The 288358-nt window shown below is 40.0% G+C and overlaps 1 protein-coding gene across 2 annotated transcripts; it reads left to right on the top strand.

Annotated features, from left to right (window-relative positions):
* Positions 1–51559: 51559 nt before the first annotated feature.
* On the top strand, positions 51560–212808 carry RCOR1 (REST corepressor 1). Of its 2 annotated transcripts, none has more exons than XM_083360256.1 (12): positions 51560–52113; positions 52275–52334; positions 102076–102159; positions 149449–149501; positions 153886–154047; positions 157877–157995; positions 170833–170911; positions 197523–197720; positions 198917–198994; positions 199565–199622; positions 205298–205527; positions 207592–212808. In XM_083360256.1, the coding sequence occupies exons 1-12, from the start codon at positions 51888–51890 to the stop codon at positions 207631–207633; spliced, it is 1389 nt and encodes a 462-aa protein (XP_083216382.1). In that variant the 5' UTR covers positions 51560–51887; the 3' UTR covers positions 207634–212808. The 2 variants fall into 2 exon arrangements, with proteins under 2 accessions (XP_083216382.1, XP_083216381.1); XM_083360255.1 differs by having other exon boundaries at positions 197508–197720.
* The last annotated feature ends 75550 nt before the right edge of the window (positions 212809–288358 follow it).

The raw sequence follows: 288358 nt of genomic DNA, 5'->3' as shown, positions 1-288358 counted from the left end.
ATGCAAATGCAAACAAATATTTCATAACCAGGTCAGCCATCAAGTAATTTTAAACTCTGGACTTAGTTATTTACACAGCAGCTTTTCTAAGATGGCAACACAAATTGCTTTACTTCATGTATCATATTTTAACTCTCCTCTTAACTCTGTTTTGTTTGGGGCCTTTGACTTTGTGTTCTGTGACACCTTGAATTTATACAACCTAATCCTGTTTTGATGGCACCAGTGATCTCTAACTGATCATACAATCTTATCCTAATTACGACATATCAATATTAATATAGCAATATATATATATATATATATATATATATACATTTAAATGGTAGGCTGGATCATCGCTGGGATTAAGCTTTACTCTAGATCAGGGTTTTTCATACTTAACAACGCTAAGATGAGTGGACCTCAATTCCTAGAATTCCTTAGTTAGCATGCCTGGAGCACCAAAGAACTACCAGAGGATGGGAAAAGAGCTGATGTGGATCCCATCTTCAAAAAAAGGGGAAAAATGGAACCAGGAAACTATAGACAAATCCTTGAAAAGATAATAACAGATCTACAAACACCATATTGGCTGCCATCTTGACATTTTGTACACACCCCTTATGCACACCCCTTTTTAGTTCTCTGGCTCTATGTCTATCCATATTCATCAACAGTTTGTGAACAATCTGGCCCCAGTGATTTTTAGCTCTCTTCAATTGGCCCTGAGTCCAAAGCTTGGAAGCTTTTCCCCCATAATGTGTATCTATAACTACTGTAAACAGCTACAGATCATGTAATGTCCTGAGGCAGAATAATAGCAAAGTTGTGAATAGGACTATAGGTAATCCTCAGCTTACGATCACAATTGAGCCCAAAATTTCTGAGACTAAGCAAGACAATTGTTAAGTGGGTTTTGCCCCATTTCACGACCTTTCTTGCCACAGTTGTCAAGTGAATCACTACAGTTGTTAAGTGAGTAACGTTGTTGTTAAATGAATCTGGCTTCTCCATTGACTTTGCTTGTCAGAAGGTCGCAAAAGGTGATCACATGATCCAGGACGATGCAACCTTCGTAAATATATGCCGGTTGCCAAGTGGTTGAATTTTAATCGTGACCTTGGGGTTGCTGCCATGGTCGTTAGTATGAAAAACAGCCGCGTGTCACTTTTTCCAGTGTTGTAACTTCAAACAGTCACTAAATGGTTGTAAATCAAGGACTGCCTGTCATTCTAAAATGTTATCCCAGAATGTAAAATGCAATGTTCAGGCAGACGATTAGGGATATATATGGAGAGATCGCCCTGGAAGTTAGCAATTGCAATTGTGCCAGCATTGCAGCAAAAGAAAGTGCAATAGCTAATGCCACTAAGAGAGCTTCCACACAAAGGCTTTGGGGCTCGTCTCAGGACTGGTTTGATCTCATGGCTTGGGGAGCTGAGTCAATTTATTCCTGGATCTGCATATCTTGTGGGCAGCCTGCTATCCCAACAGCAGGAAATCTCGACTTCCTTTGCTTCCTGGGCTCACCCTAACCCTCCCTCCCTCCCTTTTTAGCGTTCAGTTTCTGGAGCTTGCCTCTTCCTCCATGCATTATTTAGAATCGTCTCCCCCTCTCCAGCCACAGTAGCAATACTTAGATATGGTTAGATGATTGCGGGGGGGGGGGGGGGGAGAAACACCTGGTTGCGAAATTGCTGGAATGTTATTACTTACCTTCATAATTCACAAAGGCTTTTAAATGTGACATAACGCTGAGGAACTGAGAAGCCTTTGCAGGTTTTCAACACTTTACATTTTGTTTTTCAATAGATCTTTCAATGGGTGGCTTCCCTCTTAGCAATTGATCAGATCATGTTTTTTTGCAAACAGGCAGCTGGATGCATACAAATAAACATTTTGAAAGATGTAAAATGTGTGTGTGTGTGTGGAATGAAATTCAAGAATTTTATTCTATTTAGTATGGTGTGGGATAAGGATGTCTTTGTTTTTCTCTGCACTTCCAGTACGGTAGGAGAAGGGACCATGAAATAAAAGATTCCCTTCATATTCTCCCCAATTGGGCCACTGGAGGGAGTGCTGCTTAGCTCATGGTATTCTCCACATTTTGAGGTCAGCTGAAGAGAAGATAATCACAGCTTGCTTTCAAACTGATGGTAGAATAGAAACGATGGTAGAGTGGTAGGATAAGCTATCAGTGTTCTCAGCTAGTGGACAGAGAAACAATCTAGGTGGGACACAAGAAAACCTTGAAAAGTCTCGGGCTGCTGTACTTCCCATGCATGATTCCTCCCAGTTCTGTATTGCTTGCACAAGACAACTGTTTTAACGATGGGAGATGCTATTTATAGAATCATGGAATTATAGGACTGGAAGGGACCTTGGAGGTCTTCTAGTCCAACCCCCTGTCCAAGTCAGGAGTCATTTTCTATCCTGGACAAATGGTTGTCCTAATCTTTTTCTGGGTGACAAGCTGTTCCAATGATTACCGTATATACTTGAGTATAAGCCGACTCGAGTATAAGCCGAGACCCCCAATTTCACCCCCAAAAACTGGAAAAAGTTATTGACTCGAGTATAAGCCGATCCGCCGTTCTGCAAGCCTCTGCCGCCAGCAGAGGCTCGATCCGCCATTTTGCAAGCCTGAATACACAGGAATACCCTGTGTGGCCGCGGCTCGTCGGCAGGTCTCCGTTCCTCCTGCCGACCTTTGGGGAGGTTTGGGCGCCTCCCCAAACCTCCCCAAACCTCGGCAGGTCTCCGTTCCTCCTGCCGACCTTTGGGGAGGTTTGGGCGCCTCCCCAAACCTCGGCAGGTCTCCGTTCCTCCGCGCAGACCTGCCGACCTTTGGGGAGGTTTGGGCGCCTCCCCAAACCTCGGCAGGTCTCCGTTCCTCCTGCCGACCTTTGGGGAGGTTTGGGCGCCTCCCCAAACCTCCCCAAACCTCGGCAGGTCTCCGTTCCTCCTGCCGACCTTTGGGGAGGTTTGGGCGCCTCCCCAAACCTCCCCAAACCTCGGCAGGTCTCCGTTCCTGTTTGGGGAGGTTTGGGCGCCTCCCCAAACCTCCCCAAACCTCGGCAGGTCTCCGTTCCTCCGCGCAGACCTGCCGAGGTTTGGGGAGGTTTGGGGAGGCGCCCAAACCTCCCCAAAGGTCGGCAGGAAGAACGGAGACCTGCCGAGGTTTGGGGAGGTTTGGGGAGGCGCCCAAACCTCCCCAAAGGTCGGCAGGTCTGCGCGGAGGAACGGAGACCTGCCGAGGTTTGGGGAGGTTTGGGGAGGCGCCCAAACCTCCCCAAACAGGAACGGAGACCTGCCGAGGTTTGGGGAGGTTTGGGGAGGCGCCCAAACCTCCCCAAACGTCGGCAGGTCTGCGCGGAGGAACGGAGACCTGCCGAGGTTTGGGGAGGTTTGGGGAGGCGCCCAAACCTCCCCAAACGTCGGCAGGTCTGCGCGGAGGAACGGAGACCTGCCGAGGTTTGGGGAGGCGCCCAAACCTCCCCAAACAGGAACGGAGACCTGCCGAGGTTTGGGGAGGTTTGGGGAGGCGCCCAAACCTCCCCAAACAGGAACGGAGACCTGGGGAGGTTTGGGGAGGCGCCCAAACCTTCCCAAACGTCGGCAGGTCTGCGCGGAGGAACGGAGACCTGCCGAGGTTTGGGGAGGCGCCCAAACCTCCCCAAAGGTCGGCAGGAGGAACGGAGACCTGCCGAGGTTTGGGGAGGTTTGGGGAGGCGCCCAAACCTCCCCAAAGGTCGGCAGGAGGAACGGAGACCTGCCGAGGTTTGGGGAGGTTTGGGGAGGCGCCCAAACCTCCCCAAACGTCGGCAGGTCTGCGCGGAGGAACGGAGACCTGCCGAGGTTTGGGGAGGCGCCCAAACCTCCCCAAACGTCGGCAAGTCTCCGTTCCTCCGCGCCCTGCCTGCCTGCTTCTTTCCGCTGCGGAAAGAAGCAGGCAGGCAAGGCGCGGAGTTTGGGGAGGTGCGCGCGCACCTCCCCAAACCTCCCCAAACTTCGGCAGGTCTCGGACGGCGGTGGCTTGGGAGAGGTGCGGGCGATCCCGGAAGCACCAAAGCCTCGGCCGCGCACAAGTCCTCGGTAAGTTTTTTTTGTTGACTGGAGTATAAGCCGAAGTGGAATTTTTCAGCCCAAAAAGTGGGCTGAAAAATTCGGCTTATACTCAAGTATATACGGTAATTGCTCTCATTGTCAGGAAATTTGTCCTTAATTCCAGGTTGGATCACCCTCTGATGAGCTTCCACCCATTGTTTCATAGCTTGCCTTCAGGTGCCTTGGAGAATAAATTTATTTTATTTTAATTCATTAAATGTATTTGCCGCCAATCTCGTTTCATAGTGACTTTGGGTGGCTTGCAGCATTAAAAACATTAAAATCATAGAAGATAAATATTTCTAAAAATAAAAACAGAAAGAAATTACAATGAAAAATAACATTATACTTAAAAGATAGTGAGGAAGCACGGTTGCCTCTTATTCATCAATCACCTCCAGTGTGATGCTCCCCCACTGGGGTTCCAAGCCATCTGGCAGAGCCAGGTCTTCAGGCCCTAACGGAAGTTCAGAAGGGTGGAAACTGATCTCACCTCAGGGGTAAGACATTCTAAAGGACAGGCACCATGGCAGAGAAGGCCTTTCTCTTGGACCCTTGCAGCAGCAATTCCTTGACTGGGGGAGGTGACACAGTTCCTCAAATAACCTAAGGTAAAGGTAAAGGTTCCCCCGAACATGTGTGCTAGTCGTTTCCAACTCTAGGGGCCGGTGCTCATCTCCGTTTCAAAGCCGAAGAGCCAGTGCTTGTCCAAGGATGTCTCCGTGGTCATGTGGCCGGCATGACTAGATGCCAAAGGTGCACGGAACGCTGTTCCCACCGTAGTGGTCCCTATTTTTCTACTTGCATTTTTACGTGCTTTCGAACTGCTAGGTTGGCAGAAGCTGGGACGAGTAACAGGTGCTCACTCTGTTACGCGGCACTCGGGATTCAACCCGCCAAACTGCCGACCATCTGATCAACAAGCTCAGCGTCCTAACCCACTGAGCCACCGTGTCCCTTCAAATAACCTAGATCTATGCAATTCAGGGCTTTGCAGTTAATAATCAACACTTTGATTTGCCTCTGGAAGCAAAGCAACAGCCAGTGCATCTTGCCACCCTAGGAGCCCCAAGAACTGCCCATCCTGCCACATTCTGCACCAGTTGAACCTTCCAAATGTTCTCAAGGTAGTCTCACGTAGAGTACATTGCAGCATTCTAGATCTGAGATGATCAGAGCTTAAATCAACCCCTTCTTCCCTGTGACAGTCCTTTAGATATTGGAAGATGACTATCATGTCACTCCTAAGCCTTCTCTTTGTTAGGCTAAACATACTTACCTGTTCATCATACTATTCAGAGCCCTTATCATCTCTGTTGCTCTTCTCTGCACTCTTTCTAGGATCTCAGCATCTTTTTTGCATTTTGGTGACCAGAACTGGGCATAGTATTCCAGGTGTTGCCTCACTAATACAGTATAAAGTGGCACTATCACTCTGGATACAACCTAAGACTGCACTGGTAGTAAAGGGGTGGTCCACCAGAATACCTATATCCCTCTCGTAGGTAGTAACTGTTGAGCCAGTTACTGCATATTTTGTACCTCAATTGTGCTTTCTCTCCCCCACCCCTCCGTCTACTATGTCCCTTTTGAGACAAAAAGAGGCAAACTAGATGGAGGACGAAATCTGCTGCTGCCAGTTAACATTTATAGCCTCTTAAGTACTATCTGTACCTTACTATAAGGCACATATTAATAGCAGTGTAAATATAACAACAGAATGTGCTGCTTTCTGGGAGCTTTGTGAGACCAAGTTTTGTTAGACTAATTCCTGGTATTTCAAGACATAAAATGTTTATTCCCATCTAAATTTGATGAACATTTAAGAAGCAAAGATTATACCAAGGATTTATAAGAACACAACATACATTCTTTTACCTGTATTAGTAGACAAATATTCAAAAGAAAACAGACCCTATTCACACAATTTATAAGGAAAAGACAACAGAAGCCTGTGACAGAAAAAGCCAGAAAAATGGAGCAGAATATCCTCTAACAGCAAATGTTTAGCAGAAAGGTAAGTCTTTTAAAAAATAATATTTTATTAATTTTCCAATTTTACATTTAAGTATTTAAAAAGCAACATGGTGGCTGGGTTAATCAATAGTTCAATAACATATAAAAATCTTTAATACAAATCTCAAGTTACAACATCAAATATTTCCTCTCTTTTCCCTTAATATCTACTGTCTCGTATTTAAGCTAATACAGTTCTTATTATATCTACTCAGTAAAAACATCATTATTACATTTATCAATAATTTTTAGCTTATACATATCTTAATTACTTTTACATTCCATCTTCATAAACAATCCATTTTCTGTTATTAATTTTTTCCCAATTTTTAATTTCCCACCAATATTCCAATTTAACATTCCATCTTCTGCATTGGTTTTGTTCTGCTAGGGGACCCTGGAAAGGGTTGAAAGTCGCCCTGTAGGGGCAATGAGCAAGGAGGGGACCCCCCCCCCTGCTTGATCACAGGAGGGCGGCAGCCCTTCCGCTCGATCCGGGGCAGCCCTCCAAACCTGTGGAGGAAAGACCGGCCATAGCAATATGGCTCGTCACTAAGCAGGAGAAAGGTAAGTCTTAATCATGCTTAGTAAGTAATTATTGCTTATTACCCAATATTTACTAACCATTATTACTGAACAACCATTGTTTGATTTATCATCATAAAATGCCCAAGCGGTTTAGTTTGTTAATAAATAAAGATTTGCTGCTCATAAAAGTTCTTAATTTCATTCTTTCTTATTATTTATTTAAAATAAATGTAATATTTTTATCTATATTGTAGTTTAGTTCATTTATTTAAAAGTTATTATCATTGTCGGCCATAAGTGAAGTCAGCTTCTGGTCATAAAAAGCAGCATCAGCATCTACCCTTTACTTTCAGCCAACTTTTGGACCTCCCAAGGAGAATTCCAATTGATTGGTCAATTTGGGTGGTCTGATCAGTATCTATCTTACATGTGTTTTCTACAGTATTTGTTTGGCAGAAAGGCAAAGTCATAGGGAAAAAAAATCATCTTGGGATATGGATTCATCTAGGTTAAAAGTGTGAATTAAGTTGGCTACTTAAAACATTGTTGTTGTTAGCTGCGAAGTCGTGTCCGACTCATCGCGACCCTCTGGACAACATTCCTCCAGGCCTTCCTGTCTTCTACCATCTTCTGGAGTCCATTTAAGCTCACGCCTACAGCTTCAGTGACTCCATCCAGCCTCCTCATTCTCTGTCGTCCCCTTCTTCTCTTGCCCTCGATCTTTCCCAGCATTAGGCTCTTCTCCAGTGAGTCCTTCCTTCTCATTAGGTGGCCAAAGATATGTGACATATCTTCCATTGGTCTCTCTCATCCCCTCCCCCTCAAGTAGGTATAAAGTCTATGCTAGTCAGCCAGCAGCAACAGGAGTGATTAAGGTGCTGGCTTATAAACCAGGAGACTTTGAGTTCTAGTCCTGCCTTAGGCTTGAAATCCAGCTGAGTGACTTTGGACCAATCACTGTCTCTCAGCCCAACTCAACTCCCAAGGTTGCTGTTGTGGAGAAAATAGGAGGCAGGAGAATTAAATATGTTCACCTCCTTGAGTTATTGATAAAGTAATAAAGGCAGGATAAAAATCAAATCAAAGAAACAAACAAAGACTTTAATATTATTTTACTATATCTTTCCGGGGAGCGGGAGAAGAGGTGATCTTCAGCCTGACCTTACAGACAGAATGCTACAGTACTGCTGCCATCGTGGTTTGCCCAGAATATCTCTAGTTTTATGTAATAGCACTGTTGAAATAAAGGGCAAATGGAGAAAAGAAGGACATGGGTGATATAGAGAAGGTTATTACAGAAGATCAGAGCATAACCGATGGATGCAACCATAGTGGCTTTATTGACAGGCCTCTGGATAAAATTGCTTACTACTTTAAATGCCATTCATTATTGGAAAAGCAAGATACAATTTCAGTAAACCTAAATCTATAAAAGGCAATCCATGCCAATTCATAATAAAGATCATGGCAAGCTGTGCTAGTTCATCAGAGATTGGAATTATTGATAAATACACCTTTTTCACACAGCTGTTGTTTACTCCCACATAGCCTCTGTAATTAAACACTTCACTTGTATTCCACAAAGTCATTTCAGGTCAGGATTATGGAGCGATTGCTATTCCTTTCTGTTTCTGCCCAAGGCTGAATTTAAAAAAAAGGAACAACATTGTCCTTCATTTTTCTGTACTGAGTAATGGACAATGAAGAATGTTGGCTCTGAAAAGGGCATTCTGCTCCTTACATTATTGCCCCAAAGAACCAAAAGATTTATACCTTTGCCCTTCAAACCGGGTTCCTTTCACCCAAAGCCAAAAGAAGTGACCACAACTTTCATCTGTCACTTTCCTGGGTCGACATTTTTCATCAAATAGGGGGTTCAACCTCAGTTCTTCCAGCAGCAGCCCAAATGTAATGTCTAAACTATCCTGATACATCCGGTCTTTCAACAGTGCATTGGGACTAAGGATTCAATATACTCATAGATCAGGGGTGTCAAACTCGCAATGTCACATGACATGTCACGACATATCGTGACTTTTTTTTTGCCATTGCCGGCAATGAGGTGGGCGCGGTTTTGCTGTGATGCATCCAGCCTGCAGGGCAGCAGTTTGACATCCCTGTTATAGATAATCTTAAAGGCACAGAGCATAGCTACCAAAGGACACCATGTTTTCAGGAAAGCAAAAGCTCTGAAGTAGAAAGAGCTTTGTGCAAATTGAGTGAACAGAAAATAAAATAAAAACTGAAATGTAATCATATCCATTTGTATACTTCTTCATCCTGAAAAGTGGTTCATAACATCAAAAGAGCTCAGAGTCACCTTATAGGGGAGAGGGGTGGCATAAAAATCCAATAAATAAGTCTCTCACCATAACTTAATAGTTAAATATTATTTATGAACAATTATAAGGCAACATCTAATGTTGTAAGCTACCTAGAATCACCTGGCAGGGAGATAGGTGGCAAACAAATTTAATAAATAATAATAACAGTGTTTCTTTACATACTATACAGTAATAATAATAGACCCACACTGTTCAAAAGATCAATAAATTGACATAATAATGAGACAAAAACATATTCCAAATAGCAGCAAAAACAAAACAACCAAAAGACCAAATGCCTGTGGAGATTCTCATTCATCCACAAGAGCCTTGGTGGAGCAGTGGGCTAATGCCTCCTTAAGTAACACCAGCTGCCTGCAATTAGTGCAGGTTCGCATCCCACCAGGCTTAAGGTTGACTCAGCCTTCCATCCTTCCGAGGTAGGTAAAATGAGGACCCAGATTGTTGGGGGCAATTAAGCTGATTTTGTAATAATGCCGCTTGGGGTGTGTGTGAAAGCCCTAATAAGCGGGCATATACATAGAATGAAGGCTACTGCTAAGCTTGTAAGCCGCCCTGAGTCTTCGGAGAAGGGCGGGATATAAATGGAATTAAAATAAAAAAATAGTTGTCCTAAAGGTGCTTTTTTCTTCAAAAGGCAAAATGGACTGGTTTTTTTTCTTTGAGGAAGAAGAAGAAAACATTTTGCTTTTCATCCAAGAAGCTTCATCAGTTGAGATGGTGGAGGGGATAGAAAGATTTCAAAAAGACACTTTAACCAAAGTGGTCTTTTAACCAAAAGACACTTTTAACCAACACTAAGTATTAATCATAAAAAAACAAAAACAAAAATTTCTGGATATATTCCAGCATCTGAAACAGCTTTTGTGATGCAATCAGCCAGGCATGTGAGAGTGTGCATGTATGAATGGGTGTAGGTATATATACATTATGTATGTAGATAGCATGTGTATATGTGTGTTATATATGTGTATGGGTAACTATATACCGTACTTTGTTTTGAGAGCAGGCAACAGAATTTCAGTTTTAATGAGTGCCAGTGTGCTCAAAGTAAAAAAATGACAATAATCTTAATCTATACTGTATAAAATCAGAAGTAGCTGGATTTCTCTTTCTACTGAGGCAATGATTTCAGTAGTGCAATCTGAGATTGCTAGTTACATGTTATCCTTTTGAAAGCTGGGAGATAAGCCTCTGGTTGCACAGAAAGTTCAATATTCCCATGAACCCAGTTATTCCAGAACTGGACAAGTTATAACAGGCCTTTGGAAGGACCACAGGAAAAGGGCATTTCTCCCCAGTCAGAACTGCTTCTATTAAGGAACTTCCACGTAACTCACTGAGGCCTGTTCCCTTCTACCTTAAGATGATTTGACAGGATGCTGATTCAGGGTGTTGATCATGAATCAGTCCTGACAGTCTGTGGAAAAGGAATGCCAGGATATTTCACCTTCTGTCTCCTTCCTCATCAACGTGGTCAGTTTCAGGTCGTTTGGTTCTGCAGGAACCGATGCATTTTCCAGGCCTCTGTACAGTACTGTAGAGATGACAATTTTGCAATTGATTTCTGCTTCCGGAGAATGCGATACAGATTAGAGACTCTTCACCAGTGGTTCTTTTTCTTTCCCCCCCACTCCAGTTTGTAGTTCTCCTCTTGATTGTTCATTATGTTCATTATGGGGTTGAGGCCCCTAAAAGTCCTAGGGATTAACAACATTTTGAGGACCAAGAGCTACACTTCACATTCACTGGAGGTGCTGAAGTCTGCAACATTGTAAAGTTAAACGTAAAGGTTCCCCCACACATGCGTGCTAGTCATTTCTGACTCTAGGGGCCGGTGCTCATCTCCGTTTCAAAGCCAAAGAGCCAGCGTTTGCCCGAGGACGTCTCCGTGGTCATGTGGCCGGCATGACTAGATGCCAAAGGCGCACGGAATGCTGTTACCTTCCCACCGTAGTGGTCCCTATTTTTCTACTTGCATTTTTACGTGCTTTCGAACTGCTAGGTTGGCAGAAGCTGGGACGAGTAACAGGCGCTCACTCTGTTACGCGGCACTCGGGATTCGACCCGCCAAACTGCCGACCTTCTGATCGACAAGCTCAGCGTCCTAACCCACTGAGCCACCGCGTCCCCTATTGTAAAGTTAGGCAGCATTACTGTAGAGCAGAAATCTGGAGCTTACTTTGTCACCTTTTATTATAGTAAAATAGTTTTCAGATGTTTGCCTCTTCAAAATGGTGGAAAATTGTGCCTTCACTTTTCAGCAGTCATCATTAAATTGGACACTGAAGATCAAACAAGGAATCAGGTCATAAGTTTTTCAACCCTCTTCTCCCCCCCATGCATCTGATTGGAGATAGTTTATTTGCAAATTTCAACAACCAGTGTATTTTAAAGGCATTAAAGATCATTTATTATAGGTATTTTTCTGATGTTTAACAAGCATGGGAATATTTTCCTGTCTTAGGGACAGGAATGTTTAGATGGTGGTCATTCATTCAGGCCTTTCCTCATCGCTGAGTTGAAGTGTTATCAACCCATCCTTAAAGTAGCTGAAAAATCACTTGGATAAAATTTGTTGCCCCCGTTGCTGACCCCCATCCTGCTGGTTTCGAGTCACATCAGTCATTTGATTTACTTCTAAAGTAGTGTACGACAAAAGGCTGTCAGCTGCTTATCTCCTATGCTGAAATCTGTAGGAGATGAAGCTTTAGAAATTACTGTCTGTATTTCAATCTGTTCTTCATTGCTGGCTGGAGTTTTTGTTTGGAGGGTGGATACCAATTGGTTGGTTCTCTCATCCATGCCAGGAATAAAAGGGGTAATCTTTCTTTTTTGTGGGTGCTTTTCATTGATATTTATTAGATTTTTATCTGGCCTTTATTATTTTCATAAATAACTCAAAGTGGCAAACATACATAATGCTCCTTTCTCCTCTTATTTTCCTCACAACAACAACCGTGTAAGGCGGGCTGGGCTGAGAGAGAGTGCCTGGCCCAAAATCAACCAGCTGGCTTTCATGACTAAGGTGGGACTAGAATTCACAGTCTCCTGGTTTCTAGACCAGCACTGTAACTACTACATAGGGGCTTTTCAACTGGTGGTATGTGTACCACTGGTGGTACATTGGCACCTGGCAGGTGGTAGGTGACCCTGCCTAGCTTAGCCAAGTGTAGTGGGGGAGGGAATGAGCCAAAGCGGCGCAGCACAGGACTTGCCCTGAGGGAGTTAGGGCGGGAGCTGCAGGGCTGCTGGGGTGAGGCAAAGGCCCCAGGATCGGCACTTCCGACTCATCCAGAAGAGAAAGGAGGAGGGGCACAGAGACAGGAAAAAAAAGAGGCCAGTACTCATTGGTCCCATGGTGACAGCAACCAGTTACTAGAGGAGAAGGTGTATTCCTGCCTGGAATGGGACAATTTGCTGTAGCTAACTCACCATGGCAAACTCATCACGGCAAACTTGCCACAGCCAACTCACTGCAGGACAACTCATCATGGCCAAATTGCCACAGGACAACTGGTTGTGGGACAATTCAACAATTCAATTTAATTATTTAAAATAATTAAAAATTATTATTTTTTCATTCACATTTTATTTTGTCCCTCCTTCGGATTCCTTTGTTTAATTATTCTGTTCCACTATTTCTTTTATATTAGTGTAACTCTTGTCCCACAACAAGTTGTCCTGTAGCGAATTGGCCATGGTGAGTTGACTGTGGTGAATTGGTCATGGCCAGTTGTAGACCTGTACTTTACTGGGCAAGTTGGTTATGCAAATCAGCCCATATTAGAGGAAGATTTTTGTGTTCAAAGAATCAGCAGAAAGCTAAGGAGGGGCAGGAACAATAACATTGCAAAAGTTGTCATGTGCCCCTTCCAAATTATCTCAATGGCTGCCAAACCATCAAACAACATATATCTTGGTTTCCCAACCTTGGCAACTTTCAGATGTGTGGGCTTCAGTTCCCAGATTTCTCCAGTTACCATGATTGGCTGGGAAATTCTGGGAGCTGAAGTCCCACACATCTGAAAGTTGCCAAGGTTGGGAAATCTTGTCATACATATAGCTAGGGTTTTGTTGGCAGGAGGAAATGCCACTTTCACTCCAGATCAGATATTCTGACACTAGGCAGCTTTGTCTAGAGGTGAAGGATAAGAGATATCATCATAAAATGATGTTGATATGTTATTTTAAAAGCCTGGAACTCTTTTACGGTAAATGCTTTTTATATTGTGAATATTAAAGCATTTGTGTTCTCCCCGCCCACCTCTTTTGGAATGTTGAACTTGCAATTAAAATTCTACAATTCAGCAAAACAGATCATCTCTGTGAGACAGATATTCCCTCTTCTTCCCCTTGCCAAGTTCTTTTTGTTATAAACTTGCATTTTTTTCAGACTTCCTTCAGCCTATGCAAGGAGCAAAGCCTAGGGCTAGGGCCATCTTCAATTATTTCTTGCATCCATTTCCTGCGGATAGGGACTAGACAAAATAATATATTTTCTGCAATAAAAATATTGGTATACTCTAGTTTATTTGCTTCTTTTCTTTGCCCATAGAAATTTCTTTGACAAAACAGAACTATCATCACCATCATTCTAAGAAAAAAACACCCCAAAGCTGCTTCTGATAATATTGCTCAGCATTTCAGAATGTATAAGCTTCATATTTTTAATTGCACCTACCATGTTTTACTAACTGTGGGTCACTCTAAAGCCAATGGCAGAATGTATATTTTAACCATTACTAATCTTCAACTAGCAAAATTCACTCCTAAAGATTCTCAACTACATTACTGTGAGCAGGACCGGGTATAACTTTACAGTACAGAGTTTATTGAGATGGGCCCTGGCATGGTATAATTTAAACCCAACTTCAAAGGGAGAAAATACTCCTCTGCCTCTAAAGGTTTTATAGTGTTGCTATTTGGCAGATAAAAATTACCATGAAGAAATGAAAGAATGTGCTTTTTTTGGTGCCTTAGAGTCAGTTTTAACTCTTGGTGATTGCCTGGACTAGTCTCTGCAATTTTCTTTCTTTCTCTCTCTCTCTTTTAAAAAATACATTTATTAAATTTCAGCGTCAAACTTTAAAATATAAGCTAACATAAATTTTCAGAACTGGTTTGCCACTGCCTTCTTCTTCCTAGAGCTGAAAGAGAGTGATTGCCCCAAGGTCACCCAGCTGGCTTAGTGCCTAAGACAGGACTAGAACTCACAGTCTCCAGGTTTATAGCTTGATACCTTAACCCAGGGGTGTCAAACTCAATTTCATTGAGGGCCGCATCAGCATTGCGGTTGCCCTCAGGGGGCTGGGTGGGTGTGGCCTACTGGGTGGGCGTGGCTAAAGTGCGTATGACCTACTGGGTGGGCATGGCCAGCTCTACATCGTTCGCATCAAGGGTGCCTATGGGGGCCTGGGCAGGAGTGGGACAGATCTGAGGGTCTCTGTCAGAAGGAGGGTCTCTGGGCCAGGGCCAAGGCAGTGGGGGCCGTTTCCTAACTGTTTCCAGGATGGCTTCGCGGGCCACATGAAACCACTTCGTGGGCCGGATCCGGCCCCCAGGCCTTGTGTTTGACATGTCTGCCTTAACCACTACAGTGAACTGGCTCTGAAGCAAGTTTTATCTGGTCTCAAAAATTATTAAAATTTATTTGGCAATCCAGTTCAAAATTTGGCACTAACAAGTCATGCTAATTAATGGGCAGTTAGACTTAAGAGATTTTATAGGCCATCATAAAAATGAGGTCATTCTTTATGAAGTGGAAAAAGCACAGTAAAACTGGTCTGACTAGCTGAATGAGAGGTCTGTATGCCAAAACAGATAGAAAAGGAGACAGTCTGAACTACTAGACATCCAGATTGCTTGTGCTAGAACAGAATGTATAGGCACCAGTATTTCCTTCTTTTAAAGGAAATTGACCCAATTAAAAAAAAATCTTGCCATTCTCAACAGTTGCCTTTGACCAAGTTGGCTGGGAACTTAAGGAGTTGGACAAATATATCTAGATGGTAACAGACTGTAAAAGCTGTGTAACAATTAACTCTAGCTAAAGATATGGCAAGGGAACTAACAGTTCTTATGAATCTCTAAACTTACTGGGATTTTGGCAAGGTTAGCCAACTTGTGGCCCATAGATTTCATATAGCACCTTTTTTAGATAATCAAAGTACTTTGAAATATTATGTCAAAATTCAGCAGTGCAATTTCTTTCTTTCTTTCTTTCTTTCTTTCTTTCTTTCTTTCTTTCTTTCTTTCTTTCTTTCTCTTTCTTTCTTTCTTTTCCTTCCTTCCTTCCTTCCTTCCTTCCTTCCTTCCTTCCTTCCTCTTTCTTTCTTTCTTTCTTTCTTTCTTTCTTTCTTTCTTTCTTTCTTTCTTTCTTTCTTTTCCTTCCTTCCTTCCTTCCTTCCTCTTTCTTTCTTTCTCTTTCTTTCTTTCTTTCTTTCTTTCTTTCTTTCTTTCTTTCTTTTCCTTCCTTCCTTCCTTCCTTTCTCTCTCTCTCTCTCTTTCTTTCTTTCTTTCTTTCTTTCTTTCTTTCTTTCTTTCTTTCTTTTTCTTTTTCTTTCTTTCTTTTCCTTCCTTCCTTCCTTCCTTTCTCTTTCTTTCTTTCTTTCTTCTTTCTTTCTTTCTTTCTTTCTTTCTTTCTTTCTTTCTTTCTTTCTTTCTTTCCCTTCCTTCCTTCCTTCCTTCCTTCCTTCCTTCCTTCCTTCCTTCCTTCCTTTCCTTTCACTTACTTACTTAGTATATAAACTGTTCTAAACAAATGGACTCTGAGTGGCATCTGATTTCCCAAATCTATAATTTGGGTAAAAACAGACCAGATAACTAGGAAGATAAATGTAACATGATCAGTGATGTCATCAAAATAAGAACTTTAAAAACGCCAGAATAAGCAATGGAAATAAGATTAACTAAACTTGTGTGAGGCAAAATACAATTATTGCTACTCTATATTCCCACTGACATTTTCAAATTGGGAAAATTTAAATTAGAATGTCCATGTTATTAGAAGGCCTTCTGCAGCTTTTTGCCAGTCTAGGAGGTGAATCTCAGACCTCTGGCCAGAAACCATTAAAGCTCCTATAGCCCAAGGAAAATTTAGGATTAACACTGCTTAGGAGGCAGAACTGTGAATAGAGTGCCTAGAATACATTTGTCCATTGGAGCTTAATTTTATTTGACATAGGAATTACTCTGCAACTCCCTACAAAACAAAGATGCTCTGAGCCTTGGCAGGGGCTCCTCCACAATCTTCTCAGTTGCTTCCACCTCAGCTGGAGATCTTCTCACTTGTGAAACTTCCATATGGCAGTCTGCCCACAGTGAACTGGCAACTACTGAAGAATGTCTTAATTGGGAGTATCAAGAGAAATAACAAGCAGGAGGGGACAGGAGCAATAGATAGCTATGATTGACCCTGCAGCAGAATGCAAATTCCTAGGGCAGCTGCCAGGAACTTGCCAGTGATGCTTGCTCTCTGTGGCTTATCCTAGAAGTTGCAATTTTAATTTTCTAGTCTCCTGATGCAGCAGACGACTTTCAAAAGCCATCTTCAACACATTCATCCCAGCCAGGCACAGGAATAGCTCATAACTTTGAAACTGGCTATCTGAAAGAGCATTTTCTCCTGTAGAAACCCAAAAATCTTCTTGAGAGCTTATAGTGGCTATGTTCACATGGCATACTGACTTGCAATTTGGTCATCCACAAATAATAATAATAATAATAATAATAATAATAATAATAATAATAATAATAATAATAATAAAAAGTTGGAAGGGACCTTGGAGGTCATCTAGTCTAACCCCCTGCTCAGGCAGGAAACCCTATACCATTTCAGACAAATGGCTGTCCAGTCTCTTCTTAAAAACTTCCAGTGTTGGAGCATTCACAACTTCTGGAGGCAGGTTGTTCCACTGATCAATTGTTCTAACTGTCAGGAAATTTCTCCTTAGTTCTAGGTTGCTTCTCTCCTTGACTAGTTTCCATCCATTGCTTCTTGTCCTGCTTTCAGGTGCTTTGGAAAATAGCTTGGCTCCCTCTTCTTTGCAGCAGCTCCTGAAATATTGGAACACTGCTGTCATGTCACCCCTCGTCCTTCTCTTCATTAAACTACACATACCCAGTTCCAGCAACCGTTCTTTATATGTTTTAGCCTCCATTTCCTTAATCATCTTTGTTGCTTTTCTCTGTATTCTTTCTAGAATCTGAACATCTTTTTTACATCATGGAGACCCAAACTGAATGCAGTATTCCAGGTGTGGCCTTACCAAGGCATTGTAAAGTTGTATTAGTACTTCACGTGATCTTGATTCTATCCCTCTGTTAATGCATATGATAGCAGCAGAAAGGTGCAGAGAAATTGAGAGGCACAACAACTGGTGCTGGATTAATTTTACCTGATATTTTCCTTATAGTCTGTCTTTAATGCCTTTTCCCACTGTTTCTTCAGTAACTTTTTTGAAATTTACATAACTGTTTCCTCCAAAAGGGATTAATGTAATGTATCATGTGTTATATTAGGAAACTGGCCCCCAATAAAACAAAATGGCCAAATACCTTCTCAACCCTCTTTAAGCCACAATATTTGATGGAGGTGCAGTCCAATATTTTGTTGTAAATGCACCCATCTACCCCCCAAAAAAAGGAAAGGTAAGTAAAAGCAGAAGGGAAGACGTAGCTAATGGCATTTCAGTCAACTGAATTTCTGTATAGCATTTCTGAATGGGTCATTCCTCTAAATTCCCAAAATCATTTACAAGAGCATCCAGAACACGTTCCTCATATTTCAAAGATGCTCAAAAGAATTGTAGAACTGTTGGTCATCTGAACCAAAGCAATTGCTTGCCTGATTGAAATGAGTAAATTAACCAGGGCTAAGCATGTTTTTTAATTGGGTCAATTTCCTTTAAAAGAAGAGAGAAACAAGCAACACTGAAGCAGGGGACTACTTTGGAGAAGGCTTTTTCACAACTGGAATCTCAATAATGCTATGTTGTCCAAGGCTTCCTTGATGCATCCCTGTTATATGATTCTGCATTCTGTTTCATGTTTAAATTTCACTTGTGCTTATTTGTTAAAAGCCATGAAGAGAACTATATGACATGAAAACATGCGAGTATGGAATAAATATAAATCTAGGTTGTGTCTGAAAGCACCATTATGGCTTTCAGCACAAGAAGCATTCTATAGACAAGAATTGATAAATAAACACGAATGGTTATCGTGATGTATTAGAATTTTCTCTCAGGGACTGTAAAGTAAAATCAAGAGAAGATTTGATAATAGAAAGATATATCTGCCAATGGTTTTCTATTATACAATTATTAGAAAGATTTAAACTGGATCAAAGATTTTATGGTATTAAACCATGTAAAACTGAGTTTGAAACAGAACTCTATAATGTTATTGCTAAAATGTATACACTTTTGTTGAAATATGAGATAGAAGAACAAGTGAAAGAATGCACGATTAAATTGATTAAAAATATGAGTTACAATATACTAATGGATCAATGGGAATGTAGATGGAAGGACTGAAATTTATATTATGTTCTAATTTTTATAGAATGATGTATTATTGATCTTTATCATCAGAGAAATTGTCTAAAATGTATAAAAGTACTTCAAATCTTCGCTAAAAATTTGCTAAGAACATAAAGGGATATGTTATCTTCTTTGGTGAATGTGTAAAAAAGCTTAACAATTTTGAACATGAGTACTGCTCATGCATTAATTCAGAAATTTAAAAGACTAAAGTACAATTGAAACCAGAGATTTTTCTATTGGGATTAGTGTAGGGGTTCCCAACCCCGGGTCTGTGGACCAGTACCGGTCTGTGGCATGCCAGCAACTGGTCCGCACAAACAAGCAAAGCCCCACCTGCGGGATGCAGGCAGCACACAAAACCATGCACCTTCCGGTCTGCGGAAAAACCTCTCTCCACGGAACCGGTCCCTGGTACCCAAAAGGTTGGGGACCTCTGGATTAGTGGACGGACAACTAGAAAAAAGTCATGGATCTTTGTTTTTATATATAAATTGCTATATACTCAAAACTGGGAAAGTTTGACATTACTCACAATGGAGGAAATGTTGGCGAAGAAGATCGAATTTGCAGAGATAACTAAACTTCTTTGATTAGAGAAAAGATAAGTATCTACGTTTATGTTGAGTACAATCTATATAATATTTTCATGAAACAGAAAAAGTGCACTTATTATTTGTGGTTTCAATGATTAGAAAAAGACAGGATAATAGAAAAAATGAGTTTTTGTAATTAGAGAACTTGGTAATCATATTGTATTTGCTGCCAATGAAATTGGAAGCTTCCTTCTGTTTCTCTTTATCCTTTTTTCTGTTTCTCTTTATCCTCCCTCTCCCTCCCTCCCTCTCCTCTCTCTCTCTTTTTCTCCTTAGTTCATACCAGGTTGTTTTTATGTTCCCTCTCTCTCTCTCTCTCTCTCTCTCTCTCCATCCCTCCCTCCCTCCCTCTCTCTCTCTCTCTCTCCACACACACACACACACACACACACACTATAAAGAAAACATATCCATGCCAAAAATAAGTATTTCCCCCCTCCCAAAAATTAGCATGATAGCAATGGCTGCGATGAACTTAAATAACTTCTGTATTTCCACAATATAATTCTTTCAGTTTCCTTCACTACTGCCTTGCTATGACATATCACTTTTACCTACGCAGCTTACTTATCTCACACAAGAATAAGCACACATTATTGTTACTAATTAATGAGGGCAGAGTTGAGCCACTGTTGCAACAGAAAGAGAGCATGTAAATACGTGCTAATGAGCAGCTGGAATGAAGCAGATGAACTATTATCTATTTAAGTACAGTAAGTATAATGAAAATGGAATATAATCAAGATATTGGCTAAAGTACTGATCTAACAACACTAATCTATTTTTATAATAATGCCCAAAATAAAATAAAACTCAGCCTACTTACCTGCCTACCTATCGTACCTACCTCTCTTTCAGATTGGAAAGTATGATCCTGAGAAATAAGAACCATAATGGAATTTACCTCACATTTTAACATGTGTCCATAATATTATAAAATGTGCAAATATGTGTAACATTTATTACAATATTGATTTAATACAATATGCGATATCTTTCTAGGGATGCCTATATATATTCAATGTTATGTTGTGTTATGTATGTATATTGCTTTTCTTCTGGATCAGAACTTAATGTAGTTAAGGACTTTTGCTTTAGGTTAAAAAACTTTTTTTTAAAGTTAAAAAAACTTTGAAAATATATTATTTAACACACTTTTCAAAATGCATACTTTTGTTAGGAAGAACCATGCAACTCCCTGAGAAATTTGTACTTTACAGCTAAGGCAGATCCATCCACCACTGTGCAACATATGGAATTGATCTTGAGAGATGGTGCAGAAAAGTATTGTGAGAAGGTTAGTCACCCCAATGTATCAATTTATATCATATCCATACAAACATTCCAGAATGTGATGACAGTGACAGGGAAGGTCACTGTGTGATGACCAATTCAAACGTGGAATTTTGAGGAATTGTGAAGAAATTTGTTAATTTCTAGGCATATAGAGCTGATGAATACATTTTCTACAAACGGGACTGGATTTTAGCATACCATATCTTGGCTGCAAAAACTCAGACTACCATGAGATAGGAGGAGATGCTTCTTATGGGCCAGATATGCCAGGCCTAACAAAAATTAGCAGATACAGAAATATCTTTAAGCACAATAATCCACTGTCTTCAAAGAATACCCAGGTAAAACAAAAGATTTCTGCATGGGGATAGGTTTGGAGCACTCCTAGATAAGATAAAAATTGCACAATGTCTTTATTGTTAGTACTAAGGCAGAGGGTAAACAATCTCTTTAAGTCAATGAACATACAGGTAGTCCTTGACATATGACCAAATTAAGTCCCAAATTTCCGATGCTAAGCAAGACAGCTGTTAAATGAGTTTTGCCCCATTTGCAATATTGCTTACCACAGTTGTTAAGTGAATCACTGCAGCTATTAAATTAGTAACATGGTTATTAAGTGAATCTGGCTTCCTCACTGACTTTGCTTGTCAGAAGGTTGCAAAAAGGTGATCACATGACCCCAGGACACTGCAACTGTCATAAATACATGCTAGTTGCCAAGCGTCCAAATTTTGACCAAGGGGATGCTGCAGCAGTCATAAGTATGAAAAACACTCCTAAGACACTTTTTTTAGTGCTGTTGTAACTTTGAACGGTTGCTAAATGAAAGATTGTAAGTCAGGGACTACCTATATTTGGATCATCTTGTGCCTGTGTGCCTTTGAATCTGGTGCTTTACCCATTACACTAAACTGGCTCTCCACTATGGAGATTACCAATTACAAACTACTGGAGAGCATGTGAGATTACTGTCTGCTACCTCTCAAGACCTCTCAGCGGTTCTCTTAAATAGTAGTGTACCTTTGTCTCCCTTCCCCAATTTGGGCATTTTTCCAAAAAACCCCACAAGACTGAAGTAAGTATAATGGATCCTGTTTGGGGTCCAAATCACTTAAAACTGCAAGGCTGGTAGTGTGATTTGGGGCTCAATATCCAGGTCAATTTATAGCTTTTTATAGCTTTTTTTTTTAAAAAAAAACAACAAGTCAGGTGGAGCAGGAAGTCTGGTACTGAAAATGGGGTTTCCTGTTTAGATTACTAGGTAGAAGCAAAGGCTTTGAGTTTTCTGTATGTTGCTATCTAGTGGTCCTTCCAAACTTGGCAAATACTCAGGTATGATAATTGATATATAGAAAAATACTTGCCGCTGAAAATACTCAAATTTCACTTGAAGCAGAGGCCTCCAATGTGAGTTTATTGCACATGGAAAAGAAGCAAATAATCACCAAGAAGTTTTGTGTAACTCATTGCATTATATCGTGCCTTTTATTAAGGTGACCCAATCTGTGCTATAAAAGAGATACAAAAAGCACTGACCTTTTGTTGTTGTTCTGAACCAGCCTGCTACCGGCCTTGCAGAAAGGCAAACCCCTGTACAAACAGTAGAGACTGGAGAGCGTCTGAGGCTGGAAAGCGTCTGCCAAGTTTAATTCACAAGCAAAACAACAGAACATGAAACAAGAAACCGGAACTTTGATCCTCAAACGGAACGGTTGCTTTCAGCAACCAGCCCTTCCCCAAACACTCCTTTTATTTAGAGTTCAGGGCGTGGCCTCCCTGTGCCTCCTTCCGAGGAGTCCCACAGCCTTTCTCTGCTTGTTCCTGCTTGACTGCCTCCTGCGTCGGGCGTCCTTGAACAGGGCCAGCTGTGGGTCATCATCCTCCGCACTATCGGGCTCGCGCAGCTGAGAAGAGGGCCCTGGCTGGGGGCTCTGCGAAGCCTCCAAGCCATCATCAGCCAGTTCGTCTTCCACACCCTCCTCCTCCCCCTCATCTGAGTCATCCGAGACATCCGAGCCGGCTGCCGGACCCACAGGCTGGCCCTGAATCACAACACTATCCCGCACCGCAGGGCCCTTCCCCCGGGGCTGCCGATCCGGATGCGGTCGGGATGGGAATTGTTCGTGAAAAGCAGTCACCAACGCAGGGGCATGAACGGCGGTCGCGTCTTCCCATGTGAAGTCCTCCGGCCCGTACCCTTTCCACTCGATCAGGTACTGGAAACGACCTTTCAACCAACGGGAATCCCTGATGCTGGCGACCTCGTACTCGGGAGTGCTGCCTCCATCACGAGGTCCTGATGGGGGAGGTTCCGCTTGGCGGAGTGGACAAGCCGGTTGTTCGGGGACCAACAAGGACCGATGGAAGACGGGGTGCACGCGCAGGGAACGTGGCAGAGTTAAACGATAGGCGACCGGATTGATGACAGCCTCGACTGGGAACGGTCCTAGGTAACGGTGGTCCAGTTTCCTCACCGGCCGTGTGGATGGTAGGTTCCTGGTGGACAGCCAGACCCGATCCCCCACCGATAGTGGAGGCGTATCCCCTCTCGACCGATCGGCAAACCTCTTGTAGTCGGCCTTGGCCTTCTCCAGCTGCCGTCGCACCAATCGATGGATCGCCTGTAACTCCGCCATGAAGTCGTTCGCTGCCGGCTCCGGTGAGTCCACGGGAGAAAGGGGGAAAAACCGGGGGTGATAACCCACATTGGCCAAGAACGGTGTCATCTGCGTGGAGGTGTGCTGCGAGTTGTTAAAGGCAAACTCGGCTATGGCCAGATAGTCCACCCAATTGTCCTACTGCAGGTTGACGTAGCAGCGCAGATACTGCTCCAAGATACCGATGACCTTCTCGGTACCCTCGTCAGTTTGAGGATGATGCGCGGACGAGAGGCAAACCTTAATGTCCAACGCACGCATCAACTCCTGCCAGAAGCGGGCTGTAAACTGGGCCCCCCTATCGGAGACGACTCTATCGGGGAGGCCGTGCAGCCGAAACACCTGTTGGATGAACATGTGACTAGTGGCGCGAGCTGACGGTAAGCCGCGACAGGGGATGAAGTGCGCCATCTTGGTCAGCATGTCCACCACCACAAACACTGTCGTGAAGCCGGAGGATGGGGGTAAATCCGTCAGGAAGTCCATGGACACAGCCCCCCAGGGTCTCTTGGGTGTTGGCAAAGGCTGCAGTAAACCAGGCGGGGCCCCTGTCGCTGACTTGGCCTGCCTGCATGGGATGCAGGAGGTGACATAAGACTGGACGTCGTGTCAGACTCGGGGCCACCAGAAGGTACAGGAGACCAGGTTCAGAGTCTTGAACAGGCCAAAATGCCCCGCTGCCGGGTTATCATGACACTGGCTGAGGACGAGTCCCCTGAGTGGCCCTCCCGGTACATAGAGCCGGTCACGATAATACAAGAGTCCATCCGTGACCGACGAAGGAGAGTCTGGCCTCCTTCCGCTGAGCCACCCACGCCTCCTGCTGCTGCGCCTCCCGGATCCGAGCCCGTATATCAACCGGCTCCCGCACCGCAGCAAAAGACTCGATGGGGATTACTGTCCTGGGCAGAAGCTTGTCTTCCACTCGGGTATATTCGGGCTTCCTGGACAGAGCATCCGCTCTCTGATTGTGCCCGCTTGGTATGTACCGCACCCGGAAGTCAAACCTCGCAAAGAAAAGGGACCACCGGATCTGGCGTTGGTTCAAATTCCGAGCGGTCTGCAGGCTTTCCAGATTCTTGTGGTCCGTCCGGACCTCGATTTGATGCCGCGCCCCCTCCAGATGATGCCTCCAAGCCTCGAACGCCGCCTTGATGGCCAGAAGCTCCTTCTCCCAGATGGTATAGTTGCGCTCCGAGGGGTTCAATTTCCGAGAGTGATACGCGCAAGGGAAAAGGGTACCGCTGGGCGTCGTTGCCTGGAGTAACAAGGCCCCAATGGCAATGTCGGAGGCGTCCGCCTCCACGACAAACGGCCGTTGCGGGTCAGGATGCTTCAAGATGGGCTCCTTCATGAAGGCGTCCTTCAAAGCCTGGAACGCCTGTTGTTCTGGTGCGTTCCACTGGAACCGAGTCTTCTTCTGCAGGAGCCGGGTGAGGGGGGCTGTCAAGGCAGCAAAGCCAGGGATGAATGTTCGATAGTAGTTGGCAAATCCAAGAAGTCGCTGAACATCCTTCACGCGACGCGGGGGTTGCCAACTCTGCAACGACTCAACTTTACTCGGCTCCATGGCGAAATACGGTGACCCAGGAAATCGATGGTCACCTGGTGGAACTGGCACTTCTCCAACTTAGCAAACAGCCGATGCTCCCGGAGGCGCTGCAGGACCTGACGGAGATGCTGATGATGCACTTCACGCGACGGGGAGTAGATCAGGATGTCGTCCAGATAGATCACGACAAACTGGTCCAACAGATCCCGAAAGATGTCGTTCATAAAATGCTGAAACACAGCGGGGGCGTTGGTCAGGCCAAACGGCATCACCGTGTACTCGAAATGTCCATAGCGAGTACCAAACGCCGTCTTCCACTCATCACCCGGCCGAACCCTGACGAGGTTGTAAGCTCCACGCAGGTCCAGTTTCGTGAAGATCTTAGCCTCCCGGAGTCGGTCCAAGAGCTCGGGGATGAGGGGCAGCGGGTAACGGTTGCGCACCGTGATGGCGTTGAGTTTCCGGTAGTCACAGCAAAGCCGTAACTCGCCCGACTTCTTTTTGACGAAGAGCACGGGCGCAGACACTGGCGAGGACGAGGGCCGGATGAAACCGCGAGCCAAATTCTTTGCCAGGAAGTCCCGCAATGTAGCCAACTCGGGCTCCGACATGGAATACAAACGCCCCACTGGGAGAGGCGCATCAGGGACTAAATCAATGGAGCAGTCATAGGGCCTGTGCGGGGGTAATTGATCCGCCTCTGACTCGCTGAACACATCAGCAAAGTCGGACAGTTCGGGAGGCAAGGAAACCCCTGGGGAACCCTCCACCTGGCCGGCACAGATATGGCGGGAGTGGTCCACGCACTGCAAGCTTGGGAAGGTGACCAAGTTCTGAGACCAATAGATCTGTGGATCATGCGCCCGGAGCCACGCCAGTCCCAAGACCACGGGGAAGTGCAGATCCGAAGTGATGTAGAACTGGATGGCCTCCACATGGGAACTGATGGCCATACACACTGGTTGCGTGGTGGCCGTAATAGGCCCGGACAGGAGCACTCGACCATCGATAGTCTCCACTAGCATGGGCGGATCCACCGGACACTGGGGAACAGCCCATTTGGCCACAAAGGCCGAGTCCATAAAGTTTGTGGTAGCCCCAGAGTCAATTAAGGCATGGACTGGAATCCCCTCTGGCTTGCCAGGAAGGATCAGACGTGCCTCCAAAATCAAATGCCGTGGAGGTTCACAGGCACCATCGGAACGGCGTCGCTCGGTGTGGTTGTTGTGGGACGCCCGATCTATCACACCGTCTAGATCGGGCTCGGGCCGTTTCCCGACAGCAAAGTAGGGGACTTTCTCGGGGCAGGCTTGGTCACTGATGCCCGCTGACGCTTCTTTGGGCAAGAAGCAGCCAAATGTCCAGGGTCCCCACAATAAAAACACAACCCCCCCGATCGTCGTCTGTCCATTTCCGTCACCGATAGACGGGACCTGGCGGCACCCAGCTCCATTGGCTCCTCCCTTTGGACTGGGGGCTCGCACAACAGGGGCGGCAGGGGTCTGTGGGGTGGCACGGCGACTCTTTCGCTGCTGCAGCCGGGCATCGATCCGCAGGCAAAGATGAATCAGCCCATTCAGGTCTGAGGGAATGTCCACGCGGGCCAGCTCATCTAACATCTCCTCCGACAATCCATCCTGGAAGGCATCCACGAGCGCAGCCTCATTCCAGGCGGAATCCTGGCTAAGCAGCCGGAAATCGCTGATATATGCCTGTAGGGGGCGTTGACCCTGCCTCAGAGCTTTCAGGCGTCGGGTGGCAGTCTGCGTCTTAATTGGGTCCTCGTACATTAGGCGCATATGGTCACAAAACCCCACAAAGTTATCCAACAGAGGGCTAGGTTGTGCCAGCAGAGGCGTGCCCCAACGAGCTGCATCCCCCGAAAGAAGGCTTAACACGAATCCCACCTTATCCCGGTCAGTGGGGAAATCAGCTGCTCTCACGCTGATAAAAAGCTGGCATTGTCCCAGGAAGGCAGGAAACAGTTCTGGATTGCCAGCAAATTTATCCGGCATTGCTATCTGACATTTCCTCCTGGGTGGGGGTGCAGCATGTACCTGAGCTTGCAGTTGAGCCACCTGAGCTGCCAGCAAAGTGAGTTGCTGAGTGAGCTGAGCATTCTCGGCACGTAGCTGCTCCATCGTAGTAGTAAGGGGTGGGAGGCTGAAAGCAAACTGTTCTGAACCAGCCTGCTACCGGCCTTGCAGAAAGGCAAACCCCTGTACAAACAGTAGAGACTGGAGAGCGTCTGAGGCTGGAAAGCGTCTGCCAAGTTTAATTCACAAGCAAAACAACAGAACATGAAACAAGAAACCGGAACTTTGATCCTCAAACGGAACGGTTGCTTTCAGCAACCAGCCCTTCCCCAAACACTCCTTTTATTTAGAGTTCAGGGCGTAGCCTCCCTGTGCCTCCTTCCGAGGAGTCCCACAGCCTTTCTCTGCTTGTTCCTGCTTGACTGCCTCCTGCGTCGGGCGTCCTTGAACAGGGCCAGCTGTGGGTCATCATCCTCCGCACTATCGGGCTCGCGCAGCTGAGAAGAGGGCCCTGGCTGGGGGCTCTGCGAAGCCTCCAAGCCATCATCAGCCAGTTCGTCTTCCACACCCTCCTCCTCCCCCTCATCTGAGTCATCCGAGACATCCGAGCCGGCTGCCGGACCCACAGGCTGGCCCTGAATCACAACAGTTGTCATCTGGATTACCACAACCAAGATCTGTTAGCTTTATTTATATCATGTCTGTGATGCAGTGATGGTCTGTACTCAGGCAGGGACAATGGACATCTCCTACCCCCTAAGTCCTGTGAACTGAAAATGAATCTGGCACTTTATATGCACAAGGCATGTGCTCTATTGAGCAGCTGACAGTGTAGAGGAGAACAACTAAAATGGAGCCATCTCACTGGACTTCCCTAGAACCACAGAGGACTTCTGACAAATTGGAACTCTCAAACTCTCCACGCTGCACAGGTCTTCTCATGATCCATTTGTGAACATGTGGAGTTGCTAAGTCAGTTTGAAAAAGCTACAGCAAAAACAATGCACGGTATTAAAAGATGGATAGAGCAGCTTTGCTTTTTGCAAAGTAAGGTCCATTGCAAATTTGGTGGGAGGGGAAAGGACAGAGACATAGACAGGATAGAGGATCAGGAAGCAGAGCTCTTACCTACTACTCCCTCTTGCCTCACACTCAGCCTGTCAACAATGCATTTGTTTTATTACAGACAAGATGCTATAACATAATCCTGTATCAAGCTAGTGAACTACATAAGGCCTTACTGAAAGGCAATAAAAACAGTACTCGGAATTTACATGGGCAGAAGGGCAAGTGATTAACACCAGTTCACAAGACCAGAACTTCTATTGTAATTGATGTTATTTCTGTCTCGCTTTATTCCTTTTTTATGTTAATACTGTAAATAACTAAGAGTTTTATATAATTACAGCAGGATAAACATGTAATAAATACATATTTTGTTATTGCTAAGCACTAATTTTACTCCCTGCTGGGAAGTTAGAACTATTCTAATTTGCTTTCAGTCATCCTGAGCTATACCTTTCACTCTATTCATTAACAGCTCTCATTTTGGCAAGCAAATCACCCTTATTTTGTGCTACACTATACAAATATTTGCAAAACCTTTGTGCAGTTTCATAATTAGTCTTTTGAGCCAAGGAGCAGAGATTTGGGTGTATTGGGCTTTCCATTCCTATCTAGAAAACAAAAAAACAGAAATTACACCTCTTTAGGCATCCATCCCACGGGTGGCTTTTCCTCTTATCACACCATGCATAGAATTGGCTCCAGAGAACCACAAGGAAAAGAAAGACAAACTAATTGTAGAGGAACCTGCTCAAGAGTTCATGCAGTGCTACTGCTGTTCTTCTACTCATGAAAGTTTTGCTTGAGGTTTCCACTATCTTTGGTTAATATTTTTTTAGTGTGCAAAGCTGTAATCTGAAAGCATGCTTTTTACATAAGGAAGAGTGCTTTCAGATCTGCCAGAACCCATCTTATAGTATATGTTATGTACTGAGCTTTTGGGGGTTTAATCACGTGTGCTGCTGTCTGGGCGTCTCCAGACTGGAGACAGGACGTCTCCAGTCCTGGCAGCAGTTAACTTGGTGGGAATAATGGGTTCAATCTGATTGGTTGTTCATAGTATGTTGGACTATATATATTGTGCAACGTTACCCCAAAGCCCCAGTACAGTTCAGTCTCACTACAATAAAGCTATGATTCTTCTGTACTCATCTTCCTGGCGTCTTTCCTGCTCTTCAGAACCCACAACACAACAGTATACTTCATTTTGTTGGGTCTGTTTTTTCAGGTTCTCCCTATTTGTACCCCATACTCTGAGCATTGGTGTCCAATGAGGTCTTTAGCACTGCTTTTCTCAAGTTTGCCTATTGCATCTTCTGGAGTATTCATAAGCACCACTTCCTTCTTAGCACTTCCTTCCTTATTTAAGGTTTAATGCTTTGAGATTATGGTGTGAATGTGTTTCTGGGTATTGGTCTAGCACCCCTTCAGATTTAGTCTAAAACCCACCAGAAAACTTGAGCAAGGTGTCTTCCAAACATTCTTCCCATATTTTGGTGAGATTCATTTCTCACCAAAAGCCCTTCCTATGGATAATCAGAGCATGTTTCAAGAATCCAAAGTTTTTTGATAATACTTTTCCTTTAACTTGTAGTTTTCTTTCAGAATCCTCCATTCCTCCCTATGATCATGATCTTCAGATGGAATTAAGGACAAAAGTGCTGCCCTTGCTGCAAATTCTTTTTCATTCCTGCCTAGCTTTTGCTATCCTTTAATTTCTTTCCAGGTTCTTTTTTTGGCAGTGTCATTTATTCCAACATGAAATAAGAAAGGGATAATGGTCAATCAGTTTAATTAGACAGGTCAGCCTGTTCATCATATTCTACATCTTTGCACTTGACAGATAATGCCCTTCCCTTGAAACTATGTCTGATCTGCAGACAGCTGTTCTGCTTAGCACCAAGCTGCCCATTTCTTCCACATGCTTTTATCCTCCTTGGGGCAATCTTTAGATTCCTCAGCTCTGAGGAACCCTGAACTTCTCTCCTTCCCGTCCCACGAATGCTGGGCAATAGTCTTTCTCTACACGTGTGAGCCTCCCTGCCCCCCAGGGGAGTACCTGAAATTGATTGTGCAGTTTCAGCACAGTCTCTTAGTCCCCTGAGTTACATGCAGACAACCCTTCTCCTCTAAGTTCAAGTTTTCTTTGTAGCTGTCTCTTTCTTCCTATGCTCATTTTGCAGACATTTTCCTGCCTTGTCCAGATGAATCTCAGTGTCACTCGACATGCCTCCACACCCTTCACTTTGTAATGAACTTGGACCTAGTGCAAACATAGCTGGAAACTTCTTCTGTCAGGAACAAAAACATGGCATATTATCTTGTAGGTCATCATGATACTTGTCTCCTTCTCTATGTCTATATGCAGGGCTTTTTTTTCCTCACAAAACGCTCAGAACGGAGTTCCGGCACCTTTTTTGGATGGAACCTTGTAGGGTAGGCAAGGCGGGTTGTATGACATGTGTGAGTTCCAGCACCTTTTTCTTTTACAAAAAAAGCACTGTCTATATGTCTCCTGAAGATTGTGTAGCTTCAAACAGCTTCCTCTATTATACACCTTCTTGTCTAGATTCTCCTGCAAAAAATAAAAAAAAACTTGAAAAACATGAACTGATAAGACAACTCCAGTAAGCTCCTCAGAGTTGCCTTGTGGCGAGATGGGTGTCAAATAAATTTAATAAATACATAAAAATAATAAAATAAACATTTCTGCTGCCCATGGTGACCTTCCCAGAATACTCTAGGAGTGTGCAAATTATTCTGATGAGTCAGAATAGTTTCCCCGTATCTAAAGTAAAAGTGGGCACTAATGATGATTCTACATCCGGTGCAAACAACACCAGCTGCTCTGGGGACATCAACTCTTTATTTAGAAGTCATTTTTATTTTGAAAAGAAATGTTATATTAAGTGGAACAAACTCACAGCATTATATTTATAACTAAGAATCTCAATATGCCAAAGATAGCACATATCAAGTCATTACTCCTACATTGGTTATAACAGCAGACCGTTACAAACTACTATTGTAGAAATTAAACAGCATATGATTTAAGGAAAGAGAGGCTCTGCAAAGCTTAATAGGCCTACCTCAAAGGAGGAGGGGAAAAAGAAAATGGAAGGGGGGAGGAAGATTAATTCCTTTATTGGAAAGTGGAAAGCTTTGGGGAAAATAAGGGGAAAAAAGGAGGTACAGGAGAAAATTATCATGCTTGGGTTAAAATCTTGCTTGTGACTACAGGAAGTGGGGCATGAGCCACAGTGGCACAGTGGTTAGAATACAGGAGAACTTTGCATTCCTGCCAGGAGTTCAATTTGACTGGCTCAGGGTTGACTCAGGACTACCATCCTTCCAAGGTCGATAAAATGAGGACCTGATTGTTGGGGACAATATGCTGACTCTGTAAACTGCTTAGAGTGGGCTGTAAAAGCACTTGGAACCGCTTACCAGCTGAAATCCGGATGGTCCCCGACCTTCGCTCCTTCCAGCGTGATCTAAAAACTTATCTATTCCTACAAGCCGGCCTGGCCTGATGGATTTGGGTTTTAAAATTTTCTCACTTTATTGCTTTATTGTATTCTTACTTTATTGCTCTGTACACCGCCCTGAGTCCTCCGGGAGAAGGGCGGTATATAACACAAATAAATAAATAAATAAATAAATATAAATCTAAGTACAATTGATATTAATTCATGTAATGACTAACGCATCTAACCAACTCAAATGCCTAATCAAACACATTTGCCTCCAAATGCCACGAAAGAGCTCATGATGAAGAATCCCAGCCCTACCACCTTGCTGTCTTTCCATTTACCATGGAAATGTAAGGGGTAATGGAGAGAATGAGGCCCATCCTAAGCATGCTTACTCAGAATAATGTCACCATCTGCCAGCAATGCCTGTTCCTGATCTCACTAAATCTGCACTAGGAGGTCTTGCCCCATAGAACAGATTTTGGGTACATGGAAGGAGACTTGCAATATTAATGAGGGGATGAGAAGGATCTGTTGTATAAAGACTTCTTTAGTACAGCAGTTGTTTAATAATTACAGTATATATATTTTTTCCCGTTAGCTCCTAAGGATCTAAGGAGGTTTGTGCAATGTGTGTAAGCCCAAGTTTCTGAAATTACATGTCCATGTTTAGCGAATTTATGCAAATCATACATTTTGCAACAAATATAAAACTTGACATGCAAACAAAATATATTTTAAGTATAATGGAAGGTTTTAAAAAGGATTGCGATTTGCTAGCTGCTAAGATATTATATCCATCAAGGAAGAACAATAATAAAGAATGAATTGTTCTCTATTAGTTTTCCTATCAGTTTCAGAAAACACAAACAGATAATAATATTTTTCTTTGTTTGTACAAAAAGGTACCAGTCAAGTCCAAAAAGGATTATTAAGGGGATTTGTTTATAGGTGAGACTATACTATTTTCATTTTCAAAATTAAGAGAACTGAGAATTAATTGTTTTAGCTCTCTTCCAATTTTTTTAAGCTAAGCTACGGTATTTTGTTAAAGAGTTTGTGAACCCTGAATCAGCTTAATTCAGCCAGAATGGTTTCTTCTTTATCTGTGTGGTCACCATAGATACCATTTCAATCTACTAACAAATGTACTACTATTTTGTTATTAAATTATTTTATCCACAGATGCTCCTATGATTTGTTTTGTACAAATCTCACATAGCTGCATCAGACTTTGCCTCTTTTTGTATGAGATAAATATAGTAGACAATGGCTACTATATACGGTAATTATGCATTACAAAACTGAGATTTGTAAACATAAAGTCTAGCGCTGGATTTCCGCATACTATGACATTCAAATAGCATTAAAATATGTAATTTCACTCATATGATTTGCACTGACAATTCTATTCTGATGATTTTTTTCTAACTTAATACACAAGTAATAAATACTAAAATAAAGCAGAATACATCCCATTAGGAATTGTACAGATATAAAAACAGACAAAGTTCCTGTGTGCAGTATTATATTTAAAACTAATGAACTAATGAACTAATGAACGTAGACAGAAATAAGGGAGAAAGATTAGTCAGGCTACCAAGTAAAAATACAAGGCTGACAATTGTAGCGTGATGGAGTGTAGATCTGTATTAAGACAATCCCAGAAAAAATTCCTGACACTAATCATAATCATAATAGTAAAGTTGGAAGGGACCTTGGAGGTCATCTAGTCCAACCCCCTGCTCAGGCAGGAAACCCTATACCATTTCAGACAAATGGCTGGCCAGTCTCTTCTTAAAAACTTCCAGTGTTGGAGCATTCACAACTTCTGGAGGCAGGTTGTTCCACTGATTAATTGTTCTAACTGTCAGGAAGTTTCTCCTTAGTTCTAGGTTGCTTCTCTCTTTGATTAGTTTCCATCCGTTGCTTCTTGTCCTGCCTTCAGGTATTTTGGAGAATAGCTTGACTCCCTCTTCTTTGTGGCAGCCCCTGAGATATTGGAACACTGCTATCATGTCACCCCTAGTCCTTCTTTTCATTAAACTAGACATACCCAATTCCAGCAGCCGTGACTTATATGTTTTAGCCTCCAGACCTCTAATCATCTTTGTTGCTCTTCTCTGTACTCTTTCCAGAGTCTCAACATCTTTTTTACTTTGAGTTAAAAGAACACTGGGTCAATATATATTTATTCCATCATTGTGACATCTGGCTCAATTAAAGATACCCAACACATTATTCAACCTGTTCTCTGGACACTATTTTATCCCAATATTCCTTAATGGGATTTTATGACCATTCTATTAGCTTATGGCCATTCTTCCTCCTAATAGTAAGATGTGCTCCAATCTTCACTGAGCAATAGTCAAAGGAGAGAAAACTGGAGTCATGTGATTAACTTCTTTGACCTTCTGACAAGCAAAGTCAATGGGGAAGCCAGATTCACTTAACAACCATGTTACTAAATTAACAATTGCAGTTGTTAATGGCAAGAAAGGTCGTAAAATGGGGACAAATTCACTTAAACAACTGTTTCACTTAGCAAAAGACATTTTGGGCTCAATTGTGGTCATAAGTCAAGGAGTACCTGCTCTGTAGAAAGAAATAGTGCTAGGTAAGGCAAGTAAAGTATCCCCTCCCCAAATTTATATACCATGGGAAAAATAAACTGTCAGCTCAGCTATAGAGCATTTAGACTCAAGGCATGTGATTTAGGCCACTAAGAGACAGAACAACCTTGGGAAGCAAGGTCATTGAGAAATAATGCCTAGAAGAAAGTGCAACACATCAGTTGTGACTTTATTCAGACAATACAGCTTTGGTCTAACTCAATGAACTATTATCTGTGCAAGTGTCATCTTCATTACCTCACTATCTTTACCTCATCAATGTGCATATCCAAACTGTGCTGCTATATACAGTAAATTAATTTACTGTACTGATCATATGTATACTGTAATTAGGATATATCTACATAATATGGTTGCAGCTCTGCCCCTCTTTAGGCTAGCCTCTACTGCCTTTGGTACCATAATAAACAATATGTGCTTCAATGAAAGGATATCTCTGATTCCTCATTGCTAAAGGATCTATTAAGACATTTCTCATTACAATGACCTGACTGGGAACCTGAGCTGAATTACTCCATATTATCCTATTCCCTAGGATTCTTTGTAAGTTATAAACAATGTGGAGCAGAATCTGGTATAGTGATGTTTTTGTTAAACAATACATTTTTCAACATATTTGTATTTCAGAAAATGCTGTTCAAAAATATGGGAAGCGAGATTTGAGTCTTGCATTCTGAGTGTTGTGGTGCCTGGGAGTTACACTGAGCAATTTCTGTCCTTGGTTAAGAAAAACAAGTTGCTAACAAGAGTTGTAGTCTTTTAGTTTGGTTGTTTTGTTTATATGCATTATCACCCTTGGTTTGGAGTAGCTAATATGTCCACCCAGTTTCTCTATACATTTTATAAATCTCTAGTCTTTTATACAGATAACCTCCAATAATTTAAAGCAACTAAGAACCCTTATATATAACTAATTATATTGCTCCAGTATTACATAGGGTATTTTACAGCATAACATTAATATTAGGGTTTTGTTATAATTATTTGGGCCAAGATGCACAAGCAGGAAACTAATGATATGCTATTGGATACACCTTTTTCTTTTAGATTTTTGTTTGAGATTTCTGGAGGAAGAACGTATCCACTGTTTTCTTTTCTTGCAGGCAGATTTTCAATTGCATCTGGTGACATAAAAAGGAAGAACATTTCTGAGTCTTCAGTTTGAATATATATTTCATCACATTTTATAAAATTCAAGATTTGTGCTGATTTCAGGTGAACATAATAGGACTAATAAAACTGTAATCTCTGACTTGACATTTGTATAATCAATTTTGTCCCTGTGATTTTGGGTTCTTTATTTATTGTTCCCTTTATCTACTGTACCATAAGTTACAAATGGAATTGAGAATATTATATTGAGAATATATAATATATATTTATATTATAATATAAAATAGTCACCCAACCATTTTATGCTCTTTTCATACTTCCAACTAACCATAGCACAAGCATGCCCTGATAACATCTTTTTTCCTAATAGTGCCATCTTCTCCTCCCCAGCCATGAGTGAAAAAGGATTGAGTCATCCCCCTAATTCAGACATTATCCAAAGGCAACATGAAGGTGTTCTAAAATCATTTACTTTGAAGGGAAATCAGCTGACTGCAATGACTGAATAAAGGCAAAAGAGGCAGAATGCAGTAGGGATTGGCAGAGGGGACAGCCAATGTCATCTTGGTATAGCTTTCTGATGGCTCAAGCTTTGTTGATCACCTTTCAGCTTAAGGGTTAGGAGGAATGGACCTGAATCAAAGGAACAAGGGAAAAACCTTTAAGCTTCCCCCTTTCCCCCCTAAGTTAATAAAGGAAAAGGTAAAGGTAAAGGTTCCCTTGCACATGCGTGCTAGTCGTTTCTGACTCTAGGGGCCAGTGCTCATTTCCGTTTCAAAGCCGAAGAGCCAGCGCTTGTCCGAGGACGTCTCCGTGGTCATGTGGCCATCATGACTAGACACCAAAGGGGCACGGAATGCTGTTACCTTCCCACTGTAGTGGTCCCTATTTTTCTACTTGCATTTTTACGTGCTTTTGAACTGCTAGGTTGGTAGAAGCTGGGACGAGTAACAGGCGCTCACTCTGTTACGCGGCACGTGGGATTCGACCCACCAAACTGCCGACCTTCTGATCGACAAGCTCAGCGTCCTAACCCACTGAGTCACCGCATCCCAAGTTAATAGTTTTATGGAATTACAAAATGTGAATAATACATTATAGAATACAGATACATCACTTAGTACAGTGATATTTGTAGAATAGAGATTAATAATTGTTAACCCTGTGATAATTTAGATGAGGGGAAAAAAGTCGCGATACAGTGGGACATGTCACATGACGTTGAGAGTTTGACACCCCTGATTTAGATGAACTAAACCTTTCAAAAAAAGGGAAATGTTTTCAGTGATAAATATGATTTCTAAAATGTCATGAACATAAGGTTGCTTAAACTGTACCTTGTCGATCAGAAGGTCAGCAGTTTGGCGGGTCGAATCCCATGTGCCGCATAACAGAGTGAGCGCCTGTTACTCGTCCCAGCTTCTGCCAACCTAGCAGTTCGAAAGCACGTAAAAATGCAAGTAGAAAAATAGGGACCACTACAGTGGGAAGGTAACAGCATTCCGTGCGCCTTTGGTGTCTAGTCATGCTGGCCACATGACCACGGAGACGTCCTTGGACAAGCGCTGGCTCTCCGGCTTTGAAATGGAGATGAGCACTGGCCCCTAGAGTCGGAAACGACTAGCACGCACGTGCGGGGGAACCTTTACCTTTATGGTATTGATAAATAGTTGCAAAATGGATTATAATATGAAGGTTTTGATCTTCAAGCTCAATACTGAAGTATAGACTATAATATTTATTATTCATAAATGAGAAAAGAGAGGGAAAAAGAACAGCTTGGAAGAAGTAAATATAGGCAACAGTTAATTTTTAAGTTCCTTCTTTATGTTCTTACCATTTTTCAGTATTTATAAACATTTAGACCTCCTTAAAGACCACCCTAGGTATTTCACTTCTTCATGATGTAATATGCATTCAACCATTCTTGTATAAATGTAATCAAACTTCTGTTGTGGACATATGTTGTTAGTTTTGCCATTGTTACATATTCTCCCAGTTTATTTTATTTTATTTATTAAATTTATATGCTGCCCATCTCACTTTCCAAAGCTACTCTGGGTATCTGAGTTCCCAATCCAATATCACTGATATTGTATTTTTCTTCTAATGTTGGGCAAAGTTTATCTTCACTCTGTGAGCATATATCTCAGTAAATTATGAGTTACTTGCTAATTCTTGGATTGTACCTACTAAAAATGGGATTTCATTTAACACAACAATGAGGGTGCTTACTGCAAGGAGGTTGAGGGTTGGTGAACTGGTGTAAGGAGAACAGCCTAGTTTTAAACATTGGAAAAACCAGAGATCATTGTCAATTTCAGAAAAGACAGGCACAGCCACGCTCCTCTGTGCATTAATGATTCACCTGTGGAGATGGTTATCAGCATCAAATTCCTGGGTGTGCAGTTAACAAGTAGGCTGGCTTGGTCACTCAACAGCGAGACACTGGTGAAGGGGACACAGCAGCACCTGCATTTTTTTGTGTCACATAAGAAAAGCACATCTTTCTTCCCCTGTCCTTACCACTTTCTACAGAGGAACGATTGAGAGCATCCTGTCATACAGCATCACAGTCTGGTTTGGAAGTATAACAGCTCCAGACAGGAAGGCGGTGCAGAGAGTGGTGAGGATGGCTGAAAAGACTATTGGCAGTTCCCTCCCCTCCATCCAGGACATAGCACAGAAGCATTGCTTGAGCAGGGTCTGCAAGATTGTCTGGGACACTACACATCCTCTTCAAAACCAGTTTTCTTTGTTACCTTCTGGGAGGAGGTTTCGAGGTATCTGAAGCAGAACATCCAGATTCAGGCACAGTTTTGTTCCACACAGTATTAACCTTGTGAACTCTAAAGCTTCCTGCTTCCGTTATGTATTCAAGATGGACAGTGATTAACATTTATATGTTACTTATATGTAAGGGTGTAGGTCTATACATATATTGTATATAGTATGTTTAAATGTGTGTTATGTATGTGTACACTTTAGAGGAAGCAACTAAATTTCATCTTGGGTCAACCAGACTATTCCATCTCTAACGATGGGGGGTGAGGTGTTACCCCCCCTTGATAGGGCTCGCAACTTGGGCATCCTCCTGGATTCGCGGCTCACTTTTGAAGACCATATAGGAGCCGTGACCAGGGGGGCTTTTGCTCAGGTTCGCCTGGTGCGCCAGTTGCGACCCTACCTGGACCGAGATGCCCTACGCACAGTCACTCATGCGCTCGTGACCTCCCGTTTAGACTACTGCAACATGCTCTACATGGGGCTGCCCTTGAGGACCACCCGGAGGCTTCAGCTGATGCAGAATGCAGCCGCGCGAGTCGTGATGGGGTCTCCCGATACTCCCATGTAACACCTCTACTCCGCAAGCTGCATTGGCTTCCGGTTGCCCTTTGGGTGAGATTCAAGGTGCTGGTGATGACCTATAAAGCCCTAAATGGCGAGGGTCCGGGATATTTGAGGGAACACCTGCTGCCAGCATCAAGCTCCCTTCGTCCAGTGCGCTCCCACAGGGAGGGTCTTCTCAGGGTGCCGCCGGTTAAAGATTGCCGGCGGGTAACACCCAGGGGGTAGGGCCTTCTCAGTGGGTGCGCCTGCCCTGTGGAACCAGCTGCCTGTGGAGCTTAGGACTGCCCCCGACCTCCGTTCATTCCGCCAGGACCTGAAGACCTGGCTCTTCGAGCTCTCTGGCCCAGGCTGAGAATTTTTTAATTTTAATTTTAACTGGGTTTTTTTACTTTTCTCAGGGTTTTATTTAATCTTTTTTAATTTGTTTTAACGGTTGTATTGATTTTCTTTTAAATGCCCTGTAAACCGCCCTGAGTCCTTCGGGAAAGGGCGGTATATAAATCTAAATAAATAAATAAATAAATTTTTAATGTGTGCCATTGTGCCCACAGTAAAAAAATGACAAAAAGTTATCTATCTATCTATCTATTTATCTATCTTAAATTTTAATTTTTGAAAATTATCTGGATAGTGCTATGTACATCTTTCCAATGCTTTTTAGGTTTTTTTTTTTTTTACATTTCTACTACCGTATAAAACATTCCTTCTGTTCTATGGCATTACCAATAATGTTACTGTAAGATTTGTCTATCTTGGAAATCATTGATAGAGCTGTATACCATCTGTGAAACATTTGTACCAGTTTTCTTTTAGACGATAACTGGGAGTAAAAGTCTTCAGGAATCGTAAAGGGAGAAGATTCCAAGAACTGCAAAAAAGAAAAAAGAAAAAGGCAGTTGGGCCTTTGTGCTAAGCCCCATGTCCTGTTTATGCTTTTGAATACAGAGATTTGGAAATGAGGAAAAATGCAGTTGTACTCTAGTCTACACAAACATATGTAGCATGATTTGAGTCACTGCAGATCCTTGAACTTTGAGGCGATTCTGTTTCCCTTTTGTTAAGAACTCTAACTCACCCTCAGATCCTTGGCATTTCTCCACTCTCTGAAGCTGATACTCTGATAATCAGAATTGCCTCAAGTCAGACAAACTGGCCCTGGTAATCTTACCCCTGGATTTAGGGAAATCAGACAGCCAACATCTTCATTTTTAATTATTTGTCTTAATGCCCAAACCAACATGGGTAGGCAAGGATGAGGAACGGGGTGTTGGAGTTACTACAATTAATTGGATTTAATGTTCAGAAACTGAGTTCGTGAGTTTCATTAAGCACATTTTGCTTAATGTATTAATATTTTTTAAATTTTATCATATTTATATAGCCCTACATCTCACAAAAGGTGACTCTCAGCAGCACGCAATAAAAAACCCCATAAAATAAACAATACTAAAAACATTTCATAATTAGTAAAGAATTTGGAGAACTTCCTGATTCACCATTTTGTGTAGCATCCTGTCTGATGAAAGCTTCTCAGGAATTCCAGTATGCTGGGTTTTTTTTTCTTTGTCATTTGATTGATCCTGATAAAAATATTACTGCGTGATGAGTTTTGAATTGATTTTACTTTATTTTTCCTGATGGATCATCACAATTACTATTCATGGAAGAAGAAATTTCATAGCTAAAGCCTTTCTGACTTGGAGTTTAAACGTCATACGAACAGTTCCGCTTTCTAAATATCTCTGTGTTTGTTAAGTGGCTGTCAAACAGCTTAGGAACAATGCAAGAGATAGTGAAAAATGTGCACGGCAAGCCTTTTTTTAGAGGACTATTTTTGACTCAGATTCCACGTGTATTCTCAAATCATCCTTGTGCTTTTACATTTCTGTTGGTTACGAGCAATTTCAAATGAAAGAGACAGATTGCCACCTTCTGTGGAAAAACTTGTGGGAGAAGGGAAATGCCAGAAGCCTCCTCCTCTCTTTTAAAGGCGCCAGTTCCCAGACTGAAAAAGATTGGAACGCTAAATCCCTCTGCTGTGAATATGCTGGAAGGAGGTTTGCTCTGAGTGAAATGTCCGACTTTTCTGGCTCCCCTCCTAGTGCATTTGTGGTCACTTTTGAAACTCAAAAGATGGAAACCAAAGAAATTTCTTTGCTGTATCTTTTATCATGAAGATTGTACCCCTGCCTTCCTTCCTTCATCTGGGGTCAAAATTAGACTATTTTTTTTGCATTCTTTCTCATCTTAAGCCTAATGCTGAAGGCAACATTTTACATAAACAAGAGATCTAAGCAGTTCTTATTATAATGTAAGTTACATTTGAGGTTGGAAACCAGGATTATCTTTAACCTGTCATAATTCACGCTCAAGGCTTATAAAGGACTGGTATGTTTTATCTTGGAAGAGATAATAATTGTGACCTTACAGTTTAGAATATTACATCACAACTCACTCTTTGCATGCTACAATATTTTAACTTTGTTATAAAGTATGGATCATGGCAAGTTGAGTTATTTACAGTATAAACATAATTGGGCCAGTCATTCTCAGCTGAATCCTCCTCACAGGGTTGTTGTTGTGTGAAAAATAGGAGGAAGAAGGAGTATTATGTATATTCTGTCTTGTGTTAATAATAAAATAATAATAAAACTAATTTTAATTATATAATAATAATAGTAGTAGTAATAATAATAAAAGAACAAACATGGGAAACAGAAACAAACAAAATAGTATATTCTCTTCTTCACATTCAGATAATGTGGAAACCTAAAAACTGACTAAAGTCAAGCCCCACTTTATTGCTTTGTATATGACAAAGTTTTGCAACATAGCATTTTGTCTAGACTAGACTAGAGTATTATTAGTAACATGCTGATGTTTATAGAATTTAAGTGCCCTTTAAACAATAGACATTTTAAATATACATATATTAACAGTTTGCAAATATAAACTCTAATTCTAACTTTGAATTTTTATTTTCGTAGCTGGAAAGCAGAAAGGAAAATCTATAAACAAAATTGAAAGTAACTTCAGATAGTGTGCTAGGTTAAATAAAAGATAATAACAGTGAAAAGGAATAGTCACTAGGGGATTGTGGGGCCAGCGTAGCTTAAAAAAGCAATTCTAAATCATAGCTGCTCTGTTTTTTAGATACTAGTTAAGATTGTAAAAAATATTTATCTACAGAGGGGAAAAAAGACTGTGCTTAACTTGGAAATTTAAATTTAAATGGTTTACAAATAGACTCCATTATAACTACAGATGTCTCTAAAAAAATCAAAGCTCTGCCTCTTTAGGGGCAAGTTAATTTAGCTGAGGTACATTTAGCATTCTATTTAAAAACACACTAACTTGCAAAAAAAAAGCACTTCTGCCACAAAATAAACTTAACATTTTAAAACAAACTCTTAAAAATCTGCATGACAGATATTCCTCAGATAACTTGAAATCTCATCTCATTAAAATAAAGCAAGGTTGGAACCTATTGTGACTTAGCTAATCCATATTATATGTAATTGGCATTTTAGCAAGTTAGTTCTCCAAAGCCTAAATTAGAGAAGAACTTTGGATATCTACTGTATTCTGGGAAATATTTTACCTATAAAGGTGTATGAGTTGAGATTCTACCACTATTAATTATGCCCTGATTGGCAAGTTTGAGTTCAGGTAGTCCTCAACCATTTGTTTAATGACATTTCAAAGTTACAGTGGCACTGAAAAAGTGACTTATGACAGTTTTTCACACTTATGATTGTTGTAGCATCCTCATGGTCATGTGATCAAAATTTGGATGCTTGGCAACTCGTTCATATTTATGATGGTTGCAGTGTCCCAGGGACATGGCGATCATGTTTTGTGATTTTCTGACAAGCTAAGTCAATGGAAAAGCCAGATTCATTTAATCATGTTACTAACTTAAAAACTAGAGTGATTCATTTAGCGACAATGTCAAGAAAGGTTGTAAAATGGGGCAAAACTAACATAAGAACTGTCTAGCTTAGCAATGGAAATTTTAGGTTCAATTGTGGTCATACGTCAAGGACTGCCTGTACGCCAATTATTGTTACACAAATCATTCTTGGTGGTAACTGAAGCCCAGCTTGAATCTGATTCCTTAAGCTCAGGCCCAAAGAAGCTTTTTCATGAGGCAACTGGACTTTATTGTTTTTCTTTAAATACCATCCAGTCATAGCTGAAGAAGCTTCTTGGATGAGAAGTGAAATGTCTTCAAAGAAAAACAAGAAAGTCCAGTTGCCTTGGGAAAAAGCATCTTTGGGATAACTATGACCTGGATGACTGAGAATCTCCAAAGACAATATAAGTTGAGTTTTTTATAGAGATGGCTAGATTTTATGGATAGAAGGGATAAGTGAGGGAACTTCTGTACCACATTTAAACCTAGATTGTGATCCTCGGACCTAGTTTTTTGTAGAATCGTTTTGTGTAATTCTGGCCATAGTTCGCTAATGCATGAATGATATACTTCTAGATATGTCAACCCAGTTTAAGCACAATATTAATGACACAGAATAATGCACAATAACTAGTGAACTTTTAAAAATCTCCAGTATTCCACCTAATTAGGCTTGAAGGAGAAATTTCAAAGCAGCTGGAACAGCTTTATGAAAGCCTTATAAATAATCTGCTGGGCAGCAGGTTTTAAAAATTCCATCACAATTAAGCAAGAAAGAGATGCAGAGAAATTGCTATATTTCATAACATTTATTATTGATCTATTGTTTTAAAAAATGTGTTTTTGCCTACTCAAAGTTGATTAGATAGCACTTTAACAGTAACAAGGCCCAGAAAGACATTTCTTTCAGGAAAATCAAGATGTGTATGCATGCAAGACAGTCAATCCTCAGTATTTTTACTTATAAGAGCTATACAAGTAGTCCTCTCTTACCAACAGTAATTGGAAGTGAGAACTCCACTGCTAAGTGATGTGGTCATAAGACGTGATGTCACAAGACTACACCAATTAGCAGTCTCAGTTGCTGTTATTAGGCAAATCTTGAATGGCTGCAGCATCCTGCAGTCATCTGAGCACCATTTTCAAATTACTGCTGGCTTCCCAATTGTCTTTGCTTGTTGGAAGCCAGCAGAGAAAGTCACAAATGACGGCACTGTAATTGCAAACTGGTTGCTGAGTATATACATTGTGATCATATGACCATGTGGATGTTGCAATGGCCACAAAGCATGCAGAGCAGGAGTAAGTCTCCTAGTTCAACACCATCATTAAATTTGAACAGTTGTTAAGTGAGAACTACCTATAGTTCAATGAGTAGAGAAATTGTACTTTATACAGTACAAAAGGTCCTAAGTTCAATTCCTTATATTTCCAGGTATATTTCCCCATTTTAGAATAGAATAGAATAGAGCTGGAAGGGACCTTGGAGGTCTTCTAGTCCAGCCCCCCACTCAAGCAGGAGAACCTCTACCATCTCAGACAAGTGACTATCCAGTCACTTATTAAAAACCTCCAGTGATGGAGCGCCCACAGTTTCTGAAGGCAAGCTGTTCCACTGGTTAATTGTCCTCACTGTCATAAAGTTTCTCCTTAATTCCAGGTTGCTTCTCTCTTTGATCAGTTTCCAACCATTGTTTCTTGTCCTGCCCCTCTGGTACCCTCTTCTTTGTGGCAACTTCTCAAATACTAGAATACTGCTATCATGTCACTTCTATTTGTACTTTTCTTTAGACTAGCCCACGGGTAGGCAACCTTGGCTCTTTTATGACTCGTGGACTTCAACTCCCAGAATTCCTGAGCCAGCCATGCTGGCTCAGGAATTCTGGGAGTTGAAGTCCATGAGTCATAAAAGACCCAAGGTTGCCTACCCCTGGACTAGCCAAACCCAAGTCCTGCAGCCGTTCTTCATATGTTTTAGTCTCCAGGCCTTTAATTACCTTTGTTGCTCTTCTCTGAACTTTTTCCAAGGTCTCAACATCTTTTTTGTACTATGGTGACTAGAAATGGTTTCTAAAATATGAGGGAACTAATCCTAGTTTATGAATAAATCTGAGCTTCTGGATTTGCACAACATCCTCAGTTAAAGGTTTTACATACAGCCCCGCCAGAATAACTATGCGTCATTTCTTGAGTTGGCAGAAAACTGTACCAGTGGCAAATGTATTGTCCCCATTACCAGTTCTCATCCTGTCTCTCTTTAAAGTCATTGCAGTTACCTATTTTCTTCTAACGTAACGGGTGCCAATGTCTAACATATTTTGCACACCTTGAAGCTGTCCTTGGACAATGTTGGAATAAGTGGAAATATACAACTTTAATACTGGTACAGCTAATGATGGAGCTATCTCATTCATCGGTTGGGAAAAAGATGGAGGCAATGTCATGGACATAACTGAAGAAAAATCTTGTTTCCAGACATGTTTGTGCTGTGCTTAGGTACAAGTAAGAAAAATATTATGAAGGTTGCAGTAAAAATTCTGCATCCAGTGTTTGATTCCCACTGGCCTTAGCTCTCCACCCTAAAGATTCCCCACAGTCAACTGGTACCTCCATCATATGTTTGAATGGTGCCATTTTGTTAATATGAGCAAAACCAACTCATTAATGAATTAGTGCTATTAATGAATATAATTTATTGTTGCCTTTTTGCCAAAGAGCTCAGGAACATAGAGCCATGGTGACACAGTTGTTAGAATGCAGTATTGCAGGCAAATTCTGCTGACTGCCAGTAGTTCAATTCTCACTGGTTCAAAGTTGGCTCAGCCTTCCATCCTTCTGAGATCAGTAAATGAAGACCCAGATTGTTGGGGGCAATATGCTCACTCTGTAAACTGCTCAGAGAGGACTGTAAAGCACTGTGAAGCGGTACAGAAGTCTAAGTGCTATTAATATTATACTGTTTACGCTCAGATATATGACTATGGTCCTTGACCACTTGGACCTAATCACAGCACAAATGTGTATATTTCTTTTGCTGCGTCCCATAATATTGGCTTTATCCTGTCACCAACCTTAACTCATCCTTAGCTATTCCAGTGTTAAAGTGGTGCTTTCCCCCTTAAGTTGTTAGCAACCCATGGCATTATCAGCATATATAAAACTAGACATACTTCCCAGTCAATGGCACAGGCAGGATTAGCTCACACCCACTGAATATTTCAGGCTGGTGTGAGCACTTCTAATTGCCCTGCAGTCTTCACATTCTGTTTTAGGCTCATTCATATAGACCCCTCTATAGCATACACATTAGCTGTTTGGTGGACTTCAAAGAGTTGGACTTTTCTGCTGTCCCAGGGACTTCCTTGAGCTTCTGGCAAGGTACCGATGGCTCAACCTATAAGGGAACAGGGGGTGCAGTGACAAAAGCAGTAACATGATACCAGCTCCTTTCTTTTTGTGTCTGCATTGTGATATATAAAAGGGGCAGAGCTTGCAACACTGTCTGTGTTGTTTTGATAAAAGTGCTGGATCCTGTAGACCAATGGTGTCAAACTCAGAAACAGGGCCACTAAACTGTACATAAGGATCCTGCTGGATGCAGTTTAACTTAGAAAATCATATATTTATATATTTCTTCTTAATACTTCAAAACAACTACAGTATATATAACTAATACATATAAAGCGTACTACTACAAAATTGACTGTTTTCAATATTTATCTCTGTGTATATTTCTATTTGTGAGTGTCTCTGTGTGTGCACCCCAGCACTCCCCCCACACATATTTCCCCACAGCCCAATTCTGAACTTCCTCCTGGCCTACTGCCGAATTTTTGCACAAACCACCTCTTCACCTCCTACTCCCATTGATCACCTCCCTGCAATGTTCCCTTTAATTTCTGACGTGCTTTGTGTGGGGAAAAAATTGCTTTGTGCAGCTTTTCCCAGACCAAATATAAAATTATGTGTCACAATACAAGAATATGAGTAAATTAAAAGTACATATAATAGGGACATGTTATTTATATATTTCTTTCTTAAACTATAGTATATACTGTACGGTATATAATAGTATGTCAGATACACACTTGGAAGTTGTATTTCCATGTCATTTTGTACTCCTGGCAATTGCCCCCTGCACTTTTCTTGGCAGCTTTTTCCAGAAGTGGCTTGGCAGTTCTTTCTTCCTAGGGGTGACAAAAGTGACAGGCCCCAAGTCACCCAGCTAGCTTTGTAGCTAAGGCAAGAATAGAAATCATGGTTTCCTGATTTCTAATCTGATACCTTAACCACTACACCAAATACACTGAAAGATTATATTATAATTACTCACTGGTCACTCATAACTGCAATAAATAAGCATTAACATTATTCTTTCTTTCTTTCATTCTCTCTCTCTCTTTGATATTATAGTGAAAGAAAGGAGAAAAGTAAAGCATTATTCAAAAAGCATTTAGAGTGCTCCCTTTCATTCCCATTTTTGCCATATATATATATACATACACATATACATATACATATACATACACACACATATATATATATGTAAATTTTTTGGCTTGCTAACAAAGAATAAAGGGAGACCGATATGATCATTTCAAACTTATTTGTTCTCATCAGTCAGCCATACCCTTCTGAGATTCGAACCTGGGCTGGCTGACTGATGAGAATAAATAAGTTTGAAATGATCAAATCGGTCTCCCTTTATTCTTCGTTAGCAAGCCAAAAAATTTACACAAATATGAGCTGCCCCTGCTGTGGCTACTGCCTGTAGATGGCCTTGGGCTAGGCTGAAACAGGAAATAAGATTTGTCCCGTGTCTGGGACTAAGCAAATGTATTTTGAATGCTTAACAAACATTTTATATATATATATATATATATATATATATATATATATATATATATATATATATATATATATATACATATACATATACATATACATATATATATATATATATATATATATATATATATATATATATATATATATATGGATCCTTGGTTTTTCGGGTTTTTCCCCGCGTAGAACTAAAGGTGTAGGCGCAACGTTTCGACGGAATCCCATCCGTCATCATCAGGCTTTAGCTTCCTTCTTCTGGGAGAAGCATGTGGCTGTTTGTTCCTCTTTTTTAAACTGCCAGTGGGTGGAGGTGTGCTCTGATTTAGTTCTATGCGGGAAAAACCCCGAATAACCAAAGATCCACATACGAACACCCGCGAAAACCTCAGAAAACATATATACATATATATATATATATATATATATATATATATATATATATATATATATATATATATATATATATATATGTGTGTGTGTGTGTGTGTGTGTGTGTGTGTGTGTGTGTGTGTGTGTGTGTATATATATATTCTGAACTTATAACTTTAATTATTATTAATTTAAACATGGAAACTTTACAGAGTTAACAACAATCATAGACTTTGTGCAGCCTGAAACTCAGCTGATATTATTTAAGGGAGGGAGGAAAAAAAGTGAATTCTATCTGATTTGGAGGGAGCTACTGCTTCGTATGCTGGAAGTTCTAGGTCTGGAGCAGGTTGACTGTCAGTGTAAAGTCATTCATTTAATGACTGCCCAGAAAAAAAGGCACAAACTCTCTGCCTCACTTAAATGCAGCATCAAGGTTGCTTGGCACTGGTGCATCACAGACTGAGAGGGAACTCCTGTCATGTGATGCCCTTACTCAAGTGGCAATGCAGCAGTACCAAGGAACCCTGTGTTATACAATTAAACTGTGGCAGCAAACTTGTGCAAGTCTCAAGAGTTGGGAATTTTACAATGGTTGCTGACTAAATGGATTACACATAGTACTTGCTTAATGACTGGTTGTGAAGCTATGCCCCAAGCTACTTAAGTCCCAGTTTTGAAGTTCTGACAGCAGCATTCTCCCATGGTCATGTGAGCTGACTCAGATTTATTTCTGTTTGCAGCATTCCATGGATATGTAACTGCAATTTTGGCATTTTTTTGCTAGTTTCTGGCATTTACTTCAGATTTTCAGCAAAAAATGCCCACTGGGGAAAATGGGTTTGCTTAACAACTATGGCATTTTGTTGATGACCACAGCGCTCACTTAACGCCCACTGCAAAGGAGGTCATAAGATCAGGCATGGTCACACGGTTCATGACTGCCATGACTTATGACCATAATTCTAGGCTATAGGTCCTTGACTTACGACCAAAATTGGGGCTGAAATTTCTATTGCTAAGCAATGAAGTCATTAAATGAATTGCAGCCATTTTACAACCCCTTTTGCTGCAGGTATTAACCAAATCATCTGGTCATTAAGTGAACCTAGTTTCCCCCATTGACTTTGTTTATTAGAAGCACCCCTGGGAATGTTGTAAATAGCAATCATGTGACCTCAGGATGTTGCAACCATTGTAGATACTTGACAGTTGCCAACTGTTCAAATTTTGATCACGGGGCATTGTGATGGCTAAGTGTGAGGACCAGTTTCAAGTCCCTTTTTTCCAGCACTGTCATAACTTTGAACGGTCATTAAACAGAATAACAGTTGGAAGGGACCTTGGAGGTCTTCTAGCCCAACCCCCTGTTCAAGCAGGAAAACCTATACCATTTCAGACAAATGGCTGTCCAATCTCTTTTTAAAAACCTCCAGTGATGGAACATCCACAACTTCTGAAGAAGACCCATTCCATTGGTTAATTGTTCTGTCAAGAAATTTCTCCTTAGTTCTAGGTTGCTTCTCTCCTTGATTAGTTTCCATCCATTGCTTCTTGTCCTGCCTTCAGGTGCTTTGGGAAAAAAGTTCGACCCCCTCTTTTTTTGTGGCAGTCCCTCAAATATTGGAACACTGCTATAATGTCGCCTCTAATCCCTTCTTTTCACTAGACTAGACTTAAAACAACTGTTCTTCATATGTTTTAGACTCCAGCCCCCAATCATCTTTGTTGCTCTTCTCTGTGCTCTTTCCACAGTCTCAACATCTTTTTTATATGGGGCCAAAACTTAATGCAATATTCCAAGTGCAGTCTTACCAAGGCATTATAAAGTGCTACTTCATGTGATCTTGATTCTATCCCTCTGTTAATGTAGCCTAAGATTGCATTGACTTTTTTGGCAGCTGCAATACACTGCTGGCTCATATTTAAGTGGTTGTCTACTAGGGTCACAGAAGCAGACTAGATCAATTGTAGCTGAAGCTGATAGAGGTTTAACGGATGGTTAAACCCATCAGTGCTATGATTGGTGGAGGGCTTCTCTTCAGCTGGTTATATTTAGGAAAAGCAGCAAAAACTGAAAGATTAACCAGTAGCTTTATTTAAAATGCCCTGCACACTTGAACAACACTATCTGGTAACAAGCCAGGACACAGACTAAAGTGACAGGATAGCAATCTGGAATGGGGGAGAGCAGATTTTGCTCTGGCAAGCTTTCTGATGGCTCAAGGACACACGGATAGCATTTTAACTGACTAGGAGGAAAAGTCATTTGTCATCCATTACCTTGCAGGGAAATCAGGTGACTGCAGTGTCTTGAAACAGAGGTAGGGTAGAGATCAGCAATGGGAAAAGTGAATTACTTGTTGGGAGAGTTTTGTAGTGACTAAAGGATGAGTGGAGAATGCTTTAACTCAGCCCTGGGAAGGCCCTAAGAATCTTAAGCAGTACTAAAGTTTAGAAAAGAACACAGCAGAAATGTCTCTGCCTGAACGGTACAGCCATAGAGAGGCAGCGTCCCCATCTTTGCGCCACTAGATGCCTTGCTAACTTTGCTAACTCCACTTTGAGGACGGAAGCACAGAGAAAGTAATTAGTTTTGGAGACAGCTCACGGCTAGGAGACTGAGAGCAGGATTGGAACCTAGAGGCATCTTGAAAAATAACCACCATCTTGCTTTGGCACTTCAATTTTTCTCTTTTTAAGTTTCACTCTCTGCTTTGCACCTCGGTGCTTTGCAGCTAAGTTCGGTCTTTAATACGTTAGCTGGCTCTTTTGTAAACAACAAAAAAAAAAGCCTTTGCAGAGGAAAAGAAGAGGCATTGGTCGGCTGTAACTTCATTCCAATAAAATCCTCAAAGCTGCCCCCCCTTCCCGCCTTTCTTTACATAGAAAAAAGGTTATTAGATGTTGGCAAGTTCGTTCTCTGAGATTCAGCACACTTCCTCCTCATGGGCGAGAACTGGGGGGGGGAGAAGCTGAGAAAAGGCTGTTCCCCCCCCCACCCCGCCTTCATATTAACCCGTTTGTGTCATTAGCCCCATCTTCGGCTCTAGCGGCCGATTCCAACTGGCAGCGTTGCCCGTCGGTGGATATACATTTCAAATCCTATCCAGGGTTTTCCTTCCCTTTCTTCACTTGGTATTGTCATATCGGTGGCCTCTTTTCCCTTTTTTCCAAAGTGTCCCCTGCCGGGGAAAATCAGCATGGAAAGTTGCCTTCATTTTATCCCTTCCAAAGAAAAGCTTGGCTTCCTTCTTTTTTTCAACTCGGCGCCACGAGACAAACCCGATTTGCTTAAAAACTCCAGCAATTCGGGAGTTTTTTCTGCCTTCTCCAAAAGCCCAAACTCGCCTTCTCTGGCGACCTCTTTTTATTTACCCCCCCCCCTTTCGAAAACGACGCATCACTTCGGTTACAGACGGAGGCTTGGCCACTCGAAAGGAGGTGGGGGGTAGGGAAAGAAACCCGTTTTCCTCGCACACGCGTGGAAACACGCGTGGAAACCGTACGGCGGGGACGCGGAGACACTTGGCGGGGTTCTTGTAGTTTCTTTGTATGGAGATTCCATTCAAACTGTTCAGCGTGTCGCCGGTAGCCTTCCGCCAAGGAGGAGGAGGAGGGGTGGTGGAAGAAAATAGTCCCAAGCTACTCTTACCCCTGTTTCTGACGGCAGGAGAGAGAGGAAGAGCGCGAGAGACGCCCCCTTGATCGCACGTCGCCCTACTGCGACCCCCTAAGCAGTGCCCTTTGCACCCGCGCCCCTTCCTAAGCGGGGCTGTACAGCCCAGCTTTAGGGCAGCTGCCCAACTCCCCCTCTTGCCCCCCCTCTTCCCTCTCTATAATGATACAATGTAGCCTTGGAACAAGCTGTATCATTGGGCGTAGAGATTGCAAAGCCCTAACCACGTAGAGCGGGCGATACGCCTCTCCACCTAACTTAACAAACGGAAGCATCGGGCCGGCTTTGATGGACGGGGAGAGCGAGCCAATGGAGAGTGGGGAAATCTTCCCAAAATGTGTGGACGGCCAATGGGTGGAGCGGGGGGGCAGGTTCGCGGGGAGCCTAGCAGCTCAGGTTGACAGCGACTAGTCCCAGTGCAGGGAAGTGCGAGGAAAGGGATGAGCCTTTAAAGTTCGGGGCTTCATCTCGTTGCAGGGAATTTGAGGAGGGGGGGGGAGGAAAAAAAAAAAAGGAGCGAGGAAGGAAAAGTCCCGCAATCTAAAACTTGCAAAGAGCGCAGGGATAGCGCGAAGCCTTCAGTTGCGGCCAACTTCCCCGGAGCTGGTTTTCCCCCCCCCCTTCTTCTTTTTCCCTCCCCCTCCCCCTCCCCTCCCCTCCCCTGCCTTTTTGCAGAAAGAGAAGAAGAGTCCTGCTATTTCTTTCCGCTTTTTTTCCACCCCGTTCCCAGTCCGCGCTTTTTCTTGGCCGCCTCTCCCCCCCCCCACGCGCCCCCCTCCCATGCCAACCATGATAGAAAAGGGCCCAGAGGTCTCGGGGAAAAGAAGGGGCAGGAACAATAATGCCAGCGGCGCGGCCAGCGCTTCCAACAGCGCCTCCGCCAGCGCCAACAACGCCAACAATGGGAATAATAAAAGTTTGGCAGCGGCAGCAGCGCCCAATGGGAATAGCAGCAGCAACAACTGGGAAGAAGGCAGCTCCGGCTCTTCCAGCGATGAGGAGCACGGTGAGTCTTTGGGGAAAAGAGACGACGGGAGAGGGGGGGGGTGGCCGCTTTCTCGCCTTCCAAAACCCACAACTCTTTTTTTTTTATCACAGCTACACACCCGCGGAGGGGTGAAGCTAGAATTGGGAAATAACAATTCTTTGTTTTTATAACCTTGTCAGGAGGAGGAGGAATGAGAGTGGGACCCCAGTATCAAGCGGTTGTTCCTGACTTTGATCCTGGTGAGTCATTTTTTTTTCTTCTCCAAGAAAAAAAAAAGAAAGAAGAAGAAGCAGAAAACGAGTTCTCCTTCGAAATTTTTGAAAGAGGTGGTTGTCTCTTAAGTTTACACCTTCCCACTCCTCCCTTCCCCCCCCCCACCTGATGGCGGTCTTCCTCGCGGGTAAATCTCACGTGCCCGTAGGCTGTCTCTTCACTAAGGGTGCACCGAGGTGGCAAACTGGCCACCTTCTAAATGTGGACTTGATTCGGGGAGGGTATCTTCCGTGGAGTTTAATGGATCTTAATCCCCAAGAGGAAGGAAGTCACGTCTGCTGGATGGCTACAAGCTCGTGTAATTAACTCGCTTTATTCCCGTGAAAATATGAAAAGTGAGATTAGACTACGCTTCCTGTTGTTTTTTAGTTGTTGGTTTTTTTTTCTTTTAAAGTGAGTTTCAATTGAAGGAGGTGAGAAGGTAAAATTTCTCCTCCCTGCCTAGATTGCATGCCTGGCCAGCGGTTCAAAGAAAGAAAACGGGAAAGGTGGGGGGCAGAATTGATGATGGATAGATTGAAATGAGTTCAGGAAAGGTGGCAGCAGCAGCAGCACACTTGGGAATGTCTGGGGGGGGGGAGGAGGATAGTGGAGTTATTCTGGGCTTTTGCTTCCTTAAATGAAATCTATTTTAGAAATGTTTTTTTTTTCTTTTTGTCCTTCCTCTTGGTGATGTGGAAGATAACTGCTTAACGTAGCAAGGGAAAGGAAGCTTTAATCTTAAGTCTCCCACCCTCATTTTTTTGCTGGTTTTCAGGTGTGGCTACTATTTCCATATTCACAGAGTTAGAGCTGGCCCTTTATGAAAATCGGTGCCAGTCTAGTTCCCGAGACTCCTCCCCTTCCCCCTTGCACATAATTATTTTAGATGCAATTGACCTAAATCCAATTACTTTTTTTTAATGAGTGTTTTTTTTATCCGATTAGCTTTTTTCAGGTAGTGGGGAGAATAAGTCTCTTTCACTTCTTGCTTTCTTAATGACGAAATTTAGGGCAAGTAAAGGGCAAAGAAAGAGAAGAGCAGCAGTTAATAATGAAAGGCAGCAGAGCACTTTCTAGGGGGCGCTTGGTAGACTTGGTGACAAACAGGAAAATGAATTTGTCCATAAAGAAAGGAGCATTCCTGATTCTCTTCCTGTGTTTGCAGATATGGTCCTACTGTCAGGAGGAAAAAGCTTTTTTTGTTGTTGTTCCTTTAGGATTTCCAATTTCATTAAACTCAGCCTTGCTTCTTCAAGAAGCTGCTCTGTAATGTTCTACTTGGTTATGTTTTCTTTCCAATTTAAAATGTTAAGGAGATACTGAATAAACAAAGGGATTCAAATATTCTTGTAAAACAAATAATTTTTCAAAAGTGTACCTCTTGATTGATTGGAAGCCATACCTACAATTTGTTTAAAGGGTTTTTTTTCCATTTCCTTAGTTTTTAAATGCCAGCTTTTAAATGGTTCCCTTGTAATTATAAGATTTTTTTAAAAAATCAAAGATTTCCTGTTTAATTTGAAAAATGTGCCATTTCTTTTCGTCCTTAGCAATTTGTAATAAGATTTATCCAGTTAGCCGATTGCCATAATAGGTGAATGTACTTGTAGGTATACAAAGCTGCCAGAGCCATGAATCTGGACGCCCCTGGTTTACTGCCACAGAGTTAGACAAGGGCCTTGCAATCCATACAGTTCCCGGTTGGCAGCAGGAAATACACAGCTGGAGCATCCTCAGCAAATGGCTATTCAGCTTTTGTTGGAAAACTGACAAATGAAACCCCTTCCGTTAGTTGAAAATATTGAACTGTTAATTGCTGTTTCTTTAAAAAGTTACTTCTAACAGTCAAGCAAAATCTCCCCTTAACTAGCCAGTTAGACCTTGCCTTGTTTTTTGGAAGTGGAAAATGAGCTTTTTCCTCTCATATGTGACAGATATTTCATGGGTACTATCCTTGTCTGCTTTATGTCTTTTTAAAATAGTCTTATTTCTATTATCTTGTGATGGACTTTTCCATCAAGAGTTGCCTCCACCTGAATTCTTTGATTTGTTCATATCCTCCTTAAGGTGAAATGTAAAGAACTGGCCACAATATTTCACCATGAGGCCAGGCTGCCCAGTAAAGTCATATTGTTTCTCATAATTTGGGAACCATGCTGAAAATTACACTTATGTATTTATTTTGGCAGCTATTTTTCTCGTGGATGCCCATTAAGCTTTTGGTTAGTTGAAGTTCAATTGTTTAGATGTTTGGATTTGATTCTCCCTCCTTCCATATGAAACTTTTCATAAGTGTCTGAGATGAAGTAATAAAACAGTTTCCCACTTTAGAGATATTATTTTGAATTTTATTCTTATATTATGAGTTTATTTATTTCCTAATACATGTGTATGGGACTATAACCTACCTGTGCATCTTTAGACTGTGGCTTTAACAATCTTTGATTCTTTCCACTTAGTCTGCAACATAGACAGTAAACAATTCTGATCTACCTATTCTTAAAATATGAGAACATGTGTGCATGTGTTAGCATTCTATATGCTATATAAAATTTAATTGTGAAGCTATAGAACAAAAATATACATTGACTTCCTTACGAAAATTAAATGGTGGTATTTTATTATAGCAGAATATTTATGTTTTCTCTTTTTCCATTCCAGACTGCTCTTTATCTCATTATTTCATCCCTTCTTTTCCTTTCCTTTAAAAAGTGAAGATTGTATAAGCAGTTTCTTTCTTTACCTGTTCTGTTCTCATGTTTACTTTATTGGACGGTTAGTCTGAGAGTAATTCCAGCAAATTTCATACTGTTGATTGTAATCTATGTTTTCCTAGGTCTAGCAGGATGTTTGCTATATATTCTTGTCTCGTGCTAATGTTAGCTCCCATTTTACACCTAATATATATATTTCTCCAGGAAACTGCAGTACATGAATTCCACATACAGCTTAGTCATGTGACAAATGCCTAACTTCAGAGTTGCTATTTTTACATTTGTGTATAGTTGCTTTTAGGTGTTTGAATCCAAAAGTATGGAGAGGAATTGGAAACATTGCCAATTGTTGGTAAGGGAGTGAATCTATAGCCATGTTTGTATATGAAGTTAACTAATCTGCATGACCACAATTCTGAGTGCGTGGAGGGCAGGAACCCCTTTTTGGTGATCTTTTATTTTTGACTGGTATGAGTGAGTGGCTGTGATATGGAGGTCTCTCTTTCCCATGCTTGTGAAAGTGTTAAATGTACGCAGCAAGATAGACACATGTATCATTCATAAATAGCATCCTAGTGTATGCAATTCACTTTCAATTAAGAGAGACCTCTTGGATGAAACGGTCCTGAAGTTTTAAGAATAAAATGCATTGGCTGATCTGTTATCAGATTCTCTGCTTTCTTTTTAACCTAAAATATGAGTTCATATAACAGCAATAATGAATGAGGATTGTCAAAATGCAGGTGTAATCATTTTGTCAAATTGCTGCTTAGGAGAGAATCAGTTAACCTACTGTATTAAGGTTTTGTATGGAAAAAGTGTGTATTGCAAAGAACCTTTCTAAACTTACCTCTGTGATGTTTCCAGTATTTGTTTCTATCCTGCATCGCACTACAGTTAGTTGGTGTCAGCTGTGTGTGTCATGTGAATCCATCCACAATTATGATTTATACAGACCATAGCTTTGAATAAGCTTTGAATGTGCCCAGCCAGTCTTATTTAAGAAATCATAATTTAATAATCATGGGTTAGCATGATAAATAAACCCCAGTTGCTAAAATATTAGCGGCCAGTTTTCTCTAAATCGTGTTCTCTAAATATGTTAGAACTACAATGCCCAGAATTCACAACCTATATTGGAAAGAATAACAAGAATGGTGGTTCCATGTATCTGGAGGATATCGGGTTGGGGAAGGTTGTTCAAAGATTAATGAAAGCAGTATATTTTATAGAATTTTCTTGAAAAATATCCATGTATGTGTAAAAACAAATTCCAACTCCCCATGTTCAAATTAAAAATTTCCTGTTCTTTTAAATAAAAGCTGGGTTTGTAATAAAATTTAATTTGAAATCTAGATATTTGCAGATGGTATGCTGAATTTAAGAGTCGGGGAATTCTAATGATTTTGAAGGAGATGGATTGTGCTCAGTGAGCTATTGTACACGTGTACTAGAGATTAGATACCGTATAGGCATGAAGAACTGAGGTTTTATCCAAAGAGCAGTGAATTACACTTAAGATATTTTTTAAAAAATAGTTTGCATCCAGTGTTAAGGAATTTGCAGAGCACTGTCTGTAATTTTAAAAACACAAACTTTTCCTTAAAAAAAAACTTTGCAATTTTCTGTAGTAATTAAAGGTATACATTGTCAAATTGCTTAGAACTTTACAATGGATACCGCTTTAACTCACAGAAAAGTCAGTAATGACAAGTAAATCTTTCCCAGAAGTATTTGTGTCAAGTAGTTCCTTAAGTGTCAGCAGCTCCTTTTCTTTTTAAATAAAAGTTTTTTTCTTCCTTAGTCATTAAGTCAGTTGTGCTGGAAAATATCCCAGGTTGTTTTTCCCCCTACTTTTTTTTACCTTTTTCCTGATTTTCTGTGCCTATCTTGAAAATTCTTTTCTAATGCTGTAGTTTAATCTTCATGCCATTTTTTATTAATTGTCTAATTGTCAAGCAGAAAAACAGGATTATATTGGCTTCTAAATATTTTTTATTGATCCATTTTCTGTTACGTATTAGTGCATATTATTGTTTTTACTGTTTTAATAGTCCAGAGAATGCTGAATATTCATAAGTTTAGATATGTAATAAACAGTAATAATAGGATGACAAAATGCCTAAGTGACAGTTGCCTAAAGAATAAATACTTTTGCTATGAATGAGAGACTTTGATAAATGAGAGTCTTCGATCAGCAGTGTTTGTGAAAATCTGCATTTCATGCTGTTTACATGTTCAATCAGGTGCATTGCCATATTGTCTTAAGTTCATCAACAGTTGGTAAAAAAAATTATGTGATGTTGACTTCTCGGGAATGGCACCACCAGGGACCACAAGGACATACCTCTGCTGTTGCTCCTCTTCTATGGAAGAGCACACCATTGGAAATGAGAGCAGCAATGACCCTGCTAGTATTTTGGGCCACTAAGATCTGGCTTTTTTTTGAGGATATTTGTGGGATTTCTTATGGAAAATCAGCATCAGTGATTGCTATTTCTTGATGCTGTGCTATTTTAACTGGGTTGCTTATATTGGAGCGTAAGCTGTTCAATGTTTCTTGCAATTGGAACTGCATATAAATCTCAGTAAATAAGTAAATATATTTCATAAGATCTCAGACACAATGTGGTTTATTTGTTTTGGGCTAGTTATGTTTTATAAACTTAGCAAAGTGTCATCTATTAGTAAACAATGGCTAAATATGATATTTGAACCCCATCATTTATAGGCATGTGATACACAATTGAGGCTGTATAATGTTGAATTATTTTAGAATTGGGAGTGATCCTTCACTGTTTTTTGTGATTTTCCTTTCCTGCTTTTCTGAGAAATTCAAGAGAACAGACTCTAGACTAGAGATCCTGCCATAATCCTACGTGTTCAGCAAACAACTGAAATTTATTTGCCAGGTTTTTCATTATACTTCCTTATGGTATACTGCTCGCTTCCAACTGGGTTTGTGATGTCTGGTTAGGAAATTCAAGGCTAGAGGCGTGGCATGAAAGAGGGATTGATTAATAGGGCAAATGATGGAAGCAGTGTTGTGATGCAAGCTTTGTTCCTTTTGAAGCATGTTGTGACATCATAAGCATATGATGGATAAGTGGATAGACCACAATTGGGATTGGAATCTTAGTTATTGAGTGAACTGGTCATTAAATGAGACATCCATGTAACTGCTTCACTTAATGACTTCAATCCCGATACTCCAAGTTGTAGTTGTTAAGCAATCTCACAGTTTATTAAGCAGGTAAGGAGGTAGGTAAAGAGCCCAGGTTGCCTTGGAGGGAGGGGCAGAACCTGGGAGGCCCTGTTCAGGAGTGAAAATCCTTCCTGCTGAAATCCAAACAGGGTTTTCAACCCCTGAGTAGAGAAAGACTAGTCTGGCCTGTGCTGGGCCTCCAAGGACCTTCCATGTTCTTCTGAGGTACCCTGCACTCCTTTCTTTAATGTGCTATCTCTCTGATCAGGAACTGAAAATCCCTGCTGAAATCCAAACAGGGTTTTAGCCACTGAGCAAAGAGACACTCATGTGTTCCTGTGCCAGGTCTCCCAAGGTCTCCTCCACCTGTCTGAGACACCCCATGTTCCTTATCTTACTGTGCTGCCTCTTCACACTCTTCTTGGATTTTGGGCTCCCTTTCATCTCTGATGGCTGATTGAAAGAGCTGCCCTCCGAAGGAGTTCAGCTCCCTTCTGTGTTAACTGAAAGGAACTCCTCCAGCGAGATGCTGGAACAGAACTCAGATCTTTGGGATCCCGCTGAAGGAGTTCAGCTTCCCTCGGCAGGCAGCTCTTTCAGCCAGCTTCCAGAAGCGAGAGGGAGTTCTCTCAGCAGGCAGTAGTAGTTTGTAACTTTCCCTGCTGCTTCCCCATTGACTTTCTGGACAAGGTCATAAGTATGAATAGGTTGCCAAGTACCCAGATCACGATCACATAACTGTGGCAGTAATAAAGCAACTTTGTGATGGCCAGAAGTATTTTATGGACCATAAAGCACCCTTTCCGAGGTTGTTCTAATTCTAGATTGTCGTTAAACGGTTGTATATCTAGGACTGAGTGTAGATACTACAGGCAACAATCAACTGATTAGCATTATTACAATTCCAGGTAGTGTAATAATCTGCCTTGAGCTGCATAATCTATTAAATACATAAGAACTTGAATGTATTGCTTTATTAAAGGTAAAGGTTCCCCCGCACATGCGTGCTAGTCGTTTCCGACTCTAGGGGCCGGTGCTCATCTCCGTTTCAAAGCCGAAGAGCCAGCGCTTGTCCGAGGACGTCTCCGTGGTCATGTAGCCGGCATGACTAGACGCCAAAGGCACACGGAACGCAGTTACCTTCCCACCGGAGTGGTCCCTATTTTTCTACTTGCATTTTTACGTGCTTTTCAACTGCTAGGTTGGCAGAAGCTAGGACGAGTAACAGGCACTCACTCTGCTATGCGGCACTCAGGATTCGACCTGCCAAACTGCCGATCTTCTGATCGACAAGCTCAGCATCCTAACCCACTGAGCCACCGCTTTATTACTAAAGTGTAATTTCCACTTGCTATGAAAGCATAGAAGTACATATTATATATAAAGTAGCAGTCAGTCTTCAACTTTTCTGACTTTATGGAGTGGTGGGGAGGGGAAAGGGGATGGTTCCGTGCGAGTGGTGGGCAAGTACACGCAGGTCCATTTGCACAAGTGGCAGGCACATGCCCGCCGCTTCTATGGCCCAGTTCCAAATGGTACTGGTACTGGGCCGTGGCGTGGGATTGGGGATCACTGATATAAAGAATGGAGGAGGTTGAGGATTGACTGTTTGGGGTATGGAAAGAGAAATTTTAATGTTTTCCAAAAGAATTTTGCTTTCTTTTTTCCATGTTATCATCTAATTTTCAACTGATTTTTATCCCCTTGTTCCCAATGAATTACAAATGTCTTAGGACAACAGTTGGGAGCAGAATATCCATTGTTAAGTAAGGCCCTTGTTAAATGAGTCATGATTTACGTTTACAACCTTTTTTGGCACAGTTATTAAGTGTATTATTGCAATTGTTAAGTGAATCACACATTTCATTAACAAAATCCAACTTCTCCCATTTACTTTGCTTGCCGGCTGGGATCAAATGGTTATCATGACCCCAGGACACTGCAACTATCATGAGTACTTGTCAGTTTCCAAGCGCCCAATTTTTTTTTTATTTAAAAAGTTTTACAATACATTTTGACTTTAATCCCCCCCTCCCCCACCCCTATCCAACCCTCCCTATCCCTCTCCCCCACTCCCTCCCCCCCCCGAACTTCCCAGAGCTAAATACAGGGCATAAAATCAAAAAACAAACATAAACACCCCTATGTTATCAACAATAAACTATAAATTCTATCTCTCTCTAGCTCATATAAAATGAATACAAACAATATTAACATTACAAATAAAGTAGAGAAAAAAAAAGAGGAAAACAGAAAAAGAGCTTTACTCAAAATAAATTTTCTTAATCCCAGTCCTTATTCATATTAATTTCAAAAAAAAGAAAGAAAAGAAAAAAAAACAAAAAACTTTCACCTGCTATTTGCATTCTCCCACCTTTCTCTAATTTCCAAACAAATTCTCAGTTACACGCCAAAAGCGCCTATCTCTGTTAATCTTAATAATCTCCAACCAAACTAAACTACGATCAAAAATAGTTCTTGCATGTATCACGCCAAATGTCTCGCAGTTCCAAATCATCCTTAAGTTCAAATAAAAGTTCAAATACAAAGAATATATAAAAAAAAGATTTAGGCAATCTCTAAGACAACTTGTTGTTAATTAGGAGCTTACATAGCCATTCTTAGTTCAACACATACTTTAAGTCCATAACCCTAATATACTTTTCTAGCAAGCAATCTTAAATTGTGTAAAGTATTAACAAAAAGAAAAAAAAGAAAAAAAACCCTTCTTTCTCCTCTATAATAATTTTACTCCATTGACATTCTAATCTAAAAATTAATCAGCAATCTTAACGCCCCAAAACTTTTGGAGCACCTCTGTCATGACCCCCAAAACTTCTTTAGACCGCTCTTCACTGTAAGCACACTTTGAAGATTCCATAACTTTCTGCTGGTCTTGCTCTTGCTCTCGTCTCGCTCTTCTTAGGGCGGCACGCGTCATCTTCTGGCCTCCTGCAGCAACCGATGAAACTGTGACTTGATCCCCTCTAACACCATTGTCCTCTGTCTGTCTATCTGTAACGTCTTGAGGCTTTCCCCCACCGTATCCTTTTGCAGCTTCCAGAAATGATAGGGGGGTTGCTTTTAACACATTACTATAAAAATCACGTGCCTGAGCCACAGTAACCAAACGATGTCTTTTACCTTCATGCGTCGCCACCAATCCAACTGGAATCTCCCATCTAAACTTAATATCACGTTTCTTAAGTTCCTGTACCAAAAATGCAAAATCTTTCCTTCTCCTTAGGATCTTCGGAGGGATCTCTTTTAAAACCAAAACTTCTTGCTCAGCCACTACCAAATTAGTATCATAAGCAGCTTGAATGACTTCATCTCTCATTACTCTCTTTGTAAAATAGACCACCACATCTCTGGGTAACTTCCTCTGTCTTGCAATCCATGAATTTACACGAAAAACTTTGTCCATATTTCCCTCAATTTCAGATGCTGACTGGCCCAGTACCCCTTCCAGAGCCTCAGAAATCAGCTGCTTTAAATCTTCTTTACCATTCTCCTTTAAACCCCTAATTCTAATAGCATACTGCATCTGATTATACTGAACAAGGCTCAATTCTTCGTCCATTTTATCCCTTATATTTTCATTTTCTAATACCTTTGCTTCTAATATAGAGTTCTTTTGACTGAGATCCTCCACTTTTATATCCAGCTGTAGCACACATTCAGCTACGGATTCAACCTTAGACAAAATGTCCACCCTCATTGCTCTCAGCTTCTCTTCTATCTTCTTCTCCAATTTCTCCATTTTCTCCATTTTCTCCTCCAGCTTTTTCAACTTTTCATCCATCATATCAGACATCAATTGTGCATGCTTTCCAAAAGCGTCTTGTAAATCCTTAAGCGTCAATGCCGGGGGAGATGCAGGAGGAAGCAAAGCTTGCAATGAGGTCTCTTGCACCAGGGAAGACCCCGCATTCCGGAGAGCTTTAGAAGTTTTAGCCGCCATCTTCCCCCACTTTCACTTATTACTCACTTTCACTTTGAAGCTATAAAATCCATTGAGCTAGAGAGTAAAAATAAAGAGTCCACTTCACCTTGACCTCCTGTACCGCTCTGCCTGCATCTTGATAATCGAAAGTATTTCCTTTTGGCAGGGGTGGTTGCTAACGCCTGGCTCTGCTCCAATAATCCCAGAGCAGAGGCGCTGCGCAGCTCGGAGCAACCCAGGCTTCGGGGGGCTCAATCCTTCAGCCGCCCAAGCTCTCAGCTCAGGCGGCCCCAGAGAGCTCAACCCCTACCTGGGGCCTCACCCCCTCCTCTTCTCCCGAGGAGGGGGCTTCAAATCCATCTAAACAGCTGATCGGCGCTGTTTACAATGGAAAAACACAGCTGCGGAGCGGGCAGCCCGAAAACGGCTGTCTTCGGCGTTGCATCGCCACCGGAAGTCCCAAGCGCCCAATTTTTGATTGTTTGACCTTGGGGATGCTGCAATTGTAAGTGTGAAGACTGCCCATCAGTCACCTTTTTCAGTGCTATTGTAACTTCAAACAGTTGCTAAACAAATGGTTTTAAGTGCAGAATACCTATAATTTATGTAAAATAAATGGTTGATTGAAGTTGCTGTTTAAGAACTAAAAAAGGGGGGAAATGATTACAGCTGACTGAGAACTGGGTTCAAATCTCTAGTCACCTTTAATTTATGCTCATAAAATTCATCCAGTAAACTACCTCTTCTGGCCTAGCTGTGTGGGAAAAAAAGCATGATATCTTGGATTCTTTGGAGAAGGAAGAGGATTATAAATGACATAAATAAATAAATAAAATCTTTTCCAACTTCCTCTTCATAATTGAACAACTAACATTGTTTGAAAAGAGCTGTTTTGAAAGTTTGCTTGTTCATTTTCTATTTTGAAAACATTTACTGTTTTAATCTTAATATCTGCTAAAGAGACAAATGCTGGTGAATATTGTTAGATCTTTGTTTTAAAGTGAGTTGACATAATTCACATTTTTTATTAGTACTTAGAGTAAGTAGCACAGTTATCTTTTGTATTTTGCTCAATTTTGGGATTTGAAATGTAGTTCTCAGCTAAAGAATATGTGCAGGAATGCACATATTTTTTGATAGAAGAGTGCTGAGGTAGATTTGTTTTTACAGCAAAATGTGTGCAGAAATATTCGGGATTTAAATTTTCTATACATGTATAACTAAGCATAAATAAAATGTCACAGACCTGGGGATAAACGGATCCTTCGACATGCAGAAATAAAGTTAATGCTGACCAGCATTTTACATGTCAAGGATTTAGACTTAGTGAGCTAGTAATACATCAGAAATATGAGCGAACATTAGCAACAAATAGGTTATGTGCATTATGGACATTCTAAGAACATTTCCAAGAATTGTCTTTTGACATGAAGTGTCATTTTAAAGACAGCATTTTCAGGAAGTGAAAGTATAGAAAGAAAGGGAGTGGCAAAAGAAAGAAACTACAATCATAGTTCCAGTTTCTCATGTACCAACTGTTCTATACCTGGGTAAGAATTTGCAGTGCAAAGAAACATGTTTCTGTGAAATGCAATCCGCATTTGAATCCAGATTCTGTCTTGGGAAAGAGCAGTATTACAACTGAACTAAAAGAGCCTTTGATTGTCATTCTGTCACACACACACACACCCTCAAAATCTTGCCTATGTGCAGCATGCAATTGCTGACAGTTTGCTATCCGATTTTTGGCAAAGGATATAATCTACAGCCCCAAAGTTCAGGGTCAGTAATTTAAATTTCATTTAAAAATATTTCTCAACTCATGTTTGTGCAATATACAATTTTTAAAATATTCCACCATTCATATTTGTTTGGCATTAGGATTTTATGTTGAAATGCCTGAACATCCTAAATTGCACTGTATTATCACTAAATACTTGGCTATACCAGAAGTCATAATGATCTTCTGAATTAAGCAGTCATGCTGGCTGGAAATTACAGGGGGCGAATTGTCCAATAAATTTTAGGGGATACCCAAGTTGGATAAAACCAGATTTATATATTTTTTGAACTGTAGTTTATCCACAGGGTTATAGCGCTGTGGCATAAATAGCCAACAAATAGTATTTTCTAGGACAGTGAAGGAACTTAACAAGTTGAACAGTTACAGCAAAAACTGGCAGCTGGAGAGGTCAGAATTCTAACCTTTACCTGATTTTAAACCTCGAGTGGCTGACTGTGTAGCTTGTTTAAGTGCCTTCATCCCAGTTTAATACTATAAAGATAAAATTGGGAGAAAAAAAAATATTTCTCTAAGCACCTTGGAGATGAAACAGGGTATATACGTAATAAATATATGAAAGTTCTTGTGTCAGGGAGATGCTTTAAATAAAGTAGGTCTGATGAACAAATCTAAGGTTTGCGTGGGCCATGTTATCATTGTAGAATATGATTTACCATTTTGTGTATATTTCCTCCTGGTAATACGCTTTTGTTCTGAAAAAAACACCCAGGACTTTTTTTCCTAAAAATATCAGAATTAATGGTAGATGCAGTTTGACTCTTCCAGACGTTGGATAGGATTATAGCTTTTTCAAAACTTCAAGCCAACATAACTGGAATTTGTAGACCTAACATAGCTAGAAGGATAGAGAAGACTACTTTAAGGATAAGTTAATAATTGCCCCGGAAATGAGGAAGTATTGCACAATTAAAAATTGTGTCATTCTTCTGCCATTTTAAAGCAGATGTGAACAGAATATAGATCTAGCCATAATAATAGAAGTTTGCGTTATTTGTAGCAAATCAGCAAAGAATTTCTGCCTTGCAGGTATTTTTAATAATACATTTCCCCCCTCTCTAAATTACATAGCTGAAGTGAAGCAAACTGAAATGTTGATTTTTATGTAGAAAAACTGTAATCAGCTGGTAGAGCTTAAGATTCTGTCCAGCAAGCAACAACCCATGTGTATCTTGCAAGCTTGAAATCTTCCTCTGTCGCCTTAAAAGTGTATGTAGTAGACAGCATGTTTAGAACAAGCAAGCCTGGCATAATTAAAAGGATTTTTCATCTGAATACTTCCGTGCAATTTTTTTCAGGCGGGGAGGAATTTACAAAATCATTTTAAATACCATTTCAACAAGTAGTTAGGAAACATTTGTTTTCTCTCTTAAGTATATTAAATTGCTGCATAAATTGGAGAGCAACTAGTGAATAGAAGATAGAGTTTCCCTCCATCTTTAAGAGATGGTTAAATTGCTTCATTCTTGTTGCTTTGTACAGACATATTAAGTGAAGCTACAAAAAAAAAGAAACCTAGTTTTTCTCCCGTGTCAGATTATTTTTATATAAGTAGGTTTAAAATGAAGCAAGTTTCCTATTAGACCACAATATTCACTTGTCATTATCTCTTTTTTTAACTTCTGTGAAGTTATCTAATCTTTTTTGCTGAGAAAATGAAAATGGGATAATAGTTCAAGGATGTAAAAAACCAAAAAAACCCCCACCTCTGTAAACACAGTATTTCAGCACCAGTCCCACTTCGCTATATAATTTTCTTTATAAACTTCTCCAAATTAGTATCCTCCAGATTTGTGTAGATTCAGATCCTATAATAGGAGAAACATTGCATGCAGAAAATTAAAAAACAAACAAACCAAAGGTCAACTATTGAGTTATCACCAGTGACACAAAGTAGAGTTGCTGCTTTATTTCTAATTTACATCTGTATGTAGATTTACATAATAAATGGACACTTAGAAATATAAACTAATCAAGGCATTTTATACTGTAAGCAAATAACATTTCAAGGCTATTGCAAATGCCTGCATATTTTAAATACTTCAGGAATTGGTTGTGAAGTAGAATGTTCATTCCAAGTGTTAATGTGAAGCATCTATGCTTCTTAAGAAAACTGGATATCTGTTAAAAGTTTATTTTTCTTTTGTTTCTAACAGTTGTATGACTTCTGGAAATAAGTTTTAAAATTCTATGATTTTAAGGCCTTATTATCAGCCCAGAAACTTTGTTTCTGATCAAGGTTGTATGTTTATGTGTTAGATGTCCTGGGTGTTCCAGTTTAAGGCAGTCTTTTCCTGATTGATATTATAGTAGAAGTCTTCTGACATTCCAGATGTTCATGAAACACACCTGCCAGGAGTTCCAGCTAGGTGAAGTCATGATGAAGGAGTTTGAAACTATAATTCAGCAATGTCTTGAGGACCACAGGTTCTGTATACTTCTCTTAAATTATGTACTGTTTCTGGATTTATGTGCTGCCTTTTCTTTCAGACAAATTATTTAAGGTGGTTTAGTTAAGGGATCGAAAAATATATTGTTTATATCATTTAAAACATTTTCTTTTTTGTAAAAGGCATTGCTATCATATGCTTAACACAGGGTGAGCAACATGAAATTCCATAAAATCAGTGCCTCTGCCAGACCCTAAGAGCCACAACTGACAATTTTTGCATCGTCTTGAGGTGTGAAAACTGGAAGTTTAGTGTGTCTGGTAATATAAAAACAAAGTACCAAACAGAAAGTTGGAATGCTATAGCTTTGCCCATTCATGTGAGAGAATTCTATTCCTTATGACCCATTTAAGGTTTTATACGTCTTCACCATACTCCAAAATATTTCCTGTTTGTCATACAAACTTCTTAGTTACTCTATAACTGTGTTGAGTCTTTGTTTTATCCTAATTCTCATCAGAAATTTTATCCTCATTTTCAGGAGCTAGATTTATCTTTTATGATTAACTATTTTTCTTATAAAGCTTATAATTTTTTGAATTTTGTATTAGATTAATTGCTTATCTGCATTTTTAGAACATTTTTTCTTACAAGCTGCCCAAGATTCTAATGGTGCAACATATATATTGCTTTTTTCAAATGTGCCTAATTCAGATATATGCAGTAGAAAAGAGAAGGAGAGATTTAAACAGAGCACAGCTTGTTTACCATTTGTATATTTCTCAATAAGTCAGTAGAGGATTGGCATCTATGTATTTATTTGTAAAGCTAAAAGGTAGTTAACGGAAGCCTGGGTTCATACCTTTTCTTGGCTATGAAATTTGCTGAATAACTTTAAGCAAGCTGTAATATCTCAGCCTAATCTACTCACAGAGTTATTTTGTGGTTAAAATGAAGTCTAGAGTTCTGGAGGAAGGTAAATGCGAAGGTCCTGTTGTTTTTCAAATATTTCTGAATTGTAGCTCTCAGCAACTCCAACCACTATAACAGAGGGCTTCAGATTCTCCACTTCTGTCCTAAAGGAAGACTGAGAAATGAACATATCATTGAGCAGGGCAGAAAATTTAATGTTTCTTTCTTGATGGTCCTCTATAAATATGACTTTCCTGTTCTATACCTCATAGTAGAAATCCTGCTCTAGCAAAAATAAAGAGGATAATAATGGATAGATACTAATAAAGGAGAATATTTGTAGCTTGGGGTTGAAATGAGGACCCCTCATTATAATAGGTAGGATTAGGAAACTGAACAGTTAAACATCACTACAAGTTCCCCCCCTCCCAATTCTACATTATGTTGGTTAAGAAATACACAGTTTAGGTCCGTGGTGGCGAACCTATGGCACACGTGCCACAGGTGGCACGCAGAGCCCTGTGGGCACGCGCACCATCGTCCTGGATTGAGGTGTGGCCAGGCTGCTCCCCTCCACGTGCGCCTGCACTCTTGGCTCTCTCTCTGCACTGAGAGCAACTGCAAGAGGTGGGCGGATCCAGGCTGGATGGTGGAGGCAGCTGCCAGCACGAGTCTAGGTAAGCCTCCGGAGTGATTTTTATAGCGCCCCAGCTGCCCGATCTGGGCTCCAGAGGCTTGGAAAGGCCTCTGCTGCCTGGATTGGCTGTGCAGGGGACGCGAATCCCCACCTGCCGCACGGATCGCCCTGCGGCCGCCACCTTTTCCCCCAACCACTTTGCGTATCATGCTGCCGCTGACCCCCTATCGTGCAAATCGCGCTGCCACCACTGCCGTTCCCCTCCCACCGCATGGATCGCAATGCCACTGCTGTTCCTCCCACCTGTTGTGCAGATAGCGCTGCTGCCATTCCCCCGCTGCATTTTCCAGGCCTCCGGCGCCCGGATTGGGTTGTTGGCGCGCCGTAAAATCTCCCCGCAGCCATGGATCTTAGCTCCAGAGGCTTTGAAAATGCTTTTGCCGCCAGGATTGGGTGTGGGGGGTAGCAAAATCGCTTTGCAGCCCTAGATCTGGTCAGCAAAACCATTTTCCAGGCCTCCGGTGCCCGGATCGGGCCGCTGGCACACCGTAAAATCACCCTGAGGCCATCAATGCGAGCTCCAGATGCTTGTACTGGTCAGTTTCCAATCCAACGGCACCCTCCACATGACCGTTTATGGAAAAATGACCCACACAGATAGGGTATTACACTATAGGAGCGATCACCTGGTATCACACAAGATTGGTTGCTTCCGGACGCTATTCAGGAGAATAGACACACATTGCAACATGAGGAGGGCTAAAAGTAAAGAACAGACTCATCTCTACCAAATATGCAGACACAACGGTTACCCAACAGACTTAATTCGCCGATATAGCAGGCAGCATGAGCCTAATAGAACGCAGGATAGACTAACAGCCACAACCCAGACAACGATACCATACATTAATGGTGTGTCAGGCGACAGCACGAATACTGGTATCACACAACATCAGTGTGGCACACCAACCAAATCACACTCTCCATGCCAAGGTGATGTGCCCCAAGGACCCATTGCCCGAGGAAGAAAGGTCATCAGTGGTCTATAGAGTAAAGCTAAGGACTGCCATTGTAGTTATATTGGAGAAACGGCCAAACGGCTCAAGACTAGGGTCCATGAGCATAAGTTGGCTGTCAAAAGGTATGAGCAATACTCACAGATATGGACACATATGGGCAACAATAACCACTCATTTGACTTTATGAGAGCAGAGGTTATCGCCCAGGACACCTCTAAGGGAGGCCGTTTGCTTAAGGAAGCCTGGTTGTCAGATGAACATATGATCAATCGTCATATAGATGTGTTACTGGCTTACCAAGCGTTAAGGAGGCATGAACAGCAACAAAAAGTGCTGCCTACATATAGAAGAAAAGAGGGCAAAAAATATCAAAGCCGCCCACCTACGGGACAATACACAAGCATAACGAATGAAAAGAGGGAGATGCCGATGTGACCTGCTCGAGAGCCAGGAGAGGGGCAACGGATTGATGAAGACAGTGCGATACATACGACAGAAAGGACGCTGATAAACCAGGATACACAACGATCCACCAGAGCTAGGAGACGAGAGGAACTGAGGTGTGATCCAGCAACAACTTCCAGCAACCAAGTGCCAACAGATATGTCACGACCCACCCACACTCCAACAGGCGGAACGCAACCAGCAAAGACAAGATCAATTGGGATGAACAGCAAGGAGCAGGAAAGGGAAGGACAACACACAAACACAATGAGTGCATCGACACGACCTGCCCAGAAGCCAGGAGAGAAACGGCGGACCTGCAATGAGAGGGCGATGCCCATGCCACCAGATCAGAGCAAACAATAACTCAGAAGGGGGGAAATCGGAGGACGATCCGGTAACAACTCTAAACAGCCAAGTGCGAGTGGGGCGGGTGGAGGGGTCAGGGATGAGAGGAGGCCCCCCCCAAGTTTGTCATGAACACCAGCGGACGAGATGCAGCCAAAGAAGACAGGATTGACTGGGGCAGGCATAATGGAACAGGCGAAAAAGGGAGCAATGGGAGGAGAAAGGACGGTAAGACCAAAATGCGGAGAGGTGGGTGCGAGGCAGTCAGAACAATTACGGTCGGCTAGAGTGGATAGACCAATTATGCGCTCAATAAGCAGAGCACAGGAACAGCTAGGTTTATAAGCAGACTCTCCAGCTTCCAGTTTTCACTCTGAAGATGTCGGTAGGGGACTGATGAAAGCTAAGGCAATAGATAGTTGTTTGCATAACAAATGGTTGCTTTTAACAATAAACAGCTGTTTTTACCTATCCTGGAGTTCAAAGATATTATACTTTTTAGTGTACACACACACACACACAAACACACGTACACATATATGTAAATTATAGAGTACCATTTAAAATAGATTACAATCTGTAATTTATAGATTTATAGATTCTTCTCTGAACGAATAGTAAGAAAAATAATTGAATCAGAAATTAAAAACTGATTTATAAAATCAGTTGTCTTGTTAGAAAATTAGTCTTGACAGAATTTTATTATGTGATTCAACATGCCATTTTTCTCTCTGCAAATCACGTCTGTGTAGTTTTCTTGACAAAAGTTTTCCAGAAGTGGTTTTCCATTGCTTCCTTTCTAGGGCTGAGAGAAAATGACTAGTCCAAGGTCAACCAGTTGGCTTTATGCCTAAGATGGCACTAGAACTCAGTCTCCCAGTTTTTAGCCACCAAACTAGCTCTCTTGTTATAATAAATAAAAAGCTATTGACCAAATGTAACATAGGGATTCTCATTTATTTATGTTTCCTTAATTCATTTACACATTCCTTCATTCCTCCATAGCAAAGCATTCAGGGCTTTTTGAATTCATCTAAGCAACAATTTAATTTTATATTATTCTGCCTTAGTGATTTGTGTAAGTCCATACATTGTAATTTCTAAATCATTGTTTGTTGCTTAGCATATGTGAACCCAGACAATTGTGGTATATTTAGTACACCACATCTAAACAAAATAAGGCTCAGTGTAATGCATAAATCTAGCATAATTTTACCCATGAAATTCCCTTGTTAAGTTAGCTCAGCTCATTTTGTTTAGTAAATGTGCAGTATATGCAGTGTTTCTTATTACTAATGAAGTCAACTGGGACAAAAATGGGCTGTGTTAGTGCTGGGGTCATAGTTAAAGATTATAAGGATTCTTCTTAAACATTATTTGGAATGAGTTTTTAATTATAGGTTTTTATTTTATTGAGAAATATAACAAGACAAAAAGAACTTTTAAAATTACATAATTTAAAAGAAATAAGCCCCAGCTCCTGCCAATCTAGCAGTTCAAAAGCATTCAAATGCAAGTAGGTACCACTTCAAAGGGAAGGTAACAGCGCTCCGTGATGTCATGCTAGCCTCATGACTGCAGAAACGTCTTTGGATAGTACTGGCTTAATCGCTCTTGAAATGGAGATAAGCACCACCCCCTAGCTGAGTAAAATTTGCAGGGACCTCCTTTACCTTTGTAGATGTATGTATTACTGGTATGTATTACTGGTATGTATTACTGTCCATTGCTGAGATGTGTATGTATGTATGTATGTGTATGTGATGTTAACTTTTGGGTTGTTGTGCAGCGCCAGGCAATGCAGAGTACATATTCTGAGCATAACTGAAATAGAACTATATTCTACATCTGATGCTGTCCATATATATTGGGACTACAACTCATCTGAATCTATTGTACTGGGAATTCTGGGAAATAGAATTTCAGCATTTCTAGAAGAATCCAGGTTAGAGGAAGATGTAGATAATTAAGTGGTAGAACTACATCTTTATCCATTGGAAAAATGAATTTTGTAATGTTTTATGTTGTTGTTAGCTGCGAAGTCGTGTCCGACCTATCGCGACTCTATGGACAACGTTTCTCCAGGCCTTCCTGTCCTCTACCATCTTCTGGAGTCCATTTAAGCTCACGCCTACTGCTTCAGTGACTCCATCCAGCCACCTCATTCTCTGTCGTTCCCTTCTTCTCTTGCCCTCAACCTTTCCCAGCATTAGGCTCTTCTCCAGTGAGTCCTTCCTTCTCATTAGGTGGCCAAAGTATTTGAGTTTTAGCTTCAGGATCTGGCCTTCTAAAGAGCGATCATGGTTGATCTCCTCTAGGACTGACCGGTTTGATCGCCTTGCAGTCCAAGGGACTCGCAGGAGTCTTCTCCAGCACCATAGCTCAAAGGCCTCAATTCTTTGGTGCTCAACCTTTCTTATGGTCCAATTTTCACTGCCATACATTGCAACTGGGAAGACCATAGCCTTGACTACACACTTTTGTTGACAGGGTGATGTCTTTGCTTTTTAGTGTGCTGTCTAGATTTGCCATGGCTTTCCTCCCGAGGAGCAAGCGTCTTTTAATTTCTTGGCTACAGTCTTGGCTACAGTTTGTTATGATCCACACAATCAAAGGCTTTAGCATAGTCAATGAAGCAGAAGTAGATGTTTTTCTGGAACTCTGTAGCTTTCTCCATGATCCAGCATATGTTGGCAATTTGATCTCTAGTTCCTCTGCCTCTTCGAAATCCTGCCTGTACTTCTGGTAGTTCTTGATCCACATACTGCTGGAGTCTAGCTTGTAGGATTTTAAGCATAACTTTACTAGCATGAGAAATGAGTGCAATGGTGCGATAGTTTGAACATTCTTTGGCACTGCCTTTCTTTGGAATTGGAATGTAAACTGATCTTTTCCAATCCTGTGGCCACTGTTGAGTTTTCCAAATTTGCTGGCAAATTGAGTGTAGCACTTTTACTGCATCGTCTTTTAAGATTTTGAATAGCTCATCTGGAATACTGTCACCTCCACTAGCTTTGTTGTTGCTCAGCTTTTCTAAGGCCCACTTCACTTCACATTCTAGGATGTCTGGCTCGAGGTCAGTGACCCCCTCATTGTGATTATCAGGGACGTTAAGGTCATTCTTGTATAGTTCTTCTGTGTAATTTTGCCACCTCTTCTTAATCTCTTCTGCCTCTGTTAGGTCCCTGCCATTTTGGTCCTTTATCATGCCCATTTTTGCATGAAACGTTCCCTTCATGTCTCCAATTTTCCTGAAAAGATCTCTGGTCCTCCCTATTCTATTGTTTTCTTCTATTTCTTTGCACTGTTCATTTAAGAAGGCATTCTTATCTCTTCTAGCTATTCTCTGGAATTCTGCATTCAATTGGGCGTATTTTTCTTTTTCTCCCTTGCCTTTCGCTTCCCTCCTTTCCTCAGCTATTTGCAAAGTTTCCTCAGACAGCCATTTTGCTTTCTTGCATTTCTTTTTCTTTGGGATGGTTTTGGTTGCTACCTGTTGTACAATGTTGCGAACCTCTGTCCATAGTTCTTCAGGCACTCTTGTCTATCAGATCTAATTCCTTAAATCTATTTGTCACCTCTACTGTATATTCAACAGGGATATGATTTAATTCATACCTGACTGGCCTAGTGCTTTTTCCTACTTTCTTCAGTTTAAGCCTAAACTTTGCAATGGTCTGAGCCACAGTCAGCTCCTGGTCTTGTTTTTACTGACTGTATAGAGCTTCTCTATCTTTGGCTGCAGAGCACATAGTCAATCTGATTTCTGTGTTGACCGTCTGGTGATGTCCATGTGTAGAGCCATTTTATAATCCTTTCTAAACCTAAATCATTTAACTAGGTGTCTCAGGAAGGTATCTATTCAGCCCAGGGACTCAACTTCAATATGTTTAAAGTGTGTCTTTATATTGGTAATTTTGTTATTCTGCAGCTCAGTTTAACAGATTCCAAGGCTAAGCACATGGTAATAAATGCCTCGTTAATCCTTAGGAATATGCTGATTGCTCTTTCTCCTTACCAAGTTATTAGCATCTGCCCATGCATACCTATATTAAGAGAAGGACTCCTGAATGAGTGTGCAAATTTGTGAAAGCTCTTGTATCCCATGTATGCTTTCACTTTATATTCAATCTTAGACCCTATTCAGTAACTATTTAAAAAATACTTATGAGTATGGTAATTTGTTAGCTGGAAACGGTACTATCAAACTTCTCATTTTTGGCCCCTGTACACATTTTATGTGATTTTGGCGGCACCTATAGTATCTACACAGTAAAAAAAAATGTACTTCATCTTTATGTAATTTCAGATTGATAACACTGCAGTGCTCCTGTCAGATGACCTCTATGTGACGGCAGATAGTATAGTGAAGGAGTTCATGATTTGAATGAAAATTCCCAGCTTCAGTGTTTGGGACTTTCATATAAGGCTAAGAAAGCCACTCTCTGAATTGCTATTGGCAGTTCAAATAAGCCAAGAGTCCCCAGGTTTTTGGCTCTGTGCACTAATTCATAACACTGAGAAAGTATTGAAGAGCTGCCAGGAAATGGCACAAATTAGTGAGGCTAAAACGATGTCATTTGCACAAGAGCATTACTTTGTCTGAATTCTAAATCTAATAATGCTATTTTGAAACCATGATTTTCTGCCCCAATAAGAGTACAGGTAGTGTTTGATTTATGACTGTAACTGAGCCCACAATTTTGGTTAAAAGTTGTGATGGGAGTAAAGCAAGTCACCACATGACCAAACACAATTTTATGACCTTTTTTTGCAGTGGTGATTAAGTGAATGCTGCTATTATAAAGTGAATGCTGTGGTTGTTAAGCAAATGCTGTGATCATTAAGTGAACCCATTGTTTACACTTTTTGCTGGGAAGCTGAAGTAAACCTTGGTTTCCTGCAAAAATGTCATAAATTGCAATCACATGATTGCGGGGCACTGCAAATGGCTGTAAATGCATGCACACAAAATACAGTCACATCACCACAGGAGGGCCTGGACATCTGAACTTTGAATTTGAGTCGTAGGTAGCTTTTTTCAGGCTCCACCGTAACTTTGAACAGTTGTTAAGTGACCTGTTATATGTTGAGGACCATTTGTATTTGTTTTGTACAGTACAAAACACTCAATTCTGGTCTGTGACTGTAATAAAAGATTGATTGAAAAAACCCACTTAGCAGAAGAAAAGCATTTTATCAGACTTTCATCCTTTATTAATTCATTCCAAAACTTTCTTTTCTGAAATCATTATACTTTTTCTCTTGATTGATGTAATCCATTTTCCACCATCTCTTCCTTTTCCTCTTTGATCTTGGGACATAGCATGACTGTTCCTTCCCTTTCAGCCAATCCAAAAACTACTGCCCACTTTTAAAATCAATATAATCCTCATGTGGAAGAGTGAAGACAGCCTGGCAGATGTATTTCTGTGTTGTAGAATCCATGGGTCTCCATGGAAAAGATTTTAAGGAAAGGGTGGGGAATATGTGTCCTTCCAGATATTGCTGAACCACAGGGATGTTGGGAGTTGTAGTTTGTTGACATCTGAAGACACATACCTGGTACAAGATTTTCCTGTGTTTGAATGTCATAGCGTTGTTTTAGGACTGAAATGGCCTCCCTCCTCATTCCTTTTTCCTACTTACAGTGATTTTTAAATCTTAGCAAATGCAAGCTTTTTAAATCTTAACCAATTATGCTGACAGACGGGAAGCTGATTTTGAGCTCTTTTCTCTGTACTTATGAAAGATGGGTGCATGTTGTTAGGAAGCATACCTGCTAGTTACTCATGCTACTACTGGTATTTTCTTTCTCCTCCATTAAATGTGCCCCCCCCCCCCGGGACCCAGCAGCTGATTGTGCTTGGCTGCTAACTTCCCTGTTGGTGACAGTAGCCATGGGAACGCAAGAAGGAAGATACGAGTTAGTAACTCCCAACTTGTTGCTAGGCAGGTCTCACTTGGTATAGATATCAAGCCATCTTTATGATAAAAACACTTTGTCTTTTTTCCTCTTCTCTGTGATCACAAAGTCCTGAGACGCAGGATTTATTTTAAAAAAAGAAAAGACTTGGAAACAGACACTTGTAGAACTAAGCAGTTTTATTTGAACATCCAGTAGCTGAACAGAGTTGGTGCTTGAAGAAAGTGGATGAGTGAGCCACATTAAAGCAGAGCAACTTGTTTGTGCATTTCTCACACTCTTAGAACCAATGTAGTTTTGTAATTAAAATGTTAAATGAAGACCAGGAAAGCTAAGATTCAAATCCCCAATTAGATGTGAATTGGTTCATTATTTAGCCAAACTTACCTTGCAGAGTTGTGAGGATCAAGTGAATTATGGAAGCTTAGGGAGCTTGCCTTGAGTTCCTTGAAGTATGTATTCAGAGCTATAAATTACATTTATAACATATTTGGTCTCTCGTTCAACTTCTTCTCTTGACTGATGATGTTTTCATATTGATCATGTCCTCATATCAGTTCACAAGAAAGTATTTTCTCCAGAAAAACACATTTCTATATTTTTAAAAGAAAATTCAAAAGACTTTCATAATAATAGAAGGCTAGTGGCAAAATGATAAATAATTCATTTGTAGGTTAAAAAACCAAGGTGATATTTTGGGAGATACTGGCAGGGGGTTGGACTAGAAGATCTCTCAACTTCCTTCCTGTCGTGTAATTTTGTGATTCTGGCCTTGCCCACTGGAAAGATTTGACCTTCAGAATAAGGAGAATGATGAGTAGAACTGGTTGCTGTGACAGTTACTGTTGCCCCACCTGATGCTGGCAAGAAGAGGAGTCATGGAACCTGGGACAAGCAGAAATGCTCTATTCATGCTAGGAAAGCTGTGCCCCATCCTGATGAGCAAGTGCTAAGCTTTGATGTCACCTCTGTCTGGAAAACACTGAAGAAAGTTAACATTTGGAAAGCAGCAGGCCCAGATAACATCCCTGGACGTGTCCTTAGAGTGTGTGCAGATGAGCTGGCTTGTGTTCTCACAGATATTTTCAATCTCTCATTGCAGCAGGCAGTGGTCCCATCGTGTTTTAAGATGGCCATCATCTTGCCAGTGCCAAAAAAGTCCACAATTACAGGCCTCAGTGATTACCGTCTAGTTGCACTGACATCCACCATTATGAAATGGTTTGAGAAGCTGATAAAGGATTTTATTGTATTTAGCCTCCCGCCAGCATTTGGCCCGCTTCAGTTTGCCTACCGACCAAATCGCTCTACAGAGGATGCTATTTCTTCCTTTCTCCATCTGAGCTTGAAGCACCTGGAGGAAAGAACTAACTCATGTGCGTTTGTTGTTTGTTGACTTCAGTTTGGCATTTAACACAATCATTCCCCAGCATTTAGTAGACAAACTGGGCCTTTTAGGCTTAAATACCCCTTTGTGCAACTGGATTCTTGATTTTCTTACCAACAGGCCCCAATATGTGTGGGCTGGAACAAATGCCTCTAATACCATTTCCTTGAGCACAAGTTCTCCTCAGGGCTGCATCCTAAGTCCACTGCTGTTCACCCTGTTGACACATGACTGTTGTGCTAGGTTTGCCACCAACCATATTGTGAAGTTCGCAGATGATACAACAGTAGTGGGCCTTGTTCATCATGACAATGTGGAAGCTTACCGCAAGGAGGTTGAGGGGTTGGTGAACTGGTGTAAGGAAAATAGCCTAGTTTTAAATACTGGGAAAACCAAAAAGATCATTGTCAATTTCAGAAAAGGCAGGCACAGCCACACTTCTCTGCGCATTAATGATTCACCTGTGGAGATGGTTACTAGCATCAAATTCCTGGGTGTGCAGCTAACGAGTAGGCTGGCACGGTCGCTCAACAGTGAGAATCTTGTGAAGCAGGCACAGCAGCGCCTGAACTTTCTGCATCGCATGAGAAAAGCTCATCTTCCTTCCCCTGTCCTGACCACTTTCTACAGGGGCACGATTGAGAGCATCCTGTCATACAGCATCACAGTCTGGTTTGGAAGCATCACTGCTTCAGACAGGAAGGCGGTGCAGAGAGTGGTGAGGATGGCTGAAAAGATCATTGGCAGTTCCCTCCCTCCCATCCAGGACATAGCAGTATTTAATATTTTATTGTTATGTAGGGGTGTGGGTCTATATGTATGTTGTATATAGTATGTTTTAGACGTGTGCCATGTATGTGTTTCACTTTGAGGGTGGGCAACTAAATTTCATTTTTGATGTGTGGTGTTGTACCCACAGTAAATTATGACAATAAAGATTATCTTATCTATCTTATCTTAAGATAAGTGAAGGATTGTTACTTATGTACCTGGTCAACAATAAAGATCTAGTAGGGATAACTTCTCAGAATTCCTGTCCTTTAGTCAGTTTTTATAATCCAAGAGAGAGTATTCTTAACACAGGAATACTTAAATATTTAGATATTTATATTGTTTTGAATTTGTTTTATGTCTGTGAGCCATGAGAAGTTGTTGTGGAGTTAGCAGCATAAAAATGCAGTAAATAAATAAAAACCTCTTTGAAAATAATTACAAGAGTAATCTGTCCCAGGGTTTACATTAGCTAGTAGGGTGGTGTAAAATGCTTTCTTTTAAAGGAGTTAGATTCAGACTCCCTGTGTATCTAGCCAAGTATTATTTATATGGCTGCAAGTAACTTGCCAAGGTCTTGAGCTATTACCCATCTCACCTTTCTCTTTGTCTTTTCACCTGAGGCAGGTATGGCTTTGCATAGAAAGCATGTGATAAACCACAGGTAGTTCTTAACTTACGACCACAATTGAGCCCAAAATTTCTACTAAGTGAGACATTTGTTAAGTGAGTTTTGCCCAAGTTTATAACCTTGCTTGCCACACAAGTGAATCATAACAGGTGTTAAGTTAGTAACACTGTTCTTAAGTGATTCTGGCTTCCTCATTGACTTTGCTTGTCAAAAGGTTGCAAAAAGGTGATCACATGATCCAGGGACACTGCAACTATCAAAAATATGAGTCAATTGCCAAGCATCTGAATTTTGATCACTTGATTACAGGGATTATGCAATGGTCGTAAGTGTGAAAAATGGTCATAAGTCACTTTTTTCAGTGCCATTGTAACTTTGAAAGGTCACTAAACAAACTGTTGTAACTCAAGGACTACCTGTACAGAGAAATAATTCCTTGTTTACGGAGGTCTTAATAGTGTGAAGAATATGTAGCTTTAATCCCTGATTTTTTTCTCCAATCACGCTTCGTATCAGTTATCTATGTCCCAAAGGAAAAGGAAAAACCCCAGAGTAAGAATAAAAGAAGTAATCATAACTCTTTTGGCCATACGTTAACTACAAGTAACCAACATATATTTTGAATAAATTATGTCAATAACAATTCTATAGAAATGGTGCGTTGAGAAGAGATATGCAATATTTCTGTCCAAAAATAGAAGGATAAAACTTGATTCCTTAATATTTGAATACTGGAAAAAGGGATTTGATATATCTGCTAAACCTCCACAGATGCTATAATTTTACCCCTTTTAACTTTGTGCTAATGTTATTGCCTGTGTTAATTTACAGCATAAGAGCAGTTATATTGTAATTCTGTATCATGGCTATAGGGGTGAGCCTTTGCTCATTTATTATTGGCTTTTCTATCTAGTGACTATCGCACCATTGCACTCATTTCACATGCTAGTAAAGTTATGCTTAAAATCCTACAAGCTAGACTCCAGCAGTATGTGGATCGAGAACTACCAGAAGTACAGGCAGGATTTCGAAGAGGCAGAGGAACTAGAGATCAAATTGCCAACATACGCTGGATCATGGAAAAAGTTAGGAAGTTCCAGAAAAACATCTGCTTCAGTGACTATGCTAAAGCCTTTGATTGTGTGGATCACAACAAATTGTGGCAAGTTCTTAAAGAGATGGGAGTACCAGACCATCTTATTTGTCTCTTGAGAAACCTATATGTGGGTCAAGAAGCAACAGTGAGAACTGGACACAGAACCACTGATTGGTTCAAAATTGGGAAAGGAGTCCGGTAAGGTTATATACTGTCACCCTGCCTGTTTAACTTATATGCAGAGCACATCATGAGAAAGGCAGGGCTAGATGAATCAAAAGTTGGAATTAAGATTGCCAGGAGAAATGTCAACAAGATATGCAGATGATACCACTAATGGCAGAAAGCAAAGAGGAACTAAAGAGCCTCTTGTTGCTGGTAAAGAAGGAGAGTGCAAAACTTGGGTTGAAACTTAACATTAAGAAAACCAAGATCATGGCATCCGGCCCTCTCAATTCCTGGCAAATAGATGGGGAAGAAATGGAGGTAGTGATAGATTTTATTTTCCTAGGCTCCAAGATCACCGCAGATATTGTATGCTATCCCCGTGTGATAATGTACTAACTGGAGCAGCTTTTCCCAGTCTGATTTTCCAGATTTGTTACTTTAATTCACATTACCTCTGGATTAAAGCATTGGATGCTCTATCTCCTGTGAAGTTTATTCATCTAGTGAAGTGTTTCCCAATTTTGGCAACTTTTAAGATAACTGTATATGGACCTCAACTCTCACAGTTGAAAGTTGAGTTAGCATGCTGGCTAGGGAATTCTGGGAGTTGAACTCCAGACATATTATGTTGCCAAGGTTGGAAATATTGATCTAGTGCATGGGTTGGCAACCCGTGGCTCCGGAGGCACATGCGGCTCTTTCAGCCGTCTCCTGTGGCTCCCAGTCCTCCGCCATGTGCAGTCCCCCCAAAAAAAGAGGGACTAAAAAGTTCAACCAATAAATTCAAGCTTCTCACGAAAAAAAATTGAATTGATTGGTTGAACTTCTTTGGTTTGTGGGACTGCCCACAAACCTCTTTTCTTCTTTGGACTCCACATGGCGGCAGCGGGGGAAGAGACTGGAGGACTGCTGAAAAGGTGAGTGGGCCCATTTTCTTTCTGCTGCGCCTTCCTCAGGCTCCCCTCCTCCGAACACACCATTGCCATCTTGCCTGACTCTCTTTCCACCCCACTCTTTCACAGCAGGACCGTTCGGCCCTTTTCCCCTCTGCTGTGCATTCCTCAGGCTCCCCTCCTCCAAACACACTGCTGCCGTCTCGCCCGACTCTCTTCCCACCCCACTGTTTCGTGGCAGGGCCATCCGGTCCTTTTCCCCTCTGCTGCGCCTTCCTCGGGCTCCCCTCCTCCGAACACATCGCTGCCGTCTCGCCCGACTCTCTCTTGACCTCACTGGGCGAAACAGCGGAGGAGGGGAGCCCAAGGAAGTTGCAGCAGATGGAAAAAGGGCCGGATGGCCCTGCTGCGAAAGAGTGGAGTGGGGAGGGAGTTGGGCGAGATGGCAGCAGCCCTTTTTCCACCTGCTGCGCCTTCCTCGGGCTCCCCTCCTCCGAAAACACTGCTGCCGTCTCTCATGCCTTTCATTATTTTTTATGATGATGAGGGAATTGCAGGAAAAAGAGAGGGCTGGCGAGCTCGAGGCTTGCAGGAGCCGTGCGATTGGATGGCTGGAGAGAAGCCGAGCAAGCAAACTTAAATAATGAAAGCAGAGTCCCTTCTGGCTTCTGCGCCGGGGCTGCTACCCTCTTCGCGGTGATGGCAGCGGCGGCATCGCTTTCCATGCCGGTCCCATTGCAAGCTAGGCATGCCCCCGCATGCTCACAAGAAGGACAGGAAAAATGGGATGGGCTGTGCCGGTGTCGGGGTCGGGGGAGGAATAAGGGATGCATGGGGTGGGGTGCGTGGGAGGAAGAGTTGGAATCCAAGGTGTTCAAATCTGGGTGGGCTCCCAGCAAACGCGCCAAAGAAGTGATGGGAGAAGGAAGAGAGGAAGAGAAACAGCGGGTGTGGGGGGGAAGCGCCCTGTTTCTTCCTCTTCTGGCACAAACTCTGTGCTCAAGCCGGAATGGGGAGGGGGATGAGGAGGAGGAAGAGCAGTGATTCACAAACTGCCAGCCAAACTCTTTGGGGAGAGGGGGCACAGGATGGAGAGGAGGGCAGCTTGCCTTGGAGAGGGAGGAGCCCTCCTCATCTGCCTTTTGTTCTCTCTTTCTCTGCCCTATTTCCCTCGCTGCTCCATGCTTCCTCCTCCTCCCCCCCAAGTAAACTGCATGCAAAAATCCCACAAAAACCCCCAAATCCCGTAGCAAGCTGAGATAGCCAAGTCCGAGCAGCAGCCTCGGAAGATTTGCTGCACCAGCTGCTTTTCCCCATCAGCCTCCTCCTCCGCTCCCTCGGAGCAGTCTTTTCCAAGGGGAGAAGCCAGGACGGCAGAGCAGTCCATACCAGAGCTGGATGGGGGCAGGGCCGGTGCATGTCTCGCCTTAGGGTGGCTCCACTCTTCAATCAAGCCTGCTAAATTAATTTCAAATAATTTTGAAACAACAAATTACCATGTTTAATTTATTTATTTATTTTATTAAAAAAGTTTTAAAATACATTTTAAACATAAACATAAATCCCTTCCCTCCCTAACCCTTACCCTAACCCACCCAATTCCCCTCCCTTCCCTTCCCCACACCACCACCCCCGACTTCCCAAAGCTGAGTACAGGGTATTACTTCTAACAAACTTAATCTAAAATATACTCACTAACTATAATTACACTTTAAATCCAATCGCTCTTCAACTCTCTTAAAACATCACAATATATCTTTGTTACAAATCTTCTTTCACATATACCAAAGTTTTACCATTTCTACCAAGTTCAACACTTTCAATGTCCATTCTTCTATGGTAGACAAATCTTCCTTCTTCCAATATTGCTCCATCAAAAATCTTGCTGCAATTATTAAAGTCAAGATCAATTCATTTTCTATATCACAGTCTATGGTGATGCCCAAGAAAAATAGTTGTAGAAAAAACCTCCTCTTTTACCTAAAAAACCTATACATATTTGACCAAATTTTAATCCAAAAAACACAAATCCACCATACATAATAATACATCACAACCACCTCTCCAACATTTAAACTAACAGTTTAAATACATACATACTAATTTTTGGGATCTGCGTGCCATTTATAAAACATTCTATAATTATTCCCTCCCAATTTTTTTATCTAAATAGGTTTACATTCCTAAACCAAATTTTCCCCAAATGACCATCAATATTAGTTTTTAAATATTCTGGGCCCACCTTATCATACAATCTCTAACAAATTCCATTTCTAAGACCATCAATGCATTATATATCCTTCTTATATACGCTTGACTTTAGTCTCTACTGTTGTCGTTGCTGTTCCTTATGTCCAAGTGCAGCTCATATTTTTCTTTGAATCTTTGGTTCTTCCAATAACACCAAAGATTGCGCAATTTTCGAAATTTGCTGTGTATCTTGTAACTGTCGGTCTCCTTCTTCCTTCCCTTTTTTAACTACTGAAGATGGCGGTGAGTCTGCTTTCAATACATTATAATAAAAATCACGTGCCTTCAAGACTGTATTAAGACGATATCTTACTTCAGCATAATTCACCACAATCCCCATTGGTATCTCCCATCTGAACTGACGCTGTTGTTTTTTTAATTCATCTGCCAAAAAGGCAAAATCTTTCCTTTTTCTCTTTTACCATGTTTAATTTACTCTGAATTGTGTAAACTGAATCATAAGATAGGTGAGGGGAATGCAGTTAAAATGAAGCTGAGTGATAATACGCGGAAAAATACCAGATTGGGGAAGACTTGATTTACAGCATGCATTTATACAACAAGTTTCTGCTGCAGACAGAAGAGCTGGAAGGCTTTTTAGATATAATACTCTAAAATGATATCTTAAAATCCCCAACCTAAAATAAAATTACCTTATCTTCTACATGTGTCCTGCAGCTTATATCAAAGTGAAGAATACAAATTGTAACTGAGTAAGACATGTGGAAGATTCATGAGGAAGAAAACACACCCCATACCTATCTCTTGTTTCTCAAATCTATGGACTTCTTAAAAGTAGGCATGTTTAAATGGGGTTTATTCCATGTTTCTCTCAAGATGTTGTATGAGAAAAGACCAGCAGCACAAATGCCTCTTAAAGAGAGATCTTTTTTTAGATATAAAGGAAAAGAAACTGTCCCTGGCAGGTCAATATCTGCTGCCTATATAGGCAATCCAAAATAGAATGTTTCCTTTTGATGGAAACTGCTGCATATGGATAGAATTCAGTTTTGCAGTGGGATGTTTGGAGCATTCTTGTGTGATTAGGGAAGAAGGTACTGGAAGTGAAAGAAAATTAAGAGCCTTTGTTTTTTGTTTTTTAAATCTCCTTTCAAAAAACGCTCTCTGCCTATATATTAATGCATGTGGCAACCAAAAATTACAGCTTCCTCTATTTTGTGATCATGTCTTCAATAAGGTGACATTTGCACTCGGAATTAAACACAGTGCACCCGATTTCTTGCACATCCTTGATTATAGTGGGTAGATGGATTCTCCATCCTCTCTTTCATCCTGATTGATTCATGTATTTTGTTTCTTAGTCTGTTTTTTTTTAGATTTTTATCCTGCCTTTTTATATATAACCTAAGGTGGCAAATATACCAATACTCCTTTTTTGTGCTTGACTACCAAGCTATGCTATCTTCCAAATTGTCTTGTACTGTACTAAAGTGTTGCTGTAATTTCTTGGATCTATATCTGTATTTGGCATATTTTAAAACAGGAGGATTTAAACATTTTCTGGCCACAGAAGCTGCTTATTTTTTTAAAAATGTGAAGGGTGGGGTTTCTGAATGTTCGATGATAAGTCCCATAATTTCAGCTGTACGATAAAAACTAATAAAAGAAAAAAATTCTTTGGGAGGACTAAGAATTTTCCCCCTTAGTCCTTTGCAGAGAGAATAGTTGTTGTTTGTATATTTTGCCTTAGCCTGTTGTTTAACAAAACAGCAGCCCATTCTCACCCCATAAGGGACTAAGCCATTTCCCCCCTTATTCACTTGCGGAGAGCGTTTCACCCTTAAGCCTGCAGAACCCATTCAGACATAAAAGAAATCAGCCATTTCTTGCTATTGACTGATGTGGCTTGCTGCCCTTGATCCTGGAAGCAGAATATTGCCATCATGGATAGTAACTTATAATCAGGCTTTTCCTACCTGAATTTGCCTAGTCTGCCTTTAAAGAAATGCAAAAAAGTGACTGCAATGATCATATTAAAATACACCATTCACCTTCATTGGACAATTTGGGAATCTTCCTTCTGCCTCATAATTTATGATTTTATTCTTGAGGTCCTCTCATTCCTGTGTCATTTTTACAGGTCATAAGAGAATCTGGTAAAAGTAAAACTAGAACAAAAAAATATAGGGAGAGAAAAACATTCATTTTGGAAAGTAATCACTATGGGGATTATGTGTTGCTTCTTTTACATTGTGTTTTAAAATATATAGAGGTCATTATAGAGAAGTTAGCAGAGATTTTTTTGGAATACTAGTAAGAAGGCTAGGTTTTACCTGCATTTTAAGCTTCTTGGTGGCTTAAGTCACTATTCCCCTCCCCTCCTTTTCCTACTTCATGGCGTTGTTATCAGGGTCTCCTGATATTTCCTGCAATTCTCAGATGAAAAATTGAATAAATATAAAATTATTTCTGTAACTCTTGCAAAAATATCATTATATAAATACACACATTTCCCAGTTAATCATGAAGAATACTAGTGTACCATTTCTTTTTTATTATTTATTATTTTATAGAGAATAAAATACAAAACAGTAAAACAAGCAAAAACATACATTCAACTCTAACAGCAACAAACAAGAAAAAATAGTGTACAAAAAAAGAAAAAAAGTAGGCAATTAAATTTAACATTTATCATGTGGGATCCATCCTAGGTGGATGCTGAAAGAAAAGAAAAAGTAAATTCTCCTCCCCTTTTACACACACACACACACATACAAACACTCACACACACATACGGAAGAAAGAAGAAAAAGTAATCAATAGGTTGAGCTAAATATTACACTAATCTTCAAATCCCTCCGTTAATCATCTGATATATTTAGTGCATAGAAAGTGTACAAATGGTTTCTAGTTTCTTATAAACTTGTCTAGTCCATTATCTCTAATCAAAGCAGTTAATTTTGCCATCTCTGCTAGTTCAGTCAATTTCAAAATCCATTCTTCAACAGTTATCATCACTTTTTCTTTCCAGTGTTTGGCAAGTACAATCCTTACAGCTATCATCCTGTGAAGTAGTAGCACCCCAAATTATTTTTCAATTGGCTTGTCCATCATACCTTAAAGAAAAACTTCAGGTTTCAGTAATATTTGTATCGTAAATATTGTTTGCATTGTCATTGCTATGTTTATCCAAATATGTTTTCACATATTTGCAAGGCCACATATGATAAAATGAACCTGGATTTTGATTACACTTCCAGTACTTATTAGAAATCCCTTTATACATTTTCGCTAGTCTATCTGGGGTCAAGTACCAATGATACACCATTTTATAAAATGTTTCTGTCAAGATTTAATGTGAATTTTAGTTCATTCATCCATACATTCTCCCATTTATCTAACATTGTATTAGTGTACCTTTTCTTAAAAAGATGTATATTATAGAGTACTCAAATGTATAAGTTATTATAAAGTATCTTTTAAAAATACTGAACTGCCCCATAATTAGGTTAAAAGTGAAGAGATAGTAGGCAAAAGAAATATAAGATTACAAATTTTGTAATTCCAAACATGGCAGAAAATTATGTGAGCTGTGATCCAGCACTTTTTGGAGGGTGCCAAATGTTTGGGACTCTGACATTAATGGAGGACTCTTGCAAAGAAAATCTTTTTCTCAGCTTTTTACAGAGGGTGCTTTTAAGTTATGATGCCCTTTCTTCTTGATGCTTTCAACACCAATTGAATAGGTGTTCAGTGATGGTTTGATTACATTAGAACTGGATGGGTTGGGCATTCTTATGCTGACTGAATTGCCGAGGTATGGTTGAAAGCAAAAAGTACCCTTTAAAGCTGCATCTATAGAATGTAGCTTCCTGGTCTAGATTTACACATATCTCTTTGATAATGAATTTGTGGCACATTGAGGTTTGATAATACTAATAGAAGATTCTCTCCTTGGCTTCCAGGTCTTCCTTATTGACCTCAATGTGATGTTTGACAAGTTTTAATCATAGAGTTTTCTCAGAAAATGGAGAGCAGAAATTATCTGAAATAGTCTTTCATGTTGTTGTTGTTAGCTGCGAAGTCGTGTCCAACCCATCGCGACCCTATGGACAACATTCCTCCAGGCCTTCCTGTCCTCTACCATCTTCTGGAGTCCATTTAAGCTCACGCCTACTGCTTCAGTGACTCCATCCAGCCACCTCATTCTCTGTCGTCCCCTTCTTCTATTGCCCTCGATCTTCCCCAGCATTAGGCTCTTCTCCAGGGAGTCCTTCCTTCTCATTAGGTGGCCAAAGTACTTGAGTTTTAGCTTCAGGATCTGGCCTTCTAAAGAGCAGTCAGGATTGATCTCCTCTAGGACTGACCGGTTTGATCGCCTTGCAGTCCAAGGGACTCGCAGGAGTCTTCTCCAGCACCACAGTTCAAAGGCCTCAATTCTTTGGCGCTCAGCCTTTCTTATGGTCCAACTTTCACTACCATACATTGCAACTGGAAAGACCATAGCCTTGACTATACGCACTTTTGTTGACAGGGTGATGTCTCTGCTTTTTAGTGTGCTGTCTAGATTTGCCATGGCTTTCCTCCCCAGGAGCAAGCGTCTTTTAATTTCTTGGCTACAGTCCCCATCTGCAGTGATCTTGGAGCCCAGGAAAATAAAATCTGTCACTACCTCCATTTCTTCCCCATCTATTTGCCAGGAATTGAGAGGGCCAGATGCCATGATCTTGGTTTTCTTAATGTTAAGTTTCAACCCAAGTTTTGCACTCTCCTTCTTCACCTGCAACAAGAGGCTCTTTAGTTCTTCTTCACTTTCTGCCATTAGAGTGGTATCATCTGCGTATCTTAGGTTGTTGATATTTCTTCCGGCAATCTTAATTCCAACTTTTGATTCATCTAGCCCTGCCTTTCTCATGATGTGCTCTGCATATAAGTTAAATAGGCAGGGCGACAGTATACAGCCTTGCCGGACTCCTTTCCCAATTTTGAACCAATCAGTGGTTCCGTGTCCAGTTCTCACTGTTGCTTCTTGACCCGCATATAGGTTTCTCAAGAGACCAATAAGATGGTCTGGTACTCCCATCTCTTTAAGAACTTGCCACAGTTTGTTATGATCCACACAATCAAAGGCTTTAGCATAGTCAATGAAGCAGAAGTAGATGTTTTTCTGGAACTCCCTAGCTTTCTCCATGATCCAGCGTATGTTGGCAATTTGATCTCTAGTTCCTCTGCCTCTTCGAAATCCTGCCTGCACTTCTGGTAGTTCTCGATCCACATACTGCTGAAGTCTAGCTTGTAGGATTTTAAGCATGACTTTACTAGCATGAGAAATGAGTGCAATGGTGCGATAGTTTGAACATTCTTTGGCACTGCCTTTCTTAGGAATTGGAATGTAAACTGATCTTTTCCAATCCTGTGGCCACTGTTGAGTTTTCCAAATTTGCTGGCAAATTGAGTGTAGCACTTTTACTGCATTGTCTTTTAAGATTTTGAATAGCTCAGCTGGAATACTGTCACCTCCACTAGCTTTGTTGTTGCTCAGCTTTTCTAAGGCCCACTTCACTTCACATTCTAGGATGTCTGGCTCGAGGTCAGTGACCACCTCATTGTGATTATCAGGGACGTTAAGGTCATTCTTGTATAGTTCTTCTGTGTAATTTTGCCACCTCTTCTTAATCTCTTCTGCCTCTGTTAGGTCCCTGCCATTTTGGTCCTTTATCATGCCCATTTTTGCATTAAACGTTCCCTTCATTTCTCCAATTTTCTTGAAAAGATCTCTGGTCCTCCCTATTCTATTGTTTTCTTCTATTTCTTTGCACTGTTCATTTAAGAAGGCATTCTTATCTCTTCTAGCTATTCTCTGGAATTCTGCATTCAATTGGGTGTATCTTTCTTTTTCTCCCTTGCCTTTCGCTTCCCTCCTTTCCTCAGCTATTTGCAAAGCTTCCTCAGACAGCCATTTTGCTTTCTTGCATTTCTTTTTCTTTGGGATGGTTTTGGTTGCTACCTGTTGTACAATGTCACGAACCTCTGTCCATAGTTCTTCAGGCACTCTGTCTATCAGATCTAATTCCTTAAATCTATTTGTCACCTCTACTGTATATTCAACAGGGATATGATTTAATTCATACCTGACTGGCCTAGTGCTTTTCCCTACTTTCTTCAGTTTAAGCCTAAACTTTGCAAGGAGAAGCTCATGGTCTGAGCCACAGTCAGCTCCTGGTCTTGTTTTTACTGACTGTATAGAGCTTCTCCATCTTTGGCTGCAGAGCATATAGTCAATCTGATTTCTGTGTTGACCATCTGGTGATGTCCATGTGTAGAGCCGTCTCTTGGGTTGTGTTTGCTATGACCATCGTATTCTCTTGACAGAATTCTATCAGCCTGTGCCCTGCTTCATTTTGCACTCCAAGGCCAAACTTGCCTGTTATTCCAGTTATCTTTTGGCTTCCTACTTTAGCATTCCAATCCCCCATGATGATAAGAACATCATTTTTTGGTGTTAGTTCTATAAGGTGCTGTAGTGCTTCATAGAACTGGTCAATTTCATCCTCTTCAGCACTGGTGGTTGGGGCATAGACTCGGACTACTGTGATATTGAATGGTTTCCCTTGGATTCGAACTGAGATCATTCTGTCATTTTGAGGATTGTATCCCAGTATTGCTTTTCCTACTCTTTTATTGACTATGAAGGCTACTCCATTTCTTCTGAAGGATTCTTGCCCACAGTAGTATACCTGATGGTCATCTGAATTAAATTCACCCATTCCTGTCCATTTTAGTTCGCTGATACCTAAGATGTCAATGTTCAGTCTTGTCATCTCTTGTTTGACCACGTCCAGTTTTCCTTGATTCATGGATCTTACATTCCAGGTTCCTATGGAGAAAAAATCTTTACAGCATCGGACTTTCCTTTCACCACCAGACACATCCACAGCTGAGCGTCCTTTCGGCTTTGGCCCAGTCGCTTCATTCTTTCTGGCGCTACTAGTACTAGCCCTCTGCTCTTCCCCAGTAGCATATTGGACGCCTTCCGACCTGAGGGGCTCATCTTCCAGTGTCATATCGTTTTGCCTTTTGGTACTGTCCATAGGGTTTTCATGGCAAAGATACTGGATTGGGTTGCCATTTCCTTCTCCAGTGGATCACGTTTTGTCAGAACTCTCTGCTATGACCTGTCCGTCTTGGGTGGCCCTGCACGGCATAGCTCATAGCTTCATTGAATTACGCAAGCCCCTTCGCCACGACAAGGCAGTAATCCATGAAGGGGTAGTCTTTCATAGCCTGTTCCAATTGTGCTGGATTACAACTGTAATCCTAATTAGCTAGGACAATAAATTTAGTGTGGGGAATGTGGTAAGTGGAAGCAAGACAGGTATGAAAAATTAGCAAAATAATTTCCTTAGTTTGACTGGTACATAATTTGCTTTCTCTTGTGATTGAATCTACATCCTCAAGGTTTAATGCTTATTAATGAAGCTTTTGTGTGTTTTTGCATTACTTTTGTCTACATAGTCTGGGAAGTTAAAAAATGGGTGAGAAATAAATTGTCTCCTCTCCCTCTGTTCTTTCAGTGAATGCTAGTGAGTGGGTGGGGAAGGAGAAGTTATGAAAAGATATCCTTTTTGTCTCTCCTGTATTAATAAATGTAGAAAGAAAAGGTTGTTACTGAGAGCATGTCCTTGAAAAGGATTGCAGCTCTTCTGGGTTAGCAACGGATATAGTATTGAAAAATTCTGTAATCCTTATGGTTTTCCCCACCCCTCTTTCTAATATCATTAGCAAGAGGTTGATTCTCGTACAGACACAGAACCAAAACCCTCTCTTTTTATCACAAGGGAGTGTGTACATGTAAAGGACAAAGAAGGGATATTAAATTCTTCCCCTTGCTTTGGTTGGAACTTGTGAATGGACTGTATGCACAATTGACAAGGTTAGGAATAGGAAAAGGGAGAGAAATCTCCTTTTTGGAAGAAATCTTAAAACAAGCATGATTTATTTGGCTCACTATCTAATTTTATAGATAGCTCTGTGGTTAGTGATTGAATTTAACTAGAGAAAATAGTGATATAATAAGCACAAACTAGTGACTGACCTATTAATGAATATGCAAGGAGAGCTTATGCCTGATTTGGGACCATTGCATGTGCCTGAGAATAGAGGGTGGAATGTGCAAAGACATGTATATTTTCCCCATAGTGCAAATGAATTTGGAGAGTAATTTTCACTTTTGGGCAGAATGCAAGGGATTCCTAAATCTACATTATACAATGACTTGGTTCAGGCATAAATTGTGTCATGTGTGAATCTAGTCAGTCTGATTTGCTAACTGTGGTTTAAAGCCCAGATGACTAAACATGGTTAAATGGATTTTGTTAACTTCTGTTCGATATTCGAACAAATAATTCAGAGCAGTCTTTAAAATCCTTCCATCATCTCGTAAAATAGTATCATCCACAAAGTCAAATGAAGCTGAATGTGGCTGGCTAAAACATTTTACTCCTTAGTCAGGATTTCCAACTAGATTTTCCAGTCTCTGAAGTTTGGTTTGAGAAAGTTTTTTGGGGGTGGGAATAAAGGATTTGAAGGCTATAAGTTACTAGTCTGTGGTTTAATATCATATAAGGTGCTTCCCTAACAATATACCATAATTTGTTTCTCAGGAGTGTTACTAATCTCTTTATCTGGAGAGTGATGTAGTCTGTTTTTTAAAAATGCTTTTCAGAAGAGAGCTTATTTCTTGAATATTTATGCATGTTCACAAGTCTGCAAAATGCACCTACCTTAGAAATATAAAAGGCTTTTGCTTGGCTTCAGTGCCTACCCAGGTACGTCTTTAGATTCTGTCTGGCTTTACATTCCCATTTAATTTTAATGAGGGTGAATGAGTATTTCTTTTTTTGTTTAAAAGACTGTGACAAAGGATGTTCTTAGCCCGAGGATAACTTTGCTTGCAGTCTTGTACTTTCATAGCTGTTGATTTTCTCTAATTCTTGACTATGTGCCTTCTGCTGCCTTTTCTGCTTTTGTTACAAGCATGGAAAATAGTATCATGTTTTTTGGTTTACATGGATGGGGGAAATAAATAGGAACCAAATTAAATATTTGATTATGATTTAATATGGGGAATTATACTAATAAATAGAAAGAAGTTTAAAAAAGAAAATGATTCCCCCCCCCGTAATTTCTTTAAAACTGCAGTCTGTATTTTAAACTATCCAATTATTATAACTCTAGGGAATATAAAATATATTTAAATAATAAAATATAACAGCAAAAACATGATTTTTAAAAGCTTAAAGCTAGCCTCTAGTCTAGGGGGAACAGGTGATTGGCCGTAATAAATAACATCTTTGAGGAAAAAGCATTATTTTCTATTCCAAGACTTGTATGAAGAGAGTTCAGTAGACAGCAGAAGGTGGCACAGATTTCTTCAGAGAATCGACAGTATATTCTCTTTTCTAAATTGGCCTATATTACCTCCTCTGCTTGAGGCAACAAATAGACAGAGCAAGACTTTGAGTCAGGAGTTCAGGGGTCCTCAATCTTGGCAACTTTAAGACTTGTGGCCTTCAACTCTCAGAATTCTGTACTTTGAAGTCTACAAGTTGCCAAGATTGAGGACCCCTGCTCTAGTTAGTGCTTCCCTCTCTTTTCTTTTGCCCAGATTTGTGGCCTGATATGGAACATTACTAAACCCTCAAGTGAAGGCAAGCTGTGAAAGATCCAGTGTGGTTGTTTTCTTGCAGGAGAGAGATTGCAAAGAGATTGAGATGAGGTCTCTGGCTTGTGAACTGGCCACCTTACCAGCCATAAGCTGATTTCCTGATTTTTACTCATAAACGTACTACATTCTGCATTAGCTTTGATGCTGGAGGGTTATTGGTTTTAAAAAAGCCAACCATGAGAAACACCGGTTTTAAACATTACCACTCTTGTTGCTTTTACTAGGCCATTCTAAGCTCCTAAAGTGCTGTATTTTGAATGTTAGCCACCATGACATTGTTTTTAACAGTGAATGTAGAATCTGTACTAGATCATAAAAAACTTATTGGGTGAACTTTTTCCCAGTGACTTTCTTTCAGCCTGATTTAACTCATTAGAATTTTGTGGGTGGGGGAAGGAAATATTGTGGTCCTCAGTTCCTGAAGAAAAGGTGAAATATAAATTGGACAAGAAAAATATTCTGATGCCATTTTCAGTAATATCTTCCTTTCTCATCTTTACAATGGAGCCCGGTCTGCAGGTCAAAATTCTTATTCACAGTGGACTGATTGGAAGTGAATTATAATTGTACCTTAGCAGTAGTAGAATGAAAAATTATCTTTTAACACTTTTGCTGGTCTAGTATGTGAGTAGAATTAATTGTAAAAAAGTTCCAGCCTGGATGACATTTTAAAGCATCTTATCATTTTAACTTTGGATAGATGGCTCTGTAGTATTCCTCCTTAAATGATCTGGATGGACAGAAACAAAACATTGTGTGCATAAGTATTTATTGGATCTGAAAACAGCTATTTTCAATGCAAGAACACTTGTTCTTTTTGGCTTTTTAGTTAATCCTAGTTCAGGTATTTAGGTGATTTTTTTTCTTTTGATGTTTCTTTTTGTAGTGGGCTGTCACAGCACTTTCATCATAATTACAGATACTTTGGAGCCTGATTGAAATGCAAAATGGCTTCTTAATTTTTAATAATAGTGTGTGCCAAACCCCTTTAAAGAATCTTGTGTTCTTGAGAATTATTTTTCCTGTATCTGTTTTAAATAGTGTTTGCTCTAACTGAACATTAGTAGTGACCATACTTTGGTTTATATTTTGATATTGATTTATCCCAATACTAAAATTCAGATGATTTCAGTTAAGCAGTGTATTGATAGATGTATTTATTTCAACTTTATTTTGTCTTCATTCTGAGGAGCTCAAATATTTGGCTTACCTTGGCTGAACTGGGCTCTGAAGCTAATCAGGGTTCAAAATACGGTTGCTACAAAACATGGTTGTGTTCATGTATTGGTTGTTCTGAACTTGATTTGAGGGCATCCTTACCTGGCAGAAGAGCAGGTATTTTTAATTGCAAAGTAAAATCATACCAAAACATTATTCTATGAGTCAAAAAAGGCCCCAAAGGTGACAGACTAAAATGTATAAAATATTGGTGCCTGCAACAGAAGAACATCTCTGATATTCTGAACTTACTCTCAGTATCCTGTAGCAACTACATGATTTTGGAAGCATTACCAAATTTAAAGATAAGAAACAAGAGTCCTACATTTTTATTAAGGATACATTTTTAATGGAAGAGCTGCCTTCTTTGACACCTGTTAGGTGTTCTGAGATGATTTGGTTGGACTGCAAAGACCACTGCAGTCACATGATCAAAATTTGGATGTTTGGTAGTCCACTGCATTTACAATACGGGGGCACTTTTATTTCCCCAACCTATCTTCCTCACCCCACCTTTGCTCTTTTAGCTGTGGTACTTTTCAGCAGTGATAGTAGTGCTGGAGCTAAAATAGAGGCCATTCTCAGCTGGCCTCACCACTTCGGGCCTCTATTTTAGCTCTCATTGTTGAGAAGTGCCACTTTAAGCCCTGCCCCATGGTCAGTCACCCCACCACCCCATACAAAGCCTTAGCTGCCCTTCTCACCCTGTGCTCTATAGACCCTACTACACCCCTGGAGGCTGTTCCCTCCATTCTCCAAAAAGCGCACATCAGCCTTGCAATGCTTCGAAAAATCCTCAGAAGCTTTCTGAAGTATGGCTGAGGCTTTCAAAGGCCCTGGATCTTCAGCCCCCAGCGTCACTGCAACAGCTGAGGATGGTCTCTGTGCAGAGCGGCCAAAAGGGCAGAGATGGGGTTAAAGGTCGATTGGATGGTGGAGTTGAAGAGGAGGCAGCCCCTTACTTTACCAAGGCTCAGGGCTGGAGGGACCAAGCTGGGAATGGCTTGGGTCCTTACCTAGCAAATCCTGGTGGAATTTGGTTAATGAGGCCACAGGGACTACCAGGATTGCTGTCACTAAACCATGTGGTTAGATGACATCACACTTTACAGTCACATCACTTTAGTGATGGGAATTCAGCTCCTAATTAACATTGTAACTCGAGGACTATCTGTAGCAGCATTTTATGTGAGCGACTTTGACAATACTATATATGAAAGCCTTTAATTAAATAGTCCTTAGGAAAAAAGTCTCTAATAGCTGAAACCTTTTGTTCATAAAATTAATCAAATATCAAAGATGCATGACTGTCTCATAGATTTGTCCCTTTAGTTTTGGCTTCTGTTATTATACTGATAAGCTCTTGGTTTTGTATTTAATGAAACCTAAGTTACAACTGTTGCTTATATTGCAGGTACTATAGGTGAAACTCGAAAAATTAGAATATCGTGCAAAAGTTCATTTATTTCACTAATGCAACTTAAAAGGGGAAACTAATATAGGAGATAGACTCATTACATGCAAAGCAAGATAGTTCAAGCCGTGATTTGTCATAATTGTGATGATTATGGCTTACAGCTCATGAAAACCCCAAATCCACAATCTCAGTAAATTAGAATATTACATGCAATCAATAAAACAAGGAGTGTACATAGAACAATATCGGACCTCTGAAAAGTATAAGCATGCATATGTACTCAGTACTTGGTTTGGGCCCCTTTTGCAGCAATTACTGCCTCAATGCGGCATGGCATGGAAGCTATCAGCCTGTGGCACTGCTGAGGTGTTATGGAAGACCAGGTGCTTCAATAGCTGCCTTCAGCTCTTCTGCATTGTTCGGTCTCATGTCTCTCATCTTTCTCTTGGCAATGCCCCATAGATTCTCTATGGGGTTCAGGTCAGGCAGGTTTGCTGGCCAATCAAGCACAGTAATCCCACGGTCATTGAACCAGGTTTTGGTGCTTTTGGCAGTGTGGGCAGGTGCCAAGTCCTGCTGGAAAATGAAGTCAGCATCCCCATAAAGCTCATCTGCGGAAGGAAGCATGAAGTGCTCCAAAATCTCCTGGTAGATGGCTGCGTTGACCCTGGACTTAATGAAGCACAGTGGACCAACACCAGCAGATGACATGGCTCCCCAAATCAACACAGACTGTGGAAACCTCACACTGGACTTCAAGCATCTTGCAGTGTCTGTCTCTCCATTCTTTCTCCAGACTCTGGGTCCTTGGTTTCCAAATGAGATGCAAAAGTTGCTCTCATCAGAAAAGAGGACTTTGGACCACTGAGCAACAGACCAGGTCTGTTTTTCTTTAGCCCAGGTAAGACGCTTCTGACGTTGTTTGTTGTTCAGGAGCGGCTTGACAAGAGGAATACGACATTTGAAGCCCATGTCCAGGATCTGTCTGTGTGTGGTGGCTCTTGATGCACTGACTCCAGCCTCAGTCCACTCCTTGTGAAAGTCCCCAACACTTTTGAATTGCCTTTTCCTGACAATCCTCTCCAGGCTGTGGTCATCCCTGCTGCTTGTGCACCTTTTTCTTCCACACTTTTCCCTTCCACATAACTTTCTATTAATGTGCTTTGATACAGCACTTGGGGAACATCCAACTTCTTTTGCAATTACCTTTTGAGGCTTTCCCTCCTTATGGAGGGTGTCAATGATGGTTTTCTGCACAACTGTCAGGTCAGCAGTCTTCCCCATGATTGTGATTCCTAGTGAACCAGACTGAGAGACCATTTAAAGGCTCAGGAACCCTTTGCAGGTGTTATGGCTTAATTAGCTGCTTAGAGTGGGACACTTTGAGCCTAGAATATTGCACCTTTTCACAATATTCTAATTTACTGAGATTGTGGATTTGGGGTTTTCATGAGCTGTAAGCCATAATCATCACAATTATAACAAATCACGGCTTGAACTATCTTGCTTTGCATGTAATGAGTCTATCTCATATATTAGTTTCCCCTTTTAAGTTGCATTACTGAAATAAATGAACTTTTGCACGATATTCTAATTTTTCGAGTTTCACCTGTATATACAGTAGAATATGTTTAATACAAGATTTGATTTTTAGATGTAATGGGGTATTTTTAAATATAATAAAATTTAAATATTGCTTAGCTTGCAGCTCTTTATTTATAAAGACAGACTTAATGTTCATGGTTTGGTGTGGAAATGTTCTACCGTACTGTTTTTAACAGGCTTTTCAAGAATGCAGCCAAATACACATCAACAAGGATATATTCTCAAGTCTGGAGAATCTTGTTCTTGAATCTTGAGAAGATAAACCTAGGGTGCCAAAGGAAGAGGATAATTTTTCAATAAAATAGATGGGCTTAGTCTGTGATTTTAGTGACTTTTTAAATATAGAATTTGTGTTACCTGTACTACGAATTAGTGATTTGCCTCTGAATTTCAATAGATTTATTTGGAGGATTTGGAGGAGTGGAGATGGGATGTTCTAGGTCTAGGATGTAGTAACAAAGGGGCTGATGGAAGCAGGCAGCTTATGGGCTGTGACCTGCCCACCCCTGCTAATAATGTAAAAAGGGAAAGGATTGCATAATTCATTTTCATTTTTTAATAGGTTGAATGATCAAAATATGGTAGATTTTGAAAACAATTAAATTATACAATAAGAATAGCAGCACAACTAGATGAAATTGAGTATTTTGAAAATGACATGTATTTTCTTAACAAAAATTATCAGATTAAATATCTAAGATGAAAAAGCGGTGTACAGCTCTTATGCCTGCTTTTTGTGCAGCAAAATCATTTGCAACAGAACATTTGAATTTTTGTAGATCTTGTACCAGAGAAAACCTTTTCCATAGAGTTGAATTACTGTGAAGCATTTTTAGGGTTCTGCCGCCCTCTTGTATTCCTTTATAAGAACATCACAATTAAATTTACAGGAACATTAACATAAAGTACTGGTATTTGTTAAATTTAGGCTTCACTTCTGATTGTAAATCCATTATGCAAATGAGTAATAAATTGATCCCTTTGTCTAAAAATGCTAAACCAAATAACTCCTGCAAAATTTGTTTCTTTGTTTCTTTTCCATAAAACTCCTGATATAACGTTATTCTATAATGAATTTCTATATCCATTTGAAGTTTCACTTTGAAAATCCCAGTGAGAACCTAGAATTGCATAGAAGCTCTGAAAGTATCTTAGAATAATTTCAGGATTCTTTACATCTGCTCTTTTAATTAAAATCTCTCAATTTACTTTCAGTTCTGATTTCTGTAATAATGCTGAGAAAAGAAAGATTTCATAGACACAGAAACAATAGCACACAATAAGTACATTAGTAAGAATTAACTAACTGTAAGAAAACCTTTGAGTGACAGATCATATTCATAAACAGGCTACAATTTAGCAGAATAATAAATTGGGATTAGTTACTTAAACGAATTAAATAATTCATGAATTGCACATGATCATATCCCTTCCAACTTTATTATTATTATTATCGAGTCAACCAACTACTTGTTGATGAATTTTGTAAATCTGATGATTTCATAATGATTAAGTATATAACAAACATGGTGTCTTTTAGTTCCTGGAAATATGCAGTACTATTTTCCTTATTTAAAAGTTGCATTTTTCCCCTCTTGATTGCTTCCCTTGAACAATTTCTTTTTTCCCCACTTTCTGTATAAATTTCTCTGGTGCAGGTCTCCACTACTGAAGTTTTATGTTGCTTAGTTTGTTGGGCCTGACAATTTCCTATATTTGGAACAGCCTCCCTTTTTCTGTCAGCCAAGTCAAGGCATTCTCTTTAAGATCCTTCTGAGACCACTTCTTGAATTCAAACTGTTTCACCTCTCTGCCTCTGCTCTTCAGCTGCCACTTGATTGTCTCTGTACCATCTTTCCTTTTCGATTTATGCCTGACTTATGCCAATTTTGTTCATCGTACTGAATAGGAGTTGTAATTCAACCTGATAGCTGCCAGATTGGTATATTTCAAGGCATCTTTCCCAATCAATTGTTCTAAGTTCTTGATCTTTATCTAAAAATAGAAGCCTGGAGAAGGAAAGTATTTCCCTCCCCTGTTCTTTAAGACAATGCTTCCCAAACAACTTTGGTGTTGGGTCTTGTAAGGCTGTTGAGAGGGAGTCTTATCCCATAAGAGCACCTTATTTTGAAGGCCTCTCTTTGGCAGGCTTGCCAGTTTGATACAAAAATGTTGAATGCATAGTATCCATACTGTGTTCTTTTTCTCCATTTTCATACATTATCTTTGCTTTTCAGTGGAGAAATAATCATTCCTGGAGAATACTAGGCTCTTGTACAAACTTTTGACCTTTTGACCTAACACCTATTTTGCCTAGGCCCTAGGACTTCTGGGAGTTGAAGTCCACGAGTCAGAAAAGAGCCAAGGTTGCCTACCCCTGCCCTAGGGAATAATTGCTGAGGTGAAAAGGGGAAGGCTTGTGAGGAGGGCTTGTGAAGCTTCAACAAGGAGGAATGTTTTAAGAATGGAGTAAGGGATTAACTTGTTAATCCCTTACTTGTTAATCATACATCAAGGACGTGGGATGATGGTGCTATATTATTTTTGCACTGTTGGGAGAGATGTCTAAGAAACTTACAACCTGCCAATGTTTTGCAAGCTGTTGCATTTTAAGAACTGTTTAGGAGAAACTGATTTAAGGCAAGGAACACTTAGTGCATCCGGTACCCAAAACAACTTATATAAAGCGAAAGTCCCTTCTTCCCCCACCCCCTGACTTTCTTAGGGAATGAATGGTTGTTTGGAACATAAAATCTAACTTTTAGGAATTAGGCAAAAGTAAGTGCATTCATCCTTTTGATTTAAAATGGTTAAAAATGGTTTTAAATTGTGTTTGTTTTTTCCATATTTCCAATGAAAACAGTTTTGCTGTATAGAGTTATAGAGTTTGATCATTGTTTTATTTGATTTGAGCTCAAACTTGAGCTCAAAATTTACGTTGCTAAGTGACAAATTTGTTAAGTGAATTTTGCTCCATTTTATGAACTTTCTTGCCACTGTTAAGTGAATCCCTGCAGTTCTCAAGTTAGTAAACTGGTTGTTAAGTGAATCTGACTTCCCCGTTGACTTTCCTTCTCCAAAAGCTGCAAAAGGGGATCACATGACCCTGGGACACTGCAACTGTTGTAAATATGAGTCAGTCACGTATATATTTTGACCATGTGACCATGGGGATGCTGCAATGGTTGGGTGAAAAAAGGTCATAAGTCACTTTTTCCAGTGCTGTTGTAACTTTGTATGGTCACTAAATGAATTCTTGTAAGTCAAGGACTACCTCTGCATGTAAAGATAAAAATAAGCAGAGAAATTGCTAGTGATATTTCAAATTCAGAAAATGAGACTGATCTAGCAACTCTTTTGTGTTTGGGGGAAAAATAATCTGAGCCACAGGGGGAAGAAGTATGTTTTCTGTTGCTTCAGGGTTTTGTTCGTTTTTTCTTCTTCTTTAATGCTTCCCTTTAACTATTGCTAATAAATTAGTTCCCAGACTTCAGAATATGCATTTCTTTGAAAGGTCTGTACTGTTTTTTACCAAAAACCTGGATTGATGTTATTCCTTGCCTCTCCTTACCTTCTCTGATCCTCCCTTCACCTCTACTTAACCTATTACTCCCTCCCCGCATCTGGTAGCAACAACTTACCTACTTGTGGGCCTGGGATTGGTGAGATTCTGCTGGTTTTCCTAATGACTTTGGTTGTGAGAAGCCAGAATGAAGTTGTGCTGCCTAACAGCTGTGGGATTCAGTTAACAATGGTCATTGGGACTGCAGGGATTGTCTTTGCTAAGCAAAGTGGTTCATGCTTTACCACCAGTTGCTTAGCAATGGAAATTCTGGTCCCAGTTGCCATTGTAAGTTGAGGGCTACTTGTTGATGGTTCAAAACTTACAGGAGCATGAACATAGTTCTTGTTTGCAATACTTTAAAGCAGTGCCTCCCTTTCTTGGGGTTGCATAGGGCTTCATATGGTCTTGGGGGGAAAAACTAAAACTGCTTTAAGGTGCTGGAGCGAGGGCCTAGTTTGTACTCTCATGTGCTCCAAAGCACTTTTTGGGGATTGAATTCAAAGCACTGCTCCATCAGTTCCATACAGTGTATTAGCTGTGCTCCCTATATCAGGGGTCTCCTGATATAGGGGTCCATAGACCAGTACCGGTCCACACAAACAAGCAAAGCCCCATCCGTGGGATGCAGGCAGCACACATAATCATGCCCCCTCTGGTCCATGGAAAAACCTCTCCAGGTAAGTGGTTCCTGCTGCCAGGGGACCTCTGCCCTATATGATTCATTCCTTCCTTCCTTCCTTCCTTCCTTCCTTCCTTCCTTCCTTCCTTCCTTCCTTCCTTCCTTCCTTCCTTCCTTCCTTCCTTCCAATATACTACGCAAACCGATCAGTTAATGCAGACATGTAAAACTTGTGACATCATGTGATGTCACACGATGTATCGGAGCTTTTCCCCCATTGCCGGCAATGGGGTGGGCGCACTTTTATTGTGATGCGTCTGCCCCGTGGGCCGGCAGTTTGACACCCCTGAGTTAGTGAATATGCTACGCTTATGTTCTCCACTGTTTGTTCCTCCACATTCAGGAAGGAGCAGAACTACCTGTTCCCTTTGTACAGATACTTTTCAAATTGTCTGAAATTTGTCATGGATATTCCTTACCATTTGAATATATGTACATTTCATCATATTTTGCCTCCAAACAACAAGGAGAAGACTTATAAGTTCTTAAAAAGGAAAGTGTTTAACAAGAATGTAGTTCAAAATATTCTGTTAGGTAAACAAGGAGATTGACTTAGTGTAAGGCAGTTTCCTGAATATCTCTATACTTGTGATGGCTGGAGCTGCCAATGTTAATAACTGACCTGGCTGTTTGTGCTGACATGATGCAGGCAGCATTGTCTTTGCTGGCTTTCTGTTTTCCTCTTGGCCAGCAGTGCAGGACGAATAATTTAACAGACAGGGTCTTTGGGATATCCCCATACAACCTCAGAAAAGAAAAATGCACAAACTTAAAAAACATTTTTCCTTTTTATCATTTTCAATTGTTTTTCCCAAAATACTGTTGAGACACATTTTGATTATTTGTGTGAATGGAAGGATGCTTTGGGTCTCAAATGTTGCAGAGCTGGTATATTTGTGTTTCAGCATTTAGGATTTTTCTATTCCTGTTTTTTTTTTGTTGTGTGCTTTGAAGAGATGAGCAAAAACATGGGAAGGTTTTCCTTTAACACATTTCATATTTATTTTCTTGTCAGCTAAACTTACCAAGCGATCTCAGGAGAGAGAGAATCTCGGTATGCTGGTCTGGTCACCCAATCAGAATATTTCAGAAGCAAAATGTAAGTTACTTTTTTGTTTCTGTTTTATTTACTTTTCTTTTCCATTGTGCTTTTTATTATATAAATAGTTAAAGAATAGAATGAAATGCCTCCAAATGTATTTGAATGTTCATATGCACCCTGTAACACAGTGATGCTTATTTCTAAATAGACGCATGCATGATTGCTCTCTTGACTTTTTTTTGTTCATCACATGTGTAATAAATGTGATTAGAAAGAGAATTATTACTTGTCACAAGAATACACCATAGACATTTTATATATATTAAGAATAGGTTATTTGCTACTTGTGTCTTTATTTAGTATTGTCCTTTTATCTTTATCATTGCACACTAGAAATTTGAAGCAAATATTGCCTTGCATAAATGAAGTGAAGTGATGGGAAGGACCACAAAAGCAATCTAGAATGTAGAAATTAGTAGTGCAATTCCTGGATCTGGTTTAGAATCATATCTTTGCGTAATATGTTGTACTACTAGTGCAGCTCCTGTATGAGGGAAAAAAGCCAATCACGAAGGATTTAACTATAATTCCTGTGTTTTGTATGTACTTGAAAGCTATGGTTAATAGTTGAAAAAGTCCCTGAATGTTAAACTATGACTGGAAGTCTGTTTAATATCCTTTCTTAAAATTAATGCTGTTTTTTTGTTTGGGAAAAATAAGCCAAAATTAATTTTAGATCAAAGGAAACCATGTTTGTCTGTAAAAATAGCATCATAAGCTAACTTTGAGTAATAATTTAGTACCAAAATTGCACAAAATTATGGGCAGGCTTTTAAGATCATTGAAGCTGGATGGAAATTAACTACAGTTTCCCAGGCTGCAGAACTGACAATTAATGGCAATATCATCTGCTGATTTTAAGTCTTTTTTTCTCAGCACAGGAAAAGGGCATTTTCTAGAGCTGTTTAGGAGGAGTTTGGCTTCAGAAATTTCAGAGCAGTTGCACTTTACATCTGTAATTTTTCACTTTCTGTTGCTTTAGAATTCTGTCTCAGCATTTCCAGCAGCGAGAATAAGCTTCTGCAGATTCAGTTACTTTAGTAGATGAGACACATTCATAGAAATTTGTTCTGGCAACTAGATATACTGTAGAAAGCATCTTTGTCAGCTATGGAAACTCCTTGGATGACTTTGGGTCACTTGCACATCCTTTCCCAGCCCAACTCACCTTAGAGGGTAGTTGTTGTGGAGAAAAACAGAGTACTGTGCATATTTCACTTTGAACTTCTGTATGAAAGATGGGATACATAAATCAATAAAGCGTAACACTCACTGGATTCCCAGCTATGTCAAAGATGTGAACATTTGAAGGACTGGACTTCTCTTCTTCAAAATTGTTCTTTTTATACTATTGTAGGAGTCTTTTGAGGTCATGTGAAATTTGCATCTGTAAATTAGTATATGTGCTAATTGGGATAGCACAAAAATAGTATACAGCTGATGTTCTCAAAAACATTTTGTTATAGTGAACTTTGCGAAGTCAAGAACAGACTTGCTTATGTTGCCTTAAATATAACTAAGCCAAAATAAACACACACACACACACACACACACACACACACAAAACAGTTCAGTGAATAGAAGCAGAATTGCGGCCATACTGATGCAGGGCCATCATAACAATGTTACCACTCCATTGTGCAGCAATAGAGAAGTGAAAAGATTGTATTCATCCCATGCCAGAAATTAGTCAGTCTTGCACCTGAGCAAGTCTAGCCAATTCTATGTTTGTGGGGTTTTGGGGTATATGAGTTGTTTTTTCCCTTCATTTTCCTAATATTATATTTATAATAAATATAAATATATAATTGCTTCTGTGTTGCAGTTGTGTGAATCTCTTAGAGGTTTGAATGGGCAAACTGGTGAATGATCTCTGGAGGGCTCGGGATAGGGGATATTCCTTTGTCCTAGTCCTATTAGACCTCTCGGCGGCTTTCGATACCATCGACCATGGTATCTTGCTGCGGCGTCTCAGGGGATTGGGAGTGGGAGGCACAGTTTTTCAGTGGTTCTCCTCCTATCTCCTGGGACGCTCGCAGTCGGTGTTGGCAGGGGGGCAGAGGTCGACCCCTAGGACTCTCGCTTGTGGAGTTCCTCAGGGATCGGTCCTCTCGCCCCTCCTGTTCAACATCTATATGAAACCGCTGGGTGAGATCATTCGTGGTTTTGGAGTTGGGTATCATCAATATGCCGATGATACCCAACTTTTTATTTCGACCCCAAACCACCCCAGTGATGCCCTCGCTGTGATGTCCCGTTGCCTGGAGGCGGTTCGGGTCTGGATGGGGAGGAACAGACTTCAACTCAACCCTGACAAGACTGAGTGGCTGTACATTCCGGCATCCCGGGACATTCAAAATGTTCCATCTCTTTCTATGGGGGGTGAGCTCTTACCCCCCGTGGATAGGGCTCGCAACTTGGGAGTCCTCCTAGATTCACGGCTTACCCTGGAGGATCATATAGTGGCCGTGACTAGGGGGGCTTTCGCCCAGGTTCGCCTGGTGCGCCAGTTGCGGCCCTATCTGAACCGGGATGCCCTGTGTACGGTCACTCATGCGCTCGTGACCTCTCGCCTTGACTACTGTAATGCTCTCTACATGGGACTTCCCTTGAAGACCACTTGGAGGCTCCAACTGGTACAGAATGCGGCCGCGAGAGTTGTCTTGGGAGTTTCCCGGTACTCCCATGTTACACCTTTGCTCCGCGAGCTGCATTGGTTACCAGTTGTCTTTCGGGTGAGGTTCAAGGTTTTGGTTACGATCTTTAAGTCCTTACATGGCATGGGTCCAGGATACCTCAGGGACCACCTGCTGCCGGCATCAACTCCCCTCCGCCCTGTGCGTTCCCACAGAGAGGGCCTCCTCAGGGTGCCGCCAGTCAAGGAATGCCGACTGGTGGCCCCCAGGGGGAGGGCCTTCTCTGTGGGCGCTCCGGCATTATGGAACCAACTGCCGGTGGAGCTCCGGACGGCATCAGACCTCCGAACTTTCCGTCGTGGCCTGAAGACCCACCTATTTGAAATGGCTGGTCTGGCCTGACGGGGGATTATGGGTTTTAATTTGTCGTTTTAGATTTGTATTACTGTTTTTAACTGGGCATGGGTTTAATCTTTTTTAATTTTTGTATTGTCTTTTTTATATATGCCCTGTGAACCGCCCTGAGTCCCTACCAAGGAGAAGGGCGGTATACAAATTAAATAAAACTTGAAACTTGAAACTTGAAACTATGGTTAGAATGGAACTGAAATATGACCAGAAATCGTATATATAGAAGCTGGTTTCTTGGCATTCATCAAGTGGGATCAAGAGATTATTACTGAATTTGTCAAACGTCATATCATAATTTTTTATTTTTGAGATGCTGAAATTTTGTTTCTTTGCAGATAACTAAGATAGCTGCCATTCTGGAAATTAATTTGGGAAAGGGTTCTTTATCTCTTTGCTTCAATTAATATTAAAGTTTACACATTTCAATTACTTCGATTATATCCTAATTCAGCAGCCGCCAACCTTTTGGGCACCAGCGACTGGTTCCACTGAAAAATTGTTTTCCACAGACCTGGGGGTGGTTTCATGCGCTATTTAAATCACGTGCATATGCAGATGAAGCTTTGCTCACTTGTGTGGCCCAGTTCCCAACAGGCCTGGGGATTGTGGGTCCCTGTCCTAACTGACTTGCAATATTAAAGCGCTATGAGAAAAGGATAGGATTTTCTTCAGGACCTGTGAAGAGGGAGCTGTGAAGGGGTTCTGTGAAGTGGTATAAGATTTGGCCCTTTTTTTTGTTATGGCTGCCAAAGGAGAATTTGTAGTTCTTTAAATGGCATTTTATTTTGCCAAGTGCTTTGAGCTGCAGAATGCTGTAATTTGGATGAATTGACATTTATATGTCCTACTTTGTCTTTTACTTGTCTTTTATAATGGCTTGTTTATTGAATTTTTAAAAAAAATCACCTTAGGAACTTTTGAATTATTTTGATAGGAAGTTGATAGGTAACAATAAATGCATATATCCTGAAGCTGTATGGCAGATACATCCCTTTTGTACAAGGAATGCTTGTGTTTATTACTTGAATTTTGTTACCTACCATGATAGAAAAGAAATGGATAAATTGTGCATAGATTGGTACACATGAGCAGCCATCTTGTGAAGTCTTAGTGTTTGCCAACAGAAGCAAAAAATGTGTATAAAAGTGTGCTTCTGCTTACTTTGTTATATGGAGGACGAGCATTGGCTATAGGAGGGTAAATCTAAAAGTAAATTGAATGCAGTAGGGATAGAGTACTTAAGTTTGTGGTAAAATAAAAACAGGTCAGGTGAAGAATGATTTAAGTGCTGAATGAATGAATGGATTAAATACAAAAGTGAATTACTAGTACAAAAGAGGTAGGTAGAGATTTGGTCATAGAGAGAGAGTGAATGAGAATCAAATCACAAATCAAATATATTAAATAGGCGAATGTGTTGACAAGAAGGCAAGGATCAAGTACCTTATGATTGTGTGGAGCTGATGAAATCCTGGAAGAAAGAAGGATGAGGTTTAAAGGACAAAAAGCAATATATGAAGTGGAATATGAACATGATAAAGGCAAAGATTGGTTGCAAGGAAAAAAGTATGCAGAGTGAATGATGTCAGTACTTTGAAAGGAAATAGCTTGATGGATGTGTAGTATATGTTAGAATACTAAGGTTGTGTAGCAATTGTCTTTAACATCCTTGTTGAAGTTATTGGAAGTGGTACTTGGTTATGAAGTTCAGGGGAGTGTTTCTCTATCAGAGCTCTTCCCACCTCCATAGCAGACTGAAAGATGAATAGATTGGAAATCATTTATGTAATAAATAGAAGATCATTTTATTAATATAGGAGTATTCCATTAGAATTCTTGTCTTCTCTAATTAAAGAACCAGGGGTTTCATCACATCCTGAGGTATTTGAAAAACCACACTCCGCATCAATGTACCAGAATATGTACAAATAATAGGCACCTTTGTGCCATCCATGCCTCTTTCTTTCATAAGTGGAAAAAACAAATTGACAAATCGTCCTTGAACATTAGCATTCATTATGTCTAAACAGGGAACAGTGGTTGATAGCCTTCAAACAGGTATGGTTATAAGCCAGCTTTAAGCTGTGTCAAAAAAGGACCATTTTTTTAAACCAGACTATATACATTAGACAGCATATGAATCAAAATAATGAGCATTTCACAATCCAGCAGTTGTTTTGCTAATAGAGTAAATTCTTGACTTTAGCCAGGAGGAAGGATTGTCTGATAGAGGTGAGTGAATAAATGATGGATGGAATGTTGAGCATGTATTGGAATGTTGAGCAAGGGCCATTCCTCTTGGTAACATGTCGAATCCAGCTCAGCTCAACTTCTGTAACTTAATGAAATGATTTGCAATAGTTTTATGGGAATCTTTTTTCAACTTCCCAATCCAGTTTATGGTCCTGATTTTTTTGGGATTGCCTTTCATCCAGTAGCAATCAGGGCAAGCCCCTTTTTTTAATGAGTTAAAATTCAATACATTTTTTTGGACGGAGCAAATAGTTATAAAATGTTTTTAGTGAAAAAGCTACCCAACAGTTGAAAGATCTGAATATACTCATCTACCATGGTATCTTATATGCTAGTTAAAATCAGTGAAAAATTATTTTTATACACTTAGTTTTGAGAACTGTTCTGTAAAAGAGGTGAACCATACTTCAGTGAAACATTTTTTGTTAATTCTGCAATACACATTGATCTAGACAAAGTATTATATAGGGGGAGGGAAATATTATTAAGGATAGATAATATAAGTAGTGAAGAAATTCTTGTTGTATTTTAATTTAATAATATTTTGCAATAATTTGCAGTTCTGCAATGTGTAGATGAACAACATAATTATTTTTAGACTAATATGGAAGAACATATAAGTAGTTTAAAAAGGTACAAAGTATGTGTTTAACTGAAACAAAAACCTTAGTAAAAGATGCTTTTGTTATTTGAATTGCCACAATTTTTTTAATTTTTTTTTTAAAATTGTAGTGCTAAATAGATAATCTTCAATTTTGATGATTCCCCAGATGAAAGTATATTCCATTTTAGTAGTTTATTTATGTGCTTACATGATTTGATTAAATACCCAGTGTAATAAGCCATATACAGGGAGTCCTTCAGTGCAACAATACATTTAGGACCATTCAAAGTTACAATGGTATTGAAAAAAGTGACTTATGATTGTTTTTCACATTATGACTGTTGCAGCATCCCTATGGTCACATGATCAAAATTCAGACGCTTGGCAACCAATTCATATTTATGATGGTTGCAATGTCCCAGGGTCAGGTAATCACCTTTTTGCGACCTTTTGACAAGCCAAGTGAATGGGCAAACCAGATTCACTTAACAACCTTGTTACTAGCTTAACAACTGCAGTGAAGCAATTAACAACGGTGGCAAACAAGATCAGAAAATGGGGCAAAACTGACTTAACAACTGTCTTGTTTAGTAACAAAATTGTTGGGTTTAATGTGGTCGTAAGTAGAGGACTACATGTAAAGAAAGGACTTGGGGGAAGTGAGGGAAAAAAGAGGAAGTTTAAGGGGAATATTTGCAAATGCATGCCTTCAGAACCTCTCCCATTCTTTGGGTTGACCCTCCAAAGTTTTATGTTAAATTATGATTTTTAGTTTAATAGAATGAGAAATAAAGCACGTGTCAACCCTGCTAACATCGAATGTTCTTGCTTTGACAAAAGATGAAGAAGCAGCTATTTCATATGTTAAACGTGTGTTACTGTTAAAGCTAGAATTAGTTATTGCTGGGAGAGAGGAGGAAGAATGTCTCTCAAGGCCGTTATGAAATAAGAGAAAATAAGAATTTGTTGGGTTGTCTTAACAGAAGGGAAAATGACCCTTCAAATTAATTGTAGAATGTGATTTATGACAGCAATGAAAAGGAGGAGAATTGAACTTAACATATTGTGCTAAGGGGGAGGGGAATTCAGACTCCAGCTTCTCCTAGCAAGGATTGCCGATGTTATAGGGCTAATAAAAGACTTTTAAGGTAAACAATGCCTCAGAGTCCTTTGAAAAGCTCATTCCGTTGGAAACTTGAAAACATGACTATATTAATTACATTTAACTTTTAAAATTTTAGTTAATTTTAAATTATGTCATATTACATTTATCCTGACTACATCCCCCTGATCTGGGATGTAATCAAAGGCCAGAAGTTGCCCTTAGTCTGAAAAATATATACATTACTGGTTTATAATCACTTATCAATCAATATCAGTCCATCTGATCTTATTCATCTATGTATGTGAAGCATGCAATGTAGGGATCATTGAGTTTATGGAAGAAATTGTCTTGGGATATGCTGTCAATTCATATAATTTAATGGCAATTTGTTCTATAATTGAAGATTATAGCAGATAGTTTTATACCAATGAGTGCTGGTTACAATGAAGATAGTGGTCTATTAGATAGGTGTGGGAACATAAGAGTTTCAAAGTGACAATTTACCATAATGCTGTTTGTCTCACAAACACTTGCTCCCTTTCCTAGAGGATGCTATTACGGTATCTCTGCTTCTTTTTGGTTTTTTGAACTAGTGCTTTTTCAGACAAAGCCATGGTCTCTATTTTATTTCCTAAGAAAATGTTGGATCCATTTGGGACCCAATGTCATTCTTAGAAATAAAGATGATACAAGAGGCTAGCCCTTTACTGTGGAGCATGCAAGCTTCTGTTTTTAAATTAAAGAATTTTTGAAAGATCTAAAATATCAGGAGGGGTGGAAGCCTCATGGGCATCAAGGGATGTGTTTGTGGGCTCAACAAATTCTGGGTGTCAGGTCAGAGTGACCAAACCTTTTCTTAACTGTACATTTGGAGCGTACTGTTTTGTATAACTTTCTGACACATAAATGGGAAAAGCCTTTATATTTGGTTGCTGGATATAGTTTCTTCACTAGGAATAATTTAGACAATATCCCATGAAATTTCGTGGAAGTGTTTCAAGAAGAGTAAATTATCTTTCTCACTCTCTGTATGTAAAATTGGAATAAATGCAAAAGAGAACTTAAATAGTGTAACATTGGACCAGCCTAAATATCTCCTATTTCCTATTATAATGGAGTATTGATTTTCCTTTTTGCTTTACACGAGGATTCATAGTTTGAGACAGTTATGATATTAATTGTATGTGAAATTATTAAATTCCTAATGCTTGTTTAAATAATATTTAAATATTTTGTGATTTTTATAAGATAAATATTGAAGTGTATCATTTTTTAAAATGATAATAACTGCTTTTAATACTTTGTGTGTTTTGGGTATAATAAGTTTTGGGTATAATAAGTTCCAGTTATTCTGGATTCTTATTTTAAAATCTGTTAATACTTTCTCCAGTGTGTACCTGGTCAAAGTAACAAGTACTAGTGGTTCTGTTAATTGCAGAATGACTATAGTTTTTATGAAGAACTGAGCAAGACACCTTTCAGTGTGTTATGCTCCTTAGAAAAAGGAGGCAATCCTTTGGAGTTTGAATATAGAAGCCCATTATTGAGATGGCTGGAAATTGTTTCTAGAAGAAAGTGTAGTTCATTGTTTTAGTGTACTAATGATCTGTGCTGCTAGTATCAATGCTGGAACCTTATCCAATATTTAAGCAGTGATCATAAAATGTTAAGAATTTTTTTTGCATCATTTTAGGTACAAATTTTGCCAGTATCATTTGTCAACATTTTATTTTTATGTTTTCTGGTTTTCATTTGAGGCTCTGACAATGGTACTTAACTTTGAAATGCCACTGGATAGAATTCCTACATTCATAAATTGGTTGTAAATTTTTTTGAATGCTTCTGTAATTTAACCTTCTTATCCTAGAATTTCCTTAAAAGTATTTTGCATTTTTTTTTATAAACATACTATTCCACAGGTAGCCCTTGACTTATGACTATTCATTTAACAAGTGTTCAAAGTTATGATGGGGCTTGAAAAAAGCGACTTATGACCAATCCTCACCGTTAGGACTGTTGCAGTATCCCTGCAGTCATGTAATCAGAATTTGGGTGATTGATATCTGGCATGTATTTACTAGGGTTACAGCATCCCAGGGTCACTCTTTGCCATTTGTGACCTTTCCAAGGGGCTAACAGTAAGTAAAGTCCACAGGGAAAGCCGGATTTGCTTAATGACTGTGGCAAAAATAGTTGTAAAATTGGGTGTTACTCATTTAATGACCACATCGCTTAGCAATTGAAGTTCAGGTCCTAATTGTGGTTGTAAGTCGAGGACTATATGTATTCTCCCAAAAAGTTCTTTTCCCCAATAAGAAAAGTTTCATCTGAAGTGCTTCTAAAAAGACATTTACAATTAAAGTCTGTGTTGCAAGATTGTGTTGACAAATTAACTGCAAATAAAAGTCAACTGTAAATCAAGATGCTGAAATAATGAGCCTCAGAAAATCTATAATTTTACATTCATTTAACTTGATTTTAATTTGCTTAGTTTGTAATAGTCAATGTGAAATTTGGAGGACTTCTCTTAGCACCTGCAAATCCTTCTACTCTACCTGATCCTAATTTTCTGCACTTTTTCCAATGAAAACAATTAAATAGGAGCTAGCATTTTAAAAGCAAAATACTAGCTTCCATTATATGTTTTATTTATAGAAATACCTTTAGACCTCACACAATCTCTATAAGCCATCTTTAGCAATTAAAAATACTGGATGGTTGCTTTTCAGTGCATTTTTTTGTAAGCACGTGCAGCTGTCAAAGATTTTTTAAAAGTGGAGGAATGGAAAGAAGCATCTGTAGCATTAGAAAGAAGTGATACGGAGCAACATCAACACAGTCACAATCACATTTTATGTGTAGGAAGAATAAAGTCCTTCAGTTATCATCTTTTGTTTTGTTTTAGAGAACATCACTTTAGAATTTGTCCTTTAACCCAGCAAGAATGTTTAACTGCCAGCATAGCTTTTTTAAAAATAATATTTTATTAATTTTCCACGAAATTTTTACATTTGAGTATTTAAAAAGCAATGTTTAGTGCAAATCTCAGGTTACAACATCAGATATTTCTTCTCTGTTTCCCTTAACATTTACTATCTCCTATTCAAACTAGTACATTTCTAATTATATTAACCCAAAAAAGACATCATAATTACATTTATTAATAATTTTTTAGCTTATACATATCTTAATAACATTCAATCTTCATAAACAATCAATATCCTGTTATTAATTTTTATACAATTTTTAACTTCTCATCAATATTCCAATTTAACCTTTGATATCCATAATTTTCAGACCTTGGGTAACCAAGATTTCCCTTATCTCACTTCATAGCAAACTATGATGTCCAAAATACACATTTTATCTATTTAAGTATAATCTTGTTCTATTTCCTAAAAGTTATCTATTTCCCACCATATTAAGTCATCTACTTAATAATACATTATCCCCTTTAATAAATCAAAACCATTATATATATTGCCTGGGTTAATCAATAAGTCAAACATATTCATGATAATTGATTTTCTTTTCCCTTTTAGATCTAATTTTTCAATATTAGACAAATCCAATCCTTACTTTCAATTAGTTTCCAGCCATTTTAAATCTAATAACCAAAATTCCGCTTATCTCAACATCTCCCTTTAATCCTCTAATTGACAATGTAAAATCCCCTCTAATGAATCAGAACCCCAATTTTTTCAACCTTATTCTAGCTTTCTTCCTTTGTCAACTAAGCTTCCATATAAGCGCTTTTAAATCATCAAATAAATCTCCCTTCATCTTATATATGTTAGTAGAATTAAAGGAGACCTTTTGATTACCAGTTTTCTGGAAGTACTATCCCATTTGTATTCATTTAATTGTCGCCCTGTAATTCCAGTCCCCCATGTTTGCTCTGATATATTTGTCTTCAATTCAATCTTCTTCTTCTTCTTTCTCAAATTTCTTCTGTTTTGTATAGAAAGTCATTTCCATTTTCAGTGTTGTTACTTGTCTGGATTTTCCATCAGCTGTACTTGTTGGTCAATTGAGTCTTCTGTCTTAGTATTTAATTGTTCCACTTCTTCTGTTGTCTTCTGCATTGTTGGTTCTTTGGTTGTAGTCAGAGTTTGGCTTTGTACATCTAAGCTGGCATCTTGATCTTTTATTTTAGGTCTCATTTTATCACAACCTGAAAGAATAATTTCATGTATTATTTTATTTTATTTTTTATTTTTAATCCCATTTATATCCCGCCCTTCTCCGAAGACTCAGGGCAGCTTACAATTTAAAGCACAAATCAATGTGCTTAGCAATAGCCTTCATTCTATGTGTATGCCTGCTTATTAGGGCTTCCCCCCCCCCCAAGCGGCATTATTACAAAGTCAGCTTATTGCCCCCAACAATCTGGGTCCTCATTTTACCTACCTTGGAAGGATGGAAGGCTGAGTCAACCTTGAGCCTGGTGGGATGCGAACCTGCACTAATTGCAGGCAGCTGGTGTTATGTATTGCCTTCAGCATGGCAAGAATTTTTCCTGGTCTTCGTTCATCTTTCACGTATTTGTAAATAATCTTTCTAGTAAAAGTTGTTTGTTAAGCAATAGTCAGTAAAAGATTATATTCACAGTTCAAGAAGGCCAGTTTTACTGCCCAGCTGTTCTCTTACAATTGAATCTTTCGCAGATATTGCCAAGTTCTCAAAAGTCTTATCTATGTTCTGGGCTCTGAGCGAACTCACTTTTTAGGAAATAACAAATTGCCATGCCAAGCTTTACCACAAGATGTCACTGATACTATTTAAGATTTTCTTTTTTTTTAAAGAAAAAAAAGTCCCAAATTTCCCTAATTCTTTTTCCAGTTTTATTTCCTTTTTGCAGATAGAAACAAAAGCCTCCAGTAAAGATAGGAAAATTTTTGGTCCCCAAATCTCAGAAACATATGAATCCAATTACCGGTAGATTGAAATTGTTCTTTTAAAGCATTGATTCCCCTGGGTAGTCAGACGCCGCCATTCCTAGATGGTGGGATAGAAATTCCTTTCCCTCTCTCCTCACAGGGGGAAGATACTTCAAAGAGCTTTCACAGGAAGAAGGTTCTTAGGGTAAAGATAAGATAAGATCTCACCCACTTTCATCTGCGTTATTTTCAAAGTGCTTAGTAGTAAATGTGACTTTGGCTGTCAGCAGATTAGTAACGAGCCATATTACTATGGCTGGTCTTTTCCTCGTCAGTTTGAAGAGCTGCCCCGGATCAAGCAGAAGGGCTGCTGCCCTTCTGCGATGAAGCGGGGGTCCTCTCCTTGCTTGTCGCCCCTACAGGGCGACTTTTACCCTTTCCAGGGTCCCCCAGTGGGATAAAACTGGACGCTGGAGACGAGGCTCGCCTTCATGCGTCCACCAGGGCTGCAAACACGAACCGGAAGTCCCCAGCATAGCTTTTGAATTACCACACTGCTTACGCTGAAGACAGTGGGCTGTTTCCATTCACTGTGCAACATGTTTACTGAGAGTAATATTGCACTAAACTTTGAATATAATTACATATTTTTGGAATGTGGCTGACCTCTTTTTTTGCTGATTTGCTTCCTTTCCTTATAGCTTCCTGCACAAATGAGATGGGGTGGGATAAGTTCACTTTTCTACAAGGTTTTCCAGATTTCTCATCTTCCACATCCAACTGCTGTTGTTACATACAGATTTATTCTAAACTTCTTTTAAGAAAATAAAAGAAACAAGTCAGGGCCATCAGTCTCTCACCCTAGCCACTAATACTGTGGTAGGATGAGCAGGGAAAAGAGAGTTAAGAGTTCCTTTTCATGAGCACAATAACACACTAATGCAGGCTCTGAGCTTTATAGTACCTTGAATTGCCTTTGGAAACACACTGGAAGTCATTACAGCTCCAACAGCAGCAGTCTGCCCTGTGAGCACATAGGTTGTTGCATTTTGTACCAGTCGAAGTTACCAGTTGATTTTTAAAGGCAGCTGAATACAAAGAAAATTACTGTAATCCAATGGCAAGATGACAAAAGCATGATTGCTCATCTTCAGGGCTTTTGATCCAAGGAGAAGCTACAGTTGGCACATCAACTAAAGCTGGACAACTTGTGAATCAGTTTGGCATGGGAGAGTCCAACAATATAGTTAGTTTTCCTATAGCATAATAGTTGGGGTCCTATACACCTTTGTGCTATGCAAAATTCTGCAACACAAGTAACAGGGTTTATGGAAAACATAGGATTGGGGCACACCCAAAAATACATAACCCAACCATTTCCGAACACAATAAATGTTCCTAATAAAGTACTTACACAGTTGAGGAAGGCACTGTTTAGGATTTTTAGTCTTGCCCACCAAGATTTTCATATAATAGTAACAATTTGTCTTTTGTCATGGGAAAAGTTGCCCCAGTTTATTTATTTATTTTTTGGATCTGCTATCTTAATAGATGCTCCATGTTTTCCCATTCTTTACGTTTTGTTCTAATAGACTTGTTTAACTTGTTACTGCTAATAAAACTGCTTTTATTTTCTCAACATTTCTTCTGATTGTCTTTAATGTCATATGTCACTCATATGTGAGCAAATTTGAGCTGTAAAATGCGATATTTAAGAATGGACTGTTTTTACTTTCTAGAAATGTTGCTGACATCGAAAAGAGAATTGTTGCAGAATTTGATGATGCTTCTCAGATGAAAGTGTATATAAATCCGCCAATCCACTGACAGCATTGGAGTGATTTTAGTTTTTTCTTCTCCTTATTGTTGATCAGTTCCTTTTTGCCAGATGACATTGACAGTCTTGTCTTTCATTAAACTTGTCACTTTTTATGTTGCCAGGTAAATTACTGCAAGGGAAAATAACAAATTTCTACAAGTTTAGCAAAGATTGAGCGAGGAATCTTGGTTGCTATTGTGGTACAATATGCATAAACACTGAAGAGAGCAGAGGAGAGCAGTAAATATAGATAAAGGCACAAATGTGCATGTTTCATTCTTATTGCTTCCCCTCTTAATCTCCCAGTTCTTTATTTTTAGCACCACAGTTTCATGGACATGGAACATGTAGATCATTGCGTCCAGTTCCCTGATGAGTGCATGAATGTAAATTGAAACAGTTGTAGAGATGGCTGTCTAGTTTCTGGTTAAACACATCCAATGAAAGGGAGCACATCACTTGAATAATTGGTTCCATTATTCTTTTCTTGAATTCAATCAAGATTAGGCTAATTTAAGTCCATTATTTTATACAGGGCATTCTGGTGGGGGTATGGAGAGGAAAAGTCATGAATGTGTTCTGTATGACATCTTTCAGATAGAGAATGCTATCATATCTTCCCTAATTTCTATGCAATGTGCCAACTGTACATGGAAATATTTATCTAAAGGAGGTAAGTATCGTGAGGGGGAAAGTATTTTTGCTGACTGCCTTTTCTTTAAACCATAGAGATCCTACATCTATTCTGCTACTATAGCATTTCACCGATTTACAGGACAGACAACTGGATAAGTAGATGACAAAGAAAATATGGCGAACTTAAAATACTCTTGGACTTTAAAACATTCACTGCATCAATAAATGAGCACAGATCTCTCGTCTTCTCCTTTCCTGTTGTTTTTATAAAAAAGATGCAGTTTACAGTTCTTTAAGTAATGGAAAAAAGGATTAATAAAAATGGTAAACATATCCTACATTTTAGAGTGTGGTAAACTTGATAATTAGAGAAGAATTTTAAATAAAATTCAGAAAAAAGAAATCCTATCCTTTTAAGTGGGAAAAGCACCTAATCCACAAAATACCCCAAAGAAGAAATAATATACCCAAGAATAGAGATAAATTATGCAAAACATTGTGAGAAAGCTATTGTGACTGATCTTCTGTGTTATAACACTTTGTGGAAAGCCCTTGTGTTTATACCATACATAAATATCCTGCTTCCTAACATATCACATTTCTGATAGGAAAGAAATCTGGATTTCTTCCAATCTCTGGAAGTTTTCCTATCTTATTGTCTGGAGAAAATATTTGCCCCTAGTGATCTCATCATCAGTCGACTCCAAACAATGTGGAAATTACTGCAACTATTGGTACAAAGACCTAAGTCATCTGTAGTTGGCCTAGTGTTCTCACAACCCCTTTTTATGCTGTTAAATCAGTGCTTTGTTTTTAAAGTTATGCTAGGGAATAGGAATCATAAATCATGTTGTAACATTTTATGTGTATGGGCATGCCCCTATAAGTTTCTGAAATGGAAAACTAAACTCTGGGGATATGCATGTTGCTTGAGGGGTTGTGAAAGTGAGGGGAACAAGTCCAGTCTATTGAAAACCTGCTGTGTATTCAGCTGGTTGTCATCTTCATGAATTTTATTCTTCTCAGAAATTTTGTTTTCAGTCAAATCTATCTTGAATGTCGTATATAAAAGTTAGAATCTGAAGACCTCACAATTTTTCTTTTATTTTAATTTGTCAGTTCATCCAGTAGGCAGATTTTTCTGGATGATGTCCAAAACAAGCAGAATAACATGGCAGAATAAGATGCAACAGATAGAAAATGTAAGATCAGAACAAATTGCAAAGACTGCAGCAACGATCATGTTAAAAACAATCATGAAATGATGGCACTAAAACTGCAGTACAGTATGAAATTTAAAAGCTTGAGAAAATAACATTGATAATTAAGATAGACACTGTGTGCGGACCTTTCTGGAAAAGATTTCACAGTTGAGATGCCTTGAAGAAAAACCTGTTTTTCATGGCATTTCAGTTGTTGGCTGTCCTTAGAAAAAGGGGTGCAGAAAAGATTGGGTGGGTCAACTATCAGACTACCTGTAAGCATAATTCAAAGAGTTTTCTATAATTACACACAGGAGATTTGATTCTCCATGAAAGCAGATGAACTTTGGATCTGATTCTTGAGAAACACGTCTCTTATGTATGCTCTAGGACATCAGGCTAGACTGAGGAAGGGCTTGTTGGAGGCTCTACAAGCCATTGCTGGTTCTTGCTAGTGGGATAAAGTTTAGCTCCAACTTTTGCAAGCAGTCTTTATTGTTACAAATGTTAGAGTGCATACTTCTGTAAATGAAATGTATTTTAATCTGATGGTTGGTGTTATTGGTATATTTTTATTTGGATTAACTACTTTAATTATAATTTCTTTTTTATCTGTATTGGTTTCTTGCCCTGAGCATTCTTTTAAGTAGAAATTTGTAGTATAATTTAAATAAACAATCAAAACAGCCTTTATGCATGAAAAAGAGAAAAATAGATCATGTTACTTGGATGTCTTTAAGCTTTACAAGCACTTTTACAAAAGAAAGCAGAAATATTTTTATTCAATATTATTCAAATTTGTTTACTTGCTGCAATCGATTCCCCTAAGTATGAGACATTTGTATATGTACGTTTTGCCATATATTTAAAGTATGTAAAGCTGCAATTTAACTAAAGTTAAAGCAGTGTACTTTTTTAAACTTCTAGTCTTGAACATGTATATTAAATCAATGTCTCATTGTTTACAATTGTTAATTACTGTTTGTATATGCCTACTATCTACTAGAAGAACTGCACAAAAAGTTAGAGACAATGTAATAATTAAATGATAAATATTATTAAGAAACAATTTTAAAATATTAAAAGTACAAGTCCATTGAAAGTGCCAGACATAATTTGAGACACCAGTGTAAGATTGAGTGCCAGAAGGAAGATAAGTAAGGATTCAAGAGTTTGGTTAGGAAATAATTTTTTATTACAGTGCTGAACTACATTTTGGCAGTTTTTTTTGCTGATAGTGAAAGCTGTAAGACTGGTTTGGTGAGACGCTACTAACAGCACAGACCCAATAATGATTGTGATCAGCCCAAGTGCTGTTGTGACCCCAGCAAAAGCTTGAGCAATTTGAGCACTTAGCAGAATGTGCCATTTTGCCTGTTGTTTCTTACTTTTAAGCTATTGCTGGGTGAGAATTGGAATGGGGGCGAATTGGGCCAGGTTGTTTTTAAATGTCTTCATAAACGCTGAGTGTAAACTTAAAACTAATTTACTGTTGCAGTTAACAACAATTTTTGAACATTTTTTAAAATGTAATTTCTATTACCAAATGTATGTTTTTGCTTTCACAAGATATAGTATTAAGTAGCACTTGGAGTTGTAATAGTCATGTTGTTTCATATGCTAGAAGCACATGAGGCCACATCTATGGAATGTGTTAAAACGGTATGTAAGTTCTTGTTCCCATTTCATAATTCCTTCCTCCAGTGCATACTTTTAAAAGTAGCTATTCCTAGCCAAAGTTCTGTGCTGAAACTGAATAGAGTACAGTAGTTCCATTCTTAATTATCTGCCTCTGAAGAACTTTGTAGCAATCCATGTGTTCTGGCAATTTAGCATATTGTTGCCATTTTCTTTGCTCCATACCTTTCCCTCACCCTTCTAGTAAGTTTCAGCAGGGGGTAGCACAGGGGTCAGCAACCTGAAACAGTGAAAGAGCCACTCAGAACTGGTTCCCTCACAAAAGGAAAAACTGGGAGCCGCAAAAAATGTGTGCACATGCGCGTAGATGCGCGCATGTGCAGAACAGGGTTTGACTGAAGAGTGGAGACAAGGCGAGATATGCACCTACCCTGCATATTTGAATTGATTGGTTGAACTTTTTTAGTCCCACTTTTTTTTGTGGGGGGACTGCACATGGCAGAGGACTGGGAGCCACAAGAGACGGCTGAAAGAACCACATGCGGCTCTGGAGCCGCGGGTTGCAGACCTGTGGGGTAGCACTTGGCTGACTTTGTCTGCACTCAGAAGCTAAGCATGACCAGACTTGGTTGGGTAGATGAACCAGGGCTATCCAGGACCGTAGTTGAAAAGTACTCCAGAAGGAGGCAGAGGCAACCCATTTCCATGCTATTGCCAGGAAAACTGCATGAAGTGTCCATGAAGCTTTCGCCCAGGTTCGTCTGGTGCGCCAGTTGCGGCCCTATCTGGACCGGGATGCCCTGTGTACGGTCACTCATGCGCTCGTGACCTCTCGGCTGGACTACTGCAATGCTCTTTACATGGGGCTTCCCTTGAAGACCACTCGGAGGCTCCAACTGGTACAGAATGCGGCCGCGAGAGTTGTCTTGGGAGTTTCACGGTACTCCCATGTTACACCTTTGCTCCGCGAGCTGCATTAGTTACCAGTTGTCTTCCGGGTGAGATTCAAGGTTCTGGTATTGGTCTTTAAGTCCCTACATGGCATGGGTCCGGTACCTCGGGGAACACCTGCTGCCGGCGTCAACTTCCCTCCGCCCTGTGCGCTCCCACAGAGTGGGCCTCCTCAGGGTGCCTCTGGTCAGAGAATGTCAGCTGGTGGCCCCCAGGGGGAGGGCCTTCTCTGGGCGCTCCGGCTCTATAGAACCAGCTGCCGGTTGAGCTCCGGACGGCACCAGACCTTCGCTTCTTCCGGCGCGGTCTGAAGACCCATTTATTTGAACAAGCTGGCCTGGCCTGATGGGGGATGTTAGGGTTTTTAACGGGTTTTATATTGTTACTGTTTTATCTGGGCAATTAGTTAACTCTCTTTTAATTTTTGTATTTTCTATTTATATGTGCCCTGTTCACCGCCCTGAGTCCTTTGGGAGAAGGGCGGTATACAAATTTAATAAATGAAATGAAATGAAATGAAGTCACCAGGAGTCAAGCTTCACTTGAAGATATCTTTACTTCTATTAGTGCGCTGATATTACAATTTCTTCAGTACATTTGTTCTTCAAACTATAACCCTGTGAAGAAGTTGTAAGAGGTATATATATAGAGTTTCATTTGATCCAACACCAGAAATGCAACAATTTAGGATCTTTACATTCTGTGGATTCAGTGTAAAATAGGCTGTCAGAAACACAGCACCAAATATTTGTTATCAAATGCCAGTAAGAATGTGTGTTGATATAGAGCTCTCTTTTGGTCAAGAAAGAGCATCTGACACCCCAGGAAACATATGGGGCAAGAGGCAGATAAACTTCATCTCACTTGACTTCTTGTTTTATTCTGTGAGTGTAAAGCACAAGGTGAAGAAACTTTCCATTGTCTTTTCAAAAAAAAAGCACAAGAAAGAGTGATACTATATATACGTTGACCAAAGAAGCAGAATATGTAGGAAGTTTGTTTTGTTCCATCCTAATAACATGTATTAATTAATTTCCACAATATTCTTAATATATTTGCTGTGAAAAACTACTCTCCTCCAAATCTGCTATACGTTTCATGTAGCAAATGTAAAAAAGATTCCTGTGGCATCTTAATGCTTAAAACATGCATCATTGCATATACTCTTGAGGATCATAGATCCTGCTTCACTCCAAACCATTTCTCTTGTGTCAGATCCTTTAGATCAGGGCTGTCAAACTGCCAGCCCGCGGGCCGGACGCAACATGAAGAAACCGCACCCACCCCATTGCCGGCAATGGCGAAAAAGCTCTGATACGCCGCGCGACATCATGTGACATTGCGAGTTTGACATGTTTGCTTTAGATCATAAACTTCTCTGTAGAACCTTTTTTTCCACCTGGAACATCTAATAACAATACTTTTAATAATATTTTAAAAATTCTAGCAAAATGAGCATGTAATGGGAAAGTGTTTTAAAGAGTCTCAGATGAATTTCCTGAATAATTGATTATTTTGAAAGATATTTTTGACTTCTTCAACATTTAGGATTTTTTATAGCCTCTTATATAGATGATTGAGTTCCTTTGGCTGTGATAGAACCTGCAGATGCAAAAACAACGTTATTCATGGTAATATATAACGGCCTTCTTCAATTTGATATCCTCCGAATGTATCAGTACTATAATTCTGTAACTTAGTCACTATAATTCTGTAACTTTGTCCTATCATATGCAGAGAGCATTCCATTGGAGAAAGTGAAATATAACTGGGATGGACAATTTTGGCTTAGGCCTGCCTTGAAAACCCTCTGTGAACAAGAAATTTAAATCTCTGGTGAAAGCACATTTTAAAGCCTACTGGACAGGAATGGAGAGAATTATCAGTGTCATAAAAGCAGAGGAAGAAAAGTGAACATCACAAAGAGAAAAGAGGGGACCCTGTCTCTTTGGAGACCTTGTTCTTCCAAGAATTGCTTATGTACATACACTTCCTTTCCATATGCAACAAGTTTGGATCCACAGGGAAAGGTTATTTTGCAAATATTACAACGTTAGCAGACAACCTTCTGATGATGGCCAGGAATACTTAAAAGGCCCCAGTGTGTGAGATGATAATGCAAAAGTGGAGACTCTGTCTTTAGAAGTGGCAAAGGTTTTCTGCTTTTCTCTCTTGGGAGGTTTTGTTGGTGCTAGTTTAAACTAATGTATTGCATCTTTTAAAGCTGTTGTATGACAGTTTTGATGTGTCTCCTTGGCTTAAAACAGCAAACACATACTGCCAGTTTTTATAATGATGTCTAGAGAAGAGCCATAGGAAGAGGGTTATGGACCAGGTACTGAGTTGCCCCCACTTCCAACCCCAATTGCAAACAGACCAGATCTTAAGCCTGAATTTATCCTTGTCCTCTTAAATACATAGAGGGGATGTGGCTTGATAATAGTTTCCCCCCTTCTAACTAAAAACATTGGTATCAGAGTTCAATATTAATAGTTGATGAAAAATTAATATGCCAATTTTGAACTTAGTGTATTTTAAATATATTAATTTGTATATTGGGCTTCTTGTGTCTCTGGAATCTTCTTTCATTTCCTCTAAGTGAGAAAGCAGATTATTATGTTTTTATAGTAGTCTGTATATAGTCCTGTAGAGGAGGTCAGCATATGACCTCTACATTGTAGATGAAGTAGGTGAGTGAAAAAGTAGCTTGCTAAGAATGCCCAGCAATTTTGAAGTTTGGGAGGGAGTCTACTTCTTGCTAAAAGCTTAGTCACTTACACCATATTATATAGCCCACTACATTTGTCTTGTCAGTTCCTCCTCCCAGTTCATTATAAAACAGTTCGTCTCTTTTCTCCTTTTTGTTCTTCTATACGCCAGGAGGAAGACAAATAGCCCGCTACTTGTGCATCTTCAGCAGTTAGATCTATGTGAAATTCACTCTCTTGCAAAAGGCTTAATTGTGCTCAACCTTCTTGATGCAATTTAATCTGAGTGTTAGGCCGCACCCACATCTTGTTCTCCCACTTTTTTCTTTTCTGAATATGTGCCCTTGCACAATATAACTTACTATGTTTTGGAATAATGGACTTGCTCTATCAACTATTTATGAAGCTAGACTCCATTGTTAAATTTTCATTTAGAAACATAGAAAACTAATGGAAGAAAAAGACCTAGTGGTCCATTAAGTCTGCTCTTTGTGTTTGTTTTTTGTTTACTTATTATTTTTTAAAAATTATTTTTATATTTTATTTTAAATTTTAATTTTAATTTTTGTCAGATGATGGACATGTGTTTATCCCAAGATGTTTAAACTCGGTTTTCAATCTCAATTTGAGATAAGGAGAACAATTTTGTTTGGCTAGAAATGAAAATAGAATTAAATGAAAATGAAAATGACACCAAAACGTGTATGTGGTTATCGAAAAAGGAGCTTGAGAAAATTAGAGTATGTGTGTGGGATGGATCTTAGACATTAAAAAAATCGGCTTTGCTTTAATTGCAAATCTGTGGGACCCTTTTTGTTGTAAAGTGAGTATATGAAAGAATTCTAAACATGAACTTGCATCTCTATATGAGGGCAATTCGGAAATAAACCTCTGTTTGGTTATCAATGACAGACAATCACTGATACAGAACTTTTATTATACACATTAGAAAACTACAATATTACATTACTTTTCGACAGCGCCTTTCAGATTGAGGCACTTCTCATAATGTCTTACAAGGTTTGAAATTCCTTAGTAGTAGTCACTTGGCGCCAAATCTGCACTATGGGGGGTGTATGATCAAAAACATCCCAACAGAACTGCTTCAAAAGTTCTTGGGTGTGTGCTAGTGGTATGTGGGCAATCATTATCATGAACCAACACCACACTGGACATCATCATGCCCTGATGCTTGTTTTCATAACATTTCACAGTAGCATTTCTGAATTGATGGTTGAACCATGCTCCATGAACTTCACTAGCAGTACTCCTTTGGCATCTTCACATTTGGCAGGATTTTCTATGGCACCACTTTCGATGTGGTATTGGTTCACGATAAGTCTCGCCCGCACATTGCTAGACACACGTAAGTCCTTTTGAAACAATTCCATTGGAATGTTTTTGATCACTCCCCCAATAGTCTAGATTTGGTGCCGAGTGACTACTATTAAGGAATTTCAAACCTTGTAAGACGTTACAACAAGTGCCTCGATTTGTATGGCGATTATGTTGAAAAGTTGCAGTTTTCTAATGTGTGTAATAAAAGTTCTGTATCTGTGAGTGTCTGTCATTGATAACCAAACGGAGGTTTATTTCCGAATTGCCCTTGTAATTTGTGGAATTTAAAATTCATGTCTTTCTTATTTATTTTTTTGTTTATTATTATTTCATATTTTTAAAAGCAAATGTTACTTGCAGTTGTGTTATTTAAAAGATGTATATTATTCAGAAACAAACAAGGAGATACTTATCAATAGCAAACAACTCAAAGAGTATGGACAAGTGAGTGGGTGGGTGGGTGGGTGGCTGGCTGGATACAGTTTATGTCTGTTTATGTTTTTGTTGAATGCTTTGTGGTGGAAGAGAACAAATAGCTGCTTGGTGCACTTGGTGCAGTAGAATTGATGTGCACGACAGGTAGTCCTTGACTTATGATCACAATTGAGCCAAAAATTTCCATTCCTAACAAAGACATGAAGTTTAGAGATGTTTTTAGAAATAAAAAGGATGCTGGAGATGAGCTATTGGCAGCCAAATGTTGTATTAATACTTGGGAGATTTTGAGAGATGCAGAGTGAGCAGGCTTATCATATGTGAGAGAATGGCAGGGTTGGGGTGCACTTTTCCTTTTATAAAATGTACTGTGCATATATTAGGGTTTAAGTATACTTTAAATCAGAGTTCCCTAACCTTTCCGGCTTTGCGGACCAGCAGAGGGGAGGAGATGGTTCTGTGCAAGTGGCCAACAAGCACTCGCCTACAAAAGGAACACATGTGCTCATCCACTGCTTGTGCTTGCCCACCACTTCTGTGGCCTGCTTCCAAATGGCTCATGGCCCAGTAGGAGCCCGGGGCTTTGGGACCCTTGCTTTAAATGTATTTCCCATTTCAAAATAGCAAGATTTTTTTTCCAGCAATAACAGTCAAAGAGGGATCCAGGATCTTCCTAAGAGGATTTAGGGTTGCACATCCTGTTACCATAGGTCACAGGTCTGCAACCCGCGGCTCCGGAGCCACATGCGGCTCTTTCAGCCATCTCCTGCGGCTCCCAATCCTCTGCCATGTGCAGTAAAAAAAAATGGGACTAAAAAAATTCAACCAATCAATTCAAATATGCAGGGTAGGTGCATATCTCGCCTTGGCTCCACTATTCAGTCAAACCCTGTTCTGTGCATGCACGCTTGTACGCGCATGTGCATACATTTTTTGCGGCTCCCAGTTTTTCCTTTTGTGAGGGAACCGGTTCCGAATGGCTCTTTCACTGTTTCAGGTTGCTGACCCCTGCCATAGGTTGATCACTTAGATGTTGCAATATGGGGAGTTTCCATTTAAAAAAAAGAACAAAAAACAAAACACCTCAAGTGGAGTAGGGAGCTTGATAACTATATAGAAAGATGGTGTCCACAAAAACCATCTTGCTGCCTCCTGAGTTAAGCATTTTTGACAGAGCAAAGCTGTTCACTAAAACAACAATACAGGTAGGCCTTGTTTACCAAATGCCTTGTGTAGTGCCCATGTGCAATTATGATGCTGATGAAAAAGTACCTTTATGATGAATCCTCACATGACCTTTATAGGTCTGTAAAGCAAAGGAAAGCTTGAGTAAGATCCTAAGCACAGTTGTGGTTTCACTTATCAGCCACTTTGCTTAATGATGAAGTTGGTAGCCTCAATTGTGGCTGCTACATGAGAACTGCAATTGCTGTTTTTCTAGTGATGTTTAGTCAAAATGTTTGGCTAAATGTTTCTTCCCAGGTTTAATCCATTGCATCTAGTTTGGCCCGGGGAGCATAATATTTATGCATATAGTTGCCTTTACATCAACAAATGCAAACTGGCATTTTGCTTGAACACATAAGAACTATATTTATGTTGGGCTCCCAACTTGCTTACTATCTATTCACTGGTTACTCTGAGGCCTTTTTAGCTTTATATGTTTTCATACTATAGCCATGAAAAATAAGTCATTTACATGTCATGGGCTATCTCTTCAAGCAATTCTCATTTTTTCTTCCAATATACCATATTTGTCTTGGTTATATTAAGGACTGGGTATGGATAGGCTAATTTCAATCCTAGTTGAATATTCATGCTATTATGTTTGTCATCTAGAAGTTATTTCAAATGCTGTGGATGTGGATATACATACCAGGTGGATATACCATATCACATTCCAATATGGTACCGGTATGTTGTTAAGTAGCTTAAGTTTACACCCATTTTTCATTTACTGCATAAAGGGATCTTTAAAATATGAGTCCTTCAATAAAATATTTTAAAGTAATGCTTCTTTAACTTGTTTAGAAAGATATCATTCTGGGAATGCAGAATAGACTTTCTTTTCTTTATTACCTCAGAATCTCTTTTCAACGTTCAAATGATAGTACCCTGATAGGGATCATTTCATTTGTTCTCCTTTGGCAAAATGTATGGTGGCCTACCCTGTTTTACTTTCCATTTGGGTAATAATGAGTTTTGTGATATCTTTATTTTTTGATGTTTGATTTAAAAATTGCAGTGGTATCTTGGCCTGACAGTTTTATAAAATACCAGAGAAAGTATAGTTCAAATCCTTCATAGTCCATATTTCGCTGCAGTACCTAAATGCAATAGTGTGATTCCCAATCTGGCTTCCAGTCTGATAATAAAACTATAAGTGTAGCACACATTAACTGAAATAAGCTGGCTTTAAAATTAAAATATCACGTTATCATAGTACTGAGCAACTTGCAGTTTTTCTGGTCAGCCATTTAATATACATCACTGTTTCAGAAACTGCTTACCCAGGGCTTCAAAAATAGGCTAGTTTTGCAATTGGCAGGTTCCAATACAGCAGTAACGATTCTGTCCATCATGATAACTTACAAGTTGCGTGGCCTGGATTACCCTTTTGACTATCTCGGTTTTGGCCTCAATCCTTACTGTGGCTTTTAAATCAAGAGTCTTCATACTAGCCATGAGATGGCAGACTTGCTCTACTAAACAGTTTTGAATCAAGCCTCCTCCAGTTTGCAAGGCAATAGCACTACTCTGTTTTTTTCACAGCAAAGGTTAAAGCTTCTCCCGATATTTGTTTTAGGCTGTCACCGTCTTCTGGAGCTTGAGGATATTTCAGATTTGTATGCAAGCCATCTTCGTTGGGTCTCCTGCATGATAATGGATTTTGTAAGGGGGAGGAGGGAGGAAGGAGAAATCTTACTTGCTTCTGTTTTAGCCTCTCTTTGTTCCATCAATGCTAGAACCCGCATCAGGAATACTAAATGCAGGGATGCTGTGGAAACTACTGTTGTGTCCTCAAGTCACCCTGTTCTCTCAGTGCATTTTGGCACGTAACAGACAAGGTGCTTGGTGCTTCCTTGCAGTACCTCATCAAATAATGGTGCCATGGTAGCTTAACTTCAGGATTACTTGCTCTCCCTTTGCATTTGGATGTTTATGGACACTCAGATCTTTACAGCATACTGTGGGGAGTAGTCTCTAGGTCTTTGGGAGGGTGAGAAGGAGGATTTGGTGACTGGGTGGGGGGAAATGAAAAGACACTTTTCACAGGCTTAACTTTTTAATCAATATGTTGGACTATACATTTATTTATTTATAGTTCTCTGCAAGTGGGCAGTCATCTAAAAGCATAATGAATGTCATTATTTAATATTATTTGCTATTCTTATTCAAATCTGGAACAGCAGAAAAGCTCAGATAAACACATAATGACACTATGCTGTAAAATGTACAATAGATGCAGGAACTAAAATCTAGCTATAGGGATTAAAATATCAATTTTTTAAAAATTGGATAATAAGAATTAGCTTGATATCTAAAATTTATTTATTTACTATTTAGCAGGTTTATATAGCTGCCCATCTCACTGAACACCATTCTCGGCAGGTGACGATCATTAGAACAGTTAAAACAATTAAACATGAAAATTAAGATTGTGGGAGAATAACAACCATCAGTCTTCTCACAGGCTCCTCATGGGCTCGTCAAAGTTGTTGGAAAAAATATATTTTAAGTGCTTTCTGGAAAACTAGCATGCATGGGCCTAACCCCACCTTGAGGGAAATGAAGTTCCAAGGGGTGGAAGCCACAGCCGGAAAGGCATGACTTTGGGATCCCAACAGATGGAACTTTTTAATAGATGGAACCCTGGTGGACATGATGTGGCAGTAGATGTAATTGAGAAGAGGTAGTCCCTCCAATAATCTAATTCCAAGTCATATAGAGCTTTAAAGATCAAAAACAGTACCTTCAGTTGCACTCAGAAGCAGACTGGCAGCAGTTCAGCTCACACAGCAGTATATACAGGTGAAACTCGAAAAATTAGAATATCGTGCAAAAGTTCATTTATTTCAGTAATGCAACTTAAAAGGGGAAACAAATATATGAGATAGACTCATTACATGCAAAGCAAGATAGTTCAAGCCATGAATTGTCACAATTGTGATGATTATGGCTTACAGCTCATGAAAACCCCAAATCCACAATCTCAGTAAATTAGAATATTGTGAAAAGGTGCAATATTCTAGGCTCAAAGTGTCCCACTCTAAGCAGCTAATTAAGCCATAACACCTGCAAAGGGTTCCTGAGCCTTTAAATGGTCTCTAGAGTCTGGTTCACTAGGAATCACAATCATGGGGATGACTGCTGACCTGACAGTTGTGCAGAAAACCATCATTGACACCCTCCATAAGGAGGAAAAGCCTCAAAAGGTAATTGCAAAAGAAGTTGGATGTTCCCCAAGTGCTGTATCAAAGCACATTAATAGAAAGTTATGTGGAAGGGAAAAGTGTGGAAGAAAAAGGTGCACAAGCAGCAGGGATGACCGCAGCCTGGAGAGAATTGTCAGGAAAAGGCCATTCAAAAGTGTTGGGGACTTTCACAAGGAGTGGACTGAGGGTGGAGTCAGTACATCAAGAGCTGCCACCACACAGACGGATCCTGGACATGGGCTTCAAATGTCGTATTCCTCTTGTCAAGCCGCTCCTGAACAACAAACAATGTCAGAAGCGTCTTACCTGGGCTAAAGAAAAACAGACCTGGTCTGTGGCTCAGTGGTCCAAAGTCCTCTTTTCTGATGAGAGCAACTTTTGCATCTCATTTGGAAACCAAGGACCCAGAGTCTGGAGGAAGAATGGAGAGGCACACACTGCAAGATGCTTGAAGTCCAGTGTGAAGTTTCCACAGTCTGTGTTGATTTGGGGAGCCATGTCATCTGCTGGTGTTGGTCCACTGTGCTTCATTAAGTCCAGGGTCAACGCATCCGTCTACAGTACCAGGAGATTTTGAAGCACTTCATGCTTCCTTCTGCAGATGAGCTTTATGGGGATGCTGACTTCATTTTCCAGCAGCACTTGGCACCTGCCCACACTGCCAAAAGCACCAAAACCTGGTTCAATGACCGTGGGATTACTGTGCTTGATTGGCCAGCAAACTCGCCTGACCTGAACCCCATAGAGAATCTATGGGGCATTGCCAAGAGAAAGATGAGAGACATGAGACCAAACAATGCAGAAGAGCTGAAGGCCGCTATTGAAGCATCCTGGTCTTCCATAACACCTCAGCAGTGCCACAGGCTGATAGCTTCCATGCTACGCCGCATTGAGGCAGTAATTGCTGCAAAAGGGGCGCAAACCAAGTACTGAGTACATATGCATGCTTATACTTTTCAGAGGTCCGATATTGTTCTATGTACACTCCTTGTTTTATTGATTGCATGTAATATTCTAATTTTCTGAGATTGTGGATTTGGGGTTTTCATGAGCTGTACGCCATAATCATCACAATTATGACAAATCACGGCTTGAACTATCTTGCTTTGCATGTAATGAGTCTATCTCCTATATTAGTTTCCCCTTTTAAGTTGCATTACTGAAATAAATGAACTTTTGCACGATATTCTAATTTTTCGAGTTTCACCTGTAATTGTCCCATTATAGGGGTACACATAAATTACATAAGTTGCACTCTGCACCAGTTGAAGCTTCCAGATGGTCTTCAAGGGCAGCCCCATGTAGAGCATATTACAGTAATCCATTCTGAGGATGACCAGGGCATGAGTCATTGAGTAAATGGTACCAAATGTGCAAGGAAGTCTTAGAAGGACACTCTGAGCTGTAGAGTGAAATATTGGGGGTCTCAAACATTTTCATGAGCCCTTGTATTGCCTTCCCATCTTAGTGTAACGACTTGGTAATTACTGTTATGGAGGTGCCATTATCTGGTGTTGTCTCAACTCTAGTATGTGAGAGAGATTGAGCTCCTATAATATAGCCACCTTATAACAAGAAAAAGGAAATTAATTTCTTTTGGGAGAGGGTGCATCATTGCTGTCAAACTGCTCTGACCAGGACTCAGTAGTGAATCATAGATCAACTGTCAAGTAGCTTGATTTTATTACTCCTTAAATTTGGTAAACAACTTAGACATAGCTCAGCTACAGATTCCGTATACAACACTTGAGATGAAAATTATGTTGATAGTGTGTGGTCTTAAACTTTTAACAGCTCTTCTCTCCCCCCCCCCCAAATTTTGATGAGACATTTGGTAGTCATGCATATTTGGGGTGTGTACAAAACAGAAAAATGTATTGTTTCATATCTGAAACAAACCATTCTACTCCAGAAATTGCCACCACAGCTGTGTTGTCTGGTTGATTAGCTAGTACTTGCCCATCTGTCTAGATCTGGAAGTCCCACAGGATTTTAGCCCTCTTATTCTCCATGACCTTTTGTGGTATCTGGACTGGGAGGCTCTAGCCCACACACTATGCAAATATTCTTGTATACAATTCCACCTATTTAATAGTGCCATTCAGTGTATGCTGTTCCTGCCTGCATCTTACACCCAGCTACTATGTGTTGAACTGTCGGAGGTCTCTCTGCATAGTCTGCACCTTGGGTCCTGTCTAGTATGGTAGACATCTGCTTCTATGAATCAGCTGTTCTTAGTCCTGCTATGATCAGTGCCTCAGTTCTATCTTTAAGTCCAACACTTTCCAGCCACGAGTAGGATTTTCCAATCTCTGCCACCTCAGCTGCTGATGTTTCATCCCATGCAGGGTCTTAACTTGCCATGACACTTCCTTTGCTTGATCTTCCTCTCATGTTTGCTGCTGCCTTAGGCATTATTTCAGCAACTTAGTGCTATGTTACTGGTGTACTCTTGGATGCTTTGGGTTTTATACAGGACAGTGGCTGTGAGCCTACCTGCCCTCTTTCCGACTGATATATAGCCTCTAGGACAGGATGGTGAACCTTTTAGAGACTGAGTGCCCAAACTGCAACCCAAAACCCACTTATGTATCATCGGGTGTCAGGTGGGCGTGGCCCATTGGGTGGGTGTGGCCCATTGGGTGGGCATGGCTGCGGTGGTAATGGCAGACTGGGTGGGACTAAAAAGTTCAATCAATCAATTCCAACTTTGCAAGATTTTTTTTCCCATGAGAAGTTGAAATTGATTGATTGATTAAACCTCTTTTTTGCACACAACGGCAGAGGCCTAAAGCGAAAAAGTTTTATAAAATTCAGCTGAAGGCCTAGGACTGGGGCAGTGGTGCGCATGCCCACAGAGAGGGCTCTGTGTGCCACCTGTGGCACGCATGCCATAAGTTCGCCAACACGGCTTTAGGTGTTGAACTTGGGGTGGAAACCTCTGTACATTGTGAGGAACTTCAGATTGACTTTTTCCATGTTTTCTTGCAGCCAGCTCACTATACCAGCAGGGTATCTGATGATGACAGGGTGTATGTGTTGATGGCATGAGTTTTGTTCTTCCCATTGAGCAGGCTCTTCAGCATCTGTCATATCCTTTGGTGGCAGTTCACTGTCACTGTCTTCTTTGTCTCCTCACATTGTGGTTCCCATGTGACTGAGGATACCAGGGTAGTTGTTGCTGGCCTATATGCCTGCTATTTGATCTGTTGGTAGCTCCACTCCATCAGTCTTAACAACTTTCCCTCTCTTGACTACTACCATCCAGCCACTCTTCTCCAGCCCAAATAACATCCCTATGTCCTCCCTGTAGATCCATGTCAGATGGATCAGCAAATTGATGGCTCATTTACTATTAGCATAAAACTTGATATCAACCATGTAGAAGAGATGGCTGATTTTTTTTATTTTTTATTTTTTATTTTAATCCCATTTATATCCCGCCCTTCTCCGAAGACTCAGGGCGGCTTACAATTTTAAAGCACAAATCAATGTGCTTAGCAATGGTAAGTTTCACCCCTGAACTAGTATATGTATGCAGTCCTTGTGATTATCTGGCTAACTGGGGTCAAGCCTAAGGAAAACAGCAGTGGGGTACAATGCATCACCTTGGTATATGGTGCATTTGATGACCACTTGTGTGAGTTGCCTTGAATTGATTTTCAGTGTTGTCTTCTGCAGTTCTATTAAGTTCTTGAGGAAGTCTTTAGTGTCTTGTTTATTTATTTATTTATTTTATTAGATTTATATACCACCCCTCTCCAAGGACTCGGGGCGGTGTACAGGGCAATTAAAACACTAACAACACACAAGGTATAAAAATTAAAATAAGATTAAATCAATAGCCCTAAGTAATAAATACATTCTAAAATTTAAAATTTTTTAAAATTTAAACTCTAAAATCCAATCCGTCAGTCCAGGCCGGCCTGTTCAAACAACCAAGTCTTCAGGTCATGGCGAAACGAGCGAAGGTCGGGAGCCATCCGGAGCTCAACTGGAAGCTGATTCCAGAGGGCAGGCGCGCCCACAGAGAAAGCTCTCCCCCTGGGAGCCACCAGTCGACATTCCCTGACCGACGGCACCCTGAGGAGGCCCTCTCTGTGGGAGCGCACAGGGTGATGGGAAGTTAACGCCGGCAAGAGGTGCTCCTGTAAATAAACCGGACCCATGCCATTTAGGGCTTTATAGGTCATCACCAGCACCTTGAATCTCACTCGGAAGACAACTGGAAGCCAATGCAGCTCGCGGAGCAGAGGTGTTACATGGGAGTATTGGGAGACCCCCATCACAACTCGCACGGCTGCATTCTGCACCAGCTGGAGCCTCCGAGTGATATTCAAGGGCAGCCCCATGTAGAGAGCGTTGCAGTAGTCTATCCGAGAGGTCACGAGCGCATGAGTGACTGTGCCTAGGGCGTCCCGGTCCAAATAGGGCCGCAACTGGCGCTTTGTTGACTTTGTACAGTGTAAAGCATTCATGGATCCATGCATGTGTCATTGAGTCATAGGTTTTCTTGTAGTCAATCCAGGCTATGCTCAGACTGGTCTGTCTAGAATTTGTTTTTTGGCTGAGTGCTCTGTCCAGAAGCAACTGGTGTAACCTATGGTATTGTTCCTAATGCCCTTTTGAGCTGTGCTGATATACTGGCCCATATGGTCCAATAGCTTGGGGTTATGATGTCTGGAAGGACTATCCATGTTGTAGGGAGGAAGGCTATTCTGGTAGTTGGATTGTGCTTTTCCATTGTGGTTGGACTTTCATGATCAACACTGTTCTTCCTTATTTTAGCTAAGTTGGGTGTAGTCTGCTGCTAGCTGTTAGTTTCTTTAGTCAAAAGATCTGCTTCATACCAAGTGGGCCTGGTACTGTCCAGCTCTTCATCCTCTTGATCTGCTGTTGGATATCTGTACAGTGATGGTGACTGGTTCCTATTTTGGAAGATTGCTGTGGTCTGCTTCCAGGTCCTGCAGCTGCTTTGCACTGATATTACGTGTCTTTTCTTTCTCTAATATGTTCTTCCAGTACTATTCTGCTGTTCTTGATTGTGTAGCCAAATATCTCCAAGATTACAGAAGCACATATCAGTTTCTTGGTTTGAGTCATGGTAGTAGGGATTGTTGTGAGGACTCTGTTGGCATTTGGTTGTGGCCATGATGGTGCAGTAGTTAGAATGCAGTATTGCAGGCTAATTCTGCTGATTGCAGACTGCCAGCAGCTTGGCAGTTCGATTCTCACTGGCTCAAGGTTGACTCAGCCTTTGGTCAGTAAAGTGAAGACCCAATTGTTGGAGGCAATATGCTGACTCTGTAAACTGCTTAGAGGGTTGTAAAGCACTGTGAAGCAGTATTGCTATTGTTGTCTTCTGACATGCTATTTGATGGTACTTCTCTACTGAGCCTTGGTAATTGGTCTTGAAAGTTGGCTGTAGCTAATTTATCCATGATCTTATGTCTCATATAAGCAGCTGTGTTCTGTAATGGAAAAGGTGGCAGTGGGATTCCAGCTTTAGGTGTTGGCACATCCAGTTGTTCTTCCAAATGTTCTTGAGTATGGGCTCTAGTATGTAGTTGGTGTATCTCAAGTTGCAAGAGCAGCTTCCTCTTCACTATTTTGAAGCATTGGGTAACTAGCTGTTTCTCAGTTAGTGTGGATACAGGTTTTCTGTCTATCCATAGTTCCCTCATATATTTCATACATCCCCTTTCATTGGGTCTGCTGTTGTAGCATTCCATCAATTCCAAGTTCTCTTGTCTCATCCATGTATAGTTTATTCTGGTAGTCCACTTGTCATCAGATTGTCCTGGTTCCCCAATGCAGACCTTATTAATCTGGGCAACCTCTGACCCAGCATGATTTTCCTAGTTTGTGTCACTTATATTTTTTGAGGTAAGCAGGTGAAACATTAGGGGGTGTTTGCCCAAGGATCCGTATGGATAAGGTAGGTACTAAGTAGGATTTCTCCCACATCAAAGGTGATGTTTCAATCACATACACTGTTTAGCTACTATATATATTAGAACTGTTGAAATAATAACATAATACTAGACAATCTATGACTTGTTGGGTCATCATTTTAGAGATATTTCCTTACCTAAACAAGGAAACAAAATGATCATGAGCAGGAAAAAATTAATTGGGAGCAGGAGTGACTTCTCACTTCATGTTGTCTTTCCCATTGTGTTTACTGATGGGAAGCTGCAGCGAGAATTGGAAATCCCTTTCCCTCCCTCATTGCTACATTAAGTCTAGACTTCCTGTCAGTTTCCCCATTCACTTAGTAAAAAATAACAGGTGCCACATGGGTCAGGGAAGGCATGCAGGGATGAGGTGTGGGTTGGGAAAGGTGCACAGGTGTGTGCAGAAGACACGGTGTAGGTTAAGAGGGCATGGCACGGGTCTGGAAGGATGCACAGGGTTGCATGAGTGGTTGGCATGGCAGGAGCGCAGAGAGACTGGGGAGGTTGCACAGATGGGAGACTTACCCAAGTAACTTCCAACCTTCCCTGGTGGCTTCTCCATTACTGATGCTTCCAAAGACGTTGCTAGTGGGAGAATGGTAAGGAGTGTAGGCAATCATGATTGAGTTTACACTTCCTGCTGACTTCCCCACTGACTTTTGGGAAGCTGCCAGGAGGTGTTGAAAATATTGATCATGTGATCACAGCTGATTATGATAGGGCTGTGGCATGGCAGTACTGAAGCAGCAGAAGTCCACTGTTGCTGCATCCAGTCCTCTGGTTGTCTATGATTTTTCAGAGAACAGAGAAGGAGGTGGCAAGATGATATCCAAAAGCTTCAAGGCTTTTGGCTAGAATTAATTTGGTTCTCAAGGCTTCAACTTATTTATGACAGTTCAGGTCTATTTCTGAACTTTCTCTTTGTGTTAGTTCTTTCGGTTAGGTATATTTGAACAAAGCACTTCTTTAGGAGAAGACCACAGATAGGAGTTGAGGACCTCTCTCTCTTATCATCTTTCCAAGGAGTTGTTTTAGCCCTTTCCTTTTCATTTGCAAGCCTAGGCTCTCATTGGCTTTCAAACTTTTCTTCTGCAGTTGCTACTTACTGATATGCTACTGTAATGGTTACACTCATCCTTATGTCTCTACATGTTCTTTTTAAGTCGTAGATCAGTCAAACATCTCCCTTGCATCCATTATGGTTTCCTCATTTGCTTCCTTGTTTTTCTTTTTTGCATGTTTTAGGAATTCTCAACTTTGTAATGCTCTCTATGACTTGAGAACTTTTGTCCATGGATTCTTTTCCAGTCCTTTTCAAGTTAAAGTTGATGTCCTAAAATTTTACCATGAAGGTACGACTGGGATCCAATTTGCCTTTATATAGTACCTTGAGACTCAAGATGATTTCTGGAAAGGCCTTTGACACTTTGGAATAGTCCTTCATGTTTAATGTTCTAAAGAATAGGTGTTGTGACCCTAATTATTATACAAGGATACAACATACATGAGTTTGATCCTGTTGGTCCTGAGGAAGTGGACAGGGGCCTTGATGCCATCAGTCACCTGCCAATTAGATCCCTCACCCTTCTGGTTGGTGAAAGCCTTCAAGATGGTAACTGTCAGGTGAATTCAGGCAGTGATAAGTTCTTCACTGGAGGAGGGGTTGTTCCTAAGGCCTTTTAAGGAGGCCGTGGTTCTCCCACTCCTTAAAAAAACATGCCCAGACAATTTCTGTCCAGTTTCTCATTTTCCCTTTTTAGGGAAGGCGATAGAAAAGGTGATTGCTTGGCAATTTCAGAGGATCCTGGATGAAATCAATTATCTGGGGCCCTTCCAGTCAGGATTCAGGCCCAGTTATGGAATACTGAAAGCATTGGTCACACTTGTGGATAGGTTCTGGCAAGAACAGGATAGGGGTAGGGTAACCATCCTTGCTCTCTTTGATTGCTCAACAGCCTTCAGTACCATCAACCATGTATCCTTTTGAGCTGGCTATGGGGTTTGGGACTTAGCAGTACAGCCTTGCATTGACTTGGCTTTTCTCACTAAGGCTGGTTCCAATTGATGTTGAGAGATCCAGCCCATGGCTGTTCTTTTGTGGTGTGCTGCAGGTTCAGTACTCTCTCTATTTCTTTTTAACATCTACGTGAAGCCACTGAGTAAGATCATCAATTCTTTGTTTCTATTTAACTTTCAAGGAGCAACAAATATTTTTTTTTAATTTGATTGGGTTAGTTTTCCAACAGATAGCTGGATAGGTAAAGTCTTCCATTATTAGTATGTCTCTCTTCTTTGAAACTTCAGTAACTAGGAGCATCCTCTTCCTGCTTTAAGGTCTGCCTGTAGTCTCTAGTACGTCATCTAAATGTTATTGTTGTTTCTTCTCTGTATTCTTATTCAAATACTGTCAGCTATATCTTTCTGCTCAAATTTCTGGATCTTTATACATGATTACACTTCCTTCACATATGCCAATTCTTGTCCAATTTTGAGTGACCTATTCCCACTAGCTTTCATGAATGTAATAATACAACTAAATAATATTTGTCTTTCTGTTTGATTTGTATACTCCCCATACAAATAATTTAACCTGTTCTTTCTTATATCCACATGGTTAGCACTGAATGTCTCCACATCCTCTGAATCACTCTCAGTCCTGTTCCCATTACTTGATGTTGTAGATTTTCTGACTTTCTTTTCCATTCTCCAAAAGATTCAGTCTAAAATAGAAAATACTCGGCATTTTGCACACAAATAAGTACACACACACACACACACACACACACACACACAGAGAGAGAGAGAGAGAGAGAGAGAGAGAGAGAGAGAGAGAGAGAGAGAGAGATGTATTTACAAATGAGTGTTGGTGATTTAACAAGTGCATTGTGTATATTAAGATGGACTCTGATACTGCCATGTTTGATTCTGAGATGCTATGAATGTATGAAGTATACATAGCTGATCTCCAGTTTTGGCCCTCCCCATAATCAAAGACCACCAGCTTCACCACTGGTCAGGGAGGTACAGGCTTCTAGGAAGTGTGGTTGATACCACCTGGAAGAGCACAGATTTGGGAAGGTAAAAGTTAAAGGGGCTGAGCTCTGGGCAGAATAGGACAGAAAGATATTCTAAATCAATTAAAAGGAGCAGAAGTTATAATAAGTAAAAGCTATATGTTTATAGTTTGGTACAGGAGAAGACCCCTTCATGGATTACTGCCTTGTCGTGGCGAAGGGGCTTGCGTAATTCAATGAAGCTATGAGCTATGCCGTGCAGGGCCACCCAAGACGGAAAGGTCATAGCAGAGAGTTCTGACAAAACGTGATCCACTGGAGAAGGAAATGGCAAACCACTCCAGTATCTTTGCCATGAAAACCCTATGGACAGTACCAAAAGGCAAAACGATATGACGCTGGAAGATGAGCCCCTCAGGTCGGAAGGCGTCCAATATGCTACTGTGGAAGAGCAGAGGGCTAGTACTAGTAGCGCCAGAAAGAATGAAGCGACTGGGCCAAAGCCGAAAGGACGCTCAGCTGTGGATGTGTCTGGTGGGGAAAGGAAAGTCCGATGCTGTAAAGATTTTTTCTCCATAAGAACCTGGAATGTAAGATCCATTAATCAAGGAAAGCTGGACGTGGTCAAACAAGAGATGACAAGACTAAACATCGACATCTTAGGTATCAGCGAACTAAAATGGACAGGAATGGGTGAATTTAATTCAGATAACCATCAGGTCTACTACTGCGGGCAAGAATCCCTCAGAAGAAATGGAGCAGCCTTCATAGTCAATAAAAAAATAGGAAAAGCAATACTGGGATACAATCCTCAAAATGACAGAATGATCTCAGTTCGAATCCAAGGCAAACCATTCAATATCACAGTAGTCCAAGTCTATGCCCCAACCACCGGTGCTGAAGAGGATGAAATTGACCGGTTCTACGAAGCCCTACAGCACCTTATAGAACTAACACCAAAAAATGATGTCCTTATCATCATGGGGGATTGGAACGCTAAAGTAGGAAGCCAAAAGATAACTGGAATAACAGGCAAGTTTGGCCTTGGAGTACAAAATGAAGCAGGGCACAGGCTGATAGAATTTTGTCAAGAGAATACGATGGTCATAGCAAACACTCTTTTCCAACAACCCAAGAGACGGCTTTACACATGGACATCACCAGACGGTCAACACAGAAATCAGATTGACTATATGCTCTGCAGCCAAAGATGGAGAAGCTCTATACAGTCAGTAAAAACAAGACCAGGAGCTGACTGTGGCTCAGACCATGAGCTTCTTTTTGCAAAGTTTAGGCTTAAATTAAAGAAAGTAGGGAAAAGCGCTAGGCCAGTCAGGTATGAATTAAATCATATCCCTGTTGAATATACAGTAGAGGTGACAAATAGATTTAAGGAATTAGATCTGATAGACAGAGTGCCTGAAGAACTATGGACAGAGGTTTGCAACATTGTACAACAGGTAGCAACCAAAACCATCCCAAAGAAAAAGAAATGCAAGAAAGCAAAATGGATGTCTGAGGAAGCTTTGCAAATAGCTGAGGAAAGGAGGGAAGCGAAAGGCAAGGGAGAAAAAGAAAGATATACCCAATTAAATGCAGAATTCCAAAGAATAGCTAGAAGAGATAAGAATGCCTTCTTAAATGAACAATGCAAAGAAATAGAAGAAAACAATAGAATAGGGAGGACTAGAGATCTCTTCAAGAAAATTGGAGAGATGAAGGGAACGTTTCATGCAAAAATGGGCATGATAAAGGACCAAAATGGCAGGGACCTAACAGAGGCAGAAGAGATTAAGAAGAGGTGGCAAAATTACACAGAAGAACTATACAAGAATGAGCTTAACGTCCCTGATAATCACAATGAGGTGGTCACTGACCTCGAGCCAGACATCCTAGAATGTGAAGTGAAGTGGGCCTTAGAAAAGCTGAGCAACAACAAAGCTAGTGGAGGTGACAGTATTCCAGCTGAGCTATTCAAAATCTTAAAAGACGATGCAGTAAAAGTGCTACACTCAATTTGCCAGCAAATTTGGAAAACTCAACAGTGGCCACAGGATTGGAAAAGATCAGTTTACATTCCAATTCCAAAGAAAGGCAGTGCCAAAGAATGTTCAAACTATCGCACCATTGCACTCATTTCTCATGCTAGTAAAGTTATGCTTAAAATTCTACAAGTTAGACTCCAGCAGTATGTGGATCAAGAACTACCAGAAGTACAGGCAGGATTTCGAAGAGGCAGAGGAACTAGAGATCAAATTGCTAACATACGCTGCATCATGGAGAAAGCTAGAGAGTTCCAGAAAAACATCTACTTCTGCTTCATTGACTATGCTAAAGCCTTTGATTGTGTGGATCATAACAAACTGTGGCAAGTTCTTAAAGAGATGGGCATACCAGACCATCTTATTTGTCTCTTGAGAAACCTATATGTGGGCCAAGAAGCAACAGTGAGAACTGGACACGGAACCACTGATTGGTTCAAAATTGGGAAAGGAGTCCGGCAAGGCTGTATACTGTCGCCTTGCCTATTTAACTTATATGCAGAGCACATCATGAGAAAGGCAGGGCTAGATGAATCAAAAGTTGGAATTAAGATTGCCGGAAGAAACATCAACAACCTAAGATATGCAGATGATACCACTCTAATGGCAGAAAGTGAAGAAGAACTAAAGAGCCTCTTGTTGCGGGTGAAGAAGGAGAGTGCAAAACTTTGGTTGAAACTAAACATTAAGAAAACCAAGATCATGGCATCTGGCCCTCTCAATTCCTGGCAAATAGATGGGGAAGAAATGGAGGTAATGACAGTTTTTATTTTCCTGGGCTCCAAGATCACTGCAGATGGGGACTGTAGCCAAGAAATTAAAAGACGCTCCTTGGGAGGAAAGCCATGGCAAATCTAGACAGCACACTAAAAAGCAGAGACATCACCCTGTCAACAAAAGTGCGTATAGTCAAGGCTATGGTCTTCCCAGTTGCAATGTATGGCAGTGAAAGTTGGACCATAAGAAAGGCTGAGCGCCAAAGAATTGAGGCCTTTGAACTATGGTGCTGGAGAAGACTCCTGCGAGTCCCTTGGACTGCAAAGCGATCAAACCGGTCAGTCCTACAGGAGATCAATCCCGACTGCTCTTTAGAAGGCCAGATCCTGAAGCTAAAACTCAAATACTTTGGCCACCTAATGAGAAGGAAAGATTCACTGGAGAAAAGCCTAATGCTGGGAAAGATTGAGGGCAATAGAAGAAGGGGACGACAGAGAATGAGGTGGCTGGATGGAGTCATTGAAGCAGTAGGCGTGAGCCTAGATGGACTCCAGAAGATGGTACAGGACAGGAAGGCCTGGAGGAACATTGTCCATAGGGTCGCGATGGGTCGGACACGACATCGCAACTAACAACAACAACAACAGGAGAAGAATGTTGACTGAAAAATAGTCACAGACTAGGTCCCCAACCTTTTGGGCACCAGGGACCGATGCCATGGAGAAAGGTTTTTCTGCGGACCAGAGGGGTGTGTGGTTTTGAATACTGCCTGAATCCAGAGGATGGCCCACTTGTTGGTATGCTGCGGACCGGTCGGGGGTTGGGGACCCCTGGTCTAGAATATGTTGCAACTCCTTCAGCATTCCAACTTCTAAGGCAAAGCAGAGTGCATTTATTGTCCCTTTCTGAAATTAGTCCTTATGCTGCCAGCTCTTTGCTAGTATGCAGTAGTTTTTTAAAAAAATTAGTGGAGACTTGTGTTTATGAAAAATTACTGATTATTCCTTAATTAATCTCAATTGCTGATGGTTACTTATGCTTTCAATTTTTCATAATTAACATAATGAGTTAGAAAGATTAGAGTGAAAAAAGATGGTATAATGCTAACAAATGAAATCACTGAAAATGGATTAGAATGTTTGTAAATGTGAAAAACTTTTATATATATTAGATGACATGCATGCCTGGCATTTTGAATAATGAATCCAGTGCATTTATGTGCATGTATACTTGCAGCCCTTTTAAACTTACCATACTGTGGTCTCCACTGCATATAAGAAAGAAAATATCTGTACTTGCCAATTGGCTTCAACTTCTATCTAGAGCAGGGGCTCTCAACCTTGGCAACTTTAAGACTTGTGGACTTCAACTCCCAGAATTCCTCTGGAGTTGAAGTCCACAAATCTTAAAGTTGCCAAGATTGAGGACCCCTGCTCTAGACAGTAATTGTATACACAGTATTTCATCCTTCATATGTGTTTAAAGATGTTTAGGAATGTTGGCCCAGATTTTAAGCAGATTAACTCTGCTTCCTTGGCTAGTAACATAGACCAGAGCTTATTCTCATTTTGATAACTTTTCTGAATTTTGCAGCATTGGTCTTTGCTCAGAAGGTATATCAAAACATATTAATAATTTTGTGCAACATATTTAAAAATGTGATACAAGCAAAACAGATAAAAAGCAACTGCTGCCTATTTTTAGTTCCAAGGAGACATTTGTTGCAAATAGAAGATTTAGAAGAATACAAATAGCAGGGTAAAGTGACTTATTTCATCCAGAGAAAATCCTGATTTAAAAAATATTAAGGTAGTAGTTGATGGAAACTTTGTAGTCTTAAAGAGAGAAAATCTGCTGAATTGTGACCAATTAATGCATTCAAATTGTTACAGTTACTTGTAACCCATATTAGGTCTAGAAATCACAGATTTTAAGATGACATGAATGTGTTTGTTTGTACCATCATGGTTCTCTGGTCAAGTGGTACTGCTGGGAAAAAGTGCATTTTAAGTATAACAAGATAGTTCTTAGTGTAACCAATCCAATAATTATGGAATGCTCTCTGAATGTCAGTACAACTTCAATTTCAATCATAAATTCAGGGCTTCATCGAGTATGTATGTATGTATGTATGTATGTATGTATGTATGTACGTACGTACGTACGTACGTATGTATAATTAATTAATTAAAGCTTATTTTTGTGTTGCTAGTTGTACAGTCCATTGCAGCACAGCCATGTGGATAAGAGATGGGACACTCTGTTTAAGTTGTTGCTTACTCATCATGCAGCATGGTAAACTATCTTGAGAAGTCAGAGGTGATGGGAGAGATATTCCAATCCAACAACGTTTGTAGGACTATAGGTTTCCCATTCTTTTGGAAATGATAACTGGTATGGGAGAAAAACGATGACTCTTAAGTCACTGTTTTGATTGGATTGCTTCTGAAATTGTTTCAAAGAAGAGCAAGCTTACTTGTTTGGTAACTTCAGCACTAAGACTTTCTCACCATTTTTAGAGAGAAATGTAAACCATTGTGAGCTATTGTTCTGTATTAAAGTACATTATTTGCAGGCAAAAGATTTCAAATTCAAACCTTTCTATTTCCATTTAAAAGATTCTCAGCAAAACTGGAAGAAGGCTGTTATTTTTTCTCAGATAGCAATGATCCTTATAGACTAATTTTTTAAAGCCAGTTTTCATTATTTTAGACTGAATTTTTGAGAAGTAAGACTTCACTGTTATATAATATTTTGGATTTCTTTTGTATTTTAATATGTGACAGTGGTTTTTAGTTTGCCTATAGCTTTGGAGAGATCAGATGTTAATAGTATTAAACAAGCTTCCTGTTTTCTATCTTTTAAGTATTGCAACTGGCAACTCTACTAGTTGCAGAATAAATAATAGAGAAAAGCATTTGTATTCAAATAAAACAGAAAGAAAATGCTGGATAAATGTTGCAAATGATTAAAATTTGTAATGTTCAAAGTCTTATTCCAATGCTGCTTTTAACAGTGTGATAACTGGGGGAAAATACATGAGAATAGGTTGGGTCATATTAAAAGTCTATACAGCCCTTGATTTATTTTTATTTTTTTTGTCTCTCAGGGTAGCTACTAAATGCCTTTACTATCACCATAGATAAGCCCCACCACCTGCCTCGCCTCACCTTGTGGTGGCGGCACCGGCGTACCGCGTGGCCTCCTGCCCCATTGCAGCCGTCAGCAACCAGACAGTGGGATGGACTGGGCGGCCTCTTAACTAGGGCTTATTCCAGGGGTAGGGCTTATATTAGGCGCAAACGTAAAAATCATGCTAGGGCTTATTTTCTGGTTAGGTCTTATTTTCAGGGAAACAGGGTATTTAAAGTCCATGCTGCAGATTTCAAATTCAGAGCAAAGAACCCTGCCATGTTTTAAAAGAAGACCCCATGTTGAAAGCAACCGTTCATCATGCCTTGCTGCCATTTTATTTGAAGAGGTTTTCATGTCATGCGTGCATGTGTGACTTCATGTTGTCTCATGCAGTCCATCAAGGGAGGTTGTCATTTCTCGCCGGGTAAACTAGACTACTTTGTTGTAAGGTTACATTAACATAATCTTGCAAGTCTGAATTTACAAACTTCCCACCATTACTTTTAACCATCTGATCAATTAGGGTGGGGTCCGGTCCTTCCTAGGTTTCTTTGACCTTGAGCCACTAGGAGTTCCTTCCTCTCTCGTCTGGTTGTTTCCTAGGCGGCATCTCTTCCCCTCACGCTCCAAGGTCATCCAAACATTCCATTACAGTGTGCTTCATGGGCTATGAACAGTTAGATGACAATTAGAAGCATCGACATAGAGTAGAAAAAGCTCTAATATTTTGAACTCTCTATGGTGCAATGCATGTCCTTTTTAATGTTGCTTTGTTTTCTATTTTAAAGAGAAGTTATACAGCTTCAAATTTTAATTTCATTCATATAACCTAACAGCAACAAGTAACAGAGCAAGCAGTTGCTTGCAAAGATTTGCCTGCGGAAATCTGTAAAAGCTGAACAAAATGGTCTAATACATTATCAGTAATCTCCAGGTCATGAAAAAATAGATGACAACCCTCTTTTTCTTCCAAGAGCTGTTTTTTGTTTCATTGCTTATTAACATATTCAACTTCAACTATGCTACTCAATATAGCTAGTAATATTTTATGCGGAACAAAAGAATTTTGCAGTGGACTCCCTGAAATTTGTCTTAAGGTTCTTATTAACATAGAAGGCTTTTCTCTTTCTCCCCTCATATACTTGAGTTACATTGGCAGTGAGAATAGCTTTAATGGACAGTAAACTTTCTGATTAGTTGCTAGTGAAATTAGAATGTTTAAGAGTTTAATTTGCAAAAGGAAATCTTTAATCTCCACTTTAAAAATAATCCACAGAGGAAACAAAATCCACAACACGTGATTTAGCTCCATATTAAAAAACAGCAATGACAATTTTATTCTATCCAAGAGTGGAATGAAATCACGAAAACCAGAGTTTTTCATTTTCATTCATCTTTCCCCTCCAACTCTTGTTTCAGCTTCTTTACTGTAGTAGGTTCACTTGTAGTATTGAAACCAAGAGAAGTAAGTGGAGAAACTTTATTTATTCATGTAATTTTTTTATGGCTGGAAACTAGGGCTTACAGAACTTACAGTGTAAAAATATAATATAAAAACCAGCATTATAATTGCTTAAATTAATACAACTCCAAATCTATTTTTCCAAATAAATGCTAAAATTAATAAGCTACCTTTGTTTAATATGGTGCTGCTGGTTATAATGGCTCCCCAGAAATCTTCTACAAGACTTTCTAGAAGAGACAGGTGTTCATTTGCTTCTCAGAGGTTAAGAGGATGGGGGCCATCCTTGCTCCTAGGAGTTAGCTGTTCCAAAGGTGGAGAGCTACTGTAAAGAACGCCTGCGATGTGCCCCCATCTTGCAATACTTCCTGCTAGGTGGGGATTCTTAGTGGCATTCCCTGTTTATTTGGGTAAAACAGGCAGAAATTATTGTGGAAAGGTAGACCCTAAGATATCTATCATCTAAGCTACCTTTATAGCTACTGATCAATAACTTACTTAATATGGTACTTAAATTTATTATAGCTGCTCATTTCAACAAACTCTGAGCAGCTTACAAAATCCAAATTCTAATAGAAGATAAAACAGTAAAAACATAAAGACTAAAAACAGCCATTAGAGCACAGTGCAAACCCTCCCCAAATATAAGCCCAAGTGTAACACCCAACATTAAGTCTGAAGGGTTTTTTGAAACCTCAGGAGAGTGATTTCTGTGCAGATGCTGTTCCAGAGGGCAAGATCTGCAACAGAGAAGGCACCCTTCCAACCCCACAAAAAAGGCAATACTAGTAACCAATGAAACTCCAGCAGAGGTGTAAGGTGCAATATTATGACTGATCATGACCAGCTGAAATTTCCAGGTAGTCTTCAAAGCAGCCCTATGTAAAGTGAGTTACAGTAATCTAATCTAGAGATGAAAAGAGAGTGAATGAATGTCTCCAGATAAGGTCACTACTGGTACATCAGCCAAAGCTGTGCAAAAGCCCTCCTGGGCCTGATTTTCACCTGCTCTTGGAGTTGGAGATAAAGGAGACTCCTAGATTGTGAAGCTGCTTTATCCGCTAGAGCACAACTCTGTCAAAAACCAAAGATGGTACAGTCCTGGAATCAATCAGCCTTTGAATCACACACTCTTGTTTAGATTGGATCTGAATCTTTGTTTACCCACCCTGATACAGAATCATGATTGCAGAGAGAGTAGTGCGTCGTCTTTGGTTTGCTCCTGTTCCTGTGAATGTAAGATTCTTCAATATGTTACGGTTGAGTGATATTTCTTTCATATCTCTGTGGCCTTTTTAGAAAATATGTACCCGATAGTGAAGCATCTAGTCAAAGATACCTATAGGTGGAAGCTTGGTGTACAGGAACCTTTTCTCTTTCAGCATCCTCCTAGAACTACAGTTCTTAGCAAGTTCCTTGCTAAGTTTAAGAGTTGTACAGGTAGTGCTTGACTTACAACAGTTCATTTAATAACTGTTCAAAGTTACAGTGGCACTGGAAAAAGTGACTTATGACAATTTTTCACACTTACAATCATTACAGTATCCCCATGGTCATGTGATCAAAATTCAGACAATTGACAATTGACTCATGCGCCGTGGTGGTGCAGTGATTAGAATGCAGTATTGCAGGCTACTTCTGCTGACTGAGGGCTGCCACCAGTTTGGCAGTTCAGTCCTCACCAGCTCAAGGTTGACTCAGCCTTCCATCCTTCTGAGGTTGGTAAAATGAGGACCCAGATTGTTGGGGGCAATATGCTGACTCTGTAAACCATTTAGAGAGGGCTGTAAAGCACTGTGAAGCGGTATATAAGTCTAAGCGCTATTGCTAAGTGCTTTTGCTATAACAGTTGCAGTGTCCAGGGTCATGTGATCCCCTTTTGCTACCTACTGACAAGCAAAGTCAGTGGGGAATCCAAATTCACTTAACAACCATGTTACTAACTTAACAACTGCAGTGATTCACTTAATAACTGTCTCACTTAGCAACATAATTTTTTGGCTCGATTGTGGTTATAAGTTGAGGACTTACTATATATTAGATTCAATACATCTGGAGGATGAGGTTTATAGATGTATAATCTGCAGTAAGAGACAGCACACACGGACTATGCAGTCTTAGACTCCCTTTAAATCTCCTTCCCTTAGAAAGCCACTTTCTGTGACAAGTTTAAGACTTTTTTTAAAAAAGCTTTCATTGATTCTGTTCCTGCTTCCTTGTAAAGTAAACTTGGGGTTTTGAGGTATGAAGGCATTTTAATGCAAAGTTAGTCCATTGAAAGCTGCTACTGTTTTGTTATCTGTCACAATTTTTATAAGCATTTTTAAATTTCTTGATGAAATGGTTAGAACGTGGGCACTTGAAAAAAATATAAACTTAAGTACTTGGGCAGATCTGTATCATGCCAATTTTAGTTCTTTGGACACACTCAAATCTTTTCTTTTTGTTTAATCCTTACTGCTGCTTCAAATCTTGAGGAGAAACTGTAAGCTGTAATGTTAGGCCGTGTGCACTGCAGTGTGGAATTAATGAGATGATATTAGATGAAGGAAACAAAGCCTGCTTCTTTCATATCACCCCAATACAAATCTGTTCACTCAGCTGAATTCTTTTGGATTTGTTTCTGTGAGCTTGTGATGGTTAAAATACTTTCCTTAAAAGCAAACTTGTAATTTTGATTTGATGAGTGTCACCAAGATTGTGTATGTATGAGATTTTCTGCAGTTAGGGAAGATTAGGGTGAGAGATTATTCCCCTGAAGATCATCTTATCACTGTGTCAATCCTGTTGATGCTTCTTTCTACTAGTAGGAAGTTTGCTCTTCCTTTTCCTTTTTCAGCTACAAGGCAGACATAAGGGGCATTTTCTTCTTTGTCTTTGGTCACTTGTATTAGTTACAATAATGACAAAGAAACTGTTGTACCATAACTGCAATAGTATGTAGTTGGCCACATCTTCAAACGTTTGAGCCTTTTTGATTTACAAAAATCTCACATTGTTTTTGTAATGTATGAATGGTATATTCTGCATTACTACAGTTGGATGTATTACAGTTTAGAGCAAAATACCTATCCCCTCCACTAATTAAACAGGCATCTCTTTCAGCTATATTTGTTGATCGATCTTAGGATGGCAGTTCTTATATTTCCTAAGGACTTGCTTTCATCTGCAGATTTAAACAAGTCCCAGAAGAGATAGACTATTCCTTGCTAATAGACCACTGGGAATGTCTAGCCCCTGTCACTCCTAAAAACATTATGATGTAGGATGTCCAGCTTGGCTCCATCTGTGAACAAGTAACAGCAGGAAGCTCTGCTCTTTTTTTGCATTTTGGAAGAACGCACAAAACCAGCTGCCAGTTGCTCTGGCACAAAAAAGATATGCCATGGTTCTATCCATCTACTAGGAAGTTAAGAGTTGGGAATGAAGTTGTATTGAAGGATAGAGTCAGGATGATCCACTTTATCCAATCAGATAAAATAGAAAAGTTGTGAAATGTCTAGCACAAGTACCTGTATTTGTTTCCCTTCCTCTTCCTTTCCCCTATTTTGCATGTTGGGTTTTTTAAAACTGGAAATTAGACTGTTGAAACCATTATCATAATTTGTAGAATGATTAGTAATTTTTAGACAACACATTAATGATACAGTAACACTTATCTCATTCTGGTATATGCATGGGGGAATAGAATTACAACATGGATGTGCTTATCTTTATAGCATCTTCAAACTGGAAACCTTTGGTTAACAAATTCCAAGTATTTGATTTTGGAGCTATAGCCATGGTTTTTAAGCTTCCCAAAGATTTCACTATCTAGATGCAATTGTTACCTTTGCTATATAAAAAGCAATTTTTGTATCTTTATAGATTTGTTTTTCTAATTTTTATTTTTATTTTCTCTTCTCAGTGGATGAATACATTGCTATTGCAAAAGAAAAACATGGGTACAACATGGAACAGGTAATAAACAGTTGGAAAATATTTAAATGTGTTCTCTCCCCTTCTCCAGTTGGGGCAGGGGTGGTTTTTTTTTTTTTGACAACTTGGTTTATTATTTTCAGTAAATACAAAATATGATGTAAAAGAGAAACAGAAGTAACTATAGAAACTTTCAGTACGTTGATTTTGGCTTTAGGTGACTTTTATTAACCATGTTACCGTATTTTTAGTGTGTATGATATTTGCATACTAGAACTTTATGCAGTCATTTTAATTCTGCCTATTCAAAATATCAAGTTGGACTCTTACACAAAAATCTTGATTAAAACATGTATGCAGAAACTAGAGCTCTTCCGGGAAGCTCAATAAAAGAGACAGCCAAAGACAGGGCCAGTTGCACAGCGGAAGCCAAATGATGATTTCCTGTTTAAACACAGACTCCTTATATTTATTTCTGAATAATAAAAAAGAATATGCACTACCCAGATAAATGCTGAGAATTATTCCAAATAGAATGTTCATTTTAAGTTTCTTAAAAAAAATCAAATTAGAATTTTTAATGGCTGCCTCTAGTCATTAAAAAGGTAGCATGAAATAGATCTCCTGACTTATAAACAAAGCAAGTCACTTCTGCGGTTTGGGAATACTTTCTATAGAGAATTTCCAGAGATTTTCTGAACAGACTTGGACAGCTATTTATGTTGTGAGGGAGAATGAATAATCTTCTGTCTCTTAAGCAGATCATGCCCTAGGGCAGGGGTAGGCTACCTTGGCTCTTTTATGACTCGTGGCTGGCTCAGGAATTCTGGGAGTTGAAGTCCACCAAAGAGCCAAGGTTGCCTACCCCTGCCCTAGGTTTTAAGAACAGCCTTCATACGTTTTGAAACCAAGTGGGTTTCAGATGGAAGGAAAATCTATTGCATGCATCTCTGCCCTGGGACCATTGTGGTGTTGGAAGATGAAGGAAGAGTAAGCTGGCAGCCAGGCACAAGTGTGCCCACTTACAGGCCATCAATTTGTGTTGTTCTAATGCCACACACTTTGTTTAAGTTATAGATAGTCCAACTCACCCATGACCTTACCTAAAGTGATGTACAGCTGTTGTCAAGCTCCTGTCCCTCTCTAATTTTCTTTTAATTAAAAAAATGAATTGCATTCAGCAAACCGCCCTCCTCAAGTTATATTTGCTGTAATGCATTCACCTAGAGCTCAGAAGAATTTCATTGACTTCAGAGATTGCAAAGACCCCTTCTGTTCTAGGATTGGCTCCAGTCACCATATCCATCACTTTGTGAGAGTGCTCCCTATATATTCTCACAGGTAAATCAGGGGTCCTCATACTTGGCCACTTTAAGACTTGTGGACTTCAACTCCCAGAATTCCCCAGCCAGCTGGCTGGGAAATTCTGGGAGTTGAAGTTCACAAGTCTTAAAGTGGCCAAGTTTGAGGACTCCTGGTCCAAATGAACCACTAACGCATAAAGGTTGGAAGTTTTTAGGCAATACACTAATATAATAATACACTGGGAGGTGCTTCTCTTTAGCCTTTTTATTTTCGTTGCTAGCTGTTCTGTTTTCCTCACTCTGAATCAGAGCTTATTTTTCATGTAGGAGTTCTGATGTGGGGTCAGTAAAGTACTGGGGAAGGAGTAGATTAACAGAATACATGGTAAGGGAGGGTGAAAGATAATGGAAGGATCAGCAGGTCAGTAGATGGACCAATGTAATAGTGTTAGTGTTTATTTGTGGACTGGGGGAACAGAACTGAAGAACATTTTCTCACATATTGACCTTAAACCTTATCAATATGTGGTTCCCAAACACTTTCCACTAAAACAACACAGCTCTTGGCTATAAAATGCCCCTGTGTCCCTCCAGAAATAAAAGCAACAACTTAAGTCAGTATGGTCAATGATAAGGGATATTGGAAGTTCTAGTTGAACAAAAGCTGGTCCACTGTATGTTTTCTCATTCTGATGTAATAAGTATTATAATTCAGCTAATACAGTTAAAAGAAATAAGCCTTAGATGAATCTGGATTTCTTTATTTCTCAACTTTTTAATCTGTCTAAAGAAAAGATTATAGGGAAGCCCATCCTATTTGAAACACTTGAAAGTGACCAAAGTAAGAGACCTGTAATTTCATGTTCTATGAGGCATGCCTTACTGGAGACTTGAAAAGGGTAGGATCTTTCCTGTGATTACTGATTATATGTAAAATTCTTGCAATAAATCATGCTAAGAAAATGCCAAAACGAAAACTCCCTAGATGTTCAACAATGACAACATAACGACATGGATAGGGCCACAGATTTTTTTAAGCAGTATTTTTCCTTTCCTTTCCTTTCCTTTCCTTTCCTTTCCTTTCCTTTCCTTTCCTTTCCTTTCCTTTCCTTTCCTTTCCTTTCCTTTCCTTTCCTTTCCTTTCCTTTCCTTTCCTTTCCTCTCCTCTCCTCTCCTCTCCTCTCCTCTCCTCTCCTCTCCTCTCCTCTCCTCCCCTCCCCTCCCCTCCCCTCCCCTCCCCTCCCCTCCCCTCCCCTTCCCTTCCCTTCCCTTCCCTTCCCTTCCCTACAAAATGGGTTTGGAGGACTGGGAAACTCCAATGGTAGAGTTATCATTTCATTTTGAATTATCTGAGTCAAGGTTTTAGTCCAAGATATGTGGATTCTCTATATGACTGCAGAAATTGATTGAAATAGAAGATTTTACTTGAGTAAGCTTGAATGTCTGCTTAATTTTGATTAAATAAGTAGCCCCTTTTCATATATATTCATTGATTTACAGAATTAAATAGATTTGCAGAAAGTATTGTGTACTGTAGAGCTGTCTTTTTGTGCTGCTCTGTACAGGAACTAACAGACTTTTGAAATTAGGTTAAAATTTAGAATGGAGTGGGGTTTCCAGATATCCTTTATTCACACTTCCCAAAAATGCCCTTATGAAACATGATAGTATTTCTCTTAATTAATTAAATAAAATGCCTCCATACTCTAGAAAGAATACAGAGAAGAGCAACAAAGTTGATTAGGGGACTGGAGGCTAAAACATATAAGGAACAGTGCTGGCATTGGATATGTCTAGTTTAACAAAGAGAAGGAGGAGGGGTGACATGATAGCAGTGTTCCAATATCTCAGAGGCTGCCACAAAGAAGAGGGAGTCAAGCTATTCTCCAAAGCACCTGAAGGCAGGACAAGAAGCAATGGATGGAAACTAGTCAAGGAGAGAAGCAACCTAGAACTAAGGAGAAATTTCCTGACAGCTAGAACAAATAATCAGTGGAACAACCTGCCTCCTGAAATTGTGAATGCTCCAACACTGGAAGTTTTTAAGAAGAGCCTGGACAGCCATTTGTCTGAAATGGTATAGAGTTTCCTGCCTGAAAAGAGGGTTGGACTAGATGACCTCCAACGTCACTTACAACAACAACAACTACTACTACTACTACTACTTCCTCTTCCTCTTCCTCCTCCTCCTCCTCCTCCTCCTCCTCCTCCTCCTCCTCCTCCTCCTCCTCCTCCTCCTCCTCTTCTTCTTCTTCTTCTTCTTCTTCTTCTTCTTCTTCTTCTTCTTCTTCTTCTTCTTCTTCTTCTTCTTCTTCTTCTTCTTCTTCTTCTTCTTCTTCTTCTTCTTCTTCTTCTTCTTCTCCCCCTCCTCCTCCTCCTCCTCCTCCTCCTAAAGTATTTCTACATTAAATTATGCTCACAATTAAAGTTGTGAGCATTTTTGAGGATTCATTTCCTTTATGCAAAAGTGGCCATTCATTCTCACAGAACGTCCAGTTTTCTTAAATTCAAATTGTAGGGGGCTGTTTATATACTAATTATACAATTAACTTGCAGATTAACAACTCAGTGATGAAGTCTACTTCTATATCCGTTGTAGGCTTATGTTACAAGTTACAATGATGTCAAAATGATGCAGTAATTTGCACCAGCAGCCTCAAGACACCACACACACACACACACACACACACACACACACACACACACACACCCCGGAGGCCCATGGATACTCACCATACAATAGTGCTTTAGTGGAGAAGAAAGATAATGCCTTCACAGCATTCAGAACCTGTTGTCTATTTTTGCAAAATTTCTAGATTGAAGTCTTCTGTATTATTCATCACTTGTAATATGACAGTGCTTATAAAGAGTCCTATGTCTACAAGTTCATAAGTGATATTAAGAGAGAATCTCTACGTTGCTTCCTTCTGTCTCTCTAGTTGTCTGTGTAATAAGAATGCATTGTGACTGTTGTCGCAGAGGACAATTGGGAAGTATCTTAAACAGATCAGCCCATAAAAATTGTGCTGCGATTGGCTATTTTTAATGTAAACATGCCAGAATTATTACTGTTTTCCTTGGATTATGGGCTTTTCTTTCTGTTCCATCTTTCCCCATTTCAGGCCCTTGGGATGCTGTTTTGGCACAAACATAACATCGAGAAATCTCTGGCAGATTTACCGAATTTCACCCCCTTCCCAGATGAGTGGACGGTTGAAGACAAAGTATTATTTGAACAAGCTTTCAGTTTCCATGGAAAAACTTTTCATCGAATTCAGCAAATGGTAAGGATGGTTAAGTGCAAGAGATTGCAAATGCAAAGTTCTTGACTTAAAAACAAATGAGGGAGTTAACATGTATTTTAATGATTAGTTTTTATTATCCAAATACATGTATCATCGTTTTATCCTTGTTTATTATTTACAGAGTTCAGTATGTAACCACCCAATATTGATGATAGCAAGGAAAAAGAATGGATTGAGTGAATTTTGGAGATGATAACGTAGTATATTGGAAACTTTGTACAGAATAAATAGTATCTGCATATTAGCACTATAAAGGACCAGTTCATTATCATTTTTTAGGTCTTTAACAGAGGGAAAATAATATCAAATTATTTTTCCAGTTTTGTAAAATCAACAGTACATGCAGCATTTTGCAGTAATGGTCTGTCAAAATATTCCACACTATCTGAATATAGTGCCATGCATGTTTGTATATCTGAAAACCTTAGCAACAGGCCACATTTAAGCAATTTTTGAAATAAAACTCAAAGAGAAGGTGGTAGAAGTATGAGATATTTAAATATCAGTTTTACTTGCATTTAAACCCACCTTCATTATCTGATTGACGCGAACACTGCAAACATTGTTTTTCCTGCAGAGTTGTTTTTCTGTGAAGATATTTTAAAGAATAAAAATTTTATTTTTAATCACTGGAGTTTAAGGGGCACATATATAACTGCAAGCTGTTAATTGGATGAAATAACCATTTTTCCTCTGTTTGTGGCCAAGACTTCCAATTTAGTAGCCTGCCTTTAAGAATTTTTCCCAGTTCTGCAAACCAGCAAATTGGTTTGTTCTGGGTTATTGAATGTTTTAAAGAGTTAAAGAATTGCGCTTCTGATATCCATAAAACACTCTCATTGAAGACTAAGCCATCCCTTTTTTGAGGATAATTTGATTTGAATATCTGTAAAGTTGGATTCCATGGTCTAAATTACCCCTTCCATCCCTTAATTCTATGATATGACCTATGATTCTGCTGCTGATTTGCATTCTGATAGCATAAAGCTAGTCTTTTAACAGGCAGGAAATAATCTTATAGCATAAAATATTTTTGTTATAAGACTTAGGGCTAGCTATGTAGACTTTTTATGAAAAAATAGTGTTAATGGAAGAAAAGGAATGTCTTATGGTCACTAGAAAGAAAACTATTTCATCTCTCGAGAGAAGCAACCTAGAACTAAGGAGAAATTTCCTGACAGTTAGAACAGTTAAGCAGTGGAACAACCTGCCTCCAGAAGTGCTGAATGCTCCAACACTGGAAGTTTTTAAGAAGAGACTGGACAGCCATTTGTCCAGAGCCTGAGCAGGGGGTTGGACTAGATGACCTCCAAGGTCCCTTCCAACTTCTTCTTCTTCTTCTTCTTCTTCTTCTTCTTCTTCTTCTTCTTCTTCTTCTTCTTCTTCTTCTTCTTCTTCTTCTTATTATTATTATTATTATTATTATTATTATTATTATTATTATTATTATTATTTCTCCAGGCTGAGGAGAAATTTTTAATTGGGGTTTTAATTGTGTACAGGGTCAATTTAATATTTTTTAATTCGGTTTTAACTTTTGTATGTTGGATTTTAATTCCCTGTAAACCGCCCTGAGTCCTCAGGGAAAGGGCGGTATATAAATGTAACTAATAATAATAATAATAATTATTATTATTATTATTATCTTGGATTACTCTTCTAGTATTTTTCTTTCCCAGTAAAAAAATTTCTGTACAAGCAAATAATAATTGAATTCAGTCAGTCCTCCAAATCACGGTCTAAAAGATAAATGAAGTGGAAGCAGCAGTGATTCTCTCTGAGACGTATTTTTACTTGCTTTTTACTGTTTAACAGTTGCCTTCGTATGTCATAATATCTACATTTGCCTGAGGCAGTGTGGTGACTCAGTGGTTAAGATACTGGGCTTGTTGACTGAAAGCCAGCAATCCAGGTTTGAAATCTGAGTGCCACGCAATGGGATGAGTTCCCATTACTTGCCCCAGCTTCTGCCATCCTAGCAGTTCTAAAGCATTCAAATGCGAGTAGATAAAAAGGTACCACTGGTGGGAAAGTAACAGCCCTCTGTGATGTCATGCTAGCCATGTTGAAATGGACATGAGCACAGCCTCTTATAGTCAGCAATGGTTAGCGGAGTAAGATCCTCAGGGACTCCTTTACCATTTTTAACCTATGTTTGCCATGTATACTTTGCACTGTATGTACTGGAAATGACTTAGGAGCTAGAATTCTCAACTAGAATGTTGAGAATGTCAAATAGGCAACTGCCATCTCTCACTGACTGTGGGAAGTGTAAACCAGTGACGAAACAGGAAAGAAAGAGGCACCAAAATTAATTTGAAGAATTCATATGATGGGACAGCAAGCAGTTTCAGATGAATCATGTCTTTAGAAGCTTCACCCTAATTCTTACGTCCTATGGGAATCTGAGAGCATATATTTATGTACGTGTGCTTCTTGTTGAGCATCTGCTACAGGTAGTCCTCGACTTATGACAACAATTGAGCTCCAAATTCTGTTGCATTTGTTAAGTGAGTTTTGCCCCGTTTTACCACCTTTCTTACCACAGTTGTTAAGTGAATTACTGCAGTTGTTAAGTTAGTAACATGGTTGTTAAGTGAATCTGGCTTTCCCATTGATTTTGCTTGTCAGAAGGTCAAATGACCCTGGGAAAGTGCATTCGTCGTAAATATGAGTCAGTTGCCAAGCATATGAATTTTGATCATGTGGCCATGGAGATGCCACAGCAGTCTAAGTATGAAAAACAGTCATAGTCACTTTTTTCAGTGCAATTGTAACTTTGATCAGTCACTAAATGAACTGTTGTAAGTCAAAGATTATCTGTACCATATATTTTATTTTGTTATAGAATTCACACAAAAAATGATTTAGAATAAAAAATAGAGTTGTTGAAAGCAGATTAATTTCTTGAAAGCAATAGGATGCTCTGTTTGAAATCCAAGATACTAATTGCCAGCTTCTGCTCATACTGGATCATTATTTATTTATTTATTTATTTAGTTGCATTTGTATACCGCCCTTTCCCTGAGGACTCAGGGCGGTTTACAGGGAATTAAAAAATCCAACATACAAAAGTTAAAACCATATTAAAAAATATTAAATTAACCCTGTACACAATTTAAAACCCAATTAAAAAATTTCTCCTCAGCCTGGGCCCGAGAGCTCAAAGAGCCAGGTCTTCAGGCCCCGGCGGAATGATCGGAGGTCGGGGGCAGTTCTCAGCTCCACCGGCAGCTGGTTCCAGAGGGCAGGCGCTCCCACTGAGAAGGCCCTATCCCTGGGTGTCACCCGCCGGCAATCTCTCACCGGCGGAACCCTGAGCAGACCCTCCCTGTGGGAGCGCACTGGGCGAAGGGCGTTTGATGCCGGCAGCAGGTGTTCCCTCAAATAACCCGGACCCAGGCCATGTAGGGCTTTATAGGTAATAACCAGCACCTTGAATTTCACCCGGAGGGCAACCGGAAGCCAATGCAGCTCGCGGAGTAGAGGTGTTACATGGGAGTATCGGGAAACCCCCATTACAACTCGCGCAGCCGCATTCTGCACCAGTTGAAGCCTCCGAGTGGTCTTCAAGGGCAGCCCCATGTAGAGAGCGTTACAGTAGTCCAAACGGGAGGTCACAAGCGCATGAGTGACTGTGCGTAGGGCGTCTCGGTCCAGATAGGGACGCAACTGGCGCACCAGGCGAACCTGTGCAAAAGCCCCCCTGGTCACGGCTCCTATGTGATCTTCATTAGCTGAGAAGCATCACTATTGGACACAATATCGCTATGTGTGCTTTTTTCAACAGTTATTTTGTGTTCCTCAGCTTCCTGACAAATCAATAGCAAGTTTGGTAAAGTTTTACTACTCCTGGAAAAAGACAAGAACCAAAACAAGTGTCATGGATCGTCATGCACGAAAGCAAAAAAGAGAAAGAGAAGAAAGGTAAGCAGAGGCAATTGTGCACTTTACACTTAACTTTTGATGAAATATTGAAGGCTTTTATGCTCCATATGCACAGAACTCCTGTTATCAGTCAGATCAAAGCCAAGTAGCTGATATAATTTGACGGAGTGGAACGTTGTTTTTAAAGATCCACATAATTCTAATGGTTATTTCCCATGAGTTTAATAATGTTCACTTTCTTTTGCATGAAGAATTAAAATATGGCAGAAACTTTTGAAGAATCTCTGAGGCTGCAGGCAAAGGCTTTCAGGACCCTTTTGAAGTAATGGAACCATAATAAAATATAACAAAACATCTGTAAAACATGATGGCAGAAACTCACATCTTATATATTAAAACGAGCTTACATACCATCCTTGCCCACTCAGTGCATCTTCAAGACCAATGGCTTAAATATGGGTAAACCTGCTCGAAAGACACTTGATGTAGTAGATAAAAACCCACCAAAGTCTACACCAAACTGGTGCCCTCTAGGCCATATGAGGATAATAGGTTGGGGGAAATCTGGATTATGCTACAATAATTTTGTTGTGTTTCTTTTTGTTTTGTTCAAAGCTAGCTCTTTGAAAATTAACACACAGGAGGCTATCTCGCTTTTCAGAACAGGCAAAAGAAAAGAGCTTGTAAACTGCTGACATTTTGGGTACAAATGCTACTTTGCTGTTGTGTTTCTCTACATCAGATACTTTTTAAAAAATTCTGAGCTCTATTGTAGCTTGTTCCATTCTAATGGTAAATAAGAATAGATATAATTACTGTATAAGAATGTGTGTCTAAGGTTCCATGTTTTATACAGTAATTGTACCTGTGCTATCATTTCCTCCAAGAAACATAATAATTACAATGTCAGCTTTGAAACTTCTTAGAAACTTGGGCATATGTATTGATTTTTATGATCATGTATACAGATGTTAGAAAGATAGTCTTCTATAATTCACACTTCTGCTTAGGTTTATTGTGGTAAGCAGTGCAATGCTGATATATTGGTAGTTTTCCTGGTTGAACACATCACTAGCTGAGTGGTTTTATTGCATCCTAATTCATGGAAGGACATCACATAACTCAGTGTTGAAGTATCTGATGTTCATATTCATGTTGATTGCAGAGACTATGTGCCTGACTATTGTGCAGGAAGAATTTACTTGTTGCTCCATTCCTCCCAAACAAGTTCCAACAAATCCATTCCCTAAAGTCTTGCATAGAACTCTTTTCAATAATACAAACAAATTAACAGAGATTGTCTTAACATTATCCAGAACATTGATTCAGGATCCCAATTGATATTGAATTGCTCATGTAGATTGTCTGCAGGTTTAAACTCCAGGCATTTTTGTTCCAGGCTTTGTTATGATTTTTCCCCATATGATTTTTCCACTCACGTGTTCTATTCCCATGCCAGAAATGCTCTATAAGAAAAGAGCTCTGTGAATTGTTGCTCACTCAAGATATGAACAAACTCTTTGCTATGCAGTGTTCCTTTTTTCCTTTGTATTAATGCATCAGTCAACTTATACTGTATCTTGATAAGCAAGTTCCTGTTCATCTAAACTGTGATGATCAGCTTTGGAAGAAACCAGTATATTAAAAAGTATTTTAAATGATGGTTGTTCTGGGAGTTGGTAGCCACATGGGAAACTATGTTTAATTTGACTTCTGTATTTCATCTTATCTTCATTATGTATACCATGAACAGAGGGAAAGGGAACTTTATTTGGAGGATTAGACGTTAGTCGTAATCAAGAACAGTCATAACCTTTTTAAAATAAATCTTAAAATTTATCATCACAGGCAAAAGGCTTAGTCATTTGAATTTTTAATTCTGAGTAATAATTATACCAATACCTTTTTCATGGCATTTGTAAGCTTGCATCATATAACCAAAATTTTTGAATGGGAATCATATTAATAAAACTTTACTGTCTCCTGTGGGTCTTTTTTATATGTATGCTGCTCATTGTGTAGAATTAAATTATCTCATAAATTTAATTTGATTTACAAGCAATTTGCTATAGGTTTGGACTTAAAGAATCCATGACGATCTGCCAGCACCTGGACTTTATATTAATACTGTGTTCTTTCAGTGCAGGAATATTGATTCAAAATGAGAGCTTGTTGCTATGGAGATGGTGATTCCATTTGTACAGTTTTGGGAAAGGGGCCAACCTGGCACATATGTGCTCGCATTCATAAAATACATAAAGTGCAGGCTTAGGATGTAGTTGGTTTGGTAATTGAAAGCCACAAATACGGGTACATATATTTTAGACATTAAATAAGCTTGTGAGGGAGATCTGTTTCTGGTTTAATAGCTGAAAGATAGCTGAAATTCAGCAAACAAGCCAGTTTATCTGAAAACAAATATTGAAATTGGCACTTTGTCTTTAAGATTATAACCTGTCATGTATGGTTGCCAATCACTGAAGGAAAAATCTGTATAGAATTGTTAGTTATACTGTTTCTTCTAATAGCAATAAACAAATCTTCCTAGAATCTAGATCATTGAATTGATACTTCCTTTCATTAGCAAGAATACCTAAAAGATATCATAAAATAAGATTCCATTAGGCAGGTCAGGACACATGTTTTCTCAGATGACTAATAGAACAGTTAGAACACAAAGTAGAAGTGGGAAAGTAAGCCATTTGGGGGATTTAAATTTTAATAGACTAAAATGTTTTGCATTTGCTAAAATATGGATGATACTTAAGCACCCCTTTAAACTATTTTTCAAATTTTAAACAATTACCTCTTTTTGTAATTTCTTTAAACTTTTGGAACAGAATTGATATTCCTATTTGAAGTAATATGTTTTGCATAATAATAATAATAATGATAATAATAATAATAATAATAATAATAATAATAATAATAATAATAATAATAATAATAATTTGGATTATATTTCTTCGTTAAGGTTATTTGAATTGCCTCTCCATGAGAATTCTTGGGAGTTGAAGGTGAAGCAAATGAATCCAGTGACTCATGGAGCTGAAAATCTGTTGAATCCACTGCTCAGTGCAGGGATCCTAGTTAAATACTCTAATATATGTCTACCAGCTCTGTCTCTCTCAGTAATTAGTTCTATTATACAGCTGTTCATACCATTGAGAGTTTGACTTATAAATTAATATACATCTGCCTTGTATTTCTCACCAAATGATTATTCTGAGAAATAAATCACCTGGATAGTTGCATGTTGCATTTTATTATATTCAACTTGTTGTAAATTTAGAACTGTAGTTCAAAAATACCAGTGCCCCCACTACCACATTCCCTCCTTACTAAGCTCACAATTATTGGTTATTGCAGAGGAAAATTGCAGACTTATATAGTATTCTACACTTTCATAGATCAACAAAGTTTAGTTATTACTAAAGACTAGAAAAAAATTTTTTAGTTAAAACTATGGTCTCTAAACCTAATCTGTCAACAATTTGGCAAATACATGGTTAAATATACAAGTAGTCTAAATTAATCCAGACTGCACAGACAAAAACATTTCTTTGTCTAAAATGTTATATGCAATTCTTGATTTCTACTTTATAGCCAGCCATTCTTCAGATTCTTCAAGTTGTTCTTGAAGAATCCAAAGAAAAAGGACACTTGAGAATCCAAAGAAAAAGGACAGTTTTTTTATTTGTCAAATTTCTATACTGCCCATTACTGTTGCAATAGCAGTAATTGATGAAATTTGCAGATTGAAGGAATAGCTCTGCAATTACAATGTGAATAATACCAGTGGAATAGGGACATTGATTCTCCACTCAGATAGAATATAATCCTGCATATGTATTAGTTCATTTCACCTTCATTGGGTGGCAATCATAATGATTACATAGCTCTTTAACGATCAGTTTCCAAGCAGAAGTACATGAACCATTCCCTTTAAAATGTTATCCTTTTTAATTAATTTATTTTGCTCAAAGAAAGAGAGAGAAGCCCACAAAGTACACCTTGATGTCCTTAACAAAGTTTAACTTTACAGCTTTACATCATGTATTGCAGTTAATTTACCTAATTGTTTACTGAACAATAGGAAAAAGGAAACTAAACATGTAAATTATCACCAAGATAATGGCCTCTTCATAGATTGTGATGGGCCATGCTGGTCTAGTGCAGTTTGTAGATGTTATTCAATTTCACACACTATGGTTGCTTGTGAGTGATTGGCCCAATATCACCCAGTTCCAAGGGTGGACTAGAACATATGTTTTCCCAGCCTCAGTCTAACACCTTATTCACAATACTACACTGTCATTAACTATTATATATGTAGAGTTAATATATTAACACACACAAACTTATACACACACTCTAATAAATTTGTAAATAGTCCTACAAGCAGAATTCCAGGTCAGAAAATAAGTGTTCTTCAGAATATTCTGTATAACCTTACGTTCCCTCTGGAACATTCTGTCCCCTCGAGTGAGGTTTGTCCCTACTCTCCCACCCTTCCGCAATGGCCTGAAGACTTGGCTCTGCCTATTGACCTGGGGGCCCAGCAGGGGAGTACATCATTAGAGGTGGTTGCTGGAGTAACTAACTGTTCTGTCCCAGCCTACGTACTTCTTTGTTACTTCACAAAGACAAATCCCTCTTTTTAACAAGTAGGCTGGAAAACCAACCCCTTTTATTTGAGTTACAGACCTGATAAATGTCCCAAAAGCAAAAGCAACAGAACACGTTCAAAAGCAAAACAGAGCACAAGTCAAACAGGAAATAGTTCCCAGGCAAAGCAAACAAAACATGATACCTTGAAACTGGAGTCCTTTGCAAATGATTGCCTTCAGCAACCAGCACTGCCCACACCTTCCCTTTTTATTATGCACCCCCAAGGTATGGCTTCTCAATGCCTTCTCCTCCTCCCCTGGAGCTGCCCCATTGCCTCCCTCTGTCCTGCTCTTGTAACCTGTCAGCGTTTGTGAGCATCTATAATGTCTTCCAACTGTGCATCCTCAAAGTCTGACTCAGCTTCCCAGCAGATCTGAGTCTCATCCTGAGCACGAGTGGAGGGGCCAGGTTCTTCATCAGATTGTAAGTCCTGGATCTCATCAGAGTCTTCCTCCGACTCTGATGGCTCCCCAGGCACCTCCTCCTCCTCTGATTCCCCAGACTTGGCTGCCAGGATCACAGGCTGGCATGGAATCACAACACTAGCACTCCACTTCCACCTGCTGTGCTTCCTGCTTCCCTTTCATTAATCTTTTAAATGTCATATTGTTGTACTTCCACTGTTTACTTTTATTGTTTCATTCCATTACTTTTGTTATTTTACATTTTGCACTTTTTCCCATTTTATTGTTGTAATCCACCCACGGTGAGATGGGCAGCAAATAAATTTAATAGATAGATAGATAGATAGATAGATAGATAGATAGATAGATAGATAGATAGATAGATAGATAGATGATAGATCAATATGAATTATTCAGTGATCATAGAATATGTAATATGGACTTACATTGTTTGATTCCAAATTGTTAGTATATAATTCAAAAGAACATAAGAAATAACAAAATCTGAATACTTGCAAAATAGAATCAGTATGTGAAAGTACCAGCCACATTATTATTATTATTTTTTAAATTCCATTTATATCCCGCCCTTCTCCGAAGACTCAGGGCGGCTTACAAGCTTAGCAGTTCATTATATGAACCACCGTTCTGTTTTGAGTACTATATCACTAAGAATGAGCTGATTTCTTTCTAAAAAGACACATAGATATCCAATAGAAGCAAAGTAATGTTTTTTGTTTAATTAATAATTTATTCTATAGAAATATGGCATACAAAATGATCTTCCATTATGTTCATATGCTGGAAATGCTAATTTGTTATAATCAGTTATAAGATGGTTATTTTATATCGGAGCCAGTTTGGTATAGTAATTAAGGCATCAGGCTACAACCAGGAGACCATGAGTTGTAGTTCCATCTTGGGCACTTAACCACCTATATTTTTTTCTCATCAAAGTGTAAAATATAGATTCCAGAATGGCCTAAAAGTCAAAACATGCTATTTTATTAAGTCGAGGAAGAAGTTATAAATTTAAATCTTCACTGATAATGGGAATTTCCTGCTTGAAAAATAGGAGGGCACTGTCACAAATAAATACCAGTATCATTTGTTTTTAAATTATTAATTTTGCCCCAGATATTCAGTCTAAGTAAAATTAGTGTTGAATATCACTTCCAAAACTGAAATTGTGTATACTTTCTTTGCAATTTCAGATTTCCTTCATTTCTGCTACTGACTAAGAAATGATCCAGTATTTTCTGTCTGTCTACCCTTTCTCTTCCCATGTATTGGCAATTAATGGTTAGGCCCATTTTAAAAAAATTTAAAAAATTTAAAAAAAATAAAAATGAATTGTTAGGTTAGTACAATAAGAAGGGGAAAAATGGTGCTAAATTGTTGTTCATTTATGAAGGCTAATATTAGTTAATCTTAGTAACTACTTCTTTCTTAACCATTGTTGTATGAGTCATTACCTGTTTTCATATTAGACTGAAAACTTAAATAAGAGCTTTAAAAGAGCAGCAGTAAAAACACTAATGTAGGTTGTAGAAGCAATTATAAAAAAAGATTAATTGCACATAACTGTTTACATCACATAGGCTTCTGCAAAATCTTTTTAATTTCATGGATTGTTGGAAAGATATGCCTGTTCATTGAATCTGAATCTTACACATGTATTACAAATAGTGCTATTATATTATGAATGCTCCCTTCAACAGTATATCTAAGATAGAAGTGCTGTCTCATGATTAGAATATATGTAATTTTAATATAAAATACAGTTCAGGATAAAGATTTAAATTAACTTAGACAAGTGCTGCATCTTCCTCAGATTTTGAGGCATCTCTGAAAATGTTTAGTGTGCCATCTCTGAAAAGTTCACAATATACCCATGTCTTTAACTGAGGCTGTTAGTGGATTGAAGCAGCATACCCTTTTTATATATGCTGAATTTTTGGACTCTAAAACACATTAATCTCAATGTAAGAATCAGCAAAAACTAGCAAATCTGTCCATACACAATAATTTATTATTTTAAACACAGTTGATAGTGTTGGTCCTAAATCCACTGCTGTTCACCCTGCTGATCCAAGACTGTTGTGCTAGGTTTGCCACCAACCATATTGTGAAGTTCGCAGATGATACAACAGTAGTGGGCCTTATTCATGATGACAATGAGGAAGCTTATCGTAAGGAGGTTGAGGGATTGGTGAACTGGTGTAAGGAAAACATGTCCACTTTTGTTTTTAAATGTACATTCAATAAAAAAATTTCAATTAAAAAAAGGAAAATAGCCTAGTTTTAAATACTGGGAAAACCAAAGAGATCATTGGCAATTTCAGAAAAGGCAGGCACAGCCACACTTCTCTGTGCATTAATGATTCACCTGTGGAGATGGTTACCAGCATAAAATTCCTGGGTGTGCAGCTAACGAGTAGGCTGTCTTGATCTCTCAACAGTGAGAAACTGATGAAGCAGGCACAGCAGCGCCTGCATTTTCTGCGTCGCATGAGAAAAGCACATCTTCCTTCCCATGTCCTGACCACTCTCAACAGGGAAATGATCAGGAGTATCATGTCATATAGCATCACAGTCTGGTTTGGAAGCATCACTGCTTCAGACAGGAAGGCGGTGCAGAGAGTGGTGAGGATGGCCGAAAAGATTATTGGCAGTTCCCTCCCTCCCATCCAGGACATAGCACAGAAGCGTTACTTGATCAGGGTCTGTAAGATTATCTGGGACACTACACATTTTCTTCACGACCTGTTTTCCTTGTTACTTTCTGGGAGGAGGCTTTGTGGTATCTGCAGCAGAACATCCAATTTCAGCCATAGTTTCATTCCATATAGCATTAACCTTGTGAACTCTCAAGCTTCCTCCTTCTGTTATATATTCAAGATGGACAGTATTTAATATTTATTATGTATATATAGGGGGGTGGGTCTATACATAGATTATTTATAGTATGTTTACGTGTCTGTCATGTATGTGCAACTAAATTTCACTTTTGATGTGTGCTGTTGTGCCCACAGTAAAAAAAAATGACAAGGTTATCTTATCTTAAATTCTAGAGGTTTGAGTAGCTAGCTTGGTTGTGTATAACACTTATTATTTGTATTTTAAAGTCAATTTTGGTCTCATGGAAAGCTCCTTTATATAAGGTGAGATTATTGGTCATTATTGGATGCAAAAGAAGGGACAAAATGAACTGTAAATGACAAAAATTCAAAAAAATGTTTAATTATTTTAAATAAATAAGATTGTTGAATTATCCTGCAATAAGTTTTCCCATGGCGAATTAGCCATGGTGAATTGTAAGTGGCTGTGGTGACTGGCCATGGCAAGTTGGCCATGGCAAATTGGCAGCAGTGAGTTGGCTGTGGCAGGTTCGCCGTGGCATGTTATCCCATTCCACCTGGTGGCTCGGTGGTTAAGCTGCAGTACTGCAGGCTAACTCTGTCCACAGTCCAGAGTTGGATTCTGAAGGGATCAGGGTTGACTCAGCCTTCCATCCTTCCAAAGTTGATACAATGAGGGCCCAGATTTTGGAGGGCAATATGTTGACATTGTAAACCGCCCAGAGAATACTGTAAAGCACTATGGGGTGGTATATAAGTTCTATTGCTATTGATAGAGCGGAGAGACAGGCTAATATTACTCTGTGTCAGGATTTAATCTTGCCTTTAAAAATCCAACTGTTTCATATTTCATCATATGCTTTGGGTTTTTTTTTTCATTTTGGAAAACAAACAAAAATATATCTGAAAGATGGGGGTGGAGGGGAGTTGAGCTTTATTAGCAATTTATACCTGGCTTCACAATCTCAACAAATAGCTTTTTCTAAGAAATAACACACTGAGATTGTTTTTCTCCAAAAATATTTCTGAAACCAAAATATATGTAACCACCATCATACGTTCTTGACATAGGCTTATTTTTATTGGCATTACTGATGCATCTGTCATTTTTAAACTTGCCTTACCTTAATTTTAAAAGCTTTCTCACTTTTAAAAGTTACAGAAATAAAACAATAATGAACAATCTAAATGGATACATTCACGTTTACTAACTTCTTTAATACTGAACTTTATTCCACAGAAATGTCAAAAATTGCTGAAACAGTAGATGCTATAACAAAGGCCACCACTATGTAGGAAACCATCCTCTAATCACAGCCCTTCCTTCAAATCTCCCTCGCTGGGCAAGTACAGGCAGAGCAAGAGGATAGTCCTTACCTTATGACCACAGTGGAGCCTAGAATTTTGGCCATAAGTCATTCCAGTCATAAGCTGAGCCACTACATGACTTAGACATGATTTTTACAATTGTCTAAAGTGAATGTGGTCATTAAGTGAATCACGTGGTTAAGCAAATCCAATATATCCAATGGTTGTTTTTGTTTTTTTGCCAAAAACAGGAAAAAAAACTCACAAATTGAGGGGTCCTTGGTACTCTCTGAGCTTGGTTGTTTTCTTGCAGACGTTTCCTTACCCGAACTAGGTAATATCATCAGCACTGATGAGATTAATCTAGTTTGGGTAATGAAACCTCTGCAAGAAAACCGTCAAGCACAGAGGGCACCAAGGATACCTCGTTTCAAACCTGAGCTACAAATATTCTTCTTTAAAGTCACAAATTTATAGTCACATGACTGTGAGATGCTGCAACCAGTCATAAATGCAAGCCAGTTGCCAAGTGCCCTAAATGCAATCATGTGGCCGTAGGGGCCAGGGTACAGCAGTTTTAACTCTGAGGGTAGATGGTAAGTAGCTTTTTTGAAGTCTCTTGTAACTTCAAACGGTTGTTATGTGACTAGGCATGAATCAAGGACTGCCTGTATCCTATAGCTTTCCAAGTGCAAGCAAAGAAGCTTGTGCACACAGAACTGGAGCTCTCTTGGAAACTTGCTTGGCACAGGCAGAACGGGAACATATTTGGGCAATGATTATGCTCTGCATACATTAACCTCCCCACCAATTAGGACAACTTTCATTTTTACTTATGACATCCCCCACCCTACCCCCAAGCAGGTATCACTGACAGATTGAGAACCTGCGGAGATGTAATATTTACTGATTTCATCCTTGTGGGAAAACCCAGTCTACAAACAGAAAGGTTTCTGGCCAGCAAATTAACTTGTATGTGTATGAGTCTCAGTAACTATAAATGTGCATTGTAGGAATTCATAGATATAATCCATAAAACAATGTAACAGTTTATAATAAATAATAAACAGAATAATCAAATGAGATTAAATGCCAGTTTGAACATAAATTTCTTCACCATGTAACTGAATTGTAATAATGTTAATCCAGGCTTTATTTCTACAAAGGGGTGGTGGTAGTGGTAGTATTCAGTAGTCTGGGTACCACAACAAAAGGCTTAATTCTTTACTGAATAAGAAATGCATGACTCTGGGGTTGGGCAGAAATATACTGTAACATGGCTTAGTAATAGCTGCTGATACTCTACATTTTTCATTGGAAATTATGAGCAATTCCTTCCATAGAAGAATAGAAAATGTAAATTATACTTAATTTCATATTTGGAATACACGCACACATGCACACACACACACACACACACACACACACACACACACACACACATTCCTTGATAAGATTAAAAATGCGAATCCCAGGCATGTTAAAATTAAAGTAAGCGAACACTGGGATGGAATAATAAAAACTAAAGCAGTTTTTATTGCATTGCTAAAAGATCAAGCTTTCGTTGGCTAACTGCCAACACACAACCACCCTGCAATGTAGAACTCAGGGAAGAAGAGCAGCAACCATTTAGAACCTCTGGTATGAGAACACGGGCAGTGACTAGAGCTATGGCTACAAGACATGGAAATATCAGCAATTCACTTTTGACAACAGATACCCAGAGACAACTACATCCCCCAAAAACAGATGCGCGACAGCTCAAAGAAATACGGCCGACCTCAACAAACAGATCAGTGACGCGCTCCATGAGCAGAGTGCAGACACCAACAGTATAAACGCGATCTCCCCACCCCAGCGTTTCCATCCTGACGACGTTGGCAGTTAGCCAACGAAAGCTTGATCTTTTAGCAATAAAAACTGTTTTAGTTTTTCTTATTCCATCCCAGTATTCGCTTAGTTTGTTTATATCTATCCATCCATCCATCCATCCATCCATCCATCCATCCATCCATCCATCCATCCACAGAATTTAATCCAATGCAGAAACTATAATCTTATGGATGGATTCATATTGTATTCTAATTAATTATAATTGTAAGAAAATGCTTGCATCTTGATCCCCACTTTCCCTTTCAGAACTTTAGACTTGACCATGTGGTAAATGTAGCCTTGGCAGTTTTTTCATCAGACCTGTTAGATCAATCTATGTATATAATATTGTCTACATTACATAAAGTATGCTCACAGTAGACTTGTGGCAGGATTTTGCACTAGCTGGCTAAAAGGATGATGATGAAGATGATAAGGATAGCTCCATTTTGTTATAAAACACAGTTATTTGCCGAGGTTCTATTTTTCAGTCATTTAAGGTCATTCCACAATCTAGTATGATAGTCATCTAAGTGCAATGCTTAAAGTAGCAATTTACCTTGTGGTAGTGATGGTTAGTTTTAAAATGGTTATACAGCAGATTAAAAATCTAAATAAATAAAATATTCCAATCAGGGGCTACTTGTCATCTCAAATTCAGCATTGTTTCCATTTCCTGAAACTGGACTATTATTTCTTACTTATTATTAACCAAACGTATTTTTTCTCAGCCAAAAGAAACACATGCACATAGCTGGGCATATTGCTCAGCATATGCTCCCTAGCAGGTATAATCTGACATTTATAAAAAGGAAGGAGAGAACATATGTGATTTTAATAAATAGGCCATTCCACAGGAAGTCATTTATTTGTTTTCTTTATTAGATTTATAGACTGTCAGAAGTATAAGACTTTTGGTAGTTACAATAGCAATAGTTGTGCTGAACTCTTGCACTTGATTTATTCAAGGAGATAAAATACAGAGTATTGGGGTGTTTATGTATACTTGACATACCCCTTGAAAAGAATCACTCAGAGGCTTGTGAAGCAGTAGTGCAAGAAAACATTTTTATAAAAATAAAAACTAATAGAGGATAAAAGCAACTATTGTTGAAGGCTGAAAACTTCTGTTCTGAATCAACACTTGAGCAATAGGCTTTTCAGCGATGTTATATTTTTCCCAATATATAACAGAACAGATGGTAATTCAAAGAATTCTATCTATCCTGCTATTTATTGTAAAATTATCAGTGTTGCTTAACCTGTCATTTGTGCTTCAATTTTATGATTTGGGGGGGGGGGCTGGTGGTGTTCAGTTGTCTCCGATTCTCAGAGACTGCCTGGATATATCCTTGCAGTTTTTTGGCAAGGTTTTTCAGAAGTGGTTTGCCATTGTTTCCTTCCCAGGGCTGAGAGAAAGTGACTGGATCAAGGTCACCCAGGTGGCTTCATTCCCAAGGCAGGACTAGAACTCATTGTCTCTCAAGTTTCTAGCCTGATCCTTAACCGCTACACCAAAATTACTTTCATTTTATGATCACATCACCTTAAATTGTATATCAACATTATATCCTCAGTTTAAACTTCTCCTCTGTAAACTTATGCTGATCACATTTTTTTAAATTTTGATGTGTAAAAATATATAAGATATATGCAATAAACAAAATAAAATGTAGATTTTTTTTAAAAAATGTATCTACCTGGGGACTTCTAGCAGTCTTCACAGAGAAATAATTTGGTATTGTCTTATTTATTTTCAGTGAGGATGAAATGGAAGAAGCAAATGGAAATAACCCTATTGACATTGAGGCTGAACAAAACAAGGAGACCCAAAAAGAGGTATTTTCCCTGATAATGCTTTAGTGCATCAAGTACTGTGAACCTATTCTTTAAACCAGTGTTTCTCAATCTCAGCATCTTGCTTACTAGAGAATTCTGGGATTTGAAATCCATACATCTTAGTCACTGAGATTGAGAAACATTGCTCTAAATAATTTATTTAAATATTATTAAATTACTTTTGATAATAACAAGTTCTGTGATCTAAGGATGCCATTCTAAGTACTTTAGTATATATGAAGGACATTTTTCATGGATGAATTCTTTATGTAGCCTAATTTGGTGTACATATTTATATTTACTTCAAAAAAATCTCAGTTTAAGAGTATCTGTTGATTTGCTTCTCAGTGTTTTGGCTGAATGGGGAGGACTTACTCTCTTGTTTGTTTTTTGATGTGCTATCGTTTCTTCCCATGCTTACTTAATCAGCGTAAAATCATAAAATATGGGCGAGGATGCAAAGAGAATAAGCAAATTAAATGTTTTTTCTGATAAAATCGGAGCAGTGTGCTATTTCAGGACTGATTGTTGATCTTGTTTTGGGTTCCCTTTAAATATCAGATGCCTGTTGTGAGCTTTTTAAACAAGATATTCAGATAATAACAGTGGCCATCAGCCGCCTTCACCTATCAACTACTTTTCATCTTGGATATATCAATTGGCTCAAGTGGAAGAATCCATATGGCCAGAAATATTCTGAACAGTCATTTCAGGATTATTAAAACTCTGAAAGCTGCATTGTAGCAGATCAGACAGATTGTTCTTCCAGCTTGGCATTGTGTGTTCTTATTAATAGTATCTCAGTATCATTATGTCATTATCTCTTTATTTTGCAATGAAAGGGATGAAGCAGGGACTTGCTACATGCAAAATAATATATTCCATCATTTTGGCTAGTGCCTGCCTTAGCAATGTTGATTGCTTCTTTGCTTTTGGGCACAATTTGATATTTTAATCTTTAAGACCCAAAATGGCCATAGATCATAGTATCTTAAAAATTACCTCCTGAATGGAAATTTGTCTGGATACTTCATTCAGCAATCAAAGCCATACTGATTGTGCAGTTCCTTGTCCTCTGGGTTCTTGGTAATTTTTAGCACACAGTCAAAAATTGCTTTAAGCAAAGCCTAACACAGTGTTGATTTAGAAAGGATTATGTTGTTAGTGTTGCTTTAGTGTTTAAATATTGTAAGCTTGGTTGCCTGTTTATTATACAATTTTAAGTTACATTTTCTTTCTTTCTATTTAATTTTAATTATTTAATTCAATTTGGAGACCACCTGAATCAGGGTAGGTCACAACATAACTAAAAAAAATATAAACAGATTTAGATGAGATCTGGTAGCTCTGTACAGAAGAATAGAAATCTAACAAGAGGTTACAGCTATCTAGGCCTAGGTCTTCAAGATTTAACTTAATGCCAACAGGGTGGGAGCCAGATAGATTTCTGGGGAGGGGATCTTATTCGGGTGCCGTTACAGAAAACACAAACTTCCTAGGTACCAGTAGATGCAGTATTTAATGAAGAAAACCCAAGTACTCCAACTCTGTCAGAAGAAACCATGGGGATTAGGTAATCCATCACATAACCTATGCCATGTAGAGCTTTATAGGTGATGACCAGCACCTTGATCTGCATTCAGAAGCATACTGGCAACTAGTACAACTTGTAAAGCATGGCTACCACATGGGCATACTAAGATATGCCTGTCACTTTCCACATCATTACATTCTGGACTAGTTGAAGCTTCTGAGTGATTTTCAAGCACTGTTACCTGGTTTTCAGCAGGAGTTCTGAGTCCCAAACAATACCTTCTTCCAATCACACATCACTCTTGAATGGAAAATATCACCCTGTCCAAGAATATAGATGGAAATTCCACAGATTTGAGGAGCCTCAGTATTCACAACCTCTCAAACTTAGTGGGATTGATCTGGAACTAGCCACAAAGAAAGAAAAAAGGGCCACTCTAAAATGGTGCCCCTATTTCCAAAGTACTGTAGCTGTTCCAGAAGGATACTGTGGTTGATGGCATTGAAGATGGCTGAGCAATCAAGGATCACAAGAATGGATGCACTATTTCCATCCTAATACACTACAGACCATAAATGTGCATGACTAAAGCTATCTTAGTGCTTCTTCCAGGGCTCTCTATATGTAGGTTGACCATCCAGAAGCCAGCCCTAACAGCAAGGATTCTGTGACCAACTGTGACAAAATCCAGAAGCTCAGGCCAGGATATGGCTGGGCAGAGAAGGGCAGTATAGGTAATTCCTGACCTGCAACGGTTTGTTTAGTGAGCATTCAAAGTTACAGCAGCTCTGAAAAAAGTGATTTATGAGCGTTTTTCACACTTACGACCGTTGCAGCATCCCCATGATCATGTGATCAGAATTCGGATACTTGGCAACTGGTTCATATTTATGATGGATGCAGTGTCCCGGGATCATGTGATTCCCCCTTTGCAACCATCTGACAGGCAAAGTCAGTGGGGAAGCTGGATTCACTTAACAACTGGGTCACTAACTCAACAACTGCAGTGATTCACTTAACTACTGCGGCAAGATAAGTCGTCAAATGGGGCAAAACTTACTTAACAAATGCTTCACTTAGCAACATAAATTTTGGGCTCGATTGTGGCCGTAAGTTGTGGATTACCTGTACATCAGCAGCAAATGCAACAGTTATCTAGAGCCAAACCTCTGGCATATATCTTGTTTTATGTGGAAGTGAGAGTCTGAGAGCCTCTGAGACTCATGGATGATATTATTATTATTATTATTATTATTATTATTATTATTATTATTATTATTATTATTATTAATTTTATTTGTATACCGCCCTTCTCCCGAAGGACTCAGAGCGGTGAACAGGGCAATACATATTAAAAAAACAAGATAGAAAAATTAAACAAAATGCCCACGAATAAGTTAAAACACATTAAAAAGTAGGTTAAAACAGATTGGTAAAACCCAATCCCTATCTTCCTTGGGATTTCAGTTGATGCTGAGTTTAAAACCCAGGTGAAAACAGCTCCAAGAGGGGTATGCCCCCTTCTGAACTCAGCCAGGTCTCAGTGATACATACCAAGTTGGAATCCTTAACTATGATAAGGTTATGAGTGAGGGCAAACTTGCTTCAGGTTGACCTGGCATTCAAAGTAGTTACAGCCCTGGGCCAGCAAAGATGTGACAGCTAGGGTGAAAGGGTGAAACCAGGAAATATGTTGTGAAATAACTTCCAAATAACACAACCAATGTCACTGAGTGCTGGATGGGAAGAAAATGAACATGATTTAAAATTGAAGAAAGATGCATCAATAATCTGTACTGTATTGATGACACTACTCTAATCGTTGAAAATGCAAATGATCTGCAAGGTCTTGTAATAAAAGTCAAGTGAAAAAAATGGGACTAAGATTAAATATAAAGAAGATCGAAATAATAACTACAGGAAAAGCAACCAGCTTTAGAATTGGTAGTGAAGCTATGAATGGTGGACAGCTTCTGCCTTACAGGACTGATGATCAAGAGTAAAATGTTAAGTCAAGAACCCCAGACTAACACATGGTGAAGTAAGTAAGAATTAATATTCAGATGCCAGAATGCATCTATGCCTACAAAGATCAAAACATGCTGTCAGTGGTTTGCACAATGATCTCCTATGGAAGCGAAATTTAAACTGAAAAAGCAGGACTGAAAGAATATTTATGTTCTTGAACTTTGATGTTGGTAATGGATACACTGTTGGAAGGTATGAAAGATTAGGTTGGGGACATATAATTATGGATACTATCTCATCACTGATGGTTGACACTAATACTGATCAAGATTTACACATTAGCTTACATTAAAGTTATCAAACAATCAGCGTAGAAAATAATGTTGACTTAAGATGCTACGTATCTCATAATACCTGATAATGAGAGTAAATCCATTTCTTTATCAAATGGATAAATTCTAAGAGTGGTACAAATTTTCACATTTAAAAGAAACCGAATCCTTGCTATATACATGTTAAGACTCATTACATGTCTGCATTCAGCCCATCTTACAGCATTTTTGCTGACAAATTGAAGGACCCTTTGAATGTATATGGTCTTCCCATGAGTTGCAACTTTACCTCTTGAAATCCAGCAAGAAAAATGGTGTCTTGCCAGTCACTTGTCAGCTCTGCTACTTTTGCTTCCATTTATTAAACCTCATATTTAGTCTTATAAATCAAAAAGATAACACATATTGTTAACTGAAAAATATTCAAGATTATGTGTTACAGATAGTCCTTGACTTACAACCATTTATTTAGTGATGGTCTGAAGTTACAATGGAACTGAATAAAGTGACTTATGACCGTTTTTCACACTTATGACCATTGCACCATCTTCATGGTCACATGATCAAAATTCAGATGCATGGCAACTGGCATTTATTTATGACAGTTGAAGTATCTCATGGTCATGTAATCATCTTTTGTGACTTTCTGACAATCAAAGTCAGTGTGGAAGCCAGATTCATTTAACAACTATATTACTGACTTAATAACTGTAGCAATTCACTAACAACTGTGGCAAGAAAGATCATAAAATGGAGCAAAACTCATTTAACAGCTGTCTTGGTTAGCAATAGAAATTTGGGGCTCAACTGTATTACATATAAGAATGACTCACCTGTGGAGATGGTTTCCAGCATCTAATTCCTGGGTGTGCAGCTAACGAGTAGGCTGTCTTGGTCGCTCAACAGTGAGAAACTGATGAAGCAGGCACAGCAGCGCCTGCATTTTCTGCGTCGCATGAGAAAAGCACATCTTCCTTCCCCTGTCCTGACTACTTTCTACAGGGGGACGATCGAGAGCTTCCTGTCATACAGCATCGCAGCCTGGTTTGGAAGCATCACTGCTTCAGACAGGAAGGCAGTGCAGAAAGTGGTGAGGATGGCTGAAAAGATCATTGGCAGTTCCCTCCCCTCCATCCATGACATAGCACAGAAGCATTGCTTGAGCAGGGTCTGTAAGATTATCTGGGACACTACACATCCTCTTCATGACCTGTTTTCCTTGTTACCTTCTGGGAGGAGGCTTTGTGGTATCCGTAGCAGAACATCCAGATTCAGCCATAGTTTCATTCCATACAGCATTATAACCTTGTGAACTCTCAAGCTTCCTCCTTCCATTATATATTCAAGATAGACAGTATATAATATTTATTTGTTATGTATATGTAGGGGTGTGGGTCTATGCCATGGGTCGGCAACCCGCGGCTCCGGAGCCGCAGGAGATGGCTCTTTGAGCCGTCTCCTGCGGCTCCTAGTCCTCCTCCGCTGGCGGAGGTTTGGGGAGCTGCGCGCGCAGCTCTCCAAACCTCCACTGCGCCGTTTGCAGAGATGCTGCCTTCCTCCATGTTTGACGAAGGCAGCAGCTCTCCAAACAGTTTGCAGAACTGCTGCCTGCGGCGGAGGTTTGGAGAGGTGCGCGTGCACCTCTCCAAACCGCCGCCGTCCCGTTTGCACAGCTGCCGCGTTCGTCCATGTTTGATGAGCGCGGCAGGTCTCCAAACTTAAGAACTTAACTACATTGCATTTTCTCAAAGTTTTGCCGACATGTAGCCTGGATACATGTATGCTTACACAGAAGTAAAGTCCACTGAGGTTAGTAGTATTCCATGAAATGTGTGCCACTTTCTGGAACTTTGGCTGAATTACTTTCTCAGTTTACTATCTGAAAACTTAGTTGTTTCTTGGAAGGAACAGAGCAATTAAAATTTTACAAAACTGCAACAAGCTTGTGAATTTTGAGAACTGTTCATAAAGGAAATTGCTTAGAATGGGAGGAAGAACCATGACTGATTTGGGGGCCATATCGAAAATTAATATTTACCCAAAAGGAACAGGTTCCTAAATTTAGGATGTTCCCTTTATGAAAATGGAAGTTTGAAAAGAAAAACTCCTTTGTCTTTGCTATGTAAATTATTTGGGAGAACAGAAGTAGTATTTCTTTCAGGTAAATAATATAGATTTGTTTCTCCTTGGCAACATTGATGCTATTGTTTTTGCTTGTTCTGCGCATGTGCGTGCGTGCCCACAGGCGCCCGCACATTTTGCGGCTCCCACTTTTTTGTCTGTATGACGGAACCGGTTCCGAGTGGCTCTTTTGCTGTTTCGGGTTGCTGACCCCTGGTCTATGCATATGTGTATATAGTATGTTTAGGTGTGTGTCATGTATGTGTTCCACTTTGAGAGCGGGCAACTAAATTTCATTTTTGATGTGTGCCGTTGGGCCCACAATAAAAAAAATGACAATAAAGGTTATCTATCTTATCATAACAGTTCAGACATTTCTAGATCACTGATCAGTCTCTTATACCCGCTTCACTAGATACTTTGTACCAGTTTTCATTTATACCAATATTGGTCTCTTTTGGCTAATACAGGGAGTGCAGAATTATTAGGCAAATGAGTATTTTGACCACATCATCCTCTTTATGCATGTTGTCTTACTCCAAGCTGTATAGGCTCGAAAGCCTACTACCAATTAAGCATATTAGGTGATGTGCATCTCTGTAATGAGAAGGGGTGTGGTCTAATGACATCAACACCCTGTATCAGGTGTGCATAATTATTAGGCAACTTCCTTTCCTTTGGCAAAATGGGTCAAAAGAAGGACTTGACAGGCTCAGAAAAGTCAAAAATAGTGAGATATCTTGCAGAGGGATGCAGCACTCTTAAAATTGCAAAGCTTCTGAAGCGTGATCATCGAACAATCAAGCGTTTCATTCAAAATAGTCAACAGGGTCGCAAGAAGCGTGTGGAGAAACCAAGGCGCAAAATAACTGCCCATGAACTGAGAAAAGTCAAGCGTGCAGCTGCCAAGATGCCACTTGCCACCAGTTTGGCCATATTTCAGAGCTGCAACATCACTGGAGTGCCCAAAAGCACAAGGTGTGCAATACTCAGAGACATGGCCAAGGTAAGAAAGGCTGAAAGACGACCACCACTGAACAAGACACACAAGCTGAAACGTCAAGACTGGGCCAAGAAATATCTCAAGACTGATTTTTCTAAGGTTTTATGGACTGATGAAATGAGAGTGAGTCTTGATGGGCCAGATGGATGGGCCCGTGGCTGGATTGGTAAAGGGCAGAGAGCTCCAGTCCGACTCAGACGCCAGCAAGGTGGAGGTGGAGTACTGGTTTGGGCTGGTATCATCAAAGATGAGCTTGTGGGGCCTTTTCGGGTTGAGGATGGAGTCAAGCTCAACTCCCAGTCCTACTGCCAGTTTCTGGAAGACACCTTCTTCAAGCAGTGGTACAGGAAGAAGTCTGCATCCTTCAAGAAAAACATGATTTTCATGCAGGACAATGCTCCATCACACGCGTCCAAGTACTCCACAGCGTGGCTGGCAAGAAAGGGTATAAAAGAAGGAAATCTAATGACATGGCCTCCTTGTTCACCTGATCTGAACCCCATTGAGAACCTGTGGTCCATCATCAAATGTGAGATTTACAAGGAGGGAAAACAGTACACCTCTCTGAACAGTGTCTGGGAGGCTGTGGTTGCTGCTGCACGCAATGTTGATGGTGAACAGATCAAAACACTGACAGAATCCATGGATGGCAGGCTTTTGAGTGTCCTTGCAAAGAAAGGTGGCTATATTGGTCACTGATTTGTTTTTGTTATGTTTTTGAATGTCAGAAATGTATATTTGTGAATGTTGAGATGTTATATTGGTATCACTGGTAAAAATAAATAATTGAAATGGGTATATATTTGTTTTTTGTTAAGTAGCCTAATAATTATGCACAGTAATAGTCACCTGCACACACAGATATCCCCCTAAAATAGCTATAACTAAAAACAAACTAAAAACTACTTCCAAAAATATTCAGCTTTGATATTAATGAGTTTTTTGGGTTCATTGAGAACATGGTTGTTGTTCAATAATAAAATTAATCCTCAAAAATACAACTTGCCTAATAATTCTGCACTCCCTGTAATCCAAGGTTATGTAGAATAAACAACTGCTAAAACAACTAACTTTATTGGATGATAATAAATTGGTATCCATAATTTCTTATTTTATAAAATAACAAGGGCAGCTACCTATAAAGCAAATTTATATAAAATGTTTTATAAATGGCATTTACCACATGCAAGATTAGCAAAAATGTTTAAAAACATGTCTAGCAACTGTTGGAAATAGTAGGCACATGCTACCACCTTTGGTGGACATGCCCTAAAGCAAAATAATTCTGGTCAAAATACATATGTGGTTAGAGAAAATGTTAAGAAAACATAGATTTTAAGCTGGAACTATTTCTTTTAGGTATAATCACAGAAAACTATGATTAAAATGTTTATATTTAATATTACATGTACTACCAGCAGCAAGAATTACATTTGCACAGTATTGGAAAAATGAAGAAACACCAACGGAAGAAGACATAATTAGGAAAATTTTGGACTGTGCGGAAATGGGTAGGCTTACATTGAAAATGAAAGGGAAAGAAGATACAGAATACTTTCAAACATGGGATAATGTTTATAAATGGCTAGGAAAATGGAGTAGAGAGTAGGAATGGGAGTTGTATTATTATTAATGTCAAATATGTGAACCCAGACAACACGTTGTTTACTAAGCACTAAACACTTGTAACTATAAAAAAATTAATAAAATATTAAAAAAAGAAAAAGAAATTGGTATCCAAACAACATCCCAGTTCTGCGTTGAAATTTAATTTCTAAAACACTAAGCAAGTAATGCTTTAAATTGTTAGCCAAAGGTTAGTCATACATAGGGAAATTCCTCAGGTTGAAGAAAGGGGATTTTTTTTTAAAAAAGCAATATTATGTCATTTCCTTTTCTCTAAATACTAATAATGGTCATATTGCAGTATGCATATGTCTAACAATAATAGTTGAAGGCAATAAAACTTAACTATCCTAGGAAGCTGATTTTTTTCAGTTGGAATAGGAATAGGTAAAAAAATCAAATTGTGGCACTAGTTTTGTATCTTCTAGTGCAGCGTTTCCCAACCTTAGGAACTTGAAGATGCGTGGACTTCAACTCCCAGAATTCATAGCTGGCTGGGGAATTCTGGGAGTTGAAGTCCACGCATCTTCAAGTTCCTAAGGTTGGGAAACGCTGTTCTAGTGGACAGCATATTACAGACTCCAAGAATATTCTTTCTACTTTTTCCATCTGATTAACACTGACGGGACCTGTCAACAGCATGTTCATAACTAAAGATGATAGAAATAAACTCCTGCAAGATTATAGTTTAATTACATATGGCCATGTGCAACTGTAGATGTGGAGAACTCCTCTGCCATGAGAAAAATAGATGTGGTCATTTTAATTTAAGTGTCATTTTGATAGTGCTTTATTTTACATTTTTGCAGTTTGGGTTCAAATTTTATGTGCTTTTCATAATTATTAGTGACTCCTTGGCATTATTTTTGTGTAGAGTCAAGGGTAAATATCTTGTCAGAGAAAATATTACTTTACTTCTAGCTGAAATTTGAGAGGCAACTTGATTCCTTGAGACAAAAATGAATAGTGTGTTTGCTTATATAAATTGCATTTGAATTGGTTCTCTTGTGCTATGATTGAAAAAAACTAGCAATGTCCTTAATGGATTTAATACAGAAATTTATCTTGAAAGGAAAAGTAAAATATATATTATGTCCCTAAGACTTTTTTTTTGCCCAGATTAAGCTTCATATGGGTTTTTGATGGTGTGACTGGCAAATAAACAATTTGCCTATTATGCCAAAACGTAAGATGAATTTACTGTTGATTGGATTTAATCCTTATGTACACATCAAAAATTCTTTGTTTTTAAAGCAAGGGCTGGAGCCCCATGAGAACATGACAGCACTTCTGGATTCCATTGCTGAAGTTCGATAGTGAAATGACTAAATTTCAGCAGTGTAATGCCCTCTCCCCATTTTTAGCAAGAATAAGGCAGGACATGAATACATTTAAGTTTTAAAAGTTTTAAAATGCATCCATTCCAGATTTTAAAATCACCACTTTCCTTTTTCAAGAATGGAAAGAAAAGAAAAAGGACCCTATAATTTTCCAAGCTCAATCAGCTGAAGTCCTCTGGTATCTTCAGAAGCTAAACATTTTTTCCCCCTGCAAAGAATGCCTCTGTCCTAAAAAAAAAATGCAGATTAGTATGCTTGCACCTCTTTTGAGTCATCTACTTATTGCTTATTAGAAATAAAATCAGATTTTAATGGCCAAATTTTAATAAAAGCTTAATTAATATATAAATATCCAAACATGTCTACTATAAATAAAATAATATAACACAAGTTAATGCAAGACAAACAAGCTATCATATATCACCTGAAATAAAATAGCATTATAATAGTTTCATCTGGAAAAGTATCCTCATATTGTTAAGCAAATCCCTAGATTTTTGTTGCATTATAATACATGATTTTATTGTGATGTATGACTATTTTGCATATCTTTTCTTGGCTTATAGTTTGGTATCTAAATATAGTTTGAAAATCTACTCCCTTGATGGACGTGGTACATTAAGTTTTAGTAAGGCAAATTCATTAAGACTATGTGACAGTAAATAACACAATAGTGTTAGGAAGTAATGGGTGAACTGACCCCAACATAATTTACAGTTTGTTCACTGACTTGAGAATCCAGTATTATGAATTCAGATGTAAAACATTGGACTACTGCAACGCTCTCTATATGGGGCTGCCCTCGAGGACCACTCGGAGGCTTCAGCTGGTGCAGAATGCTGCTGCGCAAGTTGTGATGGGGGTTTCCCAATACTCCCATGTAACACCTCTACTCCGCGAGCTACATTGGCTTCCGGTTGCCCTCCGGGTGAGATTCAAGGTGCTGGTGATGACCTATAAAGCCCTAAATGGCTTGGGTCCGGGATATTTGAGGGAACACCTACTGCTGGCATCAAGTTCCCTTCGTCCTGTGCGCTCCCACTTGGAGGGCCTTCTCAGGGTGCCGCCTGTAAAAGACTGCCGGCGGATAACACCCAGGGGGAGGGCCTTCTCAGTGGGTGCGCCTGCCCTGTGGAACCAGCTGCCCGTGGAGCTTAGGACTGCCCCCGACCTTCGGTCATTCCGCCGGGACCTGAAGACCTGGCTCTTTGAGCTTTCCGGCCTAGGCTGGGAGATTTTTTTCCCCCCTCAGGGATCAAATTTAATTATTTTAACTGTTTTTAACTCTTGTATTGTATTGATGTTTTTAAATACTTTGTAAACCACCCTGAGTCCTACTGGAAAAGGGCGGTATATAAATTCAATAAACTTAAACTTAAACTTAAATTTTCAGATTCAGTGTATCTTCAAACATACATACATGATACCAAAATGTATCTGGGGAGTGTGGCATACATAATGCAGCCTTTTGTATAACTTTATGCATACGTAGCCTATCATTTGCCAAAAAATTGTTATAATCCAAGCAGTAAGTAGGGTTTCTTTTTCAAATATGATTTATTAGTGTATGGTTCCAGAACCAACACTTTAAAAGAGGCTGATTTCTTGAACAAAATGGATTTAACAGGCTAGAATAAAGTTATCCCATATTATGTACATTGTACATAGGGTTTTTCCTTTATTTTAGAAACTTAAAGTTTAAGGAACTCCTATCAATTTTTTTCTGGTTATGATTTACCTAGTTTGGATAGTCATATTTGTTTTAACTTACAGATATATATCATGCTAGATATTGTAAGCTGCCCAGACACATTTTGTAGTCAGGCAGCCCCCAAATCCAACCAATCAATACAGGTAACTTTGAATAAATGCAATGATTTAATACTGGGATGCTTAAAGGAAACAAACTGAAGATGAATGTAGTTAGACATATACCTTGAGGTTCAAGAAAACAGATTGTAATAAAGTCAAATCCATACAATAAGTAATAAGAAAAAGGAGCCTGAGGTGCATGGGAATTTCTAAAAAGGAGATTGTGAAAGCATATTTGCAGTCTTCCCAAAAAGGGGGAGGTGAAGAAGGTAGAAGATAAATCATGCATCTTATTGAAGATATGAAAGCAAAAAACAATCACATAGGAAGTGGAAAAAATAGCAAGGTCACTTACAAGGGGCTCTCAGACTTGGAGAGATGGTGTCAAGAAAGAATGAGGCTAAATTAATGAAGTATGTAAAGAAGAACAAAAAAATATTCAGATAAATTCAAAATAAAAGGAAGAGAAGTAAATGATTGTACCAGCTGCTCCGTAAGGATAACAATGGATAAGTAGAAAGATTGTGTATCAGATTTATAGATGATACAAAATTTGGCTGGATATCCAGTGCCCAAGAAAACAGAAATAAGATTCAAAATGAACCTGACAATTTAGAGAAATGGTTTGAAAGAAAAAAACAGAATGAAATTTAATAGAGACAAATGCAAAGTTCTTCGTGTAAGAAAAAGAAATCAAAGTACTTGTGTAAAAGAGCTTGGAATTATAGTTGATTACAAACTAAATATGAGTCAGCATTGTGACATAGTTGCTGAAAGGGCAAATGCAATTTGAGGCTGCAGTCTAGTTTGTAAATCACAGGAAGCGATTGTTCCATTTTATTCAGCATTCGTCATCTCCCATCTCAAATACTGGACGCCATATTTTATAAAAGATTCAGAGAAACTAGACCAGGTGCAGAGAACGGCAAAACAAGGATGATAAAAGGCAATCTGAGTCTTACAAAGTGATTGTGAGCTTGGCATGTTCAGATTTGAGATAAGTAAAACTTTGTGGGGACATACAATAGCACTTTCTAAGGACCTGGAAGTAAGTGAAGGTCCTGAAAGTAGTGAATAGACTTATCCTGGAGCACAGGATGGACTAAAGTTACAAGAAATCAGATTATACTGAACATTACAAAGCACTCCCTACAGTGAGGGCAGTTTAACACTGGAACCATTGGCTAAGGGAGCTGGAAAGCTTGCTTTCTACGTATGTGTTTTAGCAGAGGCTAAGCAATCAATATTAGGGAATGTGGACTTTTATCCTAATCAGGGAGCTTCTCTTTTTGTCTTAAATTAAATTAAGAGTTGTGCTGGTGCAGTGGTTGAATGCAGTGTTGCAAGTTAATTTTGGTGACTGCCAGGAGTTTGATCCTCACCAGCTCAAGGTTGACTCAGCCTTTCATCCTTCCGAGGTTGGTAAAATGAGGACTCAGATTGTTGGGTGCAAGATGCTGACAATGTAAACCACTAAGAGACTGTAAAGCATTGTGAGGTGGTGTATAAATCTAAGTTCTATTGCTATTAAATTGCATCTTCCAACTCTATAAATTTATGGTTGTTGTTGTTGTTATCTGCGAAGTCGTGTCCGACCCATCGCAACCCCATGGACAACGTTCCTCCAGGCCTTCCTATCCTCTACCATCTTCTGGAGTCCATTTAAGCTCACGCCTACTGTTTCAGTGACTCCATCCAGCCATGTCATTCTCTGTTGTCCCTTTCTTCTCTTGGTCTCAATCTTTCCCAGCATTAGGCTCTTCTCCAGTGAGCCCTTCATTCTCATTAGGTGGCCAAAGTGTTTGAGTTTCACCTTCAGGATCTGGCCTTCTAAAGAGCAGTCAAGGTTGAACTCCTCTAGGACTAACCGATTTGATCGTCTTGCAGTCCAAGGGACTCGCAGGAGTCTTCTCCAGCACCATAGTTCAAAGGCCTCAATTCTTTGGCGCTCAGCCTTTTTTATGGTCCAACTTTCACTGCCATACATTGCAACTGGGAAGTCCATAGCCTTGACTATACGCACTTTTGTTGGCAGGGTGATGTTTTAGGGTGGCAGGTTTTTAGTGTGCTGTCTAGATTTGCCATGGCTTTCCTCCCGAGGAGCAAGCGTCTTTTATTTTCTTGGCTGCAGTCCCCATCTGTGGTGATCTTGGAGCCCAGGAAAATAAAATCTGTCACTACCTCCATTTCTTCCCCATCTATTTGCCAGGAATTGAGAGGGCCAGATGCCATGATCTTGGTTTTCTTAATGTTAAGTTTCAAAAATTTATGGTGGGGGTGGATTATTTAATAAAACAGAACAGAGAGGAAAAAATAAGAGGAAAAATTAAAACAAAAATAAAAAATGCAATAGTGACAGGATAAATAGGATTCTTATCCATATAAAGATATATTTTATATAACCATTTCAATAACAGATAACCATATTTCATTGTAATTGTCCATGCATAATCAGCATCTATAAGCATTTCATTCACAAGATGCAAGTAACTTCCTCTCTTCACTACCATCGGGTAATTGATGCCATAAATTTGTCTTTCTAATGTTTCAGAACTAATCTCTTGGCAATAATAAGGGCACAGAGAATCAATTAGGGTAACCCTTCAGTTATGCTGTGGGAAAATATAGTTATGTATTTTCATTTGACTTTGAAACAAAGTTTGATATTTTCATAGCCACCACTTGGCTATGATTCACTATTTTTTAATACTAGAAGTACAAATTACACCGGCTCTGACTAAATTTTTTTTTTACAATCTTTACTTGGATTGCAAAACTTGGTATGACTGTACTAGATGCAGCTTAAAAGCTGACTTTTTAAACATTTCAGTGGCATTACATCTGAATCACCCACTCCTGATTTCACTATATCACACAGTTCTATTTTATAGTAGAATGTTACCCCGTAGTTCAAGTCAACAAAGTAATCTGTGTAAGAGAATGTGTGGAAGACCTTGGAGAAGAGATGCTGCCTAGGAAACAGATGAGAGAAAGGAGCCCCATTAAATGGCTTAATGGTCAAAGAAAGAAACTTAGAAAACACCTGCCCTAATCAATCAGTCTGGTAAAAGTGATGGGGGGAAATTTGTACCTTCAGATTTGCAAGATTCTGTTAATGTAGCCTGGTAATAAAGTGGTAGTAGTTCATCTAGTTTCATTTCAGGCTTCCTGTCTAGTTCCCATATCACTATAATCATAAAGTAACTTATTTTGATTCATGTTTTGTGAACCCATCCAATTGTAGCTTCAAAAAAGAGCCTTGGTGGAGCAGTGGGCTAATGCCTCCTTAAGTAACACCAGCTGCCTGCAATTAGTGCAGGTTCGCATCCCACCAGGCTCAAGGTTGACTCAGCCTTCCATCCTTCCGAGGTAGGTAAAATGGGGACCCAGATTGTTGGTGGCAATAAGCTGACTTTGTAATAATGCCGCTTGGTGGGGGCCCGAAAGCCCTAATAAGCAGGCATATACATAGAATAAAGGCTATTGCTAAGCACATTGATTTGTGCTTTAAATTGTAAGCCGCCCTGAGTCTTCGGAGAAGGGCGGGATATAAATGGGATTTTTAAAAAAGTATCATAATCCAATAAAGGTAAAGTTCCCCTGCACATGCATGCTAGTCGTTTCTGACTCTAGGGGCTGGTGCTCATCTCCATTTCAAAGCCGAAGAGCCAGCTCTTGTCCAAGGATGTCTCCGTGGTCATGTGGCCGGCATGACTAGACGCCAAAGGCACACAGAATGCTGTTCCCACCGGAGTGGTCCCTATTTTTCTACTTGCATTTTTACGTGCTTTCGAACTGCTAGGTTGGCAGAAGCTGGGACGAGTAACAGGCGCTCACTCTGTTACACGGCACTTCGACCCGCCAAACTGCCAACCTTCTGATCAACAACCTCAGCGTCCTAACCCACTGAGCCACCGCGTCCCTCATAATCCAATAGAACATGGATTAATGCAATGTGTAAACTTTTATTATTTTATGGTAAAGTTGGCTGATGTAAACCAGGTTCAAATCTCCATTCAGCCATGAAGCTCACTCAGTGACCTTGGAGATATCGCTTCTAGTGCCTCTCAGCCTTACCCACTTGACAGGATTGTTGAAACAATGAACATTGAGTGCTGAGAATTAGGATTATTGCATTGAACAAGAGGATATAAGCAGATCTTTTAATACTGAACTCTGGAAATTTTTCCTGTATCATTGTACTCTCATAATATTTACAGTACTGTTGTTAAAGTGACATGGGTGAATTTATCTGATATTTTTTAATAATATAATGCTAAATAAAAGCTTCCATTTTGGTAATTGGTGTGGCATTGGTTAGTAATTAAAGACATGTTTAATATAGTTCAAAACAAGTTAAATTGCCTTCATGCCAAATCCTCAATCCAGAAAGTGTATGTATATTATATTTTTATAATGCTTAGAATTTCCTTCTCCGTACCCTATAATTCCCAGGTGCCTACAAATATAATTTTGCATTAGCTATTTCTTCCTTCACCAAATATGCACTTATAATCTAGATCTTTTAACTAAAGGGCAGGAACAGCAGGTTACACCACAATGCTATGCAAAACATTTTGAGCATTGTGGAAGTAGAAAGAGACCTTTTTTTAAGCTTGATATTCTTCCAGAGCTGCTAAGAACAATTTTAAAACCGCTTTTTTTACTCAAACTGGGTGTTTTCAATTTGAAAGAATTGTATTCAAAATATTTGGCACAAGCTTACATAGCAGTAAGATGACCACAAAATCCATAGCTATAGTTAATACAACCGGGAAGCTGGATTTTCAATGCAAACTTGGAAGACTGACTTTTTGAGTATAGGCAGGAGATCATTATCTAAAAGAAAAGTTATTCCCTGATTGCAGGACAAGGTATGTAAATCTGTAAGAAAGCGTCTGCTCTGAACATGGAAGGTCCCATATTCCATTCCCCCTCCCTCTGTGTTTCCCAAGGGAGCTGTGCAAGACTCCATCAGCAAACTTAAGAGACTACTTTGGAACTGGTATAGATGAACAGGGATCTGGTCCTAAAACAATAACCACTATTGAGGAACAACAGTAGTATAAAAGTGCCTGCTAAGATTTTTCCCTATTACAATCCCATGTGTCTATGCTGGTACATTCAGTTAATAAAACCAGAACTGGGTAGATGGGGGGGGGGAGTTTGATTTTTCCCGTTAGATGATTGGATGACTCCTTGGTCAGGGAACAAAGAAATAGGAGCTATCTAGATAGATGAACATCCCTGTGAAGCTCTAGTTTGCACATACATCCTATAACTGTGGGCTCCCACAGCAACAAAATTATTCCCTTACTGCTGTTAATAAAAGGCGCATCATGTGGTAAGACTGCATGTTTCAATAAATATATATAACCAAATATTTAACCATATTTTGCCAAATAAGCAATGGTTGGTTTAACAATATTTCACCAAATATTTTTTTTCCTCCCAAACAAGGTTACCAAAGTGAAAAACTCAAAATGTATCCCTTCTCCTCCAAAAAACAAAACAGACTAGCTGTCAAAATGTACAGCTCAGGCCTTTCCTATTATCCATTGTAGCACTGGGACTCAAAAGTTTAATATTGTTAGCAACTGCCAGAAGCTGTCCATACTGCAGTGCTTGAGTTTTCATAGTACACTAATCCAGGACCAAACTTAACTACATGCTGGTTTAGAACAAACTTCACAGATTCTTGAAATCCATAGGTTGTGTGTTTTTGAATGTCAGTTTTTGGGGAATAATAAATGGCAGAAAGTTTTTGCAATTGTATTTTGCTTGTGGGCTTCCCAGAGGCGTCTGGTTGACCACAGTGGGAAACTAAGTGATGGATTTGATCAGTTTGTTTTTGCAGAGTTATTTTTATCTAGATTCAAAGTATGGTAGAAGTGTAAAGATAGAAGATGTGTTTCACAAGACCCAACATTTCAAGTTCTTAAAAAAAAGGATGACAATGGTGTTTTTTTTGTATCAGTTTTTGCCACCACCAAGGTTACAGCTGTATAAGTTGGATGGCTGTTCTACAAGAGGTGTATAATTAGCTAAATTTTTAAAATATTTTTCATAGACTTTACATTTGACAAATTAGGCTCTGGGAACTTTTGGGGAAGGCATGGCAAATTGAGGACAGCTCTGTGGAGGACAATAGCAGAATGAAAAGCCAGTAAGTAGACTGGCTATTTATAATTCCTCTCTGGACAAGAGAGGACTTGAAATCGTTCACACATTCTCCACACAGTTGCTTCTCATAAGGGAATAGCCCTCTTTTTTATTAAAAAGTTTTACAATACATTTTTTCTTTAACCAACCAAAAAAAAACCCCTCCCAACCCCCTCCCCCCACCCTCTTCACCCTCCCCAACCCTCCCCAACCCCTCCCTCCCTTTCCCCTCCCCCCCTCCCCGCTTCCCAGAGCAAAATACAGGGTATAAAAATACAAACAATCATAATCTAACTTACGCAAACAATCCTAAACTATTTAAACTACCGAACTTTAACTCATATAAGAAAACTACAAAATAATACTTTCCAATCTAATACCAAAACACAGGGTATAAAAATACAAACAATCATGATCTAACTTACGCAAACAATCCTAAACTATTCAAACTATCAAACTTTAACTCATATAGGTAAATTCCAAACACACATATATATATCATATCAATGATTATTCAAATACAAAATAATACCTTCCAATCTGATATCCAATAAAAACAATCTCAAATAAACCAATTTATATCAATTGTCTAAAACTATTCCTCATTCCAACTAAGCTTTAAATTCACATTATCCTAATGTGTTATACAACTTAAAATACCATAGATTACTTTCCAAACTTAAGAAATTTTTATATAATCACATCATTCTTATATTCTTGTATTCTATTACCTATGCCAATAATATCAATAAACACTACTACAAATCTTCCCAATTAACTTTCCATAATCATCTTAGAACTAAAGCAACACGAAATATTACATAATTATTTTATAAGGGTAAAAAATATATCCCCAAATATTTAGTCCTTCTAGCAATTCCAATTCCCATAATCCTTATTACATTATTGTCTCTTACAGTTATGACTAAATCTTCAGGCTTGATTCATTCGTCCAGAAGTAACACGCCTCTTCCAATTTCTGGCCTTCTCCAGTGGTAATTAAATTTGACCCACTCCTGTATCTTTCACATTTGCCTGCGTTAACCCTTCAGCAACATGCAGGTTCTCTCTGGAACGTTGAGACTCTCTCTCACCTTTTTTCTTTGTAGATTCCAAAGATGGTATGGGGACTGCTTTTAAAACATTACTGTAGAAATCACGTGCCTGAATCTCCGTGGTAAAACAGTACCTCGTACCTTCATAGGTCACCACCATCCCCACTGGTATTTGCCATCTAAACTTAATATCACGTCGTCTCAATTCTTGTGTCAAAAAAGCAAATTCCTTCCTTTTCCTTAAAATCTTTGCAGGGATCTCTTTTAAAATCAGAACTTTTTGCTCAGCAATTACAAAATCAGTGTTGTAGGAGGCCTGGATAACTTCATTTCTAATCATTCTCTTTGTAAAATAAACCACCACATCTCTAGGTAGTTTCCTTTGTCTTGCGATCCATGAATTAACACGGAAGATTTTATCTATATCTTGCATTATTTCATCTGCTGGTCGCTTCAACACCCCTTCCAAAGCCTCAGAAACCATTTTCTCCAAATTTTCCTTAGGATTTTCTATTAGGCCTCTGATTCTTAAAGCAAATTCCATCTGAGAATATTGTGTCGAAATCAAATCATAATTCATTTTCTCTATTACATTTTCAGTTTCTGTCATTTTGGCTTCCAATCTAATATCATTTTGAGCAAGATCTTCCACTCTGTCATCCAAAATCTCAATACTTTTAACCATGCCCTCTATTGCAGATGTGATGTCTGCTCTCATTTCTTTTAATTTCTCTGTAAACTTCTCCTCCAACTTTTTCTCCATTATCTCAACAAATTGCTGCATTTGCTTTTCCATAGTCTCTTGCAACAGATTCTGCAAGTCTTTTACTGTAAAAGCTGATACAGATTCAGATGCAGAGGACAGTGAAGTTTTCACCGAAGACTGCTGCCTCAGGGCAGGAACTTTAGAAGATATAGCCGCCATTTTCACCCTCTATTGTTAACTATGCACTTTCACATGCAGATTCAGCAAAGTCCATTGAGTTAAAGATCAAAGCATCATCTTCACCAAAATCTCCTGCTTCGCTCTGCCTGCGTCCTCGTTCTCAAAAGCTCTTCCTTGCTAGCAGGGATGGTTGCGAACGCCCTGTTCTGCTCCAAAAAACCCGGAGCAGAGGCGCCTCACAGTCCGGAGCATGCCCAGGCTTCGGGGGGGCTCAATCCTTCCGCCGCCAAAACTATAGGTTCTGGCAGCCCCGGAGAGCTCTACCCCTACCTGGACGCTCACCCCCTCCTCTTCTCCCGAGGTGGGGGCTTCCGAGCCGCCGAACAGCTGATCAGCACTGTTTTTGGCGGCTCTACGGAGCTGCGAGGCTGACAGCCAGGAAATGGCTGCCTCCAGCGTCGCCTTGCCATCCGGAAGCGGAATAGCCCTCTTTTTTGCACAAGACATTATTAGTACCTTTAAGAAGGACTTTTGGTTGCATACTTCTTTTCTAGTCACTTTTTAAAATGGCTAGTTAACTGCTTTGCTGCTATTAGGAATCTTTGGATTGATGGGTATTACAACACTGGGTGAGTTTCTTTCAATCTTAGTGAAAAAAGTTTTAAATACAAGTTTAAGGACTTAATTTTTAATTCTTTGGGAATAAAGAGCAAAAGGATGATTTTGATTTTGGAAAGTTACAAAAGACAACGATCCAGATGGATTTGAAATAAGATTTTGGAATTAATTCTAAGAATCCTTCCTATGGGAAAATGGCTTTGCTTGAATTCTCTTTTTAAAAAAATGATAGGATGAGAAGGTTGGACTCTAGAGCAGGGGTGTCAAACTGCGGGCCTGCGGGCCGGATGCGTCATGTGGAAGCCGCGCCCACCCTATTGCCGGCAATGGCAAAACTGTCCCGATAGGTTGTGTGACGTCACGTGATGTTTGACATGTCTGCTATAGAGGGAACCAGAAGGAACTAGTTATTACAATTAAAGGAGAAGAATGCTTAAATGGAACAAAATGTTTTAACATTGAACATATTGAAGGATATTGTTGAAAATGAATTCAGAAGTTAATTTTAAGTGTGTTTGTGTCTTGACTATGTTTTTTTAAAAAACTGAGACCAATCTGAAAATGGATTTTAAAATGACAGGCTACAAAAACGATAAAGAAAAAGACACTGTCATCAAAAAGAAACTGGCTGATGTTTTAATAATTAAAAGGGAATATAGAAATAACATAGAAGAGTGACTTGGATAACTTTCTTATATTGGGAGACATGTTAAAACTAAAGAATTTTGGCAAAAGGAACAAAAAAAATTAAAGGAAATCAAGTACTAGGACATTATTTGAAGGGATTAAAGATAGATTGTTAAAAGTAAAAGGAAGAAGTTTATTTGGTCACGGTTAAAATAAGCATGTTATTTCTGGTAATCTTTAATGGACTTTTGCTGATCAAAATTGAATGAGAAAGCTTTAAGGATGTATATATAGGTAAAACATGAGATATGAAAGCCAGTTTGGTGACTTTGGGCAAGTCGCTCACTTTCTGGCAACCCACCTTACAGGGTTGTTGTAGGGAAGGTATGTTGGATACGTTCACTGTATTGAGTCGTGTGTAAAAATAATAAAGGTATGATATAAATAAATAAAAATAATGTAGGAAGAAGAAATAATTTATTGTATTTTAAGATAAAGAGATAAGTTACTAAAGTTGTTCATACGTTATGAAAAGGGAAGTCATTACTTTATGTTTATTTTTTCTGTCTTATTTTTATATTCTGCACTTTCTATTTTTATTTTGTTTTTCTTGGTAGTAGTTTTTGTCTTTTTAATTATAATTTTTAATAACATTACTATAAAAAAGACAAATGCAGGCTCTGGTTCTGCCTTATCCCCATAACCTTTGATTTGCCACTGATTTCCTGCAATGCTGTTCAGAACAGTGGACGTAGTCATGCATAGGGAAAGTCAAAGTTAATTTGTATCTGCTGTGTTTTCCAAAAGCGAACAGATGGTTGTAATATTTGAGTTTGTCTGCTTTCCAGATAGTATAACGCATGTTGACCTACACTCCCTTGTTTTTCACACACACCTACAACCCTCCCAACCCTTTACCCTTCAAATGTGTGGGATGTAGCAAGAAAGGGGGCCTTGAACATTATTTAGTCCCTTTTTCCCCATTCACTGCAGGAATCCACTGCTATAGCATTACTGACAGATGGCTATCTAACCTGTTTAAATCCTTGGAGTATAGAAGATCTTGCCTCTTCCCAAAGCAGTCTTATGTTTATTATTAGAAAGGTTTTCCTGATGTCCAACTGAGATTTACTTCTTCATAATTCTTTGGTCTTTGCAACAATTATGAACAGTACTTCTATATTATATCCCTTAAGAAATCCTATTATATTCAGTGCCTCCACGAATCCCTAATAAGTCCCTTGCCACCACCCCTTCTTTGTTTTAGTTTCTTTCTGGATAGGCTCCAATTTCTCAGAGTTCATCCTAATTTGTGGTACTGAGAACCGGTTGCAGTATTTTAGGCTCAGTCTGACAAATGCGGAATAGAGAACAATGACTTTTGACTTCAATCATCATAGTTCCTTAGCTAGCATTGCTCTCACTGTAGATGTAAGATTTTCAGTTCAAAACCCCAGATTAGGAATCCTGGTATTATAATAATAATAATTCTTTAAACTCTTCATTTTGCCTATATTTCTTTTATCCCAAATACTTATGAAAACATTTATAATAGCTCTTTTATGCAAGTAATGTGTGCAGGCTTGCTTATGTGTCCAATGATGACATAATTTGACATAGAAGGATGACCTATTGATTTTCCCACTCGCTGCTTTCAAGAAGTGATGCGTTTATGTGTGGGAAAGAATTAGGCATGGTTCAGCCCCTTTCTTATTAACCATTCCATCATCCACTTTTATTTTGCAGATTGCTTATTGCAATTAAAAAGCAACAAGCAATCTTTCCTGGAAAAATTGTTAAGACAAAGCTAACTGGTCTACAGTTCTATAATCCTGTAGGTGATATAGCTGATTATCCAAAATTATCCTAGAACATTAAATCTGTAAGAGGATGTACATATTTTTCTTTCACTGTAATATTTTTCTAGAAGTAGCATGGCTACGTTTTCCCTCACCATTCATAGCTTTATTATTGTTAAACAGTATTAAATATTATTATAATAGGGGATATTTTACAAGATTTTACTTTCAGTGTTCACATCACAGTTTTCTTAAATTATATTAATGACCTCTTCTTCCATTCTAATGATTTTTTAATTTGTGTATCTCACTATAGCTTAAGATAAAAATTAACATTTCAATATTTGCACACTGGAGAAAAAGTAAGTCTACTTTCCTACATAAACATAATAAGGAAACATGGATCTAAGTAGTTTTCTTTAAGATCAGTTACTCAGGAACAGCATAGATAGTTCTCGCTTAAAGATGGTTGATTCCTGACCCTTTGAAGTTCTAACAGTCTTCAAAAAAGCTACTTATAACCCATCCTTGAAGTTTTGGCTGTTGCATACCACCATCACCACTGTTGTGGCCTCATGATTGCATTTTGGGCATTTGTCAACCAGTTCGCAGTTGCTGACTGTAAATTGCTTAGAGAGGGCTGTAAAGCTCTGTGAAGCAGTATATAAGTCTAGGCCAGGGGTCGGCAACCTCGGCTCTTTTATGACTCGTGGACTTCAACTCCCAGAATTCCTGAGCCAGCATAGCTGGCTCAGGAATTCTGGGAGTTGAAGTCCACGAGTCATAAAAGAGCCGAGGTTGCCGACCCCTGGTCTAGGCACTGTTCTGTGGTCACATGTGTTTTTGCCATTTTCCATTTACAGTATGTAATGAGAAATATCTTCTCAAACCATCTCTAGTGGCATGTTTCTGTCAAAAACATATTGCCAGATGCCTGCAAAGTTGGCTTGCATCTGCCAGCCATTTATTGATTGTGGTGTCAAAAAAATTACAGTGTTTTTCTAAATTTTCAAATTTACAGAAAGGTTAAAAACATGAATGGTGACCACCTATCTTTGTGTTGAAATGTGACAGCTAAGAACTAGGAGTCTCTTCCATAGCTTAGAAGCTAAAACTGCAATTTAATTTATTCCATACTATAGGGGAGTCAAATTGGCAGCCTGCGGGCCAGATGCGCCATACACAGGCCACGCCCACTCCAGCTCTACAAATGCAAAACATGTCATGATACGTCACAATACATCACGTGCCGTGATCGAGTTTGACACCTGTGCTATAGAGTGATGAACTCTTATCACTTGTAAGCTGGTGAGAGGTGTTGTGGATGCTTTGATGTTTCAGTGCAGCAGTATTAAAAGCACAGTAATATATAAAACTTCCCTTAATCCCTATTATGTTATTGACCTATATAGATTAAGTTATTTTCTGCTAATAGTAGCTAAGATTTTTTGGCTAAGCCTTTGCTGGGAAGTGCCAGGGAGGAATCTGGGATCTTTTTATAGGGAAAACATACATGTCCTTATAAAGCCATCTGTCTCCCCCCTCATACATTGTTTGTTTTGCATATTACATTATGTTTTCCTTCCATTCAGTTATATCCAAGTCTCAGAGACTGCCTGGACAAGTACACAGTATGTACATATAATGTCTTGAATAAACTGCAGTTACAAAGTTCATCTTAACATACTAAACCTAAACCAGATAAACCCATTTATTACAGCTTAGTGCAATATGTGAAGTCAGTTTTTCAACATAAGTGCTAGATAAATGCTGCATGTGGCTTTGAATATGCTTCAGTGAATCAGTGTGGGCATAGGATCATGTCGAAGGAAGACAAGGAGCTTGATTATATATTTTAACTCTGGTTGAGGGAAACTGTCTTGGGAAGTGTTTCTTTTCATGTTTTCGGCCAGCCCTTCTCTGAATGCCTCTCTCATGTATGCCCAGTCCATTACTGAGGATTCTCTCTTCAGCACTTGATGCTAAAACTAGCAAAATCCTAATTAATGCTAGATCAAGTTTGTTTTCAAACCAAAGGCTAGCATCAAGATTGAAAGCTGATTTAAGCCACTGATTTAAGATCAAATGATGATTAAAAGTGACTAGTATTCCTTCAAGGTACACACTGTAATAAAACATGTTTATCACTGAGCAGACATGGAAACAGACAGAGGGGAAGCAAGCAGGCCTCTGAGGCACCATGACTTTTTAGGGTAGAATGGACTTGTCAAACTAAGGTGAAGCTCATGTGCCTCCCCTTCTTATTGGAAGAGGCAGAACCTTCTGGGAATTCTGTATATACAATTTCCTGTTGAGGTTGGAGGTGGTTTTCCTTGGAGTAGGAAGGTTCTGTAGTTGTTGTTTGATTCCTATATGCTTTGCTGTTTTCATTTGAAGAAAGGCAGAAGCAGTTATGGCTTTCCCTTAACAGCGAACTTTTTAAGGGTCTTTTCACATTCATTTTGCAGACATGTCCTTAGTGTTATCAAAAGATTCAGAAGAAATTTTAAAAATTACATTGCTAGCGGAGTGGCAGGCAGATCCAAGTGTTCCTTTGCAGGAATCTAAAACAGTGTCTCAGATTCATTCTTTATGTTTCATACTTGTCCCCAAAAGACCTTTTCTAGGGCAGATTTCATAGCCATGCAAAAATCTTTATCCGTCAATTTTGCAGTGCTGCATATAAAAAGGAATGAGCTTTAAGGATTAGCCTGCAATCATCTGACCCTTCATGTTTTGTCTTAAATTAGTTTCTTTTTCTTCCCCTCTGGCTGACACACACGAAATTGCATATCTAACATAATTTTTAGATTTTTTTTTCTAGTTCAACCACCCCCACGCTCAACTGAGATATCTTCTTTTATTTCTGATACACTATTAAACTGAGGTGCTGATGGTCTGAGCTTGGAAAGAGTGCTTTCGTTGGCTTTCAGTGGCATGCCTGGAACGTGTAGTGGATGTTGTCACTCTAGCCCTAGATGGGGTATTGAGTCCTTTTCTCCAGATGTGGAGTAAGGATGGTAGTCTTTGGTAAAGAGTGTTTCTCATGTATGTTGAAGCCATTGTATTATGTGTAGTTTTGGCTTAGTACATTTACCTTCTCTATTCAGTAATAGAATTTAAGGAAGATACTTAGCAGACTTCATCTTACTTCATTTTAACAATATGGGTGCATTTTGTGCTCTTGTGTCTGTATCCTTCCAGTGTTGTTGTTACTTTAGCAGAAAAATACTTGGGCAGCACCAACAAGCTGTCCCACAGCTCAATGTACAGACAGTCTTACATGATTTTCAAAGATTTTTGGCCTGTGGCAAGCCAGAAGAATGATGCCATGATGCCTTTGGATTGGACAGGCCTACTTTGCAAGCTGACCTTTTTGAAAGACTTTGAGGGGCAAAATGGATGCCGTAAAGCTTCAAGAACTCATATTCAAGATCATATGGCTTCTGTGTTCAGGGAAGATTAAAATTAGATGCCTATTTTACCCATTAAATTCTGAAAATGCTGACTCTATCCACTTAGGATGGGGAAGTGTGCAAGTTTAGTATAAAGGTGAAGCAAGACAGTGTGTCCATTTTGTACTTGGCTTTCGTAATACCGGATCTTAGAAAAATAGTACACTTAAGACTATCTACCTCAGGCTTCGGGTATGTTTGGAAGTGGCAGTAGTTGTGGATAGCTTGTGGTTCAGATATCAGGCTTACATATGGTAGATCTCTCCTTTGCAGATTCCTCCCGTGGAAACAATACCTCAGGTAAAGAAAGAAAAGCACAGTACCCAGGCTGCTAAGAACAGGGCCAAGAGGAAACCTCCCAAAGGAATGTTTCTCTCTCAGGAAGACGTGGAAGCTGTGTCTGCCAACGCAACCGCTGCCACCACTTTGCTCAGGCAACTGGATATGGAGCTTGTCTCCATCAAGCGACAGGTATGTGTTTTCTCCTGGCAACAGAACGAGGCTTCTTTTTAATCATCTGATACATATTTTAAACAATCTCAACTTCACAGCTCCCTGGGAGGATTTATAGCTTGGGTGAGATGTTTTGCATCAGGATGAGACCTGATTAACAAGCTGTCAGTTGCAGTACATTTTAGAGGAGAATTATTTCAACTTGGCTTTCTATTTACAGTGCAGCAAGATGAATTGCCAACTTCCTGCATCTTACTCAGGAGTCATTACGGATTTCCATAAATCAGTTTCCATGTTTCTCCATACTTTGGACTTTCTAGTTTCTGAGAACTTTTATATCAGTAGTCAATTATTTTATTGATTTCCATCTAAATTCTAATTTTACACATTCAAGTATAAAATATTAGAATATATTTCCTCTGCCTTACCCACTTCTATGCAGCTAGCTTTTATTCTTCTATTTCCTCTATTGGTTAGAAGATTACTGCACAGGTCATTGTTTGGTCCCATGGGCATCCACTTAACCATATCCATGTAACAATGATCAGTTCCTTTTACATTTACCACATATTCTCTTCTGCTTGACATTTTAAAAGATTATTTTAATTTTAAAAGACATTTAAATGGAAAACTGTGGATTGCAAAACACAACTTCAACCTACAGTATCACCAGTGTCATATGTTCCATTGGCAGGTAGATAGATAGCTTTTATTATGATCAGACATTAGGAAAAAAACAACAACTCCTTAGGCATCTTCACAAAATAAAAATAATGAGTGGCTGCAGTTCAGAGGGTGAATTTGGATTGTTGTTTTTCAAATGCCTTGGTGTTGAAAAGGAAGACATAGGTAAGCAATAGGAACACGATCATTTAAAAAATGTAAGGGTTCTGTTGGGAAACCATCCAACTTTGTATCTTGTTTTTTACAAGTATCAACATTAGAAAGTCCCCAAAGAGGCTAAGAATGAAAGAGCCTATTTCCCATTATTACTTCTCAGCTACTGAGTTATTGGATATTTGAGGGGGACGGGAAAAAAGGACAAGAGCCCAATCTTAGTGGGAGAGGGAACTGTAGTTCATGGAAGAATGGGGGCTCTTGTTTAAATGATTGTTGGGGGAATCGATAATGTTTTAGAGAATTTTTGAGATTAGATCAAATTTTACTCAAACTTTGTGTATTATCCATACTGAAAGAGGAACCTTTCTTTTCAGATTCAAAATATCAAACAAACAAACAGCTCTCTGAAAGAGAAACTTGAAGGGGGAATAGAGCAATATAAGTTATCAGAGGTAAGTATGTGTGCTAATGAGAAATTATGTTTTTCCCCCTTCTTCTGAAGTTTATAGAAGGGCACCTCAAGCTGATCAAATTTGCCATTTATCCCTATAATCACATTGGGTTGCAGAGGTCTTTCAGTTTCGGAAATTATCTTGGTTCCTTTTCTAGCTCCAGTATAGGAGTTAGGATGAGAAGAAGTGCACAGTTCACGATCAGGAAGATACGAAAAGTCACAATCCAAGTGCCCTTAAATTTTGACTTGGTTGACAAAGCGATCCCATGCATGGACTCTTGTAGCTAACCTTGTGCTAAAAGCACTGACCGCTCCTTTTATCCCCTTTTTTCTTTCTGCTGTTATAAATTAAATGTTGTTAACTAAACAATGAACTACCTCTATAATTTCACTTGAAAAGAGATTTTTTTTAAAAAAATACATGCTGAGAATAATGCAGGCTTTATTTAAGAAATGACTGCTCAAGCAATTTATTTACTGTTTCATTTGTATACAGTTTGGGGGCTGAGCTTTAAAAGCACATCTATTATCTAAGTAAATTATTTTGTTTATGTTTCATGACGCTTAGGTAACATTGAAATTTAATGCACGCTGGACCACAGATGAACAGCTTCTTGCAGTGCAAGGTATGGCATTGCAAATACATTCTTGTCTGTAGGGAAGATGACCCTGTATTTTGATTTCTGATGGAGCATTTCCTCATTGGCCAGTGAAATAATTCCTAAAATTTCTGCTTTTGACTCATGTCTTAGGGTTGATGCTAACATTTGATAACTGAACTGCATTTACTCTAGGGCAGCCAGACTCATTCATTTTTGCAGTGATGGTTTCCCGTGTGCCAGCTGATGACTGACCCAGTTCCTCATATTCCAAGTCATGATTGTTGGTTGAAGTGGGTAGAATTATATACTGGACATGGTAGTCTTATTCATGTCTTGCACTCCTCATGGTGTGTGTATGTGTGTGTGTGTGCGTGCGTGTGTGTGTGTGTGTGTGTGTGTGTGCAGTGTGCATATTTTAAACATAGGAATAGTTTATTTCTATATGCACTTGCACTGTATGCAAAATGTGCTCAATTTCAGCCACTGCAGGCATACTTAGAAGGATGTGCTTACAAGAAGACATCCTTGTTTCTGCTTTTGTCAGGTTGTGGAACCATATTTATTAACATAGAAATATGGCTTGGAGTTCCTGTGGGATCAGTCATTAGCATTCATTTATTTATTTATCAAACTTGTATGCCCAGGGGACTGAGCATATTTGAGAGGGGTCATAACTGGCTTGTTAGGCAGAGGTGGCAAGTCTTTTGAAACCTAATTTCTGTTCTTTAGCTAGTGATGCTGTTTTTATACCCATCTGTGATTCCAATAATAATAATAATAAAACAACAACAACAACAACTATACTGGACAGGTCTCATCAGAGGAGTCAGACAAAGAGTGTCTCTCCCATAAAAAATATGGTGAGATGTAAATTTTAGAATGCCATACTAGCTCGGATGTTGCCCGGATTAACAAGGTCTGCGCTAGATGTTGGAGTTCCTGGATATCTGGTGAAAAATGGGTTACAGGACTCAGGACTGTTGGCTGAGCAACCAGGGCCAGCAGCTGCAGAATTACTGGAAGAAAAGATGTTTACCCATCGCAAATACACAGTGATTGAAAACAAAGAAATAATGATCTGTTATTACAGATCAAGTCCAACAAGAAGAGGATATCTAAAATGAATGCACCAGTTCTGGAAAGAACAACATCCAGAATCAGAAATAACAGAACAGAGACTAGCAGATCAACGCTGATTTATAATACAAAATAAAGTATTCCCAGAGACAGAATTGGATGAACTGCAAAGGTTTACCCAGGGCAAAGAAATGAAAGCCTTGCCAGAAGTAATTTAGAATGTAGAGGCAACCCAGGGGGAGTTGGCAATGAAGGAATCCAGCAGAGATATATAACTGTTCTCATTTGGAAACCAGGCACCTGTTCCTCAGGAAGAACAAAGCCCTCTAACTCAAGAAATAAAAGAATTGAAACAGAGAATAACTGAGCATCTAGAACAGCACAAAAACAACAGAATAAGGCTGCCTGCATTGAAGCTTTTTCCAAAGAAACAGCTAGCACAAGCATTAAAAGATGCAAATACTGCAATATCAAATCTAAGCACCAATTCACTGCAAGAAACAAACCAACTAATGTACAGCACAGCTGCAGTTATAACTGAATACCTGGGATGCAAAATCAACAAAGAAGAAAAACAAACAAACAGTGCACCACAAAAATGGAAGGTTAGACTAGAAAATAAGATCAGCAAGTTAAGATCACATGCAAGCAAGCTAGAACAGATGAAAGAAAAGAAGCTGAAGAACAAGAAGACCAAAGAATACCTAATCAAGAAATGCCACTTAGAAACAAGGAAGACCAAGGAAGCACTGGAAATAATAAAGCAGCAAATAACAGCTATAGCCAGGAAAATCCGTAGATACGAAGCTCAAATTGCAAATTATAGGCAGAACCTCCAATTTCAATCCAATCAGAAACGTTTCTACCAATCCATCAATGGAGAAACTATAATGAATCAGTCAGTACCTGACAAGGAAGAAACAGTGCAGTTCTGGAAGCAGATATGGGATAACCCAAAGAAACACAACAAGGATGTGACTTGGTTAAAAGAAGTGGATGCAAATAAAACAGAAGTTGAAATGAAAGAACTAGTAATAACAACAAAAATGGTAGAAAAAGAGCAAGAAAGATCAAAAATTGGTCAGCAGCAGGTGAAGATGAACTGCATGGGTTTTGGTTGAAACATCTAACATATACCCACTCATTGCCAAGCAGTTCAACAATATACTACAAGGAGGAGAAATTGAAAAGTGGCTAACAACTGGAAAAACCTACCTAATAATGAAAAATCCAGCAAAAGGGGCAACTACAGGCCAATTACCTGCTTACCAACAACTTTCAAATTGCTAACTGGTGTGGTGGCTGATGGAGTACAACAGCAGCCTTCCATCCTTCTGAGGTAGGTAAAATGAGGACCCAGACTGTTGGGGGCAATTAAGCTAACTTTGTAATAATGTCGCTTGGGGGGTGTATGAAAGCCCTAATAAGCAGGCATATACATAGAATGAAGACTACTGCTAAGCTTGTAAGCTGCCCTGAGTCTTCGGAGAAGGGCGGGATATAAATGGAATTTTAAAAAAATGATCTTGGAAAACTACAAGAAAAGGAAGACCAGCCTGAATGTGGCATGGATTGACTACAAAAAGGCATTGGACTCTCTGCCACATGACTGGATAATCAAGAGCCAGCAATAACAAGGGTCAGTAGAAACATCAGAAAATTTGTGCAAAGATGGATGGCACAATGGAAGACACAGTTGCAGGTCAATGGTGAAAGACTGGGAGAGGTTAATATCAAGAGAGGAATATTTCAAGGAGATTCATTATCACCACTACTATTCGTTATTGCACCGTTTCCTCCGTCAACAATACTGAATAACACAGGACATGGCTATCAAACATCAAAAACATCTATCCCACCTCCTTAACTTGGATGATCTGAAGTTGTATGGAAAAACATCATCTGAAATAGAATCGCTGCTGAACACTGTCCGTATATATAGCCAAGATATTGCAATAGAGTTTGGCTTGGACAAATGTGCCACACTTACTCTCAAACAAGGAAAAATAATGAAAACTGAAAGAATAAAGATGCCCCACGAAAATAACATTAAGAGTCTGGATGAGGAAGATTACTACAAATACTTCGGTATCCTTCAAGCTGACAACATCAAGCACATTGAAGTCAAGAAAAAGATTAGAGGTGAATACATCAAGAGAGTGAAGAAGATCTTAAAGTCCAAACTCAATGGAGGAAATACTGTGAAGTCAATCAACACCTGGGCAATTCCAGTCATTAGATACAGAGCTGGAATAGTGGACTGGACTCAAGCAGAACTAAAAGCAATGGATAGGAAAACCAGAAAAATAATGACAATGAATCATGCCCTTCATCCACGCAGTGACATTGACAGACTCTGTCTACCAAGGCAAATAGGTGGACGTGGAATGCTGCAAGTACATCAGATGCTTGAAGAAAAAAAAATGGCTTTGGAAGAATATCTGAGGGACAATGATGAAGATGCACTGAAATTAGTATATCAGGAAGGCTTACTGACTACTGGAGAGACCAAACTGGCCTACAAGAAACACCAAATGAAGAACAGAATAGAGGCATGGGAAGACAAAGCACTATATGGCCAGTACATTAAAAAAATAGCTGGAAAAGCAGAAAATAACAAGACCTGGCAATGGCGAAGAGCAGGAAAGTTGAAGAAAGAGACCGAGGGACTAATTCTGGCTGCACAAGACCAAGCCTTAAGGACAAATGCATACAAAGTCAAAATTGAGAAGACAGCAACAGACAGTAAGTGCCACCTATGCAAAGAAACTGAAGAAACAGTGGACCACCTGGTAAGCTGCTGCAAGAGGATCGCACAGACTGAGTACAAGCAGTGGCATGACAAAGTAGCAACGATGGTGCATTGGAAGATCTGCAAGAAATATCATTTGCCTGTAAGCAAGAACAGGTGGGATCATAAAATAGAGAAAGTCATAGAAAATGATGAAGTTAAACTGCTCTGGGACTTCAGAATTCAAACAGACAAGCACCTGCAACATAACATCCCAGACTTAACAATTGTCGATAAGAAAGACAAAAAAGTCTGGATAGTGGATGTGGCAGTGCCTGAAGACAGCAGAATAGACAAGAAAGAACTGGAGAAGATAACAAAATACAAAGAACTACAAATAGAAATAGAAAGACTGTGGCAAAGGCAAGCAAGGGTAGTACCAACAGTAATAGGCGCCTTGGGTGCAATCCCAAAACAATTGGAGCACCACTTGAACACCATTGGCATTGAGAAATTCGCCATTAGTCAATTGCAAAGGTGGCCTTAATAGGAACTGCTTCCATCCTGCGACGATATCTATAATACCATCAAACATCCACATCTGCCTATCCCAGGTCCTTGGTAAGGACTCGATAGGTAGACAAAAATGCCAAATCCAGTCAGAACATCTGGCTCTGTACGATTAATAATAGAAGAAGAAGAAGAAGAAGAAGAAGAAGAAGAAGAAGAAGAAGAAGAAGAAGAAGAAGAAGAAGAAGAAGAAGAAGAAGAAGAAGAAGACCTTGGAGGTCATCTAGTCCAACCCCTGCTCAGGCAGGAAATCCTATACCAACTTCTTGAAGCAGGCTGTGAATGCTCCAACACTGGAAGTTTTTAAGAAGAGACTGGACAGTCATTTGTCTGAAATGGTATAGGGTTTCCAGCCTTACCAGGGGGTTGGACTAGATGGCCTCCAAGGTACCTTCCAACTTTGTTGTTGTTGTTGTTGTTAATTTAAAAGCCTAGCTGGTGAACAATGTTAAAAACAAATTAAAATCCAGCAACAATCTTTTAAAAGTGAAGCAATCCTGAAAACTTGATATTAAATTGGATGGCCTTAAATTAATTTATAACTATCAGAGAATTTACTCTTTGGAAGAAGCAGTGACAAGCAAAATACACAAAAGAAGAAAGAATTAATAAGGAGAAAAAATCTGAAAGTATGGGATAAGAAAAATTAAAAGGAAATATAGCTGAATCTAAATTTGGCCATACAAAATATCAAATATTTTCAAACATAGTTTTAGTAACTAATGTAATTGATTTAATTGGTTTTATGATACCGTAAGTGTAAATTGTTGATTTTATTGTATGCTGCCTAGAATTGTCTTCCATGAGATTGGTGGACATATTTGATAAAATAATAAATACATAACCACATTGAAGCAGAAACTTAAGAAAGCCAAGATTTACCACTCTTCTATAAACCTGTAATTGGTTTAGAAATAGTGTGACCCTTGATGTATCCCTTAAATTTAGTTGTTGACTTTGAAACTCTAAATAGTATACCCATTCCATCTCAATGAGGTTCATTTGGTCTGTCAATAAATTCCCTACAGCATCTCCAGCATGCATTTTTTTTTTGCAGTACTGTTGATGCAAATATGTGCTCATCAAATTTTATTCTGACATCCCATTCAAGGTCACTGGGAGATCTAGGCTAAAGTCTTACAGCCCTGTCTATTGGATGATCTTAGGCCACTCAGTCTAACCTACCCTGCATGTTGTGAAAATGCATGCTACTCTGAACAGGATTCCTTAGTATTAGGAATTTGTAGTATTAGTTTGAAGGTTATATAGTTTGTCCTCTGAGCTTCAGAAATGGTACTGATAGATATATTTTCTTTTGTAGCAATCAGGAAATACGGTCGAGATTTTCAAGCCATCTCTGATGTAATTGGAAACAAGTCTGTGGTGCAAGTGAAAAACTTTTTCGTAAATTATCGGCGGCGCTTTAACATAGACGAAGTCCTACAGGAGTGGGAAGCTGAGCATGGGAAGGCCGAGACAAATGGAACCAGTACACAGAAACCCGTCAAATCCCCGGATAATAATATTAAAGTATCTGAAGAAGAAGATGAGGTAGTAGTAGGGTTTTTTTTGGGGGGGGGGTGTTATTTGAGAGCAATATGCATTTATTTTGGTAGCATCAACTCCTTGGTTAGCTTTTGGATAACTGTACTATATAACCATGCTGTTTGGAAATGGATATCATCCCTTAACAGTTGAAGTTGGAATCTTCACAAACGTAGACAGTGAAATTAGGAGGGTCTGAAGTAATCAATAATACAGTGGGACAAAAAAGTATTTAGTCAGCCACCAGTTGTGCAAGTTCTCCCACTTAAAAAGATGAGAGAGGCCTGTAATTTTCATCATAGGTATACCTCAACTATGAGAGACAAAATGGGGGGAAAGAATCCAGGAAATCACATTGTAGGATTTCTAATGAATTAATTTGTACATTCCTCAGTAAAATAAGTATTTGGTCACCTACAAACAAGCAAGATTTCTGGCTCTCACAGACCTGTAACTTCTTATTTAAGAGGCTTCTCTGTCCTCCACTCGTTACCTGTATGAATGGCACCTGGTTGAACTTGTTATTAGTATAAAAGACACCAGTCCATAACCTCAAACAGTCACACTCCAAACTCCACTATGGCCAAGACCAAAGAGCTGTCAAAGGACACCAGAAACAAAATTGTAGAGCTGCACCATGCTGGGAAGACTGAATTTGCAATAGGCAAGCAGCTTGGTATGAAGAAATCAACTGTGGGAGCAATTATTAGAAAATGGAAGACATACACGACCACTGATAATCTCCCTTGTTCTGGGGCTCCACGCAAGATCTCACCACGTGGGGTCAAAATGATCACAAGAACAGTGAGCAAAAATCCCAGAACCACATGGGGGGACCTAGTGAATGATCTGCAGAGAGCTGGGACCAAAGTAACAAAGGCTACCATCAGTAACAAACTATGCTGCCAGGGACTCAAATCCTGCAGTGCCAGACGTGTCCCCCTGCTTAAGCTGGTACATGTCCGGGCCTGTCTGAAGTTTGCTAGAGAGCATTTGGATGATCCAGAACAGGATTGGGAGAATGTCATATGGTCAGATGAAACCAAAGTAGAACTTTTTGGTAAAAACTTAACTCGTCGTGTTTGGAGGAGAAAGAATGCTGAGTTGCATCCAAAGAACACCATACCTACTGTGAAGCATGGGGGTGGAAACATCATGCTTCGGGGCTGTTTTTCTGCAAAGGGATCAGGATGACAGATCCATGTAAAGGAAAGAATGAATGGGGCCATGTATCGTGAGATTTTGAGTGAAAACCTCCTTCCATCAGCAAGGGCATTGAAGATGAAACGTGGATGGGTCTTTCAGCATGACAATGATCCCAAACACACTTCCCGGGCAACAAAGGAGTGGCTTCGTAAGAAGCATTCCAAGGTCCTGGAGTGGCCTAGCCAGTCTCCAGATCTCAACCCCATAGAAAACCTTTGGAGGGAGTTGAAAGTCTGTGTTGCCCAGCGACAGCCTCAAAACATCACTGCTCTAGAGGAGATCTGCATGGAGGAATGGGCCAAAATACCAGCAACAGTGTGTGCAAACCTTGTGAAGACTTACAGAAAACGTTTGACCTCTGTCATTGCCAACAAAGAGTATATAACAAAGTATTGAGATGAACTTTTGTTATTGACCAAATATTTATTTTCCACCATAATTTGCAAATAAATTCGTTAGAAATCCTACAATGTGATTTCCTGGATTCTTTCCCCCCATTTTGTCTCTCATAGTTGAGGTATACCTATGATGAAAATTAAAGGCCTCTCTCATCTTTTTAAGTGGGAGAACTTGCACAATTGGTGGCTGACTAAATACTTTTTTGTCCCACTGTAATTTTTTAACACAGGAAGCCATAATATTTGACAAAAATGTTCCATATAACTGGTCAATAATAGAATCTGAGGAGAGACTTAGTAATTCATTGCTCTACATAACTATCTGTGGGTTTTCCTTTCTTTCAGTGTTTGTTCTTCTTTCTTAAACCAGAAATGAAATGAAATAAAAGGGATATGTGCACGTGCATATAAAAAAAATTTTTTTTTAAATGTTGCTTACCGCTACCATCCTTTTCTTCTATTCCAGGCTACTTCAGTTTTGGATGTCAGATATTCATCTGCTTCATGAAAAACTCAGGTAGCTTAGAACAAGATTATGTTTGACTACTATGTTATCTGAAATATCAGGTATTAGCAAAACTTCAGACAGCCATCTGCATCATAACTCTGTGGACAAGCAGCTATTACCAAAAAAAAGGGAGAGAAAGAGAGAGGACAGATCACAAATATAGGCAAATACGTTCCTGTTCTGTATTTGCCTTAACTTTCTCCTCAATCTTCCCAACCAACCACCAATCCAATTTCTGCAACTCCTGGAACACGCTCTCAGTTTTCAACACCATCAAGTTTTAAAGCATCGGTGACTTCTTGAACCGTCTACATCCCTCTCTGTAAACTTTGATTAGCCAACCTGGCCCCTCATCATGCTCACAAGTTACCTCCTGACAGGGGCATTTCTAAAATATACTCTGTAGTAAGATAATAGTATGCATTTCTATATGCCCTTGTTTGATTTAAACTTATTTTTATGATATAATCATTGTTGATAAGGTAACCTTTTATTTTATTCTTTTTTAATGAGTGAGTTTTCTGTTAAGAAAAGTATTGTGTCTGTGCTGATTAATCCTCTCCAAAGTGATGTCCTCCAGTAGTCCCAATACTTGGAGGCAAACTGTGGGGAAAGCTGTGTTAGGTGGTTTAGTAGATTATTTGAAACTAATGATAGGAGGGATGTGATATCCAGGATAGAAAACAGATTTTTCCTGTGTCCCTAACTCTGTTCTTATATTCAATTCCTCCTTAGAAAGCTCGCTGATATTAATTGTGATTTTTATTATTATAATAATGAACCTTTTTATTTAGTGCAAAAGGGAATGTGCAGTGTGTAACCTTGCTTTGATTCTATATATGCATATACTTTGCCATTCAGTGGACTTGCATTATCATCTCTAGGGGAGTAGCAAAATAAGTGACTTGATTTGGATATCCAGGGGTTTAAGACAAAGCAACAGCTTGTTCTAATTTGAGGTGCTTTTAGACAGCTGCATTGGGGACTTCATGTTCTATTAAGGTGAGTGGAAGCTATATCTTAGCTTTCCATGGTTAATGGTTGGTCTGGATGAGATCTTAGTAGCAGTAGTCACAAACACAAAATAGAGTGTATCAGTACTTAAAATGCTTGTTGGCATATAATCTTCCAGTCATACATTTTATTCCATTTCTACCCAACCCATGGCTCTCCTCAGATGACTCTAGACATTTGGCTTTGACAGCATGTGAGGTCCATTCTTCTGAAAGATGCACAGATGTTGGGGGTTTTAATCAGTTCTAACAATTGAAAGTTAAGTTAGTATTTTAATTAGGCATGCAGCAATATTTTCCCCCACATTGACTTTGGTATCTTCTCAACTCAAATGCACAAATCAGATAAAAATGAACTTGTAGCTACAGTTACATTTTGAGTTCCTGAAGACAGTGTATGAAATAATTTACCCCTAGAAAGTGGTCTAACAATTAACAGCTGCAAAAAATGTTTCCTTCACTCACAGCTTATGTTAGGGCTTGCCTTTGTCAACTAGGATTAACTCACCGATTTACCAATTAATAGTTAAATGTTGCAAATGACATCAGAGCAAGTGCCAGAAAAATGCCAGAAATGTTTGAGATGGGTGAGCCTGGTCTAGGCATAACCATTAAGGAAATCATTCTCTGTCTGTAAGAGGAGAAGCCATAGACAAGTCTAAGAATCAATATAGAATAAATCCTTTATAAAGAATGACAAACAGCTGGTCTAATATAGGACAGAGAAGTGGAAAAGCCCTAAGATGCATATGGCAAAACCCATATTCCTGCCCCCCCCCAATTTAACTTCCAGTAATACTGCTTTATGTTTATGAAATCTGATTCAAATTATCAGCTCTGGAAAATGGATATTTTGTGTATTTTAAATACCAGTTCATGCTTCTCCAACTTGGCATTTGAGGATGTGTTGATATTTTAGTCTTTATTTATGCTGTTTAGACATGTAGGAATCATCTGGAGGGTGCCAGGTTAAAAAAAACAAATTTATTCTCTTTAGGTGAAGCAGAGTGTTTGTTAAAACACTTTCAGATGTTTTGATAAAGAATTGGCATATTTTAACTATGTTATAAGGTAAACTTGGTATAGCATCCAGTCCTTTTGGGTGGGTGGAGATGATTTTTTAAATCTAGCTACAATGATAGGCAGTGTGCAATTTTATAAAATCTGAAAAATATGTAAATATTTTATATTCAGTTAACAAAAAAACATAGAATAAGATAGAGCAGCTGGAGTGGACTGCCTGAAATCTATGTTAGCTATGAGCTAAAATGTATAATAATTACTTTATGTGATGTGAGTGTTGTTGGGTTGTACCATTTTAGACTGCAGCGGAAATTAAATGTTCATAAGCTCCCCCATATTTTTGTATCCAAAAATATATGAGCTTATGCACATCTTTGTACATTGTCGCATGCACACATTCTACTTAATTTCCTTGGTCACGGATGGATTGAGCCAACTATAATGGTTGGGCTAGCACATCATGCTAAGGCATAACCCATAACCCATCTAGGGGTCATACTAAAACCAAAACAAAATTAGATGTATTCCCCACTTTTGTATATCTGGAACAGCTATTGCATTGATGCTCAGTTTGCCAAAAACCAGTGATCCAAATTTCTTAGTCTAAATTACTGTCTTTTAAACAAGTTACAACAATGTTTGCACTTTTTTTTACATTGATATGTAGGTTTCTTAAAACAAATTTACAGTTCATTTCTTTCATCCCTGTTCATTTCTGTAACATATAAACAACTTTCCATCTTCTGAAATGACATTACTAACCTCTTCTAGTGACCCTAAAGCTGTTTAATCCTATTGAAAAACACATGTATATAAAGCAAGGGTTGCTTTTAATGTGCTAATAGTAAGTAATCCATAGAAGTTGGTTTTCCTTGTCTCCTTCTCCAAACTGGACCCAGGGACCTCCTGAATAGAATGAGAGATGAGGAGGAGGAACTGGGCTTAGGAGGTCACAGTAACTGAACAGAAATCTCTCTCGTGAGCAGAAACTTCACCTGTATACCATTCAGGATTTGCAAGAACAAAGCCAAACAAGGCAAAAGTTCATTAGATAACTATTCCTTGAACACAAATGAATTAAATCATATTTTCATTACGACATTGTTAACATTTAATCACTGGTCCAGCCTCAAGTGGTACAATTAAATGATGAATCTAATAATCATGTGGCTTAGCTCTGAATACTAATATGTTGCATTGCTCTCTTCTGTGAATTTACTAAACAATATGATCAGAAAAAGGTTGAGTTTTGGCTCATTCCCCTGTGGAAATTGACACAGAATCCCTCTATGAGGACGATAACTTATGTATATTTTCTCATTGTTTCATTACTATCATATTGTAGATTTTCCCCCCTGTAACTAAACTATGCTTGTAATTGTTCCATTGTGAAATGGGAAAACTTATTTAGCTTTTAGTTTTTTTTTTTTAAAAAAAAATCTGATGTTTTGTATGGGACAAACCAGATTTGTTATTCAAGCATTATTTAATCAAGGCTTCATGTATTGATTTAGAAGGGTCCACAAAGTTTGCTACATAATATGTAAAACTCACATTTTGTTTTCTTAAACTAGCAATGTGAATGTTATAGTTATATATATTTTGTGGAAGATGGAAAATTTTATTTCTTACTAGGTATAAATTATTGTGCATAACTATAGTATCACAAAAAAGTGATACTTCTTTTTTTAAAAAAAAACCAGCAAAACCCTAGTTTTAGAAATCTTAACCAATGTATTGTATATGCACCAGAATTTTACATTTGTTTTATTTAATTTTTAAATGTAGTTGTGTAATACAACAGTAAATTTCTCATTTTCCCTGCCTCCCCGCTCCATTAGAAAATCTTATTACTTGAATATTATATTTTGATTAGACTGAAATGCAGTAATTAAACATCTGTAATCTAGAATGAAGGGAATGGAGGAAGCAATATATATGATTCCATATATAATACAGAACTTCTTGCAACATTGTACATACATGTTCAGTAGTAGTTACAGTGGTAATTCAGGCAAACAGCCTGTTGCATACACATTTCAGGGATTTTTAAATAAGTTTTGTGAAATTTTTACTGCTTCTTTCTTGTTAATAACGACAGTTACAGTGATAGTGGGATATTGCACCCACTGGTTTGCGTGTGACTGGCTCATGTGGGACTGTTACCCCACATCTCCTCACTTTCAGCAGAAGCAGTGAAAGGAACCTCTTGCCAATTATGACTACATAGCTATGAAGTCTTCAACATATTCAGGAAGTGTACATTTTTTTGATGCAGGTGAATCTGGTCTTATCTCTGCCTTTCATGTCTTCTGCTAACCAGGCAGAGATCAGAAGACCCTGTAACGAATGCTGTGCATGGAGGGTAACTGTGGAGAGAGAGAAAACATTGGTCTTATATCACATTGAAAGTGAAATTAAATCAATGAATTAGTAGTCTCTTTGACTATGTGTAATTCTCTAATAGGAAGAAAAAAAAGTTCCCTCTTTTTAAAATCCAGTAGTTTTGTTGCAGCATTGGTAGATCAGATTCAAGAGAGATCTGCTTCTTGGAGTAGGGGGAGAAATCTAAAGATGTCTTGAGCTCAGGAAACTAGATTGATTGTTCTGTGGCTCTTGCTCTGGGGTAAAACAGTACCCAGGTTTTCTCTGCACTTTTTTTTAATGGAAGATGTTAAATTATTATCTTGGCAATTTTCCCCATTTTAGATAGCTTTTAGCTAAAACATTTTAATTTAAATTCTCCTTTCCATCAGTCTAACAAGATGTCGGTATTCTTGCACATCAAATACAAGTCAATCGTTTTGTTAGATTAAGAGCTCACTGCATAAAAGGGGTTTATAAAATTTGGAATTTTAACATTAATTAAAACAGCAAAGGGTGCAGGGGAAGTTATAAGAGAGATATAGCCCTTCCTCCAAGTCTATATTTTTTAAAATGTAGAAAAGACATGCACCTAGTTATACAGCTAAGTGTTGCTATTATTAATGAAGAGCAGAATTTCAATTTTATTAGCTCCAGTATGGGAGGTAGCTAGTTGAAACCCAGTATCTCGTGTGATGTTCTACTCCCTAGAAGCAATGCACTTCTAGGCACAATCTGCTGGGCACTGAGACTGCATAGCTTGCTTTCATTTCTACACGGGGTGGGTGGGTGGGTGGGTGGGAGGAATGTACAGGAATTCCCTGGCTGCATGTATTCTTACAAAAGAGAGGGACTATACATCAACAGTGCCTGTTAGATTGATGCCTCTGTGGATGGTAAAGCACAATTACTGCAAAAGCTACAGTTCTGAAATAGAAGGTCAGTATATGTCTATGCATGTTGTATATTAATGAATGTTTACATTCATATTCTCATCTAAATTTATATTGGCGTGTATATTATTACATTATTTAGACCATCCTCCTGCAACCTGTTGTATTCCAGATTTGTTGGAGCTTCAATTCTCAAAATTCTCAGCCACCATGACTACATATTTTGGGAGTTGTAGTCCCATAACATTTGGAGGGCACCAAATTGAGAAACAATGATATAGTTTTTATCAGTTTATGTTAAATTCTCATTGATGGTTGATATGGGTCTTCTCCCTCCCTCTCCAATATTTTATGATGTATAATGTTACATTTGCAAATATAATAAAATACTGTATAGCCTTTGAACTGATAAAACATTTCGCATTGGAGAGGGTTTTTTTAAGGTATTATAATAATGCTGTTGTAAATAATATTTTTCATGTTTTTTCTTTTACATTTTGCTTATTTTTTTCTGTTTAGTACACCTGTGGTAATTAACATTCTTAGAATTATAAAGCTGCTTAGCCACTGAAAAATAACAATTCAGGGATTCTTTTCTTTGAATTGTCAATTTTCAGGTTCAAGATTTCCCCCCCTGAAATTCTCTATAATAATTTTTTCTATTATTTCCATGTTTGCTGACATGACATTAATGAAAGATCAAGGCACTGATATAATGCTATGGTATATATCTTTAAAAGCCTCCTTCTTCTAAAACGAATGGATCATAGCTGGTTTATATCACCTTCTGGAACTTAGAGATTTTCCCTTGGGGATTCCAACCCAGTCTGCTTCACTTCGTTCCTTCTCTATTTTAGATTACATGCCACTTCCTTTCCAAAAGTACTGAATGATTTATCAAGTGTTAAAATTAATAAAATCCATTTGTAACAGAATTATAATCAGTTTGATGTGCTACCATTCAGGGTTGCTTAGGGTTACTTATCGTGAAATGCCTTGCTGAAGAGCCATGGTTTCAAAAATGTAATTGGGAAGGTTGGTCCGAATATCTCTTTATGTTCACAAATATTTTTATTTTATTTTTCAAAATTAAGATTTCAAATCGTTCCATCTATGTCCGCTTACATAGTAGATTCTGCATGTTTTCAAAGACCATTGCCTAATCCTGTCAGACCTCCCAACTGTACTGTAGTTCTATTATTTCTATAGTGACAAGTTAACAAATTTGGGCTGACCTTAATTATCTATTCCAAAATTTCTATTTATCAGGATGCCCAGCTAGATCTGCGCTGGAGTGAGAAGAGATATTTGTTGTATGCCCCAGAGGAATGCTAAAATGCTTAGGTTCTTGTGATTGCAAGTCCAAAGTCTTACCAGTATGTGTTTCAGAGAGAAGATGTGATTTGCAAAGAGAACTTTCTAGATCCTGTGTCTGTCTGTTTATGTCTCTGTCTGTCTGTCTGTCTATCCGTCCCTCAGTCTATCTAATCTATCTAATTTTTGAACTATCTCCCTCACTGGTTCAAAACTTTGACATCTCAAAGTAAGGTAGGGGGCAGACTTATGTGGACACACATCCATTGTATAGCAGATATGTTGGAATTGTAACAGTTCTCAAGAAGTAGTGGTGAAAATTGCACTCATTGGGAATCCTAGGAATCCATGTAAAAATATCTGAAAGGTACTAGGCTGAGGAAGGCTGATAAGAGACAATAATGAGTTAAAGAGACTTTTACAGCTCTGTGTGTTGTTTATAAGCTTGCTTTTCACATATCTAGTTGCTTCCAGGACTCCCCATTGAAAGAATTCAATCTATGCTGGATGGAATAAGTAAATGGAAAATCTTTATTTTTCTGTTGTATGTTTCCCTCATTATTTTTTGTTGCTGGTCCCAGTTCTCTATATTGCATGGTTTCCTACAGTGTTGGCTCTATGAAATCCACATTTAACTATAATACCATACTGTTTTTCAGGCTTTTTTGGTAATTGTGGTATTTTGGATCATGAATATACCCAGTTTCAGCAATCTGTCTCTTGTAGAACTGTCCTATTCTTGACTGTTGTGATAATCCACATCCTGACAATTCGATAAATTCTTACTGCAAACAATTATTGTTAAAGTTCCCAAAGAGGAGCAGAAGCAATGATATTTCCTAATATGAGGCGGAGAAACGTGAGAACTCATTTGATGGAAACTGTAATGAACATTAATCACTATTTGTAAGAGTTATATTCTTATTTGAAGAAACCATGTGTTTTTACACTACATAAATGAGTGGTGTGGTGGCCTAATGGTGAAGACGTTTCCCTCCCACTTGGAAAGTTGAGAGTTCAATCGTAGGTAGCAGCAGTTGTTTCTCAGGGCACAAAGAGAAAATACCTGCTGTGAACTCCATGTTGGAGTTAGGAAGGGCATCTGGCCAGTAAAGGCTCGGCTCCAGTCACCCCAATTTTATCCCAAATTAAGGGGTAATTTTTTCTTAAAAACAAAAAATTAACCTTAGGTGACTTTTATAGACATAGTAAAATTTGTATGGAACATGAAAACAACTTTAGCATGTAGCAGAGGTCTTCAAACTTGGCCCTTTTATGACTTGTGGACTTCAACTGCCAGAATTCCTCAGACAGCATGTCTGACTGAGGAATTCTGGGAGTTGAAGTCCACAAGTCATAAAAGAGCCAAATTTGAAGACCCCTGACATATAGCATATAAGTAGTCCTTGAGCCTACCCATTGTAAATCCTACGTTGTGACAGTCATAAAACATGACAACCTTTTTTGCAGTAGTCATTAAATAAATATGGCAGTCAATAAGTGAACGCTGCTGTTTTTGAGTGAATCAGTGGTTCACTATGGACACAATTTTGCTGAAAACAGGAAGTAAATGCTGGTTGCCGAGCACCCAAAGTTCAGTCACATGAGTGCAGGGAGGCCTCATTATTGGAACTTAGAATCTGGGTCATAAGTAGCCCTCAGGTAGGTCTGTCATAACAGTTGCTAAGCAACTGGTCGTAAGTCAAGGACTATCTGAACCAAGTAAAGGTATATATGAAAATTATCAAATTGCTGCCTTTTATATTACATCCTTTTCTAATCTTTCAATTGAAGCAGCCACTGGGTTTGTTAAATGAAACATTTAAGGCTATAAAAATGGCACTGGAGTTATTGCTATCTCAGATTGGTTGGTTCAAATACATTTGTAAGAAGTACAGCAAGTACACAATCTGTTTCTTGGGGGAACCATGAATACTAGAGGCTGTACATGTTTGTAGCTATTATCCAGAAACAGATTTGCTCTCCTCTTCCTTCAGCTTAGGAAGTTAATGAAAGAGAGAACACACACAAGAATAAGCTAAGTAGATGCTGTACCACGCATTGGAGCGAGGCTACAAGTTTTAGAATTGAGCTACCCTAATTCTAAAGTTGAAAGAGAATAAGACCACAAGTGGATGTGACAGCGGTGATGGGTGCACTGCTGGAAAACCTGAAGGACCAGATTCGGGAAAAATGATCATAGAGAAAATCACTTCATCAACCACTCTTGCTGACTGCTGATCATACAAATCTGGGTAATGCTGTTGTGGCACTAGCTACCTTCAGGACAAGGGAATGGTAGTTTTTGTATTTAGACATATACTGCCCCATAGTTCTCTCTGGGTGGTTTGCAACATCAGCATTTTGCCACCAACAATCTTGGTCTTCATTTTATTGACCTCAGAAGGATGAGCCTTGAGCCCCATCAGGATCGAACTCAAGGCTGTTGGCAGAGTTTGCCTGCAATACTATACTTAACCACTGCGCCACCAGGGCCCTATATGATGTGGCCCTCTATAGAGATCCCAAAAGACTAATAGCTCCAATCACCCTTCCATGATTTTCTGATCATCTATTGACACACACACACATACCGCCTGATATTTACTGACCCCCTAATGATCCCCAGCCATTCATTGACCTCTTGGATAGTCCCATCAACCCTTGGGATCAAAATTGACCACTTTGGGGGATCTTGATCTAAGCGGTCACTAAGAATTGACACCAACTTGATGGCCCAGAGTCAATCGGTTCTAAAATATATAATCTGATTCCAATGGACCTTTTATCACAAGTTAATATTACAACTCAATGAAATTATGTTAAGCTTAACATTCAAGACACGAGGCTCTTTTGGCTCCATACCAGAGTTGGAACATCCTGGGCAAAGGGCTGTGCAACTCCTACTTGGTGTGATAGAAAAATTCATCACATTCATTTTCATCCCACCCCATTTGCCCCATTCAGCTGTCTGCAATCTCTGAAAAGGCTTTCCAGAAGAACAGAAACCTTCCTAAATGTGGAAGAATTCAAAGAGCATGCTGAGCAAATTAGTCCCAGTTAGCTAGAGGTTCGCCCTTCGCTTGTGGTGACCCCAACAGTAGGGTAGTAATGCTCCTATATTATTTAAAGAGTTGCCAACAAACAGATTTGGAAGGCTGCAGAGTTGCAAGTAGAGGGTGCTAAAAATTTTCAAAGATGTATTTGGTTTTGGATGTTATTTTTGTAATATAAAGTTATATAAGATAATAAGAAAGATAATTATATAAAAATACTCAAAACTATTTATAAAACCCTTTATAAAACCCTAGTAAGACCACATCTGGAATACTGCAGCCAATTTTGGTCACCATATCACAAAAAAGATGTTGAGAGTTTGGAAAAAAATTCAGAGAAGAGCAACTAAGATGATCAAAGGCCTGGAGACTAAAACATTCAAAGAACGGCTGCGGGACCTGGGTTTGGCTAGTCTAAAGAAAAGAAGAAATAGGGGGGATATGTTAGCAGTGTTCCAGTATTTGAGGGGCTGCCCCAAAGCACCAGACGGCAGGACAAGAAACAATGGTTGGAAACTGATCAAAGAGAATCATCCTGGAATTAAGGAGAAACTTTCTGACAGTGAGGACAATTAACCAGTGGAACAGCTTGCCTCCAGAAATCGTGGGCACTCCATCACTGGAGATTTTAAAGAGGCTAGACAGTCACTTGTCTGAAATGGTTCTCCTGCTTGAGCGGGGGGCTGGATTAGAAGACCTCCAAGGTCCCTTCCAGTTTCGTTTCTATTCTATTCCATTCCATTCCATTCTATGTGATTCATTTGTTCAAAGTGCTCCAATTTCACTTAAAGGAAGCAATTGAGCATTGATGTGAATTGTAACTCTGCTGTTGAGACAATCATTCAGGTTTTTTCTGCTTTCTGGAAAAAAACCCAGAGGATGTGCAATAAAAACAGCAAAGTCACAATTGCATGAGTAGACACCAGGGTTTGGCACATTAAGAAGCAGTTAGAAAAGTTTCATGGGAGTACCTATTTATTTTCTGTATTGTGTTACATTTAACAAGTAGGTTATAAGCCCTGCTGTAGAATTCTCACTATTTAAGTGGAACAAAAGCTTGGTGTCTTGTAAAGTCTTTTTTCCTGATTCAACAATTTAAAGCTTCGTTTCATTGTAAAATACCAATTTATCATTTTTGCATAAGAGAGTATATTACCTTGGGGCCTTTTGTATTGAGAATTGCTGTCTTAGTGGATCCAGCCACCTTCTCATTGTGACAGCAAACAACCCTGCAGCAACAGGTTATTTGCTCTTGGCAATGCTTGCATTGAAGTTAATGAGCTTTTACATTTTGAATGCTGTACAAGAATATCAGTTGTGATGTTTAGAGGACTAGGTGGTAGATGATGGGGCCAAAGTTCAGTGGTGGAGACATGTTTGCCATGCAAAAGGCCTCAAGTATTCTCTATTTTGAAGGAGTCAGAGGAAGGTAATAGGAAAGATCTTTCTTCCTTTGAAGCCCCAAGAAGCTATTGAGATCAGAGTCTCAATATAGACAAGTATTCAGGGTTGGTTCAGATGGATGAGTGGCTTAGCATCTATTTCTGGCAGATGACTATACATTCTCTGATTTGGAAGTGCATTTGCTGCAGGTACATTTGGCAGCAAAAATAAAATAAGAGTATAAACAGGCTGCAGAAAGAATGGTTGCTTTCAGGAAAGCAGCTTTACATTTTGATGGTGTGGCTTAGAGGAGTTGAAGACTCTATAGCAGGGGTGTCCAACCTTGGCGACTTTAAAACTTGTGGATTTCAATTCCCAGAATTCCCCAGCCAGCATTCTGGGAGTTGAAATCCACAAGTTTTAAAGTTGCCAAGACTGGACACCCTTGCTTTACAGCTTTCAGGCTTTCAGCTGAATGTTGATCAGGACAGAAACGTATTTGAATTTCACATGTTTCCAACAAGTCTCAAGTAAAAGGTAGCCTAGGGTTAGGGACTAGCTGGGAACTCCACTGGAAGCTCTGTTTTTCTTTCCTCATTTATCAACTTCTCTGTTTCTGTGGCCCTTTTGATCACGAGGTAGAGAGGTCAGTAGCCTAAAAGCAATCCATAAATCTCTCTGACTATAGGTACCGTGACTATGAGAGTCTTTGATTCATTTTCAAGGACGCCTCAGTTTTAGGCACTGGGCAGATCTACTAGACCCACTAGGATATTCTTAATGATTTAACACTGGAAATTTCCATATTTATGCAAAGTTTGCATATGCTACTATTAAACACTACAAGAATTTGCATATGAAGCCTCTCTTCAACTCACCCATCTGTGAAGGTATCTTCCTATTTACTTTAAAAAAAATAATCTTGGAATATTCTTTATATTGAAAAAAAATTCTTCCCACTAAGCATATACATTCCCTAAGGGATTAAATAGTATTTGATTATTCTAATTTATGGCTTCAATCTCACCATTAAATCCCCATTTTAATCCAGTGTACCTTATTGTTGCTTTCAGTTTGGACAATTTAGCTTCTGTGCTGCAGCTATAGATTCTTCCAATCCTTTTTCTGTATATGTGAACGGTACAAGTGTCAGAGTTATTGGATCATACACAGCCTTCCCTGACATGGTAGATCAAGATCCTTTTTGCTACTGAGTGAAAGATCAGAGATATTAAAAGACAGTGGAGCTAGTTGTGTGTGGATTGGATGGCATGACAATTAAGTAGATAAGTAGGTGGCTTAAGATGTTATTAGTGTTGCTTGTCAGACTGAAGTGAGATATTGAGCACTATCACAAGATCAAGTCCTGGACTCTTCCCACGTTTTTATTAATGACTTATTTGACCTGCCCTGACAAGAGTGTTTGTGAAAATGGGTTTGGAGCAGTAGGTGCTTAAAAACACATAGCAAGAAAAAGGAGGATGAATGCCTTGGAAAAAACAGAACGACATAAAATGACTGAATAGGCTAAACAAGCAAGAAAGGACCCCCAGTGAATAAACAGAGGAAATCAAGAAGTAAAAGTAAACAATAAAGAAAACTACTCTTAAGAAGTTTCCACATCTCATTCTTGGGTCCTGATAATAAATGCTGGTTGTCAGGCACCCAAATTTTGATCATGCCCCGAGGATGCTGCAACAGTCACAAATGTACAAAGACTGGTCATAAGTCTCTCTTTTGCACCATCATAACTTTGAATGATTGATAAACAGTCATATGTCAAGAACTACCTGTACTCCAGGAGTCATGTTTTAATAATGATTTTAAAATAAGCTTTTTTAAATAGTACCTGTAAACTTTTTTTTTAACTTTTTTTACATTCCCCTCTTTCTGGATACTTCCTAGCATGTTAAATCTGTCTGTCTATCTCTATCTCTATCTATCTATCTTTATCTATCTATCTTTATCTCTATATCTATCTCTGTAACTCATATTACGCTGACATACCTGCTGAACTATTTAAAGCTGCAAGCAATTAAACTGATGGCAGCTGTATGACAACAAATAAGGAAAAAAAATGTAGGAATTGGAACAAATTGTTACACATATACCAAAGAAAGATTGTGCCAAAGAAAATGCAAACCATTGAATAACTGCACTTAAAAAGAAAAATAAAGCCACACATGGAGAAGGGGATGGTGAATGAACAGGCAGGTTTCCAAAAAGTCAGATAAGACACAAGATTGAACTGCTAAGAAGGATAATATAAGGAACAAGAAAATATAAGAGCAGGTGTATCTTTCTTCTATTCTCTACAACAAATCCTTTGTTTAAATCATGCCAGATATGTAATATAATACAGTGAATGAGTGTGCCAGAATACCTGATTAAGGGGTCTTTACAATATATGAGAGACTAATGCATGAATTGACCTTGGGAGAAACAAAGTGTTTCTCCACTCTGTAAAGTAGGCCAGTCCAAGAAACTCATGCCACAGAGATCTAAAACTACTTTTATTGGAACATCTGTAGTAAGACAATCTTGAAAGTCTGCTTGTACTTCCTCACTCCATCACTTTATCTTTGTGTGAATTAGGGAGAGATTTATCTGAGATATTTTATCTAATTAATTTGTTAGGGAGGATTTAAGCCCCGTTTGTCTGATGAGTGCCTTGGTAGAGATTCTGAGTTATCCCGTATGCCCTTTAAAGTGGTTCAGTATAGCAAAGAGAGTAAAATGTGAATGCACATTATCTCTGTTTATAAAGCTGATATAAGAACGGCAGGCTTGAAATAGATGGCTGTGAGACTAAAAATACAAGACTAAAACATTTGGAGGGATGGGAACTATTGTGTAGTGGGTTTTGGACTGCGTGGACCGCATGGAAAGATGCCAGTCAGATGAGTGCAGCATATCAGCTCTTTATTTGTGGTCAGACTGAACTGGAACAATAGGGCTGCCTGACCCCTTATAGACCTGGCCAGGTACACCCCAGGCCAATCCCTTTAACTGAATTTCCCGCCGTCTGTGGGCCAGCCAATCCTGTTGCACTATAGCGCCACCTGGTGGTGTCAGTGGCCACTGCTAATATGATCACCCAACTATATACATCTATATACATAACACCCCTTCCCCCAGAAGAACAAACAATAAACAACAACACAAAAAAATGAATACACTGTTGCACTGGTTACTTCATTTGAGACAACACGTGACCCTCACCCTCATGACCTTACATAGTCCTCTAGATGCGCAGGTGGCCTATGAGTCCTGAATGACTGTCTCATATTTTGCTCACCAGCTTGGTCAGCAGAGTCATTAGTTGAGTCCTGGCCCTGGGCCCTAACGACCACATTGTCGTGGTGGGCCTGTACCTGTTGTTGCTCAGCCCTGCCAAAACTCCTTGGCAACTGTTCGATGACTGTGAGATCCTCCTTCCCTGGACCCATTGTTGATGGTTGCTGGGGTTGGTTGGTTTGTGGCTTCTCAGGAGCACGCTTCCTCAATTGGTCTATGTGTCACCTGACCTGGCGGCCTCCCTCCACCTCTACAATGTATGACAAGGGCCCCGTTTTGTCAACTACCACCCCCTGAATCCACAAATGCCCCGGCCCATAGTTCCTAGCCCAAACCATTTCGCCAATGTTTATTTCCCTGGTGGGTTTTGGTTGTTCTGTCTCTGCGGCCACTCTGTTGGGGTGGAGTCTGTCCAACTTGGTGATAAGCTGTCTTCCCCAACGTAGTTCTGCAGGACTTTTGCCAGTGGTTGTGCATGGTGTGGTATGTTGTGCCAGAAGGAATTGAGCCAACCTTTGGTGCCAGTCTCCACTGATGATGCGTCTCAATGTTCTCACCATGCGTTCTGCTTGTCCATTGGACTATGGGTGGAAGGGCACGGATGTGACATGCCTAATCAAGTTGGCCCTGGTGAAAGCCTGGAAATCAGCAGATGTGAATTGTGGGCCGTTATCAGAGACTAACACATCAGGCAGGCCATGCATGGCAAATAGTCCCCTGAGCACCTGGACAGTCTTTGCTGTGGTCATACTCGCAACTGGGACTACCTCCAGCCATTTGGAATAGCTATCTACCACCACCAAAAACAGTTGTCCTTGAAATGGTCCAGCGTAATCAATGTGTACCCTGGACCAGGGAGTGTGTGTTATTTCCCAATGTGTACAGGGACGTGTGGTTGCTCTGGCCTGGACTCTTCTCTTGCCACCCTGAGACTACCCACGTTAAGATCCTGCTCAGGACCCTGTCTGCTGTGGTACCGGCAGCAATGTCCTTAGCCTGGAGAGGGCACTCTGGGAGATCTTGGATAGCCAGTATTTGTTCGGCTGGCACCGGATCAGGCTCGGCCATGATTAAAGGTAACCTACTTAATGCATCTGCGTGGCCCATATCCTTTCCTGGTTTGTGGACCAGTTTGCTTGTGTACGCAGATAGAAATATGGACCACCTTAACATCCTCGGGGATAGAATTTGTGGTGTTTGTTTATCTGTCGTGAACAGTCCCAACAGGGGTTTGTGATCTGTGAAAATAGTGAATTCCCTGCCGTACAGGTAATCATGAAATTTCTTGACTCCCAACACTATTGCCAGGGCCTCTTTATCAATTTGAGCGTAATTTCTTTCTGCCCTGGACAGTGTTCGGGAGTAATAAGCAATAGGCTTCTGCTCCCCATTTTCATCTATGTGACTCAGAACAGCGCCCACGCCATAAGGGGATGCATCACATGCGATGCAGATGGGCTTATTTTCTATAAAATGTGTGACAGTTGAATTACTGGACAAAAGTTGTTTTAAATTTGTGAAACTGTGTTCATGGACCGTGGTCCAATTCCATGGGGTTTTCTTGTCCAACAATCTGTGTAAAGGCTCAGAAATTGCTGCTTTGTGGGGCAAGAATGCATGATAAAAATTAAGTAATCCCAGAAAAGCTTGCAATTCAGCCTTGTTTTTAGGAGTAGGAGCCATTTTAATTGCTCTTACCTTGTTATCAGCTGGGTGAATTCCCTTGGCATCAATTCTGAACCCTAAGAATTCAGTGGATGCCACTCCAATGCTGCACTTTTCCTTTTTTAGTTTGAGCCCTGCAGAGCGGAATCTGTTTAAAACAGCCTGCAGCCTGTCAGCCAAAATCTCCTCAGATTCCCCAGCAATCAGGACATCATCAAAATAAGGGCATACTCCAGATATGCCCTTCAGAGTCTTCTCCATCATCTCTTGAAAAATTCCAGGAGCTACAGAGACACCGAACTGCAAACGGTTAACTCTGAAAGCTCCTCTGTGTGTAACAATTGTCTGAGCATCAGCCATCTCCCTGGTAACCGGGAGTTGCTGGTACGCTTGTGCAAGATCTAACTTGGAAAAGATGACGCCGCCCTGGACTGCAGAGAGGACGTGCTGGACCTTCGGGACCAGGTAAGCATGCGATTAAAGGCCTAGTTCACCGTGGCCTTATAATCTGCACAAATTCTAACCTCTCCATTAGCCTTTAGTGGGGTAACTATGGGGGTCTCCCAATCTCCCCCTTCCACGGCTCTAACACCCCTTGTTTAACTAACTTATCCTATTTGCTCTCAATCTTATGCTTGTGCGCGAATGGGACTCTACGGGGCTTAATTCGTACCGGCAGCACATTCGGGTTTAGCTTAAATTTAATGGGGGGCCCTGTGTATTTGCCAAGTTTGCCATCAAATATGTCTGCAAACGTTTTGCAGATGGATTTGAGGCTTTTTGGCTGGGTATTATGGATCCCTGAGATCCCTATGCCCAAAGCCTCAAACCAATTCACTAAACTAGTCCTCTGTCCCTCGGTTACCAGTACGTCCAAGGGACCCTTGAATTCCTTAAACCCCACTAACATGGTGGCCTCCCCCTTGATTTTAATAGGGGCATGCTGGAAATTGGACAACGGTATGCTGGTGGGTTTCAATGGAACCCACTGCTTGCTCCGGCCGCAAACCACTTTAAAAGTCTCATAAGAAATTATTGAGACTGCAGAACCGAAGTCGAGTTCCATCTTGCAAGGTACACCTTGCAGATGGACCTCTAGTTTAATTTTTGGGGTGAGCAGACGGTGGATTTCCGTGTGACACACGGTCCTCCTGCTCTCACAAAAATTAGGAGGTGTGCGCGGGGGGGGCTCAGTACCTTTTAGCACCGCATCCAGAGATTGAAATTCATGCTGGCTGTCCTGGTTGCGATTCCGGCAGACGGCTTGGATGTGTCCCGTCTTGCCATAGGAACGACACTTTGCGGTTCGGAACTTGCAGGTCGCTCTTGGGTGATTCCCTCTGCAGCTGTCACATTTTTGGACGTTTCCTCTGCAGCTGCTGCAGCTGCAACCGGTACATTTGTTGGCCGTTGTGGTCTTCCGCTGACTTCCATCATCGTCGCGCCGCGTTAGGTGTTTTCCTAGCCTTTGAAGTACAGTATCAATTTCTTCTTCCTCGACCGCTTCCCCGCTTCTGCCATACGCAGCTCTCTCCTGGTGGACTGTACCTTCTGAGCTGCTGCTGGGTTGGTGTATGGGCTGGTCTGAGCCACTTGATGCCTCGTGGGCCATTACCTCGTCCAGGAGCTCTTGCAGAGTCATGGACGGTTTTGCGAGTATTTTTTGACGCAGCCGGTTGTCCCTTAGTCCTAATACGATCTGGTCGCGTATTCTTTCTTCAAGATCAGGGAACTTACAAAGACGGGCGGCTTGTCTCACGGCCGTGATGTATTTAGCCATTGCTTCGCCCAGTAACTGCATCCGCTGGGCAAAATGGAACCGCCAGAACATTTCAGACCTCTTTGGCATAAAATGCCCACTTAGTTTGTCCGTGAGGTCCTTGTAGGAAACGGATGTGATGTGCGCCGGTGAACACAACCCGACAGCCACATCGTATACGTCTGGTCCACTAAGGCACAGCAAGGCTGCCGCTTTAAACCGGTCTTCCGTGATCCGGTTAACCAGTAGGTACCCTTCGACCTGTCCCAGATGCGACTCCCAGCGTTTGGGCTGGCTGACGTCGAATTCACGGATCTGGCCGAGTTTTGCCATGCTGTGTCCGATCCGGCGGATACTGCTTCGTTAGAATAGATTTAGGGAGAGATATCTCTTCCCTTGGTCCCTAGTGACTTCAGCTAGTGCATCAGCTAGTGATTCAGCTCTGGACGAAACAGTGATCCCACCTTCGTCGCCACTATTGTGTAGTGGGTTTTGGACCGCGTGGACCACATGGAAAGACGCCAGGCAGATGAGTGCAGCATATCAGCTCTTTATTTGTGGTCAGACTGAACTGGAACAATAGGGCTGCCTGACCCCTTATATACCTGGCCAGGTACACCCCAGGCCAATCCCTTTAACTGAATTTCCCGCCGTCCATGGGCCAGCCAATCCTGTTGCAGTATAACGCCACCTGGTGGTGTCAGTGGCCACTGCTAATATGATCACCCAACTATATACATCTATATACATAACAGGAACAACACCACTTTGTTAGCTGAAAGTGAGATTAGAAGAGCTCATTAGGAAAGTAGTCTGGTAAGTGTAAGATCTGAGTTAATATTAAATATAAAGAAGACAATAATAACAACTAGAATGTGTATTAAATTTGTTGTGAATTGTGAAAAATGAAGGTGGTAGGTAGGTGGCCTTCACTAGAAAAGTGAAAAAGCCAATTTCCTGGAAGGAAAATAAAGAGGAACAATTCAATATTAACAAAATAGCTTATCTTTTTTTGAAATTAAAGTAGTAATAGGTTTCATCTGAAGAAAAGAAGAAACACAAGTCCAAAGTCTGTAACGATGCAAAAGATGTGATTTGCCATTGGACTTGTAATCCTTCTCTTGACAAAGCATGTGTTGGAAAAAAAAAGCTGGACTAAAGATTGTGATCCATTTGAAAAGCTCTGAACATCAATAGTATGTCATAACTTTAACTTGGGACTGATAATAAATAACTACATGGAAGACAGAGTTGCAAAGATCAGCCCATCTTATTAGTGTCAGATTTCACTTAGCTCTGGTGACAGAAATAATGTAAAAAATCTACCCCAGATAATATTTTGTTCTCTGCTGTCTAAGGAAAGTGAATTGGCATAGCACTTGTATATGTCTGTGTGTGTGTGTGTGTGTGTGTGTGTGTGTGTATGTATGTATGTATAATCAGCTTAATGTGAAAATGGATACTATACAGCCAATGCAGTTCTTTAAAAGAAAATGATTTAATCTAGAAATATTCCTTTTGCTTTGCATTGGTTCTTGGTACAATCCTGTATATAATTTCTTCAGAAATAATCTTCCTTTTGATCAAAGATATTCCAAGATAAATGTATACACCTGCTTTTCCTATAAAATAATCTGAAGAATATTTATCATATATCTGTGGCAATCGATAAAACTCTCAGTAATTATGAAAAAAGGCATTACAATCAACATATACATAATGCACCTAAAATTACAAAGGCTAATATAAATTAGTGTAGGGCATCAGCCTCTTTAATAACTTAGTTTTCAAAAGTTTATGGGAGGCTAAAAGTGAATGTATTTCTGACTTTCTATTTTGAACTGCAGCTCAAAATATTATTTCTCATCTTGTTTTTCATATTGCAAATGTAATTTGTAAACTCAAAGTCAACTCAAAAGATGGTTATAGTTTGGTAAAACTATATCCATCGTAAGGTGAAGAGGTGATGGAAGTTTAGTTTATTGAAAGTACGCAATGAAGTGTCCCATGTCCCCGGCTCAATAAAAGATAAAATTTATGCCTCTTCTATACTAAGAACTGAAACTCAAATACTTTGGCCACTGAATGAGAGGAGAGGACTCATTGGAAAAGCCCCTGATATTGGGAAAGATTGAAGGCAAAAGAAGAAGAGGACAGTAGAGAATATGATGGCTAGATAGTGTCATTGAAGCATTGGACCTGGGTTTGGGCAAACTCTGGGTGATAGTGGGGGACAGGAGGCCTGGCCTGCTGTACTCCATGGTGTGGAGAGTCGGACATGACTTAGTGACTGAACAACAAAATTCTAAGACCTGTGCTAAGAGAAGCAGATCTATTGATTGCCAAGACAGATTCCTGGTGACTTACAACACTATGTGAAAAAAACAACATAAAAACACAGCAATAATAAACAACAAAAAACCAATAGCAAAACAGATTAAACATACCATCCTAAATTTTGAAGACATTGCAAGTTTAACCAGCACCCTCAAGGTCGAAATTTTCCTTCCAGAAAGGAGCTGCATCTTTGTAATTTGAGTCCACTAGTTCAAGCGTTTCCCATCCAGGACAACGGAAAAACTTGTTTCAGCAGCTACAAGACAGCTCTTCAAATACTTGAAAGTTGCTATCATGTCATCTCAATCTCCAGGCTAAACATACAGCGGTCTTTCTGTCTTCCCTCACAGGAGCTGCTGTTGAGGCCTCTTACCATCTCTGACACCCTTGTCTGTAATGTCTGGATATATTTCAGATTTTGACACACTCCTTAAACTGGCACATGCAAAATTAGACACAATTGAGCTATGTCTGAAACAAAGTGGAGCTGTCCTATTAGAACTCACAAACTGGATGTTATACTTCAGTTGATGCTACCAAGAAATGCCTTTGCCTTTTAAACTGCTATACCCCCTTGCTCTCTCATACTCAGGTTTATGTCCACTAGCCCAGTAAACTAGATCAGGGGTCCCCAACCCCTGGTCCACGGACCGGCATTGGGCAGTGGCATGCCAGAAACCAGGCCACACAAACAAGCTGTCAATGCTGCAAACATTGACATGTTTTTGCACTGACAATATAAGAGGCAGCCTTTTGCTTTAACTGTTGGGTTTTGAATCACTAAAACACGGGAGAAATGCAACCCAGATGTTTTGACAAGATAAGGGAGCCACTTCACAAGGGAAGTGAAACTTTGTTTGTTGAATTAATTGTTAAATGTGATTCATGACGTGTAAATAAGGGAGGGAAATTCTGTATGATGTGGGGGTCAAGGGGAGGAGAATTCAGATTCTGGCATCCATCCACGAGTGCCGATGCTTCATTTCATTATTATAGACTTTAGATAAAACAATGCCTGAATGTTGTTTGAAGTGTCTCATTAATCAGAACCATGACACAAGCAATGTTTGTGGAATGCAGGCAGCACATGAAACCACACCTCCTCTGGTCCATGGAAAAAAACTCTCTCCATAGAACCGGTCCCTGGTGCCCAAAAGGTTGGGGGCATCTGAACTAGATGGTTGATATTTACTGGACATATCTCTAAGTATAGCTACCGTGCTGACCTAGGAGGAAGGAATTAAGGTCACCCTGATGGATTTATCAATAACATTCCAATGTCATTCTCTAATTTACACTGTGTCTGCTTTGTTGTGTCTTTGAAAAGTAGTAGGCTGAACACTACTTGTTTAGTAGTAGTAGTAGTAGTAGTAGTAGTAATGTTTAGACTCTAGAAAGAGTGCAGAGGAAAGCAACAAAGATCATTAGAGAACAGGAGGCTAAACTGTACAATGAATGGTTATGAGAACTGGGAATATCTAGTCTAATGAAAAGGTTAACGGGTAACATAATAGCAGTCTTCCAATATTTGAGGGGCTTTCAACCTATTCTCCAATGCACTTAAGGGCAAGAAATAAATGATAGAAGCTTAATGAAGAGCGATCCAAGCTAGAATTAAGGAGAAATTTTGTGTCAGTGAGAACAATTCAGTAGAATGGCTTGCCTCCAGAAGTTGTAGCTGCTCCATCACTGGAAGTTTTTTAAGAGATTGGACAGCCATTTGTCCAGAATGGTATAGAGTCTCTTGCTTAAGCAGGGAGTTGGACTAGAAGACCTCCAAGGTCTCTTCCAACTCTGTTGGAATTCTGTATTCTACATATAAATTCTGTATTCTACATATAAACTATGGTTCTGTTTTTCATTTATCTCACACCTTTATTAACTAGGTAGCAAACCCAAATTAAGTATTGACTTCCATCTTGTTCTACAGAACATACCCTCTAGGTATATTGCGACTGAAACTCCAAAAATTCTCAACCAGCAGTCTCAAAACATCTAAAGAACAAGCTGGGAAGGTTAAAGTAGACATGTACCCTGCTCCTTTTTAAGGAGAAGTGTAAAGAGGAGGATAGGAGGAACTATTTTTGCTTCTTGGGAGTAATTATTAAAATCTTACAAGCAGGAGTTATCATTATTTATAACTCTATAATTATTATGGAGTTTTTCCACACTGGAATGCCCTAAGAAGCTCAGAGTGTAAAAAGCAACTATCTTCCAATAAATAGCCACAGTAGGGATTGTTGTCGGATTAGACTGGCAATTGGGATCGGGAATCCCTTTTGCCATCATAACCTCAGTGCTGCATGGGTCATTAAGTAAGAAGAGGCAGGAGTCCCAGCTAAAGAAGGAGCAGGGGGAATGCGGGTGCTGCAGGCAGAAGCTGGGGAGAATGGACAGGCCAACAACAACATGGTGGATGGCCACTGGGAAGCATGGGCAGACAGAGGGAAGATGTTAAGGAATATGAGATTCCTGGGATCTCATTTGCCATAGTGGGACTCCTCAGGAGAAAAAAGCAGCAGGAGTTACAGGAGCGACTTGCAACCTTCCCTGCCAACTTCCCTTTGCTTGTGGGAAACTGGTAGGGAAGGTCACAAATGGTGATCACGTGACTGTAGGGACACTGTGACGGTTCCAACTTCATGGTTGCTGAATGAGTGATAGTAAGTGGAGGACTACCTCTAAACAGAATCAATTCATTCCAAAACATAATATATTAGTTGGAAAAACACTTCCATTCAGTAACACTAACTGTGACTGGAGCAGCATGTAACGTTTTAAATTCATTCTCAAACCTGTAGCATCAATCATTCAGAAACACAACATCAGTTGATATTATATATCAATAATACTCAAAGCCGTCTCAGACGCACTAACGTTTTTCGGCATTGTCCAGGATTGATAAATGAGACAGCCAGCAGCCTATTGCTTTCGCCAAACCATCAGATTTCTTCCATCCGGCAGTCAAGAGCTCTTCTATGTCACCCCCACCCCACTTCATTTTGGAGAGCAATAGAAAGGAGAAGAGGGAAATGTGCCACTCATGTTTGGTTGCTCCTGCTGGCTTGGGCTTCTGCCAGTTTTCAACCCACAAGTTACTGAGCCAGTCAGTGTTTCAAGCACTGAAAGAAATGCTTCCCTGTAGATAAATATCCACATTTTCTCAGCTGAGTTGGGGAAATGGAGCAGAGAGGCAGGAGTGAGACTACAAATGGCTTTCTGGAAAGTATTGATTCTGCAAATCCATCACCAGGTCAATATGACCCAAGACCACGGCAAGGTATTGTGGTCTCGTGACATTGAAATACAACAGCCATGTGTAGTGTGTGAACCCAAAATAGGGTTATTAAACATGGCTAAGCCCATTGTTTAAATACAGCCAATTGTTTCTCAGTCATTGCTTGGCAGGCAGTGGCCCAGCGTTTTTCAGAACAGTGAGAAACCTTTTATATGTTTTAAGTAGAGGTTGCTTTTCTATTAGAAAAGGAACAGAAACCCTGTGCCCTGTCCTTTGCATGTAGCTCTTAAGAAGCACATGCAGCAAAGGAGAGCTCATTGCCTCTCTTATTTTGGTCTTCCACTGCTCTCACCATTAAAGAGCTTTTCCTGATGTTCACTCAGAATCTTGTAATTTGTGACCATTATCCCTCTTCCCTGCATTCTGGGGTAACAAAGATCTAGTCTCTGCTTCCTTTTTAATGAGTTTTTTTAGCTACTTGAACAGCACTGTGTTATCGCATAGTCCTTTCAATCTGGCCAGGTTGGACTAATTCCCAATTTCATCCTTTCCATTGCTGAGGTATCCATGGCCACAGTTTGTCAAAGTTTGAAGGATTCTTTGAGATGAGAAATGGCACCCCAAGGCAAAGAGTTCACCCTCATTAAAATAATGATTGAAATGGGTAACGTGAGGTTAAAACACAAGGAAGTAATTCATGACATGACAGTTGAAAGGCAGCAGAACTAAAACATTCAGCAACACTTCTTTAAAAAAGCAGATTATAAGATAAAAAGTTAGATGCAAAGAGACCTTTACCAGGAATAAACCATTGTATTTATCTAAAAGGGAGATGACCCCAAAATCAAGACAATCCCTTTAAAGCAGAGAGGTGCCAAACCTTTTGGGCATCAGGGACTGGTTCCTTGGAAAGAGGTTTTTCTGCGCACCAGAGGGGGCGTGGTTTCATGTACTGCCTGCATCCTGCAGATGGGGCTTTGCTTGTTTGCGCAGAGCGGTTTCTGGCATGCCGCAGCCCGGTGCCAGTCCATGGACCGGAGGTTGGGGTTCTCTGCCTTAAAAGAAGGAGAGAGAAAAGAATTAAATAAATAAACACTGTACAATTACCAGCTCCTCCCCTTTTTCCATGTAGGATTGTCAGCTCAAGCTGAAACCAAAGCCAAAAATCCCACCCAACTCCAAAAAATATGTCTGTGTGACTTGTACGCGAGTGTCATATATGTTTCTGCATACAGATACTTGCCAGAAGCCATAAAAAAAAAGATAGGGGCAGAAAACACACACACACACACACACACTATCCATTAATAGCATGGATTAAAATCAACTGCCTGTAAAATGAGGTAGCCCATTTAAGAAATTAATTGATCCCTGTCTGCACATACCAACTGTTCTCTCTCTCTCTCACCCTCAACCCCTCTCAAAGACACACGCAAACATTGCCTTCTCTTCTTTCCAGCAGAAACAGCAAAAAATAAAACAACAGCCTGAAGTTGGGGTAAGAAAAGAGAAGGAAAGGAACAAAAAGCCAGATTGGGTAGTGATGTAGTGTGGCCAAAACGCAATGGACAGGAAAGAAAACAAAAGGGAGAGATTCCCTGCTAATGCATTAATAATAAAAAGGGTAACATAAATTGCCTCTCTGAAATCATGTTTTCACCTTCTGATTAATCTCCAAAGGTGTCTCTGCTGTTCCACAGACAAGTAACCCAGCTTTGCTGTTTGTTTTTTCTACCTCCTGTCCAATCCTTCATTTTCAGACCATGTAAGGTAGCCCTCCCATGTTTGGAGGAAAAAGTTGTTCAACAAGTGGAGTGGATTCAGTCTGAAGGAGCACAGCACAAAGAAGAAGAACCAAGGTTTATGGCAACAATTGTGCTTTCTTGCTTTACAAGAAAGAGAGACACACACCCCAACACTGGGAAGGAAACTCCTTTATTAGGGTTGCCCTTGGGAGTGGGTAAGGTCCCTGTTCTTTGGGTTGGATGAGATCGTGGGGGTGGGGGTCTTTGTCTTGGGATAAGAGAGTCAATTTGGGTCTGATAGAATTAGGCGAAGAGATGAAGTGGGTTTGACACCAGCCATCTCCAAAAAGATTGGGGAGTGGGGGGTGGGAAGCAGCTTCCATTTTGTTAGATTTATTTTCTCCTCTACCCCAAATTAAAGGATTACAGGGTAATAAAAAGAGAGGTTTGTTTGTTTTTTCCTCCACTCCACTACATACAATATAGGGAGCTGAATATTTTGAATGCCAAAGAGATACTAGCATCCTTTGTGTTTGTCCTTCTGACAAGGCTTCCCAGAAATTCAGGGTACTTTGATTTCTGTCCCCCAGGATCCAGCTAGTCTCGCAACTGATTTAGTTCCTATGTTTATAAAAATGTGGAATTATCATTTGTATATGACTTTGCCCCAAATTTGTATGTGTGACAGCAAAAGAAGTGGAGAAGTTACTTTTCCATCCAAGGGATGCACAAATTAGCTTATTGTGCTAAACACTAACAACTAGTTATGCTGAAACTGTTCCCTCATAAACCCATTTAGTATCAAGACAGGGCAAGAAATGGCAAGGATCTTAATGCTATATTCCAGTCTCCTGGAGTAAGATGGTTTTAATTGGATCAATAGGGATTGCAATTCTGTGAGCTTTACTGGCAAATCTTTTCTAGAAATCATTCCAAATGCCAAAGTCCAAGAAGATGTCAGGATCACTTGACCAGAAGGTAGTGATGGCTCAGCAGGTCCCTCGGGGGAAGCACTTTGTGAGGTTTCACACATGCACCCAGTGCAACCTTTGAGTCATCAGTGGCATAATTGCTGGATGGGAGCAACAATGACTGTCTCTGCATTTCTGTCAAATAAATGGTGCACGAGAAAGCCTCCTGTGTAATATTACTGTGCTCTGTATGATAATAGTGGCTTAAGAGAGTTAGCTTTTACATTTCATATTTTTCCTTGCTCTTAACAATGGTGCTTTCCATTCTGAGCTCCTATGGACAGGTTGTGAGATAAATCAAAACTGTACTGTAGCACTGTCAGTTCAAAGCTTCCTTGAATGATGGTACTGAATTTCCTCTTAGGAAAAATGCAAGTGTGTGTGTGTGTGTGTGTGTGTGTGTGTGTGTGTGTAGAATATGCCTCCATAATGAGCTTTTTACTATATAGTGGAATGAAATAATAGAGGTATAGTCACTCTGGACAATCAGAGGGAAGCTTTTCTTCACCCATTTAAGACATCAGTTCTATTGATTTCATTGCAAAGGCTTGGAAAAGACTTTCTTTCTACATATTCTTTTTCTTCTGCTGCTGCTGCTGCACATCAATCGCTTCTGTAAGAGATAACAGGAGATAAGTGGAAGAGTGCAGGGTGGGTGGGGAGTGGGGGGGGAAACTAGATAATACAGGAGATAAAAACGGAGAGGATAATGGCCATGATAGGCAGGGGAAAATGGGGCAAGTCCTTCCAGAGGAAATGCAGTTCCTACCTGTACTTCTTGTCCCCGGAGAAGGAAACAAGGAAGCAGTAATTTTGTTTCTGGGTGCTCCAGACTCAGGATGATGCTACGCGGAGTGCTGGTGGCACAGTGGTTAGAATGCAGTATTGCTGACAAACTTTGCCTGCAGCCTGGAGTTCAATCCTGACAGAGCTCAAGATTAACTCAGCCTTCCATCCTTTTGTGGTCAGTAAAATGAGGACCCGGATTGTTGGGGACAATATGCCGACAGTGTAAACTACCCAGAGAGTGCTGTAAAGCACTGCGGAGCAGTATATAAGTCCAAGTGCTATTGGTACTAAACACCAGGTAATAAAACCAGCCTCTTCCAGAATTTAACTGTGAGCCAGAAGAAAGACCTGGCATGTATCACCAAGACCTAATTGGAAGAAATGAGCATCTTTCTCATGAAAAGCTCCTCAGCTGGCTTTTGGATCTCATATCAGTCCTGACTTTAGGGCAGGAGAGGTGATGTGGCAATTGTGTACCAAGAGACCCCCAAAGGTTGCAAGCTGTGCTATTTGGAGATTTCAGGAGCATGTTGTATTATCTTCCTAGCTGCACAGCAGCCTCCTCCACTAAACTATTTAATTTTATTGTAGGATAAGTTGTGCATTTACTCAAATTATTGGTACTGACTAATTTCAACTTTCTATTTCTGGGACTGAAAGCAGCTATGGCAATTGCTTCTACCGAGTCATCAATGGCCCAGGTCAGACTCTATGACACATGCTTCTACCATATCATCACTAGGATTCATCTGATGTCATGATCTGATCCTGGGGAACTTTCCCATTAGTACATTATCATATTACTTCCTTGTGAGGGTGGAATTAACCAGAGCCCTAACTTCAAGGAGATGGGGTCCATTGGTCTATCCCAGGTGTCTGATGGATTCAGCAGGTTTGTGGATGGTGCTTGGAGAGTTTCCTGGTCAATTGGAAGGTAACATTGTTGGACACCTTATTGACCATTGAAATATAAAGGCAACCAGAGACAATAAGCTCACCATGCAGCAAAGGCATAAGATGGGCTGAATGAATGCCACTGCATTCTGGACCAGCTGCAGCTTCTGGATGGTCTTCAAGAGCACCCCCATACAGAACACACTGAAGTAATCCAGTAGGGAGTTGGCTAACACAAGCAACTAAACAATGCCATCTGATATAGTCTAGGAAGTATTCCTACTCTGTTGCTATGTCTTCCCTGTAGAATAGCATTTCTCTTCCACTCCTGATAGCCCATACCTTGATGGCTTTTCATAAGGTGTTAAAAGCTTGGCTTATCAAATATTAAGAATCTAAATATATTATATGAATACCATTGTACTGAAATAATATACTATAGTAAAACTGAGAAGATGGAGCAGTAGGTTGTTAATTTGACTAGATTTAATATGTTAAAGATTGAGCTGGTTCTATTTTAATACTTTATGAATATATTTTCAGGTTCTTTTTAAATGTTACCCATCTAACTACTACTTTGTATATTCTTTTTTATTATATTAGCAATGCTATATTTTGGGTTGTACTTCATTGTATCTTTTAGTTATACTTCACCCTTATTTTTCCTCTAGGCACTGGGCCAGGAAGCAGTGAAGCTTATTTTTAGGGGCTATTAGTGCAACACTCTATGTATACTGCTCTCTATGTGACATGTTTTAGTTTTTGTTGGTGTTTTTATTGTTGTGTTTAGTTTGCTGTTCACTATCTTGAATTATTGGTCAAGTGGGTTGCCATAAAAAGAGAATGAATGAATGAATGAATGAATGAATGAATGAATGAATGGGAACTGACTCTCAATACTGTATTGCTGCTACTTGGAATTTCTCACCGGATGGAAAAATGAAATGTACATAAAACATGGAATTCTTCCAAGTACAGCAACTCTTCTCAGTGTGCTAATAATCTAGATACTGTTTAAAAGAATTTTGAGTGTCAACATGGCAATGTTGTCACTCCTTTAGTCTTCTTTCCTTATCTAGTACCTGGATTAGACCACTTGGCATGTCTAAAGAATTTTGGGAGTGGTGCTTTAATATTTGTGGCAGGCTACACTGTAACTATATAATTTTAAAGTTGTTGTTAGTTGCGAATTTGTGTCTGACCCATCGCAACCCCATGGACAATGTTCCTCCAGGCCTTCCTATCCTCTACCATCTTCTGGAGTCCATTTACGCTCACGCCTACTGCTTCAGTGACTCCATCCAGCCACCTCATTCTCTGTCGTCCCTTCTTCTCTTGCCCTCAATCTTTCCCAGCATTAGGCTCTTCTCCAGTGAGTCCTTCCTTCTCATTAGGTGGCCAAAGTATCTGAGTTTCAACTTCAGGATCTAGCCTTCTAAAGAGCAGTCAGGGTTGATCTCCTCTAGGACTGACCAGTTTGATCGTCTTGCAGTCCAAGGGACTCGTAGGAGTCTTCTCCAGCACCATAGTTCAAAGGCCTCAATTTTTTTGGCGCTCAGCCTTTCTTATGGTCCAACTTTCACTGCCATACATTGCAACTGGGAAGACCATAGCCTTGACTATACACACTTTTGTTGACAGGGTGATGTCTCTGCTTTTTAGTGTGCTCTCTAGATTTGCCATGGCTTTCCTCCCGAGGAGCAAGCGTCTTTTAATTTCTTGGCTGCAGTCCCCATATGCGGTGATCTTGGAGCCCAGGAAAATAAAATCTGTCACTACCTCCATTTCTTCCCCATCTATTTGTCAGGAATTGAGAGGGCCAGATGCCATAATCTTGGTTTGCTTAATGTTAAGTTTCAACCCAACTTTTGCACTCTCCTTCTTCACCCGCAACAAGAGGCTCTTTAGTTCTTCTTCACTTTCTGCCATTAGAGTGGTATTATATTTCTCCGGCAATCTTAATTCCAACTTTTGATTCATCTAGCCCTGCCTTTCTCATGATGTGCTCTGCATATAAGTTAAACAGGCAGGGCGATAGTATACAGCCTTGCCGGAATCCGTGTCCACTTCTCACTGTTGCTTCTTTACCCGCATATAGGTTTCTCAAGAGAGAAATAAGATGGTCTGGTATGCCCATCTCTTTAAGAACTTGCCACAGTTTGTTCTGATCCACACAATCAAAGGCTTTAGCATAGTCAGTGAAGCAGAAGTAGATGTTTTTCTGGAACTCCCTAGCTTTCTCCATGATCCAGCGTATGTTGGCAATTTGATCTCTAGTTCCTTTGCCTCTTCGAAATCTTGCCTGTACTTCTGGTAGTTCTCGATCCACATACTGCTGGAGTCCAGCTTGTAGGATTTTAAGCATAACTTTACTAGCATGTGAAATGAGTGCAATGGTGCGATAGTTTGAACATTCTTTGGCACTGCCTTTCTTTGGAATTGGAATATAAACTGATCTTTTCCAGTCCTGTGGCCACTGTTGAGTTTTCCAAATTTGCTGGCAAATTGAGTGTAGCACTTTTACTGCATCGTCTTTTAAGATTTTGAATAGCTCAGCTGGAATACTGTCACCTCCACTAGCTTTGTTGTTGCTCAGCTTTCCTAAGGCCCATTTCACTTCACATTCTAGGATGTCTGGCTCGAGATCAATGACCATCTCATCGTGGTTATCAGGGACGTTAAGCTCATTCTTGTATAGTTCTTCTGTGTAATTTTGCCACCTCTTCTTAATCTCTTCTGCCTCTGTTAGGTCCCTGCCATTTTGGTCCTTTATCATGCCCATTTTTGCATGAAACGTTCCCTTCATCTCTCCAATTTTCTTGAAGAGATCTCTAGTCCTCCCTATTCTATTGTTTTCTTCTATTTCTTTGCACTGTTCATTTAAGAAGTCATTCATATCTCTTCTAGCTTTTCTCTGGAATTCTGCATTCAATTGGGCGTATCTTTCTTTTTCTCCCTTGCCTTTCGCTTCCCTCCTGTCCTCAGCTATTTGCAAAGCTTCATCAGACAGCCATTTTGCTTTCTTGCATTTCTTTTTCTTTGGGATGGTTTTAGTTGCTACTTCTTGTACAATGTTGTGAACCTCCATCCATAGTTCTTCAGGCACTGTCTATCAGATCTAATTCCTTAAATTTATTTGTCACCTCTACTGTATATTTGTCAGGGATATGATTTAGTTCATACCTGAGTGGCCTAGTGCTTTTCCCTACTTTCTTCGGTTTAAGTCCAAATTTTGCAATGAGAAGCTCATGGTCTGAGCCAGTCAGCTCCTGGTCTTGTTTTTACTGATGATATAGAGCTTCTGCATCTTTGGCTGCAGAGCACATAGTCAATCTGATTTCTGTGTTGACCATCTGGTGATGTCCATGTGTAGAGCCGTCTCTTGGGTTGTTGGAAAAGAGTGTTTACTATAACCATCGTATTCTCCTGACAAAATTCTATCAGCCTGTGCCCTGCTTCATTTTGTACTCCGAGGCCAAACTTGCCTGTTATTCTGGTTATCTTTTGGCTTCCTACTTTAGCATTCCAATCCCCCATGATGATAAGGACATCATTTTTTGGTGTTAGTTCTATAAGGTGCTGTAGGGCTTCGTAGAACCAGTCAATTTCATCCTCTTCAGCACCGGTGGTTGGGGCATAGACTTGGACTACTATGATATTGAATGGTTTGCCTTGGATTCGAACTGAGATCATTCTGTCATTTTGGGGATTGTATCCCAGTATTGCTTTTCCTACTCTTTTATTGACTATGAAGGCTACTCCATTTCTTCTGAGGGATTCTTGCCTGCAGTAGTAGACCTGATGGTCATCTGAATGAAATTCACCCATTCCTGTCCATTTTAGTTCGCTGATACCTAAGATGTTGATGTTCAGTTTTGTCATCTCTTGTTTGACCATGTCCAGCTTTCCTTGATTCATGGATCTTACATTCCAGGTTCCTATGGAGAAAAAATCTTTACAGCATCGGACTTTCCTTTCACCACCAGACACATCCACAGCTGAGCGTCCTTTCGGCTTTGGCCCAGTCACTTCATTCTTTCTGGTGCTACTAGTACTAGCCCTCTGCTCTTCCCCAGTAGCATATTGGATGCCTTCCAACCTGAGGGGCTCATCTTCCAGCGTCATATCTTTTTTCCTTTTGGTACTGCCCATGGGGTTTTCATGGCAAAGATACTGGAGTGGGTTGCCATTTCCTTCTCCAGTGGATCACGTTTTGTCAGAACTCTCTGCTATGACCTGTCCGTCTTGGGTGGCCCTGCTCGGCATAGCTCATAGCTGCTTCATTGAATTATGCAGGCCCCTTCGCCACGACAAGGCAGTAATCCATGAAGGGGAATTTTAAAGTATATCTTTCATTATTAAGTGTGATTGATAGAGTTGGAACTAGGTTTCTAATGCAAACTCTGGATATAATTCCACCTGTGGAAAAAAAATGGAGTATGAAATTTATGTGTTTGTGTTTCTTGGTTATTTCTTATTGACTTGCTTCTTTTCACTTTGTAATAACATTATCAGTAACATGAAAAAGTAATTGGGCCACTTCATGGATTCCTCCCTGTTTGTATTACAACTAGCACTGATGTAATTTTATAGCTGATGTAATTTTATATTTCTTTTCCTTTCCTTTCCTTTCCTTTCCTTTCCTTTCCTTTCCTTTCCTTTCCTTTCCTTTCCTTTCCTTTCCTTTCCTTTCCTTTCCTTTCCTTTCCTTTCCTTTCCTTTCCTTTCCTTTCCTTTCCTTTCCTTTCCTTTCCATTTTCTAGTATTAGTTCTTATCTTATTAATTGTAATGCACAATAAAATCATTATAAAAAAATCATTTCCCTGGTGTGTACCTAAAGTCATCTATCTGGTAATTTTTCCAGCTGCCTTGCTCTTTGCAGGAAGAGCAGCTTTGTTGCTAGTAAATTGACTTTGTTTTCTTAGATTAGTCCACAAACATTACAAAATGACTGTCACCATCCAGGACCATATCTGTGGCAGGAAAAAAACTATACTGTGCTGCCTGAATGAAAAATAAAGCCAAAGTTAACTTGTTTGTGATCTGAATGCAAAAGATAACAATGCAGTACAATGCAGACTCTCGTTTTTAGAAATCCGATTCTTTTAGGCCTGAAGAAAATCTTGTCCAAAACATCTTGGGAAACTCAAAGATTATTCATTCAATTATTTGAAAATGAACTTTGTGCCTTTCCATTTTCAGTATAAAAACATTATGACATGTAATGGACTGAAAACAAGAACTGGCGTAACAAGGAAATGCTCCAATGTACTCAAATAGCTTTGGCCAAGTCAAGTTCCCCAAAAGAGAGATGGCTGAATTGACAGTCCAAGAAAGGATGATTCCCAAATTAAGTGTCACTTCAAAAACATCATCTCATCAGACAGCAATACATGTGCAGTCCTGGGCTTGGTTTATCTGGGCTCACAATCTGAGCACGGTCAGGTCTGGTTGGTGCTTATCTGGGAGACCATCGAGGAACGTAGTGCTACAGGCTGGCTTGTGAGGAATATTTTGGAAGATGCCAATGGCCAAACAACTAACACACTGTTGCCACAAACACTGCAACTTGCATGACTGTGCTTATGTCATGACCAAGACTCAAGCTCAATCTAAGGAGATCTTTATGTTTCCAAAATGTCTTCATTGCTTGAATGTGCTTGTTTTATAAATGCATGCGACAATGCAAAAAAAAAAAGCCAGATCTTAAGGCAGGTTTTTTAAACACTTATTTTATTTACATCCATCTACTCTTCTGTCAACATACATTTTGAAAGACAAAGATTGGCCTAAAGCAATTTAATTCCATGGTCAGGCATGGCCTTGAATTTGGTTCTTATCAGTTTTAGTTTTAACACTCAAATTGTTAGTTCACGCTGGTGTCTAGGAAGATGTGGAAGAAAGCTGTCTTTAATACATTCCAGTTCTGTTTCATAAAGAATTGTAAAGGTTAATTTGCAAAGAAACAAATAGGCAATCAATAAAAATGATGCATGATTAGAGTTATATTTATACCTGAGCTCCAATGCATACTCTGGTGGCTGTGTTTTGAAATAATGGAATTTTCTAGAGGGCTTCAGAGGAAACCTCATGCACTTAGCATTAATCTGAACATAATATTTCCATTTAATTGTAGTGGCTAATAGCTATTGTAAATTGTAATTTTATTGCTCGTTTCCTGGATAAGAAATTAATAAGGAATCAAGGAAACATGCCTCAGTCTAGGAGAAAATCTGTGGCCCTGTGGAATGGATCTCAGTCATTTCTGAAAATCCCCAATGAGGCTTCCCGAAAAAAATTCATGAAAAGGAATTCAAATCATTGAAAAGAACTGTAGGAAGCAGTAGGATGGGGAACATTTTGTCTAAGAAGGAATATAGAGATTTGGATCAGCTAAATGTCTTACTTTTAATCCTATGCAAACGGTGTGATTGGTTCTTACATTTAGGCTTTCCTATCTGGGAAAGCAGCTAATGAATTGATAATTTTAAGTACCTGGAAAGATTTTTCTGTTTGCAATGTCCATTTTAAGTTTTAACTAAAACCTGATTTTTTTTTCAAAATTTTTTTTTTCTTAAATTTTCTTTTGTTTTCGGCTTCATGCCCCTTCTACTCAGGGACTTGTGGTTAACATTTAATTGGAATCCTGGTGGCACAGTGATAAGAATGCAATTTTGCAGGCAAACTCTGTCCACAGCCTGGAGTTTCATCCTGATGGGGCTCATGGTTGACTCAGCCTTTCATCCACTAGAGTTTGGTAAAATGAAGACACAAATTGTTAGGGGAAATATACAAGTAATGCTTCTACATTGTAAACTGCCCAGAGAGTGCTGTAAAGCACTATGAACTGATATATATAAGTCTAAATGTAATTGCTATTGCTAATTGCAAGTTTCCAACTAATACTCCAAGAGCTTTGGTGAGCTTTGTTCCCCACTAGACACATTGTGCATGCTCAAAATTGTATGCTTCACAGCACTTACTATTCATACTACAATAAATTTCCAAACTGAATTAAATAATAAGTACATTATATATTGCACAAAACCTGGCTATGCTTCAAAATGGTCTGTAGGACAAGTTACCGTTTAGTGGATTCATACTTCATAAGAGTTGCTACATGTAAACTGAATAAAGAACTGCTGTGGTGTCTTACCTGAATTCAGACTAAGTCTTGTTCAGCAAGCCTTGGCACAAAACAATCTTTATAGCAAGGTGATACACAGCAGTTGGGGTTTTTTCCAGGTTTCATCTTCTTGTAGAGGCATTTCTGCTGGGATGCTACACAAAGATAGCCAGGCAGAGACAACCTGGGAAAGCTCTCAGAGGAATTTACTGCATTTGCCTCCACAGTTTAGAATAGAATAGAATAGAATAGAATAGAATAGAATAGAATAGAATAGAATAGAATAGAATAGAATAGAATAGAATAGAATAGAATAGAATAGAATAGAATAGAATAGAAACTGGAAGGGACCTTGGAGGTCTTCTAATCCAGCCCCCCGCTCAAGCAGGAGAACCATTTCAGACAAGTGACTGTCTAGCCTCTTAAAAATCTCCAGTGATGGAGTGCCCATGATTTCTGGAGGCAAGCTGTTCCACTGGTTAATTGTCCTCACTGTCAGGAAGTTTCTCCTTAATTCCAGGTTGCTTCTCTCTTTGATCAGTTTCCAACCATTGTTTCTTGTCCTGCACTCTGGTGCTTTGGTGAATAACCTGGCCCCCTCCTCCTTGTGGCAGCCCCTCAAGTACTGGAATGCTATCATCTCTCCCCTATTTCTTCTTTTCTTTAGACTAGCCAAACCCAAGTCCTGCAGCCATTCTTTGTATGTTTTAGTCTCCAGCCTTTGATCATCTTAGTTTCTCTTCTCTGAATTTTTTCCAAACTCTCAACAACTTTTTTGTGATATGGCAACCAAAATTTGCCTGCAGTATTCCAGGTCTGGTCTTACTAGGGTTTTATAAAGCGCTATTAGTACTTCGTGTGATCTTGATTCTCTGCATCTGTTTATATAACCCAGGATTGTATTAGCTTTTTTGGCGGCTGCTGCACACTGCTTGAGGACTGTTGTGCTTTTGCCAGCAGCCTCTGCAAAAGCCCCTTCCTCTATTGTGCACAACCATATCATGTACAGAGATGCCTAAGGTCCTGCAACATAATACAATGTAGGTCCACTGAGTCTGCTCAGAGAATGGAGAAAGATTTATATCAGGGGAGCCAGGTAGAGTGCTGCTATGCCTCCTTCTACTAGTTGGATCATAGCTGTCCTAGTTTTACAGGCATCAATGAACTGAAGGAAACAAATGCAGATGTAATGGATAAAGGAAGAAGGGAGCGAGGAACCTGTATTCTTATGGGAACATAATGTTTAAAAAAGAATGTATGCTGCTGCTTTTCTGAAAATATAAATTTAAGGCCAGCAAAAAGTGAACTGAGATGAAGAACAGAGGAATAGTTAAAATATATATTACAACTGGGCCTTTTTGTGGATTGTAGATTGCTTTAGGAAACAAAACGGGTTCATTTAGAAAGATTCGCTAAGCTAAAACAGATTTTTTTAAGATCAGCTGATAACAACTATGTTCCCCACTGCTCCTGCAATCTATTTTCTTTTCTTTTCAAAAAGTCTTTCTCCTTCCTTTTCTACATTAGGATGAGGAAGTTTCTAAATTGCCTTAGCAGATAGCTCTATTTTGTTGATTATTGTGAAGTTGCCAGGAACAATTGTCATACAGGAGTCCTCAGAGGAAGGAGACGGGATGGGAAAGGAAAAATTCCTTAGCCAACAGACATAAAACGGACACACCAGCACAGCCTGCAGTTCTAATCACTGGGATACTTGAGTTCTACCCCTGCTTTAGCTACAAAGCCGGTTGGGTGACCTTGGGCCAGTCGCTCTTGCCCAACTCTAGGAAGGAGGCAATGGCAACCCACTGCTGAAAAACCTTGCCAAAAAAACTGAAGGGATCAGTCCAGGCACGTCCCAGGAGTTAAAAACTGACTCAAAGGCACATACACACACAGCTGGAAATGGTTGAAAACTCTGTATTGAATTTTCTTTAAGTTAATTTTTCTTTGGGTGTGATCCCTCACTCAGATCATCTGTTCTTCCAAGGGATTAATTACTACTTGAAGTCCCCGATTTTTAGTGCATCTTTATGCTGGGAAACCAATTCAGTGCATCAGTTGAGTGCATTGAGTGCATAGAATCTTTTTGCATCGGTTAGAGAGCAATACAACTGTACAGGAAGAGCCAACATTTTAATGGCTGGAACTGTCCTTCTTTCTATGTACTGAGTGATCAAAGCTAGAATGACGTCATCAACAGTGGGCAAAGCTACAAATTTTTGAGTGCTGATGGCTTTCAGCATATTGGCGTTTGCTCATTTTTTGATATGCTAGACTAAATAACGAGGGTTAAATATTGTATTGTATTCCAGAGTCAGATTTAAAAAATAGAAGATTTGACCTTTCAGAGGGGGCATTATATGTTTAAATACTTGTTTGAATAAGGTTAAAAGAATGGATGACCCTTAGATATAATTAGACTTTTATAATGAAAGATATGATTTAGAATTAAGATAGCATTTTCCCCCTTTTTTATATGAGAAACATGAAGATAAGAGGAGGATTGATATGAATAAAACTTTTAGCTATATAAATGTAATTAAATTGAGAAAATCATATTTCAAATACTGATGGGAAATCAAACCTTAACAAGCACGAAAAACAGGATATTGATTAATGAATTGACATTATTGATTTATGAATTGATATTATTGTTATTTGTATGATATTAGTAAAATATGATGAAGATGCTTATATTTAACTCTGCATACATTAAATGTACCAAAAAGGGGAAAATGGAAAAAATATGGAGAAGAAAGGAGGATCAGGGAAAAAATACTGGATTGTGTAGTACTGAACAGATTTATATTGAAGAAGATAAGGTTAAATATTTGAACCCAGACAACTTGTTATTTACTAAGCACTAGAGAATGTAATTCTTAAAAAATAATAAAACTTGTAATTAAAAAAAGATGCACTAAAAATCCTACAATGGCATGTTGTATGTGTATGTTTAAGATGCCTCTTAATTACACTGCAGAATCTGTGTCCAAGCAATAGCATAATTAGAATAAACGCAGAGGAAGCAGCTGCCTTAGGAAATACAGGCCTTTTCAGCAACCCCCTTGGTACTTGCACCTTGCCATGCCTTTACGTGCAGATGTAGAGAGGAACGAAGATGACCAGTGGCGTAGCGTGGGTTGTCAGCACCCGGGGCAAGGCAAGTAATTTGCACCCCCTAACCTGTGGATTTTAGCATTCGAGTCTCTTCCACTAGCTCAGGAATTCTGGGAGTTGAAGTCCATGAGTCATAAAAGAGCCAAGGTTGCCTACCCCTGAGTTAGGTTCAAGGCAAAAAAGGGTCTCTGGAGAAGAGGGAAAATGCTAGTTTAAAACTGAAACAAGGCAACTTTAAGGTGCCTCAGCTGTGATTTAGGATGAGACAAAGAGAGGACATGGCGTTGAAAATGGTTAATGGGGCATGTTTGTTCCACTCTTAGTGGACGTCAGGATAAACCCCACAAGAGAATGACCTTACAACAGATGTGAATAGGCTTGGACTACGTTTGTAGATTGAGTGCATACATCACATGGAGCGATGATGGGCTTCATCAAGATTTATGATCCCACAATTGGCTAGTTTTCTCCATCTTGTCCTAAACCCTGGATACCAACCACGGTTTATGGCTTAGCATGTGGCGTGGGGTTGACCCAACATGTTAGGCGACAAACAATGACTTCCAACTTACAATGCCTCAGCTTCCCAAGGTTATTCCAAAGCCGGAAAAGCCAACCAACCCACCCTGCAGCTTTGCCTGCTTAGGCTGTACCCCAGGAATTCATACTTGCTGCGGCGCCCGACCTATTTTCTGCCCAGACACTGCTTATCCAAGCCAAGCCGCCTCCTTCTCTTTGGCACCTCGCCCCAAAGATTCGCCGGCCTGGCTGGAAACTCTCGCTGCTGGCGACGTGTGTCGGGGGGGGCGGTCCCGATCGCCTCCTGCAGGGGGAACCGAGTGGCCGCAGAGAGTCAATACAGCAGGAGGAGGAGGAGCAGCAGCAGCAGCAGCAAGCAGCCGCAGGTGCGGCAGCTGCAGTTGTTACCTTTACCTCCGGGAAAGGAGGAGACGGGGGCGGGAGCTGGGTCGGGGGGGCGGGCTTGCAGGTTGAGAGCCAAGTGGAGGAGGGCCGCGGCGGGAGAAAGAGAGGGAGGCAAGACACCGCCAAGCCTCCCCACCCCCACCCGAGAAAGGAGGCGATCCGCAGCCGCGAGAGGACGGGATCCCGCTCTGGCTGGGCGCAGCGAATGCGGTTGCTTTCTACGCTCCGCTCGCTCGCTCACTCACTCGCTCCTCCGACCCTCGGCGAAGCGGAATCGTCCCCCTCCGGCGAGCTTAATGGGCGCCCCCCCAGATGTTGCGCCCGGTGCGGCCAGCCCCCCCTGCACCCCCCACGCTACACCACTGAAGATGACCCTGTCAGAGATAGGCAAGATATGTTACTGAAGCCATAGAAAACATACCTTAAGTCCAAAAGTCCAAAAGCCTCTGCATGGCTTAAAATACTTGTTTTGTCATTTAAGACACCCTTCTCTGCCCAATCCAAAAAAGTGGTGTGAAGATTTTGGTTTCACCCACTTGGAGATATAACAAGCCACCAGCTATAAATCCAGTTAAAAACAAACATGCATACACAAACACACATACACGCACACACACATACAAAATCTTAAATAACAAAACATACTCTCAAAAAGCACTATAGTTGACTCACTATAGTAGACCCAATACCATTAAAGTATAAACAGTCAGATACTGAATCTGAATTAAAATACCTTCGAATATAATTTTCCAACTAATTGTGAACTTATCGATTATTTATTTGGGTTTCTGGTGTCATTGTTGTGTTGCACAGCCTTAACAAAACTATATCCCTTCCTTCTGTGTTTAGTGTACCAAATCAACTGGGATACTTAGCTACCCAACATCAAATTAACAACCTTCAAGCTCATTTTGCCAAGTCTACTTGATATCAAAGTCATGGCTACCTTGCCTTTCAAGATCAAAATTCTTTTTGAACAGATTTGAACTTTAATTGAAGAAAAGATTCCTCAATTTACTATTATGAGATTGCATCAAAACACTTTTGGCTACTTCATCTTGGCAGAACTGTATGAGAATAGGGGGTAGTATATCCTAACCTTCTAGTACAGACATGTCAAACACAAGGCTCGGGGGCCGGATCCGGCCCGCGAAGTGGTTTCATGTGGCCCGTGAAGCCATCCTGGAAACAGTGAGGGAACGGCACCCACTGCCTTGGCCCTGGCCCAGAGACCCTCCTTCTGCCAGAGACCCTCAGATCTGTCCCACTCCTGCCCAGGCCCCCATAGGCACCCTTGATGCGAACGATGTAGAGCTGGCCATGCCCACCCAGTAGGCCATACACACTCTAGCCACGCCCACCCAGTAGGCCACGCCCACCCTGGTCATACCCACCCGGCCCCCTGAGGGCAACCGCAATGCTGATGCGGCCCTCAGTGAAATTGAGTACACCAGCGAAAGGTACACCAGCAGCAAGCCCAACTGCGCACCAGGGCCGCATCTCAAGAAGAGAGACTCACACCCGACTATCTGCGGAACGGTGGCCTCCCGCGGAGCTAAGGTCTCCCTCATAACAACAGCCACTCCCCCACCCCTACCCTGAGCCCGAGGCCGGTGTAGCACCCAGAAACCTGGTGGGCAGAGATCAGCCAGAGGAATACCGCCCTCTGGGCCCAACCAAGTCTCCGTGATGCAAGCCAGGTCTGCCTGCTCACCCTCGACCAAGTCACGGACGAGAGGAGCCTTATTAACGACAGACCTGGCATTCAGGTACACCAGCCGGAGCTCAGGAGGCTGCACATCCTCACTCCCGGGACCTCGGGGTAGAACAAGAGGGTTGGAACGCCTCACCGCTTGCAAGTAGCGGAGAGGCCCTCCCTGAGATCGATATGGCCCTCTGTTCCGACACCCGCTGCCATTCCCTAACGTCGTGGGAATAGGCATTCCCACGACTTGCCCTGGAGCCCCGGGGGCGACCGACCCCCGCTCCTCCCCTCCGCGATCAATCCCGGCCTACTTGCACTTAAAAATGAAATTGGTCAAAATCTATTAAGAAGTAAACCATTTCCTGAAGATCAAAGAATAAACCATACTCTGGGCTACTTAGTGTTTCAAGCACTGACGACTCTTTCCCCAGTTTTGTGTGACAAAATTTTTACTCCGTGCCAGAAATACCAGTCCATCTAATTTCCAGCCCCTCTCTCCAACAGGTGTCTCTGGGCAGCATCTGTTTCAATTCAACACCTCAAGTCAGTTGAAAGTCTTGATTCAAAGGAGTAATTTGATAAAATGTCCTTTACATTCAAAATGTCATACCACTCCACCAAATACCAGCTGACATACAAAGAGGAATACTTCTCACCTTCAAGTCCTGGTAGAATAACAGGCAAGACAATAAAATGTGGAAAGTGAAAGAGAAAGCAAAGTCTACTGCATGGCAGAAGAAGAATCAAAGTTGCCTGCAGCTCTCAGTCTTAATTATTCAGTCCTCTCCTCGAAGTATAGTTGCCAAACTATAATGGAGCCCCCCCACTCTGATCTTATGTTGGATCTTATATTGGATGACTATTATGAGAATATGATCATAGTGGTTCCCAGAATATATATTTTTTTAGATTTGCAAAAATATGCAAAATAACTTTTTGATCAAATGGGATGCTCTAATGGGCACGCACCCATTCTATGGAAGGAAGAATCTTAATGTTTCTCCTTGAGATGAAGTACTGTGTCGAAGCAGAAGAATTATGATTCAAGGCTGTGGCTGTATCCAGGAATGATAAATTAAGCTTTCAAAAGAGGGGCAAAATGTAAATCCAACCTAATTCCAGAACGTCTAGTTATCACCCTGTGCATTTTATAGGTAGCATCATGTTCCAATTTTCTTTCTCCCACCTATAAAATCAAATAATTCCCACTTTCCTCTCTGAAGGAGAAACATAAATGTTATGTTAGCCGTGTGAAATGTGAGATCACAAGGTTGAGGCGATCTGGGTGAAAGCAGGTGAACAGCAAGTGAAAGACTAGGGTGGTGTAAATAACAGAATACAGTAACAGAGTTGGAGGTCTTCTAGTCCAATCCCCCACTTAAGCAGGAGACCCTATACAGGTAGTCCTCAACTTACCATTCAAAGTTACAATGGCACTGAAAAAAGTGACTTATGACCATTTTTCACACTTTTGACCATTGCAGCATCCCCGTGGGCACATGATCAAAATTCAGATCCTTGGCTACTGACTCATATTTATGATGGTTGCAGTATCCTGAGGTCACGAGACCCCCTTTTGCAACCTTCTGACAAACAAACTCAATGGGGAAGCCAGATTCACTTAACAACCATGTGACTAACTTAACAACTGCAGTGATTCACCTAACAACTGTGGCAAGAAAGGTTGTAAAATGGAGCAAAACTCACTTAACAACTGTCTCGCTTAGCAACAGAAATTTTGGGCTCAGTTACAGTCATAAATTGAGGATTACCTGTACTATTCTGGAGGAATGGTTGTCGAATCTCTTCTTAAAAACCTCTAGTGTTGGAGCACCCACAACATCTGGAAACAGAGGTTACAATACAAGTCTTTCAGTAAGTAAGGCAGAACTACACATATGAATAATGTACGTCTGTCACCGGAAATTTAGTATATTTCTCCATACCTTTGCTTATTTGCCATTCATCAGTGCTTGCACCATGTCCCTACGCTGATTTATGCATAGTCATTTGTTTCATAAACCTGTCTCCTCTCTCTACTCAACCACATCTTTCTCAGTCTTGCCCTTCTTCTCAACCCATTCAATCTTCATCAACTGTCTATGATTTAATTACATCAATGTACTTCTTGTGTACTGGACATTCCCTTTTCTGTTTGATTCCTTTTGTATCTGTTCATTCTTGAGCTCATCTGTTCTTCTTTTACTACACATATTTTGAAATTACATCCATTCCAACTGCCCCGAGCTTTGCTGTTTTCCAGATACACCCGTCACTCACTTCTATGTACCAAAGTTTATAGAAGCGGGTGTCAAACAAGCTATACAGATATATCTTAAGCAAACCACACCTTTTTATCACCATCTAAACCTCCAGCCTTTTTGTTTCAACATTTTCATAACATCTAGGATTTCCTTAAATCAGTTTTTGAATACTTACAGTAAAATGTATAGCATAGTGTCAGTTTTGCTTTTGGCATATTGCTGTTATTCCCAAGAATTCCCCAGAATACTATTACCGCATTTTCTCCTGTCACTATAATCTCAACTCATTTCATCAGTTTTATTTATTTATTTATTTAAATTTATTGTCTGCCCAACTCCACTCACACTGCTGTTTGCTCTTTGTTTAACCCTTTTTCCTATTTCCACAGCAATTGTTTAAATGGCCCTTTCATTCAAACCACTCTGCATTTTATGTCTTTTAATCATTCCTTGCCTTCTTTAACTACATTCTTGGAATCTATCTTTTCCCCTCTAGTCTCATTATATAATCTTTCTGATATTTTTTTATGCAGCAGTCACTTTTCTGCAGCAGTCATTTCAATATATGCATTTCCCCCTCAGCCAGTTTTTCCCACTTTATCATTCTACCAAGCAGCCTTTTTCATACTTCGCCTTGCCTCGCCTTCCCCTCCCCTCCCCTCCCCTCCCCTCCCCTTCCCTTCCCTTTTTTCCGCCCAGTTTATACATTATACTATAACATACAGTAATTGTTTTCACTCTATTCCAACCGGCTTCCATACCATTTTTCTTGCATCCCCCTTCCATATAGGATTCATATAGGATTTATGCTTCTTCTTTCTGCAGTTGTTCTATTTTAAGTCTTGTTTCATTCACAGTATTTGTTGTCTTCCATGTCCATTTTCCTCACGACTGTTCTTGGCACTACCACAGATGTCCTGTGCTACATTCAGAACTTCTCTGCACTTTTGTATTCTGCACAAATTGTAAAACAAATTGTTGTCTTTACTTCTGCAGGTTTTCAGTACCGTTTGTGCAAATTTTGTAACAATTATTTTAACAATATGTTGTCACAATAGATGTAATGGAAGAGAGGAGGTTGTATGTTTCTTAAGAATGTGTCCAGACTGGGTGCATGAAAAAGATGTCAAAAGTTTATATGGGAGAAATTGATTGTGTTCATCCGGTTAATTGCCAAGTTTTAGTGACCAGACAGATGCATGCATCAATAGTATTGTACAGAGTGGGAGAGAAATTGTCATTTTTTTTTTGTCCGGAGAGCTGAAGGGTGGGGCAAAAGTTCCTGTCAATGGGAAAACAGTGAAGGCACAAACCTCTGAGTGCACAGCCAGAAATAAACAGACTAGTTCCCCAAATCAATATCTACAATCAGACAGTCTGTTACTGTTCTGAATTGATGTCAAATCCTCTTACAGAAGAGTACTTACTCAGCAATGAAACATTGGAAAGATTCTGGTGGGTCTCATAGTCTTGTTGGGTAACAGGTGAAAGCCATGGCCAGAAGTGTCTTTTGCCCAACTGAAGTTGTCACACCAGTGATGGCCCTATTTGCCTACCTTCGCAACAGTCATGTGTGCCTGTATCTGAATTTCCGTAGAATGGTGGTATATGGAACTGCCTAGAAAACCATTTGGAAGCTACAGTTGGTACAAAATATATTGATCAGGTTATTATCCAGCTTAATCTTTGAATATTGTATTTATTGTCAATTCAATAAATTTACTGCTGGTCCAATTCTAAGTTCTGCTTTTCATTTGTAAAACTCCAGATGGTGTAGCTCCAGGTACCTTAGAAACTGTCACCTCTAGGCCAGATCTACATGGTCCATGTAGAAATAGATATCTCAACAAGCATACAAGTGGATACAGATCCAGAGGCAGTCTTTTTCTGCTGTGCCTTCCATTTTATGGTACATCTTGCCAGCAAAGGTGTACCTGCCCTCTCTTAACCTTTCTTAAGCTGGTCAAACTCTTTTGTTTGAGCAGGTGTGCAGGAAGTACAGTAGCTGATGGCGGTTCATAGTGTGAGCTTTTCTCTGTATCTGGACAAGTCTTTCTAAATTTTGTTTGCTATTTTTCTATGTCAAATTTGTGTAAATCTTCAGGATTCAGTTTTGGTCTAGATGATATATAAGTATTATGAATAAATATAAATGCTTCCATATCATCTGAAACATTTTAGCATAATTTATACCCAAGGAGCCTGCAAAATTAAAACAGTAAGAACAATTTATTTTAAGTATTTATACCTTGGGTTTTGTAACAGTTAAAACACTGATATAAAGCTAGAAAAAATGATGGAAAAATATTTCCCAACCTAAGGAAATAAATGGCACAGGAAAGAATCAGTGGAAAATAATTAAGAAGATGGTTTTCTCTAGTTTATCATTTACTCACATGCTCGTGATAGAGCGTTTCCAAAGACATCTAGCCCATAAGTAGAATGGCATCTTTTGAGATACGTATTTAGGTGCCCTGATACCAAGGAGCATGACTTATTAAAGTCAGAGCATCAATATGCTGAATTATGCTCCAATTATCAGACTTTCTGTGCCATTTGGAAAAGAAAACTCTAACCAGTTTGGGGAGTTTTTGGATATTTAGTCAGCCTTGTCTCTTAAATTATCCTTATCCTCTAACTTTATTCCTTAATCAACAGAAATAGTGGATGCTTAATGAAAAATGAGTATATTTATTGTATTTCACTATTTGATTTACCCCTTTTCTTTAAAAGTGTGATTTCTTATATTACATCACTATTGGTCCCATTTTAAGAATAGAACTGAAAGAGTTCCTTAACAGAAGCTAAGGAACATTACGAGTCTATGCAAGCAGGTATATAATTTCGTGAACCATGCATTATTTTCCTAAATTCCTTTCACCCATAAATGTTTATGGAAATTCACAGTCATCCAGGTCATGGTTGTCCCAAAGGGGCTTTTTCAAGAGGCAAGTGGACATTCTTGTTTTGTTTGAAGATGTTTCATTTCTCATCCAAGAAGGTTTTTCAGTTCTGACTGGATGGTGGGAAATGGAAGGATTATTTATTTATTTATTTATTTATTTTTAATTTTAATTCCATTTATATCCCGCCCTTCTCTGAAGACTCAGGGCGGCTTACAAGCTTAGCAGTAGCCTTCATTCTATGTATATGCCTGCTTATTAGGGCTTTCACACACACCCCAAGCAGCATTATTACAAAGTCAGCTTAATTGCCCCCAACAATCTGGGTCCTCATTTTACCTACCTCGGAAGGAAGGAAGGCTGAGTCAACCTTGAGCCTGGTGGGATGCGAACCTGCACTAATTGCAGGCAGCTGGTGTTACTTAAGGAGGCATTAGCCCACTGCTCCACCAAGGCTCTCTTATAAATATAAATCTTTCGATTCCCCACCATCCAGTGAGAGCTGAAGAAGCTTCTTGGATGAGAAACAAAATGTCTTCAAAGAAAAACAAGAAAGTCCACTTGCATCTTGAAAAAGCACCTATGGGACTTTCACCCATAACTTACAACTTATTGTACTTCAATAAAGGCATTGTTAGCATTAATTTGTGTTTGAACACTTAATTTAGGATTTCCAATATGGACACCAAAGAACAAGAACATCAGTGGAGATGCCAGGCGAGCAACAAATGTTGAAAATTTATTAAGAAATTGTCTCTGAATATACACACAGCAACAGGGGGCCTGTCCTTGATCTTCCAGGTGAGCCCAAACAGCAAGGATGATCTCTGGAACTGGACTCAAAGAGGGGCTGTTTTCATTGGACAAATTTTAGAACCCTGTAACCCCTCTTTCCCTCTGCACCCCCAGGAAAATTAGATAAGAGCCATGGTGGTGCAATGGTTAGAATGCAGTATTTCAGGCTAACTCTGTCCACAGTCAGGAGTTTGATTCTGATTGGCTCAAGGTTGACTCAGCTTTTAATCCTTCCAGAGTCAGTAAAATGAGGACCCAGATTGTTGGGGGAAATACGCTGACACTGTAAACTGCTCAAAGAGTGCTATAAAGCACTATGGAGCAGTATATAAGTCTAAGGCCTATCACTATTGCTATATTAATGAGGATTAAATGGCTAACAAGCTGGGTGTAACAACACTGGGTGCCTCTACAACAAAAGAAGGAAATAATTATCTGACTGGAGTTAGAGTAGAATTTCATAATCTCAGCAACTTTCAGATATAGGGACTTGAACTCTCAGAATTCCCCAGCCAGTAAGGCTAGGAAATTCTGGGAGTTGAAGTCCACAAAGTTGCTGAGGTTGAGAAACACTGGGCTAGAGTAAAAGGTTTATCTAACAAGTTGCAAAGTAAGTAGGAAGAGCTTGCTTGTCCAAGCAGCCTCTCTTCCAAGTGTTAATTGAAAAATGCAAGTCAATCTCAGGACAGGCAGGATGTTTCTGCTGTATGTGCACGGTTTGTACTTTAAGACACTTTAAAAAAAAAGCAGAACTGGAACTGGCTTAGGGAGGGGGTGGGATTTTGATCTGAGATAAATTCCCTTTCAAAAACTGACACAGAACCTGTCGGGAGCCTGTACATTAGATAATCTGAATGGTGTCATTATGTGAGTAAAATAAGTAATTTGGCCTGTTAATTTGTTTGAAAAATAAGGCAAGACCTAGGAATGATTTAAGGTGGATGTGCCAGTTGAGATCCAGTCACACAAAAAAGTAGATAAAAGTATCTTCCCCCGCAGATCAGAGACAGTGGAGAGGATGCAATTTTCTTTTTTGAATAGTTTCATGTCAGGACTGTTTGAGATTCACTCTTTATAATTAGCCGAAGGTTTTCAGTGGGTGCAGATTTTGACTGGCCTTCTCAGGAAATGCTATTTGCAATGATTGTGCCCTCTCTAGTCTCTTGTATGATTAATTGGTTCATATCCTGAACCACACAAAGCAGCCGGTGTTAGATAGGGGATGAGAATGTCTTACACTGGAACAAGTTCAGTGATTCATACATTACAAAACTGTATCTTGTCATAGTAATGGATCTGAGGGTCTGTTGGTGAGCAATGCAATACAGTTCCCAGTATGATTTATGTCTATAGACTCAGGGCCCAGGAAAAAAAAATGAAGCCAAATATTTATTCTGTTGAAAAATCTTCCAACTTTTGGACTGCAACCTAGAGTCTATTACCGGAGTCAGACCTCTTAGCTCATTCCTACGGCATACAAATCCACTTTATCTTTTTATTCTTCTATCCATTTTAGTACATGAAAGGAAAAATGGAATTTTAAAAATGCCACCCACATGCATTTTGGAAATCTAATTGCCTTGTAAGCTAATCATGGCTGTTTGATGAAAGGATCAACTGGGAAGTTCAAATGAAATGCAACATACCCAATACATAACCAAACATCAGTCTTTCCAAATGCAATACTGGCTGGGAATTATTGTAGTCTGGATACATCTGCAAGGTCCCAGATCAGGGAAGGCCAAGAGTGCAGTACCAGGAAATCACCAGATAGATAGATGATTCTTGCTTCCATTCAGAGGACATTCCAGGTCCATTCTGTTATCCTCTGATTTCTGTGGTTCCAGGATGTGTTACACTTGGTTTTGGCTTAGCATGTAATGTGAAACAAGTCACTATGATTAACAAACCATTGCTAATAACTTGGTACAATATGTAAACCTGTTTGGGTTAGGGCATATTTATCAAATTATATTTAACACAATGTTGACACACTTAACACAGACCTGGGTGTGCAATGTGCAAACCCAGTCTGTGATTGCGTTTGCACAGCATGCCTAATCAGGTCAGTTTGCATGAAATGTAAAGGCAGAAAATGAATATATTCAGTATCCAAGTGAAACCTGTTATGTAAATGCAGTCATTTTGTGCTGAGGATTCTTTATTAACAGATTGTCAAAAAGTTTAGGGTATTATAAGACTGATATCCAACCTGAAGGATTTTATAATGTTCTTACCCTGGTGACTGATTTTGCACATTGAACTAAGCCAAAATATTTCATGTTTACAGCTTGTTGAATTTGCTGTAATTGTCTGGATTCTCACAACACACTAAACCATAATCTAACAAACCATATTATGGATTAATGAGATATGTAAATATAAGAAAGGAAGGAAGAACATGGACCTATTGTTTCACAGCCTGAGAGAGAGAGAGGGAAAGGGAGAGAGGGAGAGTGGAAAGTGGAGGAAAAACAAATAATTTCTGAATTTAAGATAAATCTATGGACCTTTTATGTTTACAAATTAGATTTCAAATTAGGGTTCCAAGGATATTGGTTTCTTGTCTGCATTGGGATCTCTAATACACCATTAATGTCTGACACCATAGGAAGAATTACAGAAAAAAATATTTAATAGCTTAGGAGGTTGTCATGCAGTTCACGTACCAGCTTGTAATTCATAAATTATGAGTCTGCCCAAGCTACTAATTCATGGTTGTGATTATTTAAAGGTGTCAAATTTTTTTTGGAATTCACTTTCTGGATTTATAGTTTTTCAGCTGAAATTTCAAGAGAAAATTTGTCTAGAGAAAAGAACTATTCTAGAGAAAAGAAGGACTATGGGTGAAATGATAGCAGAATCCCAGTATTTGAGGGGCTACCACAAAGAGGGGGATCAACCTATTTTCCAAAACACCAGAAGGCAAGACAAGAAACAATGGATGGAAACTAATGAAGGACAGAAGCAACCTGGAATTAAGGTGAAACCTCCTAACAGTGAAAATCATTAAGCAGTGAATCAACTTGCTTCCAGAAGTTGTGGGTGCTCCAACACTGGAGGGTTTTAATAAGAGACTGGACAGTCACTTGTCTGAAATAGTATAGGGTCTCCTGCTTGAGCAGGGGGTTGGACTAGCAGACCTTCAAAGTCCCAGCTCTATTCTGATTAATGATTAACTATTAGTGAACCGCTAATAAAAGTGTACCACTAAATAACTCATAGTAAAATGCCACTGTTAAGAAACTGGATATTCATTTTAAGAAGGATTATATCCTATTGCTATGATATCATAAGTGTTAAACATACAGCTCTCAATATTTTGATATATTTGCAGTATTTAATAATTGGATTCCAAATCTAGTTGATCTTTATAATTTATATAGTTCTATGTCTCATATACCGTATTTATATAGTTCTATGTCTCATATATCTGCTGCCGGCATCAACTTCCCTTCGTCCAGTGCGCTCCCACAGAGAGGGCCTCCTTAGGGTGCCGTCGGTGAAAGAGTGTCGACTGGTGGCCCCCGGGGGAGGGCATTCTCTGTGGGCGCGCCAGACCTGTGGAACCGTTTACCGGTGGAGCTCCGGACGGCTCCCAACCTTCGCTCCTTCCGACGTGACCTAAAAACATATTTATTTGAACAAGCCGGTCTGGTCTGATGGGTTTAGGGGTATTTTAATGTTTTGTAATTTATTAAATTGGGCTATTGTATTTAATATTTTTTTTAATTTTTATATTTGTATTGTATTGCGCTGTACACCGCCCTGAGTCCTTCGGGAGAAGGGCGGTATAAAAATTAAATTAAATAAATAAATAAAATAAAATATATGGTTAACTTTAAAGAAACAATTATACCTGAATCAGGTCGTCCTCACTTACCAATTGCAATTGGGACCGGCAACTCTGTCACTAAGTGATGTGGATGTAAAGTGAAACATCTTGTGACCACACCAATGTACGATGTCAGTTTCAGCAGCAGTCATGAAGCAAATCACTACAGATCATTAAGCACAATATCACATGGCTGCAACTTGTGACTTCTTGCCAGTTTCTCCATTGGCTTTGCTTATCGGAAACAGGTTGTAAACATTATGGGCTGTCCCCTGACACCACTGGATGACATCACCAGGGCTCATTGCCTTGGAAGAGTGAGAAAATTTTCAGGGATGACTCACACCCTGGTCGGTACCTCTTTACTCTCCTACTATCGGGTAGGAGATACAGGACTATAGCCAGCCATACCAACAGGCTGAAGAACAGCTTCTATCCATGGGCTGTCAGTCTCTTGAATGGGTAATACCTTTATGTCAATAGACTTGCGAGGCCAATGTGTTGTGCAATTAGCCCACATGGTATAACAAGATGGTGGGTTTATTGTCACTGTGAGTTGTGGTGGGAGGGCACGAAGGGAGGCTCAGCCAATCTCAATGTATACATGTTGTATATTCATAAAGGTTGTACATTCATAAAGGTTGCAAATGTTCTGTCTCAGGTTGCAGACACACAGTTGCTAAGGAGCTATGCAGATCACAGTAGACAAGATGGTAAATCAAGGTCTTTGTAAGGAGAGCTTGGTTGAATAAGTCCTCTTGAAGTTCAAGCAGCCATAGAATGGTCAAAATGCATTACAGAAGTCAAAGTGCCAAGTTGAATAGTCCAACAGTCCAATAGTCAGGAGTTCAAGAGAAGATAACACAAGAACAAGACTAAGATTCTAAACAGTTGTTTCCAACAAAGATTGAAGGCAAAGCAGCTACATAAATCTGGCTGCAGGCAGTGGCTGCAGTCAGGAGTTGTCCTAATGTTCTAGTGAAGAGGTTCCTTGAATGGCATTGCTCTGCTCGTATGTCGAGACCTGGGGCTTGGGGATTTTACCTCATAATCCAACTGCTCCAGCTAACCAGGAAATGCCTGTGATTGCTCAAACTTCTCGGATGAATCATGTCTGAAGATTCCTGAGGCTAACAATCCACAGACTTGGCTGGACCATTATTGTCAGAATTGGAGCCAGAGTCCTAGCTGAATGACACCATGTCCATGACACCAAATGGTGATCATGTGACAGCTACAACTATTGTACAATAAATGGATGCTGGTTGCCAAGTGCTCAGATCACAATCATGTGCCTGCTGGAATGCTGCAATGGCCACAATTTCTAGGACCGACATAAGTCTCCTTTTTCAGCACAGTCTTAACTTCAAGTGGTCAGTAAATGAGGATTCCCTGTATTTAAAAGTGCTACTGTACAACAGATGTGCTTGTTAAAGTGAACAGTGGTCAACCTTTATGTTTGTAGAATTTGTAGTTAAGGTACTAATAAGGTTAAGGCTTAGAAAAAGGATGAATAATTAAATAAATATTCATTACATTCTTAAGCTTATAGAATAAGGTCTAACTTTAGTTATAATTTAATTTCTACCTTGTTCTATAAATGATGTTAATCATACCTCAGTTGAAAAGTAATCTGACTAAGGGATTGATTTAGCAATACCAATACCTCTTAGACTTACATACCACTTGATAGTGCTTTACAGCCCTCTCTAAGCAGTTTACAGAGTCAGCATATTGCCCCCAACAATCTGGGTCCTCATTTTACCAACCTTGGAAGAATTGAAGACTGAGTCAAACTTGAGCTGGTCAGGATCGAACTCCTGGCTCTGTGGACAGAGAATGCAGTACTGCATTCTAACCACTGCACCACCAAAGCTCTTTAACAGAATAACAGAGTTGGAAGGGACTACTCAGGCAGGAAACCCTATACCATTTCAGACAAATTGTTGTCCAATTTCTTCTTAAAAACTTTCAGTGTTGGAGCATTCACAACTCCCGGAAGCAAGCCGTTCCACCAATTAATTGTTCTCACTGTCAGGAAATCTCCCCCCACTTCCAGGCTGCCTCTCTCCCCAATTAGCCTCCATCCATTGCTTCCTGTCCTGCCCTGAGGTACTTTGGAGGATAGCTTGGCTCCTTCTTTGTAACACCCAGAGATATCGGAACACTGCAATCATGTTGCCCCTAGTCCTTCTTTTTCATTAAACTAGACATACCCAATTCCTGCAATAGGTTTAGAATAGAATAGAGCTGGAAGAGACTTTGGAGGTCTTCTAGTCCAGCCAACCTACTGTATACCATTTCAGACAACTGACTGTCAACCTTTTGTTGAATCTGCAACAAGAACTTATCACAGTACTTCTAGCAGTGAATCTCCTCCATTGGCAATAACTACTTGGCCATTTATGTAGGTTCTTTGCTGTTCTTTATCATTATGATACTCTCTGTGTTTTTTCTCTTAATTTCATCAGGAGAGCATCACCTGGAAAATGCCATGTTGACCCTTTGCCAGTAAAAGTGAAAGGCAGGCTCATTAAATTTGCTCCAAAGGAAAGTGAGTAATGGAGATACATATTATTGAGTATTAACCTTGGGGAATTCTAGGGCTAAACAATTTATTCATGCAAGGAAATGAAGCTAATATTCTGATTAATGAAAAAAGCTTAATCTTTTTGCTTTCAAGAAGGTGAGCTCATTGGCTGCAAGATAGAGTGGACATGGAATACAATAACTGAAAAAGAGTTTCATTAAAGCCTGCTTGGTTTATACAGCCTATTACCATGGGCAACTCCAGTTTGTGATCATGATTTTTTTCCCCGTCTTAAAAGAGTTTACTTTTGGTGGACCAGAGAACAGGAAACCCCTTCACACTGCATTGAAAACAGAATTGCCATGGAGTTAGGGGCAGAAGGGCAATTCTGTCATCAAGTGCCCAGCACCTCCCAAGTTTTAATAATTAAGGCAGCAGAAATAGGGGCAGACTTGCTCTGTAAAGCACTCGTTTTCTCTGTCCCGGCCCATCCAGCCCACTCAATCTCAAATGCGTTACTGACCAGTTTCATTTGCTTTTCATCTGGTTATGAAAGACAGCAATCCTTAATCTGTTAGGCAGCTTCTCCTGTTGCCATCGGCAGTTCAGTTTTTGTATCAGATAATATGGTTTGAAGGACCTATTAAAAATACTTTCCTTTGTTATTCTCTGCTAGAACTGATACTGAAAATGCCTACGTGGTATCCTAAGATAAAAGCCACAACCAGAGTCCCAGCAAGGAATAAAGTAACTACAGCGTCTTCACAAGGCACAACTCCAGACTGAATGGATCGACTCTGCTTAGGAATCAGAATGGATGGCAGATGACTACTATAGCACCAAAACCCAAACCTTTAAAGCCCAGGAAAGGAGGAAGGCCTGGGAGGAGACCACATCGAAGAAGGAAGAATAGGTTTACCTGTGTCTCCCAACAGCCACAGAATGGTGCAGTTTGACTCATGAATGGCAGCACAAGAGGCAGAGACCAAGGAAGGGTTGAAATTTTTATCAATGGAGAGTGGGGCACTGTGTGTGATGCTGCTGTAGTTTGTCGCCAGTTGGGTTATGCTTTTGTAATCCGGGCCACCAAGAAAGCAGAGTTTGGGGAGGGACATTCACTTTCAATTCTACTTGACGATGTTCAGTGCATAGGACATGAGACGACCCTTCTGGAATGTTCCCATCCAGACACTGAAAAGCACAATTGTTCCCACAAAGAGAATGCTGGAGTGATATACAGTCAAGAAGAAGTTTTTAAGTAGAAATACCTACAGTATAACATGAGTTTGTGCTGTGACTTTTTTTAAAAAAATAAAACCACACGAACACACTGTTATGTTTATCAGATTGGCATATGATTTCAGAAAGATACATGTCCGTAGGGCAGGCCGGGATGATAATGCTTCAGTATGCCCATGGGATACCCCTGCTTCACAAGCTGCAGTAGTGGTTAACAGTATGGATCATCACACAGTTAGCCAGATGTTGAAACTGATTGGGCATTTTTATTCTCCTATCAAGTCCTTCCCAAGGGCTTGAAATAGGCAGATGTAGATGTTTCATGATGTTAAAGGTACTGTCACAGGATGTAAGCTATTCCGAGTAAAGCTGCCTGTTGCAATTGATAAATGGTGCCAATGGTGTTCAGACGGTGCTCCAGTTGTTTTGGGAAATTGTTATGGGATTGCATCCAAGGCACCTATTACTATCGGTACTATCTTTCACGAACAAAGGCAAATAAACATATCCCAGGATAATGTTGCAGGATCCAATCTGGGTTGGTCACCAGGACCAGAGGTTTTGTCTTCCAAGCTTTCAGATTCTTGCTGGACCACATCTTCAGGAAACTTCTTTCTAGTACTAGAGAGACATTCCCCGAAAATGGGCTCCAGCATGAGTATAACGTGGTTAAATGAGTTTATCTGATTTTACGATAGTTTCTTGCTATGTTTGTTCAGGCAATCACTGTTGTTGTTAAATGAATCCAGTTTCCCCCATTGATAGCTTTTCAGAAGCTGGCTGGGTAGGTCTCAAATGGCAATCACTTGAACCCAGGACACTGCAACCGTAATGAATACATGCTGGTTGCCAGGTCCCTTGATTTTGGTCACACAGAATGTGAAGGACCAGTTGTAAGCCACTTTTTTTAGTAACTGTTATAATTTAGAACAGTGACTAAATGAATGATTGTAAGTCGACTCCCTGTATAAACCTACCATTAAGAATAGCCTAAAACACAGTTATGTAACTGAATAATATTCAGAAAAATAAAAACATTAAGTATTTCATTAGAATGTAATAAGATACCTGAACAGTTTCTAACAGGAGATAAAAACCACATTACCATAAATAAGGAACTTTGCTTTCTGTATTTGCTGACTGCGTTTATACACATTTGCATATTCATTATTTCTTAGAAACTACTAACCTGCTGTTCAGGCACTTATTTGGGAGATTTCAATAAAATAAACTGCTAGTTGCAAAATACTTCCAAAATACAAGTTTCAATGAGATTTTATTATGTTTGTTTTTAACTCCTTAAAATATTGGTTTATCACATTAGATCTGTGGTTCCCAACCTTTTCTATACCCCGCACCCCTAGAACGCTTCTGATATATTCCCGCACCCCTTACAAAAGTTCAAAATAACGGCAACGAATTATGCATATACACTATAATTTTGAAAACCCAAGTTTTCACACCCCCTGGAATATCGTCTTGCACCCCCAGGGGGTGCGAGCACCCTTGTTTGGGAACTCCTACATTAGATCAATCTTCTCAAAATGAATTGAAAACAGAAGAGCCAGTTTGGCCTAGTGGTTAAGGCTGCAAGGTAGAAAGTGGGAAACTGGTTGACTTTGGGCCAGTCACTCTTTCTCAGCCCAACCCACCTCACAGGATTGTTGCTGTGGGGAAAATAGGAGGAGGAATGTGTGTTGAATATGTTCTCTGCCTTGAGTTATTGTAAAAGTGTTGTGATTCAGGGTCAGCCTGTGGGTTCAGCAGTTGGGTCGGACGACTCAGAGGAGGAGGGGGGTGTTGAAGAGCTTGCTGAGGGGGTTGGAGAGCTTGCTGATGAGAGCCCTCAGCCAGGCCCCTCCCACCTGGTCACAACGGAGACCCAGCTGTGTGAGCCTGACAGCGTGGATGAAGATGACCCACAGCTGGCCCTGTTCAAGGACGCCCGACGCAGGAGGCAGTCAATCAGGAGTAAACAGAGGAAGGCAATGGGGCACCTTGGAAGGAGGCAGAGAGAAGCCACGCCCTGAACTGTATAAAAGGGGAATGCGTGGGAGGGCTGGTTTGCTGAAGGCAACCGCTTGAATAGTTCCTGTTTCATAGCTCCTGTTTCATGGTTGGTGTCTTGTTTTGCTCTGTTTTATGTTAATAAATTTGGCAGGCTTAATTCCAGCCTCTTGCCGTTTGTAAAGGGGTTGTCCCTGCCTTTTCTGCAGGGCCGGTAGCAGGCTGGTACAGAACAATAAGTGATAAAGGCAAGATAAATAAATAATGAATGAAAACCTTCAAGCTTACAGTATCATTCCCAATGTTTTTCTTTTGTGAAAATATGCTATCATTGTTTAACATGAAAGTAAGGGTTATCAATGAAATACCAGTTTTAAATCTTCATTTTTGTAAGAACTATTGTGAGCATAAAAATAGCAATTGGCTTTTTCTATAAATGGATATGACTAGTGAATTATGGTTTATTTAGCATGTCATGTAAAAGATTCTTTAAGAAAAACAATGCCTCATTCTTTTCAAGAGATTCATCTCTTGGAACCATGACATTAAGCCCCAAACTCCAATTTTTACCTAAATATCTTGGGGTCCCAAGCCCCAGTCGCTGTCCCTAGAATTGAGGGATAGATCGACAAAGATTCGGGGAAGATCTCAGCATGGAGAAGGAAGAAGTGCATGAAACCAGTACCCCGGCAGTGGCTGTTACCTCAGAAGGGGGGAGCGCAAGCCAGTGCGCCGGTGGAGAAGGAACTTTTTCAGGCCTCTCAGTTGGGAGAGAGACCCAAGCCGCAAGGACAGCTGATCTGGTCGTCAGAATGGACCTTACCCAGTGGAGACTCTAGACACCTCGAGATGGCCTTGCCATGATCTAGTGCTTCGAAGGCAGACGAGGTCAAGTTGCAAAGAAGGGCTTCCTGCACGTTGCGTTCCCTGGACTGGTGGAGAACCATGAAAACTGCTTTGAAAAAGGCTTCTGAGACATACAAAAAACAGGCAGATAAAAAAGGGCTCCTCAAAGAACATTCCAAGTTGGGGAAATGGTTTATCTGTCAACTAAATATTTACGGCTTAAGTTACGTAATAAGAAGTTAGGACCAAAGTACTTAGGAGTCCTTCCCCATTGTAACTATCATTAACCCAGTCACAGTGGAATTAAAACTTCCTAGGCTCTTATGAAAAGTTCACCCTGTTTTCCATTGTAGCCTGTTGAAACCTTTTTGGGGTTCCACCTTAAGACCTTCCCCTAAGAAGGCACCCGGACCCCTCATGGTGGCAGGACAGACTCACTATGAAGTAAAGCATATTCTTGATTTTAGAATTTTTAAGGGTAAATTGCAGTACTTAGTGCAATGGAAGGGATATCTGTTGTCTGAGGCCACTTGGGTGAAATATAGTCATATAAAAGCTGACAGACTCATTAATAGATTCTATAAGAAACACCCTAATAAACCAAGAGCAACCCCTAACCGGTGCTTTTGTTTACATTACAGGATTTATCCTTTTTGTAAGGGGGGGCAGATGTCAACACTGCTAACATTGGATGTTCTTGCTTTGACAACAGATGGAAATGTAGCCATCTTTTCTCTATCGCTTTTAGAGTTCGTTGATGCTGGGAGGGGGAATGTGGATGAGAGTCCAGCTAGTCATAACAATAACTCAGCCGTGGGAACCCAAGGTTATTAGGTCCAGAGTTGATAGAAATTTGGCAGGCAGGAGAGATGGGGAGAAAGCCCACACTTCAAGTTTACTGGGGAATGTGATTTATAACTGTTAATTGGAGGAGGGAATTGCACTTTGCTGCTTTGTGCCCAGGGGAGGGGAATTCAGTTTTTGGCTTCAACTATGTAATGTTGATACTTTGTTTCTTGAATAAAAGATTCTTTAAGGAAAACAATGCCTGGAAGTTCTTTTGAAGAATTTATCTGTTGTAACCATGACAGCTTGGTTGTTTTCTTGCAGATGTTTCATTACCAAATTGGGACAATGGGTAGTGTTTGCTCTCATTTTATATACTAGTGGTTTGCCCTGTTAGTGTTGGTGGGAGTGTCCTTGGTGGTTCCTTGAAGAAGCTGTTGTTTGCTGTTAGCTTGTTAGCATTTTGTAGGGGGAAAAAAGCAGGCATGGACAAATGGTTAACATATAAAGACCTGCTATTGCAGAAAAATGGAAAGTTTAAGATAAACTCAGGAGAACAACTGACTACAGAGAGATTTAGTTTTCAATAGTTCTCATATGAATAATTCAGAAAAAGATTTAATATAAATTAAAAGTATTAAGAACAGAATGTGATAAAACAGAATTTGAAAAATCGATTATGTACAAATGAAAACATGATTGCTAAAATGTATACACTCTTGCTGATATTTGAAACTGAGGAAGAGCATATTAAGGAATGTGTGGTAAAATGGGCCAAGAATTTGGGTTACAATATTCAAATGGATCAGTGGGAGAGAATATGTTCAAAAGATCTAAAACTCACATTATCATAGATTGGAATAATAATAATAATAATAATAATAATAATAATAATAATAATAATAATAATAATAATAATAATGATGATGATGATGATGATGATGATGATGATGATAATAATAATAATAATAATAATAATAATAATAATAATAATAATAATAATAATAATAATGTTGAAAGGGACCTTGGAGGTCTTCTAGTCCAACCCCCTGCTCAGGCAAGAAACCCTATGCCATTTCAGACAAATGGCTGTCCAGTCTCTTCTTAAAAACTTCAACTGTTGGAGCATTTACAGCTTTTGGAGGCAGGTTGTTCCACTGGTTAATTGTTCTGTCAGGAATTTCTCCTTGGTTCTAGGTTGCTTCTCTCTTTGGTTAGCTTCCAATTGATGGGTCCATCCAAATATGTTAGTTAGAGAACCTGACAATGTGACTATACAGTTGATGTGACACATCTTAAAACAGTTCTGTCTCTCCAGAAATCCTCATGTACACCTATGCTCATATAAAGGCTAATATTACTGTCAAAGCCCTGCTTGGTTAGTTTCAAAGGGAATAAGTAGAGAAAAAAGAGGATTCATTAGAGATGCCAAATGATTGCAACGTGCTTTGAAATACTGCAGAGAACTCATCAAAGCTAGCTATAAATACCCTTCAAAATTACCATAAACTGTCTGCAGCTGTAGCAGAGAAATCACAGCAAATGGTCACTCAACCACTCAAGGCTAAATCCCAACATCTCCCCCTTGGAGGGGAAAGCTTCATATTGCTGGGTTTGCAGAACACATTGGGCCCAATGGCATTTGATTTATGTGTGTTTGGTTTATTTGGTTATGCTAAATGTTACATGTCACATTCTGCTCATGACTTAAGATAGTATAAATCACAAAGAATACAATGAAATGTCCTTAAAATTCAAATAAGCATAGCCTAAAGGATACATAACATGTCCCCACTATAAAAATTACTAAGGCTGCCCAGTGACAGTTGGCATCCAAACTTCCTGCAAAACAAAGTGCCTCAGAAGGCAAATTATTTCAAGGTCTGTGACCAACTGCAGAATAAGAATGTTGTTAGTGCTCTGACCCCTTTATTTCATATGAGATGGGGACTCTCAGAATCCCTCTCCTAGAAGAGTGCAGAAGGTACATTAAAACTTGGATGGGAGACATAGGATTTGAGCTATGTGGGACTTTAATAAGAAGGACTTTGAATTGGACCTAGAAGAAGATCAGTAACCAGGGCAATAACAATAGTGCTGGTGTCAGATTAAATCTGCTCCTAGTAGTTAGTATAGGGGCTACTACCTAATGGACTAATTATAATTTCCAAGTCATCTGCAAAGGCAAATACATGTACTGCTTCTGTGACAGGTAGAAAAATACCCCAAATATGAACCAGCAGTATGCTGCAGATGCCAAAAAAGGCAATGCAATCCTAGACTGCATTAACAGAGGGATTGAATGAAGATCACATGAGGTACTAGTACCGCTAGATAAAGCTTTAGTAAGGGCACACCTAGAATACTGCATCTAGTTTAGGTCACCACAGTATAAAAAAGATGTTGAGACTCTAGAAAGAGTGCAGAGAAGAACAACAAAGATGATTAGGGGCCTGGAGGTTAAAACATATGAAGAACGGTTACAGGAAATGGGCGTGGCTAGTCTAGTGAAGAAATGGAGCTAGTGACAGATTTTATTTTCCTGGGCTCCAAGATCACCGCAGACATGGACTGCAGCCAAGAAATTAAAAGACACTTGTTCCTGGGGAGGAAAGCCATGGCAAATCTAGACAGCACACTAAAAAGCAGAGACATCACCCTGCCAACAAAAGGGCGTATAGTCAAGGCTATGGTCTTCCCAGTTGCAATGTATGGCAGTGAAAGTTGGACCATAAAAATGGCTGAGCGCCAAAGAATTGAAGCCTTTGAACTATGGTGCTGGAGAAGACTCCTACGAGTCCCTTGGACTGCAAGGCGATTAAACTGGTCAGTCCTAGAGGAGATCAACCCTGACTGCTCTTTAGAAGGCCAGATCCTGAAGCTAAAACTCAAATACTTTGGCCACCTAATGATAAGAAAGGACTCACTGGAGAAGAGCCTAATGCTGGGAAAGATTGGTGGCAATAGAAGAAGGGGACAACAGAGAATGAGGTGGCTGGATGGAGTCACTGAAGCAGTAGGCGTGAGCTTAAATGGACTCCAGAAGATGGTAGAGGACAGGAAGGCCTGGAGGAACGTTGTCCATGGGGTCACGATGGGTTGGACACGACTTTGCAACTAACAACAACAGTCTAGTGAAGAGAAGAACCAGGGGAGACATGACAGCAGTGTTCCAATATCTGAGGGTCTGTCACAGAGAGGAGGGTATCAGCCTGTTTTCCAAAGGCCAGACAAGAAATAATGGATGGAAGCTGATCAAGGAGAGATTCAACCTAGAAATAAGGAGAAATCTTCTGACAGTGAGTACAATCAACCAGTGGAACAGGTTGCCTTCAGCTTGTGAGTGCTTCATCACTGGAGGCCTTCAAGAAGAGACTGGACAGCCACTTGTCAGAAATGGTATAAGGTCTCCTGCTTGAGCAGGGGGTTGGACTAGATGACCTACAAGGTCCATTCCAACACTGTTATTCTATTCTACTGTATGTTTTCTAGGTCTAACCAAAAGATAGTAAAGGCACCACTGTTGACCTACAAAGGGCTGTAATTGGCATACCAGCCAAATATCTTCCTGGGCCTGGTTTTGATTAGTTGCTCCAATTGGCTGAGAATCCAAGAGGACCCCTCCCCCCGAATGCAAATCAGCTCCACCCAGAAGGCTCCAGAATGAAGCCAAAACAATCGCCAACAAATATCTCTGTTTTCAAGAGATTTAATCAGTGTATTGTGCAAATCCAAAAAAAGGGCTTTATGGAGTAAACTATAATTTAGCCATTGTGGTGGTGTGTTAGCCTGGGGATGGGACTCCCCTTCAGCCATGGAAATTCACTGAGCTAGTTTCTCTTTCTCAACCCAATGTACTTCACAGGGATATTGAGATAAAATGGAGATCCCCATGTAACCCAGTTTGAGTCTTTGAAAAATGTAGAACAGAAAACAACAAAGAATGGTTCTCAGTCTAGAAGGAGAATAAACCTGTTCCCCATTATCTTAAAGCAGTGTTTCTCAAACTTGTCCATTGGAAGATGTGTGGACTTCAATTCCGAGAATTCCCCATTCTGCCAATGAGGTCAAAAATACTGCTGTAAAAATGGTGTTGAATATGTCTCAGTTCCATAAATGGCAAGCACTTCCAGATTTGCATTTAGCCAGTCTTGGTTCTCGTTGCAATATTTTTATTTACTTACAAGCATCTACAATATGCACAGCTGGAGATATATAGCTAGCAACCAATTAATGCTTTACATCATATCCCTTCGAGTTGCCTTTCATGTCCTTTAATCTAGCTCTATACCTTTCCTTTTAAAATTTATTTTAAGTTTTAATTTATTTTTAATGTTACACAACGGGATCCAGTTCTCTACCTCAATCAGTACGCAGTAGTGAAGAATGTGGCTGATCTTTCCTGGGTAATGGCTCCCATTAAGAGATATTTTTCTCTATAGGTGTAGCTGATTCAGGATATGGCCATATGAATTACTCTACTCACTACTGCAAGTGGATTCTCAATAAAGGGGACTAGAAGGGTATCTCGCATATGTTGCTCTGCCAACAAGTAAAGATTATTTATTCAGATGGTTGTTGTTGTTGTTTTTAAAAAAATGGCCTTAACTGATTGAGCTTTTCATCTGGTGGTTGTCTTTACTTTTCTTTTACTGATACATTTTAATGGATTAGTCTTTTCCCTGTTGCTTGCTTTGGTCACTAGTACTGTATATTATTTTTGGCGTATATTAATTTTTGGTTAATAATAAATACATTGGCAAAATAAATTAACAAGAACTGTTTATGTGGGAGGGAGAACAGAAGTAGCCAAAAATGATCATCACATTTTCTTGGGAACTCACTGAGTTCTTTTAGAACAGACATGTCAAACTTGTGATGTCACATGACACCATGTGACATACCGGAGCTTTTTCCCCATTGCCGGTAATGGGGTGGGCACGGTTTCCTGGTGACATGTCCGGCCTACAGGCCGGCAGTTTGACACCTCTGTACTAGAACAACTCTCCAGATGTTTGTGGAGCCTAAAATCCCCAATATGTTCTCTCTTTAGAATAAAAAATTGATGGGGAATTATTTATTTATTTATAAGGTGTATATGGCTGCCCACCTTATAGCAATGCAAGTAGTCCTCGACTTACAATGATTCATTTAGTGATCCTTTGAAGTTACAACAGTACTGAAAAAAAGTGACTTATAACTGTTTTTCACACTTATGACCATTGCAGCATCCCCACGGTCATGTGATCAAAATTCAGACACTTGGCAACTGATTCATATTTATGATGGTTGAAGTATCCTGAACTCATATGATCACTTTTTGGAACATTCTGACAAGCAAAGTCAACCAATCATACAAACCAACAATCAGAATAGAGCTGGAAGGGACCTTGGAGGTCTTGTAGTCCAGCCCCCCTGGTCAAGCAGGAGAACTTATACCATTTCAGACAAGTGACTGTCTAGCCTCTTCTTAGAAATCTCTAGTGATGGAGCACCCACGATTTCTGGGGTCAAGCTGTTCCACTGGTTAATTGTCCCCACTGTCAGGAAGTTTCTCCTTAATTCCAGGTTGCTTCTCTCTTTGATCAGTTTCCAACCATTGTTTCTTGTCCTGCCCTCTGGTGCTTTGGTGAATAACCTGGCCCCCTCCTCCTTGTGGCAGCCCCTCAAATACTGGAATGCTGCTATTATCTGTCCCCTATTTCTTTTTTTCTTTAGACTAGCCAAACCCAAGTCCTGCAGCTGTTCTTCGTATGTTTTAGTCTCCAGCCTTTGATCATCTTAGTTGCTCTCCTCTGATTTTTTTTCCAAACTCTCAACAACCTTTTTGTGATATCACAACCAAAATTTGCCTGCAGTATTCCAGGTGTGGTCTTACTGGGGTTTTATAAAGCGGTACCAATACTAATACTTGCTTCGATGGGGAAGCCAGATTTGCTTCACAGCTAAGTTACTAATTTAACCACTGCAGTGATTCACTTAACAACTGGAGCAAGGAAGGTCATAAAATGGGGCAAAATTCACTTATCAACTATCTTACTGAGCAACAGAAATTTGGGGCTGAATTCCAGTCATAAGTCATAAGGTTCACAAAATCAGCAGTGAAAGTATGAAATAGAATAATAATACCAAATCAGAAAACAACTAGCAGTGTCAGAACAACCCATCACCATATATTTACATTTACTTTGCTGCCACCTCACCCTAGCCCAGGGGTGGGGAACCTTGGCTCTTTTATGACTTGTGGACTTCAACTCCCAGAATTCTGGGAGTTGAAGTCCTCAAGTCTTAAAAGAGCAAGGTTCCCCACCCCTGTGGCCTAACCCAATACCTAGGGAAGACCCAGTTTCTCAAGGCCTTCCTGATGGCTAGGAAGTGGGCTGATGGATCTTGGGAGGCAGGTGTTCCACAGGGCAGGGTCTGCTATGAACCCTGGTGGTGTAGTGGTTAGAATGCAGTATTGCAGATTAACTCTGCTCACAGTCTGGAGTTTGATCCCTATGGGCTCAAGATTGACTCAGCCATCCTTCCCTCCAAGGTCAGTAAAATGAGAACCCAGGTTGTTGGGGGCAATATGCTGACTCTGTAAACCGCTCAGAGAGTGCTGTAAAAGCAACATGGAGCAAGTATATAAATCAAGTGCTATTGATATTTGTTGTGGAGAAGTCCTACTACCTAGCTCCTACCAGATGACAACATTTAAAGTAGAGCACCTGAAGCATACTTACCCTTTCCCACCTGGTGGAATAGCAGGTATCCCAAGAGAGTGTTGGCTCTGCAAATATGGGAGTTGTAATCCCAGGTAATATCTTAGAGAAAAGATATTGTCCTTTGAATGTTTAGGTAATGAGAATTGTTTGAAGCAAGGAAGATTATGATTAACAAGAAACTAATAAATTCATGTTGATTATTAAAATGTGCCCTTGACTGTTAATGTCATTTGTTCAGATGGATAATTGCAAGAGAATACTTAGTATAACTCATGCACCCAAATCCAAACCTACACCTAAATGTTAAACCACATTAAAGACTGGCTCAAGGCTTTTAAGTGGGGGACAGTTATGACTCATAGGAACGCCTTGCACAGCTATAGAATGACTGCTACATAATCGATCTCATGCATTTTTATTCAGAAGTACGTTCTGCTGTGTCAACTGGACTTAAATCTCTGGTAAATGTGCTTAGAAATATATTTACAGTACTTTTCAAAAGAAGCAGGCACAATTTGATCTGCTGCTGAAACATGAAAAAGAACATAAAGTCCAAGGTTTCCAGATAAAGAAAAACCTACAACCTGTAAGTCTCACATGGGCAGTGCTCTATTTTTTGCAGCTCCTGGTAAAAAAGCTTTTTTAAAAAAATGTGATGCCATTTTTTTTAACCAAACACATATACGCCCAGAAAACAGATGTGCTAAGCTTGACAGAACTTCTCTAGAATCTTTCCTACCCATCCATTCCTGATGACCCCCATTATTGTTATGATTCCTGTGGCCTTCAGAGGTTGGGCAAAAAGTTAAAAAAAACCAACTTTAACTAAAAAATAAATAAAATTGCCCAGCCTTGGCATACAATATTCATACATAGGAGTGGTGTATTAGACTAAGACTTGGCAAATCTGATATTTTCACAGAAGATTCAAAGATTCAAGCCAGGATTATAGTAGGGTTACAGGTTCCTGGAATAAATCCAAAGTGAAGTGTAAGTGTAACTACAGTTCATCTGTGCCTTATTTATACTGCAGTTAACATAGTTGGATTCTTGCAACCATCTATTTATAGACCTATTTTTTAAAGAACTATGTCCAATGTCCTTGAGAATACCAGCTCAGCAGTTTTGTGACACTTATGCATTTTTTCAGCCAGAATTAAGTAAGAGTGCCTTATTAGTTATACTTAGATGGACTGGGCCCAGCTACTAAAGGAACTTTCCAAGGTACAAGTGAATAATAATGTTTTGGATTTTATTTATTTAACAGGGAAATGCAACAAAGAAAGATTAATGACCTTTTTATTGAAATCTACAGAGATTTTTTTTCCAAAGTGCTGTAGTCCCTTTGCTTCATTTCAGAAGCTTGATGAAAATGTGAAGAAAGTGAGGGAAAATTCTCCCTCCACATATATTTCTTGAACTTGTGGGCACCCAATAAAACCAACTGATATGAGATTCAACAGAGATAGAAATGAAGGATTTCTTTACAGTATTCAGTGCATCGTATACTTATGGATTTCACACAAAAAATGATGATGAATACCAGCTTAACAGCTTTTCAAGAGAGTTAGGGTTGAGAAGCTGAAAGTCATAGGAGAATATCCTGCTGTTTGGTCAAATGAAAGCCAATTGGAAAAGAGTCCAACAGAAGACAAGATTACTAGATACTGTAGTATCATCAGTGATACAAGGATAAGTTTACAAGAATACAAAAAAGCATTTACTAATACAGAATTTGGTTAAATTATGTCATCAGTTCATCAAGAAATGGCAGTAACTGAAAAATATGCAGAAAATAAAACTGCTTTGCAGTCAGATGGGCAGCAAACAAATTCAATAAATAAAATAAAAATGAACACACAGAAAAAAAGAGAATGCAGAACATTCTTTCCAGATCCATTATCTAGGATCGTGGTGGCGAACCTATGGCACACGTGCCACAGGTGGCACGCATAGCCCTCTCTGTGGGTACACATGCCGTCGCCCCAGTCCTAGGCCTTCAGCTGGGTTTTATAAAATCTTTTTGCTTTAGGCCTCCACTGCCTTGTGCAAAAAAAAAAGTTCAATCAATTTCAACTTCTCGCGGGGAAAAAATGATCTCGCAAAGTTGGAATTGATTGAACTTTTTAGTCCCATCCAGTCTGCCGTTACCACCACAGCCATGCCCACCCAATGGGCCACGCCCACCCAATGGGCAATGCCCACCCAATGGGCCACGCCCACCCGGCACCCGACTATACATAAGCGGGTTTGGGGTTGCAGTTTGGGCACTCGGTCTCTAAAAGGTTCGCCATCACTGATCTAGGATATGTTCCCTGAATAATACCATAATATTAGTAGAACCAAACTATCATGGGCTTAGATAGGGGCCTCGAGTTAAGACATGCTAAGAGGCCCCTGATAAAATTTTTAGCCGGTTATTTTAAGAAGTTAGGGAGGGGGAGGGAGGGGGGGGTAGGGAGGGAATCTTTAACCGGCACTCAGTCTGGTCCTGTTAGAGGTCCTGATGGGACGGGGTCTGGGGAGGTGGCTGCTGGTTCTGGGAATGTGGGGGTGGGGCTTCAAATCCCCACGGCGATAGGGAATGGCAGCAGGTGTTTGCGCGGAGGGCCATATCAACATCTGGGATCGCGCCCCCGCTATCTCCGAGCGGTGGCGCGCTCCGACCCTCCGGTTAGCACCCTCTTACCCGGGGATGAGGGTGATCAGGCCCCTGAGCTCAGGTTGGTCTATTTTAACGCTAGATCCGTAGTTAACAAAGCTCCCCTCATCCGTGATCTGATCGAGGAGGAATGTGCGGATCTAGCGTGCATCACGGAAACTTGGTTGGGTTCGGAGGGAGGGGTGCCTCTCACCGAGTTATGCCCGCCAGGTTTCCGGGTGCTGCACCAGCCACGGGCTCAGGGCAGGGGTGGTGGGGTGGCAGTGGTTATTCGGGAGACCGTGTGTCCTCGGGAGGCCACCATTGTCCAGATGGCCGGGAGTGAATCCCTCCTCCTGAGATGTGGTCCTCGGGTTCAGTTGGGCTTGTTGCTCACATACCTGGCACCCAGCTGTGTGGCAACAGCCCTGCCTGAGCTGCTCGACACCCTCTCAGGGTTGGCGGTGGAGTTCCCCAGGCTTATAGTCCTGGGTGACTTCAACCTGCCATCACTGGGGGGGTCGTCGGAGTTAGCTCGGGAGTTCATGGCTTCCATGACAGCCATGGGCCTGACCCAGGTTATTGAGGGCCCTACTCACGAGGGGGATCATACTCTCGACCTGGTGTTCCTGTCTGGACAGTGGTTGGATGATCTGGGAGGGGGTTCTCCATCCATCACCCCTCTGTCATGGTCAGATCATTACCTCCTGAGGCTGGTTTTCCGTCATGCCATCCCCCGCCGCTGGGCGGCGGAACCGACCAGGTGGTTCCGCCCCAGGCGCCTAATGGACCCGGACCGGTTCCAGAGGGCGCTTGGGACGATACCTATCACCCTTACCCACAGCCCAGTCGATGCTCTGGTGGAGGCCTGGGAAACGGCTGCCACCAGGGCACTCGACTGCGTTGTACCCATGCGACCTCTGACTCGGCGCAGATCCCGTTGGGCCCCATGGTTCTCTGTGGAGCTCCGGGAGATGAAGCGTCGGAGACGAGGTCTAGAGAGCGGTTGGAGATCCAGCCGATCCGAATCCGACCGATTGCAGTTAAGAACCTTTATAAGGTCTTATCTTGCGGCGATAAGGACGGCGAAGTCTAACTACTTTGCCGCCCTTGTCGCATCCGCAGATAATCGCCCGGCCGCCCTGTTTAGGGTGACTCGCTCCCTCCTTAACCAGGAGGTGAGAGAGGATCCCTTGCAGGGACGAGCCGAGGAGTTTAGTCATCATCTGGCGGACAAAATCGCTCGGATCCGGACCGGCCTGGACTCTGACTGGGCAGAGTCTGATGTGGAGGAATCAGGCGGTCTTGAGCATGTTATCTGGACTGAGTTCGACCCTGTTTCCCCTGATGATGTGGACAGGATCATGGGGAGACTGAGCTCCACCACCTGTTTGTTGGATCCGTGCCCCTCCTGGCTAGCTTATGCGGCTTGGGAGGGAACACGAGGCTGGTTCCATGCAGTAATAACTGCTTCTTTGAAGGAGGGTGTCTTCCCTGCCGCCCTGAAGGAGGCGGTGGTGAGACCCCTCCTCAAGAAGCCTGCTTTGGACCCGGCTGTTTTAAACAACTATCGTCCAGTCTCCAACCTTCGCTTTCTGGCGAAGGTTGTTGAGAGTGTGGTGGCGCATCAGCTCCCTCTGTTCCTGGAGGAAACTGATTATCTGGACCCGTACCAATCGGGCTTCAGGCCCGGACACAGCACGGAGACAGCATTGGTCGCACTGGTGAATGATCTCTGGAGGGCTAGGGACAGGGGTTGCTCCTCTGTCCTGGTCCTATTAGATCTCTCAGCGGCTTTTGATACCATCGACCATGGTATCCTGCTGCGGCGTCTCAGGGGGTTGGGAGTGGGAGGCACTGTTCTACGGTGGTTCTCCTCCTACCTCCGGGGCCGCTCGCAGTCGGTGTTGACAGGAGGGCAGAGATCCGCCCCGAGGTCTCTCATTTGTGGAGTTCCTCAGGGGTCGGTTCTCTCACCTCTCCTGTTCAACATCTACATGAAGCCGCTGGGCGAGATCATTCGTGGTTTTGGGGTGGGGTATCACCAGTATGCTGATGATACCCAACTTTTTCTTTCCACCCCGAACCAACCCAGTGATGCCCTCTCCGTGATGTCCCGGTGCCTGGAGGCGGTTCAGGTCTGGATGGGGAGAAACAGGCTTCGTCTCAATCCCGCCAAGACCGAGTGGCTGTGCATATCGGCGTCTCGGGTTAACCATGTTATTCCATCTCTAATGATGGGGGGTGAGGTGTTACCCCCCGTTGATAGGGCTCGCAACTTGGGCGTCCTCCTGGATTCACGGCTCAATTTTGAAGATCACATAGGAGCCGTGACCAGGGGGGCTTTTGCACAGGTTCGCCTGGTGCGCCAGTTGCGTCCCTATCTGGACCAAGACGCCCTACGCACAGTCACTCATGCGCTTGTGACCTCCCGTTTGGACTACTGTAACGCTCTCTACATGGGGCTGCCCTTGAAGACCACTCGGAGGCTTCAACTGGTGCAGAATGCGGCCGCGCGAGTTGTAATGGGGGTTTCCCGATATTCCCATGTAACACCTCTACTCCGCGAGCTGCATTGGCTTCCGGTTGCCCTCCGGGTGAAATTCAAGGTGCTGGTTATCACCTATAAAGCCCTACATGGCCTGGGTCCGGGATATTTGAGGGAACACCTGCTGCCGGCATCAAACGCCCTTCACCCAGTGCGCTCCCACAGGGAGGGTCTGCTCAGGGTTCCGCCGGTGAGAGATTGCCGGCGGGTGACACCCAGGGATAGGGCCTTCTCAGTGGGAGCGCCTGCCCTCTGGAACCAGCTGCCGGTGGAGCTGAGGACTGCCCCCGACCTCCGATCATTCCGCCGGGGCCTGAAGACCTGGCTCTTTCAGCTCTCGGGCCCAGACTGAGGAGGAATTTTTAATTTGGGGTTCTTTTTAACTGACTACAGGGTGAATTTAATATTTTTAACTGGTTTTTAACTTTTATATGTTTTGATTTTTAATTCCCTGTAAACCGCCCTGAGTCCTCAGGGAAAGGGCGGTATATAAATATAACTAAATAAATAAATAAATAAATAAATAAATAAATAAATGATTGGGTTGAATCCTCCATTCTAGAGCCATCTAGATCACCTCTTGTTGTGTTGTGGGTTCTGAAGAGCAGGAAAGATGCCAGGCAGATGAGTACAGAAGAATCATAGCTTTATTGTAAGTCAGACTGAACTGTACTGGGACTTTTGGGTAATGTTGCACAATATATATAGTCCACATGCTCTGAACAACCAATCAGATTGAACCCATTATTCCCACCATGTTAACTGCTGCCAGGACTGGAGACGTCCTGTCTGGGTTGCTGGAGAACCATTAGTTCTCCAGCAGCACACGTGATTAAACCCCCAGAAGCTCAGTACATAACAACCTCCAAGACCCTAGAAAGAAATTCAGAGTCAAAGGACTCCTACTCATCAGAAGGAAGCAAACTTTGGAGCAAGTCACATCTGAGAAGTCAAAAAAGGCAGAACAACATAACATAGCAGCTTGCTGATCCCAGATTGTGATAAGGCAAATATCTGTGACTATGTCTTCATGGTAGCCCTTCAGGTAGATCAAATCCAATGTCATGTAGGTCTGTACTAGTTTTATTTAAAGCTATGGTAAAAGAACCCTGTAAGTCTGAATGAGCTTTTCCCCTTCCTTTATATTTCTGAAAACAAAAGACTTGTCTGAGATGCTTACTCAGCAAAGTCCTCATTCTCTGGAGCTAGATGGCTTATTTACAGACATTTCATTACCAGACTAGGTAATATCATCAGCATGAATGACTTTGAGGTTTGCCCCTTCTTAATATATAGTAGCTTGATGAAGGTGTAGTTTTCCCCTGGTAGATCCTTACTTAGGATATTGTCTTCTGCTTGTTTGTCTGTTGTTAATCCTTGCTTGTCTGAATATTGGCGGGTGGAGAGGATGTGTTCTTTTTGTTTCTTTTTAACTCTTTTATTGTCTCTTTTGAATGATGTGTAAACTATAGTTGAGTCTGTCCATGTGTTGTGAAATTAAGGAGTTTTTTATCATGTCTTCTGACTCCTGGTTGGTGGTCATGAGTGCACTCTGCTAATTGTCTGCCCGTCTGTCTTTGTTGTTGTTCTTACATTGTACATTGTAGATGACTCCTGTTTTCTCTTCTGGGTTTACTTACTCCTTTGGTTTACTTAAGATGCTTTGGAGGGCTTTGATTATCTTGCATGCCATGTGTTTGCAATAATCTGTTGGTTGTTTCTTAGATGTTTTTGATGGATGGTAGTGTTATCCTTGTCATAGCTTGTGTTGGTTGTGCTATTGTGGGTTGAATGGTCAGGGACTTTTTGGTAAAATTGCATGGAAATCCATTTTATTGGAAGATACTGTATTTCCTTTTTTTTTTTTTGTATCCTGATGTTCTGGGTTGCTGGAGTGTGTTTGTACTCCTTCTGCCCATTTCTGTTCAAAATTCCCTGAACTTATCCCTCCCCTCCTATGCTTGATCCCTAGGGATCATTGTAGCAGGAATAGTACAGATTTTCCCATTCCATATTTATATTTTAATGCAAAAATCAAGAGGCCCCAAGGTACTCCCAGCAGCCAGTGTGTCCTGTATATCAAAATTACAACGAACAATTAGATATAAATAAAGAGGCCTTATTCTGATAATTTGCCCATTTAGTTCAGTACTGTTTCCTTTGTAACTTACAGCAGACACCCTAGTCACACAGGTAGAATTCCTTTTCAACACTACCATGAGAGTTTAATGCTTTTACATATGAGAATGGTCATCAATCCATATGTTGATATAAGGGGATTAGGCAAATAGTTGGAGGACTGTCTACTATTGGCTATATTCACCATGCAGTCTGCATAAGAGTACAAACCTGATCACCACCTTAAACACCTCAGTTTGTGCAGAGAAATTTCAGAGAAGGGCTATTACTCTTCAGTTCTACATGGGGATGTTCTAGATGTAACAAGTTGCCATTATATGTCACAGAATATAGTATTAGACATGCCATTGGCCTGATTCATCCTGGCACGTATTCTTAAATTCCAGGATTAGAATCTGGGCTTTTCTACATATAGAGTGTGTGCTCTATCATTGAGTTGTGATCTTTGTACATAATTATTTTATTAAGGGTTTTGATTATAATAGCAAAAATGAATATAAACTAAACTTAAAGAAAAAAGAATAGTTAGAAAATATATATAGTAAAATGCAATAGAAAGGATATGGTAAAGAAAAAGAAAAGAAATATATAAGGAAGAGACTTCCAACCTTCATTATGTGTATAGACACATGTTTTCCCTAAATGGATATAAAACAATCTCTCTTCTCCTATCCCATCCTCTATCTATAAGCAAATCCATAAAACATCAATTTTTCAATCCCAGCATCAGCTGCCAAAACTTTGCAAATAAATATTTTAACCTTCATCAAAGAAATCAACTTTATATTTTTCATTTCTAACCATCTTAAACTCTAGTTTATTTAATTATTGTCATAGAATTTGATTTCTTTTCAATTCTTCTTTATCTCACTGTTTAGACTTCTTCAAGGATTTAGCGTCAGGCCCAAGCTCAAAGCAACAAAATGAAATTCAGTTGAGTTCAGTCCCTTATATCTTTGCATTTAATGGATAAATTCTTGCCAAACTAAATCTATAATCTTCTAACCCAGCAGCCCACAACCTTTTTGGTGTCAGGGACTGGTTCCATGGAAAAAGGTCTTTCTGTGAACAAGGGATTGTGTGGTTTCATATGCTCTCTGCATCCTGCATGTGCACGGATGGGGCTTCACTTGTTTGCATGGCCCGGTTTCTGGTGGTGGTCCGTGGCCCGGGGGTTGGAGACCCCCTGTTCTAACCTACTAATTATATCCTAAGGGATTCTAGGGTGTGGCTTCCATGAACCTCTTCCTCACTCCCCCATTTAGCAGTCAATCTCAGCCTCTTTCTGATTAGATTTATTGTTTCCTTACTGCCCAAACTCCTAACCACTGATTCTGCAGGTGTACATTCCATCACATCAAGACTTTTTTGTAGATCCGATAAGAAAACATTTTCCAAGTCATTCTTTTGGTTTATCATTTGTACTTCCCCTTTAATTTTAAAAACTTAAGTTAGTTTCTTTTATTCCCAATGTTATAACATCTTGGGTCATTTTGTAAACCCCACTTACCCAATATGAAAAGCTGATTTATATTTTTTTCTTTCTACTTAGAATATTTAATATCCTCTGGTGTCCAGTTTCTAAAATATTATAAAGTCATTTGTTATGAGCCAGGAAGCTAAAATAACTCTTATTACCACAAGAAGCATTCATTTTTCATAGTTAATTCCAAAATCTTATTGTAAAACTCAATATTCCAAATTTAACTGGACCCTTAATCCATTTGCAATTTTCTTAGTTCAAAATCTTAGCTTGTTGTTGTTTACTTCAAAACCTTTAAGATCTTCAGTTTAACTTAATTCAGTAATTAATTTTCCTTTGTTCAAAGTTGAAGCTACACTCACCCATGGGTTTTCAAACTTGTCATTCCAAACATTTCTATAATAATAATAATAATAATAATAATAATAATAATAATAATAATAATAATAATAATAATAATAAGTTGGAAGGGACCTTGGAGGTCATCTAGTCCAACCCCCTGCTAAGGCAGGAAACCCTATACCATTTCAGACAAATGGCTGTCCAGTCTTCTTAAAAACTTCCAGTGTTGGAGCATTCACCACTTCGGGAGGCAGGTTGTTCCACTGGTTAGTTGTTCTAACTGTCAGGAAGTTTCTCCTTAGTTCTAGGTTGCTTCTCTCCTTGATTAGTTTCCATCCATTGCTTCTTGTCCTGCTTTCAGGTGCTTTGGAGAATAGCTTGGCTCCCTCTTCTTTGTGGCAGCTCCTGAGATATTGGAACACTGCTATCACCCTTCTCTTCATTAAACTACACATACCCAATTCCAGCAACCGTTCCCTATATGTTTTAGCCTCCAGTACCCCAATCATCTTTGTTGCTTTTCTCTGTACTCTAGTTTCTAGAGTCTCGACATCTTTTTTACATCGTGGTGACCAAAACTGGATGCAGTATTCCAGGTGTGGCCTTACCAAGGCATTATAAAGTGGTATTAGTACTTCACGTGATCTTGATTATATCCCTCTGTTAATGCAGCCTAGCACTGAGTTGGCTTTTTTGGCAGCTGCAGCATACTGCTGGCTCATATTTAAGTGATTGTCCACTAGGACTCTGAGATCTCTCTCACAGTTACTACTATCGAGCAAGATACCACCTATACTATACCTGTGCATTTGATTTTTCCTGCCTAAATGTAGAACCTTACTTTTTTCACAATTGAATTTCATTTTGTTAGATAGTGCCCAGTGTTCGAGTCTGTCCAGATCCTCCTGTATCTTAAGCCTATCTTCTGGAGTATTGGCTATTCCTGCCAGCTTGGTGTCATCTGCAAATTTGATGAGTTCCCCATCTATCCCCTTATCCAAATCGTTGATGAAGATGTTGAAGAGCACTGGGCCCAGAACAGAGCCCTGGGGCACCCCACTATACACTTCCTTCCATGTAGATGCAGTTCCATTGAGGACCACACGCTGAGTACGGCCTGTCAGCCAGCTACGAATCCATCTGGTGGTGATGCTATCTAACCCACATTTTTCTATCTTATCAAGTAGTAGGTTGTGATCTACTTTATCAAATGCCTTACTGAAGTCCAAGTAAATTATATCTACAGCATTCCTCTGGTCCACTAGTTTTGTCACTTGGTCAAAGAATGCAATAAGGTTTGTCTGGCATGATCTGTTTTTGACAAACCCATGTTGGCTTTTAGTGATAACTTTGTTCGCATCAAGGTGTTTGCTGATTTGTTGTTTGATTATCTTTTCCAGAATCTTCCCAGGTATTGAGGTCAGGCTGATAGGTCTGTAGTTTCCTGGATCTATTTTTTTCCCTTTTTTGAAGGTGGGAACTACATCAGCTCTCTTCCAGTCCTCTGGTAGTTCCCCAGTACTCCAGGATCTTTGAAAAACATAGTTCAGTGGTTCTGAGATCACGTCTGCCAGTTCCTTGAGAACCTTGGGGTGTAATCCATCTGGTCCTGGTGATTTGTACTCGTCTAGGCTGGACAGGTGCTCACTTACCATTTTCTTGCCTATCTTAACTTGCGTTTCTATTCTGTTTTTTATGGCACTGGTCTAATAGTTTTAAGATGGTTATAGGCAATTTCTAAAAGTGATCAGAAAGTGCTTTAAAAGATTTAGTGTCCTTTAAAAGGTTCTGCCATGGTTGTGAGCAATGTGGCTGATTGCATCATCTCCTGACATGCAAACCCACAGAAAATCACTGTATGTTGATCTCCTCTTCTTGCCTGGAGAAGTTCTGAAAAACCAGCCTACCCACTGGTTTTTTGCTCTTTGTCAAGATTTTGGGCTGTACTTTCATGAAAATAACTTCATTCTTTCTGTCCAGGCTTGCCAGAATAATGTGGATCTGCAAGTGTCACAACCTGATGCCAATCTAAAAAACCCACAAAAAGAGTTACTACACTCATGGCTTGTTATCTATATCCCTTTCCATAAACCTCCTTCCTGTTTTCAGTAATGACTGTTTTATGAGCGAAGATGCCCCTAGATAGAAAATAGCATTTCTTTTCATTATTCCATGCAATTCAGGCTTTAAAGATTCCTCCCCACCCCACCCAAAAACCAATGAACTGCTGCTTAGCTGATATTCTAAGAAATTGAGTTTGAAATAAGACCCGTTCTAAAAATGATTGTGTTAATTTCATTTTCATGCAGAAAAATGATGGGATTGGACACCAAAAACATAACAGATCATTGCAAATGTAGACTAATGACTTGCAAGTTATATTATTCCTCTTCACAGTATTTTTAAATTGGACTGCATTAATGGCCCAGTTATTGAATGTAAGCAAATGTAATTCTACAAAAAAAGAGGAAAACTGATGAAACAATTTCCAGCCAGAAAGACATGAAATGTACTTCTAAATTCCCTTCCCTTCAGGCATTTGGTAATCCATTTATACTTTTTGCAGTTTTGCAGTCAATCCTGGTCTGAAGGCTTCCCTGTTATCAGGAACCTCCACAGGGATGGTTAAAAAATAAAAGTCAAGATAGTAACCACAACAGTGGGATTGACGTTCTGCCCAAGAGAGAGACTTACCTGATTTCATAAACAGAGAATCTCTCTAAGGAGAAGGCTGTCTGCCAATGCCATCTTCCAGACTAGATATAAATAAGGAAGTAGGAGAATGTCTCATGTTTATTTCTGGATGTATCAGCACTGAAGCAGGATGCAATGGGCAAGCTCCATGATTGCTCTCTTTATTTTTCCAACCCAAAGGAATGCTAAAAAGAAATTGCACAAAGAAGCCCAATACTCCATCCACCTGTGGGCCTTTCATTCTGAGTCTCCCCACTTTTCCTTCCTGATCCTATGTGTGGAACACAACTGTTTGTCAACTCTACAACCATCCTGGCTGCAGCCATTTTTTCTCGTTCTAGGTTGCCACAAGAAGGGGAGGGGGGTGGAGGATTTCTGCTAGTCTAAACATTTTACTGTCCCATGGGAACCAAGGTCATTTCTGTCAGTTAGGTGTGTGGGGGGTGAGCGTTTGGTTAGAAAGCCCGACAAACTCTTGCGAAATGTAGCTGATTGCATAGCATTGGGGTGGGAAGTTAAATTTGTAATGTTGTTTCTCTCTGAAGGGGATTTTAGACTTGGTTTAATGTCAAGGTTCTGATAGACAAGACCAAACAAATCAGAATTCCGAGACTTGAGATTTCCTCAAAAAACATGTTTGTTGGTTACATACTATTGGCACGGTCAAAAGTGAAACCAAGTCTGAAATCCCCTTCAAAGAGAAACAATATTACAAATTTAACTTCCCAATGCTATGCAATCAGCTACGTTTCCCAATAGAAGAGTTTGGTGGACTTTCTAACCAAATGCTCATGCCCTCCACCTAACAGGCAGAAATAACCTTGGTTCTCATAGGATAGCAAAATGTTTAGACTAGCAGAAATCCTTTGCACCCATTCTTGTGGCAACCTAGAACACGAAAAAATGGCTGCAGCCAGGTTGGTTGTAGAGTTGACACTGTTATTATTAGAATTCTGTACGCAATTCTTTGTTTGTCTTCCCTAATGTCTTTTAAATTAATTTTGGGAAGGCAGTCAGAGACTTAGAGGGTGACAAGATGATGTAGCTACTTCATTGCTTTATGCAGGCGGTCAAGAATTTCCAGGACATGTAATGTATGTTATGATTCCTTGATTGATTCCTTGGAAGTGGTGAACTTTTAAAAAGCGTGAATATGTTGCTGTTTTACATCCATCTCCTTAAAGGTGGAAAATTGTGCTGCCAACATGTAGAAACATGTTTTCCAAGTGGGGAATGGACTACAGGGGCTCTAGGCCTGGAAGTTGCTTATTCCTATATAGAGTCTGTGCACAAATATCACATTGAGGTTGCTAGTTTTGGCGTGTGATCAGAGCAATTTTCACTCTGGGTTTTCAAATTCATGAGAATGTTGTGAAGGTAAAAGAACATCAAATATATATTTCAACTATTGCCTGGGAACTGGCCTCCATCTTGAAGAAGGCTGCCATAGAAGCTGTGTATTAGAGCTGTTCCAGATGTTTTCCCTGCTATCCATGCTATCTACCATGATCTGGATGGTCATCATGGAGGCTCAGATTGCCAATGCTAATTTTAAAGCTTTTCAGTTCTGAATAAAATTGACTTTGACAATATTGATTTTTCAGCAAAACAGTGAAATTGATATTGATATCTTATAAGACAACAAGACAGAAAGGTGATTTCTTCATAAATAGGCCCCAATCTTCTAAAAATCAGAGGTTATATGTCCATGGGATTGTGCGATTAATCAGAGCCAAAGCCCATTAAATTTAGTGTAATTTCTCTAAAGTGAACGTATTGATAAATCAAGAAAACAAGTCAAGAAAACAAAGTTATTTATCTGTGTTTGGGGAAGGAGTCTTTTTCAATCCTGTTTCTTCCAAAATAATACTCTGTATTCACAAATCAAAACAATCATTTTCATATCCGAACAGCTGATGTATAAGATGTCCACTATGGATTTCTCTGAGACATGTAAGATGGAATAAAATAGACTTCAAAACAGCAGATACACAGCAGCATTGAACAGAAGCTACTAACATTTATCTCTGGTGGAAAAAAAATACATATATACATTTGTTGATGAAATATGCATCTGAAAAGAGTGAAAGCAGGAGTGAATAAAAATAAACTAGTTATGTTTTAAAAGCCTGCATTGCAGAACGTTACATTAAAGAGATTGTTATCAGGAAATGTGTTAAAATGAAGACATCTTGTTTACATTAAAACTGTATTTATTAGGAGAGAGCCAGTTTGGTATAGTGGTTAGGGCAGTCAGCTAAAAAAAGAGATCTGGAATTCTGGTCCAACTTTAGGCACAAAGCCAGCTGGGTGACCTTGGGCCAGTCACTCTCTCAATTTTAAGAAAAAGGTCAAAGGCAAACCATTTCTGAAATCTTGCCAAGAACATCGCAGGGACTTGTCCAGACAATTGCCAGAAGCCAACAGTAACTTGAGGGAAAAGAAAGAAGAAAGAAAAAAGAAAAAAGAAAGAAGACAGAAGAAAGAAAGAAAGAAAGAAAGAAAGAAAGAAAGAAAGAAAGAAAGAAAGAAAGAAAGAAGAAAGGAAAGAAAAAGAAAGAGGGAAGGAAGAACAGAGAAATAGAAAGAGAGAGAGAGAGAGAGAGAAAGAAAGAAAGAAAAGAAAGAAAGAAAGAAAGAAAGAGAAAGAAAGAAAGAAAGAAAGAAAGAAAGAAAGAAAGAAAGAAAGAAAGAAAGAAAGAAAGAAAGAGAAAGAAAGGACAAGCATAGAAATATTTTGCATATTAGGAAAATTGTGAATGAGAACAAATGCAGATTTGTGTTTTAACATCCATTGGAAAAATAATCGACTAAGATAATGCCTAGTAACATCTGTATGGAAGAGACCAGAATTTAAAAAACATGGCACTGATACATCTCTTTCAAATGGAGGTACAGTGTCATTGCATGTACAAAATGGACAAAGTTTGCATTACAACACTTCATCCATCACTGTACTGATTTTGTCACCCACTGATTCAGCTGATAATGTCTTACTGGGCAGTATAATTTAATTTAATTTAATTTAATTTTAATTTTAATTTTATTAGATTTATATACCGCCCTTTCCCGAAGGACTCAGGGTGGTTTACAGGGTATTAAAAATCAGTAATACAAAATACAAAAGTTAAAAAACAATTTAAAAAGATTAAATTATCCCTTAAAATAAAAACCCCGGTTAAAAAATTCTCAGCCTGGGCCGGAGAGCTCAAAGAGCCAGGTCTTCAGGTCCCAGTGGAATGAACGAAGGTCAGGGGCAGTCCTCAGCTCCACGGGCAGCTGGTTCCAGAGGGCAGGCGCACCCACAGAGAAGGCCCTCCCCCTGGGTGTTATCCGCCGGCAGTCTTTTACCGGCGGGACCCTGAGGAGACCCTCCCTGTGTGAGCGCACTGGACGAAGGGAACTTGATGCTGGCAGCAGGTGTTCCCTCAAATATCCCGGACCCAAGCCATTTAGGGTTTTATAGATCATCACCAGCACCTTGAATCTCACCCGGAGGGCAACCGGAAGCCAATGCAGCTCACGGAGTAGAGGTGTTACACGGGAGTATCGTGAAGCCCCCACCACAACTAGCGCGGCCGCATTCTGCACCAGTTGAAGCCTCCAAGTGGTCCTCAAGGGCAGCCCCATGTAGAGGACGTTGCAGTAGTCTAAACGGGAGGTCACGAGCGCATGAGTGACTGTGCGTATGGCATCTCGGTCCAGATAGGGTCGCAACTGGCGCACCAGGCGAACCTGGGCAAAAGCCCCCCTGGTCACGGCACCTATATGGTCTTCAAAATTAAGCCGTGAGTCCAGGAGGATGCCCAAGTTGCGAGCCCTATCAACAGGGGGTAACACCTCACCCCCCATTGTTAAAGGTGGAATGGACTGGTTAGTCCGAGATGCCAATATGCACAGCCACTCAGTCTTGGCAGGATTGAGACGAAGCCTGTTTCTCCCCATCCAAACCTGGGCCGCCTCCAGACAACGGGACATCACGGCGAGGGCATCGCTGGGTTGGTTCGGGGTGGAAAGAAAAAGTTGGGTATCATCAGCGTACTGATGATACCCCACCCCGAAACCACGAATGACCTCACCCAGCGGCTTCATGTAGATGTTGAACAGGAGGGGCGAGAGAACCGACCCCTGAGGAACTCCACAAACGAGAGGCCTCGGGGTGGATCTCTGCCCTCCCGTCAACACCGACTGCGAGCGGCCCAGGAGATAGGAGGAGAACCACCGTAAGACGGTGCCTCCCACTCCCAGCACCCCTGAGACGCTGCAGTAGGATACCATGGTCGATGGTATCGAAAGCCGCTGAGAGATCGAATAGGACTAGGACAGAGGAGCAACACATTAGCTTT

Source organism: Vipera ursinii (assembly GCF_947247035.1).
Source record: "Vipera ursinii genome assembly, chromosome: 1".
Taxonomy (NCBI): Eukaryota; Metazoa; Chordata; class Lepidosauria; order Squamata; family Viperidae; genus Vipera; species Vipera ursinii.
The sequence above is the reverse complement of the archived record's forward strand: the minus strand, read 5'-3'. Positions and strand labels throughout refer to the sequence as shown.

Bases quoted from the DNA above. Each gene is read 5' to 3' on its own strand.
- RCOR1 (XM_083360255.1), top strand. From the start codon at position 51,888: ATGCCAACCATGATAGAAAAGGGCCCAGAGGTCTCGGGGAAAAGAAGG. The intron at 102,160-149,448 runs GTAAGTTACTTT...TTCTCTTCTCAG, and splicing joins GAATATTTCAGAAGCAAAAT to TGGATGAATACATTGCTATT. The intron at 154,048-157,876 runs GTAAGGATGGTT...TGTGTTCCTCAG, and splicing joins TTCATCGAATTCAGCAAATG to CTTCCTGACAAATCAATAGC.